At 46.4% G+C, this 286,770-nt stretch overlaps 4 protein-coding genes across 11 annotated transcripts; 1 reads left to right on the top strand and 3 right to left on the bottom strand.

The window, feature by feature from the left end:
• Positions 1–43,875: 43,875 nt before the first annotated feature.
• SLC36A1 (solute carrier family 36 member 1) lies at positions 43,876–280,825 on the top strand. 7 transcript variants are annotated; one of them, XM_054513933.2, is made up of 12 exons: positions 43,876–44,008; positions 50,874–51,021; positions 57,394–57,484; positions 58,328–58,416; positions 58,870–58,965; positions 61,207–61,291; positions 61,695–61,913; positions 67,222–67,320; positions 69,891–70,057; positions 75,162–75,331; positions 105,185–105,282; positions 105,388–105,494. In XM_054513933.2, exons 2-12 carry the CDS (start codon positions 50,879–50,881, stop codon positions 105,388–105,390), a joined length of 1,260 nt encoding a protein of 419 aa, XP_054369908.1. In that variant the 5' UTR covers positions 43,876–44,008; positions 50,874–50,878; the 3' UTR covers positions 105,391–105,494. The 7 variants fall into 7 exon arrangements, with proteins under 7 accessions (XP_054369908.1, XP_064452695.1, XP_054369907.2 ...); XM_064596625.1 differs by lacking the exons at positions 105,185–105,282; positions 105,388–105,494 and adding an exon at positions 280,524–280,825; XM_054513932.2 differs by lacking the exon at positions 105,185–105,282 and having other exon boundaries at positions 105,388–105,632.
• LOC123863130 (small ubiquitin-related modifier 2-like) lies at positions 74,389–74,832 on the bottom strand. Its single transcript, XM_045902339.3, has one exon. The coding sequence runs from the start codon at positions 74,705–74,707 to the stop codon at positions 74,420–74,422; it is 288 nt and encodes a 95-aa protein (XP_045758295.2). The 5' UTR covers positions 74,708–74,832; the 3' UTR covers positions 74,389–74,419.
• FAT2 (FAT atypical cadherin 2) lies at positions 97,417–160,826 on the bottom strand. Its single transcript, XM_045902352.3, has 23 exons — positions 157,542–160,826; positions 155,681–155,995; positions 149,411–149,469; positions 147,701–148,012; positions 146,535–146,745; positions 144,652–144,791; positions 143,761–144,042; positions 142,474–142,684; positions 134,887–138,945; positions 131,140–131,336; positions 128,615–128,768; positions 126,305–126,538; positions 123,511–123,894; positions 121,257–121,471; positions 120,142–120,279; positions 119,395–119,538; positions 116,893–117,090; positions 112,795–113,605; positions 108,701–108,846; positions 104,422–104,863; positions 102,346–102,499; positions 100,442–100,899; positions 97,417–99,362 (listed from the first exon to the last, which is right to left on the bottom strand). Exons 1-23 carry the CDS (start codon positions 160,798–160,800, stop codon positions 98,830–98,832), a joined length of 13,056 nt encoding a protein of 4,351 aa, XP_045758308.2. The 5' UTR covers positions 160,801–160,826; the 3' UTR covers positions 97,417–98,829.
• Positions 242,226–265,046, bottom strand: SPARC (secreted protein acidic and cysteine rich). Of its 2 annotated transcripts, none has more exons than XM_045902280.3 (10): positions 264,893–265,046; positions 254,928–254,997; positions 253,595–253,657; positions 252,886–252,973; positions 251,282–251,403; positions 249,176–249,296; positions 247,168–247,301; positions 246,343–246,491; positions 243,891–244,039; positions 242,226–243,425 (listed from the first exon to the last, which is right to left on the bottom strand). In XM_045902280.3, exons 2-10 carry the CDS (start codon positions 254,982–254,984, stop codon positions 243,397–243,399), a joined length of 912 nt encoding a protein of 303 aa, XP_045758236.1. In that variant the 5' UTR covers positions 254,985–254,997; positions 264,893–265,046; the 3' UTR covers positions 242,226–243,396. The 2 variants fall into 2 exon arrangements, with proteins under 2 accessions (XP_045758236.1, XP_045758230.1); XM_045902274.3 differs by having other exon boundaries at positions 243,020–243,425; positions 253,595–253,660; positions 264,893–265,045.
• Positions 280,826–286,770: the final 5,945 nt, after the last annotated feature.

The following is a 286,770-nucleotide window of genomic DNA, read 5'->3' as shown; positions in this document are numbered from 1 at the left end:
TTAAAGACATACATGTTATTTTTGCAACAAAATTCAAAATTTAAAAAGGGTATGTTAAGAGTACAGGGCAGCCCTGATAAAGTGCTGGAAGAAAAACAGAGGAGTGAGAAGTCTGTCGAGTACTCACGTCCCCGCCGAGCAGGAGCCATCAGCTCTAGGAGGAGAGGGGCTGTGTGCTGGTGGTGACCTCTGCGTTCCTTTCCGTTTTGAGGGCCGTGTCCCACACGTAGCACACGCCTGTATTGCACCGTCTCTTCCCTGCAATTCCAGGACCAGCTCTCCTCCTGCACTTCTGCAAGGAGAAATGCACTCACTAAAGTCTAGCTTCAAGCCACTCTCCCATCTACTCAGACAAAGACAAAGAAGGAAGCAGGTCAACAAAATCCTCCCATAGTGAACTCAACTGCTGGGTTTTAGGTTGTGGGTAACCTGTCTTGTTGGCCCTAGTTCTCTGCTATAAATTCAGTAAAAAATGTGCTACCAAACTGGGGACAATTTTCTTCCTCAAATTTAACTTCAGAGGTATCTTTTCCCCTCTACCTGCTTGTGATTCCTTGTTGAAAGGTGAGGATCATTAAGGAAGAAAAAAAGAGAGACCTGGCAGCTAATATTTACCCAGGCAGGGTGCTCCTGTGGGGACAGGGCTATGCAGTTCCCTAGGAAGTAACCCATCCAGAATCCTGTTGATGTGAACAACAAACCTGGGAGGAAGAAGGGGAGGGGTTATAGTCCCTTTGTTACAGATGAGCCACTTAAGGCCAGAGAGATTTAGTGACAGGACCACAAATGTGTTGGTGGACAACCAGAAAATCCTCATTTGGGTCTTCCATTCACAAAGCCACAGAAGGTCTGTTCCTAGGTCAGCTTTAGCCACAGGCCCACATAGCTAAGGAGTTTATGGCTGTGTGATAATAGGCAGTAGTGGGCAGCAGGAGAAATATTGTTGGCAGCCAGTATCCGCGGACAAAACTCATCACTCTTCTTTGTACTAAAAGGAACATTCTAGCACCAGCCAGGTGGCGTGTGTATTCTGACACGGGAGAGATGGAGCTTCCATTGCTGGTTTTGTAGAGTAGGAGACTTTAGTGACTTGTACTTTTTTACAAGATGAGTGGGATGCCAAGAATTGCTACTGATCTTGTTTGATTTCTCTCTTTTGTGACAAACTAAAGCAGGGATTGGTAAACTATGACTTTGTTTTGGCCAAATCTATCCTGATGCCTGTCTTTGTAAATAAAGTTTTATTGGAACACAGCCATGTCCTTCCATTTACATACTGACCATGGTTGCTTTCACACTAAGTAGCAGAGGTGCTTAGTTATGACAGAGATTGTGGGGCCCACAAAGGTTAAAGTATTTGCTATCTGGCCCTTCATAGGAAATGTTTGCCAACCTCTGACCTAAGTCAATCGATCTTTTTTGAGCATGAACTCTGCGTCTTCTTACTCTTCCACTCCCAGAAATCTATTGCTATTTTATAGGATCAGAACTTAAATTTTGTGACTTGTTTTACATGGTCCCTGAGAAATTTCCTTCATTCCCACCTAACTAATAGCCATTACTGACTGGAGCAGTGGTCCTCAAGCTTCAGTGGGCAGGCAACCACCTGGGAAACTGGTTAACATACTGATTCCTGGGCCCACCCCCTAAGGTTGATTTAGGAATCTACATTTTTACAATCACTGAGGAGTGATTCGAATGCAGTCATGTGAGAGACAGTATATGTGACATTACTCAATCCTAGAACTTTATTTTTTTTTTTAAAGATTTTATTTATTTATTTGAGAGAAAGAGTACGAGAGGGGGGAGGGTCAGAAAGAGAGGCAGACTCTCTGCTGAGCAGGGAGCCCAATGCGGGACTCGATCCCGGGACTCCAGGATCATGACCTGAGCCGAAGGCAGTCGCTTAACCAACTGAGCCACCCAGGCGCCCAATCCTAGAACTTTAAAACACATATCAAACTGATGTCCTTTCTCCAGAGCAATGACAGCTGCTTAAACCACGATGCTTTCAGCTTCAAACATTTCCACACTTTGCTGAGTTGGTTAACTTGGGCACAACATCCGTGAATGTTCTAGATCTCTCCTGGCCATCCCACTCAACCTACATCTCTACTGCTGCTCATCATGCTGCTCATGTTATTTAGATGTTATACTAGTGCTCAGCTGCATCTTCATCTGGTTGAAGTGACCAGTGGCTGCAAACCCATTATCATTCTGTCCCTACTTGATAGGCTCAGGGAAAGCAACCAGTCAGGGGGCTACAGAAGGCTGAAGGCAAGGCCACAACTGGCCCCAACAACTGGGGGCAGGAGAGGTGGAGGCCAGCCTCTTGTTAAGAAGACTTTGAAGTGTGCAAAGATGGTTTAGAATGGGCCCTCAGAGATCTAGCCAACCGTCCCATTTTACAGATGGGGAAATTGAGTCCCAGGGAAAAATCACTTATGTCACACAGCTGAGGTAGTTTCAGGGTGTAATGGTTATGAGCATGGGCTTCAATGCCTCCTAGGCCAGTGTTTAAATTTTAGTTCTGCCACTTACTAACCGTATAACTTAGACCATAACCTAATCTCTTGGAACCTAAGTGTTCTCTCTTATAAAATGGAGGAGATACCATTTACCTTATTGGGTTCTGAGGATGACTTAATAAGATATCGTATGGGATGCATTTTGTACATTGCCTGGCCCGCAGCAAGCCTGGATCAATGGTGCCTGCTCCTGGGGTTGCTACAACCAGGTCTCCTGGATCACGGTTCGGTGTCTTGTCAGCTGTTAGGACAAGAGATAAGTTAGCCTGGCTTGAAGAAAGGGAGGTTCCCTTCCTGCCTCTCTGGCCCTCAGAGGAGGAAACAGCAAAATAATAAGAATCACTGACATTGGTAGAGCACTTTATCTTTTCAAAGTATGCTTGTCCACATACCTTCACTTGTTTTCCACAACATTCTGAGGTAGGTTTTGCTAGACTCTTTAACCACATTTGTAAAACTGAGGCACCTGAGGGTATGTGGCCTGGCCCAGATCAGGGGGAGTAAACGACAGAGCTCAGGATTAAAACTCAGATCTTCTGACCCCATTTCTGCCCAGCACCATGGAGGTCTCATAAAAATAGATATTAGCAATGAAAGGAGGATCTTTGCTCCAACAAGGCTAAGATGTTAGTTTAAGGATTGAAGGGAGAAGTGTCAAGTTGAAAACTAGTCACTCTTCCATGGTGCCAGTGGAATTGGGAAAGGTGAAAGTGTCTCCCGGCTGGATCAGCTTGTCTGGGGCTTGGCAGGTCCCTACCACAAAGCTCACAAAGCCCAGGATGCTGATTAGGGTGTCCCTGGTGATGATGACGGTGCTCACCCTCTCTGAGTAGTAGGTGGTGATCTCTAGGAGGGGTAGAATGAGGAGGACCAGGGCACTGCTGTTCATGGACCTGACTGGGTCCAGCTTGGGGATCAGGATGACCATGGCATTTGCAGGTGAAGAAGACACCTGATTTCCAATTGCCCTAGAGGGAACACACCTACAGTAACAGAATCTTAGCATGGCGGAGCATTAGAAAACATTTCACTAGACCACATCCTGCTAATAACACTTTACAGGGACAGGTTATTTTCATGGGGCAACTTCAATGTGGCTATGTTGAGGCTGCGATTTGATAAACTCTGAAATACAAATCAATAAACTTCTGGTATTTTGTAAAAATACCAAGTTATGTAGAAAATATTTCTCACCCTGTTCCTTAGCTTTATTTCGTCTTCCCCATACTTTTCTCCCGTACTCCCTGGGGTATACCTGGGAGTGAGACACGCTCAGGAATGAGGAAAGAAACAAGTCTCTTCAACCATCACATGGAAAGAAAAGGTGGTGTTTGTGGGTTTTGATGTATTAATAACAAAATGCCCTCTGAGTCAAAATGACTACAGAATATTTGTGGGTTGTTTTTTTTTTTGTTTTACTGAAATATAATTGACATATAACATTACATAAGTTTAAGGTAAAGGGCATAAGGATTTGATTTACATATATCATAAAATGATTACCACAATAAGTAAAATTCATCATCTCATATAGATACAAAAAGAAAAAAGTATTTTTTTCCCTTGTAATGAGAACTCTCAGGATTAAGCTGTTAACTCTTAACAGCTTTCACATACAACCACACAGCAGAGTTATCTATGGTCCCCATGCTGTATATCACATCCCCAGTACTCACCTACCTAAAACTGGAAATCTGTATCTTTTGACAACCTTCATTCAATTCCCCACCCCCTGCTTCTGGTAACCACAAATCTGATCTCTTTTTAGATAAGTTTGTTTTTTGTTGTTGCTTGGATTCCACATATAGGTGGGATCGCAGAGTATTTTCTTTTTCTGTCTGACTTATTTCAGTTAGCATAGTGCCCTCAAGGTCCATCCACGTTTTCATAAAGGGCAGGACTTCCTCCATTTTTATGGCTGAATATATTCTATATATGTACCACATATACCAAACATACATATATACACACACACACACACCCTACATATACACATATACGTTATTTTTGTTGCAAAAGGGAGCAGGGATCACCTCCAGCTGAGAATCACTGGTGTAAGTAAAGAGGGAAGATAAATAAATTCAATTCAGGGAGGGGCTCTGTATGGACCAAGAGCAATTATTTCTTATATTTGTACAGAACTTTTGAGTTTTTATGTAATCTGGTTTTCTAAAAAATATATTCAATGTAGAAAAGTTGGAAAATATACATAGAAAGTGTATACACAATTCTGCCACCTAGAGATCAACTGTTATCCCCCTCTTTGGACACACACATACAAAACACACACCCTCACCAATCCACACACACACATACATTCATTTTTTACAAATGGCACTGCAAAATATTCTTGTCCTACTATATGTTTTTCTCAGTTAATATATCATTAGCATTTTAAATGTTATATTATGGTATTTTATTTTTTAATTTTTTATTATATATATTTTAAAGATTTTATTTATTTATTTGATGGAGAGAGACACAGTGAGAGCAGGAACACAAGCAGGGGTAGTGGGAGAGGGAGAAACAGGCTTCCCACCGAGGAGGGAGCCTGATGTGGGGCTCGATCCCAGGACCCTGGGATCATGACCTGAGCTGAAGGCAGACACTGAACAACTGAGCCACCCAGGCGCCCACGACTGAGCCACCCAGGCGCCCTCATTATGGTATTTTAAAGCCTAAAAAGGAAACAGAACAGAAATGGATTCCACTTTAGAGAGAGATCATTGAGGCTTAGTGAGGTTAAAATAACCTCTAGTTAATAATCTGTCTTATTATTGGTTCCAACTATCAACAAAGATTTGGAAAAGCAAATTTAAGAAAAAGAGATGTTCAAGAAGGTTAGGGCATAGTCTTGTTTTTTATCCCTTCCTTTTGAGAAGGAACTAAGACTCCATATCCAGTAACATTATATAACACTTTAAAGAAGACAAGTGTTTATTGATATTCCTTAGATTTTCTTCTTCCTATCAGTGGCTATGCCATTCCTGGTATATGTGGGGGTGAAGGTCAGGGAGAGGGGAGATCCTACTTTTGTTGTGACTGTGACACTCTGATCAGGGACTGACCTCCCTCTAGTGGTGCATTAACATCATCAATCCGCCTGAAGGAGGACAGCATCTTCCCTTGAACTCAGCTGCCTTGTGAGCCGGTGAACACCCTTCCCGGGAGGTATTCAAGTTCTAAAGTTCAACTCTAAAATCCTATGAATTTTTTTTGAACCCTAGCTTCAAGATTCCAAGCTGATAAGCTTCTAGAATTCTGAGATTCTGCGACTCTAGCGGAGAATCCCTAGGTGGTTGTCCTGGTTGTCCTCTACAAAAGGCTGCTTTCACAAACTGATTCAGCTCCAAGACTGCTCCCCACCATCCCAGAAGGCCAAAAGAATTGAGAACATGACCATTTCTGAGTACTTCATGGCATTTCTGAAACTGATTTGGACAAAAGGTGTGAAAAAATGGAGAATTCAGTGGAGAGATGGAAACTATAAAAATAGTAAAAAAAAAAATGCTATGAAGAATTTTTGATAGGATATTAAGAATTCTTTTGATAGGATTAGCAGTAGACTCAGGAGAGCCAAGGAAAGAGTCTGTGAACTTGAGGATAGGTCAATGAAAATTACCCAAATTGAAATGCAAACAGAAAAAAAGAGTGTGAAGAAAAACCTGGAACATCAAAGAGCATAAGACAATATAAAACAGTCTAACATATCAGTAATTGGAATCCCAGAGGGAGAAGAAAGAATGTGGCAAAAGAAATATTTGAAGAAATAATGGCCAAGAATTTTCATAAAATAAGACATAAAACTACAAATCAAGAAATTCAGAAAGAATCACCAAAACAGAATAGGATAAACACCAACATCCCTCCACCCCCTACATACACTCTCACTCACCTAGACACATCATATTCAAACTAATAAAAAACAAAAATAAAGAGAAAGCCTGAAAGCAGCCAGGGGAATAAGACATGTATCTACCGAGGAAGAAATGTAAGAAATGTAGCATCCTCATCAGAAATCATACAAAACAAAAGACACAAAAGACATCTTGAAAGTGCTAACACATAAACACTCTCAACTCAGAGAAAATATTTTTCAAAAATGAAGGAGAGGGTGCCTGGGTGGCTCAGTTGGTTAAGCGACTGCCTTCAGCTCAGGTCATGATCCTGGAGTCCCGGGATCGAGTCCCATGTCAGGCTCCCTGCTCAGCAGGGAGTCTGCTTCTCCCTCTGACCTTCCCCCTCTCATGTGCTCTCTCTCTCTCTCAAATAAATAAATAAATAAAATCTTAAAAAAAAAATGAAGGAGAAATAAAGACAAGCAAAAACTGAGATAATTCATTACCAGTGGATCTGTGCTATAAGAAGTGTTAAAGGATATTCTTCAGGAAGAAGGAATATGATGACAGGCAGTTATGGATCTACGAAAAGAAATAAAGATCTTTGGAAATAGTTAAAGGAAAGGTGAATACAAAAGTTTATTTTTTCCTTATTTTTAAAGAGACTGGATTATCTAAAGCAGGGATCAGCTAACTATGGTCTGTGGGCTATCTTCATGAGTAAGCTTTTATTGGAACACAGCCATGCCTATTAGTTTATGTATTATCTGTGGCAGCTCTCAGCTATAATGGCAGAGTTAAGTAGTTGTGCTACAGGCTATATGGGCTGAAAGCCTAAAATATTTACCATCAGGCCTCTTAAGAAAAAGTGGCTATCCTTGGCTTAAAGCAAAAACAGTAGTAACATATTATGGGTTTATAGCATATATAAAAACAAATACATGGCAAAAACAGCACAAAAATGGGAGGAAGGACTTGGTGGTACACTGCTGAAAGATTCTTACACTACACATGAAATGGTATAATATTACTTGAAAATACCCTGTGATTAATTAAAGATGTATATTATAAAACCTAAAAAAGTTGGAAGAGGTAAACATAATTTATTTATTTAATATATTTAAATTATAAGACATTAATCTGTTAAAATTACGGGGGAAAATGTATTCCATGCAAATACTAACTTGAAGAAACCTGGAGGGGCTGTGTTAATATTAGACAAAGTAGGGGCACCTGGGTGGCTCAGTCGTTAAGTGTCTGCCTTCGGCTCAGGTCATGATCTCAGGGTCCTGGAATCGAGCCCCGCGTCTGGCTCCCTGCTCAGTGGGAAGCCTGCTTCTCCCTCTCCCACTCCCCCTGCTTGTGTTCCCTCTCTCGCTGTCTCTCTCTCTGTCAAATAAATAAATTAAAATCTTAAAAAAAAAAAGACAAAGTAGATTCTGGACAAGGAATATTGTCAGAGATAAAGAGAGACATCATACAGTGATGAAAGGGTCAATTCATCAAGACAAATCCAAATGATGTAAATGAGCACATATCTAACAATGAAGCTCCCAAATATATGAAGCCAAAACTGATGGATTTGAAAGAATATAAAAATCCACAAGAGTATTTGGAGACTTCAATACTCCTCTCCTGGTAATTAACAGAATAAGAAGGTGGAAAACCAATAAGGAAATATAAGACCTGAACAACACCATCAGTCAAGTTGACCTACTTAATATTTATAGAGTGTCCCATTTAACACCGGCAGAATACACATTCTTTTCAAGTGCACATGGAGCACAGACCCTGATAAACTATATTCTCGGCCATAAAACAAACCCACATATTGGAATCATACAGAAAGAATGTTCTCTGACAAAAATGGAATTAAAGAAATCAGTAATGGAAAGATAGCTGAAAAACCACCAAATATTTGCAAAGTGAACAACACACTTCTAAATAACCCCCATGCATCGGAGAGAAAGTTGTAAGGATAATCAGAACCCTATTTTTGCTTTGAATGCCATCCCTCTCTCACTGGAAGGGGGTCTTGGAGGCACTGTCAATCTGAATGCCCCAATCTCCTTCACCCAATGAGTGGGCCTGTGTGATTGAACTTGATTTCCATAGAATTTGCATCTTACGCAGAGAGCACAAGAATTGAAGAGTTGGAGGAAATTGATCCCAGAGGCATTCTCTTAATTCCTCTGACTTTAATCTCAGGCTCTCCCTGGTTTCTGTCTTCTTCAAGGTTTGCTTCTGTAGCTTTTCCTTTGACTCTGTGAGCTACTTCCAAATCCCTTTGTTTTAGCTTAAGTTGTCCAGAGTTGTATTCTGTTTCTTACCACCAAAGCTCCCCTTAGGTTTGGCTTAATTCCACAAACATATACTCTGCCTGAAATTTTATATTGCCCTGGGGAGGCCCTGGGAGCCTGACTTCTGGAAACTTTTGGGGCCTGTGAGGTTCCCTGCCTTTTACTCACATGTCAGGACAGACCACAGCAGTGAGGGTGCCCGGGTCTACCATGAAGGCCCAGTGCTTCAGTGAAGGGCATGATGATCTCCACAGGGACACAGAGCTGCAGGGGTATGAGGCAGATACTGCCCAAGGAGAGGAACTTGACATACTGGTACAACCTTTGGAAGGCAAAGGGGATCAGAAAAGATCTATCTGTAGATACCAGCAGCCTCTGGAGAACCTGCTTAAGGACAGCAGGGAAACCAGTTTTGCCAGAGTGAGGGGCAGAAATGGGGAATTGTCAAAATCACCCTGAATAATCCCTTAAACACCCTAAAATACAGCAATGTGTTCAGAGGCAATATAGTATAAAAGGTTATACACATCTATCTAGGCCCTAAAGTCCTACTCAAGAAAGAGCAGCAAAGAGCCTCAGTCTGTGAAAGGCACAAAGGGACCAAGACCTACAGAGAAAGTGGTGGATTCACATTTCCCATCTCACCTCCTTCAGGGACATCTATCCAATGAGTGGGGATGATGGGTGAAATGGTCAGCCCTTTAAAAATAGCACACTCTCCCTCTTTCATAATCAAATTTGCATGAGGTCAGAGTTATGATGTGGATGTTCAAAAAACTAGGTAGAGTTGCAGGAGCTCTAAATCCTAACTCATCCTCTATCATTAACTATCAAGGTCACTTTACTTCCTTGAACTTCACTGGCCTCATCTGTAAAATGGGGATATACTCTGTACCTGCTAAAAGGCAGGGAGGGGCTGGATCTGATGGCCTCTGATCATAAAATATTAAACACATGGGACTCCTTTTTATCAAGAATAGAAAAAAAAAAAAGCACTACCTTTTAGTGGACATAAGACAAAGAAGAGATGAGTGATTATGTTACTATAATGCTCAAAAAGACCTTAATAGTATCTTATCGCCCATAAGAAAGACTGTCAAACCCGAGCCTGGGATTAAAAGCCCATATTTCGAGTGCAATTTCCCACCGCATCATCTCAAACAGTCCCTGCCTCGGCCCCCACGCCCCATGCTCAACGCTGCAACCGTACCAGACAACGAGAGCTATCCCGCTGAGCGTGAGACATACTGTCAGCCATCGGTGCCTCTGCATATGTTGTTCCCTCCACCAGGGATGCCTTTTCCTCCATTCCTAATCCGTCACATTCCTGCTCATTGTTCAAGTGTCAAAGGCCCCTGTGAAGCCTCTCTGTTCCCTGGTCAGGATTCACTGTCCTTTTGAGTTCTCCTAACACTTGGTCTTCGTCCAGGTTCCAGAGCCTTTCACACGGAATACGAATTGGTTGTGTGTGTGTCAGCCTTTCCACGAGGCTAGGGAATGTGGCCAAATGGTGTCAGGACTCCTTGACCCGGTACTGTCGTCTCCCCTGGCAGATGGGGCTATGTTAAGGACGAATGAGATCATGTCTGTAAACCGCTTGGGAAGCACTTAGTAAATACCTGTATTCTTTCTTCGCCATTGTATTAACGATGAGTGTGAATTACTCATTCAAAATGAAATCCAAGCTATCACATCAGATGTTTCTAAATTTTTATTACTTATACATTAAATCAAGCATGTGAATTTCTGTTTTTTTTTTTTTTTTTTTAGAGTGCAGGCGAGGGTGGGGGCAGAGGGAGAGGGAGAAAATTTTAAGCAGGCTCCACACCCAGCACAGAGCAGGGGGCTGGGGGTGGGCTTGATCTCAAGACCCTGAGATAATGACCTGAGCTGAAATCAATAGTTGGACGCTTAACTGACTGAGCCACCCAGGCATCCCTTAATTTCTGTTCTTTAGGCCCGTAACTTACAGTAGCCAAAAGTCAATTAAGAGGTCACACACAAGGGAAAAAAATGTATCTTGGTTTAGGTTTTTTTTTTAATATTTTATTTATTTATTTGACAGAGAGAGACACAGCGAGAGAGGGAACACAAGCAGGGGGAGTGGGAGAGGGAGAAGCAGGCTTCCTGCCAAGCAGGAAGCCCGATGCGGGGCTCGATCCCAGGACCCTGGGATCATGACCTGAGCCGAAGGCAGATGCTTAACGACTGAGCCACCCAGGCGCCTCTAGATTTTTTTTTTTTTTAAAGGGAATCTCATGTATGGGATTGTATTTACAGGGGAAGATAATAATGAAAATTTATTGAGTCGCTTCTATGTGACCATCACTGTGCTAAGCTCTTTATTTAAACTTACATAGAATATTCCTGAGGATGTCAATGTAAGGATATAAAGCAGGGAGCAGAATCCAAGAGGGGGTCTATGTACCTGAGAACCTGAGCACTTCCGGGAAGTCAAGATGGTGAGCAAAATGGAAAAGAAGCTGTTAACCACCTTCTAGTGATATCCCATTTACCAACTTTGTAATGATACCTTCTCTGGCTTACTAAGAAGTTGTAAGAATGTCTATCAAATAATCTATGGTCCTCAGATTTGACCACAATTCTGATCTGTGTTAATGCGCCTCGGTTGGATTAACTGACCCAGCAGCCAGCACCCCATCAGTAAGCAGGGGTTACCTCGTCCTCACTCTCAGTCCGCTAGGTTCAGGGTGCTCCTGACCCACTCCAGCAAGGCACAGGATCCCGGCCAGCCAATTAGCAAATTTCATCTACCGGCCATAGCATTGGTTCAGAATGGACATATGACACCAGCTGCAGGGATCAGAATTCATTCCAAGGATTTTATGGCCCTTTTGGAAAAGAGAAATTCTCTTTACATGGGGCTGATGGGAGAATGGCCTGTCACCGAGAGGCTGTCAGCAGTTATCTGCCACTGTATACTGCATTGAAAAGTCTATTTGATAAAGTCCATGCAGAGGAACACAAACTGAGAGATGAAGACAAAGTCCTGCTGATGCTACTTAAACAGCTGGATCTAGCTGTGCCTAAAGTTAGATATATGCATGGACTTCTCTTTTCTTTTTTTAAAACTTAGGCCAGACTGGATTGGTTTTCAACCACTTGCAAATGAAAGAGATCTGGTTAATACATCGGTCAAAGTTGGGAGGACACTTAGAAAGCATTTAGTCTAATCCCTGTGTTGGGTAGATGGGGAAACTGGAGTATATAGGAAGAGGAAAATATCCTGTCCAGAACATAGGAGAATTAATGGCTGCGCTGGACAAGAATTCAGAATCCAGATCTACACACCATAATCCAGAACCCAGTCCACCTCTCTCCACGGTGCAGTTTCCTGGCATCTCTTCTCCACACTGAAGACCCAATCCACATTCATGCTCTTGCTACTCCCCTCTGATAAGGGGAAACTAGGCCAGTCCCACCCTGCACATCATCCTTTTGGCTCTGAAGCCTAAACTCACTCACCGGCAGTTGGAGAGATTGAGGGTGATGCTTGCCTGGGTGGTGGCCCCAAACTTGAGGTAGCCCAAGGCCCCTAGGCTTTTGTCCAGGGTGGTGATCTCGAACATCCCTCCATATAGGATGAATGGAAACTGAGCATGGTTCTGCATCTTGTTTTCCAGAGACAAAACCTGTGAACAGAGGGGCCATAATTGCACAGTGGTCCCCATTTATGTAGAGACCCCATTTACCACTGTTTATTATTCTAAATTCCTTCATCTCAGCCATCATAAAGCTTGAGAGAGAAAAACAAACTCAAAGACATGGCACCACTACGTACAAGGAACTACTGAATTATAACAGTATCAGTTACTGAAAAGACCTTAAATGTCTTCTAGTCCAGCCATCCATACTTGAGTGTCCTCTTTCATACTCAGGAAAGGCTCCACCTCTGAGCAGCTTTGTGGCCCATGGATGATGATGATGATGATTGCCATTACTGAAAACCTCACAATACAGGAGCTGGTGTCTTTGCGGGAGTTGTGCTTCTGCACACAGCCCACCAGGGGGAGCACCATCCCTAATTTCACATCTGGAAGGTGACCTTCCAGCAAGAACAGGTGTATGGCCTGCAGGATAATTTTGGATTCCTTTTGCTTGGAGTGTAGAGGGGAGACTACCTTACACACCATAATATGCAACAACTCCTGACCGAAGGATAGAAAAAGAATACAGATTGTACTGAGGAAATGTTTCCTAATTTGTGGTGTTAGCGTCTAGAAAAATCTATACACAGTCATGCTTTAATCCAGCTCCAGCTGTCTGTGATCTGTGATTCTGTGTCTCCGAGTAGTAACATGGGGACATCAGCTCAGGAAGTCTTACTCGTGTGTGTGTGTGTGTGTGTGTGTGTGTGTGTAGGGACGGAGGGAACGGTGGCGGAGTCGGCGGCAGGGAGACCCAGTGACACTCCTGTCAAAGGAGAACTAACAGGGAAACTGTTTGAAAAGAGGAAGATCAGAAGCAGCATCTGAGAGGAGAAATGCATTGATCTGTAGGCTGGAAGGTGAGGGCTTGAGCCTTGGCTTTGGAATTTCAGAGCCTTATGTGCTCAGACAAGCCTCATCGCTTCTAGTCCCTGGTTTCATGACCTGTGTATGGATGTGAGCCCCACTTCAAGCTGGGGATAAAATTCTGATCTGTCTCTTTACTTATTTGGAAGTATTTTAGGCTTGTGGAAAAGTTGCAAGAATATAGCCTTATACCCTACCCATATAAATCTTCACCAGATGCCCCAAAGTTTAGCACATTTACTATTTACTTCTCTCTATATGCGGATGTGGGACATATATATCCCCACACATGGATATAAGTATGCGTGTATGTGTATAATTTTTTTCTGAGGTATGTGAGGTAACTGGTTTGTATTAAATACTGTGTTCCTCTTGTGATTTCATTCACAGGGTTCTCAGGATAAAAAATATATTTGAATACCATTGCTAAATTCCTTGTAGTGCTGGTTTTTTTAGTAATTTTTCTCAGGCTGTATTAAAATATCTCCAGGACCCAAAGTGAGGATGAAGGACATAGCAAAGTAAATAGTAAATTTTTAATATGAAGACCATGTGTTTAAGTAGGGTGACTTGTTGGCTGGGATTGTCATAAAGAGGTTTCCAGTTCTCCTATTTTACAGATGGGTAAAACAAGGCTCATTGAAAAGAGAAGATTTGCCTAACATTCCACAGCTTTCTGTCAAATATTTTTCTCTAGCATGTTAGTATTCTCTCACCCACACTTGGTGAAGGACTGGTGAAACAAAATAATGATAGTGACTTACTTTGTACCAACAACATGCTATTTTACCTACATTATGTCATTGAGTCCTTACAACATCCTTGCTTCGTAGGTATTATAAACCCATTTTACAGATGAGGATACTGAGGCTCACAGAGGTGTTAAATAGCTTGTCCAGGATCATACAGCTTGAAAAGATGAAGCCAGTCTCAAACCCATGTCTGTCAGCTCCATAGCCAGTACCCTTCACCTGGACTACCCTGCTTCCTCACTCTCATCGGGGGTGGGGATCCTCATGCCATCTCCAACCTTACCACCCCAATACCTTCGAAAACAAAGATGGCTGTCCTGAAGAACAAAGGGTAGGTCTTCCAGATTGCCACTAGGGATCTGGGATTTCCTGACAGAGAAACCCAGGAGGGGCAGGGGGAATGATAATGGTTATGATCAAACCAGCCTTGAGAAAACACAATGGAAATCCAGCACACAGAGAGCCAGCCTGCAGAGTTCTACAGTGTGTTCAACCTTCTGCTGACCCAAATCCTTGGCGGATGGACTTTAAGAGGACAGAGGCAGTAGGAAACTCAGGAAGAATTGAGAGTAAGTGGGGGAGGCGGAGTTCTAGGACAGAAATCACCAGGCTAGTGTGTGGGCCTCATTATCTACATGTGTAAAGTGTGCTGGGGAACTGGGTGGAGTGGGGGTAGAGGTTGGCCTTCTGCCCTCAGCCACTCTCTGGAACCAATAACCTGGGGTCAGTGAGAGAACGAGGGAGTTGGGAAGCCATAGATGCCAAGCCCTCTGATCTGATGCCTTAATTATACAGACGGTGAGCCTGAGGCTCCGAGAAGTGCTCCTATGAAGAAGGTACCTCTCTAACACATATGTGAGCCGCTAATATTTCTCAGGTCTTTATGAGGGGCCAGGTATGGGGCTAAATTCTTTAAATGTACTGTTTAATTCTCACCATGACCCTACAGAGTAGGGATTATTATCTTCATTTTAAGGATAAGAAAATCCAGGCTTGGGACCTCTCTAGCTTTGGTTTCTCCTTCCATAAAGCAAGGAAGTTGAAATAAAACAGCATGTCTTCAGTCATTTATCATATGTGTGCTCCACCTATATAATTTTTCTCAGTAAGTCAATGTTTTAAAACAAAATTGGTTTTAAAAAGAAGTATTATAATGCAATTCTACATTGCTTTAAGTAGAAGAGAACAAATATCACCTAACCCTCTCCCCGCTAAACTCATGACACATACAACACCAGAGGTATGGAAACATGTTTTGAAAAAACAATGAATTAGGGCGCCTGGGTGGCTCAGTTGGTTAAGCGACTGCCTTCGGCTCAGGTCATGATCCTGGAGTCCCTGGATCGAGTCCCGCATCGGGCTCCCCGCTCGGCAGGGAATCTGCTTTTCCCTCTGACCCTAACCCCTCTCATGTGCTCTCTCTCATTCTCTCTCTCTCAAATAAATAAATAAAATTAAAAAAAAAAAAAAAAGAGGGCACCTGGGTGGCTCAGTTGGTTGGGTGACTGCCTTCGGCTCGGGTCATGATCCTGGAGTCCTGGGATCGGGTCCCGTATCGGGCTCCTTGCTCAGCGGGGGGTCTGCTTCTCCCTCTGACCCTCCCCCCTCTCATGTGTTCTCTCTCTCTCATTCTCTCTCTCAAATAAATAAATAAAATCTTTAAAAAAAAAAAGAAAGAAAAACCAATGAATTAAATGATCATTCAGTCCAGTCCTATCTCTGACTCTGTAAGAACACAGAATCCTAGAGTCTGGTGAGGCCTGACAGCTTAAGAACAATGTTCTTCAAGAGACACCAGCCATGAAAAGGAACACCTTAAAAATCCACTTATAAACAAGATGATCTCTAGGTTATTTACAGCAAATGGTCTCCAGGAACCTCTGAAGGTACTTTATTCTTTCTGGAAACAGAGAGACCTTCCAGCCAGGGTGACCTGAAGAGGTGAGTAGGGGCTTCCACTGTTGTTCAGGCTTGGGGAGTGGGGGTGTTCCACAGGAGATAGAGACCATCTGGAGTTCACGTGCAGTATCCTTTCCTTACCTTGCTTTTGGCTACTGAAAAAAAGAAACAGTGGCAGCTATCTGAGCTCAGTCCTGATTGGAATTCGACAGGCTTTGAGTCTACTATAGGGCTCAGACACCATAACATGCATGTATATAAAGTGCTTTGGAGCTTTGTGACTCAGAGTGTGGTCAGAGGACCGGCAGCATTGGCCTCACCTCCCCACCTGGGAGCTTGTTAGGACTACGGAGTCTCAGGCCCCACTCAGATCTCCTGAATCAGAACCTGCACTGTAACAAGGTCCCCAGGTGGTTTGTATGCACACTGGAGTTTGCGCGGCCCTGCTCTGAGAGGCTGCTGATGCTTCTGGTCCCAACTGGGCATAGCAATGCTTCAGAGCAGTCACCCCAATGCTTGGCCCATCATCAAAATCAGCTGGGTAATTAAAAACAAAAAACAAAAACCAAAAACCCCAAAGATTCCTGGGCTCTAATTCCAAAGATTCAGATCCACTACAACTAAAGGAGGGCCTGGGAATCTGTAATTAAACAAGACTGCAAGGTGATTCTGCTGCTTAGCCAGGTTTGGGGGAGGTAACAGCTTACATTTTTAGTGGTACTTACTAAGTTCCAGACAGGGGCCCAAGCTCTTCACATCTCTTAATCTGTTTGACCCTCAGAACATCCTTAGGAGAATGGCTACTAGTATCAGTCCCATTTCCCAGATGGAAAAACTGAGGCACAAAAAAGTGAGATAACTTGTCAAAGTTGAAATGGGGGAGCTATAAATAGAATTCAGGTCACTTGTCCTGAGCACTGCCAGATGTTTAACAGCATCCCTGGTTTCTATCTACTAGCTGCCAGTAGACAGAACCGTCCCAGTTGTGACATCCAAAAATGTCTCCGTGAGTTGCCAAATGTCCCCTGGGGGGCAAATTGCCCCTGCTTAAGAACCGCTGCTCTAGAGTCTATACCTGAACCCTCTAAACTTGCTCTGTTGCCTGTCTGAGAACCACTGGGTTTTCACAAAGTAGCTTTACACAGGAGCCTAACAAGGTAAGAACTATTAGCTTGATTTTAAAGCATGACTTCTTCAGGGTCACATGGCTTGTGAGTTGCAAAGCTAGGACTCAAATCCACATTTCAGGCCATTCCTTGATTGGCCCTACACATGCTGGATGTCTGGGGGAAGGTTTTATGCCTTGTGGATGAGCAAAGTTGAAGGCTAGGGATGGACTATACTCAATCTTTATTCTTCATTTCCTTTTTCTTTCTTCAAGGTTGTCAAAGGTATCTATGGGATATCTGTTCAGCAACCCTCCTTCCACATTCTGAAGTGGCCTGAACCCTTTGTATCAGTTATAGTTTCTATGAGTGCTTCCCCCCACTACAGTTAATAGGTTCAGGGGTGGCGCCTGACCCAAGCTGACCAGTGAATTCCTCCCCTGGATTTTTGGGATCAGCTAGAACTCAGATTTGTTTCCTTCTGGTGCCCAAAATGGTAAAATCTATAATTTAAGATCTGTGGACAGAGCTGGTTCACATCAAGAGAAAGAAAGCCAATACACAGAGCCAACCTGAGCAGAGGCATCAGAAGCCCTGATGTGGCCTGACTCCTGGGTTTGTGCTACTCCCAAAGCATGACTGCCTTGGGATCTTTCTTGGGGCCTGGCTGTTCCATGGAAGTTCCCTGTAGGATCTTTCTCCTATACTCTCCTTTCCCCCCAATTACTTTTAGTTGAGTTGAATAAGAGTCCTTATTACAGTTTCTCCCTGATGACAAAATGCCTATTTGCTGTGGGGGGGTGGGGGTGGAGACACCCTTTCTGGTATCAGTAATCTGCTCCTAAAATTTCATGTTCTGTGCAAACATGCTGATGATCAAGTTCCTATTATTTTGAATGGGAAAATTTATGTCACATGACACATCGGCGCCAAACACACAACCAATTTTTGAAATATAAGTAAAACTCAGTAAAATGTTTATATGTAAGCAATAAACTATGGCTATAAATGCTTACAATGTGATATTCAGCACAAACTAATGTGGCTGTTACAGAAAGTTGCTTTATTTACAGTAGCATCTTCCATATCCTCTTTGTGGACACTTGTTCTGCTTTTTGAGCTGTGTGGGATTCTAACATTTGATTGTGTCTGCAATATAAAACACCATAAGAAATGCCTCAAGACTTTTCTCACAGATTGTTTGGTTAAATCTGTTATATTGAGTTTGGGGACATAAATGTAAATGTTACCTATATAAACAGAGTACAGAAAAGTTGGAGCAGAGAAATGCATTCGTTCTGTGCAGTTTGGGCTTAAAAAAAAATTAAGAGGGGTTCTCTTAAGAAAACAGTGGAAAAAATGTTCTAAGAGACGATCCTGTATACATGGCAAACAGTGCAGACACAAAAAACACATCCCAACCTGAAATTTCCTCCTGCAGAGGAAATCATTTATAGTCTGGACGGTGTTTCCAGACTTTTGTTCCACACACACCTGTGTGTGCACCTGCATGTGCGCACGCCCCCACCCCCACCCCCACAAGACACATCTAGCAAGAGGAAGGCCTGGGCTGGGGAACCTGCCTGGGAGAGGTGCTGGAAGATGAGGAGGATTCCAAGTATGAGAACGTTGGCCAGCACCGAGAAGGTCCGAAGGCCAGGGAAGTTCTGGACGAACACCTGCAGCGCCGGGAGAAGGGAGGGCCCCCACTGCGCAGATGCGGGCGTCCACGGTGGGCGTGGGAAGCTCCGGCGCAGTGTCCCGTAGTCGCTTGTGGTCCGATTGGCTGTTGGATAGCCTACAGATAAGAAAGGATGACGTAAACCTCAGCTAGACCTGCCAGTCCCCGCCCCCACGCCCTCCGGCCTTTCCTGCCAATCTTCAGCCCTCGGAAGGGCCAAGCTCCTGGAGGAGGTTTCCTTTGTAGAACATTTCCCTTCTCTCTCAACCTTCTCTTAGTGATCGCTCAGCCTTCAGACACAATGCTCGGCAAACTAGATCAGGCCTCTCAACTAGATGAGAGCCCCTAGCCCATTTCCTCAATGGGGTTTATCACAAGCTGTGATTTTACACTGGCTTAGTATGGCTAAATGTTGATCTTCCCCCACTAGAAGGTAGGTGTCCAGTTTGCTCAGGGCTGTGTTGTCAGCACAGTGACCAGCCCATGGTTGATAGTCAATACCTATTTGTTGAATGAATGAATTGAAAGAGAGCATTTAATGAAATTCTGAACAGAGACAGAGAGGTGGCCCAGATACTTCATTTTTTTAAACAAAGGTTTTGTTTTATGATGATAGAAAATATTTGTGGTTAAAAATTTAGAAAACAAAGAAAGCAAAATTATCTCTAGAGATTCTGTCTTGTTTATAGTAACATAAACTAAAATAGACATAACCCAAATGTCAATAAGGACTTGGTAAATAAACCATCTGTGATGAATTTAGGATGTATCATTAAGCAAGAAAGAAAAGTAAATGGCAGATCAATATCATAGTTTGAAAAGAATGATTACTACATAGGATATTTGAATATTCACTAAAAAACTTGAAAAACAATTCATATAACTTTTAATGGTGTGTTTTTGCAGGGGAGAGATTTATAGGGATCTTTAATTCAATAATGTTTATATTATGGTTTGATTTTGTTTACGAAAGAGCTGTGCTGGTTTTGTGTTCTGACTGGATAAAATCAATCATAATGTTTTAAAAATGAAGATAAGGGATGCCTGAGTGGCTCAGTTGGTTAAGCGTTTGCCTTCAGCTTGGGTCATGATCCCGGGGTCCTGGGATCGAGTCCCGAATCATCGGGCTCCTTGCTCAGTGGGGATCCTGCTTCTCCCTCTGCCTGTCGCTCCCCCTGCTTGTGTTCTCTCTCTCTGTGTCTCTAACAAATAAATGAATAAAATCTTTAAAAATATAAAAATGAAGATAAAAGATACACCTGTAGGTTCATCTCAGAGAGGTGACTGCTGTTACTATTTTAGAGTACATACTACGTATAGTTAGACATTTGTAGATATACACAGGCAGACATAGATATTTACAAAAGTGAGACCTAACTGTACACAGTACCTTGTAGCCTGCCATTATGGCAAGCTATATCACTTGAGTTTGTTTCACCACTAGGGCCTGAAGAACTATGTACTGAAAATACACACCTAACAAATATTTATGAGCAGATACTTTGTTTTAATAGTTCCAGAGGAAATATCCTAATCTCAGTGAACTCACAAGTTAGTTATAAAAAAGGAATGTGGAGGGCGCCTGGGTGGCTCAGTTGGTTAAGCGACTGCCTTCGGCTCAGGTCATGATCCTGGAGTCCCGGGATCGAGTCCCGCATCGGGCTCCCTGCTCGGCAGGGAGCCTGCTTCTGCCTCTGACCCTCCCCCCTCTCATGTGCTCTCTCTCTCTCATTCTCTCTGTCTCAAATAAATAAATAAATAAAATCTTAAAAAAAAAAAAAGGAATGTGGACAGAGAACTATATTTAAGGGAAGCTATATACATATCTATATATACACACACACGTGTGTGTGTGTGTATATATAGATATATATATATAGATGTATATAGTTGAAATGAGAAGGGAAAAATAAGGTAGCAATTCTGCTGTGTGGATCAGGGACTGATACCCAGAGGAGGATGGGTGTGATTAAGATGCCTGGAGATGTGTGGAGGAGGAAGGACATTGCATGTGGGAAGAATAGCATAAGTAAAGACTCAGGGGTGGGAAAAGACAGGATATATTTGGGAACAGTAGATAGCACAGATGTGTTGGAGCATACGGCACATATAGAAGAGAAGTGGAAGATCAGGCTGGAGGGTAGGTGAGTGCCAGGTGACGCAGAGTCTTGTGAGCCAGATTAAGGTGTTTAGAATAATATCCTCCCCAAGAGAACGACCTTGAATATTTTCAAGGTGTGCTTGGTTTTATCTGTCGCTGCTCTGAGGTAGGGACCTGGAAATTCCAAAGCAAAGGCTGAATTGTTGAAGCTTTCACTAACTTGGTTGATTTGGAGAAAGCTGCTCAAACTTAAGCTGGGCTATCTCTTGCCATCTGTGTTTCTGTTCCAGGGCTCTGCCTGCTTACAGTTATCTGTCAGAAACAGAAGGAAAGCACAGAAGCCCAGGTGATCCACAACCAGGAAGAAGAACACGATGTACCCGGGTGTTGGGAGGAGATTATTTGTTATAAAAAGAAGGAAGGCAGAGAGAATATGGGGCCACCTAATGTGCTGTGTTATCCGCCCCTGCCTCACCTCTCCTACGTGGGAGCCCTTGCTACCCTACAGCCATGGCAAGGAAGTCTTGCAGCAGCCTCAAACCTCCTCCAGCTCCAGAAGGGACAGGAATGACCCTGGCAGGCTCATTACACCTGTGTCCAGGTATGTTTTCAGCCAGAACCTTTGTGTCCACATAGTTATGGAGTCAAGAGGACCTGCCTTGGCCTCCCTATCCCAAAACCTGCTATCCAATCTCATGTGCTTGGAGAAGGAAGTCTCTGTCCCCCTGCAAATTCCAACTGACTTGACTTGGACACTGAACACTTGCTCAGTATGGGCCATCCCTTCTCCCATGGAATGAATCTGCTTCCACTTTATCCCTCCAATCTGTGCTCCACACAGCAGCTCCAGTGGTCTTTTAAAAATTTATTGATTCTAGGGATACCTGGGTGGCTCAATTGTTTCAGCATCTGCCTTCGGCTCAGGTCATGATCCCAGAGTCCTGGGATCGAGTCCCACATTGGGCTCCTTGCTCAGTGGGGAGCCTGCTTCTCCCTCTGCCTGCCACTCCCCCTGATTGTGCACATGCTCCCTGACAAATAAATAAATAAAATCTTCCCCCGCAAAATTTATTGGTTCTATCATGCCCCTCTGCTTAAAGATGGGGCTTTTCTCTGCTCTTGAAATAACATTCTGACACATGATTGGCTCCTGACTGCCTTTCTGTTCTTTCCTTCTATATCTCTTCCTCCTCGGAATGCTTCGCCAGCTTCTGGACTCTGAGCTCTTCCCACTTCATGGCCATTCGCAATACCATTCCCTAAGGAAGCTCTTCCCACACCTCTTCAAGTGGTTGCTTTTACTTGTGCTTTAGATCTTAGCTTAAACCTCACCTCTTTAGACAGGTTTTCCCCAACCCCCTATAACTCTTATCCTAATTCATAATTATACTTCTTTTCTTATTTATTTTCAATCTCTACTGATAGATCATAAAACTCCATCAATGTAGGGATCATAGCTGTATTATTCACCCTTGTCTCCTTAGCACCTAGCATGGTGCCTGGGTCTAGAGTGGGTACTCGGCTGATACTTGTTCAGTGAGTGAGTGAATGAATTAATGAGTGAATGGGACCCTGATTTCTCAGTGAATGGACTTACCTTCTAGAAAGTAGATGGAGTCCATCTGGCTTTGAGTCATTGTGTGCTGGCTGGCATCCCCTGATGTTCAGGGTCATGAGCCATCTCAGACTCGCCCAAGGCCTCCTCAGCCTGACCCCTTTCTGCTTACATGCACCTTCTAGTTTCTGAGCCCTGGTTACTGCAGCCATTGGAGATGGAGGGTCTCCAACCACCCACATCCTACACCCTGGTCCCAGCTTGCCTTGCACCCGTGCTCTTTCTGTTTATCCAAGTTCCCGATTTACAGAACCAATAGCATTGAATAAAGAAGTTCACAGAGTACCCCAAATCACAATTACATCAAAATGGGATATCAAAATGTATTTCTTACAAATGATTGGCAGTAAAGGTTTTACACCAGCATAACATCCACTGAATTGAGAGTGATTTATTTCACACTGTGAAAGCAGTATCCAACAGCTTCATCATTTAAACTTTTGAATTCCAATGACTATGGAATAGTGGGCAGTGGGATGAGGGGGAGGAAGAAAAGCTGGCAAAGGCAATATAGCTCTGCTCTCAGAATGTCCCCTCGCTGCCAAGACAGGTGACTCCAAACTCTAGCCACCAACAATCAGTTCATCTACACTCAGAGTAACTAGCAGTTATTCTTTTTCCTGGGAGCACTAAGAGCTGACAGCATTTATATATAACACGTTTGCCTAGAGTTGTGGTTTTCAGTCTGTTATGATTCACTGTGTACCCTTGGGCAAGTTGTTCCCTGTCTTGAAGGTTCAGTTTCTCCATCTGTACTTTTAGGGGACTGGGTTCTAGAAGCTCCTGGCTCGGAACCTATAAGAATCCATCTGGACCCATGTGCAAGCCTTGAGTCTTGGTTATTGTTCCATTGCTATCTTCCTTTTAGGATTGAAGAAAATTCTCCAGTTAAACACGGGAAATGTCAATTTTTTATATATCAATTTGCTCCTAGAAGCTTTCTGCAGTCAACACAGCACAGTCATTTCTTTAGGGCTGAGTTTCTCAAAATTTCACGTGCATCAGAAGTATCTGAAGGTCTTGTTAAAATAAATTGCTGGGCCCCATCCCCAGAGTTTCTGACTAGTAGGTCTGGGATGGGGCCAAAAAAATGTGCATTTCTAACAAGTTTCCAGGTGACACTGATGCAGCAGCTGGATTGGGGACCAACTTTGAGAACTGCTTTAGGACATCCCAAAGTGTTGATATTAATTAGGTATATGTTTCCAGAGGGACAGATATCAACATTGGGCCAGAAGCTCTCTGGGACCTCACTGGGACTCACCATCCAGGCAAGGAAAAGACAAGGTACCTCCCCTAGGGGCCATGGTCCCAGAGTCAGATACAGAGGCTGGCCGCCAGTGCCGCCTCATCATACCCCCATGGTTCATAAAGGGCTCATTAAGTCTAAGGGAGAGAGCACAGGAAATGGGTCTTTGTTGGGTTCAGAAGTACATTGTGGGAAGAAAGCAAGGCAGGTCTTTCTTTAGCACAAAGCTGAATGGAAAGATGAATGGTAGATGTATGGCAGAAATGATGGGTACCAACACCCACTGGTGCCCACTCTGCCTCCTCGTTTTCCCTGAAGGGTTCCAAAAATCATTTACAACTCACTAAACATTTAGTGAGTAGCCACTGAGTGTTTGCAGCTGTGCAAGGCACTAGGGTACATGTTGTCGAATAAGAGACACAGGGCGCCATCCTCCTGGAGCTGTTGGCCAAGTGGATTAATGAGTCACATGTGCTCACTGAATGCATGGGGACACTTAGTCCCAGAGGGGGCAGGGCACATGTCCAAAGTCACACAGTGAGCTGGGGCAGCGTCAAGACCTGACCTCATGTGTCCTGGCTCCCACCACAGTGATTTCCTTTTATGCCCTGCTGCTTCCTTGAGAGCACACAAATTGCTGGTCTTTGTGCTAGTGATGAAGATGCTCATGCATGCTACCCCTTGGTGCAATGATTTTTACCAGGAGTACAGGGGCTCATACTCCTATGGGCTTATCAGAATTTCAGGGAACTATAACAAGGAATACGACTGGCTTTCCATTTAATTAAAAAATACAGCAGTGATGAATGCCTATTATAAAAAGGTTAAATAGTATAGAAATATGTAAAGAAAAAAGGAACATCCCTATTCATATCCTCCCCTGCCTCATCCCAATTTAATTCTCCTTACTTCTTTCCTCAAAAGTAGCTACTTGTAACAGTTTGGTGTGCTCAAACCCAGACCTTTTCGATGTATTTGTAAACATTATATACAATAATTTATAAATGTTATATGTATAAATAGGTTTTTAAAAATGAGTTTAAACAGCATACTTAGTATTATTTTTAAAATTGTGTGTGGAAAGTGAAAAAAAGGACACTACTTTTGTGATAGAACTGCAAAGAGAAAAACTGAGTAAGTTCTTGGCTGGTGGGGCATGATTGAGTGGCCTTGTTCTGGAATGCACATAAAGAAAGGTGGCAGGACACTGGGCAAAACATGGCAGTGGAACTAAAGCAAAGGAAGTCTTGTTCACGAGGAGGTTTGAAGGCTCTCACTTGTGGCAGAAGTGGTGGGCACAGTTACCAGGACACCCACTGCAGTGCATGGCCACGAGACCTATCACTAGCAGGCTGACAGGACCTAGCTGGATGGAGATGGGGGTGTGAACAGAAGGAATAGAGTTGAGTAGGTATGTTAGGATGAAAACACAGGGCAAAAATGGATTTTTTTTTTTTTTTTTTTTTTGAGAGAGAGAGCATGTGTGGGTGGGAAGGGGCAGAGGGAGAAGGAGAGAGACAATCCTAAGCCGGCTCCATGCCCAGCATGGAGCCTAAAATGGGGCTTGATCTCACAACACTGAGATCATGATCTAAGTTGAAATCAAGAGTTGAACACTTGACTGACTGAGCCACTGAGGTACCCCCAAAGTGGATTTGTCAAGAGAATGGGAAGACAAGCCACAGATTGGGAGAAAATATTTGCAAAAGATATAATGGAAAAAGGACTGTTACCTCCATTAAAACTCAACAACAAGGGGCACCTGGGTGGCTCAGTTGGTTAAGCAACTGCCTTCGGCTCAGGTCATGATCCTGGAGTCCCGGGATCGAGTCCCACGTCGGACTCCCTGCTCAGCGGGGAGTCTGCTTCTCCCTCTGATCCTCCCCCTCTCATGCTCTCTGTCTCCCATTCTCTCTCTCAGATAAATAAATAAAAAATCTTTAAAAAAAACCTCAACAACAACAAAAAGAACCACCCAATTAAAAAATGGGCAAAAGACCTGAACAGACACCTCACCAAGAAACATATACAGCAGGCAAATGAGCAAACAAAAGATGCTCCACATCTTATATCATCAAGGAACTGCAAATTTAAACAACATGGAGATACCACTGCACCCCTATTAGAATGGTCAAAATCCAGAACACTGACAACATCAAATGTTAGCAAGGATGTGGAAAATAGGAACTCTCACTCATTGCTGGTGGGAGTGCAAAGCGGTACAGCCACTTTAGAATGCAGTTTGGCAGTTTCTCACAAAACTAAACATATTCTTTTTTTTTTTTTTTGGTATTTGCTTTTTATGCTTTTTTCAGTTTTGAGTTTTATTATGTTATGTTAGTCACCATACAGCACATCATTAGTTTTTGATGTGGTGTTCCATGATTCATTAAAACTAAACATATTCTTAACATATGATTCAGCAATCATGTTTCTTGGTATTTACTCAAATGAGTTGCAATTTATGTCAACACGAAGATCTATACATGGATACTTATAGCAGCTTTATTCATAATTGCCAAAACTTGGAAGCAACCATGATGTCCTCCAATAGGTGAATAGATAAACTGTGGTATATACAGATAATGGAAAATTATTCAGCACTATTAAGAAATGAGCTATTGGGGCACCTGGGTGGCTCAGTCGGTTAAGCATCTGGCTAGTAAGTTCAGCTCAGATCATGATCTCAGGGTCCTGGGATTAAGCCCACATCAGGCTCCCCACTTAGCAGGGAGTCTGCTTGGGATTCTCTCCCTCTGCCCCGCCCCCTGCTTGTGCACTCTCTCTCTAAAAAATAAATAAATCTTTAAAAGAAATGAGCTATCAAACCATAAAAGACATGGGAGAAACTTAAATGTATATTACTAAGTGAAATAAGCCAACATGAGAAGGTTAGTTACTGTATGATTCCAACTATATGACATTCTGGAAAAGGTAAAACTAAGGGGACAATAAAAAGATCATTGTTTGCTAGGGGTGAGGGGAGGGAGGGTTAGGTAGAGCACAGAGGGTTTCTAACACAGTGATATTATTCTGTGAGACAACACAGTGTTGGACACCTGTCATACATTTGTTCAAACCCATAGAACATACAACACCAAGAGTGAACCCTAATGTAATCTATGGATTTTGGGTGACAATGATGGGTCAATGTGGATTCATCCATTGTAACACATGGTAACTCTGGTGGGGGATGCTGACAGCGGAGAGACTGAGAATCTGTTGTGGTGGGGGTATAGAGGAACTCTGTACTTTCTGCTCAATACTGCTATGAGCTTAAAACCGCTGTAAAAAAATAAAGTCTATTAAAACAAAATAAAACAAAACAAAAAGCCTGCATATTTAAGAAATGTATACAGAGGGATTATGAATTCTGCAGTTTGATATTATTATTGATATGAGTATATAACTAGTCAGTCTCATGTGGACCGAAATAAGACACTACAGAGAGTAGACCAGAGCTGGAGCAGTTAAGTGGCCAGGAGGAAAGGAGGAATAGGATAAAGAAGGGGCCTAACCCCTTTTGTCATGGGCTCCATCAGAACACTGGAAACTCATAAAATACCAGATGGCTATATATATTTGTGCTTCTGATAACTGCAAATAAAATTAAGCTAACCATTGTAAAAAAAAAAAAAAAAGTGGGAGATGAGGCTAGGATTTGTAACCCACCCCCCCCCCTGTGCAACTTGTGGGCCAATAGAACAGACCTTGTGTTGGGAACTCAGTGCCTGGTCTCTACCTGGCACTGCCTCCGGTTTCCTGAGTCAGGTGAGGTGATGCTGGTGGGAGCAGGGGGTCGCCTAGCTCCTACCTCACTCTCTAGGCTATGTCTCCAGGCCCTGGCTGGCACAAGCAGACGTGAGTTTGATGTGCAGTGACTCTTCTGGATCCATTGTTCATTCTTGTTTCCTTGGCACAGAGGCTGACTCTGGATCTAATTGTACTCAGGGTTCCAGGACAGGAGGCCTGATCTTGACTTGGGGTGTTCTGGGGACAAGTGATAAAGAACATTTCCTCCACCTTCCTTGTGATCTCATAAAAATGGGTCAAGTTGTGACAGAAGACCCATGGGAAGCCAGCACCAGACTCAGACCTGTCCTGCACAGGATCTGAGGGAGAAATCCCAGGTGTAAGTGCTACCCACACAATGCTTTATATCCAATGCGTCATGTATCTGTTCAACACCTGCAAAAGCAATAGGATTTATTCTCACAAGAGCTTGCCCAAGGTCACACAGCTACTGTGGGAATAGCAGACCTGGGAAGGGAGTGAACGCATTTTTCTGTGGTCTTAGCACAGGTCGTCTGGCAACCTTAGAGGTCATCTCGCTCAACATTCTCTTCCCTCACATAAAATGCCTTAATTGTTCCTACTACAGCCAATGCTCAAACCCTACTAGAGACAAACCTCAGGCAGACCAGTGCCTTAAAGGACAGATGATATTTTATCTTCTTAAAAAATCTTTGGCACGAACACAGTCTTCTTTAAAACTCCTTCTAAGACTCAACCATACTCATTCCCCTAACAACCTTCCCTCACCTGCAATTTAAGAGATTGATAAAGAGGATGTCTCCTCTGTCCAATCATTCATTTTGCAAATCTTTACTGGCTCCTTGTGCCCAGTAATAAGATTGGGAGGATTCAGAAGTAATTGAGGCCTGGTCACTCTCCTTAGGCTGCTCACTGTCTGGGCAGCCAGTCAGACCCATGCTACAATTACCTAACCTTTTCAGCAAACAATTACTATGTGCCAGGCACTGTGTTAAGTGCTTTGCATGGCTCAACTTAACTGGGCCTTAACAACAATCATCTGAAGTAGAAACTATTTTTATCCCCATTTGACAGATCAGAAAGTTGAGGCTAAGACAGGTTTAGTAACTTGTCCCAGGTTACACAGCTAGTAAGTGGCAGAGCTGGGATTTGGAGTAAGTTTTTTCTGACTCCAAAACTGGTGCTCATTTCCACAATGTTCTACAGACTCAGATCAAAGTCAAACCTGAGATTCTTTGATTCTGCTGACAAAGGCTTGGTCTGTCTTCTTCAGTGTCCTCCCTGGCAACACCATTTCTCCAAAGAGTACCTTAGATGCTACCTCTAACACAAAACTTCCCTGTTTTCACCATATGGAAAGAATACCTTTCTCTTCTGAACCCTTGTAGAACACCGACTTCACTCATGCCATTCTCTCTGGGATTTCAGCTATGTCTTTCTCCGTGAACTCTGAGAGCCTTAGAGGCAGGGACATAATAGTGTCTCATGTTCATTGTTGTAACCCCACGATGCCTGGGTCCTCAATAATGTTGAATGAAAGGATCCTTAAAAAGTTATGCTTATAATTAGAAGCATTATCATCAAGGTACATTATCTTTGCTCCTAACACAACTTCTCTACATCTCTCTTTGCCTGTCAGAAATGGAGAAGAGCTCAGATTTAGATTCTTTGAACTACTGAAAAGAAGGAAAGAATTCCCACAAAAGTCTCAAGGTACAAGATCCTAGCCCCAAGAGCTCCTGTTGGGGAGGAAAGACACTTACAAGATCCTATTGACCTCCTCCAGACAACAGGGGCCCTGGTGGGAGAGTTGCTGAGCCCTGCCTGGGAGCCCCAGGGGCATTCCTTGGGCTGCACCATTCAGGGACTGGCTGCTGGTGGAAGTGCCCCCAGCCCCAGGTAGGTGAACACCTCACTCTTTAGCTCCAAACACTGTTGTGGGTGTGGGGTTAGGAGCCTCCGTGACTTTGGCAGAAGCTTGAGCAAGAACAGCTTTGGCATGTAGGAGCAGCAAGACCCAGCTTTTGGCTGCTTGAGACTTAGCAGCCTCAGGAACCTAAATACAGCTCCATCCCCATGGCCTGGAGTGATGCAGGCTCTCTGCTCCTTAGGAAGAACAAAAGACCAAAGACATGAATGGGTGGATGAATACACTGCTCTTCCACTCATACAGAGAATCCTCACAGTTGCTCTAAGAGTATGTTCTTTTCCTTCTTCCTTCCTGCCACCAATACTGGTTGAGTACGCATGTGCCAGGCACTTTGCTTGATGCTGAGCACCCACTTGTTCCAGGGAGTGTGGTGCCTGCTTTCCATGAGCTTAGTTGGACATCATGAATATTTATCAGGGCTTCTCATAAATAAGTAAAAAATTTCAACTATAGTCAGTGCTCTGAAGACTTATATGTAATAAAGCAGATACTCTTGCAAAGGGGTCAGCAAAGGTTTTCCTGAGGAAGAGGGAAGTCCCCTGCGTGGCAGTGTTCTTTTCACCTCTTTGCTCTAATTAAAATGTGGCTCTCCTGAGGTCACTACTTCCTCTGCAGGTCACTGCTTCTAAATAGTTTACCTTCCACCCTGCCTTAGACACCCACTGCCCTCATCATACCCTAGACTTTGTCATCACCAAAGATTTCACCACCTTCAAAATTTCTACTGCAAGCATCCTGTTCTCTGGGTGGCTTACAAACTCCTATTGGTCCATCTTCTGTCCACTAGTTTGCAGACTGTACCAGATCTTTATTATCAGGGCCTCTAGTGTACCAGGACTGTTCTGCTACCTATCTGCAGCTCGGCCCCTCGTATCCTCACTCCCATTTTTATCCAGTGATTAGACAGTCACTTCTGTCACTTCTGCTATACTCTCACACCCCTCTTGTCCCTCTCTTTGTATTGTGCCTAACTTTCAAAGCCATAACACATCTAACACTGGTTAGATGCACCTTTGTCTCTACTTTGAGACTGTACCCAAGCAGTTGAATGTGTCAAGAGAAAAATACACAGATTTGCCAACTGGTTGCATCTTAAATTTATGAACACAAGCCTCAGGTGGGTCCTAGCACCGCTGGGCAAATCTATAACTTGTCTTGTTCATGTTGCTCTCCCATTCTTCAGGAAGACTATTTCTCTTCTCTTGATTCAAACCTCCATGACTCTCAGGTGTTGACATTGTTCTTACTTCATTGAGGAAATAGAAACAATCAGAAAAAAACTTCCTTATCCTCTGGCTGTTAAATCTAACCACTGACCTATTTCTGACTCCATATACCAGGCTTTTTTTTTTTAAATTTTTTATTGTTATGTTAATCACCATACATTACATCATTAGTTTTTGATGTAGTGTTCCATGATTCATTGTTTGTGCATAATACCCAGTGCTCCATGCGGAATGTGCCCTCTCTAATACCCATCACCAGGCTAACCCATCCTCCCACCCCTCTCCCCTCTAGAACCCTCAGTTTGTTTTTCAGAGTCCATCGTCTCTCATGGTTTGTCTCCCCCTCCGATTCCCCCCCAATTCTTCCCTTCCTGCTATCTTCTTCTTCCTTTTCTTTTTTCTTAACATATATCGCATTATTTGTTTCAGAGGTACAGATCTGTGATTCAACAGTCCTGCACAATTCACAGCAGTCACTATAGCACATACCCTCCCCAATGTCTATCACCCAGCCACACCATCCCTCCCACCCACCCCCCACTCCAGCAACCCTCAGTTTGTTTCCTGAGATTAAGAATTCCTCATATCAGTGAGGTCATATGATACATGTCTTTCTCTGATTGACTTATTTCGCCCAGCATAACACCCTCCAGTTCCATCCACATCATTGCAAATGGAAGATCTCATTCCTTTTGATGGCTGCATAATATTCCATTGTATATATATATCACATCTTCTTTATTCATTCATCTATCGATGGACATATTGGCTCTTTCCACAGTTTGACTACTGTGGACATTGCTGCTATAAACATCGGGGTGCATGTACCCCTTTGAATCCCTACATTTGTATCTTTGGGCTAAATACCCAGTAGTGCAATTGCTAGGTCGTAGGGTAGCTCTATTTTCAACTTTTTGAGGAATCTCCATACCGTTTTCCAGAGTGGTTGCACCAGCTTGCATTCCCACCAACAGTGTAGGAGGGTTCCCCTTTCTCCGCATCCCCACCAACATCTGTTGTTTCCTGACTTGTTAATTTTAGCTGTTCTGACTGGTGTGAGGTGGTATCTCATTGAGGTTTTGATTTGGATTTCCCTGATGCCAAGAGATGTTGAGCACTTTTTCATGTGTCTGTTGGCCATTTGGATGTCTTCTTTGGAAAAATGTCTGTTCATGTCTTCTGCCCATTTCTTGATTGGATTCTTTGTTCTTTGGGTGTTGAGTTTGATATGTTCTTTATAGATTTTGGATACTAGCCCTTTATCTGATATTTGCAAATATCTTCTCCCATTCTGTCAGTTGTCTTTTGTTTTTTTTGACTGTTTCTTTTGCTGTGCAAAAGCTTTTTATCTTGATGAAGTCCTAATAGTTCATTTTTGCCCTTGCTTCCCTTGCCTTTGGCGATGTTTCTAGGAAGAAGTTGCTGCGGCTGAGGTCAAAGAGGTTGCTGCCTGTGTTCTCCTTTAGGATTTTGATGGACTCCTGTCTCACATTTAGGTCTTTCAACCATTTTGGTCTATTTTTGTGTGTGGTGTAAGGAAATGGTCCAGTTTCACTCTTCTGCATGTGGCTGTCCAATTTTCCCAACACCATTTGTTGAAGAGACTGTCTTTTTTCCATTGGACATTCTTTCCTGCTTTGTCAAAGATTAGTTGACCATAGAGTTGAGGGTCTACCAGGCTTTTTTTGAAAATAGAAGAGCCGTCCTCATCTGTCTTAAGTCTCTTTACCTTGAACACTGATCTCATCCCCTTTCCCTTACTTACCCAAGAGGTTTGCTCTTGCCATGATCCTTCCCTCTCTCGGACCATTAAAATTCCCCTTCCTATTGCATTGTTCCAATGAACATATAAACATAATAGAGTAACTTTTCTCTCATCTCTCTGTTCTCTTTCATAGCAAAACTCCTTGAAAAAGTTCTCTCTACTCATTTTCCAATTTCTCATTTTCCATTCTCCTGAATCTACTGTGGCAAGCTTTGGTCCTTATTACTCACTGAAACTATTCTTGTCAAGGGTAACAATACCTCCTGTTCCAAAATCCAATGGCTCAACCTTAGTTCTCTTTTTGTCTTAGCAGGAGTTAAAATTTCAGTTCTTTTTACACTTAATTTAAGTAGAAGTAGAAATTTCAGTCCTCTTTACACTTATCTATCTGGTGGATAAACTCTAAGGTGCCACCTCTCTTGATACGGTATTTGTGCTCTTGTGTATCTCCTCTTGAGTGTGGGTGGGACCTGTGCTTGCTTCTGACCAATAGAATGTGGCAAAGGTGATGGAATGTCACTTTCATGATTACATTATGTCATATATGATTTTTCTCTTACTAGCAGACTCTCTCTAGAGGCCTCAAAGTCTAGCTGGCTTCAGGGAAGTGGCAATGTTAGAAGTGGCTAGGTGGCTAGGTGCTGAGGGCCAGCAAGAAGCTAATGGCCAATGAGAGGCTGGGGCCTTCAGTCCTATAATAGCAAGTAAATTAAATGTGCCAACAACCTGAGTGAGCTTGGAGGAAGAATCATTTCCAGTTGTGCCTCCAGATGAAAATGCAGCCCATGGGGCACCTGGGTGGCTCAGTCATTAAGCGTCTGCCTTCTGCATCGGGCTCCCTGCTCGGTGGGAAGCCTGCTTCTCCCTCTCCCACTCCCCCTGCTTGTGTTCCCTCTCTCGCTGTGTCTCTCTCTGTCAAATAAATAAATAAAATCTTTAAAAAAAAAAGAAAATGCAGCCAAGCTAACACCTGCCTGCAGCCATGTGATCCCTGTAAGCAGAGGACCCAGTTAAGCCATGCATGAACTCCTGACCCACAGAACCATGAGACAATAAATGTATGTTATTTTAAGCCACTAAGCTTGTGGTAATTTACTACACAGCAACAGAAAACTAATATAACCACTCATCTTTTATATACAGTTATTGCTATATTTTTTTCCATAATGGCATCTTATATGGGATTTTTTTAAAAACTCAGATACAATTTGTTTGCATATTAAACAGGTACCATTCTGTGCCTTCATATGGCAAATGATAACCATGGAACCCTAGGGTACAAGTGAGGAGTCATAGGAGAACCTAGAGGTTCTCACACTTGTTACTAAGTGTAACCATGAATAAATAACTTTGTCTCTCTGGGGCTGATTTCCCATGTGTAAAATGAGTGGGTTGCAGCAGACCATCTCAAAGAACTCTGAAACTCTGAGGTGTGATATATGATGATTCTGTGGCTGACTTAGGACCCGCCCAGTCATCTTTGGAAGGTGGAAGGCAACTGAAGCAGGGTAAAGGACTCACAGAGCTGGAGGATTTAGGAGATGAATTTCCTTCCCCTATTCATTTCATTAGTGAGAAGCTGAAGCCCAGACCGAAAGGGACTTGCTAGTCAATGGCAGAGCTGGCCTCAGCCTTATTATCCTTTGGGCTCCTACATCAGTGCTTTTTCAGTGGCAACAGGAGACCCTTCTCTTTTCTAAGCTCTCCCAGGCCCTTTGTTAGCATTGTGAGGTAAACCCAAGGTCTGCCTGCCCTACAGATGGGGCTTGAGGGTTTGCTCCAAATCTCTTAAAGTGCTTGGGCCTGGGAACATTCCTCATCCAGCAGTGCTTTCTCCTGCCTTATTTCAGGAGAACCTACCAGTTGGCCCTGTCTTGTGCCAAGGAAGCTGTTGGCTGAGTAAAAGGTTAGGGGAGGGTCTGTGGGTGAGGTGGAATCTGTAAGCAGGTAAGGGTGGGGGCTACAGCTTTGGAGAACCTGAGCCCAATAAGCTCTTGGAGGCTTCCCCCAACACAGTCTTACTTTAAAAACTAATACTCAAGGGGCGCCTGGGTGGCTCAGTTGGTTAAGCGACTGCCTTTGGCTCAGGTCATGATCCTGGAGTCCCAGGATCGAGTCCCGCATCGGGCTCCCTGCTTGGCAGGGAGTCTGCTTCTCCCTCTGACCCTCCTCCCTCTCATGCTCTCTGTCTCTCATTCTCTCTGTCTCAAATAAATAAATAAAATCTTAAAAAAAAAAAAAACTAATACTCAAAATAAAATATACATGCCCGGGGTTAAACTGTTAATTTTTTAACCAAAAGATTTATAATAAAAAACTAGAGTCTCCATATCTAACCCTCTCCATGCAGAGTCCCTCTTTCTGGGGCTAAACTTTTTTAAATCAGTTTTTTTGTTCCAGTTCTTTAGTTTTCCATCTCTCTATGCAATATACTTTAATGATATTTTTCAACTTATCAATATGATGTTAGATGAAAATTTATACCTGTTTTAGTTATTACTTACCTTTATAACTTAAAATTATATAAACATAAATATAAACGTATTGTAAATTATAAATATTTGTATTGGCTTCCTTTTGCTGTTGCAACAAATTATCACAAACACAGCGGATTAAAACAACATAAACTTCTTCTCATATAGTTCTGGAGGACAGAAGTCCTAAAATCAGTGTTGGCAAGGCTCTGTTCTTTCTGGAGGCTCCAGGAAGAGTCCGCTTCCTTGTTTTCCCAGCTTCTAGAGGCCTCCCACATTCCCTTGGCGTGTAGCTCCTTCCTCCATCTCCAAAGCCATTAGAATAGCATCTTCTCTCTTCTCTGACCTTCCTGCCTCCCTCCTTTAAGAACCCTTGTAATTACACTAGATCCACCCAGACAATCCAGGATAATCTCCTCACCTCCAGATCCTTAATTTAATCTCATCAGCAAAGTCCTTTTTGCTATCCAAGGTCATATATTCTCAGGTTGTGCAGATGAGGATGTGGACATGTCTGGGGGCCATTATTCTGCCCACTCCACCATACATCCCAGTTTCTCTGCAATAGTCCCACTATATGCCTACTGTCCTGATACAAATATGAATACAGCCCCTTTCATTCTCAAAAGTGTCTCCATTTCAAATGATATCAACACCCTACTTCACCAGGGTTTCCCAATCTTTTTTATATCATAACACATGTAAAAAATGATAGCGTTTTATAGATCCTCAGGATAAAAGAACAAGCCTGCTTATAGCTAGAGGTAACTGTCTCAGGAGCTCCAGCGGCCTTAGGACCTGCCTGGTTGCTTCAAGGGGCAAGAGGATCAGTATCTCAGCACCATATAACCCACTTACGGTACCCACTGGCCATCGCACACCATTGGGAAAGTCTTCCTTACATTAAAACAATTAGTTTAAAGTCTATTCTTGTGATGCCCTCCTGTGTGAGCAGCATTTGGCTGCAATGAATATAGCTGGGGCTCACTCACGTGATTGACGCTTCTGCCATTGTAATCCCGCTGGTTAATTCAGGTTGTCAGACTGATGTACCCCTTGCCATCTTTTCACATATAACTCCCAGTTCCGTGCCGGCAGAATTTGCTGTGTTGGCTTCACACGAGGGGCTTCTGACAAGCTCACACAATTTTTCTCTGGGACTCCAGAGTACATAAGTCTTTTAGCTTTGTGGCATATTTTTCTTCTTTCTTTATTTTTTTAAAGATTTTATTTATTTATTTGACAGAGAGAGACACAGCGAGAGAGGGAACACAAGCAGGGGCGGTGGGAGAGGGAGAAGCAGGCTTCCCGCTGAGCCGGGAGCCCATTGTGGGACTCGATCCCAGGACCCTGGCATCATGACCTGAGCCGAAGGAAGTCGCTTAACCAACTGAGCCACCCAGGCGCCCATATTTTTCTTCTTTAAACATACTTTGCTTACCACAGAAATATTAGGGGTAAACATCTTATCATCATTCCTGCCTTTCAGATTCATTAAGACAAAAAAAAAAAGCATAATAGCTTGGCCAAGAGGCACATTACAGTGTGTCGATCAGGCACCAGCACTTTTCCTATGTACTTGAGCTGATATTTGTTTCCTTAGCAGGGTCCTTGCTTTAATTGCTGCTTCTCATTTCCGCTCTGTTCCTCCTTTACTTTAGGAGATGCACTCTCCTTAGTCATCAGCATATCATGTCATGATGGTGTTTGGCCTCTGTTATAGGAATTTTATCTCTTCTAATATCCATACCCAAATTAAGGATTTTAAAATTAATTTTCAGCATTTGTGCCACTTAATGAATCCTTGAATTGTATTGTTATGGCTTACAGAATATTTTAAATTACACTGATGATGAATGCTTATACTACAGCTAATAATTACCCACACCACCCACAGAGGTTCCATGTGACCAGTGGCATTTCTCTGTGGATTTCACAGAAGTGGGTGGGCACCTCTGTGTGTCAGCCAAAGTGGCCAGTGTGTAGTAGTAATAGCATAATGCACTTCATAGCTTCCTTCTGAGCATTAGTCTGGCTATTATGAGATACTTTGTGAAATATTAGATTTGGGTGGGATACTAATGTTGTAAATTCTGCATATGAAGTGGAACTTTACTACTATTTTTACATCCCACTATCTTAAATTCATGTAATTCAGATTTGCATACAGACTGCGTTGTGTATATATGCACCCTGTTTTATTTTTCTTAACAAAACGTGATCATTCTCTGTTATTTTTTTCCTCTTGTATACCTCATACAAGGGCTCATACAGGGGGCCAAGGGCTCGGAAGCTGGAGTGAAGAGACACATGACGTGTGTGTGACTCTGGGTGTATCTTTCTTCTCTCTGGGCCTCAGTTTCTCCACCAAAGGATGAAGGACTGGACTCACTGATCCCTAGAGGCCTGCTCTTGCTATTATCTTCCTGGTCTGGTAGAAGGCGGCTCTATTCTTCCTGTGGCTCAGGCCAAAGTATTTGTCTCCCCTCTCTCATACTCCATTTCCTATCCATCGACATTTGGCTTTTCCAATCTACCATAAAAATATTTTCAGAAACTGACCACTTCTCACCTCCTCCACTGTGGTTATTCTTGTTAAATCATCATACTCTTATTCCGGATTATAGCAACTGCCTCCTGACTGGTCTCCCCTTTCTGCCCTTGCCTATATCAGCCCAGTAGACAGAGCGTCCTTCTAAACCCAAGTCAGAGCACAGCATTCCTCTGCTCAGACTCCTCTAATATCTTCCCATCCCACTCAGAGTAAAAGCCAAAGTCCTTAAAATGGCTCACAGAGCTCTACAGAGTTTTCACCCACTTGTTCTTGTTCTTACATAATTTACTTCTTTTCCGATAGCATACTCTGCTACAGCCACACTGACCCCCTTGTATTTATTTAATTCCAGTATATTTAATGTACACTGAGTACATTATTAGGCTCAGGTGTACAGTGTAGAGATTCAACACTTGCATACATGACTCAGTGCTCATCATGGTAAGTGTACTCTTAATACCCTTCACCTATTTCATACATTACCTCACCTACCTCCCCTCTGGTAACTATCAGTTTGTTCTCTATTGTTAAAAATTCTTGGTTTGTCTCTCTTTTTTTTTTCTTTGTTCATTTGTTTTGTTTCTTAAATTGCACATATGAGTGAAATCATCATAATGGTGTCTGTCTTTCTCTGGCTTATTTCACTTAGCATTATATCCTCTAGATCCATCCACGTTGCCACAAATGGCAAGATTTCATTCTTTTCCATGGCTGAGTAATATTCCATATTATATTCCACATATATATCACACCTTCTTTATCCATTCATCTGTCAATGGACACTTGGGCTGCTACCACAATTTGGCTGCTGGAAATTATGTTGTAATAAACATAGGGCTGCATATGTCTTTTCAAATTAGTGTTTTTGTATTCTTTGGGTAAATACCCATAGTGGAATTACTGGATCACACGGTAATTCTATTTTTAATTTTTGAGGAGACTTTCCACAATGGATGCACCAGTTTGCATTCCTAACAACAGCACACGAGGGTTCCACTTTCCCCACATTCTCACCAATAGTTGTTTCTTGTGTTTTTGATTTGGGCCTTTCTGACCACTGTGAGGTGATATCTCATTGTGGTTTTGATTTGCATTTCCCTGATGATGAGTGATGTTGAGCATATTTTCATGTGTCTGTGGGCCATCTGTATGTCTTCTTTGGAGATTTGTCTTTTCATGTTTTCTGCCCATTTTTAAATTGGATTTTTAAAATGGTGTTGAGCTGATTAAGTTCTTTACATATTTCAGATACTAACCCCTTATTGAACATATCATTTGCAAATATCTTCTCCCATTCAGTAGGTCATCTTTTAGTTCTGTTGACTGTTTCCCATGCTGTGCAGAAGTTTTTTATTTTGATGTAGTCCTAATAGTTGATTTTTGCTTTTATTTCTCTCACATCAGGAGACATAACTGGAAAAATATTGCTACAGCCGATGTCAGAAATGACTGCCTGTGCTCTCGTCTAGGATTTTTATGGTTTCAGGTCTCACATTTAGGTCGTTAATCCAGTTTGAGTTTATGTTTGTGTAAGAAAGCAGTCCAGTTTCATTCTTTTACGTGTAGCTGTCCAGTTTTCCAGCACCATTTGTTGAAGAGTCTATCTTTTCCCCATTGGATATTCTTGCCTCCTTTGTCATAGATTAGTTGACCATATAATCTTGGGTATATTTCTGGGCTCTTTATTCTGTTCCATTGAATGATGTGTCTGTGCCGGTACCAACTGTCTTAATTACTACAGCTTTGTAGTACATCTTGAAGACTGGGATTGTGATACCTCCAGTTTTGTTCTTCCTTTTAAGATTATTCTGGCTATTTGAGATCTTTTGTGATTCCATGCAAGTCTTGGGTTTTAGGATTTTTTGTTCTAGTTCTGTGAAAAATACTGTTGGTATTTTTATAGGAACAAATAGCGATATTTGTTCTCCCAATCCATGAGCATGGAATGGTTTTCTGTTTCTTGGTGTCGTCTTTAATATCTTTCACCAATGTTTTATAGTTTTCAGAGTACAGGTCTTTCATCTCCTTGGTTAAGTTTATTACTAGGTATTTTATTCTTTTTGGTGCTATTGTAAATGGGATCATTTTCTTAATTTCTCTTTTTGCTACTTATTTTTTTTTTTTTTAAGAATTTTATTTATTTATTTGACAGAGACAGACAAAGCGAGAGAAGGAACACAGCAGGGGGAGTGGGAGAGGGAGAAGCAGGGAGAGCGGGAGAGGGAGAGCAGGCTTCCCGCCGAGCAGGGAGCCGGATGCAGGGCTCGATCCCAAGACCCTGGGATCATGACCTGAGCCGAAGGCAGACGCTTAACGACTGAGCCACCCAGGCGCCCCTCTTTTTGCTACTTATTATTAGTGTATAGAAATACAACAGATTTCTGTATATTGATTTTGTGTCCTGTGACCTTACTGAATTCATTTATCAGTTCTAGTAGTTTTTTGGTGGAAGCTTTAGGGTTTTCTATATATAGTATCATGCACACTGACCTCCTTTTAATTTTTCAAATAGGCTAGGCACATTCCCTCCTGGGGCCTTAGCACATGCTATTCTCTCTGCCCAGAATGCTCTTCTCAAGAAATGCACAGGGTTTGTTTCCTCACCTACTTTAGGACTTTGTTTAGGTACCACCTCTCAGGGGTATCTTCCCTGACTGTTTAAAGAGACTGCAATCCCCCCTCTCTGCCCCCAGACTCCCTCTCCCACTTTCCTGATTTTTCTCCATAACAGATACACCTGCTGACACGATATGCATATTACTTATTTATTTGTGTTGTCTATCTCCACTCACTCAAATGTAAGCTTCACAAGGGCAGGGATTTTTGTCTCTTTTGTTCACTGTTCTATTCCCGCTGCCCGGCATATAGATAATAAATATTTATTAATGAAAAATAACAAATTTCCTTATCCTTATGTTCTTACTCTTCCACTTGATTCTTCATTTTTGTCATTACATTTTTAACTTCCAAGAGCTGTTTTTTCCCCTCAGAATATTTTTTAAAAGCAACATTTTTTGCTGTTGTTCTTATGTCATGATTGCACCGTCTTATCTTTCTGAGGGTATTTGGTTGTGCGTTTGTTTTTTGCACAGTCTCCTCCAAAGTGCTTCATGGGTTTGCGCATTTGATTATTATATCTTAGAGACTTTCCTTGGATGTCTGATAATCTCTTTAACATTTTAAAATTAACCTTAAGGCGTACAATTTATTTACAATCAAGTTAACATATTTAATATTCCAGGTAATGGCTTTTGACATGTGTATAAACCCACATAACCAGCATCCCAATCAATATATAGAATATTAGCATCACTCCAGAAAGCTCTCTGTGTCTCTTTGCAGCCAATCCCCACCTGACACATCCCAAGCAACCATTGTTCAACTTTCCGTCACTGAACTCGGTTTTGCTCATTCTATAAATTTATATAAATCGAATCATATAGTGTGCAGTTTTTTGTGTCTGGCTTTAACATAATGAGATTCATCCACATTTTTGCATATATCAATGGTTCCTTTCTGCTCTATATGCCATCGTTTGTTTATCAATTCACCTATTGGTAAATATATGGGTTGTTACTAATTTAGCTTTATTGAGCTGTCTGCTGTGAAAATACAAGTCTGTATGGACAACAGCCTGGATGAAGGTGAGGCAAGCCAAGAAGCCGAGGTCACAAAATTTAAGGAGGCACTCACTCTTGGGTTCATGTAAGTGCCAACCCTGCACTTGCAGAACCCTGAAAGTGAGTGCCTCATTAAATTTCCCACTTGAAGCATTTTGCTTGCCTCACCCTAGTCCATGGCCCTGGTGTGGACAAACATCTTGATTTTTCCTGGGTGAATACCTAGGAGTGGAATTGCTGGATCACAGGAGAGTTATGTGTTTAACTTCATAAAAAAAGAAAACTGTCAAACAGTCTTCCAAAGTGGTTGCATCATTGTACACTCCCACCAGCAGCTGATGAGACTTCCAGTTGCTTTACATCCTCACCAGCAAGTGTATTTCCAGTCTTTTATGTTCTGGTGCCACAGAACAATTACTTCTTGTAAATATGGCTCATCCCTGTGATTCTTGTCATCCTCATCTTCTTGGCTTCCCTAATCCAAACCAGATTCAGGAGAGCTTTTGCTGAACTGTTTCCATGTGCATTGTTGTAAACAAAAAAATACAGCCATGCAGCTCTAAGTGAGCTCTTTGTCTTCAGGAAGAGTGTTTTCACTGGAACGTTTCTGAGATCTGCCCCCACTGGGTCCCTTTACTTCTCTTTGAGTTTCTTTTCCATTCTCCTTCATAGCTTCTATCTGATCTCAGCTGCTTTTTTGAGCCCTTACACGTGTTTTGGTACCTGTGGATTCTATCTTCTACCTTTGCTGAAAATAGAGTTTTCAAAGTTTTTCCTTTTTGCTTTTGCATAGTTTTCTAAGAGTAAAAGAGTCAAAGTGCTTATTTATGTATCCATATTGAATAGAAAATCTTTATTTGTATTTCTGAGTAAACTGTGGAAGCAGAGGTGGAGATTTGTATAGTTGGAAGGAGATAAAATTGTGTTAATTTCTAATTAGGACTGCATAATGATAAGGTTGATAGAATCTAAACAGTATCTGAAAATGATGCAACCTTTTTTCAAGGGTATCTCCAGTAAGAGTGTGGTGACCAGGTATAAGAAAAAATCCTTATTATAGTCAATGCACCCCAGGAGCAAATTGGGGAAGGCAAATTCCCACTTGCATCAGTAATTCCAACAGGGAGTTCTGTGGTTCTCATAAGATTTGGCTTTCTTTACTAAGATTTTAGAAAGAGCCATAGAATCAATGAAATTCAAGGCCTGGAGGTGATATGTGCTCAGAAGCATTCCAAGCACAGTTCCTGGCACTTAGCAATGAACTGGTGGGTTCTTCCAGGGATGGGATGAGCTCACTGCCCTTCCTATTTTATTTTATTTATTTTATTTTTTAAAGATTTTATTCATTTTTTTGACAGAGACGCAGAGAGAGAGGGAACACAAGCAGGGGGAGTGGGAGAGGGAGAAGCAGGCTTCCCGCGGAGCCTGGAGCCCAATGTGGGGCTCGATCCCAGGACCCTGGGATCATGACCTGAGCCAAAGGCAGACGCTTAACGACTGAGCCACCCAGGCGCCCCTGCCCTTCCTATTTTAAACTGAGCATGAACCTGCGTTCTTTTCTCTTTCCTTGGTGAAATGAACCAACTGGGGTATATTTTTAAAAACATATGCATAGGTTATAGAACATATAAAGATTTTAAATGTATGTATATAAAGTAATGTATGTTTATAAAATAATTTAGACTGTATGGACAGTGAAGAGTAAAAGTCTTAAGCAAAACAGTAAGTACTGTTATTCATAATTCTAGATTTTAACACCACAAATCTCTGTATGTCTCTATATACAAACATTTCTATAAATACATAATATAGGGTATGGAGAGTAATACTCATATGCTGGTAACTGTAATTCTTTGGAGAAGAGAGTGAATTTGGGAGAAGGGAATTTTTCACTATTTATATACTTACATATTGTCTAACATCTCTAATACTAAGAATATATTAATGTATTATATAATTTTTATTATCTTAACAGCTTTATGGAGGTATAGTCGACATACAATAAACTAACGCATATTTTAAAATTTTTATTTATTTATTTAAACTGCATGTATTGAATGTGTATAATTTGATAACTTAAAATCTATATTCACTTGTGAAACCATCACCACAATCAAGGCAGTGAAAATATTTGTCACTTGGAAAGTTTCCTTATGACCTTTCATAATCTCTCCTCTCCTGACCTCCCCACCCACTCCCAGGCCACCACTGATATGTTTTCTGTCACTGAAGATTATTTAACATCTTCTAGAATATGAAATTAAATGGAATATGTTTTCTGACTTCTTTTACTCAGCATAATTATTTTAAGATTTATCCATTTTGTAGCTGTATCAGTAGTTTATTCTTTTTGGGGGGTGAGCCATTACATCATTTTTATTTTATTTATTTATTTTTTAGTTACATAATTTTTCAAGGGAAAATTCAGGGAGAAGGAAGCAAGAGAAGGCTAGATAACACATACGCCTCAAACATACTGAAATGTTGCCATCCATTTTAAAGTGTTACTTAAATTTTTAAATGCATTAAAAAGATAATGTTGCCTTACCTCACACAGTCCCATTTCCAGGAGCAACCACAAATGAGTTCGTGCAAGCTTCGAAAAACCTGACTAGGTGATTTTTTAAAGATGTATGTTTTTAAATTATAAAAGCAACATATGCTCCCCGCGACGTGTTAAGGAAAACACGACGTGTGTAGATAGGAGCCCAGGGCTCGAGGGACAGAGCTAAAGGGACTCGCCGGCCGCGCTCAGTTGTCCCAGGCCCCAGGTCCCAGGTCCCCGGAGCAGGGCCCTGCCTTGCAGTGGCAGCAACAGGTCGCCAGGTGGTGCTGTGGCGCCGGGCTCCGGAGCTTCGTGACAGGAGGGGAGCTGCCGCGCGCGCGGGGACACGTGACCCGGTCTCTGGCTGGGGCGACGGGGTCACGTGACGGGGCCCGGAAGCCGCGGGCCCCGGCCGCTAAGGGGGATGGCTGGGGCTCCGCGCTGAGGCGAGGATCGGTGGGCTGCGCTGCCGCGGGAGCCACAGCCGGGGCGGAGCCCAAGCCGGAGCTCGAGCGGTGAGTCCTCGCGCTGACGGGCCGGGGCTGGCGGCGAGTCACCGCCTCAGGCAGGACCCACGTCGCCTTTCTGTGGGGCGCAGCGGATGCTCCGGGGCAGGCACTGACCGGCTCGGGGTGCGGGTCCGAGCCTCCTCGGCTTCCCCGCCTCAGCCGCGGTAAGATGCGGACCCCCCTCCGGGGATGAGGCGAACTGGAGTCACTGTCTCCCTTGAGCTCTCCTCGCCGTTTGACAGGTGGGGAAACTGAGGTACCGAGATGGGAAAGGTCACCCAGACGACCAGCCAGGCTTCTTCCACGCTTCCCAAAGGGGCCCAGTCGTCTCGGGCAAGTCACCCGCCCTCTGGGGAGCCCTGCTGGGGACTTGCGAATAGTGGGTCTTTGGGTCATAGAACACCAGAACTGGGACCCTTCCCGGGAAATCACCTGGTGCAACCCCCTTCTAGGACAGTTGGGGAAATCGAGGCTCGGGGCTTGCCTAAGGTCACCCAGTGAGTTAGTGGCAGCCGGGCGACTAGAATCCAAGTCTCCCCAAGCTCCAGCAGCTGTTTGCTTTTCAGCACACTGCCTCCTGCGGACAACTTGACATGTGAAAAGGCACCCTTTTCCCGTCCTCTCCTCTTCTGGCGCTTCCTCTTTTAGCTCTGCTTTCTCCATCTCCCAGATTGGCTCGGCTCTGGGTGTGGTTCTCTGTTCCAATGTTCACGATTTTTTCTGCAGCCTCATCACTCTGTAGGTTTTGCTTCTAACGCCCTGCTATTTTGTGTAAATGGTGCTGAAATATGCAATAAGAATTGGATTATGCTCCTGGGAGGGTAGGTGGCTCCCAGCAGGAGTTGTGGAGAGCCCTGGCATTGACCTGAAGAATGTAAAGACCTGGGCTTTATTTATTTATTTTTAAAAGATTATTTATTTATTTATTTGACAGAGAGAGACACAGCAAGAGAGGGAACACAAGCAGGGGGAGTGGGAGAGGGAGAAGCAGGCTTCCCGCTGAGCGGGGAGCCCGACGCGGGGCTCGATCCCAGGACCCTGGGATCATGACCTGAGCCGAAGTGAAGGCAGACGCCCAACGACTGAGCCACCCAGGCGCCCCAAGCCCTGGGCTTTAGTTTTTCTGTAGCTTGCTTGTCTCATTTGGGGAATATTGGTTATTTGGATGCAGTCATTTGAGGCTTGCTGAAATGAGATAGCGGCATGGTGTAATGGAAAGAACCGAGACTGGGGAACTGGGAGATTTTGTTCTAACTCTGACACTTGCTTTGCAACCTTGGGTGACTCCCATCCTCGAGTGGGTTTGGGTTTCCCAGCCTGTACAATGATGGAGTTGAATCCCTCAGGACCTCTCCTGCTCTGACATTCTGTGCCTCTAGCTCTGTCTTCTAATCCGAGTGGGCTTCCCCCCGTGTACATTACTGTCGCCTTTCGACAAGGGTTAATCCAGTTGTCCAGGAAGCAGTCTCCCTACTTCACTTATTTCTAGGTTACCATGAAATCCTCCTCCGTCTTATCACTGTATTAATTCCAATCTAAATGTTGACAGCTGAAAATGATTTTGACTGTCTTTAATTACTTTAACCACGATCAAGGCCCTCTTTGACTCTTGTTGAGAGCCTAGTCTACAGTAATTAACTTGTACATTTAGAGTATGTTTTCTTTAAAGATGTTTTTGTGGAGGAAGTAAAGGGGACACAAAAGACAGTCTTTTGCTCTGAGTTTGAGACTGTGGGGTGGAGGCTGTATGAAGAAGAGGCTGCTATTTTGCCGGTATTAAGTCTCTCTTCCTTTGTTTTCTGATTGTGCCATGCTGTTATAATGGCCTGCTGTTGATTTCTTATTTTCCCTTTAAACCATGTAGCTGTTCATTCAGCCCCATCTCTCTGGCAGCTTGAAGTTGCTCAGAGCTGTCTTTGTCTATTTTAAAGGCAGATTCCATTTCTTCTGCAGTATTCCTGAGACTACAACTAGGACCAATGGATGCAAGTGCCAAAGGGAAGTAGTTTTTGGGTGAGCGTAAGAACTTTCAAAGAATAAGAGCTCTTTCATGTTGCAGCACACAACCTGTCACTGGAGGTAATTGTCACTGGACAATTACATCTGGGAATGTTATAGGTTATGTTTATTGTGTTGGGTAAAGCTTTGGACTAGATAAAGTTTGAGGTTTTCTTCCAACTCAGGGTTCTCGTGAAATTCTAGGACTGGACTTGTTAGCATGTAGAATGTCAAGTAGAGTGGGTGTCCACTTTTGTGACTGCTTTATTTTTTCCCCTTGCCTCAGACAACTACTTTCTCTTGTGTGTGTGGTTTTTTTAATTCCTCCTCCCCTCCCCAGGGAGTGTTTGAATTCTTTAAATGCTTGCTATCTCTTCCAAGATCAGATGCTGAAGAGTCATTGTGCTGTTAATGATACATTTCTTCTTTCCACCTTGACCTGAAAGCAAGGTCCTAGAACTGGGCTGAGTGAATGGACTTTGGTTTCTACTTTGGCTGGCCTGGCTCTGATAACCCCTTCCAGAAGTGTGTGACTGACTGACCACTAACATCTAGCCTAGCTTTTCTCTTTGTTCCGCAGAGGAAACTCACACAGAGTCTTTTTACCTCAACCCAAACCTTGGAGGAATCCTGAGTCTCCCTCCTTCAGCTAGGCTTTACTGGGTCTAAGCACACAAAGCTAGCTCTGTTTTATGGGTGTGGGGTCCCATGGATGAGACATTCTAAATGTGCCAAAATAGAAACCTCATGATGTTGCATTTGGTGCCATCTCTTCTTTTCTCTCCCAAACATTTCTCTTGGAAGCCTTGACACCCAGGGCCAGTTCTCAATGACCCTCTATAGTACGAAATACTCTTCTGTGCTTCCCTATTCCGTGAAGTCAGGAATCTATCTGTGTTCCTGGGATGCTCATGGCACATAGACCACCATTTCCAAGATGAGGACCTGGCTCAGCTCTCCAGAGTGATAAAATGGAGAAGAACTGCAGAATTGCACACTTGCATAGTGAACTTTCTGACTTCCTGCTCTTGAACTTCTCTATAGTGATAATTGCATCTAGCTCTGAACTCATGTACTTTTTGTCATGCGGAATTCCCCCTGCACACCTAATCTTGCCCCTGTTTTGTTCCAAGGGAGATTGCAGGGAGGATCGATAATTTATGGTGTGATAGAAGCATGGACTGAGAATCTTGTATGTTGTATTCTAATCCCATGTCTTTAACAGCTGGGGCCTTGGTTTTCTCGCCTTTGATGAGAAGCTGGGGCTTTAGATCTTCTGTAAGTCATGCATGGTACTAACATTTTAGTGGGTTTTAGGATTGTGTGTAAAAAGTGAGCGTGTTTGTCTTGTCAGCACCTCCTGTGCAGAGCCTGCTGAGATCAGCAGCTGCTTTGCAGCTGCCCTCTCACCAGACTCTTTTAGGCAGGAGTCAAATTATGGAATGTACTTCTGTGGTAGGTTAAATGGATTTTTATCTGATGCCCTTTAAAAACAAATCATGTGGAAGTTAGAAATTTTCACTTTCCTCCTTGTAGACCACACATAGCAACACAGTCTGTGTCCTTGTTCATGACTTTGGAATTCCAGCGATAGACAAAAATGCATCTAGAGAATTTGCTGTTTCCTTGGGTTCCAAAGTCTAACCCAGTGTAATTGTTTCAGAATAATGGGTGGCACTTGCAGTCTGCAAATATCACCTATCCATGAACTCTGGTAGGAGATGAGGCCTGGGGTGTACCTATCATAATAAGATCATATGTATTTTTCTAGTGCCTATAAATCCACCTGTAATCAAGATCATTTAGGAAGATGGTTAAAAATAAAAATGCTTAGGTTGAATCAGATTGGGCCGAGAAATCTGTTTGGTTTTTTAAAGCAGTTTTATTGAGATATAATTCACATGGCATGGCATACAGTTCAACCATTTAAAATGTACAATTCAGTGGCTTTTAGTATACTCACAGAGATGTGCAACTATCACCACAATCAATTTTAGAACCTTTTCACCACCCCAAAAGAAACTATTCCTTAGGTGTCCCCTGCTAATTCCTTTTAACTCCGTACCCCAAGCCCTAGGCAACTACTACTCTGTTTCCTATGTCTAGCCAAAGACCTGCCTCTCTCTACTTTCCACCTACTGATCCTATTTCTGACTCATCTTCACCATCCCACAGGACAAGTCTTATCCATAGGACAGTTTTAAAAGCAGTTTTTATACCTGCCAAGTTGCCAGTTCTCCAGTTTGAACCTTCTCAGTGCCTCTAGTCATCCCTCCTCAGGCTGGTGCTGAGCCCTGGCTACACCACAGTTTATTATCCCCTTAATAGTATACTGACTGGAACAGAATATAATGCAGAGCAAAACAAACGGTGCTGTCATTCTACCTGTGGTTCTCATCCTCGTGCAACCTAGAATTAGCTGATTTGGTATCTGTTACTAAATCATTGACTTCTGTCGAGCTTATCATCAGCTAACATTCATAAATACTGTTATTTCTTTTCAACATGCATACAGTTGCCAAGCCACATTTGCTGGATCCTGCAGTTGTTTCTCAGACCTTGGATCTATAGATTTTAGCTTCTGTTTGAGCAGTTTCTTAGCAATATTCTGCTGGGGGTAACTTCAATTTTTATACACAACGTAAAGAAGCCTCTTTGCAGTATTTGAAATAAATTGAGTGCCTGGGCCAAGTAAGCAATAGAGTGGCTTCTTTGTTGTTGGGGAGGGGGAGGGGAATTTGTCAGTCCCTGTATCCTGTCCCTTCTCCCTCAGTAATATGCAGGATTCACCTGGAAGGCTCTATTCCTCAGACACTTTGCTATGTTGGAAAATACTAGAAATTAGCTGTTGTTTGCATAGATGATTACATTAGTTGATTCCTGGAATATTAGCACTAGAGAGATGCTGAGAGGTCTTTCAGTTTATTGCCCCTTACCCCTTGCTGCACATTTGGGGTAAATAGAATTATTCCCTGTTACTAAAGAAACTGGCGATAGAGTCAGCCTCAGAATCCAGGCCTTCTGACATACATAGATGCTGACCTATTAGCTTTGCTTGGATAGCAGCTTTCAACTGTTCGTATTAAGATACTTTATAGATATTTTCCCCCTAGCCGTCTTATGAGTTTAATTCCCCCAGAACTAGATGACTTCTTTGAATCCTTCCAGCATGCGAGTAAATGATGCCCTCTTAGATATTTAGCAAAGTCACTCTGCTAGTGAAGCTGGGCAGCATCCTCTCTGGGACTTCCAGAGCCTTTACTGGCTTTCTGCCAGGCACTTTCCCTGTGGGATTATGTGGGTCCACTCTTCATTATGGTTGGTGGGGGAAAATGAGATACCCTGGATCACTTAGGGGCCAGAGTAGGGCCAGTTTCCAAAGAATCCCCTGGGACTTGACCCATGGGAGCCTTCAGCACAGAGCTATCCTCTGGCAGCTAGTGTGGGGGGTTGGGCAGGATTGTGATGACCCACAGAGATCCTGTCTCCTCACCAGGTATTTGAGACAGCGCAGCAGATTTATGGTGGGCTTCAGCTGCATGCTGGGGGAGAGCCTGCTTATAGGCAGGCAGTTGTGCCCGTCTGCCAAGTGTCAGGAGGACTTTTTTGGTAATTTTTAAGATACATGTACTTTTCTTTCCTCACTTGATTGCAGATTCTTGGAGGGTAGGAAGTTGGCTCTCTCGCGTTACAATATTCCCTCATTGCAAGTGGCAGTGCCTTTAGTAGATGTTTCCAGGTTCAGGCAGGGCAGCAGGATCTATGTTTACTGCTTTGCTGCTACCTGCCTGTAGCAGAGCAGGTTCCTTCATCATTTTGGGGGTTGATTCTTTATTTGTAAAATGATCAGTTTCGAGTGACCTCTGAAGGCTCTTTTAGTAATAGTGTCTAGGATTCTGGGAGCTTACAGACCTCCCAAAATGTATCCTTATCGTGTGGCTCAGAGAAGTTGTTCTTCTCTTTTCTGTAGTAACATTACTGAGAAAGTCCACCCTGGAGACAATACCCTCACCATCCTTCCCCAGCACACAACAGAAAGGGTTTCTTCTTTCACCATCTTTACAAAGTTGGCAAATCCATAAAAATAAAAAAGAAGAGTCTGGAGGGGAAGGATTGAAATGAGGGCCAGTGGTGAGCCCTCTCATGCTCCTGCTCTTTGAGCTGCTTGCAATTCTGGCTTATTGCAAGATAAGAGTCCTGGGATCAGGGAAGAGGGTCACTGGTGACCTCTAAAGAGTACAGGATGGGCCAGAGGTCATGGTGGAGAGAGAGAGAGGAAGTCATCTGTTGGCTCTGGAACCTGGTGGGGAATCTGAGCAGAATTGGATGATTTGGAGGGGATTTTTTGAATGCAACAAGGTCCTTTTTCTAATGCATGCAGGAGAAAAGTAAGATGTGGTGAGGACTAGTCAGGTTCTCATCCTCTGAGAGCTTGACTCCTGGGGAAGATGGGCATAGATACAATATAACTGTTGTTCAGTGTTCAAAGAAATCAGCTCAAAGGAGGGGAGAGTTACTCCCAACCAAAGACACAGAGAAGGCTTCCTGGAAGCACCTGTCTGCATCTTCCCCCACTCATCCCACGCAGTGCCTCACCTTTGCTCTGTCCAGGTGTATGGTGGCAAATTCAGAAATTTATGAGTGGGATGTTGAGAAGGTTGGGAGACAGAAGCCAAGTGAGCTCAGCCCGCCCATGTGTACTTTGCACTTTTCCCAGTTCCCTTGGTATGAGCCACTGTCACTGTACTTAATTCATAGTGCAGCGGTCACTGAGCTGCTGTGACAATGGCTGCTTCTGCCCCAGAGCCCACCACAGGCTTGGAGCTAAAGGCCCCAGCTGCTGGAGGTCTTAGCAGTGACCCTGTCCCCCCAGCTACCATGTCCACGCAGAGACTTCGGAATGAGGACTACCACGACTACAGCTCCACGGATGTGAGCCCAGAGGAGAGCCCATCTGAAGGCCTAAACAACTTCTCGTCTCAGGGCTCCTACCAGCGGTTTGGGGAAAGTAACAGCACAACGTAAGTAGCTATTTCTTCTTCCCTCCTGGGTGTGACTCATGTTTTTACGTTCTGTATTAGTAACATAGTCTCCCTTAGAGGTATTTTTGCTCCCCTATTTTATCAATTCCCCGTTTTACAGATGGAAGGAAGATGTAAAGAGATTGGGTGAGTAACAGCTCTGAGATTTGAGTTCCTTGCTGGCCACTGTCCCTCCCATATGTTTTATATTCTTTGCTCCTTTCAGCTGTGTTGGTCCCGGAAGGCTGGTGCTGAACATAAGAGAAACTTCTAGAGAGAACATTCTCTTAATTCAGGACCATGGGTCATCTGTGCTAGAACCTCAAATACTTCTAGGCTCAATTGGAAGCTTCATTTGCAGAGTCTCGCCTAGACTTCTGTCCCCATCACCAAAAGGCCAGTTCATTTGGCTAAAGAAGTGGTAAGAGGGAGGAAGGAATAATTTCTCCTGCACTTAAAAAATTCGAGGTTGAGGGGCGCCTGCGTGGTTCAGTTGGTTAAGCATCAGACTCTTGATTTTGGCTCCAGGTCATGATCTCAGGGTTGTGAGATCGAGCCTAACATTGGGCTCCACACTGGGCGTGGAGCCTGCTTAAGATTCTCTCTCTCTACCTCTGCCCCTCCTCTCCCCACTCCCTCTTTCCTCCCTCCCCCCACCTAAAAAAATTCGAGGTTGAGAAGAAGAGGTCTGCCTAGCATTCTCTATGGAGGAGTAAGTCTTATCTCTAGAAACTGAATCCCATTCATGACTCATTTGGGTGGAGTTTGGCCCTCTCTGGGCCTTAGTTTCCCCAAATGTAAGAGAAAATTGAGGACCCCACTGTGAAGCTGTGCTGACTGCTAATCACCCACTTGAATTAGAAGATTCAGAGGGGGGTTTTCTACCCCATTGATTTCTCTGACTCAGTCCTGAATCTCAACAGACCCCTGATATTTTCTCTAGATCCCAGCATTCCATCTTTTTTGGCCTGTCTGTTTTTTCCCCAAGCTTAGCTATTATTCTTTCTGCGTTCCCTTGTGGGTTGGGTGTGACTTATCGAGGGATCCTTCATGTGCTAGACTTACGCTTTCCCATGTGACTGCCCAAGCCGACTATTGAAGCTTCTCTTGGAGATCATTACTGGTGAAGCTCCCTCTGGCTGCAGTCTCCCCTGGAGCAGGGCATTTTCTCTTGTGAACTGGGATAGAACTAGAGGATATGGTCTGTCCACATTAGCACTAGCTGATTTCTGCTCCTAAAGATTCAGTCTCTATAGCTTATTTCTCATGTGGCATGCTTTTATAGATTCCCCCATTTGCTTGCAGTGTTGGCTGATGGGAAAGATTGCATAGAAAACAACTGGCAGCAGTGAGGACCATCTTTCCCCTGTTTTCCTAACCTGTCCACTCAGTTCACTTCCCTCAGGCAGAAGGAGCTCCAGATGCAGCCAGTGGCATGTGATAGCTTCCCTTCAGAGGTGAAATACTTCTTCTGAGCTTCTGTCTCCATAGTTTCCTTCCAGTTTTTGCTCCTTCTTGTTCTCAGGCATCAGCTTGTCTGTGCAATGTTTGCCATATGGGGTCTAGATTTTCATTTTTAAAGGGACCTCTCTGAAGTTCAAAACCAACCACTAGCAACTTCAGGATGGTAGTTCACAGGTTTTGTATGTATTGAAAGTAATGTATGCTTGTTAGCTATTCTGATTACCTTTTTTTCACATTGGGTTATAACTAGTAGTCAACCTAAAATTATTTCTCCTTGCTTGTTAGAAATTGAGAAAATCAGGAGATACCTTCCTTGGGCTTGTATTGGCATATTTTCCAGGGTATGATTTGTTGTGAGGGCCCATCCTGCCCTGATATTGTGGTATATGGAACCAGGAAAACCCATCTGTAAATGAGATTAGGTATCGCAAGTGATCCAGGGAAAGTTCTCCCTTGGACTTGGAGGGTTGGTTGAGTACTTGCCTGGGGCTCGGATCCACGTAAGCATTTAGGTGTAGAAAATGTGCCAGGTGTGCTTAAGGTATAAGCTGATTCAGGTGACCGTGTTAGCTCTCGTGAATCTCTGATATGTCAGAGTGTTAGAGATAAGTTTTTGAGCTGGATTTCTTGTCTACTGTGCCTTGCTCCACCCTGTTACTAGTTTGCCAAGGAGCAAAGAACGCAGAACAAAGTACGAGGAACAAAATACAAGGAATAAAGTACATGCATGCACATAACTGGCTCTTCTAAGCGTTAGGGATTCAGTGAAAATCCCTAATCGGGGGTGCAGATAGGAAGCCCAGACACTTCCATAATGGTGTGTTTAGTGAGGTTATTTCCTAACACTTGATGTTGTCAAGCTATTGACTGCTTTGACAATAGCCTCATTTTATTCTATTGGGCAAGTTTTTCTTCTTGTTGCCCTATTGGGTCACATTATACCAGCTGTTGATCGAGCTTTGGTACTTTTTCCCAGGCTGGCAGGCTGAGAATCCAGTTGACCGAAACTGCTTTCTCTAGGTTATCTAGGGCAGCTGTTTGCAAAGTGTGGTCTTCAGACCCTTTGGGGTTTCTGAGACCATTTCAAGAAGTCTGTGAAATTGAAACTATTTTCATAATAATGCTAAGATGTTATTTGTCTTTTCACTGTGTTGACGTTTACACGGATAGTTCAGCAGCAGTGGTGGGTAAAATTGCTGATACATTAGTATAAATCAGGGCAGTGCCACCAACTTATGCTAGTCATTGTATTTTTTGCTGCCACACATGTACGAAGAATAAGCCAGTTTCACTTAAGCAGGTCCTTGATGAAGCAGTCAGATTACTTATTTTATTACTTAACCCTTCAGTACAGAGTTTTAAATAATCTGTGTGACCAAATGAGAAGTAGACATGAAATACTTCTACTGCCTACCAAATATGATACTTGCCTCAAGGACAAGACCTTGAGTGACTATTGGAATTGTGAACTGAACTAATTGCTTTTTTTATTTTTTGTAGAGCACTATTTTTGCTAGAAAGAACTAACAAACTGTAGGTTACTCAGACCTGAGTATTTGGCAGTACTGAGTACTTCATTTCTTAAAAATGAAAGGAATGAGACCATCACCTCAAGAAAAAACAATCAATGGTATTTGTTGCCCACAATAAAATTTGAGCTTTCAAGCAAAACTAGAAAAAAAACTAGTATCCAACCCTGAGCTTGACAGTTTCCCTCTATTTAAAGACTTCTGATAAGATTAGTGATATTAATAAATGGGATTTTTTCAGATATTGTATAATGAAATATGCCAGCATTTGGAAGATCTGCATAATTCAGGGAACTAGTATCTTCCAAATGGCCAGTGTGATACTAGAAAATTGTGCATGAGTAAAAGATCCATTTGAAGGGCAAGATCACCAGTAGGTTTTAATGTGATAGGATCTTGAAAAGTTCAGACTCCACATTATAACTAACTTCTAAGAAACAACCACGTGTCGAATTTCGGTGTAGTATCAAAGGAAAATTACCACAATTGTCTGAAGAGACTATTAAAACACATTCCAACTGCATGTCTGTATGAGGACAGATATTCTTTATGTACTTCAACCAAAATAACATACCACAACAGATTGAATGCAGAAGTAGATAATCCAGCTATCAAGCAAAACATTAAAGAGGTTTGCAGAAAAGGTAAATTAATGCCATTTTTTATTTTGGAAAATAGAACTACTTTTCATTAAAAATCTGTTATTTTAAAAAATAGTAACAATTTAAGGGGCACCTGGGTGGCTCAGTCAGTTAAGTGTCTGCCTTTGGCTTGGGTTGTGATCCCAGGGTCCTGGGATCAAGCCCCGTGTCAGACTCCCTGCTCAGCATTGAGCCTGCTTCTCCCTCTCCCTCTACCCTTCCCTCCCTTGTGCTCTTTCGCTTGCTGTCTCTTGCTCTCACGAATAAATGGATAAAAATCTTCAAAAAAAAAATAATAACAGTTTAAAAAATCTGTTATTTATATTTACATGTAATTTGTTATTTTAAGTAATTAATATTTTTTTAATTTCTCAACTTTCACTTGTAATATATATCACCAGACGTAATTCATATAAGCAAAAGCTATTTGGTAGCCTCAATAATTTATAAGTGTATAAAGGGCTCCCGAGAAAAAAAAGTGTAAAAACTACTGATTTAGAACATAAACAGAACTATAGAGATTTGCAAGGTTCCCTTCCTATATCCCCCATAGTTAAGACTTTGCAGTCCGTGGAGTTTATTTTTTGATACCCTGTGGTTTTGGGTGATCCAAGCTTGGAGCCATTGATTAAAAAGAATAATGTTAGCCAGTTGCCTAGAATCCTGGTGTTTTAGAGCTGAAGAGATGTTGGCAAGTATGTGTCCTATCCAGTCCCCTCATTCTACAGCTGAGACAAAGGTCCAGACAAGGGAGGGGAATTGTCATATGGAGTTAACTGGCAGAGCCAGGGCTAAAAGGGACATTATCTCCTATAAAACCCAGCTCAGAGACATTTTGGGGAGGCCTCTGGTAGGCAAGTGAGTTTTGCTACAATGCTTACTTTTGCCTGGAGTGGATTAAACATTTGCTAAAATAGACATTTGTTTGGCCCATCGCCCTGCCCATAATCTCTTGGTCACTTGGCTGCTGATAATGAAGGAGTCACCCCTATACCCTTGGTCCTTAAGCTGTTTCCCCAGGATAGTCCAGGAGAGTGCTCAGCCTCTTCTCATTTAGATTCAAAGACATTTTCTTGATCTTTCCTGAAAAGCTTTGGGACAGTAGGAAGGTCAAGAGGTTTTCTTCCTGGAGGTAGGAGAAAGGTTACCAAAAGTAAAATTCCATTTCAGAGAGTGTAGATAGGTCATATTTATTATGGTCTTTAGGAGTTAACACATCTTATTTGCTTTCAGTTTCTACTGAATTGCAGATGTGAAGAAATATATGGAAGCATCATTTAGGAGGGATTTAGGGTATTTGTGCAAAAGAATTTCCAGACAGTGCCAGGGGCCAAATCTTGAGTGAGTCTGTGACTGGGGGCAAAGTGATGCTGTATTTGACCTGTTTTGTATCCTAGAGGTAACAGGATAGAAAATGCAGCAGATGAGGGTACTTCTCTGCTGTCAGTCCTTTGAGGAGTTACCATTCTCTACAGATAGCTCACCGTCACCCCACCCAAGTGGCCACAAAACTGACACACTCCTCTATGTTGGTGCCCCGAGTCTCTCTCTGGGCTTGTGTTCCCAGGCCTTTCTTCCCCATGGGCACACTGGCAAGCTCTGCCTATCCTGCTGGGCTGGGCTCAGGTCTCCCCTCTGTGACCCCTCACCTGCTTCCCCTTCCCCCTCCCTGTTCCTGGGCACTTCTTAAGAAGACATCTTTCTGTCTGGATGGTTATTAATGTATCTGCCTTATTTTCATTGAGACATTATTAATTTCTAGAGACCGAGGTCCATATCTGATTCATACTTACTTCTACCACTGTATTAACACAATGTTTTACATATAACGGATAGTATTTGCTGAGTGAAAAAATGAATGAGGATGCATGAAAGGCTTTATAATTACAGCTTGAGGTGGACAGTCTGTATAACAGGTGAGGGGAAAATCTGTCCTCAAAGCAGAAGGATAAATTAGGTGACATTTGAAGAGGCCTTCTCCAATCCTAGGACTCTGGCATTTGACTTTTTTTATATTTTGTTTTATTTTATTATGTTATGTTCGTCACCATACAATACATCATTAGTTTTTGATGTGGTGATCCACGATCCATTGTTTTCATATAACACCCAGTGCTCCATGCAGTACATGCCCTCTTTAATACCCGTCACCGGACTTTTTTTAAACGCAAAGTACACCAGGGACTGGCTGATTGTGGTGCCGTATTCCTTTTGATCTGTTTACTTCGCATAAAAATTTCTGTTATGGGTTCTGGGCTTCTATTTTTTATTTCCCTCATCTTTCTCTCACACCAGTGTCTGTACTTCACACTTACGCTTGTCATCCTCTGTTGCAGTTTTGGATCTGAGTCTTTACAGTGGACAGCTCTGGTGAAATGTAGGCCAGAGCCATTAGGCAAGGATAAAGTGCCTACAGAGAGCCCCGGTGTCCCTCTGGTCTAATCTCCAAGAGAGCTGGGGTTCTTGGAGATGCCACAGGGAACAGAGCTTATAGCACAGAGGCCAGGAGAGGACTCGGGGGTCAGACTGCCTGGGTTTGAATCCTGACTAAACTCTTTACTAGGTGTGTGACCTTGAGCAAGTGTTTTCCTCATCCATAAAATAAATACATATCTCATAGGGTTGTTGTGGAAATTGAATGAGATAATGCATGAAAGCGCTTAGCACAGTGCGACATGATTAATAAATGTTAGCTATCATTATTGTTAACATGCCCTTGTCTACTTTCTTCACTTCAGATGGTTCCAGACTTTGATCCACCTGTTAAAAGGCAACATTGGCACAGGACTCCTGGGGCTGCCTCTGGCAGTGAGAAATGCTGGCATCTTGGTAAGGGTCTGCATTGGCAGAGGGAAGAATCATGACAAATTTTAGGAGATGGTGTGTGTTTTTTTTAAATCTATCTCATTTAAAACATTTAAAAATGGAGAGCTTTTTAATTCAGCTGAAGAAAGAGCAAAATTCAAGTGTTCATTCACTTAAACATATTTATTGAGGGCCTTCTGTGTGTTAGATGTTGTTCTAGGCTCTGAATATTATTGGTGAATAAAGAAGAGATTCTTGCCCTCATGGCGCTTACTCTGTGGTGAGGAGGATGTACTTAAAATGTCTCAGAGTTTCTATCAATAATATTAACTAATGAATTAGTAACAGAAGTTTGTTAGTTTTCTACATAGTCCTTCCACACCCCACCCCTAGGAGGCCAACTCTGAGAATTTTACTTTTTCTTTTATGATTCATCCCCTATAGGCTATAATCTAAAGCCATTTGGTTTCTCTAGAGCTGGAGATAGCTCAGAGATGTGGATGGCCCTTAGTTAAGGGCCGTTTTTCCTGATCTGGCATTGCTCTAATGAGAACTTTCCCCTTCCCTCCACCCCTTCACCTGTCTCTTCTTCCCAGACCACAGGAACCTTCTGTTTGGCTGATTTATAGCTGTTTTAGAACAGCCTTATCTTGTGTCATTTCGAAGGCATGCTAAGGTTCAGATGGTGCCCTTCTCGCCAAGCTGATCTCCATGATCACATTTCTCTCTGTAATGCTGTGCCAGAAGTTCTGTCACTGGAAGGTGCCTTAGTAGCGTTTTGATCATTTCCAAATCCAGTCTCCATGGACTCACTCCTAATCCTACCTGCTTGTCTCTCTCTTTCTTGTCCACAACACCTGTCTCCAGATGGGTCCCCTCAGCCTGCTGGTGATAGGCCTTGTAGCTGTGCACTGCATGGGTATCCTGGTGAAATGCGCTCACCACTTCTGCCGCAGGTGAGAGCCCTCTGAGTTGCCAAATTGTCCTTTTGGGTTCTGTTACTAGCACTGAAAGAGAGGACTTAGGCAGACCACTCCAAATTCTTTGTGCTAGCTAAAGGTGACTGCTAATTATTGCAGCACTCCCTTTCCCTGGTTATTTTTGTGTTCTTTTTCAGTTTGTTGTTATCTGTCATATTTACTTATGTCCAGGGGACAGAGACCACATTCTACTTCCATGTGCTTTGTAGTATTTACCCCACTGAAATGTTTCTACCAGATGGCTGTTAATTATAAGAAAGTAACTGGCCTGTCGACTTAACATTTTCTGGTCCTTGAAAGCATTAGATGCAGGACTCAGTGGTTTCTCCAGTGACAGGTGGGGAACTGGCCCCGGTCTCAGTGAGCTACCTTTGTTCTGCCACTTATTGTCAAACCCACACACTCTGCCCTTCCTCTCCCCAACCCCAGGCTGAACAAGCCCTTTGTGGACTATGGGGACACAGTGATGTACGGACTGGAATCCAGCCCCAGCTCCTGGCTCCGGAACCACGCACACTGGGGAAGGTAAACAGTTTTCTCTTTTGTTGCTGCTGTGAACTCCCAGAGTGGAGGCCTTCAGACAGGGAGGAGAGATGTGGCAGATAGTATGAGCAATGGAAAGAGCATTGGGTCTGTGGATTTGGCTTCTAGCTCAGATCTGCAAGCACTCTTCTGGTGGCCTTGGCTCTGTGACGCCTTTCTTCTCTGGTCCTTGGTTTCCTCATTGGTAAACTGGCCGTTCTAGCTTTGGCAGTCTATGATGAGTGATTATTTTTTATTCACTCATTTGTTCAGTAAAGATATTTAAGCACTCTCTTATAAGTGGTGCACTTATTCTAGGTTTTGGGAGGAGGGCTCCTCCTGGGGTAAGTTATGTGGTCCTGGTCCTCTAGGGACTTGTAGTCTCTGTAAGGAGAAGGATGTGTGGGAAGCTTGAGGACAAGAGATCCGGAATAATCTATACCAGTAGAGAGAGTATCATGAGCTAGCAGTGCATCCTAGAAGCTCAGACAGGGAGGAGATTTAAGGACTATTCCCTGTGCCAGATGAGAAGTGCACATGATAGGTGCTTTAAGGGAAGGACACTGGGCAGGAGAAGGAAGGCTTCAAAGAAGAGATGAGCTGAGCTAGAACCAATGGTTTATTGGGGAAAGACACATTTCAAGAGATGGGGGGGTGTTTGGAAATTTCTCCTTATGGTAACTTTTCATATGCCTAGAGGGAAATATCTAATTTTTGTTTCCTGTTTGAGTAAATGATATGTGTATAGATAGAGCATTGATATCATTAGGTGCCAATTCCTTTTCTATTCTTTTTTATTTTTTTTAAAGATTTATTTATTTATTTGAGAGAGAGGTAGAAAGAGTGCACTTGTGTGCATGAGGGTGGGCAGAAGGAGAGAGAGGATCTCAAGCAGACTCCCCGCTGAGCATGGAGCCCGACGTGGGGCTCCATCTCACGACCCTGAGATCATGACCTTAGCCGAAATCAAGAGTCAGATGCTAACTGACTGAGCCACCTAGGCGCCCCTCTATTCTTTTTAAATTGAACTACATTAAAGCTCTGTTCTCCAGGAAAACTTCTTGTGGTCATCGGGAGGCTTTTATAGTTCACACGTAGTCAGCTTCCTCCTGTGATGCAGGTTTATTTTGCGATTCTTTCAGCAGGATCATTCTCTGTGACTAGGAGAAGCCATAGTGCCAAGTGGCCACCACTGGTTGGCTGGTTGGTTGTTGATTGATTCTTTCTTCCCTCCCTCCTTTCCATCCTTCTTCTTTTCTCTCCTGTCTTCCCCTCTGTTTTCTCTCTTTATCCCCAACTCCCACCCCTCTTTCCCCATCCCTCCTCCTTCCTTCCTTATTGCCTTACTTTCTTTCTTTCTTTAATGAAGTTCATGTATGTTCATGGTAAAAAAAATTTTTTTTGAACAAAATAGGCATTCATAAAGTGAAAAATAAAAGTGTATGCTGGTCACAGTTGCATGGGTATACTTCTGGAATTTTCTGTATGTATACAAACATACACATGTTCTTAACCTTTTTTTTTTACACAAATTGACCATACTGTGCATACTATTTGGAAATTTGGTTTTTTTCTATTAAAGGTTCTAGACATATCTCTATCAGCACATATAGGTGTAACATATTCTTTCTCCCTGCTGTATACTGCTCCATTTAAGAATGGTCTGTCATTTAATCATTTTCCTTTTGATGACCCTTTCTTTAGGTTGTCACCAGCTGTTGTTGTAACAGTGCTTCCACCAGCGGTCTGTTCTGGTACATCTATTCCTGTGTATTTATGTGAGAGTAGGTTGGTTCTTGGATCCAAGTTAGAGAAAGAGACGGTGAAGGGGTCTACTTCCTGGGCTTTATGCTGAGGGCTCCCTGTAGTTTTAGAAGAAATGGTGTGAGATGGCATGGGCAGGCCGTGGGGAGGAGGAGGACAAAGGGACTAGTCTGTGGTCCTGGTGTGTATGCTCCACTCTGGCCATTCTGATTTGGGATTGCCTGACCCCATGCAGCATTCCACACAAGACATAGGAAGGGGACCTCAGTCACCACACAGGACCTTCTTCACCTTCCTCCAAAGCTCCAGACTGGTGGCACCTAGCACAATTTCTCCTTTTATCAGGGCACACTCATCCTTGTCATCTGGTGGGAAGGGTCTATCATGACCTGGGAAAAAGCACTGTTCAAACACATATCTCTCTGGGAATCTTGCTTTTTATCCTCCTGATCTTTGTATTCTTCCCTTCCCCATCTGCAGGCACATTGTGGACTTCTTCCTGATCGTCACGCAGCTGGGATTCTGCTGTGTCTATTTTGTCTTTCTGGCTGACAACTTTAAACAGGTAGGGCCCTGGTTTAAAAAAAAAAATGGCAAGAGATGAGTGGACTTTTAGTTTAGGATTCCTTCTAAGCCAGTTTTGGTCAACAAAAGAATTAAGATTTTTAACATCTTACATAGAATAGTGTCTTTTGCTTAATTTCATCTAAAGACCTAGGGCACTGAGAAACTTCAAGATACCATGTCTAGCCTCCTGTCTTTAGGTAAGATATGATCAAACCCAGCTGAGACAGTTGGGTTACTGATGACAATTATGAAGATCTTGGAAGATGGTTCACCGGCTGCAGGCTTCTGTATGGCTTTGTTCACATACGGAGTCTTTAGTTAGGAGCCCCTTTTGGTGGGAGGTACACTGGCCTTTGCCATTTGAGAGGCCTTTTCTGTTGCATTTCTTCCCCTCAATTTAGGTGATAGAAGCAGCCAATGGGACCACCAACAACTGCCACAACAATGAGACAGTGATTCTGATGCCCACCATGGACTCGCGGCTCTACATGCTTACCTTCCTGCCCTTCCTGGTGCTGCTGGTTTTTGTCAGGAACCTCCGAGCCCTGTCCATCTTCTCTCTGTTGGCCAACATCACCATGCTGGTTAGCCTGGTTATGCTCTACCAGTTCATTGTGCAGGTAAGAGCCAAGGCTCTCCCTCTGCCTATTATATAATCAAAGAAGCAAATGAAACAAGTAAGTGGAACGTAAATAGGGATATGTTACTTATGTGTGGTATATTTACATTAGGGGTTCTCAACTTTGGGACTAGTGACATTTTGGGCCAGATAATTTTTTGTCATGGGGGGGCTGTCCTGTGCGACGTGGGATGTTTTGCAGCATCCCTGCTTTCTACCTACTAGGTGCTAGTAGCAGCCATGCCCCAAGTTATGACAACCAAAAATGTCCCCAGACATTGAGAAATGTGCTGAGGGGTGGGGGTGGTGGTATGTGTGTGTGTGCAGAATCATCCCCATTGAGTTCACTGTGTTAGACTTTTTTCCAATTGGATAGTTAGTACATGAATCATTGTATAATGGGAAAATAGAAGAATATTAAGGTGAAAACAAAATCAACTTCTCTGCCTTAATACTTAGATAAAATAATGCCTTACCGCTCCAGTTATGTATTTATTTGTCAAAATTATAAATCCAGTTATTGTCTCCCCACCTCTTACAGAGCCCATGTGGGCAGGTGTGTAGGTAGTCCAAGAGAGGACATCTGTATGTTGATGGGTAGAAGACCAGGCTGAGAAAAATGTGCCCTGAAACACTGTGGCTCTTTATAGATGAGACAGTGCATTTTGCCAAGACTTGAGAAGAGGAAAAGAGTGAAAGCCAGGGAATAAAAGCATAACTTTAAAAAAGATATTTAAATTTAATTCTCTAAAGAACTCATCAGCACCTTTTCATTAAGATGCAGACAGCACAAATGTTGAAAACCACATGCCCACTTTCTCTCAGGGACTCACTGTATGTGATTGGTCTGTCTCTATCTAGGTCTTATGAATGTATCTACACACTGTATTAGTATGTAGAGAAATATGTAAAACAAAAGTATGTCTTGTTTTTTTTTTAACATGGTTTTAAAAATTATTAGATGTAGGGGCGCCTGGGTGGCTCAGTCAGTTAAGCATCTGCCTTCGGCTCAGGTCATGATCCCAGGGTCCTGGGATCGAGCCCCACATCGGGCTACCTGCTTGGCAGGAAGCCTGCTTCTCCCTCTCCTGCTCCGCCTGCTTGTGTTCCCTCTCTCGCTGTCTCTCCCTCTGTCAAATAAATAAATAAAATCTTTAAAAAAATTTTATTAGATGTAGTATTCATCTACCTTGCTTTTTTTTCCCCTTGACAATGCCTCAGGGAGCTTTTCATGTTGATACACATAGTTTTACCTCATTCTTTCTAATTGCTACATAGTATTTCAGAGAATAGATGCACCATAGGTTATTGAACCAGTCCCCATTCAGTGGACTGTCAGGTCACTTATAATTTTTAGTGTTATTTTAGTATTAGGACAGTGAATATTCTCCGGCCTTCCTTTTTGTAGACACGTATAAATACTTCTCCAAGGTATTTATGTAGAGGTATAGCTGCTAAAGAGTGTGCACTTTTGAATTTTTATTTTGCCATGTTGCTTTTTCCAAAAGCTACTTACCAATTTCATAGACTCCCTCCCATAGTGCATAAGTAGATGTATTGTCAATCTTTTTAATTTCGGTCAGTCTGACAGGTGAACATTGACTCATTTTAATACGGTCTGCTTAACAGTGACCCGGTCGCTCACTGATACGGTTTCTAGGAACGCAGTGCATTGTAAAACAGCACTTCCTGCACTGAGGATATGATATAATGAATTTAGATTAACATTGTACTCAGTGAGCATTTACTGGTTCTCCCCTGTCTTAGGAAGTCGGATGGGTGGCGGATAATTGACTCTTCTTCTGCAGAACTGGTTTTTAAAAATAAAATAAACTGCTGTCCGTTACTGTTTTTTATGTGAATGGAAGGAGGTCCCGTGAACGCATGATTGACCATTTCCAGAGAGTTTCCGTCTCTACCTCTGTCAAATTAAGTTAAAACAAGGAAGGGTAAATAAATGCATGATTTAACTTTGTAATTAGAGATCTCAATCAGTGCCTGGGACACACCACAGTGGACATTAAAGTGAGCGAGGCAAGCTCACATGGACGCACACAGGTGCTGCATTTAATTTGAAAGCATGGCAGGTCGTTGGACTGCAGTGGTTGCCGTGAACGCAGGGCTGGGATGGGAATATGGGTTCCGACAGTGTCTCAGTCCCAGGTGAAGACAGTGTCCGTTCAGAGCATTGTCTGTGTGTCGTGCAACTGGCACGTGCGGATGAGGCAGCCCTGCTGATTTCTTCAGAGCGAGTGTGAGCCTGCCTCTGGGCTCAGCCAGGAGCCGTGTGTAAGATCACACAGTGCTCTCTGCTCTGGGGGAGCTGGGGAGGATGGTGGTTTGGCTGTGTGTTGAGTAGCTTCATTTTGATGTGATATGTAGGTGTGTAGGTATGTAAGATGCTCCCTTTGGGTCACTTTTGTTGCTGATGCTGTTGTTACTGCTGTCTTGTCTTGGCATCTTCTCCCGCTGTCTGGTGTTTCTGAATTTTTTCCCAGTCCTGAGCATGTGTGTGACTGGTGCTCTTGCTCCTCATGCACACGCCAGCCCAGGAAGCTGACTGAGGCCTTCCACCTGTGCAGGTTTCCCCTTAGCTTCATCACCTGCACGGACATATGGCACCCAGGGGGGCTCCCAATAAATGTATTTATCACTGCATTTCCTTAATTCTGAGAAGCAGTTTTTTCACAGGTATAATGTTTCCAAAATTGAGTACATCTTGCAATCCTATGTACATTTAACAGCATTTTCTCAAAAAGCTATTATCACTGAAATTGATAGTATCATAGAATTGAGGAGACAATATGTTGATAATGAACTGATTTTAATGTGTTTCTTTCCCATTAAACTTTTTTCATTTAATGGGTTGGGCTCTAAGTCAGTAGCAATCATTAAGTATGTAGAATTATAAATTCCTTCTGCTGGTCTCATTCACACCAGTATCCCCAGACATGTATTCTGAAATTCCCTCTCTGATACTTCAGCCAGATATGATGTATGAACCGGGGGCAACAGTCATCCACTAACCAACAGACTGCTCCTGTTTCCAAGAACTTAAGTTGCACTGTGATTCAGGAATAATTACAGGGCAATTTCACTCTTTGTCTCATTGTAGAGCAAAAATATTTCTTAGTCTGTCTTCATTCCAGATACTGAAATATTTATTTTTCTTTTCTTTTTTTAAAGATTTTATTTATTTATTTAACACAGAGAAAGAGAGAACAGAAGCAGGGGAAGCGGCAGGCAGAGGGAGAGGGAGAAGCAGGCTCCCCGCTGAGCAGGGAGCCCGATGTGGGACTCTATTCCAGGACCCTGGGATCATGACCTAAGCTGAAGCAGATGCTTAACCAACTGAGCCACCCAGGCGCCCCTGAAATATTTCTTATAAAGAGATCTTTATAGGCAGGGGCTCAGGAAAAAAAAAAAAGATTTTTAAAAATTATTTGTATTTTAGGGAGACTATAGTATAATTGCTTTGAAAACTTTCAAAGAGAAGCCTATTACAGAGATTAGTATTAGATCTTTTGTTCACTGATACTATTCTGTTATACTGTTGGAGTGTGACCCATATTTATCTAAATATCTCTATAGTTAAATCAATTTTAAAACATTGTAAAGGCAGTTTTAAAATCAATTCTTATTTTGGGCACCTGGGTGGCTCAGTCGTTAAGCGTCTGCCTTCAGCTCAGGTCATGATCCCAGGGTCCTGGGATCGAGCCCCGCATCGGGCTCCCCGCTCCGTGGGAAGCCTGCTTCTCCCTCTCCCACTCCCCCTGCTTGTGTTCCCTCTCTCGCTGTGTCTCTCTCTGTCAAATAAATAAATAAAATTAAAAAAAATAATAATAGGGGCGCCTGGGTGGCTCAGTTGTTAAGGATCTGCCTTCGGCTCAGGTCATGATCCCAGGGTCCTGGGATCGAGCCCCACATCGGGCTCCCTGCTCCGCGGGAAGCCTGCTTCTCCCTCTTCCACTCCCCCTGCTTGTGTTCCCTCTCTCACTGTGTCTCTCTCTGTCAAATAAATACATAAAAAATCTTTAAAAAAAAATTTTAAAAAAAATAATAAAAATAAATAAATAAATAAATAAAATCAATTCTTATTTTAATGTAAGCAGTGTATGCACATGGTTGAAAAAGCCACATTCTGAAAGGACAGAAGCTTCTTTCCCATGCTGAGTCCTGTTCCTTTGATGCTGTCCATTACTGGGGGCTATTGTTCAGTGGTGAGCCGGGGAGAATTCTGTGTCTGCACCTCCTGCTTGTACATCTTTACATTGTACCTGCAGTTAACAATTGCCTTGGTTTTTATTTGCCTCTATTTTTAAATGCTTTTTTTTTTTTTCTATTTTGTCCCTAAATGTTCCAGTACTCCTGTCAGGTGTTTATCAGTAAAATTTTTCAAGTGTCCACTCATTCACAAGAATTAAGAGAAGGGAGGGGCGCCTGGGTGGCTCAGTAGTTAAGCGTCTGCCTTCGGCTCGGGTCATGATCCCAGGGTCCTGGGATCGAGCCCCGCATCGGGCTCCCTGCTCAGCGGGAAGCCTGCTTCTCCCTCTTCCACTCCCCCTGCTTGTATTCCCTCTCTTGCTGTGTCTCTCTCTGTCAAATAAATAAATAAAATCTTAAAAAAAAAAAAAAGAATTAAGAGAAGGGAGAAGGGAAGGAAGGAAGGAAGGAAAGAAGGAAGAAAAGCAGAGAAAAAAAAGAAAAGAGCTCTTTTAAAAATCTTCCACCTTTCCTTCCAGCTTTATCTGTGTGGAGTGTTTATGTAGTTGTATTATAGTGAATATGTAAATTTAAAAAGTTAATGTTCTAGTATTTCATAAGCAGTTTTTCATTTGCTACTTAGTTATCTCAATTTTTACTTTTAAAATAGTGCATAATATTCTGTGGTATGGTTGATGTGCAGTAAACTAACTTGTTTTACTTGTTTGGGAATATTTAGGTTGTTTTTAATTACTATTAAATAACTTTGCTCTAATTTTTTTATATTTTGATTTTTTTTCCTATTCGGATTAAATTTCTGGGGATGGGATTACCTAATGAAAGAAGGTAACTATTTTTATGCAAGCTTCAACATTTGAGTTTTTTATAGTACACTGGGCTATAGTCTTTCCCCAACGCAGGTAGGGTTTTCTCAGCCTGAAGGGAAAAACATACAAAAGCTAAATGTCCCCCAGATCATCTGTCAGATGTCAGACTTTCTCCCTTCACAGGATCTTGGATTTAGGAAGAGATGTGACCTCTCTGATGTTGGAGTTCAAATCTCGAATCTCTGTATAACCTTTACTTTGTTTTATTTTCTCTTTCAGAATATCCCAGACCCCACCCGCCTCCCCTTGGTGGCGCCCTGGAAGACCTACCCTCTGTTCTTCGGCACAGCCATTTTTGCATTTGAAGGCATTGGGATGGTAAGAGTTGCATTGTGATGATCTGTTGTCCTTGGTGTCCTTGAGGTTGCTTGATGGAAAGCTGAGGAAGTGCTATTAGAAATTATCTTCTGAAACTTATTGGCCAGTTAACGGACAGCATTTCAGGGATTCCACTGGAGTTTCCCAGCTCTAGCTTTTGAAAATAAATTGTATGTGATTTAAGAACGTTTACATTCAGACCCCCTGTGTTGCACAGTCATCCCCTTTGTGTGCAGTAAGCAGTAATATGTGACAATTGGGAATCCAGGGTCTAGAGTCAGACTGACTAGGGGTGAGTCCTGGCTCTGCCAAGGAGTAGCTGTGTGACTTTGTAAGGACATAACTTCTCTGAGCCTTCATTGTTTGCTTCTGAAAAGTGAACTTAATCATTAGTATTTGTTAGGATTAAATAAGATATGTGTGAAGTGCTTCACATAGTCCCTGACACATAGTGAGCATTAAATGATTTTTATTTTTATTAATAATACTATTGATTTTATTATTAAATCAATAAACACGCAAATTATCTCTCTGTCCTGGAACATTGATGTGCTGTATTTTTTTGGGTGTAGATAAATAACCTTAGCCTTCATTCCTGGCTTAGCTTCCCCCATCATTGCTGTGATTTCACCCAATTATTCTCCTTAAGGAGAGGAATGTGCCACTCAGTTGTACCTAATTTGATTTTTATTTATATTTTTCATAGTAAAGGTCCAGAATTCTTCTTTGAAGAAAATTATTAGTTCTGCTGGCCAAGAGCTTAGGAAAAGGGAAGACACTTTTCCTTTCATGGAATATCTTTTTATCCTCTTTTGATTTCTCTACCACTTTATATACTTTTAAGAAAACCTAGAAGCTGGAGAGGGTTTTTTTTGTCAAAATACTAAGAAATTGCCCCGGTGGTATTGATGGAATGGGTTAAGGCTCTAACATCACAGCGAGGCTTTCTAAGTGATCAGTGTGTAAGTTGTTGTCCTGAGTTTTAACACCTTCGCTTTGCTCTTTCTTTGGGCTTCTCAGTGCCCAGGAAGAATGTCTCCCCTTGATTCACAAACACAATGTTTTCCTGCTGCTGGGGTTGAGACCTGAAATGGCCCATATTGCAGCAGTGAGGAAGAGGCCCCACGTATGTGGGACCGGAAAGAAAAGATTGAGTTAAGTGTGGAAAGCTGCCCGGAGACCCTGGGTTCTTAAGGAGCATTGTGCTGAATAGATCATTTTTCCCTAACAGCGCAGTGCAGAAGTTGCTCTTTGCATCATTTCATCAGCCAAGGCTTGGAAATGGAGTCATTCTATAATCATCATTATCTGTTACTTTAAGATTTCTCTGTTTTCTATTTTTATAAGGGGGGAAAACACTGCTGTTTTGACTTTTAGTTTGGACTTGAGGGCTACTGGGTGTGACTGGGTGAAGGGCCCCTGTTCGCTGTTTGTTCATTGTGCTCTTGCTCTCTCTGTGTTTGTGCCACTGGCCCAGGCCTGGCAGACACGGAGGAGATGGGCTGCCTGCTCTCTGGCTCTCTAGACTCTCCATAAAAGGTAATGGAAGGAAAGCTTACAAACTGTTTCTAATTGGATGTGGATCAGCTGCAGCTTGAGCCCCCTGAGCTGGGGAGGGGGTGCGGTACTGAGGCCCGGTCGGAAGTGCGGAGCTGTGGCGCCCCTCACGGCACCAGGCCTGTAGCAGGCCCGCGGCGTCTGGCACCGACCCACTCTGCCTCATGGCCGCAAGTGTTTGAGGAAAAGGAGTGTCATGACAAGATCAAAGACGGTTTGTGGGGCAGCTAGACATTGCCCTGCGTTGCTTTTCCTTGCCAGCCATGCCAGATGCAGCTGATAGCAGGTTGTGAAGCCTGTCAGTCACAGCTTCTGTTTTCCCTGTTCCTAGAGGAACCAGTCTTCAAAGGGACCTTTGCTTTGCTTTGGAATGTCCTCTGCTGTGAGGGAAAGGGCAGCGAGGTCAGTGGTTTGGAATAGGAATCTGGAAAGTGGGTTTTGTTTTACATTTTGTGAGCCTGAATCTCTCCATCCTCTAACTTGTGATACCCTCAGCACCCCCGTTTCTCTAAGTCAGAGGTTTAACATGTCACTGCTGGCCCTCTTGGAGGTAAGGAAACAGTTTCTGGGAACTAGAGTGGCAGCTTTCCCTGACCTACATTTTGCATTCTTTGGACGGGTTAGCAGAGCCGTGATCTCAGACGAGGTCTGTTCTCCATTGTGCCGGGTGGGCATGAAGCAGCTGCCACGGGGCTGTGCCAAGAGGCAGAGAGCACCCCCAGCCCATGGGGACCCTGGAGTAGGAGTTCAGAGCGCTGGCCTGGGCAGGAGTCCTGGGGCCATTCCTGCCTGCCCTCGCCCTCAGGACTTTCCCCGCTTCCACATGGGAAGCGGGGTATCTCCTCCAACTCTGAGGAAATAACTTGCCTTTGTTTATCTGTCTGGTAAAGGATAGATGTGCTTTTGGGGAATCCTGGGGATAAAGCAGTTACTTTTTCTGAGAAGATTACAATTTATTTTGGCCATTAATGTTACTTTTTCCCGTTTTCTCTTCTCTCTCACTGCTCTCATAGGTTCTGCCCCTTGAAAACAAAATGAAGGATCCCCAGAAATTTCCGATCATCCTGTACGTGGGAATGGCCATCATCACTGCCCTCTACATCAGTCTGGGGTGTCTGGGGTACCTGCAGTTTGGAGCTAATATCCAAGGGAGTATAACCCTCAACCTGCCCAATTGCTGGTATGTGTGGGAGGATAGAAGCCTGGGAACACTGGATGTTGTTGTTTTTTTTTAATTAATGGGTCAGAATGTGGATTCCCCTCCTCCTTATACCTTTAATCAGCTCACTTCACTTTAGCCCACTGCTGCCACCCCCACCCCCAGGCCAGCACCATCCCTCCTTGGCTGTGCACTGAGCCTTTGGACCCCTCCACCTATCTCAGTCTTACTCCTTCTGCAGACCTGTTCTCTGTTACCTGTATGAGCCATCTCAGACTCAAGTCAGTTGTGCATCTCCTTGTTGAGAGTCTTCCCTTTGCTCCTCTGATTGAGGCAAAACCTTTAAGGTGCCTGTTAGTCCCACTCAGGTTCTAGCCCTACCTGCACCTCATTCCTACTTGGCCAGGAAGACTTAGTCTAGGAGTCACTTTTTTTTTTTTTTTAATTGTATTATGTTATGTTAGTCACCATACAATACATCATTAGTTTTTGAAGTAGTGATCCACGATCCATTGTTTTCGTATAACACCCAGTGCTCCATGCAATACGTGCCCTCCTTAATACCCATCACCGGGCTAACCCATTCCCCCACCCCCCTCCCCTCTAAAACCCTGTTTGTTTCTCAGAGTCCATAGTCTCTCATGGTTCATCTCTCCCTCCGATTTCCCTCCCTTCATTTTTCCCTTCCTTCTCCTAATATCCTCCATGCTATTCCTTATGTTCCACAACTAAGTGAAACCATATGATAATTGGCTTTCTCTGCTTGACTTATTTCACTTAGCATAGGAGTCACTCTTTTTGAGAAACTTTCTCTGCTGTCTTACCCACAACTTCCCGTCTAGGTCTGATGCCCCTTTCTTCTGCTCTTGTGGGATCCCATTTGGACCCTAGCCTAAATCTTATTCCATAGTGCTGTAATTGTCCATTTACCCGAACTGTGATCTCCCTACATGATCAGCTCTGGGAGGGCAGGGCTCCATTGCACCCCAGCACCCGTCATAGTGCCTGGCACATGATCATCACCCAGGGGATGACTTTTGAATTAAAAGGAGGACTAAATGCGGGGACTGAGCATTTTATGAATGAGGAGATGTTCTCAGGAAGCAACTGGTGTGTAGAGGATAGAGGTGGTCTGCCACGTCCAGCTCTGTGGACTTGCGCATGTCACAGCTGCTCACTGCCTCAGCTCCCACTTCTGGGAACCAGGAATAGTCATTTCTTTCTGCCAGGGTTGTCATGAAGACCAAATGCTATGCATGAGAAAGCACTTTGTAATACTGTTCTGGTGCTATCAGAAGGAGGACACTGCCCTGAGCCTTCTACTTGGGAAGAGGAATTCCTATGGAGGTGTATGCCAAATGGATTGGTTATCAGGTGACTGAAATACCATTCCTCCCTAGAAATCTGAGCCTGGAAGGGCCAAGTATCCCATCAGTTCACTTAAACATTCCAAATAGACAGGGAGAGAGGAGGGAGAATTGGCTAGGTTCCCAGGTTCTGCTGTGCCTCTCCCATGGCAGTTACTGGCTTGATGTGCAGGTGGAGGCCTGTCACCATGGATGAGGGCTTGTGGGGAGCACTTCTGTATCTCACTTTGCTTAGCTCTTGGTTACTATATTGCAGGGCAACACTAAGACATACTGAAATGCTAACTAAAAAGGTAGCTGTCGGGGCACCTGGGTGGCTCAGTCGGTTAAACATCTGCCTTTAGCTCAGGTCATGATCTCAGTGTCCCGGGATTGAGCTCCGTGACAGGCTCCCTGCTAAGCAGAGAGTCTGCTTCTCCCTTTCCCTCTGCCCCTCCCTACCACTCATGTGTGCTCGCTCTCTCTCTCTCTCTCTCTCTCATATAAATAAATAAATAAATAAAACAGACCTTTAAAAAAGATGAAAAGGTAGCTATCACAGGGTGTGTCTGAAGCAACAGTTCCCTTTTGAAGATTAGAATTTCATTGTGGAGGGCAGCTGAGCAGACACTGAAAAGCTTGTTGAGTGCCCTGGGGATCAAAAGGACCTTTCAGGCCGGCCTGGTTGACCTGCCTGTGCATGTTTTTAGAGCTCTGATCAGTGAGGCATTGTGCAAGGACAGGTGGAGAAAATTGGGAAAAACATTTATTCAGCTTGCCATTGGTGTTTAACACAGGACACCCTAACTAGCAGGGGTTTGGGGACAAGATCGGTGGGGTGGCCAGCCAAGTGGTAGCCTTGCAATGGGCTAGTGTTTTCAGAAATCTTTCATTCTGATGCCTGCTTTTAAATTTCCAAATGTTCCTGTCCTTTCAAGAGCCAGGTGGTAGCTTGGCATAACTGGAGATAAATGGATCAGCAGGAACAGAAGCAGCCCACATAATCCGAACCTATAGATAAGCACCTGTCTTCTTTCCTCTGATACTCCAAACCCAGCTACTCTAATCTTTCTCCCTCCATTCTGGTACAATTTATTTAGCCGTCCCTGCAGGTGACTATCCTGCTTCCAGACTTCCTGGCACTCCAGAAGGCTTTGGTGTTGTATTGAGTTTAATTATAGAACCACCAGATGATTTTTCCAAAGCCTTTTTATTATCTATTCTTGGAGCAAGTAAGACCTTTTGTCAAACTCAGTCTCTCCCAGGGTGTTCTCCTGTTTATAGGGTAAGAACATCTTCTAGGTATTAAGTTCAACCACAGAGAAATTCAATGCACATTATACACAATATAGTTACCACTTTTTTTTATTCTTATGTTAATCCCCATACATTACATCATTAGTTTTAGATGAAGTGTTCCATGATTCATTGTCTGTGCACAACACCCAGTGCTCCATGCAGAATGTGCCCTCCTCAATACCCACCACCAGGCTAACCCATCCTTCCACCCCCCTCCCCTCTAGAACCCTCAGTTTGTTTTTCAGAGTCCATCGTCTCTCATGGTTCATCTACCCCTCCGATTTCCCCCGCTTCATTCTTCCCCTCCTGCTACCTTCTTCTTCTTCTTCTTCTTTTTTTTTTCTTAACATATATTGCATTATTTGTTTCAGAGGTACAGATCTGAGATTCAACAGTCTTGCACAATTCACAGCGCTATAGTTACCACTTTTAAATAGATTTCCAACGAGGTGGGGGAGGCCCGTGTTTCTTGCTGCCTAATGCAATGAGGGTCCTGTTTGAAGTGGAGCTTTGCTAAGGGGCAGGGTGGCCTTCCCTTTTAATGATCATGTCAGATCCATGAGTACTCATGGATCAGACTTGTTTCTACTCTGCACAGTCCTAGGCATGAGATAAGATAGAGATACCAGATGGTGACGTAATGGTCTCCCTGAGAAGCCGCATGTGAAGCCACAGTAGGGAGACGGCCACAGTGGAGTGGAAAGATGGGTTTTGCTCCTGCTTCTTGGCTGTGTGGTCGCCATCTGATTCTAGGGAGCACTGAATTGGAGGAGAGGCTATAAAAAGGCCTGTTATATTTTAATTGTTTTAATTTTTGAAAGGATATAGGTCCCTGGTAAAGATTGCAGATGTTCAAAGTCTATACAGTATATGTTTATTTCCATTTGCCTCCCCCAAGTCCCCAGTGTTACAGTTGCCCATTTCAGAGGCAATATCTTGTATTTCCTTTTGGAGATGTTTAGAATATGTAAGAATATCATATGTATGTGTGTGTGAGGGGGAGTGTTTTCCCCTTTTTTCTTTTTTTTGGACAATTTATAGCACACTGTAGACACTGTTTCTTCACGCGGTTTTCACTTAATAATATCACAAAACTAGTTCCATTTCAACACCTATAGTTCTGCCTCATACTTTTTCTTTTTTTCATTTTAAACAAGAAGTTTATTTAAACAACAAGACGCTTGACTTGAAGGGAAAACTATCTAGGATTCATTTCTTTTATTAGAGTAATTTATCCCTACTTAAAGACAGATTGCCCTACATGTAACAGCTATGTACAAAAAAGTTATAAAATTGTCCTTGGTTTTACAATGATAAATGAAAAACATTAAAATTTTGCAATTGAACAAGGTATGCAAGGATTTTTATGTTGTTCTTTTTTTGTTAAACAGTGAGGGCAAAATAACTTACTGGAATATAAAGATAAGAGCTGACTGAGCATGCCACTAATGGAGAGAGGGGCTATTTTCACAGAAGCAGTATTTTCCCCCCATCCCACTCCATTTGATGTCGATCAAAACATACCATTGGCCATTTAGTTTAAAAAAAATGCAATATGCTTGTGCACATACAGTTACTTTATGTACAATAAAGGAATGGGGAAGGGGAAAATGAAAGAATAGAGAAAACTATACTGTAGTAGTCAGGATACGGTGAAACCAAATTGCAGCTTTCTAATTGAGAATGTCTTCGTGGTCTGGAGGAACAGAGTCCTGGAGTAAAGTAACAGGTTCCCTTTTTAGTAGACACCTCCTGTCTGCTGCTGGAACACATCAATTGTATCTTCATCCTCCATTTCCAGCTGTACAGGTGTGTCTGTTTCATTGATTGGCTGCCCATCAAATCGGAATCTGATCTGCCTCATTGACAAACCCTGTCGTTCACAATAGGCTTTCATTAGTTTACTAAGTGGCGTGTGCCTCTTAATCTTAAACTGCACCACAGAACCATCCTGCCCCACCACCTTCAAATTAATATGATCGTTGTTCTCAGTCTTGACTCCTTCCTTGGGCTTTTCGTCGGCCATGGCGAGCGCCGGAGTCTCCTCAGCTGCCGCTTCACAAAAGAGGTACCAGGTCCGCACCGAACGAGCATGCAAGCGGCACCAGGAGCGGCAGAAGAAGGAGGTGGCAGCGGTGGAGGAGGGAGAGGGCGCGCCCTGCCTCATACTTTTTAACAGCTATATGGCACACCATGATTTATTTAACTAGTTGCCCACTGGTTAACATTTAAACTGTTTTCAGTCTTTCATACTTAAATAATGCTGCAGTGACATATGTTGAATGTCAATTTTTTGTGCACATGTGCAAATATATCCGCAGGATAAATCCCTAGACATGAAATTGCTGGGTCCAAAGGACCACGTGCATTTGTGACTTGGATAGATATGGCCACTTCACCATGAGACCATTTTGCCCCCTCGCTGCTAGGGCACATGGAAGCAGAGCAGGCTTTTGAATGTGTCTCGGCTCTCTCCCCAGGCTGTACCAGTCGGTCAAGCTGCTGTACTCCATCGGCATCTTCTTCACCTATGCCCTCCAGTTCTATGTCCCGGCTGAGATCATCATCCCCTTCTTTGTGTCCCGCGTGCCCGAGCACTGGGAGCTGGTCGTAGACCTGTCTGTGCGCACCGTGCTGGTCTGTGTGACATGTGAGTAGAAGACAAGATACTTGCTTTGTTTGCTTTCCCAAAGGGCACCCAGTCCCCAGGCCTTTCTTGAGCGAGAGACTGTTGGGAGTGGAACAGTTGTAGTGTGTAAGCAGGAAACTTGACCTGTTGTCTCAGGTGCAGATTTGAGGCCTGGCTAGGTGGTGAAGTGAATTGATTATATACGTGCTCTAAAGGACGTGGGAATGAGAACAGTGGTTTATTTGTAGATACAGCATAAAATACTATGGTGATGGTCATAATTCAGAGCAAAGATATAAAATTACGATCCCATGTCCTTGCGATAGAGTAAGGTAAAAGTCTATAGAGAGCGATTTAACTCATCCATATGAGTGTAGGTTACTTTGATAGCAGGTGCATGTTTATTGGTGTTTTCAAATAATCATTTCCCAGTGTGACAATCTATTCCTTTAGATTTCATTTTTGAGCCTACATGATACTATACTAGACATATACTAAATGTGTTTCTTAGAAAATCTGTATGGATTAACCTAGGTGTTTGATTTTTTACTCTGTGTTTTATTCTTCCTCCCTGACCACACACCCAGGAGTGTGAGTTAAGACATAAGATGTTACTTTATTTGCTGTTGGTTGAAACCAGTATACATTTTAAAATAAAAATAAATTTTTCTTTTTTTCTTTTTCTTTTTGGTAGCTTCTGTGAGTTGATAGAATAGAGAACCCCTGAATAAATTGATCTATAATATCCAATTTAAATTTGCAACTGCTTTCCAGATTAAAGTGCTGGAATCTAGATTTCACTTTTTGGCTATGTTTGGCTTTTTATTTTATTTTTAAAAATTGTATTGTTTTGGGAAAAGAAATGTCTTGGTTTATTATATTGAGACTTCTCTGGGAACTTCTTAAATTATCCAGTCCAAGCCTCTATCTTTGGAATAAAGATAGGTCTCTGTGGTTTTTAAATTGAAGCAGAATGGAGCATTTTAGGGATAAATGATGTGAAAGTTGTCTAGCATTTGATCATAGTCTGGAAAATCAGAAATGACTTTATGGGTTGACTGATAGCAAGAGGAGGGCAGTAGAGGTTAGACATGGGGAATAAACTAGTGCCTATCCCAGAATAAACCTCTTCAAGGGAACAGATGAGTGCCCATCCAAGAATGGACTTCTTCCAGGGAATGGACTAATACCTATCCCAGATGGGCCTCCTCAAGGAAACACACTAGTGCCTGTCCCAGATGGACCTCCTCAAGGGAATAGTTTAGTGCTTATCCTAGAATGGACTTCTTCAAGGGACAGCCTAGTGCCTATTCCAGAAACAACCTCCTCAGGGAATAAACTAGTGCCTATCCTAAAAAGGCCTTCGTTAGTGCCTATTCCAGAATGGACCTTCTTGAGGGAACAGCTTAGTGCCCATCCCAGAATGAACCTCCTTAAGGGAACAAACGAGTGCCTGTCATAGAAGGACCTGCTCAGGGGAAGCAATAGTGCCTATCTCAGAATGGACTTCCTCAAGGGAACAGACTAGTACCTCACCCTAGAATGGTCCTTCTCCCAGAATGGACTTCCTCAAGGGAACAGACTAGTACCTCACCCTAGAATGGTCCTTCTCCAGAAAATAGCTTAGTGCCTATTCCAGAATGGACCTCCTCAGGGAATAGCCTAGTGCCTATCTCAGAATGGACCTCTTCAAGAGGACAGACTGGTGGCTATACCAGGTAGGACCTCCTCAAGGGAACTAAATAGTGCCTATCCCAGAATGCATCTCCTCAAGGAACAGACTCGTGCCTATCCCAAAATGAACTTCCTCAAGGAAATGGACTAATGCCTGTCCTGGAACAGATTTCTTCAAGGCACCTGCAGTTCTCTTTCTCATTGTACTTCAAGGATGTGGGTGAAGCGTAGTGTCCTGGATCTTTGTATGGAAGGAACTCCCTAGAGCAAAGGAACTTAATGCCTTCCCAGGACCTTCTGATTTAATGTTGGGCAGCATTCTATCTAAGGATTTATTACAGGATGGGGCTGGGTAGGAGCCAGGCAGAGGGTGGACTGCTTGGTTTTGCCAACTCCAGCAAGTTGATGGCAATCAAGAATCTCACTTGTCCTTGTATGTAGCCTCTGTTTTGCATACCTTCTGGCCCTGTCTAGTCCAATCCATAGGAAAAGACCACTCAGCAGCTAATCCTGTGCCCGGAGCTACCCATAGGCCACTATTGCCCCAGAGCAACTGAAAAGGAAAGAATGTGATGTATCTTGCTTTTCCAGTAATTTGCCTTAATATATGCTAAGGTACTCTTGATTTTGCTTCTGTCTTCTGCCTGCAACTCCCGATGCTTTGACTCAGATATATATGTTTCGCTGTGGATGGATTTCCAAGTGTTGAAGAGACATTTCATGTGTACAGTGTTTATGATGACAACTTTCAGTGTTCCCATTCTGGAATCCAAAGGGCGCTGGAAGAAAGGGTGGGGGTAGTTCATTCAGATAATTGGCTTTTTTCAAAGTGATTCCTCTAGAAAAGGTAAGTCTGTCTAGGTAAAATGTGCTCTAACTGCCTAGACACCAACTTACTCCTGCTTAAAGAGCTGGGGCAGTGATGCTGGGCCTGATTCCTCTCCTGGCCCCATTTTCTTCTCAAGCCTGGCTTAGCCTCCAGTAGCATATGTCTTACTTCCTGCCAGGTTTCTTTCCCCTGAGCCCCACAGGAGCCAGCAGTCTCTGATTCACAGACCTCATGCTATCCTTAGGTGTCTCTTGGTTTTTGCTTCACTTTTCCTGACTCTGTCTGGGGGTTTCATCTCCCTTGAAGAGTGTGACGCTCAGAGGATACAAGCTGGTTTTGATCTTCAAGCTTACTCAGTTATTTTCCCCTTCTGTGATCTGTTGTGACTTAGCATTGCACAGTCAGCCTATTAAATGATGTGGCCTCTTCATCTCTGAGCACTCGGGTTTCTCTTACCTTCCCTGGAGACTTTGAAGTGATTGTGGGATTGAGGAGAGGCATTTTACTGTAGCACCAACTTAAATGTATTTATGTGAGTTTATTTTGTTTTTGTTTTTTTCTGTACTTTCAGATCTTTTTTGCATAAGGTTAATTGGTATATGATTTTAGAACTTTGCTAGAACTGATTATTTTCAGTTATACCCATAATTTTAATAGCAGTTTGGTTTTTTTGCTATTTATGGTGTTTTCTTGTCCTTTTTCCCAACATTTCCTCCTCTTCCTCACCCTCCACCCCCCAAGGGGAACAGGGGAATTTGGTCCAGACTAATTTTTTTTTTTTTTCCATTTGTAATTACCTTTCTTACCACTCTCTTTAAGGGAACAAACCCAAAGACTGCTGTGTCTACTTTTTGGTGCTTAATTCAGACTGTTGGAGAGGAGGGGAAAGGGGAATATGCGTGTCAGGGAATGGTGCTCATTTTGTTGTGATTGCATATGGAATGGTATTTATTTCCGGCCCATATGTTTGAATTGCACTTAGCAGGTCACCTGTGTGCAGAGTTTGTGTAGGAGAGGCTGGAAGAGGCTGACTCCATAGGGAGTTCAGAGGTATAGGAAGAGTCGTTTCTTCGGGTTCCATGAGGCATTAACCTGTCCTTCAGGGGTTTGTGTTAATTCTCTGTGGCATTTGCCACATGAAACATCTTAACTTCAGTGAAGTATGAACATTTCAAAAACCTATTGTTGAAGATGCAATAACATAAAACAATATCAATTAAAAGGCCTGTTTGGACTGGAATGCATAGTTGTAGAACATTCCAAACAGCCAGACCCAATCGAGTATGAAGCTCCCAGGTCCAAACAGAGTGGCTTCTCGGCACCTTTTGGCCTCTCACACTTCTCCATCCTGCAGCTGCAGAGACAGAGGGCAGCAGTGTTAATGAGCTGTGCACCATGGGCCCCTGTGAACCCTCCTGAGAGAGGCCTCAGGTTCCTCAGCTGTAAGACGTGCAGGGTATCTGATTGCTAAGGCTTCTCTCAAGTCTAAACTGTGATTCTACACAACTGCTTCAAGCCTGATTTTAAATTTCTACCAAAATATTGCTAAAAAAAAAAAAAAGCTAATGTAAAAACATTTCAAGAATGTCTAGATCTGGGGTTACTAAAGAAGAAATTCTGAATATCCCACTGACTTAACAAAATGATTTTTTTTTTTTTTTTTGCGTTTTATCTTCTGTGTTACTCCTCATGGCTGCACGTTGCATAATATACACAGAACTTTGTCTTTTGCTTTTTATTTGATATTATATCATGAATATGCGTATCCTTCATAAATATTTTCACGGCCACATGATATTCCATTATATTGGCATATTGTATTTACTAAGCTACTCCTTTACTGTTGGACATGTAGGTTGTTTTCCTTGCTTTTGTACTTCTTAATTTATACTCCCACTAAGTGAGATTATACATTGTGTTCAAGACTGTTGTTAATTTTCAAGGTAGATTTCTAGACATTTTAGAGTAACACAGGTAGGCTTCACCAGCATCAATCACAGTGAAACAGCAGAAAGAGCTTCTGGACACAGGGCTGTAGGTGTCCAACATATTTCTCTAAGTGTGTGTTTGTTCTCTTAAGTGCTTTCTCTTCTCTAGTGCATAAGTCAGCTTTTCTGTTGCTGATCTAAAACCACAGGCTCCAGAATCCCAATCAGTTCCTTCTCTAAACATGGTCATTTGCCTTGTGTTGCTTCAGCAGTTAAAAGATCATATTTTAGGGCGCCTGGGTGGCTCAGATGGTTAAGCGTCTGCCTTCGGCTCAGGTCATGATCCCAGGGTCCTGGGATCGAGTCCCACATCGGGCTCCCTGCTCTTTGGGAGCCTGTTTCTCCCTCTGCTTCTCTCTCTCTCTCTCTCTCTGTCTCTCGTGAATAAATAAATAAAATCTTTAAAAAAAAAAAAAAAAGATCATATTTTAAGTGTCTCTTAACCCAAAGGGAAGATGTTTTGTAACACCAGTGGGGCCCTCTTGACTAATCACATGGGCTAGCTGAGTTGTCCTCAGTCCTCCATTGCTGTACATGCCACAGCCAGGCTGCTGCAGATGGCGGTGACTTGCCAGTTAGGAGTGTGCTGTCTTCCTCTCTGTATGGGGTGTTCTTGTGAGGGAGCGGGGAGGGAGTAGGGGCAGGATATTCCTGGTTGGCTGCTTCCTGAGGTCTCTACCTTCTTTCTCTTTCTAGAGGGCTTTAACTCAGAGTAAAGACATTTAATGCTACAAGAGGTTTTGGTTGCTCCCATATCTTTCTTAAGTACCTGATTCTCTCTCTGGAATTAGCTAAAACTAGTTGGCCACATTTTGCATGGGGGCAAAACAGGTACCCCTGCTGTTGGAGCCCTTGGGGCTATTTGTGCTAATTTGGTTGGGTCCTCTTGTCTTCCTCTTTCCCCAGCATATTAGTGGGAGGCTCACAATTCTTGCCTTCTCCCCACCCCTCCCCCATTATCTTTCTCCAGTGTCAGGCTTTATTTGGGGTTCAGTTGTGGTGTCTGGTCCAGCTACGACAGGAAGAGGGCCTTTGCAGCCCTGTGATCCTGGCTTTAAGAGAAAAGTTTAGCCACTTTTAAAAGATATTTTTGTTAAGCAAGCTTATCTTGTATGTCCTTTATAGTAAAAACAAGGACAAGTTTTTAGATTGCTTTTAAAATGTCATGATGAAGTGGAACATCTCTGTCTAATCTGAGAAAAGATTCTGATCATATAAGCTTCTGTTGCTGTTTCCACTTAATTCTTATCATAGAGTTGAACACATCTGACCTCACTTAAGTCGTATCATGAAGTACCATATGTCCTCCAGGTTAATGGGAGGGAGAGAGGGGGGATGGCAGACTCAGAGCCGGGAGGGCCTGGGCAGGTCATCTGACTTCTCTCCTCCTCGGGCTCATTGTCTCTGATAAAGGTCTCCCTTCTCTTGAGTGGGCTGTAGCATTCATGGAGACTAGGGGCTGGTACCAGAAGACTAATTCACACTCCCTTTAATGACACAAAACCAGGCAGGCTGGAGGCTATGTTTTTGGCACAACCATGTGTCCTCGGAGAGGAATCCCATTGCTCTGCTGTGCCACCGTTGAGCAGTACATGGTGCTTCCCAGTTGACAGTGAGCTGAGGGACATACCCCAGAACACATTCCTAAGTGACTAAACCTACATTGTGTGGTTCCTTAACATTTCAGAGCTGGGTGAGACTTCAGTGACCACCCAGTGTTAGTTAGTACAGTCACCTGACCTCATGGGTGACTGAGCTGAGGCTCCGAATGGTGAGCTCATTTGTGCTAGGACTGGTGGTTGCATTAGCTCACATTTATGAAGCATTCATTGTGCACTTAGTGCTGTAAGTTCTTTATGTGAATGATCTCATGTGACCATCCCTATTCAGCTGTAGGTTAAATAGCTGGCTGGTTAGTGGTGGAGCTGAGATTAGAGCCCAGGTTCTGAGTCCAGAGCCCACACTCTTAGCCACCTTCCTGTACCAGCTTCTCCTAGGGCTCAGTTCTGATTGCTGCCTCGGTGCCATTGCCACCTCACTACTCCCTTGAATTGGAACCATGGGAGCCATCACTATGATGTTGACAGTAGGCGGATGCAGACCCAGGCCCCAGAGAGGGCAGGTGTCCTTTTCCGGGTCACACAGCAGATCAACTCTTGTTGAGCATTCGGTTGCCCATGATGAGAAAGCCATCATTTTGTCATCAGCTTTCTATATTTTTAACTTTCCTCCAAATTCAATCCTAAAGATCTGAGGGAGGTCACCAACTCTATTTAGAAAGAGCTAACGGCTGAAGCAGACTATTTTTAACTTGGAGGGCAAGTTAAAAGCCTATACTTTCTGTGGACTTTCTGAAGGCTTCAGAACACTGAAGGTGTTAATGGATACTTGCCATTATGGTTGGACACTAGAATAAGGAAAGAGGAAGGCATTGCCCCCGGGGCTGTAAAACCGTGGCAGAGGCAGATCTGAGACTCAGTATCCTTGTATATAGTATATATACTAGTACTTGTATATAGTATATATACTAGTATATACATTGCTGCCCATGAAAAGTGGGCAGCACTTTTCCCTTTTGTCATCAGGCTTCAAAACCCTTGCCCTACTTCCTTTGCAGAGCAGAGAGAAGTCAGGGCTGGTTGTATACCGGTTCTCTGCTAAACAATTGCGGTGTATCCCTGTGAGTGTTAACCCACCATCTGACTCCTCCCGTTCTTCACAGACAGGCTCTTTCTGCTGATCAGCCAGCTCCCCTCTTCTCCCTCCTGCGGGTATCATTTTGCATTTTTTTTTTAAAGATTTTATTTATTTATTTGACAGAGAGAAACACAGCGAGAGAGGGAACACAAGCAGGGGGAGTGGGAGAGGGAGAAGCAGGCTCCCCGCTGAGCAGAGAGCCCGATGTGGGACTCGATCCCAGGACCCTGGGATCATGACCTGAGCCGAAGGCAGATGCTTAACTACTGAGCCACCCAGGCGCCCCTGTATTTTTTCTTAATCGTCAGCTCTGTGATGTGACTATACCAGGGGCTTGAGGCCCTGGATTCTAGTCTCAGGTCTGTCACTTTCTATCATTTAACCTCTCTGGGGATGATAATAATGTTGTAAAGTTATATATCCGTGGACCTGAGGCAGATTCAGCCAGTGAGGGGCTGCCTCACAGTGCTGTCTACCAGACACTGAAGGTCTGCCGTGATGGAGGTGCTCTGGGTCTGTGCTGTCCAGGATGGTAGCCGTTAAGCATAGGTAGCTGTTAAATCCTTGAAAGGTGGCCAGTGTGAATGAGGAACTGAATTCATTTTAGTTGACATAGCTTCAGAATAAATGTGAGACAGGCGATGAATCTGTCCCTCCCCTGGTAAGTCTTGGACCCACCTGCCTCTCCTCTTACTGCAGGGAGTGCTATTCCAGTTTAAAAGCAAGTGCTTCTCATAAAACCTGGCTTCGACTAACATAACATAATAAAATAAAATTTAAAAAAATTTTTTATTTTTAAAGTTAAAAACAACAACAACAACAACAAAACCTGGCTTCTAAATGCAACCCAGTCCTTTTATCTGTAGCGCAGCCAAAGAAGCAGTGATCAATGCAGGCAGTCCATCAGAGGAGTAAAATTGACCTGAGGGAAGATTGGCACCCTTGGACTGAGGTGTTCTGGCAATCTCACCACTGTGGTGCCTTCCTCAGAATGACTTGGCTACATTGCTTTATGAAATGGAGTTGGAACAGAAGCTCCCATGTAAGACGTAACTGATGGGAATCAGTGAGGTCAGGGATATATATGCTCTGGATCCCAGTCTCAATGCTGAGGACCTCCAGTTGGAGCCTGGGGGAAGATAATTCGTCAAAATACATTTGATTACTAATGAGTTAATGATGCACTTTTCATGGGCAGCAATGTATATACTAGCAATGATGATAGGAACTGTCTTAGGAGCCTGTTGTATGCCAGGCCTTGTGGTAAGTGCCTGTGTCAGCTCATTTCATCATCATGATCTCTCTGTGACTCAGGAGTCATTTGTATCCTCATTTTGCCAACAAGAAAACCAGGGAATAAAAGGGCGCTGTAACTTCCCCCAGTGTCACTCAGCCAGAGCCAGGATTCAGAGACAAGAGCCTAATTCCAGAGCCCATAATCCTCCGTCAACTTGTGAAACATTGGCTTTCATTCCGCAACCCCAGTGGAAGGCTGAGTCCGATGGGCACGGTGGGACCAGTGGGCACTGGAGTAAGTGCGGTCAGTGGAGCCTCCTCCCCGTAGTTGGACGGCGGGGCACTTGGGGCCGGGGTGTGGAAGCCCACGGATTTCCTAATGCAGCCCGCCATTCTGTGTCACTTCCACGTCGCTCTCATATGCCCGGGCCTACATTTCAGGTGTGGGAGCCGCTTGATTGTCCTGGCATAGGCATGTAGTCATTGTGTGGGGCCTGGCTCCTCAGGTCAGCCTGCACCCTGAATTGCTTCTACTTGCCCTGTAGGAAAATGCTCCGTGAAATGGGGTTTATCCGTGGTATCGTTCCAGGACGGCTTTTTCCCCCTGTTTTGTTCCTTGTCAGTTAAGTAGAGATGTTTGTGACGGAGGTACCCTCAGTGGTACAAAAATGACCAGTCGCTCAGAAATAGTCCACCTCCTTTTCTGCTCCAGCCTCTCTCCCCTGGTAGGGACCAGACTGCCCTGGAATGTAATTTTGTTCGTTTGCTTCAGAAAGATGGAAGTCATGTCCTGTAGCAGAAAAAGCTGAAAGCCAGGAGATCTGGGTTCCAGTCCCAGTTCTGCCGACCTTGCAGTGAGACCAGGTTGTTCCACACCTGTGGGCATTTGTTTTCTCATCTGTGGAATGAGAGATTGGACTGGATAATGTCTGAGTTCCTGCAGAGCTCTCCATTTGAGATGAAGGACACTTTAGCTAAATTTGTTCAACAGTGAGGAGGTCTCTTCCAGCTCTGGGCAGTCTTGAACAGACATGTCCTCTCTCCTGCAGGCATCTTGGCCATCCTCATTCCCCGCCTGGACCTGGTCATCTCCTTGGTGGGGTCCGTGAGCAGCAGTGCCCTGGCCCTCATCATTCCGCCCCTCCTGGAGATCACCACCTACTACTCAGAGGGCATGAGCCCCCTCACCATCGCCAAGGACGCCCTGATCAGCATCCTGGGCTTCGTGGGCTTTGTGGTGGGGACGTATGAGGCCCTCTACGAACTGATCCAGCCAAGCAGTGCTCCCATCTTCATCAACTCCACCGGTGCCTTTGTATAGCGATCTGGGTGCATTCCCTACAGCTGCCCACCCCACCCCTGTGTGTTCCCCAGCACCTGGCCCCAGAGCCTCTGGTAGGGTTCAGGCTCTGGGGAGAGGCAAGGTTGCTGTCAGGGAACCCCTCTACCTGATACCTCGGTACCCTGGACCAGGTGGGGCTGAGGGCAGGGGAAAGAGTGGGTAGCAGATATGCAGAGGTCCCTCTTAGTGGCCGTGCCATCCCTGTTCATTTGTACTTAATTTAACCTAGAACTTTTAAACTTTTTTCCCTCATCATGTCTCCCTTACCTGCCCCCCTCCTTTCTGTCCCAAATTATTCCTGTTGCACAGCTCACTTTATTTAAAAATCTTAGCATCCCCCACCTCATGTTTTCTCCTTTCCAGGCCCAGGCCTGGATTAAATGAGTGGGAACCCCCTCTCCTTATAAGGCTGGACCTATCTCTTTCTCAGACCTCTCCCAAATATTTTACCTCAGTATCCTCCTACCTATTCAAGTCTCCAGGAGATGTCTGGACCTACCTACTAGTTTAAAACCAGCCCCCAAAGCTGGAGCTTTTAATCTTTACTCTCTCTGGCTTGTGACCCTCGGCAACACCTTCTCTGAATTCCTCGCATGGGTCACAATGTTGTATTCTTAGTTGCTTTAGCTTCTGAAAGGTATCAAGTGCTGCCTAAATTGAAAATATTTATATTTTATTTAAAATCAGCTTTTGTTTTTAGACTCTGTCTCTAGATCTGGGGTTATTGTGAGTTGTTCCTTCCTCAGTAAACTTTTACTAGGCTTCTCCTGCTGAAAAGAAACTTGCTCCAGGAAATGTGTGCTTAGGTCCTCAGCATTCTTGGCTGAGTACCCCAAAGGTTTTAATCAGGATCACCTAAATGTGTACCTCTGTGGGGAGGTGTATACTTTACCTCCCACTGACCAGCCTGATTTCATATTGAGAAGATATGAAGGACTCAGGATATGTTTGCCAGTGCACGAGGCCGAGGAAAGGATGGCCGAGTGGGATGTGCTTCTGTCCATGGGGGGCTTATAAAATGGGCCACTTTGTGCATTCAGGCCTGTTTTTCAGCCTCAGCCCCTGACAGGCACAGGGCACGGTAGCATTCGGTTGCCAGCATGTCGGGAAGACACCCACACTTTGCCGTGGGTGAGAAGATGAGGCCAGTGTGCACAGAGAGTGTGAAATTAAGTTCATAGAACTAAGAAGCAGCTGGTCTGACACTATGTGTGGTGCTTGGTTGTTTACAGTCAACGAGGCCAGGGCAGCAGCAGTGCCTTGCCCCAAGCTGCCTCCACAACCTAGACTTCTAAAGGGAACCACTTGGTAGGGACTTCAGTCCCCTGTGTTCTAAACACTAATTGTGACCCCGTCCCTCCCCTGCATGCCTCCCTGAGTGTCAGAAATAGCCTCAGGGGTGGCTCATCTCAAGGTCAGCCTTCAGATTTGGGAACAAACTGCAGAGAAAGCAGAGAAAGGTGCATTGCCTTCGTTTTGGCTGCCTCTTCTCCCCTCTTGGTGTGAGAACTATTTCAGGAGGGCATTCATTAGCTCTCCATCCCCTGAGCTCTGTGTGTGTGTGTGTGTGTGTGTATGTGTGTTCATGCACATGGAATAGGGGCGTGCTGTCCTCCACTCCTGTCCCCAAGCTCTTACTTCCTTAGAGATGCAGTTCACCCTGCAAGTTAGAGAGTAGCACAAATTCATCAGGGGTCTTGTTCTTTTGTGTTTCACCAAAGCTCATAACCTCCCACACACACACATCCTAGCCCTAGCTTTTTCTTTCTCTTCTTTTCCAAAACTACGTTCTCATTGCAGTGACTCCCAACCTACTCATAATTTATTAAGTTAGAGAGATGTGATCAGTTGTGATTTGGTCTCCCTTAGGAGCATGATACTTTTCACCCACCCTTTCTGTGGTCACCAGCAGGTGCTTATATGACCGAGGCTCTAACTGGAGGTGGCAGTGGCCCTTCCCTGTGAAGCCTCTGGCCTAGAAGTTACCAAAGTGGGTTCAAGGATTGTCCTCTTCTCTGTGCAAGCCCCAGGCTCCAGCTGTCTTTCCACCGCAGTCCTGAGAGTTGTTCGCAGTGAGAAGGCGTGGGCCAGTAGAAGGATCAGATGTGTGTCCTGCCCACAGCTTCTGTGACTTGGGGAGCTGCTAGAGGCCGTCCTGTCCAGGTGGGTTGTAAGACTGGATCTGAGGACTGGGCAGTACAAAACTGTGCATTTTGCAAAATGCAAATTATTGCTTCAGGGTCCCTGGCCTGGAAAATGTGGTGTGTAGGAGAGATGGCACTAGCTTTGGGGCTTCTGGAAGCTAATTTGGCGTGGCCCTCTCCCTGTTTGTTCTTTTTCTTGTGCTCCTGCTGCTTCAGAAGACCTAGGCAGGGTGCATCCTGTTGGTGGGCCTTTCCGGTTGTGCACTTAGGTGTAAAGTCAAGGGCCAGCCAGAAGATGGAAGTAAGAGGAAGCCCTTTCTCTTCTCCTGGAAGTAGCCCTCTGCGCCAGCTCAGGGAAGCTTACTCTTCTGCCCACGAGGCTTCTTCAGTCAGGGAGCCTGCCCTGGTATCTTCCCAGGGCTCTTTAGGAACCAGCTGCCTGGGTTCTCCCCGTGCCCCCGCCCTGGTGCCTGGTAAGAAGGCCCAGCACGACCAGAAGTCTGGTCAAGGAGCAACAGAGCGAGGCTCTCTGCAGTGCGAGGCTGCATCTGCAGGGCCACAGGCAAAATGTGCAGCTTTCTGGCCCACTACTGTCAGGCGCTGTGTCCCTCCCCCGGGCTCCCCAGTGCAACCTCAGACTTCCATGAGCTCTGAGGTAGCTTTTCCGAGCCCCTTGTTCCCTCCTGTAAATGCTGCTGTCGGGAGGTGTCCACCTCTCTTCTGGCAACGTACCTCCTCTTACATGCAGGTATTTGCTGGGGAGAGTATGATCTGGCGTCTTCTGTTTAATTTTCCTAGAAGTTGTCACCATTCACAAGTGTCATTATTTATGCTAGGAGCCCTTCAGCTGTACAAACCTTGGTCAGATATATGTGAATGTGTGGCGGCTCTTAGCTCAGAACCCGCAGCTCAGCCTTCCATCTCTGCCACTCACCTCTCCAGCCAAATTCATTGGCTGGTGCTCACTACTTACTCCACCCCCATGAAAGGTACAATTTGCCATTTTTTCAGTTGTCTTAAAGCGATGATCCCAGGAAGGAACCTTAGGAAATCTGTCCCTCTTCCCTGTTCTCCTAGCTTACTTTTTTCTTCTCAAATGTCTCCCTTCCTAAATTATAGAATATCATCTCTGTTTAACACTACATATTCACCTCATGTTTTTTGGAAGTGCAAAATCTCACTTTGTGTCTGTTTACAGCTCTCTCTATTCACTCATTACTCACAGACTCGTTTAAAAGCGGAGGCCCCGAGGCACAACTCCGTATCAGTGGGTTTTATTTCATAGCTGATCGATGTTAAGGCGGGCCCCAGCATCAGCCCTGATCGGAACTCGAAGCTACTTCCTGACAGCAGAGACACAAAGTGTCAGTGGCATGACGTGATTAGGGAGTCGGCTCCAAGTCTGCCTTAGAATTAAATTTTCCAAAGTACATTACAAATCTCCAAGACCATTAGGGGAAAAGGAGAGGGTGTGGTTTGTCTTTGAAAATCATGGTCAACACTTTTAGACAATTTAATTAGTCCTGCTGTTTGCAATGCTCTTTGCTCTGACAGCATCAGCTTGTGATATTTCTTCCCTGTTCTTTGTACCACTGGGCCATTCTCAGGCCAGGGGATGTAAGTGGTGCTGATATGTGGTTACCAGAGTGGGGAGTGGGGGATGAGGGTGGAGGGTGCCTGTTTTAAGCTGTGTTCTTTTGTTTAAATCAAGGTGATGCTGGGGAAGCTGTTTTGTTTTAGTGAACAATAAAATCATGTAACTCTCTTGTAAACCATGTCAATGAGTGTGTGAATAAGATGAATATGAGAAACTACCATCCCCAGGTCTTGGTAGCCAGACAGGACCACATATATCATCCTGCGTGTGTGCCTACGTGGGTGTCTATTTCTCACATGGTATGTGTAGAGATGTAGACCATGCAGGAGCTCCCAGAAGAATTTGTTTTGGGTTCTGCAAATGGATCATGTGTTAAACTTTTCTTTTATCAATAAATGAGTTTTATTTTTTATTTTTGAGAGGTTTCGGTCTGCATCTTTGTTTTCACCTTTTTTTCTTTTTAAATATCACTCAGATCTCTTTACTAGCTCTTACTAGGTCAAAATGTTTGTAGTTTATGTCACAGAGCTCATCCGGGGGAGTAGTGCAAACAGTACAACCACCTATGGAATTGAGAGTTCCCAAGAAAGGGAAGTTGTTTTTTTGTTAGACAATCCTGCTTTTCTTGAAAACTTGAGTAGGAACTCTCAGCCCCGTCTGTGTATTTCAGATGACCGTAGTTGACAGGGATGATGGTTAGTTTCACATGTTAACATGGCTGGGCTATAATGTTGAATAACCCAGTTATTCAATCAAACACTAATCTAAGTGTCGCTCTGAAGTTATTTTGTAGATGTGGTTGATGTCTACAATCAGTTGCCTTTAAGTAAAAGTTTATCCTCAAAATGTGGGTGGGCCTCATTCCAATCAGTTGAAGGGCCTTAAGAGGAAAACTGAGGTCTAAATGGGGAAGAAGAAATTCTGCCTCAAGACAGCAGCATCACCTCCTGTACAAGAGTTGCCAGCCTGGTAGCCTGCCCTATAAATCTTGGACTTGCCAGCCCTGACCATCACATAAGCCAATTCCTTGAAATCCCACCCCCTCCATGTATGTATATATTTGCAGTGGGGAGATTGATTTCAGAACAGTGGAAGAGGTGACTCCTGTCCCCTGTTGTCACATTAAAAGGGAAAACAAGACCATCTGAGCTGCTTCTTAGGTGATCTGAAAACCAATCTTGGGGGGCTACTGAATTAGACTCGTTTAAAAGCAGAGGCCTCAAGGCACACTACTGAAGTATAGCACTTTACGGAGAGAGGAAGGCAGGGAATGTATTATGACTCCTTTTGATTACCAGTATTATTTCTGGAACTCGGGGTCACAGGGATTCAGTGACCGTTCCAAGTCATCAACCCTTAAGTGGCAGCATTAGGATATACACCGCAGCAAGCCCTGTGATTCCAGAACCCAAGTGCTTCCCAAAGGCACTGACTGCCTCCCCCTCTTTGTTACAGCCTCAGGAGGGAGGTCCACCTTTAGGGATTATTGTGAGGGTTAGAGAGAATGTTCTGAATTTCTTGGCATGAGAGCTTATGAAGCATTTTCTGAAACATTAGCCGAATTGAAGAAAACCAAGACTCAGAAGCAGTTTTACTTGTTTTGTGGTTTTGCGTCCATTCATTATAGTCATATCTCACTCACTTCCTTTGTGGAGAGCATTCAAAGCTTTTTAGATTGTTCACCTTTTCACATGTTTGTTCCTGCTTATGTTTACACTTAATGGCTATAACCCCTCCTTCCAGGTAACAAGGGCCCTCAAGGTAAGCCACTGCACTGCTGGAGGCATAAATTGAGTGACAGTGGACTGAATTTGGACCCTAAACTTGGGGCTCTTTGCTAAGTAGGCTTGCTTCCTCAGATTCCGCCTGTTGCAGACGTATGCAAGAAACTGTGTGTATCTTTAACTGGTACACTTCACTAGACCCTTGGTCATTGGTCTCCCTCCCCTCACTCATTTTGGGGGAAAAAAATTGGAGTATAATCTACATGTAGTAAAATGCAGCTGTTTCTTAAGTGTACAGTTTGATGAGTTTTGACAAATGCATTTGACTACTATTTCAATCAAGATATGGAATGTTTGTTTTACCCTAAAAAGTTCCCTTGTGCCCCTTTGTAGTCAGTTCCATCCCCATGCTCACTTGACCCTTGGCAACAACGGATATGATTTTTCTGTCTCTCGTTTTGCCTTTTCTAGAATGTCATATAAATGCAACCATCAAGTATGGAGTCCTTTGTGTCTGGCTTCTTTGACTTAGGATAATGCTTTCTATATTATCTGTATCGTGCCTTGTATCATTAGGTTTATTTCTTTTTATTGCCAAATAATATTCCATTGTATGGATGAGCCATAATTTGTTTATTCATTCACCGATTGTTGGACATTTGGGTTGCTTCCAGTTTTCGGCTATGATGAATAAAGCTGCTATAAATATTCATGTACAGACCTTTGTGGAGACATATGTTTTCATTTCTCTTGGGTAAATACCTAGGAGTGGAATTGTGGGTTTGTATGGTAAGTGTATAATAACTTTATAAGAAATTGAAAAATTGTTATTCCGGAGTGACTCTGCTATTTTGGATTCCTACCAACAGTTCTTAAAAGCTCCAGTTGCTCCATATGTTCACCAGTACTTCATATAATGGTCTTTTAAATTTTAGCCAGCTTAATGGGTATATAGTAGTACTTTCTTTTTTTTTTTTTAAGATTTTTTATTTATTTATTTGACAGAGAGAGAGATAGCTAGAGCAGGAACACAAGCAGGGGGAGCGGGAGAGGGAGAGCAGGCTTCCCGCCGAGCAGGGAGCCCAGTGTGGGGCTCGATCCCAGGACCCTGGGATCATGACCTGAGCTGAAGGCAGACGCTTAACGACTGAGCCACCCAGGCGCCCCTATAGTAGTACTTCTTTGTGGTTTTAATTTGCATTTGCCTAATGACTAGTTATGTCCTGCACCTTTTCCTGACTTATTTGCCATTGGTCTGTCTTCTTTAGTGATGTATTTTAAAATTTAGCTTTCTTAAAAATTGTAAAGCTTTTTGTTTTGAAGTAATTATGGACTCACACGTACAAAGAAATGTATAGGGAAGTCCAGCGCGCCCTTCTTCCAGTCTCCCCCAATGTTAAAATCTTGTATAACTATATTACATGACCAAAACCAGGAAACTGACATTGACACAATATATAGAGCTCATTCAGACTTCTCCAGTCACATATGCACTCACTTGCACATGTGTGTGTGTCTTTGCGTGTGTAGCTGTAAGCAATTTTATCGTATGTGTAGCTTCCACCACCCCAGTCAAGATGCTTATCTGGACCATCACCACAAGACTCCTTCATGCTGCCCCTTTATAGAGACACACTCACCTCCTCTGCTCCCCCTACATCCCCAAACCTGGGCAACCACTAATCTGTTCTTCATCTCTGTCATTATGTTACTTCACAAATGTCATATAAATTGAATTACACGGTATGTATCCTTTTGAGATTGGTTTCTTTCACTCAGTATAATTTCCTTGATGATCATTCAAGTTGTTGCCTATATTAATAGTTTGTCTTTTTTTTTTTTATTGTGAAGTCATATTCCATGGTATGGATGTACCACAGTTGTTTTAACCATTCACTCATGGAAAGAAATCTGCATCATTTCCAGGTCTGGCTATTATAGATAAAGCTGCTATGAATATTCACTCGGGTACAAGTTCCTGCATGAAAATGTTTTTATTTCTATGGGATATATATCCAAGAGGGCAATTGCTGAGTTGTATGTAAGCCCATTCTTAGTTTTAAAAGGAACTTCCGAGCCATTTTCCAGAGTGGCCATACCATTTTACATTTCTACCAGCAATGTGTGAGTTACTTAGTTTCTCCACATACTCGTCAGCATTTGGTATTGTCATTATTTTTTATTTTAGCCATTTACCAGATCTTGTAAATGTTTTGTTGGATATACCCCTAAGTATTTAGTTTTCTTTGGAGCAATTGTAAATGGTAATGTGTTTTTAATTTCTATTTCCATGTGTTCATTGGTAGTCTGTAGAAATGCAACTGATTTTTGCATGTTAATCTTGTGTCCTACAGCCTGTCTGTACTCAGTAGTTCTATGAGTTTTTGTCTAGATTTCTTGGGATGTTCTGTGTAGACAGTTATGTTGTTTGCATACAGAGATAGTTGTATTTCCTTTTTTTCCCATCCTGTATACTTTTTTTTTTCTTACCGCAATAGCTAGAACTTCTAGGACTATGTTAAAAAAAGGAGTTGGTGACAGTAAACATTCTAGTCTTGTCTCTGATCTTACAGAGAGAACATTCAGTCTTTCACCCTTAAGTATAATATAAGCTTTAAGATTTTTATGGAAGTTTCCCTCTATGTCTGTACTGAGAGATTTAAAAAAAAATCATGAATAGGTGAATTTGGTCAAATTTTTTTTCTTCATCAATTGACATGATCTTACAATTTTTCTTTTTTCACTTATTGATATGGTAGATTAAATTGATTGATTTTTCAATATTGAACCAGCCTTGCTTACCTGGATTAAATCCTACTTAGTCATGGTATGTTATTCTTTTTATATATTGTTTTGTTCTCACCCAGACTCCAGAATGATGCCTTTTTGTAAATGAGCAAAACCATATGCCATAACTGCTATTCTTGGCATAAGTGTACTTTTGCCTCAGGCCAGGTTCCCAGCTGCTAAAGTGCTGCATAAAGCCTGCACGTGTTTCCTTAGGACAGTTTCTCAACTTTGGTATTATGTACATTTGGGGGTAAATAATTCTTTGTTGTGGAGAATGTCCTGTGCATTGTAGGATGTTTAGCAACATCCCTGGTCTCTAGCCACTAAATGCCAGTTGTGGAATCCAAAGTGTCTCCAGACATTGCCAAAGGTACCCTTGTGTGGGGGGTTGGGAGTGGAAATCATCCCCCTCTCCTATTGAGAACTACTGCCTTAATACATTTAAGCTCCTTCTTACCCCTAGCTGGAGGGATTTTTTTTTTTTTTTATCTTGGCCATGGAACAAAGGTAAGTGTGTGGTTATGGATGCTGCAAAAAGATCTGCCTTTTTAATAGTAGTGATAAAATATATAACATCTTTTGAGCCTTTACTATGCCAACTACGCTAAGCACATTACCTGTATTCTCTTCTAATACTCATGTCCAGTGAGGGAAGGCGCTGGTAATATCCCCACTTCGCAGACTGAGGCATAAAAGGTTAAATAACTTAACCGAGAACACACATTTTCTGAGTGGTGGAGCCAGGTCTGTCTGACTGCAAACCTCGTACTGCCCCTGAGATCTGCCTCTCTGCCACTAACTCTGTTACTCACAACCCTCAGTGGACAGGGGACATTTCCAGGCCCCAGTCTGGATGCCTAAGTCCTCCCACACTCCAACCCCAACATATGAGGACTACCCACTATTGCCCAAATACTTAAAACCTCTAGGCCTTTGCTGTGGGCTTTTCCCTTAGCCTGGCTGGCCCTTCTCTGTGCAAAATCTGAAGCTCAATTTTAAGATCCAGCTCAGATGGCTGCTCCTCTTTAGAATCGTCCCTGGCTACGTCAGTCATAATTTATGACTCCCTCCTCAGCAGAGCAGTAACATCCCTTCTCTGGCTAGCCTCCTCTCTACTTATGCTAGAAAGCTGTGACTACTTGGTCACTCCCTAGATCATGGGCTGCTGGAGGCATTGATCGGATCGGGCTTGATCTTCCAGTCCTTGTCTGTGCGGGCTAATCTTGTATCTGGAATTAGCTGGTTACTAAATTCAGTGTGGTTTCCTTTAGTAGGGAATGGAGCCTGGCCTCTAAGGAGTTGACATCGTTATATATACTTTTAGTTTTGTATCAGTCTAACCAAGCACTTTCCTTGGTTGGACCCTGTAGATTTGTTGAGGAATCTTAAGAAAATTCTAAAGGCTTGTCTTTTCCCAGCTGGGTCCTTGAGAAAGTTCCTGCTCTTTACTTGGTGAGACCTCTTGTGCCTCTCCTCAAGACAGAGCTAGCAGAGGCTGCCTGAGGTCTTCTAAAGTCTGTCCTTAGACACTGAAATGTGGGTTGTTGTCCAGCACCTGGGCCCAGATGCCCTCATAGGCTGGCATTCACCAGTTCACCATGGGCTATCAGGAAGGGCCACCTGTTCTATACCAAACCAGCCGTGGGCCTTGGGCAAATCACTCCATATCTCAAAACTTTATATACTGTATTTTTCTCTTTCTGTCTTTTAGAATCTCCATAATCTTCGGTCCAAAAGAGAATGGTTTTCCTCCCCAAGGGCTAGGGCTCTGCCCTTCTTCACCCAGCTACTCATTTTGAGGTTCTAGCCCTGGCCTCAGTCCTCCCCGCCAAGACCTCAATGTGTCCCCTCCAGAGCACTGCTCCAATTTCTAGAAGATACATTGGCTTTCTCTGTTAGGCCTTGATAAACCCCATGTGCTGGTATAGTTGTGCAGGCCTCCACCACAGCCCTCTGAATGAGCGGGCTCACAACTCCTTTGCTGTTGTCCAGTGGATTCCATCTGCCCTCCCACCCTGGACATGGTTGTGAGTCCTCACTTCCACCTGTCCTGCTTGCTGTCTAGCAATGCTCAAGGTTGCTGCGGCACTCTTAACATCCAGTCTCAGAACTGGATCACACAAGTGGCTTGGGGTTGAGCTGACCCCACCTCCCAGGATCCAGACACTTTGTCTGTTAATACCACTTAGAATTACGGTGATACTCTTGGCCTATGAGCTCATTAGACTAAGCCCTCTCAGTCCTCCTTGCTGCTGTTCCTCCATCCCCTGATGTCCTATGTCATGGACCCAAATGTAAGGCAAATATCGGGAGTCAGACGCCCCAGATTAAATCCTGGCCCTGTCACCCATGAACCGGGTGACCTCACTTTAAGTCACTAACATAAGTTACAAACCACCTAATTTATGTGTGTCTCTGTCCCTCTGCCTGTGAATGGAGACAACAGTACTTACCTCATGGGGTTTCTGTGAGGATTAAATGAGACAAGACCTGTCAAGTGCTTGCACAGCACCTGCCATATAGCAAGTGCCAGTGAGCAGTGGTAGTGAAGAGGATTATGGTGAACTGTAAAAATGCCCAGGCTGGAGGTCAGGAAACCTGTATCTTTGCCTTTCTTTGCCACTGTTATGCTGTGTAAGACTCGGGACGTTTGGAACCAGAGCCCCAGGGGCTTGAGATGGGAGAGTTTCCCTGAAAACCTTGGAGTCTATCACAGCCCAGTAGGCTGTCTTGATCCCAGAGCGCCCTCTGGTGGTTGACAGGTGAAGGTGCAGGCTCGGGAAGACAAAGGGAAGGAGGGGCCTGTTCTGGAAAGGTGGGCTGGGTGGAGAGAGGCTCCCCCTTCCTGAAGGTGGAGAGCAAGTTGTGTTTTAGGGAGATAACCAGGCTGGGTGCAGACCTGAATGTGGGTCTTATCTCTGTGAAGTGTTAGCTGCAGGACCTCAGACAAACCCTTCTCCTCTGTGGGCCCTGGGATGAGGAACATCAGGAATGAAGATGCACTAGATCAGAATTTCCCAAAGATGATTGAGCAGACCCTGGACAGTCATTTTAAAAGTCTGAATGTTTATGTGTTTTCATGTGTTCTAGAAAAAATAGTAACTTTCAAGTCCTTTAGTTTATGGATGTGTCATTTTAAGGTGAATAAAAATATTTTTTTAAAGTTGGAATGCACTAAAAGAAAATTATTAAGTATATAATGATACAGGTGGTATTAGAACAAAAATCGTAAATTAAGTGATAAGCAAAACAGAAGTCGGGGCAACATTGGACTTTCTTATATATGCTTTCCTGCACAGTTCTGATAAGTTAATCTTACCTACATACTATCTGGTATTATTTCCTAGTATAATGGTCACCATTTATTGTTTATGCTTCTAAACAACAGGAAGCCAATTCATACCTGCCTGAGGCCACACTGGTGTGTGGCAGAGGGGGTTTGGAACAGAGCATGTCCAGCCCCAGAGCCACAGTGTGCTGGGGTGCCTCTCATGGATGTGCCTTCTCTGCCCACCTGCACCGGGAACTCCTCGGCAGGGACTGGGCTTTCCAGTCTCGGTGTCTCCTGCAAGGCCTGTGTCACAGCTGCCCGGTGATGTTCACCTCCGGCTGGGCCTTGGGAGTGAGCCGTGGAGCAGTAGCCGTAGGCTGGCTCCGGGCACCATGAGGGCTGGCTTCCCGAGCCCTGTGCTATAAAGCTCACTCTCCCCGTCCAGTGCCATGTGGTGCAGAGGGTGCTGGCCAGGGTCGGCAGTCCTGAAGTCTTGTCCCAGGCCATTCACGCACCTGCTGATTAGTGGACTTGTCCACTAACTGTGGGCAGTTGTGTTGGAATTAGAGGTGTTTTCCCTGAAGAGTTTTCTGGGCCCTGCCCCCAGAGGTTCTGATTTTTTTGTCTGGCTCTGGGGCTCACAGATCTATATTTTAGCCATTTTGCTAGGTTTGGGAATCACGGTGCTTGATGACCTCAAGGGTCCCGTCTAGCCCCCAAATTCCTTGAACCTCAGCTTGGCAGGGCTCGTAGACCCTCGTGCCCTTCCCCTGACCCAACCCCAAGCAGGACAAGTGACATACAAAATAACCGTAAAAAAGACTCTTTATTATTAAAAAAAAATAACAAATGGCCAGTGAAACTGTGCATTCTGTCACTCACATGCACAGTTACACACACAGCTGTGAGCCATTTGAATGAATACGCCCTCACCCACAGAGCTCCCTCTGTCAGCAGCAACCCTGTGGGTGAGAGTCTCTGTTGCTCATCCTTTTGATTTTTGCCTCCAGAAACAACACAAATGAAAAATCAGTGGACCGGAGAAAGGGATTGGTAGGGGCGGGAGTGGCAAGGCCACCAGAATTCTCTGGTCCCTGCCACTCCTGGCTACATACACTCTACACATGTACACACATCTATACATGAGGTGCCCACATGTGCAGACACGTGCCCACATTGACCCTCCATGCATAGGGTTGAGTCACTGCAGGTAACACTTAGATTGGCAGGCATCTGAGATGGAGGGGCAGGAAAAGGCAGAGTGTCCAGCCTGGACACTGAAGTCCAGCTCCACGCCTCCACCCTTCCCTGATGCCCCGAATGGGGAGTTCTTAGTACCTTGTGTCTAGGGAAGAAAAATCCCTTTGGGGCAACTCATCCAGACAGCAAGGTTGAAAAGTGCCTAAGAATTTTAAAAAATGAAGAATAGGTCCTCCCTGCCTTTGGCCCAAAGTGCTTGAGAAACTTGGGCTGAAGAACCCAGAGTTCCATGAGGTCTGAATTCCTTAACCAAAAAGGTTCAGGGCTGCAGGAATCCTGGCAGGTACTGCCTGGTGGAAAGTCATATGACTTAACGAGGCAGAGCAAGTTCCTTGGACTCTGCATTAGAGGAGTGGGGCCCCAGGAGACTGAGGCCAAGTGATGCTCCTCGGGTGCCCTTGTCGCCCCAGGCCTAGCACAGTGCCTCACACGGAGCAGATGCTGCAATTATGTGTGAACGAGGCAGGGTGCACAGGTGACTTGGTGACCTGCCCCCCTGCTGCTCACCTCTCAGCCCCTAGAGGATGCCTTGTGGCCCTCCAGGGTCAGATGACCCTGGACCTTGTCTCTGTAGCTGATGTAGTAGGTGCCTGTCAGGTGGATGGCCTCCAGAATGGAGCTGTGGGCAGCTGTCAGAATGCTCCCTGACAGAACCACCTCCCTGGGGACTGAGAGATGGTGGGCAGTGAGACAGACTGCCTGTTGCCCATCCTAGGAATCAGTTTGTCCTGGTTTCCCAGGGTTAACTGTTCTGTACCTCCCCTTCCTGCTGAGGGCCCTTGTGCTGTTTTTGGAGCTCCACCCTCAGCTTCCCTCCATCCTCAGGGACTCGCTGGGGGTCTGCAAGAGCACATTTCAAGGTATGGCAGCCTGGACTGGGGATGGGGGCTTCCCTCCCACTTTTCCAGCCATGCTCAACTCACTCCTCCAAGTCCTTGGCTTCCTCCCTGCCTTCCTCTGAGGATAGCTAGAACATAACCTCCTCACAGCTCCCATAATCACTCTCCACCATATCAGAGCCCTCATAGTTGGCGGGAGCCTGGGTCTGGCCCCGCCCTGTGAGATGCCCACCCCCAACCTCACAGTCAGCATAAGAGGGCCCAGCCCGGCTGAGGCGCATACTCACCCCTTTGTAGCCCCCCTCTGCCAGGCAGGGCCCTCCCCCTCCCTGCCGGAACTGTGAGTGGTAGTAGCTGATGGCCGTGTACTCGTTGAGACAGGGGGCCAGCAGGTGTTCCCGGGGACTGGGGGGCCGTGGGGGCATCAGATCTTCCAGGTTCTGGTTGCTGTAACGGGGTGGGAGGGGTGCCCGCTTGTTTTCCAGCTCCAGTGGGAAGGGGAAGCCCCCATAGAGGCCAGTGGAGTCCGGCATCACGGGTGGAATCTGGTGGTGGTGAGGCGACGGCGGCAGAGGGCCAGGTGTCACTTCTGAATGGGGGTATTCCCAGCGTTCCTTCCTGGAGTAAGTAGGGGGCCAGACCGTAGCTCCGCCTGGGCACACTGAAAATGACAAGATAGGGTGAGCACAAGATAGGGTGAGTCTCCTTGGTGAAGGTTTCAGCAGGCCTTTAGCTGCTATACATGATTCAGCGTGTGGTAGAACCAGGCAGAAGAGTGCATGGGTATGTGGCCATCGATGTGTGTTGTGTCTGGCAGCTTAGACTGGTACCTAGAATTCAACGGGGCCACCTTCAAGGCCAGAGGTTTAACCCAAAGCCAGCTCATATTGTAAACCTGTGCCAATGGTCTGAGAGTCAGTGAATAAGGGAAGAATATGGATGACTCCATGTAGCCTGCTCGCCTCTGCTGGAAACAGCAGCTCCGTCCCAACTCCTGCTGGTGACTTATGTCTCCTTAACAGAAGGAAATGGACACAGTTTGGACTGGGGGAGTGTGATGGCATCTGTTACAGAGGGTGATTAAATGAGATGTGGCTTGGAAGATTGGAGACCAGGCTTCCGTGGTCCTTCTCTGTCCCTGCTACTGAATAGTTGGGTGAATTAGAACAAGTTACTGTGTCTTTATGGGCCCCGATTACCCTATCAGCAAGAAGTTTATGAAAATATCTTTTTTAACTATTGGTGAATAAGCCAGAAAATATAAAGTGCTTTACAAATTCACCTCCTTTCGAGCCAAAGAGGAGAGTGAGGTGAAGACCCCTCCTCTAGGTCAGTCAGGTCTGGCCCAAGGCTGTCATACCTCCAGACTGGGTGGCCAAAAGCTTGGACTACTGCTCTTTCCTTTCCCAGAAAAGCACAAAGGAGCAGAAGCCCCCCCTTTCACCCCGGGGATCCCATTTACCCCTATCCAGGGTCTACAGGTTTCTGCCATAGATATCAATCCTATGGAGTGAGTTGGAATTTAGAGGAGGGGGTCATGGTGCAGTGGAATGAGCCACAGATTCTGAGTCCAGAGACCTGGCATCTGGTCCAGCCCACCAGTGCACTGTGACCTTGAGCACATCCCTTCATATCCTATCCCAAGGCATTGGACGGGATGGTGGCCTCACCTAATGGAGTGTTTAGGTCTACCACCTATTCCATCAATTCCAGAGGCTAAGGGCCTCTGGCTATACTGACCCATCTCTTCGCCTGACCATGTCCTCTTAATGACAGGCTCGTTGTCAGAGTGGGAAAGGGCCACTGCTGGTGGGAGTCTGGGAGGCACACTGCAGACCACTGGCCGCTGCTTAGAGCTGGGTCCAAAAGTGACCAGTTCATTTGGAACTGAGGTCTTGCTGGACTCCAGTTGGTTCAGGTTGTTGCAGGAGCTGGTGCTCAGCGGGTTGAGCTCGATGGCAGGCATAGTTTGGGTGTCAACACCAACACTCCTGGCCAGGAGGTCTGGGTCCTCCATGGCCACGGGCTTGTGGGACTTGCAACGGCGGCAGTAGAAGAGGAGCCCGGCGGTGCTTAAAATGATAAATAGCAGGGCCACTATGAAGATCAGAATCTCCTGCTGCCCCCAGTCACCCCTTGTGATCTCAGGGGTGACTAGGCAGTGTCCTTCTGAGCAGCCCCTTGCTTCCATTTCACACCTGCAGAGACAGAGAAGTAGTCAGTATACTTCCCTTTCCATGTCCCCTCTCACAAAGATTTATGGACCCCTGCACTCAAGCCTACCTTCTCCAATTTTCAACCAAAAAAAAAAGAAAATGGATGATAACGATCACACATATAACATCAGAGCCTTCCATCTTCCACGAGGAAGGTGTGGCAGTCAGTTACAACTTCATTCATGACCATTTGGAATCTAGGCTCCGGGCACTTCTGTTATTTCCCATTCATGTGATCTAGGCATTGGATATATGCTCCACCACTGGGGTGAGATTTGCCACCACATACTGTGGTGGAGGCAGCCGACATACCCGGCTGTCCTCAGCATTAATGTCAGAGTCCCAGACACAAGTCAGCAGCACCCAGCCATGACAGCTGGGCACCAGTGTTGCCCACTGTTCTTCAGGAGACCACAGGAACCCGGCTTGGTCTTGCACAGACCTTCCATTGGACAACTGTTCAGAGCGAGCACTTGGAATTGTATGACCTCCCAGGTCACCGTCAGCTTGGCATTCCATGGTGTAAGGCTCCTAGGAGGCTTCCATGGCCAGCTTCATTCACTTTTGAGGGATATTAAGAAAGGCTCCCTTCATTCTACTTGAGTCCCAGTGTCTACATATTCACCACCAACACTTTGTCCTTTTGGGTTAGACATTATCCTCCCCATGTTCCTCTTTTAAATTGCAAACACCACCACTTTCAGCCAGGAAGTATCCTGCCAACACATCGACTGCAGAGCGAGGTGTGCAGTGGGGCCAGAAATGCCAGGTGCTGAGAGAAAGGACTTGGTCACAAACACATGGGGGGATTTGGACAAGCCCTTTCCTTTTCTGGGCCTCAGTTTCCCCATCTGTAAAGTGAGCGGGTGGACTACATCATTGGCTCTCTTATGCACACGCTGACAGCAAGGGGATCACTTGAGAGCTTGTTGTAGATAGAATCCCAGGCCTCATTCCTTGGAGATTCTGATATAGTTGGTCCAGAAATCTGTATTTTTCACAAGTATCCCTGATGATTTTTTAAAGACTCCTAAACTGGGGAGCCATAAAACCAGATAATTACCAAGCCTCTTTACCTCTAGGATTCTAGGGATCTATGGATTCTTGCAATCCCCCAGGCCAGCATAATACAAGGCACAGGTAGCTTGCAGTGGGGTTTGAGACCCACAGCAGTGTTTGTACCTAGTGGAGTCATTGTTCCCAGGCCACTTTCTGGGAAGTAAGAACCCTCCTTCCCTGAGTGTTCTGATGCAGGTGGTTGGAGGGAGAAGCCTTGGCACGTGGAAAAAGCTGAGAAGCCAGGTCGCTGGAGCACTGAGCTCCTGGTCTCCCATTGGCTTCTCTGGAGATCAGAGTGTGGAGATCATTCCCTAATGGTGCCAAACCCAGGGTGAGGAGCCAAAGGCAGGTGGCCTCCCCTGTGCTTACCTGTCTCCCATATAAGGGTGAGGGCAGTTACAGGAGGCACCTTCAGGGGACGAGACGCAAGTGCCACCTTCCAGGCAGGGTGTTGAAGTGCAGTTCTCCCTTTTTTGTTCACAGTGCCTCCCGGAGAACTGGGGGGGACACTTGCAGACATAGCCTGGGAGGGAGGGCAGGGGGAAGAGAGTCAGGCAGCTGCAGGCTGAGAGGCCCTCCAGGACAGAGGGGGGCCTTGGCGTGTCTGCAGATCCGCGTGTCCATGTTGAGTTACTGAGTGCCTCCTTCTGTGACAAGCACCATGTGGGGCACCAGTGCCCTGCTAAACAAGAAGACATGATCCCGGCCTCAAACCATGTGTAGTCTACAGAGAACAGGCATCTAAAGAATAGTAATCATCCTAGACAACACTTATTCAGTGCTAGTCACCGTGCTAACAATCTGCATGTGTCAGCCCATTTGAGCCTCATGACAACTCTGAAGTTGGTTACTGTTATCCTCATCAGGGGACAGGTACAAGTTGATGGCAGGGGAGGAGATGAGGCACAGAGAATGCGTGACATTTGCTCAAGAACACCCAGCAAGTAAATGGCAAATTTGGGATTCAAACCTATTGAACCAATTGTGTATAATATCAGTATATTAGTAATTATCATAAAACGACAGAGCCTAGCAAGCCAAGGGAGAGTGGGGACTGCAGGGCGAGGGAGGTGGGAGGAGCCAGAGCATCCCTATGAGCCGGATGCAGGAATTAGGAATTAGGACTCTTAATTCCTAATTCCTAATTCCCCTTCTTCCAGCAAGGGGAAGCCACTGCAAGGTTCCAAGCAGGAAAGTGATGCACTCAGACCTGCTTTGTATAAAGGTCACTCTGGTGCCCTGCTGGAAGGCGCAGGTGGAGGGCGAGAAGGGAGAGAGCAGGGAGACAGCCGGCCCAAGGGTGAGAGATGACAGCTGCCTGGTAGTGCGGACAGACAGAAGTGATGGACCCCTTAGATATTCTGCAGATGGAAACGACAGTACTATTACCCAGGCAAAAATGAGAAAATGGGATAATGCCGAGTGTTGACAGAGATACCGGATCCTCCTGCGTTGCTGGTGGAAGTGCAGCTGCTGTGGCCATGCTGAAGAGCAATTTGGCCCTAGTTAGTCAAAATAATGATTTACATCCTCTGGGTATGTGAGTTCCATCCCTGAGTGTGGTGTGTGTGTGTGAAGGAAGTTCTCGTGCAGGTTCACAGAAGATGTGCATGAGGATATTCATGCCGCATTGTTGATGGAGGTGGGGTGTTGAAGCCAGCAGGGTGTTCGGTGCTAGCTGAGTAGAGAGGGAAGATGTGAGTGCATGCACGCACATCGGGGTACGGAGCCACAATAAAAGCAATGCGTATGAATTGTGGCAGCGTGGATGGAAAACTATAAAAATTATATATCACTTATATAATTAGAAATTCAAGCATGTGTAAAACCAGTAATGTACATTTTGCAAGAACTCGTTTAAGAACTTTAAATGTTTGCCTATTGGTTTGGGGAAGGGAAAGGCAGCTGAGTATAGAGTAAAGGGGAATATAAAAGAGAAACCTGGCACGGACCAATCATAATACTAAGGTGTGTGATGAAGTTAACCTGTGGCATCAGAGGTCCCTGTTCATGCTGGTCCCCCATCCATACAGGTAGAAAGTCAGTCCTTGTTGAGGGAGAACAAAGACTCCTGGCTTCCCTTAGTGTAGTGGATCCCAACCCGTTACTCATGAGATAGTAAGGGGAAGAAAGAGAGATTTGGCATCAGGGGGAGGATTGCTCCACTGAGATCTGCACGCCAAAGGCACCTCTCTCACTTAACAGCCATGTGACCCTGGGTGAGTTCCGTCACCCATCTGGGTATCCCTTACGTAGCCCAGCAGTTTCCTATGCTGTAAAATGGAGCCATTGACGGCTTTCTTTCAACCCCTCTCTCCCTCATGGGGCTGTGCTGAAGGAATATACTTGGTAAACTCTCCAGTGATACATGATTGCTAGTACAACATGCTGGGGTCTTCTGAAGAGCCTTCTGGGTTAAGCCTTGGAGTTATTTCCAGCCCTTACCTGCCCCGCGGGTCTGTGAGCACTTGCCACCATTGAGACATGGGTTTTGGCTACAGTCATTGCTGTGTGAGCAGCACTGGGTGAGGGCCTGCCTCTCTTGCAAGCTTGATGCCTTCTTGCCATGGACCAGCAGCTCCAGCGCCTCTCCATTGATCACGACCGCATCCAGGCAGCCTTCAAAACCCTGGGACACGATTGGGGAAGAATGCAAGAGAACAAGGCCACCCAGAAAGAGGTCTCCTTCGGGCCCGAGACCCTGGCAATTCTCTGGGAGCACAAGGGAGGCGTTGCCTGAGCTGTCAACCAACAGGCGAATGGAAGTGTCTGTCTCCTCCACCACAATGGAGTGCCACTCTTGGTCATTCACGTGGAGCCCGGAGGAAAGATTTCCATAGAAACCACCTGGGCAACGGTATTCCAGCTGGAGCACTCCATCAGCCAGCTGCAAAGAAAACCCAGATGGCCATCAGCAAAGCCAAGAAGTCCTTATAAAAAGTACTGCTAACAGGCTACCAGTGCAAAGAATGTTGGTTGTATTTTCATGGGTGGGAGAGGTAGTGTTTGGGGATTTTCAAGGCTGTCTTAAACATTGTAGAGTATTAAAGCCCTCAAATTGCTGTTCTGTCTGTGGTCTCATTTGGCCCTTACCATGTTCCATGGGATGGTCCAGGCAGGGATGGCATCTCCATTTCACAGATGAGGAAACTGAGGCCCCGAGAAGCCTTGCTGACCAAGACTGTCTCTTTTGGATTCTTCTTTGTAGGCCTCTCCCGTGTTCTATGCTCCTCAAGTTGGCCCTCAAGGACACCAAAAACCTCCCTCCCTCCCACTCTCTTATTCAGCAGTTCTGCAGTTCTCAAAGTGAGTCTCCAAGACCTTTCCAGGGGACCCACAAGGGGAAACCATTTTTATAATAATCCTAAAACATTATTTGCCTTTTCTACTCTATCTCTCACAAATATGCAGTGATTTCCAGACATGTGCTATCACAACAGATGAACGCAGAAGTAGATGTGAAAATCCAGCTGTCTACTATAAAGCCATACATAAGAGAGATTCGCAAAAATGTAAAACAGTGCCACTCTTCTTTTTTCTTAATTTTGGAAAATGTAATTATTGTTCACAATAATATGGTATTTATGTCAACATGTAATAGGTTTCTTGCTATTTTTAAATGAATAAATAAAGATTTTAACATTTCTCAGTTTTAATTTCTAATACTGAAAATACTGATAGCTCTAGCCCACATAAACAAAACTTCCCTAGGATCTTCAATTATTTTTAGGAGTGTGAAAAAGTCCTGAAATCAAGAAGTCTGAGAACCACTGGGTTAAATCATTCTAGTTTACCTCAGCTCAAGAGGTAGGACTACTGTGGTCACTCTGGGTTGTGTAGAGCTTTCTCTGGGTGAAAGTTGAAAATCCAATCCAGTGTTTTAGAGAAGTTAGCCATTTGTACATCACCTTCCCAATTTTTGTCCTGGTTGAATACTACCTATACAGTTATTTATGTAAAAGGAAACTTACTATTATTCCAGTATGTAGACTCAAAACACTGTCCTTAAATCACTCCTTTCACTTAGCTAGGACCACAAATCCATTGGTCCCACCATCTTTTCATTGTCTCTCAACCTCTGTAAGGTTCTCACCTCTCTCCTTCTCCAGCTTAAATTCCATAGCCAAACTCCTGTCCTCACATACTTGGTAGAACTCATTTGGCAAACACACAAATCTGGTAAAATCCAACTCTCCCTCTGCTGTATGTGAGCATCATTGAGCTGAACATAGCTGGAGAAAAACATGCAGCCTTGCTTATTGATCTCCCTTTAATTTCATGACTGCAAGTTTCAAATGAGCCCTTTGTGGTGCCTAATTATGGTGCTATCTTCCTTGGTTTACTCTCCCAGGTGACTATTTTCACAACCTCTCTCTCCTCAAACCCCTGATGCTCGCCTCCCCATCCTTGCTCTCAGCGATCAGATGGGGACTTGCAGGCACTCTTACCATCATATCTGTCCACCTTGGTGGAAGCCAGTCTCTCCATTCATGTACTTGGTCTTACCTCCTCAAGGACAAGTTTCCATTGACCTCCTTTCTCTTCCCTACATCTTTGTTTGTTCATTCTCTACTGTACCATTCCAGTCATCACACAAACATGCTGTTATTGCTCTAATCTTTAAAAAAGTTGTCTTGAACCCACTTCTCCCACCAGAGATCACCTTCTTTCTTTGCTCCCTCTTTGCAGCAAAATTCTACCCCCAACCCACCGACCCACCACAATACTGAAACCACTGGTGTCAGGGTATTTAGTGGCCTCTGTGTTGCCACGTCCAGTGATTAATATCACTTCCCATCTCACTTGACCTCTCAGTAGCACATTATCAGCTGGTCACTCCTTCCTTCATGATACATGTTCTTCATTCAGCTTCCTGGATACAATACTCTTGGTTTTCCTCCAGCATCACTGGTTGCACCTTTTCAGTCTCCTTTGTTGGATCCTTCTCTTCCCCCAGATATCTCAATTTGGAGTGTTACATGGATGAATCCTTGGTCTACTCTTTTTACAATCTATACTCCTTGGTGATCTCATCCAGCTTCATGGCTTCCAATACTAAGTATATGCTGAAGGTTCCCAGATCTTCATCTCTTTCCCAGACCTTTCTCACAGACACTAGGCTTGTTTATCCAGCTCCACTTGGAAGTCTAATAGGCATCTCAAACTTATATCTCCAAAACTGAACTTATGATCTTCCCCCAAACCTGCTCTACCCATAGCCTTCCCCTGGTCTGTTGGCAGCAACTCCATTTTTTCTAATTACTCAGGCCCAAATCTTACTCCTTGCTTTCTCTCCCAGCCCTCATTCAATTCATCAGGAAGTCCTGTTGTTTTTGCCTTCAAGAATCTATCTAGAATCTCAATTCTTCTTCCCAGTTCACTGTCATTACCCTGATCTAGACCACCACCATCTCTCACGTGAATTATCGCAGTACCCTCTTGGCTGGGTCTCTGCTTTTATCCTTGTTTCTCTAAAGTTGTTTATCAGCACAGGAGCCATGATGACCCTTCTGAATATGTCACATCATGTCAATTCTCTGCTCAAACCTTCTTAACCAACTGAGCCACCCAGGCGCCCCTGCTCAAACCTTCTCATGCCCTCCATTTTGCTCAGGACAAAAGCAAAAGTCCTTCAATGGCCTATGAGAACTTTATAGATACTCCCTCATCCCATTGTATCTCTGACCTCAACTCCTACTACTACTGTCTTCCTTGCTTACTTTACTCAGTCCATATACACAGCTGGACTGTTCCTTAAACATGCGAAGCATTCTCCTACCAAAAGGTTTTTACACTGCTATTCCCTCTACCTAGAATGCTGTTCCTCAGATGTCTACCTAGCTAATTCCCTTACCCCCTTCATATTCTGGTTCAGTTACCAACTCAGTGAAGCTTTCCCTGATCACCTTACTTAAAATATCAACTTCCCACAGTCCTGATCCCCCTTAACCTTTTTTTTTTTTTTAAACCAAAGCACTTATCACATTTGGACAAACTATAATTTTCTGAGTTATTATTTTTATGTTTATTGTCAGGCTTCCCCTGTAGGGTGAAAGCTCTCAGAGGGATTTTTGTATTATTCACTGATGAGACCCAAGCACCTAGAACAGTGCCTGTCACTTAGCAGATGCTCAATAAATATTTATTGAATAATTAATTTCAACTAGCTGCCAAAGTCTGCTTGTTCTTTGTCAAAGTGGGAGATTGGCTTTTATGTTGATGGTGTTAAAATCAGACAGGCAAACTGAGATAGTCTACAAGATGTAATCAGTAGGACTGAAAGACCATGAGAAAGAAAATTCATTTTCCTTCCATGTGATTCCATGTAACTTAATGCCGGGTTTGTAGTCTTGAGCACCCCAGTGATAGCCAGCCTCCCACCCATCTTGGAAAACACTGGTCTGTTATTCAGCAAAAGTGATAAAACAAACCCACCATGACTAGATGGCCTCCCATTTCTCCCTCTATCTTCAGAGGCTCTCTCTCCTCCCACAGAGCAGCCCAACCTCTGGTTGTCTTTGGCTATATATATCTCCAGGTCCAGGCCTTGGGCCATCACAACTGGAAAGTCTTATGTCTTAACCCAATAGTCACACCAGCATCCCTGAAAAGCACGCAGGGTTTTCTTTGCCAGAATTTGGGCTTCATGGCTGTTCCTCAGGCTGTCCCCACCTCCCTAGCCTGGCACACTCACGTGAAATCTCTCAGGCTGGCAGTGCCTTACCTTCAGGGAGACGTACACTGTCTCATTGCTGAACAGGAGAATAGCCTGTGATTGGAGTGTTTTCAGGCGGAAATGGATGTACCAGTTCTGTGCCTCAGGAAGGCTGTACCGCCCAAAGCTTCGTCCGCTGAATCTTGTGGCAGTACCTGTAGAAGAAACCAGAGATGTCAGCTCTCCATGAAGTGGTCCCCACAAAGTCCTCCAACTGACTTTGTCTCATTCAACCTTTTGGTGACATTGCTCACATTTTATAGAGGAAGAAGTGAGGCTTCTTGGCGGGTGGGGGGTTACCTGTCCAGGATCATGCAGCCAGACAGAGGCCATCACACTGCACACCTTCTTTTGGCCCCAAAGACCCTTGCCTCGGGTCCCAGCTTGAGTCAGGAACTATGAGCTCAAACCATTAAGAAAACAAGGATCAAGCCAGAAATGTTACCCATGAAATGTGTGGAAATCAAAATTTCTATCCTACATAGTTTCTGTGTTATTTCTGACATCACTGGGGGAAAGAAGGAAGCAGAATTGAAGAGGTTTCTGCATATATGTGTGATTTCAGGAATACCACAAAGGTCATTTGCCTCAAGATCTCCCCTTTGCAATTAGGAGTGTAACCATTTGAGAAGCGTGTAACCAGATGAAGCACTGCTGAGAGGTCAAGAGTCACTGCGATCAAGGAAGGGGTGCAAAGTTCTGGGAAGTCCTGCATGTGCACCGCCCTGTAGCAACTGCTAGTGTGCATAGTTGCAGAGTCAGGAGGCTCCACTTCAACTTGACTTTCTCCAGCTTATTTTTTTTTTTAAAGATTTTATTTATTTGAGAGAGAGAGAATGAGAGAGAGCGAGTACATGAGAGGGGGGAGGGCCAAAGGGAGAAGCAGACTCCCTGCCGAGCAGGGAGCCCGATGCGGGACTCGATCCCGGGACTCCAGGATCATGACCTGAGCCGAAGGCCAGTCGCTTAACCAACTGAGCCACCCAGGCACTCTCTCCAGCTTACTTAACCATGGGACCCTCTTATGTGGACTACTTCTTCCAAGCCCTAGGAAATAGCATTCTGCATCCCGCCTTGGGGAATGCTGAGTTATGTATATTAAGCACTACCCTCCCCAGAAATGAGTTCAGTTGTTAAATCCCTAAAACCTCAGTGTGAATAAGCTTATCAGTGGTCAGGCAAGAAGAGGAGCTGTATAGGCCCCAGATACCCCAGATTGTTGAAGAGAGGGAACAAAAGCCAAGAGGAGAAAGAAGCACCAGGAAGCCTGAGACGCATAGAATTTCAAGATCCTAAGAGTCTGTCACACCTTAGATCTAAAACTCTCTGCTGCGGGCAATTCTGTTGTAGTAGGTCATTACTGGATGGGATATTGAAGATGATCTAGATCGTCTAGGAATTCCCAGACCTGGCTGAATATCAGGATCAGCTGGAGGGAGTTTTAAAATACAGAATACCAGGCTCTACCCTCAGAGAATATGACTCAGTAGTTCTGGAGGCACATGAGAATCTGCATAAAAATCTCCCTGTGATGGGTGTGCTCCTGAGAAGCTGGTCATGTGGTGATCCTTGGCATAGATGCCAGTTACACGGGTGTATTTGGTTTGTGAAAACTAGTTGAGCTGTACACTATAGCACATGGACCTTTCTGTATGCCATGTGAATTTCACCAAAATGTTGAAAACAACAACAAAACCCTCTCCTCCAAGTGATTCTGGCGAGCCAGCCTCTCCAGTATTTCTCAAAGTGCAGCCCTTGGGCCATCTGCTTCAGAATTGCCTGAGGTGCTGGTTAAAAATGCCAATTCAGGGCGCCTGGGTGGCTCAATTGGTTAAGCGACTGCCTTCGGCTCAGGTCATGATCCTGGAGTCCCTGGATCGAGTCCCCATCGGGCTCCCTGCTCGGCAGGGAGTCTGCTTCTCCCTCTCCCGCTCCCCCCTCTTGTGCTCTCTCTCTCTCTCTCAAATAAATAAATAAAATCTTTAAAAAAAAATGCCAATTCAAAGGAAAGAGAGAGAGAGAGAGAGAGAGAAACCAAGAAACAGACTCTTAACTATAGAGAGCAAACTGATGGTGTACCAGAGGAGAGTGGATGGGGGATGGGTGAAATATGTGAAGGGGATTAAGAGTACACTTATGAGCACTGAATAATGTACAGGATTGTTGAATCCCTCTATTGTACACCTGAAACTAACACAACACTGTCTGCTAATTAAAATCAAATACTTCATAAAAAATGCCAATTCTAGGCCTCACCCAAGACCTTCTGAATAATACACTTTGGAAGTGACACCCAGGAGCAGGTCTCTTCAAAATCACACTCCCCATGGTTAGCACTTAGCACAGTGCACACAGCGGGTGTTTCACCAATACTAACTGAATGAATGATGTTACTGTCTTCCATCAGTGTACGTGTAGTATGTTTTCCTTCTCTCCTGTTTGCCAGTTTTATGAGGCAGAATAATGGTTCTATAATGTAGTTTCTTATATTAAGTTGTTGGCATTCCACTTTTTTTCACTTCATATTTCTTCTTTAGCGGAAGTTCATATAAGACACTCTTCTTGGGCTGCACAAAAATAATCATCTTTGTCAACTCTTCCAATGAGCTAACAGTCCATGATAAATTTAACTCACTGTACTATTTTAAACACTAAACTGTACTTTATGTTCATATCTTGTGAGTGTCAATAGATCACTGGTTTAAAAGAGTGTAATAAATGAGTTCTTAATTGGAAAAAAAAAAACACTCCCTAGATGATGTTGCACAAGCATGAATTTTAGAACCTCTGCTCTCTGGTGCCAGGTGACCAAGAGAGAACCTTCGGCCATCACAGCTTTCCTTGCAGGCAACTCTGGAGCAAGAGACACAGAAGGGAAGCACTCCCCCACCCTGCCCCATAAACACACACACACACCAAGAGTAGCTCACCCAGCCAATATACAGTGGGACCTGGAGAAAGTCCACAAATCTTTAGAGAAAGAATTTCCCTAATGCAAACAGGGGGAACCCATAAAGAGTAGGCCAGGCAGGGGGCGATGGTGAATGGGACACAGTGGCATTTTCCTTTTGCCAATGCTCCTGAGCTGGTCCAGGGCATGGATTCTTGATGCCGGGGTGCTGGAGTGAGTCTGCAGGAAGAAACCGACTTCCTGTAGAGCTCAGTGAAGAGCTCAGGCTTTAGAGTGGGACACACAGGTATTTAGATAACCAGCCCTTCACTGGAGGCCATGAAGTTTCAGGTAAACCAATACAATCCCCATCCCTCAGTTTCAACTGTAGTTAGAACTAATGACCCTGCTTCGTAGGGTGTTGGTGCCAATCAGTTTAGGTAACATCTACAGTGCCTGGCACATGGCAGAGTCCTTCTAGCAACAGCTGCTACCATGTGAATGACAGCCATCATGGACAGGGTGCTTATGGGCCGAAGGCTAAGTGCTTTTATAACCATTAAATAATATACTCCCCAAGCCAACTCCAGAAGGCAGGTGATAGTATTTTCATTATTTTATAGATGAAAATCTACAGCTCAGAGAGTTTAGTAACCCATCCAAGGTTACACAGCTAGTAAGAGATAGAGCTGGAGTTAAAACCTAAGCTGTCTAAGTCTTAAGGTTATAGCCACCAGGCTGTAGTAATAATAGTAGTACTATTAGTAACTCATGTTAGTGACCTCTTTCTCTCTATATATCAGGCACTTTTCTAAGCAAGCCCTTGATATTTAATACTCATTTAATCCCTATAACAGCCCAAAGACACAGAGAGGCTAGATAATTTTCCTAAGGTCACTTGGCTCTCAAGTGGCAGAGCTGGGATTTAAACCCAGGCAGTCTGATGCCAGAGTGTGTGCTTTCAGTTGTCATGCTAACTGCTTCTTGTATCCTTACTGTTATTTTCAAAACTCCAGAAAGTGGCCAGGAATAGGGTGCTATTCCATGACTAGATTTTGTGAGGCCACGACCCGTCCCATGGTGGCCTGTGGCCTTTAGCCCTGCTGAAACTCCCCTCTTACTACCCCACAGGGTCTCCCTGGGATCTCCATCCCTACAGTCAGTCTGGCTGAGCCCTACAGTGCTGATTGTCTTGGGGAAGCCCATTCCTCACCATTGCAGGAGCAGCTCCTCTCCAGGCGGTGCCGTGGGGTCAGGATGCTGAGCCTCGCTGTGCTGTACGTGGGCCCCACCCTGGGGTCCAGGTGCACTGTCTCTTGGCACATTTGACCCTGGCAGCTTGGGCCCTGGCAGGGCACCACGGGCATGGCTGACCTCATCTGAATTCCCACTGAGTGCTCCATCTCTTTGGCTGAGCGAGTGATGACAGATGCCAACTCCTGGAGCTTGTAGAAAGTTCCAGAATGCCCCTCAAAGACCAGGAGCACGTCCACCCCAGCTGTGGCCTCTGCAGGCTGAAGGCTGGCCAGGTGGATGTTAGCTCGTTTGATGTCCAGTTTGTTGCTGAGGAACCTCTGTAGGTTCCTCCAGTGGTCGCTCACCAGCTCCTCTGGGGTGAGCTGGTGGAAGCCCATCCACATGGCCTGCTGCAGAGCCTCTCGCCCCACTTGCCACACATGGACGTGGACCCCAGCAGTGGCGGCGAAGGTCCCGTCACTGACTGTGACGTTGAATGCATAGCGGCCACGAGGCAGGCCCTGGGCGGCGATAATCTTGCCATCGGGGGCGCCCACTGAGAAGTGCCTGGCCAGGGTGTCCTCTCCTGCCAGGCTATAGGTCAGCATGTCCTGTGGGTCTCGGTCTGTGGCATGGATTTTGCCCACCATGCCACCCTGGAACTCCTCCTCCCCGATGGTGATGAAGATCTCCAGTGGGAGGGCGGAGGGTGGGTAGTGGCTCTGCTCCGTGACATGGACTCTGACAGATGTCGAAGACGAGAGGGGAGGGATGCCACTGTCTGACACCTGTGGGCAAAACAAGCACTGCTATTACCCCAGGACTGCAGCTGTCTGTGGCCCGAACAAGTCTGGGCCTCCTGGGGCAACCATGTCTCTCTGCTTGAGGCCAGGCTCAGCATGTCGTCACAATCGAAAAAGAGGACAATAACTCCAAAGCACCAAAAGTCTTGTGGAGGGAGTTATATCCCATACCTCCCAGTAAAACTTAACTCCATTTCCTCATCTGACAGCTCTCTGAGCCTCTTCCTAAGTCTCTCAAGCCACTCGCACTCATGCCTCCTTCCTCTCCAACGTCCCTCATTCTGTCTCTTTCCTTAAGTGAGTCATCAAATGTCTCTTCATGATTCCAGTGTGCATCCTTCGTGGCCCCTGTCAGCCGAAGGAGGTTCTCTTTGGGATCCCCCTTTACTATGTGATTGGGGTCAGGGTGGGCATTGCATCCTCAGGTCAGCCAACAAGTACTTACTGAGTGCTTTCTACAGGCCAGGCCCTCTGTTGTGATCGGGAGAAAAGAGACCGTCAATACGTTACCAAATAAACAAGAGAATGTCAGACATGGATAAAGTGCTGTGAAGGAGATAAATGGAGCATGGGACAGAAATCTGAAGAGTGAAAGGGTCCTAACTCAAATCAGGTGGGAGGGAAGTCGTGACACTTGAGGAAGAGGTGACCCTTGAACTGAGTCCTAAGGGATGAGAAGAGGTAAGGAGAGGAGGTGACAAAGGGAACAGCAAGTGACCAGCCCCAGAGTAGAAAGAATGTGATGAGCTCAATGGGGCAGAAGGGCCACGGCTGCTCGAGCGAGTGGGCAGGGCTGAGGACCAGAAAGGGGCGCAAGGGAGGCCACCCTGTCACTGATGGGCTGAGGAGCCCAAGGTCGGGTTTTATGTCAGAGCCGTGAAAAGCCACTGAAGGTTTTAACAAGGCCATGCTATGACCTCAGTTAAGCAAGGAAAAGAATGTAAATAAAAAATGCCTTTTCCTTTCATATTTTGCCAAGCGTCCCTGCAACTTTCTGTCCAGATTAACAAGGACGAAGTTTCCTTCAGTGACTTGTTCACTTTCCCGGCTGTCACCAGGGGCCTCCACAACTTTCCCTACAGTAGTATCTTGTTCACGTGTGTTCCAGTGCTTTGAGTGGGCGAACAAGTTGTGAAATTATACCTAGTGCTGGGATTTGTGCATAACACAGGTGGGATATCAATAGCAACAGCAATAATTAATACTACTGCTAAGTCTAACATACAGCTGGCATCAACTGAGTGCAGACTGTATGCTGGTCACTTCTAATGCTTCTGATGCATGATATGAGATATCCTATCAACCCTAACTGTAACCTTAACATTTCTTAGGAGATAGACACCACAAAGTCTCCCATTTTACAAAAGCTATCACTTAGGCTCAAAGAGGTCAAGTAACTCGCCCAAGATCATATGGGAGGTAAGGCCAGAGCAGAATCTGTCCTCCTACCTGTGTCCATGGCCCCTTTCTTTGCTGGCCTTTAGTGCCTCCCAGTGAACAAAAGGGGAAATACAGGACACATGCAAGAGATGATAGTTATTGAGCCATTGTCTGGGTCAGGAGACAGAGTTCATCATTTCCTAGGCAATCGTGTCCATGCCCTTCTCTCTGAGAACCCTCTATGTTAGCCCACACCTGTCCTCTGAGCTGCAGACTTCCATTCCCAACTACCTACTGGACACCTTCATGTCGATGTCTCATGGGCACCTAAAAGGTGACATGTGCAAAACGGAGCGCTCATTTTACCCCCATAAACCTGTCCTTCCCCCATCTCACCATCTTTCCAGCCTCAGCAATGGCCACACACCATCTTCCCAGCCTCAGCAATGGCCACACTGGCCACTTCACTAGAGTCTGGAACCTGGGAATCACCCCTGATTCTTCTCTCTCTCCCCATATCCAGTCTATCACCAACTCCTGTTTATTTCCATGCAGAGTTTGTCCCTAGTCTATCCACTTCTTGCATCTTTGTTATCTGCTCAAGGTTTCCACACCACTCTCTCCCACTGGGATTGGAAGTAATACTAAAAGTATTACCAAGGCTTATAATTAGGATGGCTGTACTTCCTGGTTTGCCCAGATCAGTCTTGATTTTCACTAATTGATCCTGTTGTGGCTCAGTGGTCACCAATTAACTATTTTTAGTGCTTCTCTCCCTCTCAGGTGCATCAGTTTGGACCTCAGGTAGTATGGTCACCCAAGCTATGAGGCCTCCATGATCCACCCAACCCATCTCTTCAGCTTTATTCCCATTAGGATCACTGTGCTGACCACATTGTCCCCATCTCAGGCCACTTCAAGCTCTTTCCCAAGTCAAGAATTGGCTTATCTTGTTCCTGCCTATGACACTCTCCTGCCCATTTTTCACACGGCTGGCTCCTCTCAGGTCCCAGCTCAAATGTCCCTTCCTCACGAGGGGAGCCACCCTCCGAATATGTCTCCTCTGTGCCTTTCATAAGGCACTTTCTTTCTTCATTTGTTTATGGTGTATCTCCATGACTAGAATCAAAAGCCCACAGAGACAGGGATCATCCCCTTCTTTCCCCCTGCTGTATTACTAGCAGTGAGAATAGGGCATGACACAGGATGGCTGCTCAATATTTGTTGAAAGACAGCAAATCACTGACTGGCTGGCTGGATGAATGGATGGATATATCATCCTGAGCTCAGAAGAAGTTTACAGAATAACAGGGTCCACTAGGACTTGAGATTTAGGAAAGGGATTTTGAGGGAATGAAATGAAGAAGAAATGTTTACCATCTTGACCACTTCCCTTCGGCTATTCTTACTCTACCCTTTGCAATACCACCATGACCCCCTAAACATGTATATCTTCTCCAGTTTGGACTCCACACCAGTTCTATGAGGTTCAGAGAGCTGTCCTGGCCAAACTCAAGCAGTTAGAGCCAGGATGAGGGTGTTTGTTGTTCTGCCCGGACACTATGCAGGAATTCAGAGGTTAGCCTCCAGGGTCAGATTATTTGGTCTGAGGCAACCCACCTCTGCAACTTATTGGTAGTATTACTTTAACCCAGTCACTCAACCTCCCTGTGCTTCAGTTACCACCTCTGTAAAGTGGGGGTGCGAACTGCACCCACCCTAAAGCCTGTTGTGAGGGTTTAATGCAATAATGCATGTGAAGCACTTAACCCAGTGCCCAGCACCTAGTAAGAGCTCTGTACATTTTCTCCTAATAATAGAAACACTATAGTGCTTTTGCCAGCACATTACTGTCCCCATGGTCACCAGCAGTGGCCCAACACAGCTCTCACCTTGATCTGAAGCTGATACCATTCCTGAACTCTTCTGCTCAGGCCCACAGCAGTCACTAGCCATCCATCAGGGGTCACTTGGAAGGCAGAGCCGTCATTCCCCTTGGTGATTCGGAATGAGTAGGGTGGACCATTCTCTGGGGAGTCCAGGTCACTCAGGATCAGCTGCAGGACTTTGCTACCAATGGGTGAGTTTTCCTGAGATAGAGAGTACCAGGAAAGAGCAAAATGAGTTCCAGTCCTTCCTTTTGCATCTTTCTGGATCCCCTCATCTGGGATGAGTCCTCAGCACTCTGGCTGCTCTCAGGCCATGTCTGGACTTCGAGCTATCATTCATTTATTCTGTGAGCCTGTGAATTAGTTGTTGGCTTCGCCAGTCTAGACCAGGAGCTTCCTGAGGGCAGAGCTAAATCTTAGAAACAAAGCCCATTAAGGCAGGAAGGGTCCTTAGAGTCCCTTTATCCTATAGAAGGTGACTTGACCAAGGTCACATAGCTGATATAATTCATGTACATAACTTAGTTAGTGCTTGGGATCCATGTGGAAGTTTTGTGATTCATAGGGTCAACTGAACACCTATAAATGGTTTCCTGCTTAGAAGGATGGAACACCCATCCTTGGATGGAACACCCAACTCAATGAGAAAATTTAAAAATGAGTAAGCATGCAACTAAGAAAAATTGATTCCCTGGGTATAATTCCAGTCTCTGTTCTATAACATAGGGATTCAGTATTTGTATCTTTTTTGCAACAAAATCCTATCTACAAACAGAATCTTATGGACAGAAATTAATGGTTGCCTATCCAACAGGCATTCCTTCCTTCCTTTCTTACAAAACCTGACTTTTGTGGGGTGGCAATATCCTCACAAAAGATATGCCCTTATTAAGAGAAGATGGACTGGGACACCTGGGAGGTTCAAGTTGGTTAAGTGTCCAACTCTTGATTTCAGCTCAGGTCATGATCTCAGGGTTGTGAGATTGAGCCCTGTGTCAGGCTCTGCTCACTGGGCATGGAGCCTGCTTAAGATTCTCTCTTCCTCTGCCCCTCCCCACTCATGCTCTCTCCCTCTCCTTCTCAAAAAATAAAAAAAAAAAAAAGGAGAGAGATGGACTGTGATTGGTCTAAGTCAGTTATAAAATCTGATTCCCTGTGCCAGTTTTTGGTGTAATGGTGATCGTGTAATCTGATTCTGATCACTGGAGAAGTCAACCAGGTGAGGGTTCTGAGAAACTTTCTTTGATAAAAACAGAGCCTGGGGTGGGGGGAAATCCTTTTCTGTTTGTCTTTGAAGATGGTTAGACAAGGATGTGATGTTGGAGCTGCAGCAGCCATTTTGTAACCATGACAAAGAAGGTGAGGGAATTTCAAAGAAGCTAGCCCAAAGCTGTGATACTGTTTTTCTGCTGAAATAACCAGTTCTGGAATAGAACTTCCCACCATCACACCTTTTGTTATATGAAAAAATAAGCCCTTATTATTTAATGACATTTTAGTCAGATAATCTGTTACTGGCAGTCAAAACATCCTAACTAATAATATACAAACAAATAAAAGTGGAGAGACTCTGTCTGATACATAGCAGGACCCAGGATTCTGCCTTCCTATCCTCTTCCTTACCTCCCTCACCTCTTATGGTCATAATTCCCATTGAATCCCTAGGCCCCCTCCAGATCCCATTTGTAAACCACTGGTATGGTGGAAATAGTTTGGGGATCTGGAAAATCATCTGGGTTTAAATCCCAAATTTGCCACATTCTAGCTAGGGTACATTTCTGCACCTACATTTAAAAAATCTGTAGAGTGGGTGGAGTAGGCCTCCTTATCCACAGGGATATGTTCTAAGACCCCTAGTGGATGCCTGAAAGCATGGATGCTATACATACATCTCTATGATAAACTTTAATTTATCAATTAGGCACAGTAAGAGATTAACAGCAATAACTAATGCCAAAATAGAAAATCATAACAATATACTATAATAAAAGTTATGTGAGTGTGGTCTCCCTCTCTAAAAATATCTGTACTCCCCCATTCTTCTTGTGATGATGTGAGGATAGTAAGATGCCCATGTGATGAGATGAAGTGAGATGAACGACATAGGCACACAGAATGTGTGATGTACATTAGGCTACTATGGACCTTCTGATGATACGTCAGAGAGGGATCATCACCTTCTGGACTGTGGTTGACTAGGGGTCAGCCTGACTGAAACCACAGAAAGCAAAACCATGGATAAGGGGGGACTACTGTACTACCTGCTTCATGCAGCTATGTGAGTCCCAAATGAGGTACTGGATGTGGAAATGCCTAGCACAGTGCCTGATTATTTTTAATTCCATAATTCATAGTCCCCTTTAGCAGGCTGTGTTGCCATTAGGGATATCAGTGGCAAGGTCACAGCCACTGTTTTGGTAGACTGATACCAGTGATGAGCACCCTCCACTAGGAGGGAAACGAAGGGAGGAAGGCTTCAGGATATCTTTGGAAGCTCAAGTGTACCTGGACAGAGGTGCTGTAGTTGAGCTGGAAGAATCTCGGTGGGTTATCATTGACATCAACCACTTGGATAGCAATGTCTGTGTCCTCATGCAGCGGGGGCCGCCCGCTGTCTGTGGCTCGGAGCCTCAGGGAATAGCTAGAAGTCTGTAGCAAGATGCCAGTGGAGAGTTAGCAACAAGACCCCTCAGTTCTGCCCCATGACTCATCACTAATGTTTTCAGAAAAATAAGATGGAGACACTCCCTATGCCCACCTCCACTACCCACCCATGCTATTTTAGGGTCCAGGTTTTGGAGTCAGGAAGAAATAGGTTTGATTTCCAATTCCACCACTTACCAGCTGTGCGAACTTGGGAAGGTGACTAAACATCCGTGAGGATATCAGGACCCACCCCCTAGGATTATTTTAAGGACCAAATGGCACAATGTAATAAAGCACTTAGCAAAGTTCCTGGCACAGAGCAGGCGCTCAATAAATGATAATTTATTATAATGATCTAATGATTCCTGGTCAATAGTAAGAAGCTAGCCCGACCTCCTCCAGTGAAGGTTAAGGGTCACTTAGTCCCTCTCCTGCCTCTGGCCTCACAGGTCATAGAGACCACACAGAGAAAACAAGTGTGGGATGCTGAGGACAAGTCTGGAGAAGTCAGCATGGGGTGTTGACCACAGTTCATCCTCTGGACCTGCATCGGGGCCATATCTCTGCTCTGATAAGCTCAGATTGGGCTCCTCCCACATGACTCACCTGTTCCCAATCCAGGGCCTTGGCCACTTGTAGCTCCCCCTTCTTGGGGTGGACAGCGAAGTGCCCGAGCTGGTTCCCTCCTACCAGGCTGTAGGTAATGGCACTATTTGCAGGTCCATCTTCATCAGTCGCTGACACCTGCAGCAATGGGAGGGTAGTTGTGAATGGAGGGCAAGAGGGACCAGAAAGGAACATTGGCCCCTGGGAGTGTAAGGGGACAGATATGTCCCCATTCCAATGACTGCCATTGGGCTGGCAGTCCCTGGACCACAGTCATCCCTATGAAAGGAATCTTTTCATTTTATATCCTAGTATAGATTTCAGCATGCCATGATTCATTCATTTACTCATTCACTCACACTGACAGGGTACTAGGTCCTGAGCCAGGAGGTGAGGGATGTGCCAAAATGAAGATGCCCACAGGAAGTTTAATGTCTAATTTTATGGGTAATTCTAATTTGGGGCAAAGTATGATCAGCTTTATGAGAGCACAGAGAATACAATGATAAATTCTACCTGGGGAGATTAGCAAAGCATCCCTGAGTCTCAGAAGGATAAGGAGGGCTTCTGGGAATAGAGCCAGCATTCCAAGCAAGAGCCCAGAATGTGTGAATGTGCAGAGACTGTTTAGGGAAAGGCACATCTTCCTGTGTGGTTGGAGCATAGGATGCATGTCTGAGAGTGGAAGCAGATTAAGACCAGAAGGCCGAATAAAGAGGGATCATAGAGAACCTTGAATATGGGCATACAGAGTTTGGTTTCACTCTATGTAGCAGGGAGCAATTGCGTGTTTAAATGCAAAGAGGTGTTATTTGGTGCCCCTCCTCCTATACACACACTAATATTCCAGGCCGTTCCCAGACCTTGGAGCCTCTGGTGGTCCTCTGGGGTCTCTCCTATGTCCCGTTCTATCAGTACCTGATCTAGACCTTATCAAACATAGCTCTGAGACCCTCTGTCATGAGAAACAGTTTGGCCAAGTGGCTGCAAGTCAGAGTTAAGTCTATAGTGTATAAATTGATAAACTAACCCATGCTCGTAGACATCTGACAGAGTGGGGGATAAAAGCCCACCCAAGTCCATGCCCCCTGAAGGGCAAAGTTGCAGGTCCTTACTGTGAGCACGACGTCACCCACAATGGCATTCTCTAAGACCCTTGTGCTGTACAGATCCTGGGGGAATCTGGGTCGGTGTTCATTGACATCAGTGATGTTGACCACGATTGTGATCATGTCACTGAGGGAGGAAGAGCCTTTCCGGCTGCATTCTATGGATAGGAAGAACTTGGGGCTTGTCTCAAAGTCCAGGCTCTTGTTGACATACAGGATCCCTGAGGAAACAAGAGATGATGAGAACAATGAAGCATTTGGGACTGCAAAGGCAGAGAGCTGAGGGGTCTTGAGCCAGACCCCAGGAGAGGCAGCTCAACAGGGTTGGGAGAGACAGATCTCCTCCATCATCTCCTCTGTCTCCTCCATAATCTCTTCCATTTTCTCCTCCACCATCTCTACCATGTCCTCCATCTCCTCCTTCATCTCGTCCGTCATCTCCTCCTTCCTCTCATCCATCATCTACTCTGTCATCTCCTCCACCATCTCCTTCCTCTCTGTCATCTCCTTCATCTCCATCATCTCCTCCTTCGTCTCTTATATCACCCTCTTTGTTTTCTATTTCGCCATTACCTTCCCCTCCCCTCCCCCTCCATCTGTTCTCATTTTTCTTGTTGTTATTCTCAACAGCAATGTTTCCCTCACTTATTTCTATAATATTTCATTGAAATCTCACTTAAGTCTGTAATATTAAATCTTTCTCATGTAGATCAATAATTCTGTAGAGTAGGAACAACTGTGGTTCCCATTTTCTAGGTGAGTCAACTGATACTCTCAACAGGTAAATGACCTGCCCAAGTTCATCCAGCTAGTAAATGAGAAAACTTAGATTATAAAGAGTTTTATAATACCCCAAATTGTTCAATGAACTACTAGGGCATAGATTTATTTTTCTGAAAATTGGAAAAGAATAAGGACTTATCATGCTGTTCCTGGATAACCAAATATTTAATGGTAGAAAACTCTTCTTTATGAAAGAATTCCAGTTAGTAAATGAATGAGGAATGATAAAATCAGAAGATCACCATTTTGCTGCCCCTAATGAAATAATGTATCTAGGAAATAATCATCTAAGGTTGCTAAAAGCATTAGAAGGACAGCTGACGAAGGACTCTATAATGGATGGGTCAGGCTGACAACACGCAAGCCCATTGTCAATCTTAACCTCAGAAAAAACCTATCAGTTTTATGCCTCCCGACATAGTGACAAGTACAGCCCAGCATCATCTATGAAGCACTGTTGCCACAAAATTAAGCTTGAACCTGATCAAGATCGTTAATCCAAATGTCATTTATAAGAAATATAGGGGCTAAAGAGACATATGACATCAAAAAGATACAGCCAGTATTCAATCCAAAATAGAAAAAGTTCTGCCTGACACATGACCCAAGTTTCATTAGTTAGATGGTGGGGGAAATAGAGAGGGGGAAGAAAATGTTAGAGATTTAAAGAGACTTAAAATACTGCCTATCAATCAAATGCAATTATGTGTGAATGGGGGTGGTGGTGAAGGGCAAATGTGAAATCAGACGGGCACACGTTGACAGTTCCTGAAGCTGGGTGATGGGAACGTGGGGTTCATTACACTGTTCTCTCTATTTTTTAGGTTTAAAGTCTCCATAGTACAACCATTTAAAAGTACTGCTTAATGATAAGACAGCTGCTCTGGGAGGTAGACAGTACCATTGCAGGGGTGCTGTGGGGAGGAATCTGACCTGGGCAGCCTCTGAGGCCCTTCCACGGGGTTCTGTGAGTCTGACTTAGACTCTTCTGTGGCTAGGAGGAAAGAAGAGACTGTTTCCTAGTTCTCTTCATGAGAATAAGGGGAAAGTCAGGGGTGCTGGGATATTTGGGAAGGGCTGTAGGAGGGAAGCAGGTAGCCCTGCCCTGGGAAGCTTATGCCCCAGATTCCAGCAAGTGCTTTGTCAGCCAAGGACAGAGAGTGGCCTCAGCCTCCAGGGGCTGGGCCTGAGCTGGGACATCTACAACAGCTACAAACTGTGGAAGGAGAGTGGGTTGCCAAGCATCCTGGGTGGGGATGTGGAGGAATAAAGGGGGTCCCCACAGGAGCCGGCCCCAGGGTGGAAGAGGGATTTGGGACCTGGAGAGATGCAGAGTGGAGAAAAACCAAAGGAGTTTTGTCCTGGGAAGGTCTGCAGGGGGCACACCCCCCCCAATGTGTGAAGAAGTCACCGTTCCCCAAGACCCAGTGTGTGCAGGTGCATGTAGGGGGTGGGGTTGCCTCAGGCACTGGCTCACCTGTGTGGGCATCCAGGCGGAACCTCCCCTGCTCGTTTCCGCTGACCACGCGGTAGCCGGTCTTCTCGGCAGTGGGGCGAGTAAGGGTGGACAGCCGCAGCACCTCTGTGCCAAGCTGGGCATCCTCGGGCACCTGCACACTATGCTCAGTGTTCAGGAACACAGGCAGATAGTCATCGAGGCCTACCACTGAGACAGTGACTGTGCCCAGAGTGGACAGTGGTATCGGGGTTCCCAGGTCAGAGGCACGGACAGTGAGCTCCAGTGCTTCCTGTGGCCTGACCCGTAGTGGCTTCTCCAGCCGAATCACACCTGTGGTGGCCTCAATGGAGAAATGGCCTTCGGCAGAGTCCATCAGAGAGTAAACCACCTGGGCGTTGGCACCTGTTGGGGAGACCAAGGGTATGGTTCATATTGAGAGACCCTCTTCTGGCCCCATCTAGCCACAGGAGGGCCTGGGATGGAGGGTCCCCATAAAGGCTAACATGCTCAGGCTGCGTTAAGAGTGAGAATCTCTCAGTGGGAGATTCTTCACCAGGGGGTTCAAGGCCTCACAGAAAGGTTCCTGGGGGTAGGGCATCTGCAAACCTATAAAATTATCTGAAAATGTTTCTGTGGGGATTAGATTCCAAGGCCAGCTCATAAAGTGAAAATTGTGCAAGGTCAAAACCATCTATAGCAAGTTCCTTGGTTGTGATAGAACAATTCTATATCTTGATGGTGGTGGTGGTTACACGACACTCTGTGGGATAAGATTGAATAGAACTATACACACAAAGCCATGCGCTCACATGCACACATTCAAATGAGTGCATATAAAAACTGGTGAAATCTGAACACGGCTTATAGTCGAGTTACCAGTAATGTCCCAGTACCAATTTCCTGCGACAACTAAAATGCCACCATTGGGGAAAGCTGGGGGAAGAGTGCAGGGGTCTCTCAGTACTATTTATGCAACTTCCTATGAGCCTATAATTATGTCAAAATAAAAAGTTAAGGAGGGGCGCCTGGGTGGCTCAGTCGTTAAGTGTCTGCCTTTGGCTCAGGTCATGATCCCAGGGTCTTGGGATCGAGCCCCGTGTCTGGCTCCCTGCTCCGCGGGAAGCCTGCTTCTCCCTCTCCCACTCCCCCTGCTTGTGTTCCCGCTCTTGCTGTGTCTCTCTCTGTCAAATAAATAAAATCTTTAAAAAAAAAAAAGTTAAGGAAACACACATACCCATGGAAAGTTCTTAGCAAATCAAAACACACAGTGTTTCTTCACCTTTGACTCAGATTCTATTACGTTCTTTGGTTGTGTAACTAGATGAAGCATTAGTGGTCTCTGTGTATGAAGAACACCAGTACCGAATGCTCAGCCGTGAGATCCTCACCCAGTGGGAGGAGTGCGGGCTCTGAGCCTGAGGGAATCACATCTCACATACACATGGGACATACACCCTTTTGGTGGAATCACATCTTACATACACATGGGGACACACACCCTTTTGGTGGAATGGTGGCAGGAACTGCCTATTAGAATAGGGGAATTTACATAAATTAAATACACATACCATGCACTTCCCCCATATATACATTTTTCTGGAGAGACCATAATTTTTCTAGAGAGAGGGAGCTTCTGGTCAGGCCACATTTGGAATATCTGAGTGGAATATTTGGATTAGAATTATAACAGTTTTGAAGGGTTAATGGTAAACTGGTACAAGGGCCACAGGATGTGTCCTAGAAAGAGGGTGTGAGCAGAAGCAGGTAATGGAAGAAACTAGGTCTCCTTCACCCAGAAAGGAAAGCCTGGGGCTGGAGCAGATAATCACCACCTGCCCACCTTGGAAGGGCTGTCATGGGCAGAAGTCTAGGAGATGTGTGTGACTACAGGAGGCCGGACAAGGACCGGTGGGTGCCAGCTCAAAATACGTAGCACCTGATAATTATCTGAGGTACCACAGAAGGTCGGTAGGGAGCTGCTAGGAAGTAGGGGGGTACCATGGAAGGTAGGTGAGTAGTTGCCTAGGAAGTAGGGAGCTTCCTGTCCCTCGGAGTGTGCAATTACGAGCTAGTGAGCACTACAGGGCCTTGTAGCTGTTAGATGCCTCTGCTCTATTTGCCCTCTCTAGAACCCCTACATCCCTCCAAAAATCTCCCATCTCCTTCAATGCCAAGCAAAAACTCAAGAAAATTGGACATATGTACTGTATATATAAAAATATATATACACATATATATGCACACACAAAATGCTTCATGGTGGCAGAAGTTATAATTGGTACAATATGGAACAAATACTCGTGCAGGAATCTAATTTGCCTTGTCAATTCTAAAGAAAAGGAATTAACTCTAGTGCAAATAATGTCATTAAAATTCAAATGTAAAATACTGAAAGTGATTCCACTTTGTTGTCTAGAAAATGAATCAAGGAATTTAATAGGCTTAATAGAGTTTGTGCCAAAAATTCCTTTCTTGTGACAAATTAATTGGAGTTGAATAGTTCCGACTGGCGTATTTCAGATTAGATGTTTGTATTTTAAGTGTCCTTGAGGGTAAATGGCAGAATTGAAAGGGCTCCAGGCCTGACAGCCAGCGAGAATCAATGAGGCTGAAAGGCCCTGTACCGGCCTCAAAACATTGCCCAAATCTTTTGTCACCTAGCACTTAGGTATGTGGTTTGTGGGCAAACATTTTCCTCTTGTGAGTGTTCATACACTCAGCAAGGAGACAGAGTCCTTGCTACGTCCCAGAGCCAAACCCTCACCCCAGGTGACCCTGTGAGCAAATGGCCTCCAAGCCTTCTCCTCCTCACCTTGGTCAGGATCCCGAGCCAACACCACAGCCACGGGGGTCTTAACTGTGGTGTTGTCGAAGACAGCCACAGCACAGTGGCTGGGGAAGAAATGGGGGGCGTTGTCATTCACGTCCTCCACATGGAGGATCACGTCTGCCTGGCACGATTGCCCACCTCCATCCGTCGCCTTGGCAACAAGGCTATACGTATCCTTCTTCTCGCGGTCCAGGGCTGTAAGGGTGGTCAGCTCCCCTGGCCGGAGAAACGACAGCAGGTGAGGTTTCCCTGGGGGACATTACTCCAGCACTTGCATTCTAGGTATCTATGCGAGACAACCACAGGCACACAGGGGTTTGTCACTTTGTGACAAAAAGGGGTTAAAGAAAAGGGGTCAGTCCTAGCTACATACAGTTAGGAAAGAAGTTCAGTCCCACCCCTGCCTACCTCTCTAATTCTCCAAATGCACTCCACCCCCCCATCATCGATTTAAGATCCTCACCAACAAGCTACAAAGAGGCACAACATTTTTATTTTTTATTTTATTTTATTTTTTATTTTTTTTTAAAGATTTTATTTATTTATTTGAGAGAGAGAGAGAATGAGAGAGAGCACATGAGAGGGGTTATGGTCAGAGAGAGAAGCAGACTCCCTGCCGAACAGGGAGCCCGATGCGGGACTCGATCCAGGGACTCCAGGATCATGACCTGAGCCCAAGGCAGTTGCTTAACTAACTGAGCCACCCAGGCGCCCAGGCACAACATTTTTAAAGGGCAAGGAGGCAATTTCTAACAACACATAAACTGTGTTTATCCTTTGGTCCATGATTACACATCTAGGAATATATCCTACAGAATAATCAACCCAAGGATAAAAATGTATATATAAAGATATTCTCTCCAGCATTGTTTATAATAGCAGCATACTGAAAATACCCTGTATGTCTTTCTAAAAGGGACTGGTTGAATACATCATGATTTAGCCATACAGTAAAATACTGTGCAACCCAGAAGGAATTATGATAGAGCTTTATGTAATGACTTGTTATAACCTCCAAGGTGTTGCTATGTGAAAAAAAAGTAAGTCAGAAAATAATATTCTAGAGTGCTTATCTTTGAGGAGGGGCTGGTTATCATATAGACTTTCTAATTTCTGCATAATACATGCCTGCAGTGTTTGAATTTTTGTACAATGAGCATGTATTCTTTCCATATTGAGAAAAACCACCCAGTTTTCTTTTTTAAGACCTCACCAATCATCCTGCAGCTGAATAAACAGCAGCAGAGAGAGATTAGGTAACCTACCTGGGGTGACTCAGCATGTCCATGCTGGAATGAGAAAGGACACTGTTGTCTCCTATCTATCCAGACAGCTTCCTGGGACACCATTCTCACCCGCCACCTCCCTGCTCAGGAATCTCCAAGCCATCCTTTGAGCTACTGGTTCCTAGTCAAGTGTCAGCAGCTGGCTCTCTGTGACCTGGGCCTTCTGTGCTGCCTGTCCCCACGCCCTCCCTATAGCAGCAGGACAGGGATCCCACTGTGGGGTTGCTCTTCCAAAGAAAGCAGACCTCACCCTGTCTTCTCCATCAGACTCTCACAGCCCAACCTCTCCCAGGCATTGGTGGTCTACCCTGCAGGGCTCTCTGCTTCCACCTCTTGCTTTGTCCTCTAATAATAATGACAATGGCAACCACATCTACTGAACTCTTATTATGTACCAGACCTGGGCTAGACTTCTATATACTTCATCTCTTGGGATTTTTACAATAATACATTGAGGTCTGCAACATATGCATGTTGAGATCATGTCCTTGACCATGAAGCTCACCTGCCTAAATCCTCTAGTGGCTCTAAAGGAGGGGTTTGCACCCCCCAGCCCCACCCTTTGGCCTCTCTCCTCCCCTCTGTGCACCAGTTTCTGGCCTTCCATCAGGACCTCAGATGTATGCGCTCTTTCCTAAAGCAAAGTCCTTGTATAAATTCTCCTTCTGCCTTGAGCGTCCATCCCTACTACTCCCTTAACTCTGCTCCTAAGCCTCCCTCCCTGCTCCTATCGAACCTCTTCTTCATCCTGCATTTTTTCTTAACTCAACACATTTCAAACCACTGATTCAATGACTGCCTTTCCCATAAGACCCAGATCTTATCTGTCTGTTGATTATGTCCCCACCATCTAGTGCAATCCTTGGCACATGGTACCAATATGTTTGCTGAGTGAATGGATGGATGGGTAGGTGAATTCCTGTTTCTTCTCCAAGGAACCTAACATGGTATTGGGCACTGGTATTCATTAAGTTCTCGGCTTGATCTTGAAGCTCAGGAAACCCACCTGTATGAGGATCCAGCTTAAATTCATCTGCCCCAGGACCATGCAGAGAATATGTGATCTGAGCATTGGTATCAGAATCCAAGTCTGTTGCAGAAACTTTCAGAATGAAGTGTCCTGGAGATATATCTTCACTGACTTTGCCAGTATAGAGAAGCTGGAAACAGAAGACAAAGAAGAGGGAGATTGTGGGAGATACACCTAGATCAAGAGAGAGGCAGAGTGACAGAGAGGGAGACAGAAACAGAGAGATCAGAGAGCAAGATGGGGAGAGGGAAAGAGAAACAGGGCAGGAGTAGAACAAAGAGAAGAAGTTAAACATGCAAGGAAATTGGGATTAAAAACAAGGAGCAGGAGGCGCCTGGGTGGCTCAGTCGTTAAGCATCTGCCTTTGGCTCAGGTCATGATCCCAGGGTCCTGGGATCGAGCCCCACATCAGGCTCCCTGCTCAGCGGGAAGCCTGCTTCTCCCTCTCCCACTCCCCCTGCTTGTGTTCCCTCTTCGTTGTATCTCTCGGTCAAATAAATAAATAAAGTTAAAAAAAAAAAAAGGAGCAGGATGACGAGAGGACTAGTCAGAAAAGACAGAATGAGAGAGAAGTTCCACCATTGAAAACCCACACTCAGAGCTAGAAGGACCTACTACCACCTACTCCACAGGGGCCTTTTGAGCTTCTGGATGATGAGATGGGCCTGATATGAGGCATTCTGGAAGGTGTCAGGTCAAGCCACTCAGCCCAGGCCAGGCATCTTGGTCTCTGTGGTGAGGCCATGCTGTCACGCTCACCCCCCTGCCACACCCCAAGACAGAGCCTTGGCTGTTTGAGTCAGGTCGGGACCCTCATGGCCCATAGGGCCTGTCCTACCCTCCCTCCACTACAGGTACCTTCATAGTAGGGGACATGGCACAAGGGAGAGGCTGGAACTCCTTGGAAGCCCAGTGTTCCTATAGCTGCTGTCTCTGGGTACAGGCTCCAAACAAACTGGTTTCCCCCACTGCAGGATGTGGGTGAGCATGAACCCCTGTATGTGCTCTGGATAAAGGCTTTGGGCCTGGGTGGGATGTGTAGAAATGGACTCCCCAGGCTTCTTCTCCTTGGCTCTAGTGATGTGGTTGACCACCCCTGGGAAGGCCAAGGTGGGCTTGATCCTGGCCTCTTCCAGCAGGGGGAGGATGCAGGCTGGTTGTAAGGATGGCTAAGGGGGAAGAGGAAGAAAGTGTGGCCACCATCCTCCCCAAAAGGGCTGCCCTTCTGAGACCATCCAGAAGGTCGTCATCTTGGATCCTGCAAAAGCATTCTCCATGCCTCCTGATAACATAGGTTCTCTGTTTCTACTATGATTTTATGTGGTTGGAGTGTAAAAGACAGAGGAAGAAAAGGTGATGGAATATATGTATTTTTTTGTGTTACAATGTCTGGGTTGCATGTATGTATGCAAATAAGTGAAGTGTATATACGCAAATGCACATATAAGTATGTTTGTGTGAGTTATATACATATATTTCCATGTATGGATGGGTATACAGATGGATGAATGTTGTGGGTATGTAGGTATATGCTTCTGTATCTGTGTGTATATATGTATAAGTATTTGCATGTATATATAGAGTTGTAGATGATCCTTTGTGTATGTATATATGGGTGAGTATGTGTAAGTTTGCATTTATGTATATATACTGAATGGCTGGATTTTTTAATGCAAATTTGAATTATTGTAATTTAAAGTGTTATAAAAGTAAAATAGTAATAGTTTAACTTTATCTGAAAACTTTGAGGTAATGCAAATCTCCCAAAGTTAAAAATTATTTACTGTATTTAAAAAAAATATGTTTAAACACAAAGCTATAGGCCAATGATTGTTCATTTATGTCCTCTAAGAACACAGTTCCTTCCCCAACACACACACACATGCACACAAGCATGCACACACACACACCACCATCACCACCACCATTCAACATTTGTTTTCACAGGAAATGTAGGGTTGAATTAAATGAAGTCCTCAACAAAAATGTAACTGCCCTGTCTGCATGTTTGTGTATACATATAACCTCAAGGAGGGCATCTGTGGTGGTCTGTATCACCCATGTAGATGTGGGGATATGCATAATATGGGCATGGAGGCAGTGCAAGGTGTCTCTGGGGGCAGTACTCTTTGGATGTATTTAATAATGAGGCCAAGCTGAGTGGTGGAGGGGTTTTCCCACTGGGCACAGCAGACTGTTAGGAGAATGAAGAAGTTACTTTACTTCTGGATATATTTTGCAGAGAAGTAGACTTTTGAAGGGAGTGTAGGGGGAGAAATATGGACCAAGGGTTCTAAAGAGTTTGGTGATATCCCTATGTCGGTGGTGGAGGGGAGGAATTACCTAGAACGCACCCTGCCGAGGGCACTAGTCTGAGGCTAGCTGGGGAGAAGCAAGGGCTGATCAGTGATGCCCAGCCTCAGAGATCGTCCCCTGAGTCTTCCTCCTTCCTCTTAGCCTTCTTTGCCTCCAATGCCACCTCACCCTCACGAGGCTCTCACCTGTGAGCACTGTGGGCTGTTATCGTTGATGTCCAGGACGAAGATCTCTACAAGGACTGAAGCCTGGAACTTGCCATCGGAAGCTGTGATTCTGAGCAAGTACTTGGCCATGTGCTCACGGTCCAGGGTCTTCCTCGAGAAAATCCTCCACTCATCTCCAGCTTGGCTGATGCCAAACTGGCCCAAGGGATCTCCCTCTAAAAAGATGGAACAAAGCTTCTAGAAGTCAAGGAATAGGAATGAACCAGGCTATGTGCCTAAGGTGGCTGCCCAGATGACCCTTTTTTTAGGATTGCTAGGAAAGACAAACATTTCCTTCCTTAACTAGTGACCCACAGTTCTATATTGAGTCAGTTGTTTGGTGTTTTGAAGGTTTTTCTGACTTCAAAGGCCTCTTATTAAGTGGAATTATCACTGTGAGAAGCACCACTCTAAAATATGTAGTTGAGGGGCAGGTTTCTTATTTTTTTGTGTGCTTTGGAAAGCACTGGGGGAAGTTAAAAGGAAGCATATTTCAATTTTGTACAAGAACCTTCTGGTATCTAGTATCTGTTCAACAGTAGGAGAGTGGGAAGTGATCAACAACACTAAGCTCTCTGAGGTTTTACTTTACAAATGAGGATAAGTGGAGGTTCCCATGGATCACTAAGTTTGCTTCTGAGTCATCTTTCCTTGACACCAGTCACTGATAGAGGAGGTGGATTTATGAGATTCCAAGATTCCAGAGTTCCAAGACTCAACTATTCCAGGAATTCATGGTCTATTGACATTTATTCTATTACTCAGAGATGTTAAGACTGTGTTTTTCAGAGTCTGTTATTATAAGATGATAAGATTCTATTTCCCTAAGTTTCCATATTTTGAACGGCTCTGATCCAGGATGTTTCTATAGGAGTCTATGATTCTTGGTTGGAACTTCGGATTCATTAACTTCCTGTCAGAGAGCTGTGACAGCAGAAGGAGCCATATTTATGGGGATGGGATGACATGGAACCCAGGAGAGGGAGAAAGGGACATTGAGAAGTAAAGAAACTCTTTTTGGCCACTGGCTAGCTGGTTCAGCCACTGGACAGGGGTTGGGATAATTTAGGTTTGCAATAGGTATCCATTGGGGAAAATAGCTCATAGGGTGTGGTTTTAATCCCAGACCTCACTCAAGCTTGGAGTGTGACCTTGGTTGAGTTTCTGTCCCTATCTGTGCTTTGGTTTTCCTGTGTGTGAAATGAGGGGATTGAGCTGGAATCATACCTATGGAAGTGTTTTCACTCTGACACTTAAGTCCTGTGATTGACTTAAGGAACATTTCTAGTATCCACAACTTGCTCTAGGCAGAATACACTCCACAAGGACAATCATCTGACAGAGTTTTCAGGGATCACACCATTATTGACATCTTCTCCATCCTCTAGAAGCTAACTGAGAGCAGTTACAGTATCTCCCTTCTATTCTGTCTACTCCACCTAAAGAAATAAGAAATCCTCTCTGCAAAACACTTTCCAATTTATAGGAGGCTCTCAAGAAATTTTTTTAAGTTAAATCTTACCAATCTAACCAAAGAGGCAAAAAATCTGTACTCAGAAAACTACAGAATACTCATGAAAGAAATTGAAGAAGACACAAAGAAATGGAAAAACGTTCCATGCTCATGGATTGGAAGAACAAATATTGTGAAAATGTCTATGCTACCTAGAGCAATCTACACATTTAATGCAATCCCTATCAAAATACCATCAACTTTATTCTGAGAAACAAACTGAGGGTTTTAGAGGGGAGGGGGTGGGGGGATGGGTTAGCCTGGTGTCGGGTATTAAGGAGGGCGCGTATTGAATGGAGCATTGGGTGTTATACTCAAACAATGAATCATGGAACACTATCAAAAATTAAGGATGTAATGTATGGTAACTAACATAACATAATAAAATAAAATAAAAATCCCATCAACTTTTTCACAAAAATGGAACAAATAACCCTAAAATTTGTATGGAACAAGAAAATACCCCAAATAGCCAGAAGAATGTTGAAAAAGAAAAACAAAGCTGATGGCATCACAATTCCGGACTTCAAGCTCTATTACAAAACTGTAATCATCAAGACAGTATGGTACTTGCACAAAAACAGACACATAGATCAATGGAACAGAATAGAGAGCCGAGAAATGGACCCTCAACTCTATGGTCAACTAATCTTCAACAAAACAGGAAAGAATGTCCAATGGAAAAAAGACAGTCTCTTCAACAAATAGTGTTGGGAAAATTGGACAACCCATGCAGAAGAATGAAACTGGGCCATTTCCTTACACCACACACAAAAATAGACTCAAAATGGATGAAAGACCCTAAATGTGAGACAGGAATCCATCAAAATCCTTGAGGAGAACAAAGGCAGCAACCTCTTTGTCCTCAGCTGCAGCAACTTCTTCCTAGAAACACTGCCAAAGGCAAGGGAAGCAAGGGCAAAAATGAACTATTGGGACTTTGTCAAGATAAAAAGCTTTTGCACAGCAAAGGAAACAGTTAACAAAACCAAAAGACAACTGACAGAATGGGAGAATATATTTGCAAATGACATATCAGATAAAGGGCTAGTATCCAAAATCTATAAACAACTTACCAAACTCAACACCCAAAGAACAACTAATCCAATCAAGAAATGGGCAGAAGACATGAACAAACATTGCTCCAAAGAAGACATCCAAATGGCCAACACACACATGAAAAAGTGCTCAACATCACTCGGCATCAGGGAAATCCAAACCAAAACCTCAGTGAGATACCACCTCACACCAGTCAGAATGGCTGAAATTAACAAGTCAGGAAATGACAGATGTTGGCGAGGATGTGGAGAAACGGAAACCCTCCTACACTGTTGGTGGGAATGCAAGCTGGTACAGCCACTCTGGAAAACAGTATGGAGGTTCCTCAGAAAGTTGAAAATAGAGCTACCCTATGACCCAGCAATTGCACTACTGGGTATTTACCCCAAAGATACAAATGTAGTGATCCGAAGGGGCACGAGCACCCCAATGTTTATAGCAGCAATGTCCACAATAGCCAAACTATGGAAAGAGCCTAGATGTCCATCAATAGATGAATGGATAAAGAAGATGCGGTATATAGCTATACACGATGGAATATTATGCAGCCATCAAAAAATGAAATCTTGCCATTTACAACAATGTGGATGGAACTAGAGGGTATTATGCTAAGCAAAATAAGTCAATCAGAGAAAGACAATTATCATATGATCTCACTGATGTGTGGAATTTGAGAAACAAGGCAGAGGATTGTAGGGGAAGAGAGGAAAAAGTGGAACAAGACGAAACCAGAGGGGGAGAGAAATCATAAGAGACTCTTAATCTTGGGAAACAAACTGAGGGTTGCTGGAGTGGAGGGGGGTGGGAGGGATGGGGTGGCTGGGTGATGGACATTGAGGAAGGTATGTACTATGGTGAGCACTGTGAACTGTGTAAGACTGATGAATCACAGACCTGTACCCCTGAAACAAATAATACATTATATGTTAATTTAAAAAAAGTTAGATCTTACCAGCATCCTTGTGAGGTGAACGAGAACAGGCATGCAAAGTCTACAGATGAAGCACTGAGGTCCTGGGAGGTTAATTAATATACCCAAGGTCACATTGATAATAGGTAGAAGAGCCAGGACTTAAATCCATGTCTTAGGGCACCTCTTACTATACTTTTTTCAATGTACCCCAGTGCCTCCATTCCAAGACAGTTATCCTTACCTGTGATATAGCAGGTGACCTGTCTGTTCTGCTCAGAGATATCAGCATCCAAGGTTTTAAGAGTGACTACAAGTTCACCAGGTTCACTGTTCTCAACCACAGATCCTCTGTAGTCTTCAGAAGCAAATCGGGGAGCATTGTCATTCTCATCTGTAATGGAGACTTCAACCAGAACCTGAGAAGATAGCTGGATGGTCCTTCCATGGTCATAGGCCACCACATAAAAGCGGTACATCTGGTGGGTCTCACAGTCAAGTTCCTGGAGTGTGGTGATCCAGCCAGTCTCACTGTCAATGGCAAAGAGCTCATGGATATTGCTACCAGGGTCCACTGGCAGCCTGTAGCTCACCTGGCCATCATCGCCAGTGTCCTGGTCATTGGCAGTCACTTGAATGACTGAGGTCCCCACTGGCATATTCTCAGTGAGAACAGCCTTATAGGGATCAGCCTCAAATATAGGCCTATTGTCATTGACATCCTTCACTTGGATATTGACAGAGACCAAGGAAACCAAGTGAGTGTCATTATGGGGACAATGTGCCATTAAATCAATCTGGTACCATTTGGTGGACTCATAGTCTATGGCCTTTCTCACCTTTAGAACTCCTGTGTTTCGGTCCAAGGAGAAGACACCATCCTTGTTGCTCTCTGGTGTGGTGCCCTGCACTAGACTATAGATGACTGGATCTTGCGTGGCCACTGCTTTAACAGAACCAATTTCAGACCCTTCTGGAAGATCTTCAGATGCAGAGAAAGTATACAGAGGTTCAGAAAATTTGGGCAAGGATACTTCATTAGGAACCACCTGAAGTCGTAACAGCACCAGGGAGTTCCAGTGAGGAGGGCCCCCATCTTGGGCTTTGATTTTTAAGTCAAAGGCCCGATTTTCCAATCCCAACAAGCTTTCCTTCACCTTGACAACACCAGTAGTTGGGTTGACTTCAATGACCTCTTCATCCAAGTCCTTTATTGAGTCCACTGAATAGGTGACATCTGCATTCTGACCCTCATCTGCATCGTAGGCCAACACCTGGATAACTGGGGAATCTTTACTGACATTGGATTGAATGGACACTGTGTACTCAGATGCTTTAAATTGTGGAGGGTTGTCATTTTCATCTGTCAGGATGATCTTCACAGTGCAGAAGGCCACTCGTCCTCCTCCATCCTGAGCCATGACTTTAATAGCAATAACTCTTTCTGTTGAATTTTCCCGATCCAGTTTCTGCAGAGTGGTGATCTGCCCATTGGGGTTTATGGAGAACTTCTCACCTGCTAGTTTATTGATGATGGTATAATCTACAGTGCCATAGGGACCACTGTCTTTGTCTATGGCTAGCAACTCAATCACCTTCGTTCCCACCTTCGCATTCTCTGCTAATTCTGCCTCATAAACATGCTGCTGGAACTCTGGGCTATACTTGTTGGCATTTGTAGTGTTGATATACACTGGCACAATTGCTTGGAAGACCCCATCAGAAGCACCTACCCTCAAATTGTAAGAAGAGTCCAGGTGCTTTTTGCAAAGGTTGAACATAGAAATTATTCCTGATGAGCTGTTAATGGAGAAGTGCCTGTCCTGATTGCCAGAAAGGATCAGGTACTCCAGATGGGAGGCATCCCTGCTGTCGGGGTCAAGAGCTTGGACTTTAAGAACCAGGTGTCCACAGGTTGCCAGCTCACTGACATTGGCTTCGTACTGAGGTTGCCTGAACTCCGGGGGGTTATCATTGATGTCAGATACATTAACAACCACAATGGTTTCACCAGTGAGTGGGGGGTCTCCTCTATCCATGGCCCTGACCTTCACATGAAAGTGTTGTTGAGTTTCGTAATCCAGCTCTTGAACTGTGGACATCTCCCCTGTGCTCCCATTGATCTGGAAGAATTTGGAAATATCTGAGCCATCCTCTATGATCTGATAGGAGACATCACGGTTCTGCCCTGAATCCTGGTCAGAAGCCAACAGTTGGATCACAGGGGTCTGAGCAGGCAAACCTTCTGAGACTGAAGTAGTGTAGACCAATTGAGAGAAAGTGGGAGGATTATCATTGACGTCCTCCACCAGGACTTCCACTGTGGCTTCAGAAAATGACCCCAGAGCTGTGTCTGTGGCTCTGACCGTGAACACATGTTTGGTCTTAGATTCATAGTCCAAAGGGCCTGTTACTGTCAGAACACCAGTCTTAAAGTCAGTGGTGAACAGCATCAAGGGCTCTTCCTCCACAATGTTGTAAATGAGTCGAAGTCCCTCTGGACTTCGGGCCTGGGTGTGGAGAATTGGTGTATACAGTGTGATATTTTCAGGCACTCTCACTTTGTAGTAAGGACTCTGAAACAGTGGGTTGGATTTATTTCTCACGGTGACAAGTACCTCTTCCTCAGTCTGGAGGGATGGGGTTCCTCCATCCTGAGCAATGACTTTGAGGTGATACTTATTTAAAGCTTGATAATCAAAGGGTTTCTTCAGTGATATGTCCCCAAGATAGGGGTCAATTCGAAAATATGTGTAATCTTCTGCAAATGCATATGTGACAGCACCATTTACCCCCAAGTCCTGGTCAGTGGCAGATACCTGAAAGAGGACATCCCCAGGCTCTGTGCCATCTTGGATAATCGTGTAGTAGGGCAGATGCTTAAATTGAGGGGGATTGTCATTGACATCCTCAACAGAGACTCTGACCAGAGCCTGAGCCACTCGCTGAGGGGTCCGATTGTCCCTCAATTCCACTGCCACCTCATAAGTGTCCTGCTCTTCTCTGTCAAACACCACACCTCTTGTCTGCAACACACCTGCTGACTTGACCATATGAAACATATCCGTGCCATTCAACAGGAAGTAGGAAAGAGTGTCATTCAAATGATTGCCCTGGGCGCCAAGAATCACCAGTGCCTTTCTACCCTGTAAATTCTCCTTCACGGTTGCTCTATAGATAATCTGATCAAACTGTAAGCTTGTGTTAAGGGCTTGTGTCAAAAAAATTTTTACGAGTGCAGTGTCTTGATACAGGCCATCAGAAGCCCTGATGGTGAGCTCCCGAGAGACCCCCAGGAAAGCAGGATTCAACACAGATATATGACCCATGATGGGATGGATGGCAACAGCTTCATCAGCATTGCCAGTTTTGATGCTATAATTGACTTCTGAGTCATCATCGCTGGCCTGCACGATGAGGAGCTCCATACCCCGATGGATGGGCTTCACTACTGCTACTTCATATACGTGGTCTGAGAACCTGGGAGGAGAGTCATTTACATCCCTGACATTGATGATGACCTGGACAGGCCTGGATGCAAATAAGATAGGGTTTCCTTGGTCATGAACATAGACACTGAATTGGAAAGAGGGCATGCTCTCATAATCCATCTCTGATATGATGATTAGGGTTCCCATGCTGGGATCAATTTTGAAAAACTTCAAAGCCTCTGGCTCCAAAATTTCATAGACCAACAAGGAATTAGCTTCTTCATCACGGTCAGAGGCACGAATCACAAGGGGGTTGTTGTTTTCATCCATGATCATGCTGTATAATGGAGCTGCTTCACTAACTTGGCCCACAAAAATGGACTTTAAGAACATGGGAGGATTGTCATTTTCATCAATGATGTAAACAAGAACCATGACATCAGTAAATGCACCTGCCATATTGCTGCCTCGGATTTTCAGCTGGTAAGATGAAATTTTCTCATGGTCCAGTTTCTTCTGGGTGGAAATGAGGCCAGAATATGAGTTCATGGAGAATACACCATCCTTGTTTCCCTCTCTTAACTCATAGGTAACTTCTGAGGAACTTGTAGCTGACACAAGAAGGATTGGGGAGCCAATAGGGATTGATTCAGGGATCTCTACAAAGTACTCAGCTTTGGAGAAGATGGGGGCACTGCTATCTGAGGGGTAGACATTAATGATCACTGTAGCCAGGTCATGCCACTGTGGGGAGCCTTGATCTTCTGCCTTGACTGTCAGACTATACCGGGCATGATTTGCCTGATCAAGTTTCTGGGCCAGAGTGATGATGCCTAGCAGGGCATCGATGTTGAAGAAACCCTCACTGTTCCCTGAAACAAAAGACAAGACAAACTGAAATTTACCACATGTTCAAGAGATACTTTCTAGATCAGTAAAGGGCTATCACACAAAACTTGTACAGGACAAAAATCTATATCCCATGTTACCCTGATATAGTTTATAGGGAAGATACCTACTTTTTAAAATACCTTACATGAGGCACATAGTAGGTACTCCATAAATGGCAGCTTCAGTGATCACTCAGTTTTGGGGTCACAACTTAAGCTGCAAACCAAAGCTGCAGAAGGTCTTGAAAGCAAAGGAAGGAAATGTATGGTTTGTAGGAAAATACACTCCACTCTATTTCACTGGTGGCTTTTATAGGAGAGACTTTAATACACTGCCCTGTCTGCTCCCAATATAGTCTATGGTGGGAAGATCCTTTCCTGTCCGGCTTGGGAGTTGAGTGGCACAGAGTTAAGTGGGGAGGTCGTGGATAGAACACCCAGACCTTGAGGCTCCTGATCAAATGCCCTTTCTACCACACATGGATTTCCTAAATTGCAGGCATTCTCACATTGCCTTTAAATTTTTTTCAATACCCAGCCCCTACCTTTACTATTTTGTACTATTATTGAATGGATATTTTCCTTTAAATGGACTCATTTTCTTAAATTTAAAATATTTGAACAGGCAACTTTTGTATCGCTACTTTAGAAAAGAAAATCATTATTGCTTGCCATAAATCAGAGATTACCATAGAAACAAGTCAGTGGGAAAAAATATCTTATTAAAATCTGGGTAAAATCTATTGCTTGTTATAGGATGTGAGCCTGAAACCTATCCTCTTTCTATGGTAAAAACAAAGAGTAGCAAGTGTTAGGGAAGAATCAAAGAGATTCTAGTACCCAGGGAAAGCGTTGTCCTTGACTTATCAGGAAGCCCAAATGAGAATCAAGGGGGAGTACTTTTTCCACATCTGGTAGCCTATTTTTGTAGGCCTTTTAAAATTTAATAAAATTAAAATTTAATATTTATTTTGATAAATGCATAATAACATTTCAAATTTAAGTTTTAAAGAAAGTTACAGTTATACATTATATGATTCACAAAAAATAATGTGGAAAATTAATTGTATTTCCCTAAAAAATAGTGTCTCAAAGTTATCACAGTTTTAAAAGTCTAACAGCAACCCTTCCTTCCTTCCTTCCTTCCTTCCTTCCTTCCTTCCTTCCTTCCTCCCTCCCTCCCTCCCTCCCTTCCTCCCTCCCTTCCTCCCTCCCTCCCTCCTTCTCTCTTTCTTTTTATGGTAAGAACAGATAACATGAGATCTACCTCTTAACAAATGTTTAAGATTATAGCACAATATTGTTAACTATAAGCATAATGTCATACAGCAGATCTCTAGAATTTCATCTTGCATAACTGCATAACCGCCCTCAGTTTTATTGAGATATAATTGACATATAATATTTTGTTGGTTTAAGGTGTAAAACATAATGATTTGATATACATATATATTGCAAAGTGATTGCCAAAATAAGTTTAGTTGACATCCATTATCTCCCATAGGCACATTTTTTTTCTTGTAATGAGATGATTATCTATTTAATGCCATGACTCAGTAACACCTGAATAATTCTGCTTACCACCAGGGGTACAGGTTTTCCACTCAGGGAAGTATTGCTCTTTACTATTCTTATGCTGTTTATCACTCAGGTACGTATTTTATTATTTCAATGGGAGACAAATAGCTAGGCTTCATCACAAAACAGTTTATCTGATTCCCCCCATTCATGGAAGCCATTCTCCAGCTGACTAGTGAGGTGGTTTCCCAATTTGCCCATGTGATACAAATCCTAAGTTCTGTCAAAGAACACAGTTTCAATAGGTAGACTGCAGTTTAAAAATAGTTCTATTAGAAGTAGCCAAGGAAACTACCTAAGCATAATTAAAATTTATGTTATATTGCTGAGAGAAAAAATTGGGGCACAAAATTGTATATTCACTTCAATCTTATTATGGCAAAAAGATGCACCAAAAAGATAAGAGGGGTGCCTGGGTGGCTCAGTCGTTAAGCTTCTGCCTTTGGTTCAGGTCATGGTCCCAGGGTCCTGGGATCGAGCCCTGCATCGGGCTCCCTGCTCCGCGGGAAGCCTGCTTCTCCCTCTCCTACTCCCCCTGCTTGTGTTCCCTCTCTGTGTCTCTCTGTCAAATAAATAAATAAAATATTTTTTTAAAAAGATGGAAATACACAAAATTATTTTGTCTATGCAGAAAACTATGGCTGAGTGCTATTTTCTTCTTTATATATATCTGCTTCTCTCATGTTTTAAAAAAATGAGCATGTGTTATTTCTATAATCAGAAGAACAGTTTAAAACTAATCTTAACTTATCTGGAAAATAAAATTAATACCTCCATCAATGGGGTTGTCAATGAGATAAAATGAGATAGAAGACGTGAGTATGCTTCATAAATCACAAAAAGTAAGCAATTAATGGGTTAGAATTTGTATTATTGTTCTTCAGTGATGCATAGATTTCTGCTGCATGGCGAAGTATAACAACTTCTGTTTCTTAAAAAAAAAAAAATGCAAAAGCTCTGATTTCTGGAAAGCATATAAGTAATAAATGAACATTATACTCTGTGAGAGCAGAAAGCAAGTCACGTTCATTTTGTCCCTCCACAACATCTAGTTCTATGGAGTATTAACTTTATTAAAGATAATAATAATTATTAAATATCATTAATTATGAATTATCAAACATTAAAATTATCATTAATAATTAGTTGGATACTAGATATTGACATTTTATTTTATTTTTTTTTTAAGAGTTTATTTATTTATTCATGAGAGACAGAGAGAGAGAGGCAGAGGGAGAAGCAGGCTCCCAAGGAGCAGGGAGCCCGATGCGGGACTCGATCCCAGGACCCCGGGATCATGACCTGAGCCGAAGGCAGACGCTTAACCATCTGAGCCACCCAGGCGCCCTAGATATTGACATTTTAATTAACACTCATCAATGATAGCAATAAACCCTTGGCATTCATATAATATTTTACAGTTTACAACATGTATTAACATACATTTTCTCTTTTAATCTTTACAAAGACTTTCTGGCACAGGGAATATTGTTCCAGTTTTTGAGAGGGGAAAACCATATAACAGATATGAAATCATGATTCGGCCTTAACAGAAAATGTTACTCCTAAATGTAATTCCTAAAACTGTGCCATACATCTTATAAGGTATTTATAGGTCCCTTCTATTGTAAAGGCACAAAGATACTACATGGACTTCATAAGCATCTTTTATAAATATGGTTGTTGGTGAATTTATATAATATGTATAGAAATTCTTCCATAACTTAAATAGGCCCTTAGTAATTATTCTTACCACCTTCAGAAGTGTATTAAGTTAGGTTATTATAATCCCAGAGAATGCTCTAGAAATGGTAATTGCCAAAGCTTAGAGAATCTGGCATTTGATTTACTTGCAAATTCATGCCTCTGGTGCTTTTTCTTATTGTCAGAGACTCTTCCCTCATGCTCTGGACTCATGGCCAAGCCTCTCACCTTTGAGGAGGGAGTAGTGGACCTCAGCATTGGCTCCCCGGTCACCATCCATGGCTCGGACCTGGAGCAGCTCTGTGCCAGGGGCCGTCGTGTCAGGAACACTTGCTTCATAGTGGAGCTGGGTGAAGTGGGGTGGGTGGAGGTTTCCATCCTCTACGTAAATGGACACCCACACAAAGTTCCTCTTGATGGGCATCTCCTGGTCTCGGGCCTATGGGCCCAAGGGGATAATTCCATGAGCAGCAAATGGAATGGGAGGAGGCAGGGTTAAATTAAGGTCAATGAAATACAAGGCCAGTGAAAAACATACCTAATTGTAACTTTCTGTATTCATTTAAATTTTGCTCTCATTTATGCTCTCTTTTTTAAAAAATAAATTTATAAATTAGTGATTATTAGCTATTTTCATGGATAATCCCACTTTAGGAGAAAGGCAGAAATAAGCACAGAAACAGTATTTTCCAAATTAGGTCTCAGAGACTATTAGTTCCTCAAGATGTTAACATGTTACGCAGGGAAAAAAAAATTCTATGGTCGACTAAATTTAGGGGGCACTAAATTAAATGAAGTTAAAGTTTTCTTTACTGCAGTACTTTGCAGAGCCTTTAATGTATATTTATATGCCCAGAGGATGATAAACTAGCACATAAAACCCTGCACCTTGAGTCAGGGAGGCTGGCTTTGATTCTGATTCCATCATAAAGAACTGTATGATGGTGAGCAAGTCTCTGTCCCTCTGTGGGCCTCAGGTGTAAGATGAGAGAAGTGGGTCAGGTCAGGGCTGGGACAGAGTGAGACACATGAGGCACACAGGGCATAGATTGGAGGAGGCTCCCTCTCAGGATCACAAAAGTGCGGGCACAGAACCCTGAAAGGGAGTCCTTCAATGTTAATGCCCCGCACGTCTTACTTCCTCACCCCAGTGCTTGCTCTAGGGGGGTATGGTCTTCGGTCCTTCCCAGCTTGACACCATGTCAGTCCCCATTGTGGTCATGCAGTCATGGAGCGGGGTGAAAACTGTTGGGGGGTATTTGGAGTGAACCCAGAGAAAGCCGGGGTTGTGGGAGATTCCTTGGCAGCTCTCCCCTCTTCTTTACTCTCAGGCATCCCTAATGGAAGGTGCCCCTGGCCGGCTGTAAAATGTCACATTTCATGTCATGGGTCATCATGAGCACCAGTACACCTGGCTTGTCAGGGGAAAGGGAACCTTCAGCATGCCTCTGTGCATGTCCACCCCCACACATCCACATGCAAGTACATCTTTCCCTGATCTCTCAGCTTACTCACCATAACTGTCAGTGTGTACTGGGAGGGGCCCAAGCCCAGGTCCAACCTCCCCACAGTTACCAAGACACCACTGCTTGGGTCCAGCTGGAAGAGGCTGGCACTTTCCGGGTCTTGGCTGCCATGTAGGGTATAGATTAGGCCCTTGCCCTTGTCTAGATCCGTGGCCTGGACTCGGAGGAGCTCCACCCCAGGCAGTGTATCCTGGGGAACTCTGACTTCATAATGAGGCTCCAGAAACTGGGGCCGATGGTGGTTAACATTGGCAATCATGAAGATGTAGACCTAGGGAGGAGAATGAGAGAGAAGGTAGACCGTAAGCTCTAGGGGGTCAGCAACCTTGTCTGTCTGGTTCTTCACCATACCATCTGTGCCTAGCACAGTGCCTGGCACACAGCTGTCTCTCAATAAATATTTGTTGAATGAATGATAGGATTTCAAAATCACAAGGCTTTGAAATAACATGCAGTCTAGTGGTTTTCAAAAGCAATATTCTGATCTAAAGGGCCTTTTCTTCGAGTGAATTTTTTTGTGAAATTCCAAAAACATCTGAAACAGATAAAACTCTGGCTGAAACCATGGTAGAAATCCAGAGCCCCACTTACTGTCCTTTCTTGTACCCCTGGTAGCCCCTATGGAACTCTATCTTTAATTGATAACTGCTCATTTAGACAAAGCCCTTGATTACACAGAGAACCACAGTGGAAACAAGAATTGTCCCAAGAGCACAGAAGTAGAAAGTGTATCAGGTAAGACTGGAAGGCAAAACCTTGATTCCAAATTCAGTGCCCTCTGAGCTATACCACATCCACTGAAATTCTTCTGTAGCTTCATCCCAACCAAGGAGGCCTCCCATCCCCTCTCAGCTCAGGGGTCCCCGGGGCGGCCTCTAACCTGAGTGGCAATGGTGTGGGACCCATCGGTCACCTCCACGGTCAAGTTATAGCTCGACCTCCTCCTTGTGTCGAGAGGCTTGGCGATGACGATGCTGCCCGTGGTCTTCTCAATATCAAAGTCCATGTCCTTGTCACCACCTAGAGTGGGAGCAGGGGGTAAAGCACATGCACCCTCAGTGATGGGGGTGGTAGTACTGTCCCGGCATTTGGCCAGCAGATTGAGAGGAGGTGGTAGTAGAGCCTGTCAAGTTATTGTCAAAGTTTTTAGCATCTAAGTGATTATACAGAAAAAGATAGACTTATAAGGACTGATGAGTACCAGAGGACGTCCAGTATTTGCCATAGAACGCGTTCTGCTGCCAGGACTGAAGCAGGCAGGAATGATAGAGCTCTACCTCATGGTTTATAGGACAGTCTGCAGAGTCTAAAGGTGCCTATATGCAGGAAAGATTGAAACTAACTCTGTTCAACATGAGGGAATTGATTTCATAAACTATACAAATCTAAAATATAGAATCAATATGCAGCTATTTAAATGTCTACTAAATAGAAATCTGTTTAGTGGCATGGAAATATGTTCACGTTATATTATATTTTAAAAGGTTATAAAACAATACGTTAATATAATCCTAAGTGCACGTGTGTGTGTGTGTGTGTGTGTGTGTGTGTGTGTGTGAAGAAAAACAACTAAACGGAAAGACATCAACATTTTAGCAGTGGATTATCTTCTAACTGGTTGGGGGTTTTGGTGATTTTAATTTCTTTTCTCATTCATTGGTGCTTCCTAAGTGATCTACAGAGTATACATGTTAATTTTGTATGAAAGAAAGAAAGCCAAACAGGAAGAACAGTGAATCAGAATTAAAAGTAGATCCAGGAGGTCAAAAAGCTTGGGACAGGTGTACAACCAATCTCTGAACCAGGCTGGAAATCTCTATAATAAGACTCCATGGGTCATGTGATCCTGAAACTCTCAGAGATTCTCAACCTGGAATCCCTGGGTGGGTTTCAGAGAATCTATAAATCCTTATATTTGTATGCAAACGTGTGTGTGTGTGCACATGCAAATCTTTCTGGGAAGAGGGCCTGAGCATTCATCAGATTCCCAAAGGGGTCTGTGATTCTCCTCTCCCCGGATATTTTAACAAAATCTTGGTTTAGAGGCAGAAAGAAATTTCAGAGAAGACCATGAGAGCTTGGACCCAAGTGTCTCCTATAAAGAGAATGGATCGGACGCCTGGGTGGCTCAGATGGTTAAGCGTCTGCCTTCGGCTCAGGTCATGATCCCAGGGTCCTGGGATCGAGTCCCACATTGGGCTCCCGGCTCAGCGGGGAGCCTGCTTCTCCCTCTGACCCTCTCCCCTCTCATGCTGTTTCTCTCTCGCTCACTCTCTAAAAAATAAATAAAATCTTTAAAAAAAAAAAAAAGAGAGAATGGATCATGAGGATGCAACCTGGGATTAGAACATTAAGCATGGCCCCAGGGTACAGCAGTCCTCAGACTCCTGGTGAATGATGTCAGCTCTGCATGGATCTCACATTGAGGCAGGAGAGGAAACACAAAACTTGTGCTTTCTCCTGAGTCTCCCAGGCCCTTGGGGTAATTGAAGTTCTGTCCAACTCTGGCTAGGGGGGCACCAGCAAGGCCATGGAGGCTCTCCTCTCATGAGATCATAGCTGGTGTGGAAGGCAAGTTTGGCAGAAGTGGTGCTTCTACTCACCCGCTCCCCCGGAGAATAAGGGAAGAGACAGTCACCACTCATAGCCAAAGCGGGGGTTCCGGGGAGCATGACCTGAATGAGAGCACTGAGAAGGACTGTTCTGTGAGGACCAAGGCTGGGCTATAAGGTTGGGAGGGGCTGGCCCTCCCAGGGCTCTCACCGGAGATGTTGAACCAGAGGAGACCGGGTCGGCCCTCCACACTGACGACGCCCACCATATGGTTCACAGGGTCTGTCTCCATGACTGTAAAGCTGTAGTGGGGCTCGTCAAAGGCCAGTGGTATGGAGGAGGACCGGGGCTGGGCGATCCACTCGATGTGTAGCCGGACACTGGCTGAGAGTGGTGGCTGCCCACTGTCTGTTGCTTTGATCTGAAAAGAAGCCAAACCTGAAATTGAGGCTTTGTCTGTAGGGTTGCGGCCAAGAAAAAGACCCGGGTGGTCAGCCAAGAGACAGAATGCCCTGTGACTGGTGGAGCTGGACTTTGAGCCATTCATCCATTCGTTCAACACACTGTAAACAGGCACCATGCTAGTTGCTGCAGGCACAGTGGTGAACAAAACAATAACCTGTGCTCAAGAACTCCATGTGTAGGGAAAAAATAATCAGAGCCACCATTAACTGAAGCCTTACGTGTGCTAGTTCCTAAGCTGGACTTGGCATACATGGGCCCTTCTTAACAACCATAAACATAAACTAAATAGAATTTATGGAGTTCTCACTAGTATCTGGCCCTGCTCTAAGAGCAATATGTGCAATATCTAATTTAATTCTCATGACAACCCTGAGAGAGGTACCGTTATATCTCCCTTTGGCAGGAGGAAATGTATTCAGCTGCCAGGGATTATCTGCCTGGCCAGCAAGGAGGCTGGGGTTGGATTCAGGCTGTCAGACACAAGAGTCCATGTCTTAACCGCTTGTTATTTGGCTTCCTACAAGGACAATGTTCTTATCCCCATTTTACAGATGATAAAACAAAGTCTCAAAGAGGTTCAGTGACTTGTCCAAAGTCACACAGGTGTAAGATGGCAGAACTAGGGCCGGAACGTAGGCTTACCTCCAAAGTCTATGCTACTCTCACCAAAATCCTTACCTCTAAGAATAGAGCAGATTTCCCAGGCAAGGACCTTATTGCCTTCAAAGAGAAAGGCCCAGAATTCTGATGCTTTGGCTGATGTCAGGGCTCCCATTTCTCTCGGAGAGAGCCAGGGAAGGGAGTACCACCTCCACCATGCCTGATGACTATTTCCCTTCTCCTGTATCCTCAAATAAAATCCCTTAGCAGTTATGACACTCCCCTGTCCGCAGCCTCCATCCCCTCCTCACCGTGAGGATGTTGTACTCTCCGGCTGTGAAGGTACTGCTGGATGACACCATGCCTGTGACTGGGTCGATACCGAAGCTCCCCTCGTCACTTTCCTCGATACTGTAGGTGACCCTGCCATTGAGACCCTCATCAGGGTCTGAAGCCACCAGCCTGTACACGGGCCCGGGGGTGGCCGGGCTCAGCCTCTCTGGAAGGCGGACATTGAAGAGCTTATGGGAGAACACAGGGGGGTTGTCATTGACATCTAAGATGCGTACCACCACCCTGGAGGTGGACTTTAAGGAGGGCTCCCCGTTGTCCAGCACAGTCACCTGGGGACAGAATAGAGGATGAATTGCCAAATGCAAAGCAGTGAGTATGCATCTCCACCCACTGCAACCCTACCACTACCCCTGCCTTCCACAGCCTGGAAATATTAGTCAGTCTGTTCTTTGGTACATGCTTGTGATTTTTATTATCACAACTTCACCTACTTGGAACCCAGCTCTCTGGTAACCTCGCCCACAGGAAAGCCAGCAAGAACAGAGAAAGAAACCAGAAAGAACTGGAAGAAAACAAAGCCACAGAGGCTCTAGAGAAAAGCTGGTGCTCTTTACTCAGGAGGCCCATGGGCCATTTTCTCGGAGACCATTTACTTTTTATTTGCTTATAACTCTTATAAACTTTGTTCTCCAGTTTCCTTAAGCTACTGCAGGTTAGAAAAAAACAAATGAGAAGATGTTTATGAAGGAGTGGGTGGTACCTTTTGAGTCAGACATGTGGACCAATGCATGAAATGAAATCCAGAGGGAGAGAAAAGGCACTAAGACAATTTCAGAATTAGGGGCTATTACATGTAGGAGCAAATCGTCCCATGCATCAATAGCCCCAAGGGCATCCTACAAGATACGACATTTCCACTCTAAGTGGTTCTGAATTTTTAAAATATTTTGGTATTTAAAGAGAAATACCTCTACTGAACTAGGGAGAATGCCTCAGTCCCAGAAGGCCATTTAGCAGCTGCTTACTAATAATACCTATTTCTGACAAAGGGAATGTGCAGACCTGGGAGGATAGAAGGCCAACTTATTTCAATTCTGCTGAAGAATGTGTGTCCCTCCCACCTGATTCTTTAAGACTAGAAGAGATGCTTGTTCATCAGTTATGAATTGCTCCAGAGGGGACATAACTAGATTCCTTCTGATTTACTCCCCTCTTATCTGATTTACCGACTCCTCTTGTTGGAATGGGCACCAAGGATGTTTATGTGATTTTAGAAACATCCTAGAACACACAGATCTAGAGAACAAAGGTCTGGGTTTTCATCTGGCCCCAGCTACTGACCTAGTGCTTGACCTGGGGTGACTCTCTCTCTGGCTGTAAGGATGAACTGGAAACCAGACTCAGCAAGTACATAGCATGTGTGCACCACTCCCTCTTCCTGCACTCACTGCAGGCTTTACTAATCAATCAGCACTTCCTGCCCAGCCCAGACGTGGTTTCAGATTCCTTCCCTTTCCAGTGCTGGAAAGCCACGGAAGCCCCTGAGAGTTTTTGCCACCAACCACAGCAAGATTCAGCTTAAGAAACTCCTCCTCGCTAAGCCCAGCACCCTCCTCAGCCACAGTGCCTGGAGACACGCGTGTGGCCCCAAGGCCTGGCTTAGCTTCCGCTTGGAGTTCTTCAGGGAGGTTTTTGAATCCAGTGAATGAGTTCACACCACTACTCACCTCCAGGATATGTTCGTCCTTGTTCTCTCTGTCCAGCTGCCGGGCTGTGGTTAGGAGACCTGGGGGAGAAGTGGAAGGAGGGAGACCTGAGCAAAGGGCTCCCAGGGCCACTTTCTTGGGAGTGAATTGGCAGATACATCCAAATCCTAGGGCAGAATTTTTCTGGTCTTTGGAGAACAAGGACATTAAGGGGGAATGGGACTCTGGAGAAGGAGAAGGGCAAGTGAGGAAGTGAAGAAGTGGGAGAGCACAGCAGAGATCATGGGATCAGCAGAGGCTCCCACCTACGTCCCACTTTCACCATTAGGAGGGATGCTGTGCACAATGTACTGTGGGGGGGAGGGCTTGTGTCCTCTGGGCTCCTCTCAGCTTGCCTGTAAATTGAGGAAGGTGGATTTGGTTATCTGTAAGTCTAGTTTTAATTTTCTGAGGCACTATGGCTATAAACTGAGGGGGAAGTCAAGATGGAGGTTATGCGAGACGGGGCATCCAAGCCCACGGACGGAGCAGTCAGGGCTGGGTAGGGAAGGTCTCTTAAAGGAAAGCAGAGCAGATAGGGGTCAGTGGATCATCTGGAACTTTCAGTAAGTTTTTTTTTTTTTTTTATCTTGTTTAGGCAATTAAATGATGCAGTAATGAAGTGTGGGGATGGGGGCTGTGAGGGGAGAGGGGAGGGGGTTCGGTGTTGGGGTGAAGTCTCCAATGCTGGAAATGGGAGTACGTGTGAGGAGTGGTCTCTGTTAGTCAAGTGCTCTTGCCTTTTTCAGTAGAACCAAGTCACCAGTACAGCCAAGTTCCCTCTGTCCGCTGAGCAGTCTCGGCCTTTTTCTTCCCTGACTGAGGGCAGGCATGAGGGGGAGCAGAGAAGGTTTCTGGAAAGCCCCACAGCCAGAGGCCCTTTCAGTCAGGGAAGAAAGACACATTCCGCTGGGACAGTGTGATTATTGTCCCAGGTGATCCCACCCAGCTCATCCCCAAGATGAGGGGCCTGACAAGGAAGAACCCAGGATCCAGGGGGCCCAGGAAGAGTGTAGGGACAAGAGGGCCTCAGCTGGTAAACCGTCCCTTTGGCTGCGTGCTGGCTTTCCTCCTGGCACCTTCTCTGTCTCCATCCCCTCTTGTCCCTTTCCCTCCTCTCTCTCCCTCTCTCTCTCTGTTTCTCCCTCACCATCCTCCTTCTCTCTCATCCTCCTCCCCCTCTCTGCTGCTCTCCCTTCCCCCTGTTTACCTCTCTGAATCTCACAATTCTTTCTCTGTGTCTCTGATTTTTCTTCTTCCTTTCCTTTCTCTCACCTCCACATACCCTGACCTTCTAAGAGCCAGTGTCCCTATAATTGCTGCCTGTGGCTTCTGGGTCATTGCCTGTGTTGTCAGCCTCATCCCCCTCTGTGAGGTCAGTGTCCAGATTCCCAGGAAGCACCGTGCAGAATGGAGATGTGGCAGAGCCACCCCATAGGGCTGTGTGAGGGCCCACTGAGTGTCCTTCCTGGCATGAGGTGGGCCCTCATAATTTCTCCTCTACAAACAAATGTTTCCCATCACCCATCTCAGGCCCATCTTTGACTTTTCCTCATCCAGTGATTTTCCAACCACTGTCGATTCCACTTCTAATGGATTCCAGATCCTTCTATGCCAGTCACCCTGACCCACCACAGTCTAGGTCTTAACCCAACCACCTGCCCAGCTCCCTTTCTATCAGGATTCTAACAGCCAACACTCATGGAGATCCTGCATGTCCAGATGTTCTTCCAAGCTCTTCATCTCTCTCTCTCTCTCAATAAACTCCTCTAATCTTCACAACCACGTGGGAGGGGGCCATTATCATCTGCACTTCACTGGTGGGAAAACTCAGGTATAGAGCAGCTGAGTAACTGTCCCGAGATCCTATAATGAATAAGTGGGGGGAATGGGATCTGCCTTTAGACAACTGACCTACTAGCTGGCTCTTCCTCCCTGCTGGCTATTGCTCCTGTGGCCCTCCCTGCCCACGTGCCCTTGCAGACTGCTGCCTGTCAGTCCTCCTCACCCTTCAGCTCAGCATGACCACCCCTGCTCCATGCAGCCATTGCTACCCCACCACGCTGAGCAGCTCCCTCTCTCCTCTGAGCAGTCGTGGCCCTGCATCTACACGTATATTATAACAGGCTCCTTCGCACTGGCTCATTCAGTTTTTTATGTTCAGATCTTCATGCTTGTGATGGGTCGAATTCCTCCAGGCCTAAAACTGTGTTTCATTATCTTCGCATCTCAACATAGCGCATATTTTAAATGCTTCATAAGGACAGACACCTTTAAACATCTGCTGAACGAATGAATGAAGCTCTGACTTCCCTAGAGATCATAGATGTGGCAGAGATTCATTCATTCATTTCCCTCTTATTTATTGAGGTCCTACTGTGTGCCAGACACTAAAGATACTATAGAGGGCAAAAATAGTCAAGGTTCCACCCAAAGAACAAACAATCCAATCAAGAAATGGGCAGAAGACATGAACAGACATTTCTCCAAAGAAGACATCCAAATGGCCAGCAGACACATGAAAAAGTGCTCAACATCACTCAGCATCAGGGAAATCCAAACCAAAACCTCAATGAGATACCACCTCACACCAGTCAGAATGGCTAAAATTAACAAGTCAGGAAACAACAGATGTTGGTGAGGATGCGGAGAAACGGGAACCCTCCTACACTGTTGGTGGGAATGCAAGCTGGTACAGCCACTCTGGAAAACAGTATGGAGGCTCCTCAAAAAGTCGAAAATAGAGTTACCCTATGACCCAGCAATTGCACTACTGGGTATTTACCCCAAAGATACAAATGTAGTGATCTGAAGGGGCATGTGCACCCCAATGTTTATAGCAGCAATGCCCACAATAGCCAAACTATGGAAAGAGCCTAGATGTCCATCAATAGATGAATGGATAAAGAATATGTGGTATATATATAAATGGAATATTGTGCAGCCATCAAAAAAATGAAATCTTGCCATTTGCAACAGTGGATGGAACTAGAGGGTATTATGTGAAGCAAAATAAGTCAATCAGAGAAAGACAATTATCATATGATCTCACTGATATGAGGAATTTGAGAAACAAGACAGAGGATCATAGGGGAAGGGAGGGAAAATGAAACAAGACTAAACCAGAGAGAGAGATAAACCATAAGAGATTCTTAATCTCAGGAAACAAACTGAGGGTTGCTGGAGTGGAGGGGGGTGGGAGGGATAGGGTGGCTGGGTGATGGACACTGGGGAGGGTATGTGCTATGGTGAGTGCTATGAATTGTGTAAGGCTGATGAATCATAGACCTGTTCTCCTGAAACAAATAATGCATTATATGTTAATAAAAATTTTTAAAACAACAACAACAAAAAATAGTCAAGGTTCCTTTTCTAGGAAACCTTTAAGTTTAGTGGAGGACAGGGATAATTAATGGAATAATCACATGAATGAATATAATGTTCTATGTGATAAGTGTTTAAAAAAAAAGGAGTAGATGGTGCTAGGAGATGTATTGTAGTATCAGGAAAAACTCCTCTCAAGAAAGAACAGCTGGGCTAGGATCTGAAAGAAGAGCAGGAGTTAGACAAAAGGAGAGGAGAAGAAACTTCTGAAAGAAAGTACAGCGTGTGCAAAGGCCATGTACCAGGACAGGGCATGGACTGAAACAGGCCACATGGCTGAAACCAGAGAGTGGCAGGGTGAGAAAGGGAGGATGAAGCCCGAAAGGTCAGCTCGGGCCATGTCAGACCCAAGTGTGTGAGACATGATAGGATCTGACTTTATCTTAAGGATGTGGGGAAACCATCCGAGGTATCCAAGCAAGGAAGTGGGACAATATCATGGTGGTAAGAAAGGTGGGCTGGGGGCGCCTGGGTGGCTCAGTCGTTAAGCGTCTGCCTTCGGCTCAGGTCATGATCCCAGGGTCCTGGGATCGAGTCCCCACATCGGGCTCCCTGCTCGGCAGGAAGCCTGCTTCTCCCTCTCCCACTCCCGCTGCTTGTGTTCCTGCTCTCGCTATCTCTGTCTCTGTCAAATAAATAAATAAAATCTTTAAAAAAAAAAAAAGTGGGCTGGGGGCTCCATTGCTGACTTATTATTTTTATTTATTTATTTATTTTCCTTAAAGATTTTATCTACCTGACACAGAGAGACACAGCGAGAGAGGGAACACAAGCAGGGGGAGCGGGAGAGGGAGAAGCAGGCTTCGTGCGGAGCAGGGAGCCCGACGCGGGGCTCGATCCCAGGACCTGGGATCATGACCCGAGCCAAAGGCAGATGCCCAACGACTGAGCCACCCAGGCGCCCCTTATTATTTTATTTTTAAATGCTCATGCTGGTTAAAATTTCTTCTCCTCCACTGCTGGAAGACTAAGAACATCTCTGTTTTGTGGGGCATTTTGCCAGACCCTGTGTCAGGGAACTGTTGACAGTAAACAGAATAGGGATTTGGAAAATGCTGAGAAGCCAGTGCCTTAGGTGAGAAGTCTCTTCTTTCTTCTGAAAGGGGAAGGACAGGATGAGCCCAGGTAGAGAGCCAGCTTAGGCCTATTTTCCAGGGTGAAAGGGTACTTCTAAAAGGACTAATCCATTCCCTAAGGTCAAAAGTTAACAGGAAAGACTCCAAACAAATGTCCCTGTGTAAAGATACTCGTGTCCTCCACCCACTGTCTGTCCCAGGACTTCCAGGCTCATGCTCCTCTTCGTTTCCTTTTGTCTTAAAGATGGGGAACTAGTTTTCTCCCTTTCCACCTCCTCCAATCTCACCAGGGTGCTGTCCTCCCAAGAGCGAATTGTTGGAAGGGCTCCTGGGTGGCTCAGTGGGTTGACTGTCTGACTCTTGGTTTCAGCTCAGGTCATGATCTCAGGGTCATGGGATCGAGCCCTGAGTTGGGCTCTGTGCTCAGCGGGGAGTCTGCTTGAGATTCTCTCTCTCTCTCCCTCCGCCCTTCCCCATGCACATGCGTGTGTGCTTTCATGCTCTCTCTCTCACTCTTGCTCTCTCAAATAAATAAACAAATCTTTAAAAAAAAGAGTGAATTGTTGGAGCCAGAGAATAGGATCTTGGGTTCAAAGGAGAAAGTGTCAGCTTCCTCTGCTATAGGATTGTTGTTTATCCTTTAGGAATAAGATGTGGCCTTGGAGACATATCCACAGTAGTGGGAGCTAGCTCTCAAATTCCAACACCAACAGGAGCCAAGCAGATAGCATAGATTCAGGGAGCAGGCTGGGAATAATACAACAGGGAGTGAGGCAACCATGGGGACTGGAGGACATGCACCTGCTCTGCATAGAAAGCTGCTGTTGGCTCCAGGCAGTTGTAGCCCTGTGCAAATGTGGGGTCAGTGTGGCCAGATCTCCTAGTTTTTTATGAACAACCAGAAATATGGTGTGTTTTATGGAATTTTCTAATTTTTAAATGTTGTCAACAACTTGAAAAGTCGTTGTTTAAAACTTGTGCAAGCCAAATAAAACACCTCTGTGGGCTATGACTGGCTCACTGCTGCAAGCTCATGACCTCTGGATTCCCCTAAACCATCCACTGTCTTTGCCCCAGATGGCCTTGGGCCAAGGATAGTTATTTGTGAGATGGTTGACTCCACTGAAGTGGTTCTCCATTGCCACCGCTCTGTGGGCAGAGTTTAGAACAAGGATTAAGAAATTCAATCTGGAGGGGTGCTTGGGTGGCTCAGCCATTAAGCGTCTGCCTTCGGCTCAGGTCATGATCCCAGGGTCTTGGGATCGAGCCCCATGTTGGGCTCTCTGCTCCTCAGGAGGCCTGCTTCTCCCTCTCCCACTCCCCCTGCTTGTGTTTCCTCTCTCACTGTGTCTCTCTCTGTCAAATAAATAAATAAAATCTTAAAAAAAAGAGAGAGAGAGATTCAATCTGTAGCTGTGACTCGGGAGGGGTGGGTATGGAAGCAAAAGGAGGTCTGAAATAGTCCCAGCTTGAACACCAGGCAACCTGCTTAGCTTCCTAGGCCCTGAGGAAAGAAAGCCAACATACTCTTATTTTCCCAGAGACATAGAATTTATAGAGCAGTGATTCTCAAACTTAGCACACATAAGAATCCCTTAGATATTTTGTTAAATAAAATATGGATTTCTGGGCCCCACCCTATGTTCTGATTCAGTAGGTGTGAGGTGGGGCCTCCGAATTTGAATTTCCAACAAGTGCATAGGTGATGTTGATGATGATGCTAGTCTAGGACCAAACTTTGAAAAACACTCTTGTAGAGATCCCAATTCACCCAGATTTCTGAGGTCCTTACCTGTGAGCGGGTGGATAACAAAGAATCCCATGTTGTTCCCACTGGTGATGTTGAAAGTCAACTTCCCTTTGGAGCTGGAATCTGGGTCCCGGGCATCCAGCTGAAGCACAGAGGTGTGCAAGGGTGCATCCTCATGGATGGAGGGGTAGAACACGGGTCTGGACATCTGAGGTGGGTTGTCGTTGACATCCGTAACCTCAATGTAGACTTCGGTTACAGAAGAGAGAGGTATGGAACCCCTGTCCACTGCCAGTACCGTCAGCCAGTAGCAGGACACAAATTCTCGGTCCAGGGGTGCCAGAGTCTGAATCATACCTAGGGACAGTTGATCACCAAACCCAAAATATTTTAGAGCCCACACCTTACTTAATAGCCCCCAAATGGTACTATGGAAATAGGAATTCCACAAGAAAAGGTGCCAAGGTGGCATGGGAGCTGCTGAGTCAAACTCAGGGAATTCATATCCTTTTGTAGAGCCTCTAGGAGCCCATGGCAATTGTCCTTAAACCAGTTCCTTCAAGTTTCAGATATTATAGGTACCAACTTAAGAGTTAGGGATTTGATGAATAAATTGCTGTCCCCCTTTCCAGCATCTTCATGATTTCAGAGTCATTAGTTCACTCACTCCACAAATTGCTTACTACAGGCCAGCACTGTTCTAGAAGTCACGGGTCTAATAGTGAGTAAAAGAGGCTTGCACCTAAGTTCTCATGGGTCACTCAGCTGGAAGGACTTGTGCGAGAGGACAGGGCCCAGGTCCACAGCCATAGCGTGTCAGAGCTGAAGGAACCTCGTTTCTTTTCAGGTGGGGAGATGGAGGCCCAGAGAGAGAATGTGATTTGATCAAGATCATGTAGCAAGTGGGCGGAAGAGCTGGGTCTATCATTGACTCTCAGTCTAATGCTCTTCCTACCACATCACCTTGCCCTTCACCCTGGAAATAAATTGCCCATCAGATTGTAAGCTCCTCGAGGACAGTGACCTACCTTTATTCACCAAAGTGCTTATCTCCAGAACCTCACAAGCAGAGGGTGCTTGCAAGTGTTTGTTGAATTGTACTTATTTTCTATGAAGCTTAAAATGAATAAATAAGTTGGTGCTACCTTTTTGGAGGGCAATTTGGAATTATCTATTAACATTGAAAATATGCATTATCCTTTGACCCAGCAACTGCATTTTTAAGAGTTTTTCCTATAGAGATTCATGCATATGTGCAAAAGTATATGATCAAGGATATTACATCTATATGATAGAATAAAATGCAGCTATTAAAAAAGAAGGGAAAATATTTATAATCACTGATATATAAGATATCCTGGTGTTATGTTATGGGGAAAAAAAGTATTGCAGACTTAGTGTGTTTTGTGTTATTTTCTCATACAATAAAATAAACAGTGATGATATATCAGACTGAAAGAAGAAGAATTTACAAGATTATAGACCAAATTGTTAATAAAGATATCTGGGGAGGTGGGACACACAAAAAAATACATTCATTTTTAAATTATATATAAAAATTTATAACCATGATGTATTACCTCTATAAGCACATATATATAATATGTTATATATATAATAGTTACATATAACATATAATATGTATTATGTAATATATGTGTGTATATAAATGTATACACAGATGCCAATGAGTTGGATGATGTGACTTAAATGGACACACACACACACACACACACACAATCTCCAGTATGATAAATTTAAAACAAAAGGAACAAGAAGGAGAGTCCCTATTTATTGCCTTTCTTTTTAGCCTGCAGCCTGCCTTCTTTCAGGACAGTACCTGATCTCCTTAGGCCCATTGTCTCCCAGCACCTGGCATTCCCATCCACCCCACTCCCAGTACCTGTGTCTTGGTTGATGCTAAAGGCTGCAAGACTGGTGCCAGCCCTCAGGAAGTACTGGAGCTCCCCATCCAAGCCACTGTCATCATCGTGGGCAGCCACTACCATCACCTGGGTGCCGGAGGGGCTATTTTCCTGCACCTGGCCCTGGTGCACAAAGGAGGGAAAGCGGGGAGGGTGGAGATTCTCATTCACATCCAGGACTATCACTTCCACATGGCAGAGGGTCCTGCGGGCCAAGGGCCTCCCACTGTCACTGGCCCACAGGCTCAGATTGTATCCAGCCTGCCTCTCAAAATCCAGCTCTCTCTCCAGACTGAGTGCGCCAGTCATCAGGTCCACGTGGAAGGTCCCATGGGCATCATCCAACAGGACATAACGCACTTCTCCCGCAGGGCCCACGTCAGGATCAGAGGCATCCAGAAATGTTAGAATAGTTCCTGGAGGCATATCCTCTGGGACTTTCAGGCTGCTGAGTTCTGTGATGCATTGAGGAGAGTTGTCATTGGCATCTTCCAATGTGATTATCAGGTCAGTGACAGAGAAGAGCTGGTGGCCCTTCCTGGGCTGATCCCTGGCCTCCACCTTGAGTATATATTGTGGTTCTGATTCCCGGTCCAGGTGTCCTGTGACAGCCAGTTCCCCAGTGAGGGGATGAAGGGCGAACTTATCTGTGGGGTTTAGCAGGGTGTAACGAACCCTCCCATTGTCATCCGAATCAGCATCTTTTGCTTTCAACTCTGCAATTGTGGTTCCAACTTCTGTGTCCTCTGAGATGGTTATCTGGTACCCACCAGGAGGAAATCTGGGTGCATTGTCATTCCAGTCTTTCACATTCACCATCAGCAGCTTCCAGGATGACTTCTGGGGAGTGCCCAGGTCATACACTGTTACATTGAGGATGTAGAAATTGGTGGCTTCATAGTCCAAAGGGGCAGCTACAGTGAGCAGCCCTGTCTCCAGCTCCATGTCAAAGCAGCCCTCGTCATTGCCATCTGCAATCACATAGACCAGTTTGCCATTAAAGCCAGTGTCAGGGTCAATGGCTGCCAGGCGGGCCAGGGAGGTATTGACAGGAACCCGCTCAAGCATGTCAATGGACTGTGGGAAGTGGTCCTCAAACTGGGGGGTATGATGATTGATCTGATATGCACTTAAGGAAATGAAGTCCTCATCATTGGAGTCCTGGTTCTGAAACCCAACAGAATGGAGGATGGTCTTTGTGAAATGTGTCAATACTCCTGTTTTATCACATGTTATAGGGACCTCAAAACGAGGGTCTTTTACGACAGTAATATTCAAAGTTGTGGGTGAGGCATAGTGTTTCCCATCTGAGGCTGTAATTTTCAGGGAATAGTTGATGGGTTGACCAGAAGTATGATTGATAAAAGAGCGTTTGAGTGATATCACCCCAGAGAAATGATTTAGATCAAAATACTGTAGTTCATTGCCTGACACAAACTCATATTTTAGATTCTGAAGCTCATCCACATCTATAGCTGACATGGTCATTACGGATTTTCCTACTGGCCAGTCTTCACGGATAGACCCAGTGCAGTTGACTTGCTCAAACATAGGCTTGTTGTCATTCAAGTTCTTGAGCCTAAGAGATATAGACACTTCCTTTTCCTGGCGAAATGGGGATCCCCAATCTGATGCCCGTACTCGGAAGGTATAAATTCTTTTCATGAGCTCATAGTCCATGGGTTTGGAGGTGGAGATGATCCCCAGGTAAGGGTCGATAGAAAAGGGCACAGCTTTTGGATGAGTGATGGAATAGGTGACGTATCCATTCTCTCCATGATCCTGGTCTGTGGCACTAACTGTCAAAACACTGGTGCCTGGTGGGATGTTCTCATCAAAGGTACTATCATAGGAGGACCTGCTGAAGATGGGGGCATGGTTGTTACAGTCCACGATATTGATGACCACGGTGGTGGAAGCCAGGCCCGGTGAGGTTCTAATGTGTAGCTGGTAGTGGTTTCGGTCACGGAAGTCCATGAGCTTTGTGGTGGTGATGAGTCCAGTGCGAGCATTAAGTCTGAACCCCGCATTCCCTGAGGATGGCTTTAGAACATACTGCAGGTTGGGGAAGGGTCGGGTTACTTTCACCATCTCCACGCGGCTCCCAGGAGGGGAAAACTCACTAAGCTGCACTCTGTAAACAGCCTTCTCAAATTTAAGGGAAGCCAGTTTGGAAGGCGGTAGGTGAAAGCCCCTAATTTGGGAATAAAAAGAAGGCCTGCTCCCACTCCTGGCCTGCAGGCTGAGGTTGAATCCATGAAGGTGCTCCAGCCAGTCAATGTCTTTGACCGACACCAAACTGAACTCATTGCTGAAGGTGTAAGACTTGATGGCTTTGAAGTACTTTCCAGGGTCACCACCAACAATTTCCAGTGAGTCCACTTCAGCACCTGAGCTGTTTGCATCTACCATAACAGTGGCATAGGTGGTACCCACACTGCTGTCTGGTGGAGCCACCACCACGGAGGTGATGGCTGGGGGCTTCCTGAGGGCAGGCTCCACATGGATGACGAGCACAGCCAGATTACCAAAGCCATTGCCCTCTGAGATTTTCCTCATGCGGTCCACAGCCATCACCTGGAGCTCATACCTCCCTCGCCAGGTGACATTGAGCTTCCCAGCCAAGGTGACCACGCCGCTGGTGGGATGGATGGCAAACATCTCCGACCTTGTGTTAAAGGCATAATAGAACTTGGCATTTTGGCCCAGATCAGCATCTGTGGCGGTCACCTTGCAGATGGGGCTCTTGAGGGGCATGTCCTCAGAGATGGTGACTCGGTATGAGGGTGGGGAGAAGAGGGGCTTCAGGTCATTCTGGTCCAGGATGTGGACCACCACGCGGGTCAAAGCTTCTAACTCCAAGGTCTTCTCCGTGGCTTGGATGATGAGGGTGTAGCTGTCTCGCACCTCCCTGTTCAGAAGGGCCGTGTTGCTGTTCTTTGTCCTTATTCTCAGAAAGCAGAAGTTGCCCACCACGTACTCCTCTGTTTTAAACACATTGGCCACATCCCCAGAGATAATCCGGTATCTCACTGCCCACTGGGGCTCAGCCAAGTAAATGCCCATTTTCACAGAGCTCTCCACGTAGGTCTTGGGGGCAGAGTTTTCATAGATGGTCGCATTATAGAGAGAGTGTGTGAAGCGCCAGGCGGAGGAGGAGAGGAGACCTTCTCGGGGCTTTTCACAGGTTGTACAATGGAGCAAGAAAATGAAAAAGCCCAAGAAGGCAATAATCATGATGGAAAAACTCCCGAAGCCCTAGGCAAAAAAAAGGAAGGGTGTAAGTTAGGAAAGAAATGTCTCTTACTGCTGTGGTTCTTAGCTGGGGTGATTTTGCCCCTCAGGGGACACTTGGCAATGTCTGAAGACATTTTTGACTGTCCCAGCTTGTGGGGGAGGGGGAGATACTGGCATCTAGTGGATAGAGGCTGGGGTGTTTACTAAACATCTTAACGTCACACAGGACAGCCTCCCAACAACAAAAAATCATCCAGCCCCAAATGTCAATAGTGCTGAGGTTGAGAAACCCCATATTTGAAGACTAACAGACTAGTTTAAATGCTTTCTCAGGGGTACCTGGCAGATACAACACATTCCTGACCACTTGACTCCTTTTCCCAAAAAACCTTCAATGGCTCCCCAGTGATGGTGGAATAGTTTCAATCAGGTACCCAAGCTTAGCAATCTGGCTCTAGGTACTTCCTACCCCTCCATCAAGGCTAAGGTCCAGCCAAACGGAGCTGCATCTGCACATGCAGGGGCTGCAGAAAAGCAAAGTGACCAAGATCACGGGCCTGGCATCAGGCTGCTTGGCCTTCAGCCCTGGCTCCACCACTTACTAGCTGGGTGATTTTCTGGGCAGGTTATTTAACCTCTATGAGCCTTGATTTCCTCTTCTGTAGAATGGGGATAAGGATATTATCTACCTCATTGGATTGTTGTGAAAATTAAATGGACTAACAAAGGTAAATGACCCAGCAGGGGGCCTGGGACATAGAAGTTTTAACTTAATATTGGCTATTATTAGTGAGAAGAAACTCAGTTTCATAAAGGGAAGGGACCCATCCAGGGCCTTACAGCTAGATAGAGGCAAAGCAAGAATTAGACCTGGGACTCCTTGCGTCATTGTCCAGGGCTGCTTCCCCTATCCCAGGCTTGCCTGCACCTGTCACACCACTAGTCCCTTTGGATGGGGCCTGATTCTGACTCATCCTGTAAGTTCAAATCTCCTGGAATGTCAGAGCTACAATGGACCTTTGAGACATGGAGTTCTGACCCCACTCCTCTGCACAGATGGGGAAATAGAGCCCCAGAGGGGAGATGAGTCTTGCCCCATTTCACATAGTGGGTGGCAAGGAAAGAACTCATCCCTGGGAGTTGTTGAACTAGCGCTGAATGAGTACTTCTCCCCCTAAGACCTGCTGCAGCTCCCATTCTCTCCCGTGCCATTTCCCACATGGCTCATCCCTGAACTCCAGCCTGGGTTAAAGTCCAACTTCAGTGTTAAGGACAGGGAGAAGATAGAACGGGAGTAGGGGAGGGCAAAGTTTCATTGCCAAACTAGGCCTTCCAGAAGCAAAATATGAGGCTGCGTACACCAGGCTGGTGCCTGGCCTGCTCGTGAGAGTCCTGACTCGAAGGAGCTTCGTGGCTGGCAGCCAGATGTGCGGAGCATTCCTGGATGAAACAGGCAAGACTTGTTTTTCCAGTTGCCTCGCTTTTCAAAGGCAAGGAAGAGTTAAACTCCTGGGGCAAGAGGGAAAAGGAGAGGCTTGCATCTTTGTCTTTCCAGAGTCCTGAGGGAGCTGAATGCAGCTTCTTCAGGACCTTGCAGGGAGCATCCCAACATGGGAGGCGGGAGTAGAAAAGTCTGCCTAACTTGGGATCTGCAAGCCTGTGACAGGAAAGAATTTGAAAATGCCCCATCCTTCCAGCCTCCCTACTGCCATGCTTCTCTTGAAATCCTATTGGTGGCACCACAGGCCCAGCACCTCAGAGAAGTGGGGGGCAGGAATGGAGGCAGATTCTACACTTGGGGTGGCTATTCCCCATCCTTCCTGCCCTCTACTCTTACCCCTCACTTACTGCTGCAGCTCACAATGGAGCTGACCCCAGGCAAAAGCCATATTCCTTCCATTCCACTCACCCCATCCCTGACACAGTCTCCTGCAAGAGGGGGTGGACCTCTGAGTCACGGGGACCCCAACCCCCCAGGGTGGCATCGCATTGGAAGTTGAAGCCCCAAGGAAAAATGAGTTCTTACCCTAGTCCCAGATCTGCTCACTCTGCAGCCCAGCGAGCCTGGGGTGCGTACAGCCTCCCTGCTCAGCCTGCCCTGCTTTGCACAAAGCTTCCTGCTCACCAGGTCAGCACCTGTGTAGGGCAGGCCCCAACAAGACACACCACTCGGCCGCTGCACAGGCTTCTTGCAGAGATGAGCTCAGGGAAGGGAGCAGGGGCAAGGTCTCCCTGGAAGGGGATAAGATGCAAAGAGAATGCACCCTTGGATGAGGGCTTGGTGAGCAGGGCTGTGTTCAAGCTGTAAGATCCACAGACCAGGCGAGTGGTTTGCTGAGGAAGGGCCTGTGTCTGGACATTTGTTTCCTAGCACTATGCCTGGGCAAGTGAACAGGTTTGCAAGGTGCAGAGGCATGTTGCGTTCCCTGGGCTGCCCTCCCAGCCCACAGCACCTGGGACCATTATTTTGAAACACCTTGTGAGGGGCGCCTGGTGGCTCAGTCAGTTAAGCATCTGCCTTTGACTCAGGTCACGATCCCAGGGTCCTGGGATCGAGCCCCATGTCCTGACTCCCTGCTCAGTGGAGAGTCTGCTTCTCCCTCTGCCCCTCTCCCCCACTTGTGCTTGCTTTCTCTCTCTCAGATGAATAAATAAAATATTTTTTTAAAAAGAAACATCTTGTGAAAACATAAATCAATTCAGATCACTTCCCTTCTTAAAATTTTCCAGTGGCTTCCCAAAGCATTCAGATTAAAATCTAAACTCCTTATTATGGCCTACAAGGCCATGTGGGCCCACATGCCTGCCTGCTTTTCTAATGATACCTCCCAGCACTCTCCCCATTGTTCATCAAGCTGCAGCCACATGGGCCTCCTTTCTCCTCCACAAACATGCCAAACTAGAGTCTGCCTCAGGGCCCTTGCACTTGCTCTTTCCCTTAAGATTCTCACATGGCTGGCTCCTTCTTGTTTGTTTTTTTTTTTTTTTTTTTAGATTTTATTTATTTGACAGAGAGACACAGCGAGAGAGGGAACACAAGCAGAGGGAGTGGGAGAGGGAGATGCAGGCTTCCTGCTGAGCAGGGAGCCCGATGTGGGGCTCGATCCCAGGACCCTGGGATCATGACCTGAGCCGAAGGCAGACGCTTAACGACTGAGCCACCCAGGCGCCCCTGGCTCCTTCTTGTTATACTTCTTCCTGGCTCAGCTCTCAGATGTCACATTCTAACACCCAGTTTGATGTAGCCTCCTTCCTAGCACCCTTCTTTATCATACCACCCCATTTTCTCCATGGCACTTAGCACCACCCAGTATGTTCTGGCTAATTTGTTTAGTGACTGTCTCCTACACTAGACACTGGGCTCCATGAAGACAAGAGCTTTGTGTATCTTATTCATGCATGAATTCCCAGTGCCTAGTACATAACCCTACTCAATAGGTGAAAACTGGAAGGATCTGGACTTAGGAAAAGCAATGACAGAATGAAAACTGAATTAGTGATTATCCTTTAGTGATTATTGTTTCCTTTCTGAAGCTGGAATATGAAGTCCCCCCAAAAGAAAGAGACTTGCCCGGGATGCCCAGGTGGCTCAGTCGGTTAAGCGTCTGCCTTCAGCTCAGGTCATGATCCCAGGGTCCTGGGATCGAGTCCCACATCTGGCTCCCTGCTCAGCGGGGAGCCTGCTTCTCCCTCTCCCTCTGCCTGCTGCTCCCCCTGCTTGTGCTTGCTCCCTCTCTCTCTGACAAATAAATAAATAAAATAAAATCTTTTAAAAAAAGAAAGAGAAAAGAAAGAAAGGGACTTGCCCAAAGTGACAGGGTAAGAACCAGAGCCAGGTTCTTTCCTCCAGACCACACTGCCAGAAAGAGAAGCTGTGGCTCCTTGTGAATCCGACCCTTTGGGGTTAAATCCAAGCTCCACTGCTTGCCAACTACATAACCTTGGGTAAGCTAACCTCCTCAAACCTCTGTTTTCTCATCTGTAGGCTATTAAGAGTACTGCTTTCCTAGGGTTTTATAAAGACTAAATAAATAAGATCATGCCCATTAATGTACTTAACACAGTTCCTGGCCCATAGAAAAGCACTCAATAAATATTAGTTATTATTAGTTTGCAAAGCCAAGGCCGAATCAAAACCTGAGGTTGGGGTAAGGGTGGGGCCCACTGAACCCTCTGGAGAAGGTCCAGCCTGTGCCCCAGCAGAGCAGGAAGCTACTGGTCTCTGGTCGAGTCTAAGCTTGCTGGCCCAGCCACAGGCTGTTCTGGTAAACTGCGAGCAGGTGCTTGTCTGGGGTGGGGCCTCCTGTTCTTGGCTCCCCTGACTCAGAGGAAAATCTGCATGTGGATGAATGTGCACATTTGCAAGAGAGCACACACATACTTAGGTGGCAATTTTTGAATAGTTGTATGGATACATTAATGGTATGTGCCTGCTTGACAGATGAATATGATATGAGCAAATAAGTCGGTAGCTATGGGGCTTGTGTGTGCACAGGTGTGAGCAAGTGCAGGGGTGAGGGTTCATGAATGGACCCTTTTAGGATATATGTCTGAATCAAATCTGCCTCCTTGGAACTCCCAGACCCATCTCATAGATGGGGAAGACAGCAGAAAAGTGGTTGATAACACACAGTTTCTGGCTGTGTGACCTTGGGCAAGTGGCTTACTGTCGCAGATTTTCATTTCTCTCCTTCATAATACCATTTTGAGAATGAAATCAGTTAATGTACGTAAATGCTGAATATAGTAGGTGACACAGTTTTCAATAAATATTACTGAGTACTATTACTTTTAGCAGCCAGCTCATATACTGACTGCTGAGTTTGTAGGTAATGAAAACGCTCAGATATATTATCATGCCATCCCAAATCTGTTCTTCATGAGCTGATTTCCTCCAACTCAGTGCTATAGGGCTTAAATGAGACCATGATGCACTTGACCCTGTGCTTCAGCTCACTGCTCCGACTTCTCAGAATCTGGATTCCAACATTCAGAAGCTTGGTGGTTGTGACATCCATGTCTTTATCCAAGTCACTGATAAAAAGTCTAAGCACAAATGGGAGGAGAAATGCTCTAAGATCTTTCCTCATTCCTTTGGTTAGTGACCTCAAGTGCAATTCTGGACTGAGTCATCTCAGAATACAGAGCTCCCCATCACTGAGGAGCCCCGGGCAGAGTCTGGGTGGCCACCTGTGAAGGATGGTGCTACTGTAGGGGGATACTTGCCCTTGGGGGAGAAGAGGAGAGCTCTAAAGTCCCTTCCAACTCATACAGGTATGATTCTTTGGCCTGTGCAGCCCTGTGGTCTCTACTACACCCTAAAAGAGCCCTCAAAGGCAGGGAATGGATTTCCTCTGGCTGTGAATGAGGCTTGCACACTCGCCAATGCTTGCTCAATGGTACTTGTAGCAAGCTACCCTGGCTTTTGGGAGACCTGGATCAAAAGTCACTTGTTCCCTGGCGGCGTTGGTCAAGTCAGTCACCTAAGCCCTGTGAACCTCTTTCCTCCTCTATAAATGATGTGCTGTCTGTTGGGTGAATGGCTGGAATAGATCTGTGATTTTAAACCCCTCTATTGCTTTCAGGGGCAGAATCTCTTTTTTCCTAATGAAATCGTAAATAGATTAAAGCAGAGTTACACTATTAGGAGCAGGGGTGGAGGGCTAGGGCCCTGCCCACAGGCTTGCCCCTCACCCCACTGGGAAGCGTAGGTTTGAAAAACTGGATAGATGGCCTCTAGGAGCCCCTCCAGATCTGACAGGCTGGAGCTCTGCTACTCTAACATCTTGTGTCCTGTCATTAAAAAGTCCTAAGGCACACAGTTGGATGTGCTAGGATCCTAATGCACTATGATCTATATTTGTAATGCCCATGTGCAGTGACTTTAGTCTTTAGTTCTAGAAGTCTGTGACTAATTCTGTTCCTTCCATGGGGAACCAAATGTACTTGAAGGAATTCAAAGCCAAATCAAACTCCCACTAAAGAAGCTTTTACTAGATTTCTTCACACTGTGAGGCTTTGTTTCTGGCAATGAATTCACCACCACCACCCCCAACCCCCGTCACTCCCAGAAGTACCCAGGCACAGACCAGTGATGACATTCTCCCTCATGGCCCAACACCTTCCCTTTTCCTAAGCATGTCCCAGATGTTCATTAGCAGCCCCCCTAATACTCCTAATACTACCTAATACTCCTAGGAAGCATATCTGCCCTTTTACTCCCACTTTGCGGATAGGGGGCCCTGAAATTTGCACAGAACCCCCAAGGCCACCCAGAAAGGTGGTGGCTGAACTGAAAACACGCAGCCAGACTTCCTGAACCTGGGTGCTCTTGATTTCCTAGGCTGTAGGAAGAAACAATGAGATCGGATATTATTTTAAGTTTAGAGAGCCTTTCATTTAAGAAAGAGTCCCTGGATTCATTTTTTCTGGATTGGAGAATGTCCACACTCCCCCCAAAATCCAAATGTAAACTTACCATGGATTTGGATGCCCTCAGTAAGTATTTTCTGATCCCACTCCCCTCCCCTCCACAGAGTCTGCCCCAAGCATCAGTGTTAGGGCTGGCTCTTGCTACCTCTCAAGAATCCTAAGTATATTCTATTTGTGACAACAGCTGAAAGGCGGGGAGGGATAGGAGGGATTGTGCCTTTGAACCGGAATTAAAATCATCAGTGAAAGAATATTGACATTCCAGGTACCTGCTAGTCATGAAGTCTTTAGCTACTAAAGTTATTTTTCCTCTTAGTAGTAGGGAGCCACTGAAGAGTTTCGAGAAGAAGCAGGACCAGAAGAGAACTACATGCTGAGATCTTATGTCAGATCAAAGGGAGATATTTCCATTCAAGACTCCCACTCTGGTGTGGACTGGGCTTGAACAGCAGCTCTACTGGGTTAAGCCAACTGGAATTCCCTGTGGGGAGAGAGGCTTGATTTACTTCTCAGAAACTTGGATGAGCCCTTGACTCACTAGCTAGTTTGTAGGCAGCCCCTGCCAGGTCCTCCTGTAATAGAACAAGTCAAAGAACTGGATAGAAGCACGAAAGGAGCCAGTGGCTTGAGCCCTTGATGGGTCATGTGACCTTGGGAAGGCCATAGAACCTCTTCTGAGCCTCACTTTATCTGTCTGTAAACTGCAAATGATAATAGGTACTCCTACCTATTTCCCAGGGCTGCAGGGGAGACAGATAATGTGATAGGTGAGCACGCAGGGAGGAAGAGACACAGAGGAACACCTTATTAGGACCAATAATGGCTTGGTAAATGGCAGCCTGAACTGCCAGCGGACTGTGAAGCTCTCAAGAGAGCTGTCAAAGGCCAGGTCTGCCCACGCCTAAAATTAGAAGGCAGAGATGACTGACAAAGGAAGTCCTCACCTAGGACATGGGGGAAATGGAGCTGGGACTGGGGGGGTCCCTTCATCATTAGTATTCTGATATTATTGTTGATGACAAATCGTATACTGTCATATCTATATGTAATCCTTAAGTTTAAAAAAATCTGCATGCATTATCTCACTTGGTTTTGAGGGAGGAGGTGCAGCACTGGGTAGAATTGATAGTCAAGAAAGTGTGCTTTCTGGGGCGCCTGGGTGGCTCAGTCGTTAAGCGTCTGCCTTCGGCTCAGGTCATGATCCCGGGGTCCTGGGATCAAGCCCCGCATCGGGCTCCCTGCTACATGGGAAGCCTGCTTCTCCCTCTCCCACTCCCCCTGCTTGTGTTCCCTCTCTCGCTGTGTCTCCTTCAAATAAATAAATAAAATCTTTAAAGAAGGAAAAAAAGAAAGAAAGTGGGCTCTGGAGTCAGATAGACCTGGTTTCAGATCCCAGCTCTACCATTCACCAGCTGTGTGACCTTGGGCAGTTATGTCACCTCTCTGGTCCCAGTAAAAGGGATATGGTCTAGGTACCTATTTCACGGAGTTGCTGAGAAGGCTAAATGAGTCAATGCATGACAAATAGCCAGCACTGGAATACACTCAGTGCAAGTTAATTATTGTACCAACATCACCATTATTATGAACTTATTATGACCCTCATTTTATAAATGAGAAACTGAGGCTCAGATAATTTGAAGGCTCTGCCCAGGTTCATCCACCTAATAGGTGGTGGATTCAAGTGCCAGCCAATAATTGGAATCCATATTCCAAGAAGAGACACTCAGAGAGGGCTGGTGTAGCTGGAGCCAGTTATTTAGAACAGCACTCTCCAAAAGAACCTTCTACAATGGTGGGAATGTTCTATATCTCAGATGTCCAATATGGGAGCCACTAGCCATGTGTGGCTATCAAGGACTTGAGAGAGCTTGTTTGGAGGTTCTAGCAGGGGAGCGCAGCTACTCATATACCCTTGACCGAAGAACGGTCCTCCTCTATCGGGGAAGGTCGTCCTCTTCGACCGAGCGCGCAGCTTCGGGAGGGACACACATGGAGCGGTGAGGGAGGAAGGGGACACCCGCCTAGCCAGCCAGATCAGCCGAATCAACCCTGGCGATCAATGGGGTGACAGATGTCGCAGCCAGATCGCCCTCACATCCTATCAAGGACTTGAAATGTGGCTGGTACAACTGAGGAACTGAGTTTGTGATTTTATTTAATTTAAATTTAAATAGCCACATATGACTACTGGCTACTGTGTTGGCCAACTCAGCTCTAGAGAACGAGGCACAGAAACCAGGAACCAAGGATGCTTGGGATTCAGAGAAGGATGCAGGGTCCCCCTATGTGGTAGGCACAGTGGGCACACCCAGGGCCCATGGTACTTTCAGGGACCCCTGAAAATGTTTTAATTTCTATTAAATTCAGAAGAAAGAAAACAAACTTTTAGGTTGAAGAAAATATTTTCATATAGAAAAATATATTTATCTTTATACCAACATTACCATAAGATATAACTTCTAATATTTTTTCATGGATGAAGCAGCTATATTGCCTGGAACCCTTGGATATCTTAATGGGACCCTGGGAAGATGAATATGTGATGGAAACAAAGGACTTCCAGGCACCTGGATTTTGAGGACACAAAGGGACAAAGTGGAGAAGGATGAGAAAATGTTTTGTTATTGGGCCTCCTCTGCCAAAGTCATTCATTCATTCATTTATTCATTCAGTGCTTATTTACTGAGGGCCTACCTTGTGAGGGCATTCCAGAACAGAAAACAGATGAGGTCCCTGCTCTTGTGGGGATTCTCTTCTAGTAGCAGAAAGAAAGAGATGATAAATCAGGGTAACAAGGTGTCATTTGAGCAGGGCGAGGGACACAAAGTCTTCTTGAGAAAGGGTTTTAGGCAGAAGAGAACAGGCAGTTCAGAGTGCCCAAGGCAGGAACAAGGAGGTTGTGCACATAGACCAGGGGGAGCAAGCACTCTCCAAAGTCTTGAGAGTGCTTCCCAGACACTGAGGGTCTTTCAGCTACTGTTTATCACCAAGGTCCATTTTCTAATGGAAGAGAAACCCATTCGTGCCCACATCTCTCTCCACATCGTGAGACGACGGCTATAGGCATTCTAGTTTGCAGACCCTGACACTCAGTGAGGCCCAGAGGGAGCAAGGTCTCTTCCTTTTGGGATCCCATATGGATCCATGGGCTTTGCATTTGAAGCTGAAAACTCCCTAAACCAGAAGCACCCCAGAAGCAGCGGGCTCAGGGTGGAGAGACAGGAGGGGAGGAGTCGTGCCCCGTTTCTTGGGGGGCTCTCTGGCCAGAGTAGTTTGTAAGATGAAAACCAGCTCCAGCTCAGCAGAGCAGAGAATATTTATCCATCAGAAGCTTGAGAGACAAGCAGGGGAACAGAGCATGTCCTCTAGGTTCTACATTTGTGCCCTGGAACAGATGGGGATGCAAGTGTGAAGTCAGCCTTGTGGGAAGGCCCGTGGGAGCCCTCAGTTTTCTCCTTCTGGCTGGAAAGGCACTAGGAGGTCCCATATGGGAGGAGGGGTAAAGAGAGGGGAGAAGGGCTGTCCTGAAGGTCTGGGTTTGGGGTGGCTCTCTGGGAGGGAGGAAGGTTGTATTCTGAAGTTATGGGATAGACTCCCCCAGAGGACTGGAGAGCCTCTTTCAGAGAGTAGCACATCTTGCAGAAGCCAGAATGTCCCTGCTACATAGCCTCGTCTAGTGGGGCGCTTCCTGTCTGTGCTTCCTGCCACTCTGATCCAGTGGAATCCTTTGAAAAGGGTGAGTTTTCAGACATGTAGACACCAAGTTCCAAATCAAGTGACCTTGGGTAACTAACCTAACCCTCTGAGCCTCTGCTTTTCCTCATCTTTAAAAGAGAGATACTAAATGAACCCACCTGAGACAGTTGTTCGGAAGGTTTGACTAGATGGTTCATATTAAATGTTTAACACGGTACCTGGCACCCAGCAGTCAAAGTAAATGCTAGCTGCTGTTACTGTTAAACCATCATTATCATTATGTAAAGTGGATTCAACAGAGCTGGTGCTGCAATAGATGTGAATTGGGGGTACAGAGCCCTGTCTCCCATTTGTTGCCACCTCCACCCTCCTAGGCATCTCTGTGACAGTCCCAGGCCTCCTGAGGGCACAGGTGAAAAACAACTGGGAGTCTAATCTGTTTAGAAAGATGGGAAAACTCTGCCCAGGGAAGGGAAGGCATTGTATTAAATCACACAGGATGGCGGTGGCACAACTAGAACCAGAATCCAGTCTCCATGTCCTGGGCTCTCCACACTGACCAAGCTGCTCCCCCAACCCAGCCTTTCTCCCAAGCTGCAGGCTCCTCGGGAACCCACAAAGTCACCAGCCAGGAAGAGATTGCAGGGGGAAGGAGCCAGGCCTCAGGGTCAGACCTGACCTCCATCCTGCCTCTGCTTGCATCTAGGGGCATGGCTTTGTCTGTCTCAGCCTCAGTTTCCCCATTTGTGACATGGAGATAGCAGTTCTTACCTCATGGAGGATTTAATGAGCTTCTGCATGGACGGCATTCAGCACAGTGCCAGGCACACAGAAAGTAGCTAATGTTATTACTGTTATTAATTATTACTATTGTAAAAATCCAGTAATGTTACTACTATTACACTAGGTGTTCAAAAAGTACGTGTGGAAAGAGGAAACTATTCTCTGTATGTGTACTGATCCCAGCCTATGTCCCGGAGCTCCTTGCTAAAGCACCCTTCTACACACATACACACACACACACACACACACACGGGTCTTTGTGACTTCCCTTCTCTTGTGCATTGATCTGTAACAAAGCACAAGCAGCAGCTTGAACAGCATCAAAATAATAAGAATAATTTCTATTCTTGGGCGCCTGGGTGGCTCAGTCTGTTAAGCATCCAACTCTTAGTTTCGGTTCAAGTCATAATCTCAGGGTCATGAGATCAAGCCCTGCTTCGGGCTCTGCACTGTGCGTGGAGCCTGCTTACGACTCTCTCTGTCTCTCTGCCTCTGCCCCTCCCCCTGCTCATGTGCATACACTCTCTCTCTCTCTCTCTCTCAAACAAGAAAAGAAAAGAATAATTTCTATTCCCGTCACCCTTTCCCCTGCAGTGGGTGCAGAGAGCTATTTGATGTGATGTCATTCAGAGGCTGAGGGGGGCAGTGTGGTGGGTGTGAGGTGGCAGTGAAGACAGAAGGTGGAGAATGTTGTGGATGCACCCCAACAACATGAATTTCCTGATCTTTTTCATTCTGACACTGGCATGCTGGGCCGGCCTCTCGGGCCCCATCCTATGCGATCTGTATAATGAGGCCATTCAGGACAGCTCCCCTCTCTATCCAGGACACAGCAAGCTGCCTTGCCAGGAGCTAGCAGGCCCCATAGCCACCAGTCAAGTGGACCCTGTTCCTCTTAGCTGGCTCTGAGAAGCTGCTGGAATGGAGGCTTCTCATTGTTCTTTGTGCACAATACCATCGGCCACCATGGTCACTAGCAGTCAGGTCTACTCTAACACAGGCACCCCGGGGGCAGGGAGGCCACATAACATGGTGGCCACCGGCTCAGGCTCGGGCCTAAGGCAGCCTGCTTTTGAGTCCCGCCTGGGTTTATGACCGTTGCTGACCGACTGAAACTGCCTGAGTTTCAGTCTCTTCACATATAAATTGGAGAAGATAATCATCAGGGTGTAGTGAGGCTCAGTTCAGACGAAGTGCCTAAAACAGTCCTCACAATGGCTCACACATGAGCCGTCACCTGCAGACACTGTGATGATGAAGCCCACTCCTTGGGTGTCAGGGGTCCTCGGTAACCCATCAGAGGGCCAGACAGGGGACCCAGTGGGAGCTGAGCAAAACCCCCTCATTTTATGGGACCTCTACTTGTTTATCTGAGAATTGGGACTGGTCCCTGCTCTCCTGCCTTAATGGAGCTGACCCTCCACTGAGCTATTGTTGAATGATGCCCCGAGGATGCTGAGGTTTGGGGAATATGAAATGTTTACAGAGGTACAAACACTGGCCACAGCTGACATTTATTGAACATTGGAGAGGCCCCATAGTAAGCCCTTGGCATGCAGTATAGCTTTTAAACTCACTCACAGCAACCCTATAATTATCCTCATTTTGCAGATGAGGTAAATGAGACTGAGAGAGGTTCCCTAACTTCCAAAGCACACAGCCAGCATGTGGCCAAGGCAGGATTAAAATTCAGATCCCCTGTGTGTGATCTGATCACCTGCCTCTCCATGCTTGGGGGTTGGAAATAGCACTTGGGAGAGGGGAAGGATCATATAACCGTGTGTCCTCTCAGCCCTGCAAACACAGATTCTCAGCAAAGGCTCTATCTCTGGTTCTCCCTCTCCATCCCATTCCCTCTGGCCGGGCCCAGCCTCGCCATGCTGTCTGTCCAGCGAGTCCAAACTCCTCTGAGCAGAAGTGCCTGGGACAAAGCTGGCATGTGGGCAGGCCTGGGCAGGCAGGGAGCAGCATTCTAGCAGTGGGGCACGACAGGCAGTTCCGCTCTCTGAGGCCCCTGTCTGTGCAGTGCAGCTCGCTGAACCTGACCTCGGGGCTAGAGGCAGGAAAGGGTTAGTGATGATTATGAGCAGCAAGGTGCATACTAATGAGATGTAAACCAACCTCGCTGGTAGGCTCTGGACCAAGGCCTGCAGTTCCACACTCAAGCCCCCTGAGCTCAGTCCATACCGATTTCCTTTTTCCCACAGTAACTCTGTGCTCCACTCCTCCATGGCAGACACAGAACAGAACCACTGGGCCCACTGTGTTCTCCCCAGACAGGGCTGGCCATTGAACGGAACCAGTGGTTCCCACCACTGGGAATTCCCTAAGGGGGTGGGGTGCCAGCCCCACCCCAGATCTACTAAACAAAATCATTAGGAGTGGGGCTCAGGAATAGATGTTTAACATGTTCCCAGGGTGATTTTGGTGGGACTGGTGTTTGGGATCTGCTGAACAAGGTCATCTCTTCCTTTAGAATCCTGTGTTCTACCATGCCTCCTTTCAAAGTGGATATCCCACACCTGGCCCTCTCCTAGGTCCCAGTGGAGAGGGGTAGGGAAGGGAGGAAAAGACCACAAGGTCCTAAGGAGTGCTCTCAAATGTCAGTGTGTTAAAAATCACAGCCTCATCTCTGTCTGATTGAGTAGGGCTGCGGCGCGCTCAAGTGCACGCTGTCCCCTGTAGGTGGTCTGCTGACTACTGTGGGGGGAACACTGGCCCCCCGGGCAAAGCAGACACAAGGTTATCTCTAGAGTCAATTAGCAGAGCAGACAGAAAGGGAAAGTGACAGGTCTGATTCCTGTGTCCGACTTTCACTTGAGAGTCTCTGAATCTGCAGATCTCTCCGTGCATCAGCATCTCAGACCCCGGAGGCGACTGTTTATCTTGCTGTGGTCAGGTCTGTCTATCTTCTGGATAGACACTCAGCCCCATGAACTATGTTCTACTTGCAGTAAATAGAACTGAACCGGAAAATAAAGGGTTTCCAGCCACATACGTATACACCTCATGACCCAGTAGTCCCACTCTTAGGAGACACAACAGAAATGTGCACACATATCCACCGAAGGCTCACACAGAATGTTCAGAGAAGCGCTATTATAATAGCCCCACAGTAGAAACACCCTGAAGGTCCACCAAGAGCAGAATGTAGGATGCTCATCTAAGGGAATACTAAGCAGCAACGGAAATGAAGTATTGCTCCAAGCAACAATGCAGCTGAATCCCACTGACATAGTGTGCAGCAGAAGCAGCCATATGCAAAAGAATACATACTGTACTCTTCAGCTATATCAAGGCAAACTTATCTGTGGATTAGAGTAAGATAAAGTTGCCCTTGTGAGGGTATTAGTGACTGGAAGGGGCACAAAGGAGGTTTTTGCAATGGTGGTAAGGCTCTGTTTCTTCATCTGGGAGCTGGTTAGTTTCTGGGAAGTTCACTGAGCCATACACTTATGATTTGTGCATTTCTTGTATGCATATTATACTTCATTAAAAAGTTTTCTGAAAATGCTAGTAAAGGACTTCAAAGAACTTTTAATAAAAGGGAAGACATTGAAATAATAAAAGCATTCTGACTACTGCACATTGTGCGGGATTTCATTGCTTATGGGATCTTGGACTCTTCCTACCCCAGGACCAGGAATGAGGTAGTTCTCAGAAACCAAGACGTGCGGGAGCTGTGCCAGGGCATACCAGGACCGTGGAACACCAAGGACTCAGCAGCTCCCTCTTCCCACCCCCACCCGGCCCGCCCTCCACAGAACCACAAGGACAAGGCAAGCCCGCTTTCCACCAGGTTCCCAGGCTCAGCTGAGTCCCTGTTCACTGAGGTTTACTTCCTGAAGCATTTTCTATCCTCAGAGCAGTTTTTGATCCCCTCAAAGACCCTATGAGGGGAGCAAAGAGTATTTCCATTTTATAGATAGGGAAGTTGAGACTTGGGGGTGGGGGGCAGCGGTCAAAATATTTGGCCAAGGTTGGGGCGCCTGGATGGCTCAGTCATTGGGCGCCTACCTTCGGCTTGGGTCGTGATCCCACGGCGCTGGGATGGAGCCCCACATGGGGCTCCCTGTTCAGCGGGAAGCTTGCTTCTCCCTCTACCACTCCCCCTGCTTGTGTTCCCTCTCTCACTGTCTCTCTCTCTCTCTCTCTCTATCAAAAAATAAATAAAATTGAGGGGCGCCTGGGTGGCTCAGTTGTTAAGCGTCTGCCTTCGGCTCAGGTCATGGTCCCAGGGTCCTGGGATCAAACCCTGCATTGGGCTCCCTGCTCAGCGGGAAGCCTGCTTCTCCCTCTCCCACTCCCCCTGCTTGTGTTCCCTCTCTCACTGTGTCTCTCTCTGTCAAATAAATAAAATCTTTAAAAAATAAAAATAAATAAATAAATAAAACTGGGGGGGGGGGAAGATTTGGCCAAGGTCATACTGCCAGCAAGTAGCCCAGTCAGGACTCAAACACAAGTCTTCAGATACCAAGCTCAACATTCCTTTGGCTACACCACAGATGGGCTCTTCTCAAGAATAGCCATGCTTCATTACTTAGTGAGCACTTGGCCTGTGGATGTCAGAGTCCTTCAACAACCCAAGGATGGAGGTACTATCATTTTATCCCCATTTTACAGATGAAAAAACTGAGAGTCAAGAGGTCCAAGTGCTTTAGTCAATGGCCAGTAAGATGGCATGTGGATTGGAAAAATGGCCTCTCCAGAGTCCGAGCTCTTTAGTGGTTCCCAAACCCAGCTGGACCTCACCTGAAGTTCCACTGGAGCATGTAAAAATACAGATTCTCTGGCCCCACACCCAGATCCCACATTCTAGTGCTATAGACTCAGGATGGGGCTGAGGAATCTGTATTTTTAAAAACAGCCCTGGGACACCTGGGTGGCTCAATCAGTTTAGCGTCTGCCTTCGGCTCAGGTCATGATCCCAGTGTCCTGGGATCGAGTCCCACATCGGGCTCCTTGCTCAGCAGGGAGTCTGCTTCTCCCTCTGCCTGCTGCTCCCCCTGCTTGTGCTCTCTCTCTCTCTCTGTCTGTCCCTGACAAATAAATTAAGTCTTTAAAAAAATAAATAAAATTAGTCTTTTTAAAAAAAAAAAAAGTAAAAACAGCCCTAGGCATTTGGGTAGCTCAGCCCTAAACTAGGCTGCCACTGAAATAGGACAGTAAAAATAAAACAACTTAAAGGTAAAGTTTCATTTACAACTTCCAAATTACCTCACTGAGCCTCTCTAATAATTAGAGTTCTCCTAACGATGGTACACAACCCCACAAGAAGGTATTTGACAACAGCTCAGCTGGCTGGGTAATCACTATGTCTGTGTGTGTGAGGGGGCGGGGGAGTGACTGGGGAGAGGCATCAGGAGGGCTCTTGGGGAGCTGGGGGGGTCTGCTTTTGCCCTGGTTGTTGGTTCGCCACTATTGTGTTCACTTGGTAAAATTCATCAAGTTGTAACTTACAATTGATGCACGTTGTTCTTGAATGTTTACAAGAAGAAAAAAGAGCACAGTCAGACATTGTATAAGGAATCTTTAGAGTAGAGACTTATATAAGGGATCCAATAGGGTTCTTCTAATCATGTGCTTCCAAGAGTTTGAGATTCTAGGATTTGAATTTTCCAAGATGCTATGATTCTCTTGAGTCAATTCCCAAGACTTCAGGAGCCCCCCAATCTGTCATAGTAGCTAATGTCTAATGAGCTTTGAACGTGTGCTGGGCCCTATGCTAACAACTTCTGTGAGGCAGATAGCACTGTATACCCTGCACCCTCAGAGAGGGGAAATGATGTGTCCAAGGTCACACATAGACAGCAGTGCAGGCAGGACCGGAGGCCGGGCACCCTGGCTCCAGAGCTCATGTGCCTAACCCTGGCGCAGTACTGGTATCCAGCTCTGCCCCTTCCCAAGGCTAAACTCCTAGGCATCTAAAATACTGCAGTTTGGGGCCACGCAGTCATGCATTTGCTGGGAGGACCCAGAGGGAAGGGGATGCTGCAGGTACAGAGAGCAGCCCTGACCTGGGATGCGTGAGCACGCGCACACTAACGTTACCCCGCAGCTGGCCCATGTACGGTCCTGCCCCCCTTGCACCCATCCAGGCCAGCTGCTGTGGGCATTGGAGCCGAATGGGAACTGGAAAATGGAGAATTCTCCACTGCGGGCTCCCTGCCCCCAGCACGGGGATGGACAGGTGCCTCACAGGGGCCACTCCAGTCTCAGGAACAGGAGAAGACTCAGGACTGAGAGAAGGGGAGGGATTTCTCTCTTCCACGGGCTCTGAACTGGAAAATGTTTGAGGCATCACCTCTTTCATACTCCTTGGCCTGTCACATAAGGCCTGCAATGACCTGGCCCCAGCCTACCTCTCAGTGCACGCCTCCAACCGTTCTGCACCCAGCTGATAGTCTCCCGCACACACCTGCCGCGCCTTCACACATGCTACTTTCTCTTTCTGAATTGCCTTTCCTACTTGTCGTTATTCAGACTTCAAAACTGATGTTTAGTGCCAGCACCTCCAAGAAGCCTTCCTTCACTGACCTATAACTGGGCTGGCTGTCGCTCATGTGGGCCCCCAGGCCAGTCCGAGTTTGTCTCTATATTACCACCTCCCTCAAGGTACTAAACCGTCCATTTATAGGCCTGTCTCCCCCAGCCGTGAATCTCTGGGGGCCTGACACACCATTGGCGCTCATTAGGTGTAGTGAGTAAGTGCCCGGAGGACAGAAGCTGTGGGACAGAGGGGAAGTGGCTGAGCCTTTCTGGGGGTCTCCTGTCCCCATACGGAGAACAGCACGGACGGCAGAGGAAGCGCTCCTGGGCAATGCCTGCTGACGTGCAGGGCAGGTGTGCAGAGCAGAAGGTCCTTGTGAAACAGTCTAACCTGGCGACAGGCACAGAGAAGGGCCGGTAAATGAGAGTGCCCTTTCCATGTTTAAATCCCATGCTCAGCAGTGGCTCCCTGTTGGCTGCAAACGACCCAGGATGCCGTTACAAACTGGTGGCTTGAGGCAAGAAATTCAAAATCTATGGTTCCATCCGTAAAATGGGACCAACGATTCTTGGAGACTCCAGGGAACTCCTGAGGCTCCTCTAGGTGTACAGTTACTGATACCTGCCGACTCGCTGGCGGGAGTGATGACGCGGCGTGCTGGTGGGTGTCAGGGGCGGGGTCGGATCGATGAGGTTTATGTCCCCTGTCCCCTGAAGGACAATGCAGAGTCTAGTCATTGGCCTGGTTGTGGATCCCAAATTGCATTCTGAGGAGTGAAGACGATTCGCTGGCCTCCTAGATGGTTGACCCCACTAGGAAGCAATACCCTTTCCTGAGCCAGACTCTGAGAGAGGGGCTGAGGTGAGTGAAAAGGTGTGGGAAGTAGTCCTGCCTTCCCCGCTCACTTGCTGTGTGACCTCAGCCAAATGCTCAGCGTTCTTTGGCCAGGCTGCTGTGCCTCCATCTGTCTGATTCGATTATCTCTAAGGATCCTTCTGCACCCCCGCCCCCCACTCTTATTGATCTGTGGTTGGGTCAGGCTAATGCTTAGTTCCTCTAAGTGACAGTTCTCATCTATGAATTAGAAATGAAGATTCATTTGTTCTCTCAGCAGCTATGCAATGAGCATCTTTGATGGGCCAGGCACTGTGCTGGACACGGGGGCCAGAGCAGTGAGCAACACTTAGTAGGAGAGACAGTACCCGAAAAAAAAACCCTCAAATAATAACTGCAACTCTGATTTGTTTTACGAAGGAAGACTTCAGGGCACTGTGAGCTGGTCTCCACCCAGGGGAAGCAGAGTGAGCTGGTTAATTGATGACCGTGAGCGTAATGAATACGACCCTGTGTGCTACATGCATGACCTCATTTAAGTGTCACATCCATCTCTGAGAAATGGACTATCATTAGCCCTCTTTCTCATATTAGGAGACTGAGGTTTAAAGAGTTGAGGCCCAGGTCACACAACTAATAATATCCAGGATTTGGATCCACATGTGTCTTTGTAAGCCTGTCTAGAAATCCCCATTATAAATGTAAGCATTAAGACCATTAGCCATAGAAATAGTAGCGTTCAGATTCTGAGCCAACTCAGCTTGTGCTGGCGACCCAGAAAGCATGGGAAACTTCTAGAGGCTCTGCCCTGTCCATTTCCAAAGGAGCCCAAAAGGCAGGGCCCATCCAGGGGGCATAGAAGGTCCTTGATTGTACCAACATCATTGCCTGGTTTTCTTTAAGACATGGCCCTTACCCCACATTCTCTCCTACCTGGCCCCACCTGGCCAGCAGGAGTGCCAGCACCATGGCCTGTCATGGGGCAGCTGGAAGGAGAACTTCTAGCCTGAGGTGAGTTCATTTGAACCCAGGGAAGAATGTGCAGGGAGCGGAGCATGGTGGCCCAACTCACAGAAGACTGGTGTAGAGCAAGCCTGGCCGTCCCTCCCTGTAGAAAGCACAACCACAGCTGACACCTGTCTGTCACCTGAGCCCTTAAAGAGAGCACTAAGAGTCATGGAATCGGGGGGGGGCGGGGTTCCAGGGAGACCTTGACTCCCTCTAGCTCCTCTTCCATTTTACAGATGATAAGCTTGAGGCCTGGGCAGCTCATGGAAGAGGGGGGTGTCACTGCTGCATTCTGTCAGGCTAGCCAATGTCATGAACTCAGCACCTCCCTGCCACGGTGTAACCTGTGGTCCCTGGAGAACAAGGGGGGAAACCTGAGCTTGCCCCCGGGTTCCTCACCTGCAAAATAGACAGCTATTCCTACTTTGCTTACCCAACAGGCTTACTGGGGTGAATCAGTTAAGAATGGATCATAACATTAATCTAGCCACCTTTATTTTATATGTAGGGAAATAGGCCCAAAGAGGTATGGAACCATCTTACACCACACAGCCTGTGAGTTTCAGAGACATGAATAATGAAATTCTCTTTCCATCCTCCTTCAAAAACTCACAATTTTCAAATGACCATGCATACTCAGCCCAGTCCCTAAACACAGGAAGCATTCAGCCAGTATCAACAGTAACAGTAACTATTAGGAGTGTTCTGCATGGAGGGCTCTGTTAATCTGCCCAGGTTCAGCTCCCCATCTGTAAAAGGAGCCCCGAGCCTGCTTCTCTACCTCTGTCTCCTGAACCAAGGCCGCCAGCACCAGAGTGCGGCAGGGAACAGAGGCAGCCCTTCTGAGCCCTCAGCAAACCCCAGCATGCTCTGCTGCTCCCCACAGTTGGGGCATATAGCACACCCTCTCTGCAGTGGAGGGCTGAACTCTGGCCTGATGGCTCTGCTCAGCGTTCCACTTCAGCTCACCTGCCTCCAAAGATATGCATCGGATTCCTGCTTCCCCCAAGACAGGGGAACAGAACTGCTCCCACTCACCCCACGCCGGGGCTGCCTCTGCTGTCTCTCAGACTCACAGCCTTTTACAACCCTCAGAGATGGTGAGCACCCTCATTTTATAGCTAGGAAAGCTGAGGTTCTAATCAGGGTGCCTCAAGAGCCACACAAGAGCCAGGGCTGGCCAGGTTATCTGACTGTCCCGCAAGCCCTCCTTCCCTCCTCCACACCAGGTGGCTTTTCTGTAATAGGACTCCTTTGCCCCCCCTGGACACACACAAGAAGCCAGCACTTCTTGGTTCCCTGGCCCCAGCACTTCCCCTCTAAAACCATGCAGGAAAATGTCACCACATCCCCCGGAAGGCTCATCTTCAGAAAGCCTATGCGGAGACTTTCATTCTTCCAAGGACACGACTCCAACTTTTCACACGTGCAAATATGACCTTGCTCCTTCATGAGATCAAAATCCTGGCCTTGTCCATTCCTGGGCCCCAATCCCCAGCCCGCAGGCTTGGGCTGGCTACATCTCTGGCTTCATTCAGTGTACTTAGGCACCTGGGGCCCAGGTGTCCCTGCCCTACCCGCACCATGCCTGCCCCTTTCAAATCCTGGTCCCGTCCAAGAGCCTTGGACCGTCCAAGAGCCTTGGAATGCCCCCACCTGCTCTGGAACAAGGCACAAGAATGGATTCGCTTTGCAACCCCCTCCCCCAACCTCCCATCCTCCAGCAGTCCTTACCTATGCCCTTCAGGTAGGGGAGGGTGCCCCAGGTTGGGCTGCTGGGCTGGAGCCCTTTCCACACGAACCAGGCTGACAGGCTTCCGAGGGAGGTGCAGAGACTCAGAGCAGGAAAGCCCGAAGCACTCGCACTCGGGAGAGGCTGCTGAGAAAGTTGGAGTAGGTGTGTCCCAGCCCAGGAGGGGGAGGAGGAAAAAGGAGGTGGGCGAATTGAGGCGGATCATCCCCTCCTGCCAGCTCTCTGTCTCACGGAGAGGGAGGGAGGAAGCCAACTGGTTTGTGGCCCAGAACTCACAGTGGGGAATCGAGTCATGGAAAATGACGGCTAGAAAGTTGCTGAGAAATCAGGCCCATCTCCACCTCCCTCCTGGGTTTGACAGAGGGATAAACTGAGGCCCTAGGCAGGTAATACTCGCGGGGGGACCAACAGAGACCATGAGGAGACTGGGGAAGGACCCAGGTTGCTAAACTCTCAACCAGTGTTCCCTCCACATTCCTCCCTGACACTACAGGTCTGAGACCACCCCCACCCCCCCACCCCCCCGCCCCAGGCCCAGTTCAAAACCCTGGTGCTGCCACCTACAAGCTCAGTAACCTTGGGGGAAATACTGAGTCGGAGCCTCAGTTTCCTTTTTTGAAAAGATGGGGATAATAATAACTCTTACCTCATGAGGAGTCAATGAGATAAAGGTTAAATGGAAATCACTTAGCAGAGAAAGTCTCCTGTAAGAGGTGATTCTTCTTCTTACTGTTACTAGCTGTGACTTTCTCCATAAGCGGCTTAACCTCTCCAAGCTCTGGCTGCCCCATCTGTGAAATGGGGGTACCAAGAATCCCGGCTTCATAAGGTTGTGCAGATTCATGGGATAGATAATGTGTGTAAAGTGCCAAGCACAGAGCCTACATCTCACTTGGAAGCAAGACATCTTAGTTTTGGTATGATTTATGGGGTGCCTCTCTGCTCTGGTTCCCCAGATGACTCTAATGTGCTCCCTGGGTTGAGAACCAGTGTTTTAAGGGAAGGGAAGAAAAGTCAGACAGGAATTAGCCCTCCTCCCTCTCTTGCTGCTGTGCTTCTTAGTTATAGAATGCATTCATTTGCTTGTTTTCTGTGAGACTCTATACCTACCCTCTTCCAGGGACTGTAGCTGGTGCTGGGGACATAGAGGTAAATGAAACAGTTCCTGGCCACCCCCCACCCCGAGCTGAAAATGACTCTACAACCATCTATCCAGTCCCTTCCCCGCTCCCCAGGACTTGCAGCCCCTCTGCAGCTTCCCTGGTGAATAAGTGAGACTTTGCTTGCATACCTCTAATTATAGGGAGCTCATTACCTCTCCCAGCAGTCAGTTCTGACTCCTGGCATCTTTATCTGACGTTCAGCTGAGCCCCAACCCTTGAACCTGCATAATAAACAAGAATTCTACATATCTTGGGGCGCCTGGGTGGCTCAGTAGTTAAGCGTCTGCCTTTGGCTCAGGTCATGATCCCAGGGTTCTGGGATTGAGCCCCGCATCGGGCTCCCTGCTTGGTGGGAAGCCTGCTTCTCCCTCTCCCACTCCCCCTGCTTGTGTTCCCTCTCTCGCTGTCTCTTACTCTGTCAAATAAATAAATAAAATCTTTAAAAAAAAAGAATTCTATATATCTTTATTATTACCATTATTATAAGCTATGTGATCCAAGGCAGATGATTTAAATTTGCTAAGTCTCTGTTTCCTCGATTTTTAAATGGGCTGACAATTCCTGGGGCCGCTCAGAACAGATCTGTTTTCTCTGCCATGTGACCACAACTGAGGTCTGTTTTTATGGCTAGGATGTGGTTTTCTAGAAGTTTAGGCTGGACCCTAAGGATAACTGGAAGCATTAAGGTTCTGGTCTCGGTGCTTATGAAGGAGTAATGAGGCTCTTGGCTCTTTCCCAGCTCTCAGGAGCTATTCGTTCATGAAGCCACTGTGGGCTGCACGCTTGGGGATCTGTCACTAGCACTGGGGAGGACTACGGTGCCAAGCAGGCTGCCATGGTATATTGCCCAAGACGTCCAGAGGAGAATCCCCCAGGCCTCTCTCCTGCAAGCTACCTCAGCCCTGGATGAGAGGCCTGGGGATAGGCAGCATGAGGGGAGCTCCAGTGGGAAGACTAACCTGGGCAATTATCCACCTGACTGATTGCCGCCCAAGTCTCTGAGTCTCGGCCGATTAGGCATTAACCCGAGGGAAGGTGGCTGAGTGGCCCCATGAGCCCTTTGACTAGTCATGTGCGGAATAGCAGGCGGCTGTCTTCCCTCAGGTCCCTATCTAGGCCAAAGCTGGCCTTCAGCCTGTCCAGTGCAGAGCAGCCTGCAGCCTAGGGAGGGAAGGGAGGGATGAATATTGGTATGGATTGCAGAACCCTGTAATGCCACTGACATTCATCCCCTCTCCACTTCCCCGTCACTCCTGACCCAGGCCCTGGTCCTTCTTCCTTCTGGCCCCAGGATCTGACCGGGGCATCTACTGGCCTCTAGTGTCCTGTGCACCAGGGAAATTGGACTCCTCAGGGTCCCCCAAGCATACCTGGAGACTTCTCGAAGACAGCTTTCTGGACATCTAAGATTGTCCCTATCCATCTTAGTACAGCCCATAGGCCACCTCCCCTCCGTGATCTCCCCCAACCATGCCCCTGACCTGAGTGAGAAGTAATAATAACAATAATAGCTCATCTTTATGTCAGGCACTCAACTCAGCACTCTGCCGGGATTATCTCATTTCTCTGAACACCACCATAGTGGATTAGGCACTGTTATCATGCTCTATTTTTCAGATAAAGAAACTGAAGCTCAGAAAAGCTTTAATTACTTGCCCAAGGTCACAGGTCTAGACTAAGCTAAGTTGCAAGCTCCCTTCTGTCTGAACTCCTGAACCACTGGGCTGTACTCTCCTGGGTCTGTCCGTCCCCCTGCAGCCCTCTGACAGAACCTCCTGTGTGACCCTCTGCTTTGGGTTCTACTTCCTATGTGCCTCTCTTCAGCCTGGCCTGCTCCACTGTAAGCTCCTCAGGGATGGACCTCTGTCTAACTCAGTGCTTCTCCACCAAGACAGCACGTTGGCATCACTGGCATCACCTGGGTGGGCCTGGAGCACCAGTGTTTCCCACACAGCACCAGGCACATTGTATTAAAAGGAATTACATGTGATCTGAATCATCTGTAGGCACCTACATTTCCCTATCTCAACAAAGCAGGTGTTTGAACTCAGATCTTTAACTCCTAGCTCTGATGTTCTAAATTCTAATATTCTTTACAAGGACGTTGTCGGCTTCTAAAGAGAGACCTAGCGAATAATCTCTGTCCACCCCCGCCACGTGCCTGAGGAAAGCCGTATTACCCCTGTGGACTGGATGAGCTCTTTCTCCTCCCTCCTAGGTTTTCCTTTCCAGAACAATCTATCCACATTTGCCGTGGGACAGAGTATAAAGGGGGGACCTGAGCAGTGATGAAAACTCTGACTAGGTGGCCAATTTCAGGGCGCCCGTAAAGTCTGAAAGCACAGGTCGTATTATTTTCATTTTCAACAGACCGCACCCTTTTGATTCCTTATGGGGCAGGCTAAAGTCTCAGGTTTCTTCATTGAAAATCAGACACACATCATCAGAGACAGACAGCATATCACAGATGTGTGTGCAGGGTCAGCTGACCAGCATCCAGGCTGGCCCAGGGCTGAGGGGTTCCCAGGGATTGGAACTTTCAGTGCTATGACCAGGACAGTCCCAAGGAAACACCCTGGGACTGCTGGAGGGAACTGCTGCGTTCCTGCATTATGCGTATGTGTTGTATACCCAGAGCAGGTGCCCAGTGAGTGGGGTCCACCTGGGAAGACCAGCCTCGAGAGAAGATTCAGCTCACTGGGGACAGCTGGCTGAGGGACTGGCTACTTTGAGACAGCATGTCAATGAACTTGAAATGCACCTGTCATTTCCAGGGCTGGGGTCCCTTCCATCACACTGCCTTCTCCCTGGAGAGGGTCACACAGCAGGATGGGAGTGAAGCTGGGAGATAGGTACAGAGCGGAGACCCTGGAGTCTGGGCTGTGGACCTGTGGACAGGAAAGGCTCTAGAGGCCTGGCTGTCAAAGGGTCATGATGCCTTTAAGGAGGATGAAGTCATCGGGGGCCGAGGCCACCTGGCTCTGTGAGGGCTGCAGCCTGCAGCCGAGAGGGAGAAGCAGAAGGTGGAAGGCAGGTGGGCCGTGGGGGCCGAGCTTGGGATGTCAGCTCTGCAGCGGACAGACGGGACCCAGCAGGAGTTGGAACAGCCAGCCCTGGCATTGCCTGGGGTGCTCGGGAATGTAATCAAACACTCAGCAGACCTGCTGGCCATGGGCACCTGGGCACCACCGGGCCCTCCAGCTCATCCTGACCCCCAACTGGCAGTTCTGACAGGCTCCTGCCAGGAGAAGCGTCCGGCCTTGTTGGCCGAGCCCGTGAGCATGAGCTCATCTGCTGCCAATCCGGCCCTCAGTCAGCCTGCCCCAGGCTGGCGCTGGCAGGTGGGGCTCTGGTGCTGAGAGCTACTGGAGCCGGGCTGGCTGGTTCAGTGGTCTTGGTTAGGTCACCCCATTAGGAAGCTGGGATAGGGGGAGTCACTCTGAGGTCTGGAAACAGAGCCTCGGCTGTTATCCCCACCTTTACCTGCCCCCAGACTTGGGGCTCAGATGTGGTTCTGGCCAGGGAAGCAGTACCCCTCCCATGTCCCCTTCTCCACAACCATGTACTGTATTTCCAGCCTCATCTCCCCTTTCTCCCTCTTGTGTAGTAACAACAGCAATAATAATGATTGTGGTAATAGTAACTCACATTTGTTATAATTTATTAAGTGCTAGGCTAAGCATCATCTCCTATGATCCTCAAATAAATCTTCCTGATGAGATACTATTATTTTCATTCTCATTTTGCAGAGGAAGGAACTGAGATTCAGAGAGTTTAAAGTGACTTGTCCAAGGTCGTCATACCCTTAAACGGGAGATTGAGGATTTGAACTCAGTTTATCTACTTCTAAAACCCATGCTTCTATCATGGACATATTTAATCAAGTGTGAAAGCAAATATTGAGGCCACTCCATCTACCATGAAAGTGGGATGTGTCCCCACTTCAGGCCTGAGTCTGTTGATGGATCTTTTTGCTGCTGCTGATGGGGATGGTGGTGATAGCAGCTGGGTTTTTTTTCTTATTATTTGTTTTAATTTTTAAACTGTTTCTAGGAAATAATTGTTGGGTGATGGCTTTATTTAATTCTGGAAGGCAAAAGGGACATAACTGAGGACTCTTCCCAAGGCATATTTTAAGATCTCTGTGTCAACATTTATGGAATGACTTTTCTGTTAAAGGTTCTTCAAGTAAAACAACTTCATTTATTTAAAACAACTTCATTTATTTAAAAAGAAAAACAAAAAAACAAGAAACACATGCTTCTAGCCTCCCCGTTTATGTGATGCTCCAACCAAATCACAAGATTTGGATCCAAGGATCTGCCACCCGCATTTAGAAAGGCCTCACACTTGATTCAATGCTCCGCTGTATCTGTCTCGGAACCTCAATTAATTTGGCATCAGGTTCCCATCATTGCCACTTTGCACTGGGTCCGGCAGGTGATGCAGCCAGTTGGGCCCATGGGCCAGCCTGCTGCTCCCCAGCCTTGACCGAACCCCGTCCCTTTGCTCATGCTGGGCCTCTGTGCAGACTGCCATCCCTCCTGCATCTACCTGGTTGTGCACCCACCTGGTCCATCACAAGGCTGCCTGCTCACGGGCATCTCTTAATCTCCCCCGCTGCGCCTCCCCACCAACTGCGAGGGTTCCCGGGCCCTTGTGGAGCAGACTGCCCTGTTCAGGTCTCATAGTGAGGTCAGGGCGGGAGATCACTGTGTGGTCCTCATCCCCCTTGCTGTATTTGTCAGGGGGAAGGGAGCACAGGGTGAGGTTTGGACTTGAAATTAGACAGATGGATTCAACCCCAGCGCTGCCATCTGTATGTGCAGCTGTGTGGCCTAGGACAAGTTACTTAGCCTCTCTGGGTAGCAATGTCCTTATCTGCCATACGGAGGTAGTAGCGGTTCTTATCTTGCAGGAATTGTCGGGATTAAATAAGGGATGAATCAATAAAACACTAAGCAGGATGCCTGAGGCAAAAAGTGGTCGTTTTCTGGATCAGTCTGGTGTCTAATTCATCTGTGAATTTCCCATAGCTCTTCACATGGTGCTAAGGAAATGTGTGAGATGCGGAGGATGGATAGATGTGAAATTGCTTTGGGGATGCTGCAGGGCCATGAGTGTCGAGAAGGAGGATGTGATTTTACAGATGAAGAAACTGAGGCCTAGTGTCAGCTTCGCTGACCTGTTCAGGGCCTCACAGCCTCCCTTCCTCCCCGCCCTTGGTGCCTGGGTTCTGCTGGGTCACTTGAAGGCCATCAGGGCAGAGGCCCTCAGAGGCAGGAGTCTACTCTCTGCTGCCTGAATTCCAGAGGCAGCTCTGGCAGCCCAGGCAGCCCTGTCTCCCTCGGCAGCCACATTCCAGACATACTGCCCAGGTTAGGAAGAGGCCGGCCCTCAGGCCGGAACCCTGGAACCAAGGCGGCAGGGAGAGGGGCTCCGGTCTCCTGGGAGCAGGGATCGCTGGCCACTCTGGCTTCTTCAGCAGCCCAGGCCCTCCTCACAGGCCAGGCCTCAGGACTGGCTGTCCAGGGAAGGCTGCTCAGGGAAGACAGACTAGTAGCCCAGTAGTTTTCTAACTTCAGACTTGTAGGAATCATCTGGTGGGAGGGGGGAGGGGGGATGTTAAAAAGGCACATTCCAGGCCCCACGCCCCATTACAGAGGGGCCCCGGATTCTGCTTCTTAAATGAGCCTCCAAGAGGGTGCACAGCCAGGTTTAAGGGCCACTGATTCAGTCCCCTGTACGGGTGATCGATGGCGCAGCTGAGGTCAGGAGACAGAAGGGGTTGCCTACAGTCACCGGCTCCAAGGCCGTCCTCCCAAGAGCCACTGTTCCTTCTGGAAACAGGAAGCGCTCAGACAAAAACTGCACAAGGGCCGGGGAATGCAGAAGGGTGAAGGGCTGGAACAGGGCAGCTCAAAGAAAAGTTAGCAAGATGGGCAATATTTGCCCTTCTCACTCCACCACTGTCCTTGTGTCCCCTACCCACACCCCAGAGGCTGCCAACTGGTCTGACTCAGGGGTGCACAGAGCCCCAGCCCCTCCCACTTTGCTCTGGAAATTTGTCTACTGCCTTCATGTTCACTCTCCTGGTGGCTTTCCTTCTTGAGTCACCATGTGTAAGACAGAGAGCACCACCTTGGAGTAAGCATCCTGGGCTCAGGTCCCAACTCAGTCACTGCCATGCTGTGTGGTTTTAGGCAAGTTCCTTACCCTCTCTGCTTCCCAAGATACTCATCTGTACAATGGTGGGCTAGACTAGCTTTTCTCAAAGTGCACTTCATGGATCAGCTGCACAGAAGTCCCCAGAAACTTGGTTAAAATGCAGATTTTCACACTTCCAACCAGATAAAATGGGCAAAAAATTTTGGAGAAATCTTATTTAAATTTTGCATTTACACAAATAAAACATGATACATTTTCCTCATGAAATAATAAAACAGTACACTGAAGGTTAAAGTTCTCTTTGCCACCACCACAAATACCTTCTCCAAAGGCAACCAATATAATCATTTAGGTGTGTAACCTTTGTAGATATTTATATTCATACATAAATATACCAGAATGAAATATACAGCATTTGGAGGGTTTTGTTTGTTTGGGGAAGGAGGGTGGTTGTTAACATAGTACCTTGTGTGTCATCCTGCAACATATTCACTCAACGGTTTGTCTTGGGGTCTTTTCACGGACTACACAGAGATCCACCCACACTTGGAGCTCTCCAGGTCATTCTGGGGCTCATTAAAGTTTGAGAACCTCTGAGCTAGATAAACACTGACATCACATCCTGTGAGTCTGATTGTAACATAGAGAAGGGGCAGAGTTAGCAGGATATTTCCCAAGAATGACGGAAAGTCTGGCCTAATTGGAGTGTCCTTGGAACTAGACTCTACCACTCAGATGGGGCCCCCTACTTCCCTTCCCTTCCTCCTATTTCCCTTCCCTTCCCTTCCACTTCCTTCCCTCAGTGCCACACCCTCCTTCCCTTGACAGCCCCTGGTCACCCTGATGTCATCTGTGCAGGCGAGGACTGAGTCAGGCTCTCCCTGCCACCCAGAAGGCGGCTCTGCACGGCTTTTGATGAGGCCTGACTGGTTTGACTTGGTAAGGTAGTTCGTGGTTTCCCAACACCTCCCCTCTAGGGACTTTCAAGCACACACCATCTGTCTCTATGGGGAACTCAGGAGCTGTCTGGGTCTAGAGTAGTAACAATCTCTTCACTGTCCTCAAGGCTCTGCCATAGCTGTGGAACCTTGAGCAAGCCCCTGTCCTTCACAGAGCTTCCCTCTCCCCAACTGTAAAATAAGGCTGTAGTCCGTAATCTCTGTGCCTGCAAGTACATCTAGCAAGCGAATCTATGCAAGTTTTGTTGGATGAATAAAAGTTGAAAAGTCCTTTCCAACTCCCAAGGACAGTGAATTCAAAGCAACCATTATGAATAAAACATTTTCCATGTCCATGGCCCTAGACTGGGAACTGAGGAGGACAGAACCCTATAAAAGAAATGATGCAAACAGCCTAGTTGAGGGTCCAGTCATCCAGTCAATCAGTATTTCCCTGGAGTCTAGCATGGGGCAGGAATGGAAGAACCAGGTCAAAGCAGTCAAGAAAGGACCAGGGGTCTACTCACATGCCATTGGGGAAGAGTGGAAGTCAGGAGAGAGGCAAATGGAGATTGTGGTCACACAGATTATGGGTCCTGCAGAAAGGTTGGAGAAGAAAGCATTCAGGGGGAAGATGAGGTATATAGACAGTGAAAGCAGGAGATATAAGTAGGGAGACTGTATGACACATGACGGGCTCTGAATAATGTTTGCTAAATTGAATAGATAGATTATTATAGAGACAAACTCATGATAAATGGATACATAGAAATAGATGAGGGCATTAAATAGAGGACAGAAATAAGCAGATGAAAGTAAGTTAGCAATGCATGGATAGATGGACACACGGATGGATAGGTGGATAGATGGGTGGATGGATGGATGAGTGGGTGGATGGATGGGTGAATGGATGGGCAAGCAGAGAGATAGATAATCTTGGTCCAGGATTATTGAATTTTGGATCAGGTATCTAAGTTTAGATTTGAGCCCTTCTGCTTATTGACTCTTACTGGCCATGTAACCAATGAGGGTTTTGTGCTACAAGCAGAGATGATCAGTCCAGTCTGCCCCCATCCCAGGAAATTATGAAAATTGCCTGAAATACTAGATGACAGCTCTGCATAAAGCTGCTTGCAGTTGTCAGAGGATAGTGTTTGTAAGCGAATCTAAAGGACTTCTCAGGCCTAGTTATACCTAAATAGAACAATGTAGGAGATTCATAAGGAATATAGTCAATGATATTGTAACAACATTGTTTGGTGGCAGATGGTGGTTACATTGGTAGTGAGCATAGTATAATGTATAGAGAAGTTGAATCATTATGTTGTACCCCTGAAACTAATGTGACATTGTGTGTCAACTATACTCAAATTTTTAAAATTAAAAAAAAAAAAGAGTGACTGATAGAGGAATAGATGTGGGAGCTGGAATTTATATGACACACAGTAGGTCCTACTCCAACAAGTAACAGTTGAGCAAACCAAGGGCCTGGTGTTTTGGGACTGCTTAAGGTCGGTGTCTGGCTTACACACTTCTGTCTCACCATCCAAAGCATGCCATCTTCCCTGACGCAGCCCCTCCGCTATGATGCTCAGCTCTGCTTCCCTCTTCAGAATTACCCTGATAATTCAGCCTCAGGGGCACGATGCAGAGCCCAGCAGCCATCAGGATCACCTGGGTGCCCACGGACAAGCACAGATTGTGGGGGCCCTCCCCTGGCCTCTAAATCAGAGTACTTGGATGTGCCCAGGTTGAGGGTACCAAGCTGCTGTGGCTTGCACAGTTTCACTGGTTGGTGGTCTGGCAGGGTTGAGATTTGAACCCAGCTGTCCTGCTGACTATTCCAGGACCCCTGCCAGTGCCTCCTGCCCAAGGGCCAGGAAATGGCCCAAATGACCTCTCGATGGCCCTAATCTCTGGGATTTCAGACCCCTCAGCAACTACCAGACACAGGCTCCTCCAATTGCCTAAGGATTTTGAACTAAGCCCGCTGGCTTTCTTGCGGCTGCTGGTGGGATCCTTGAAAACCCAGGGATAAGGGAAGCCTAAGGCAGATAAGTGGTTCTTGCTCCTCTTCCCAACTGGCTGGGCCCAGATGAAGGCCATTCTAATGCCTATAGTAAAGTCCCAGGCATGGAGCCATGGAGCCTTGCAGAAGTACTCGCAGAAATCCCAGAAGAAACTCGCAGAACAACCCCAGTTGTTCTCAGCCCTGGGTGCTCATTATAATAACCACCAGGGGGAGGTGCAGGTGGGGTCTGCCTGGGCCCACCCCCAGAGACTCTGAATGCATCAGGATGAGGTGCAAGCCTGGGCATCAGACTGTGAAGACTCCCTAGGTGGTGCCAGTGTGGGGCCAGAGTTAGGAAGCAGGGCTCAGAGGCATCCCCTCCCCAGGGACTTGCTGTGTTTCCACCTGGAGTGCTAAGCACTGAATCCCCATTTTCCAGATGGAGAAAATGAGACTCAGAAATGTTGGGCACCATGTCCCAGAGCACATAGTGTGCTCTTTAAAAGGTGCAAGAAAAGGGGCGCCTAGGTGGCTCAAGTGGTTAAGCACCTGACTCTTGATTTTCGCTCAGGTCATGATCTCAGCGTTGTGAGATCTGTGCCGGGCATGGAGACTGCTTAAGATGCTCTCTCTCCTTCTCCCGCTGCCCCTCCACCCCCACCACCCCCACTTGCACTTTCTTTCTCTCAAAAAAAAAGGTACAGAAACCAACCCCACCTGCCTACCTGGTGCAAAAAGGGAATTTAATGCATGGATATGAGCAACACAGAGAATGAATGAGAGTGCAGGGGTTATAGTTAGACCTCCCCAAAAGAGAAGAACCAGGAGGGAGTGGGCAATCCACTCAGGCTGTCACCCCCAGAAGGACAGATGCCCCTTCTCTCAAGATCCAGATTGCTTAAGGAGGGTGGAGCTGGCTGAGCTTGGGTCCCTTGCAGGGCTGGGATGAAGGGAGGCTGGCCCTGTACTTGTCTGACCCTGAGAGTCAGTGCATCCTTAAATTTTGCACCCTACGGGCGCCTGGGTGGCTTAGTCGTTGAGCATCTGCCTTCGGCTCAGGTCATGATCCCAGGGTCCTGGGATCGAGCCCCGCATCAGGCTCCCTGCTCAGCGGGAAGCCTGCTTCTCCCTCTCCCACTCCCCCTGCTTGTGTTCCCTCTCTCCCTCTGTCTCTCTCTGTCAGATAAATAAATAAAATCTTTAAAAAAATTTTTTGCACCCTAGGTGTCTTAGACACTTGGTGCCCTTCACCCTAGTGCTGGGCTAGGTCCCAGGCCTGCACCTTGGCCCCGGGTGGAGGGCACTTAGAGTGACAGCCCACTGAGACTGCATCAAATAGCCACTGGATGCCTCCCCAAAGGACACTGGGATGCCGTTAGTGAGAGGAGAGAAATAGATGCTGGGCAGGTGAAAATACAGGGGCTCATGCCCAGGCTTTAGAGCAGAGCAGTTAAAAACATGACTCTGGAGTTGACTGACTCTGGATTTAAATGAAGGGTCTCCCCTTAATATTTACTTGGCTTCAGACAAATCAGCTTGCTCTCTGAGCCTCGATGTGGTTATCAACAAAATGATGCTAATAATGGTACCGTCTATTGGCCTCTGTCTTCTGGCCCTTCATTCCACGCCTTTACCCCTACACAGTGTTCTCAAATTTTCCAGTGTGGTCACCTAACTGCACCTTTTAAAGAGCACACTATGTGCCCTGGGACATGGTGCCCAACATTTCTAAGTCTCATTTTCTCCATCTGGAAAATAGGGATTCAGTGCTTAGCACTCCAGGTGGAAACACAGCAAGTGCCTGGAGAGTGGACTTGGGTCCCTGGGAGCCTGGGGATAGAATCTGAAGCCACACACAGCAAGTACTACCTTCTCTGAGACATACAACAGCCGTACCACCAGCAAGTGCACGTGGGGCATAGACCCCAGGAAACCAGCGCCTATGTCCACACATGGTCATAGCAATGTCACTTGTAAAATCCAAACACTGGACACAACTGGAATTTCCATTGGTAGTAAGATAGGTAAACGGAGCAATACTGCATGACCAGAAAACTAGCAAACCCCTGCCACATGTAACGACACGGATGTCTCTCAGACAACATGTGGAGAGAAGGAAGCCAGACCCCAGCCAGCATCTGCTCTAGAATACGTGGAGCTCAGGATCAGGCAAAACTAATACTTTGAGCTGTACTATAAAGATCAGTGAACTTTACTGTATGTAATGCCCATGAAAAAATTTCTTAATTTAAGGAAAAGGAAAAGTATATAATTTTTGCAATCTATCCAAATACGTTTGTGCTTACTGTAACAATGATTTCTTCTGAAACGTCTCAGTAAAATGGACTCTCGTGGAATATAGGTCTTGTTTGTTGGGTGTATTTCAGCACCCCCTTCCGGGTGCCCACCAGCCCTTGTAGGCACACTCCCTGGTTAAGAAGCTCCCCGTCCCCACTCCAATTGACATGATTTCCATAAGCCTAGGAAGCCACGAGTTGCAAACTAATGATCCATGAGCCACAATCACCCCTCCTCATGTTCTATTTGATCCCCTCTTTTTTTTTTAATTTTTAATTTCAAAAAAGCCTTAATTCATTGCCAATTTTTAAAAATTGGGAACTTTTACAGAAAAACCCAGGCTTCTCTTGAAAGTTTGGATGATCTCAAAAGGGGGCATGTGGGCAGCAAAGCTCTAGAGCTCAGATGCTGCACATTTTCAATGGGACGCGAGTGCGTGAGTCCCCCCCAGGCTCCCAGTCCCACCCAGCCTGCTTTGCTTATTCTCTCGGAGCCTTCCCTGGCTCCTGCTAGTGTTTGAGTGTGTGTCCTTGCTCTCACCTCTGACTCAAACCTCTGCTACTCCCCATCCAAGTCCTTCCCTGGCTTCCAAGTCCCTCCTTCTGAAAGCCTCCCAGAAAGGCCACCCGACACTGTCCTCTCCCCACCCGTTCGTGTACTGCCTGTAAGCTACGCACGGTGTTACATTTGTAAATGATGGAAGAAATCGAATCAAGTGTGATATTTTGTAATGTATGTAGTTGAAACCTCTGCATCTATACATAGTTTTATCGGAAGGCAGTCACGATCGTTCATTATGGCTTGTCTGTAACTGCTGGTACCACGGCGAGGTGAGGAGCTGCACAGACACAGTATGGCCCACAAAGCGTAAAATACTTACTATGTGGCTTTTTACAGAAGAAGTGAGCCAAGCCCTGCTCTGGCTCCCGCCTTCCACGGGACTGTTGCTGGGTCTCCCTTACATACTTTATTATTTGGCTCATGTGATAATTTGCCCTGTCTTACAGTCTTTAATGAGATTGTGTCATAGGTCTCCTTCATACCACTCCCTCATGGTCTTCACTCTGGTGGAGCAAATTGTTATCTACCTTAGGGGGTGGGAGAGCAGGAAGAGCCTGAACCCCTGGAAGTGGATTCAGAAAGACTCTGAGGAAGATGTTCAAGCTAAAATACCTACTTCCTCTTTTAATTGTCCCTGCTTACAGGAACTCTAGAACCCCAAGTCACTCGCCCTGGAAGGAACTTCAGAGCACCTTTCTTTCCTTTTATTTTTTTAAGATTTTATTTATTTATTTGGGGGAGAGAGAGAGTACATGGGGGGAGGACCAGACAGATGGGGACAAGCAGACTCTGTGCTGCACGTGGAGCCCGACGCGGTGCTCCATTCACAACCCTGAGATCATGACTTGAGCTGAAACCAAGACCCAGATATGTAACTGGCTGAGCCACCCCGGCGCCCCTTCGGAGCACCTTTCATCCATCCATCCATCCATCCATCCACCCACTCACTCACCCGACACTATTAGTTGCCTCTGGTGTGGTGCTGGTTTAGACTGCAGGCTAAAACTTGGTTTCTGCCCCCAAGGAACATAGAGCTAAGTGGGCGAGACAGATGTCTAAAGACAAAGTTGTATTTTGGTGTGAAAATCCTTAGAGCGAGATGTGAGCACACAGCCAAAAGAGATGCTAACTCTAATTCTTTAACTTTGCAACTGAAGAAAATGAGGTTAACCAGAGAAGGGCAAGAAGCTTGCCCACAGTCACACTGCACGTTAGTGACAGAACTGGAAAAAGATCCTTCCCCAACTTCCACTTCTTGGCACTTGACTTTTTCATTCCTTCTTTCACTCACTCAGTCAACGAATAGTATGGAGTTCCTCCCAAATGCCAAGCGCTCCTTTGGGTGCTGGGCATGTAGTCGTGAGCAAGACAGACACACGTCCTACCTGCCAGAGCTTCCACTGGGGGCTAAAGACAGAAAATAGACACATCAGCAAATCAGTCAATCAGATGATTTTAGTGAGCTGTGTGCTCTAGAGAAAATAAAGCAGAGGTGCGCTGGGGTGGCTCAGTCGGTTAAGTGTTTGCCTTTGGCTTGGGTCATGGTCCCAGGGTCCTCGGATCGAGCCCCACATTGGGCTCCCTGCTCAGTGGGAAGCCTGCTTCTTCCTCTGTCCCTCTCCCCACCGCCCCCCACTTGTGCTTCTCTCTCTCTCAAATAAATAAAATCTTTAAGAAGGAAGGAAGGAAAGAAGGAAAGAAGGAAGGGAGGGAGGGAGAAAATAAAGCAGAACCAGGGCTAGAGCAGCTTAGGACTGCTCGGGTAAGACGGCCAGGGAAGGCCGCGCTGACCAGAGGACCCGTGAGGGGACCCACAGTGAGAAGGAGCCAGCCGCACAGGTCAGAGAGGTGCTATTCCAGGCCAAAGGAGAAACAACAGCCAAGCCTTGTCTTGTGCTACCTCCAAGATCCAACCCCTTACTCCACTCTGACTGAAGAGAACCAAAAACTGGAAGATATCTTGAGAGTATTTCTCTGTTTGGGTTTTGCTCCGGTTTTTGCTTGTTTGGCGTCCGACTGCTGTACTAGATGAAAGCCCCACAAAAGGGGATGCTGTGTGGGTCTCGTTCACCACTTTGTCCCCACGGCACAATGGGGGGTGTTGACATGGACTGAAGGGGAACGTGGAGGGGAGGAAATGCTGGTGAAGACGTGGGAAGTCGGAGGGTTTATGTCTAAGTACTCCACTGACAGTAAATGAGACTGCAAGATGCCAGTTGGTTACCAAAAAGTCACAAAGCCTCCTTCTCCCCTCCCATAATTGCCCCACTTAATTCATTAAAGGATTATCCCTGAGACTGGGGGAGGGGAGGGAGCCCGACCTGGGAGTTCTGGCGGCAGCACAACCTCCGAGGCAGCAGGGAGACCTGGGGACCCCCAGGTGGGGCAGCAACAACCGGGTTGGGGTCAGGGAGCCAAGGGTCTAAGCTCTGCCCGAGTGACTGTGTACCCCCCCTTTCTGGGCCTCAGTGCTCTCCTCTGCACAATGAATAAAGATGGGGTAAGAAGAGTGGCTCAAACTATGCTTCGAGGAGCCTTAGGGTGCCAAAGAGGGGTTCTTAGGGTCTGCCTTGCAGGGAGGGGCAGCCGAAGATAGGCAGGACAGTTTGAAGTGGGACCCTCACCCCCCTTTTCAACCAGAACGGCCGGCTGCAATTTGTTTCTCCCTCTGGGTTTCCTCCTAAGGAGGTGATATGTGGAGTGACGATGAAAGCAAACATTGAGCCCTCACACCTTGTTGGGTGGATCCCATGCCATAATGCATGCCAAATGCTTAGCACCGTAACACTGCACAGTACGGTGTCATGAGGACGCACATCTTACGGGAAACCGAGGCTGCTAGATACCTCGTCCGGGATCTGAGCGAGCATGCAAACACTTGCAGTCAGGCCCCTTTTAACTGCCCCTTGATCAAGAGTACGGATGTTTTGTATTAAGCTGGCAGGCTCTGGAGGCCTCTGCTACTGACTAAACTGTGGCCCGGAGTACCTCGGGGGTTACTGAAGGAGACGATACGCGTGAGACGTTTACCATCATACTTGGCTTGTGGCACAAGCTCAAGAATCGTTAGCTATTACTATGATTAGTAGTATCTCAATGTCACGTGAAGACTGATCCCATTCCTAAAATGTGTTTGGATCCCTACAGCTCTTCCAGCCCTAGAAGTCTCCTGCTCAGAAGGAGGGATGATGCTGTGGGTGGGCAGCACCCTGCTCCCCCAGGGGGGGAGGGGGGAGGGGGAGGGCTGGGGGGTGCCGGCCAGTACAGAAGCCTTCACTAGTTTTTACAAAATGAGAAAAAGAAGGACAAGCCAGTGAGATTTTCCTAAAGCTCGCTTTGTTTCATTTAAAGGACTGTCCTTGAAGCAGAGATGAAGGCCTATCTAACAACAAATATGTCTGGCGAGTTTTGAGCACTCGCTGTGTCCCAGACCTGAGTCACCTGACACAGATGTTCTTGTTTATTCCTCATCGCATCCCCCACGTAACTCAGGAAACTGAGGTCACGGTCACTAATTTGCCCGAGGTCCCACAGCTGAAAAGCCGGAGAGCTGGGACTCACCCTGAAGACCTCGGCACACCAGAGCACTGCCCTCCCACCTAATATGCTGTCCATCCTCGGGCCTGCTCTTATGTTTAACAGCTCTACTGAGAAAGAATTTATATGCCATCAAATTCACCTGTTTAAAGGGTGCAAGTCAGTGGTTTTCAGTTTATTTACAGAATTATGCAACAATCCCCATAATCGAATTTTCGAATATGTTCATCACCTCAAAAAGAAATCTCATACCCATCAGCAGTCTCCCTGATCCCCATCCTTCCTCTCCAGCCCCTCCCAACAACTAATCTACGTTCTGTCTCTGTAGATTTGCCTATCCGGACATTGTAGATAAATGGAATCATACTGGATGTGTTCTTTTGTTACTGGCTTATTTCACTGAGCAGGTTTTTGAGGTTCATCCATGTTGTAGCATGTATCACTACTTCATTCCTTTCTATGGCTAAATAAAACTCCACTGTATGGGTATACCTTACTTTGTTTATCCATTCATCAGTTGATGGAGATCTGGACTTTTTCTACTTTTTAACTATTAGGAACAATGATGCTATGAACATTTGTATATGAGGCTTTTTAGTTTTTTGTTTTTTTCTTTTTTTTTTTTTAAGTAGGCTACTTGAACTCACAACCCTGAGATCAACAGCTGAGCTGAGATCAAGAGTCAGATGCTTAACCAACTGAGCTACCCAGGCACCCCTTTTTGTTTGTTTTTTATGGTGTGTTTTTTTGTGTGTGTGTGGACATATGTTTTCATTTCTCTTGGGTAGATACATAAGAATAGAAACGTTGTGTCATATGGTAATTCTACCCTTCACATTTTGAAGAACTGCCAAACTGTTTCTTAAAGCAGCCATTTTCATTCCCACCAGCAGAATATAAGGGTCCAGTTCCTCTACATCCTTGTCAACACTTGTTAATAGCAATCTTCTTGATCATTGCCATCCCAGTAGATGTGAAATAGAATCTCATTGTGGGTTTGATTTGCATTTCCCCAGAGACTAAAGATGCTGAGCATCTTTTCATGTACTTATTGACCATTTGTATATCTTCTTTGGAGAAATGTCTGTTCAAATGCCTTGCCCATTTTTTAGTCAAGTTGTTCATCTTTATGCTGTTGAGTTGTAAGAGTTCTTTATATATTCTGGATACAAGTCCCTCATCAGATACACAGTTTGCAAATATTTTTCCCGTTCTGTGGCTAGTCCTTTCACTTCTCAATCATGTCATTTACAACACAAAAGTTTTCACTTTCATTTCACTTTTCATGCAAATGAAAGTGCATCACTTTCATGATGTCCAATTTGTCAATTTTTTCTTTTATGGCTTAGGCTTTAAGGGTCGTATCTAGGAATCCATTACCTAATCCACGGTTGCAAAGATTTACCCCTATATTTTCTAAGAGCTTATAGCTCTTTAATTTAGGCCGAGGGTCCATATTGAGCTAAGGTTTGTGTATATGAGAAAGAGTCCAAATTCATTCTTTTATATTTGCATATCCAATTGTCTCGGCTATTTGTTGAAAAGGCTACTCTTGGGGCGCCTGGGTGGCTCAGTCAGTTAAGCATCTGCCTTCAGCTCAGGTCATGATCCCAAGGTCCTGGGATCGAGCCCCGCGTCGGGCTCCCTACTCAGGAGAGAGCCTGCTTCTCCCTCTCCCTTGGCCAGCCGCTCTGCCTATCTATGCTCTCTCTCTAGCTCTCTGTCAAATAAATAAATAAAATCTTTAAAAAAAATAAAAAATAAAAAAAAGGAAAGAAAAGGCTATTTTTTCCACATGAAATTGTCCTGGCACCTTCTGCAGAATCAATTGACCATAAATGTCAGGATTTATTTCTGGACTTTCCATTTCCTTCCATTGACCCGGATGACTATTCTTAGTCAGTACCACACTATCTTGATTACTATAACTTTATAGTAAGTTTTAAAATCGGGAAGTATGAGTCCGTCACTTTTGCTCTTCTTTTTCAAGCTTGTTTTGGGTTTTCTGGGTCCTTTACATTTCTGTATGAATTTTAGAATTAACTTGTCAAACCCTGCAAAAAAAAAAAAATAGCTCCTACTTTAAAAACTGTTCTCTTATAAAATATGGTGATAGGAGACAGTAATTTTTTAAAAAAAATTTAATGACCCTATTTGGGGAAAAAAAAAAAAAGCAATCCTGTATTGAGCCCTCAAAAATTGTGGGGCATTTTACCAATCTGTAAAATCCAAAAGTGACTTAGAAAGTCCTGGAGTGTGGGCCAGATTTTGAGGTAGGGCAGAGTGTGCACTGCTGGGGAGGAGGAGGAAGAAGGAATAAGATGACATCGAGTGGAGCGTTGAGGGGCCCCTGGGCCCCTGTTGTAACATAGATCTAGGAGCAGCGTGCTAAGGACAAGAGGTGGGACGTGGAATGCCCTGTTTGCATAAAAGGCCCACAAGGCTCCTGGGGAAAAAGTCACGGTCAGCAAAAGGAACCAGATGTTGGTGCTACAAACAGGCTCTGCTTGTCAAGGTGAGGGAAAGGAGTAATCTGGAGTTCCGCCCAACGTCTGAAGGTCAGATAGAGCTCACACGGACTGCGTACTTCCCCCGAACGAAGCCCTTCCCATGCAGCATTGCATTTACTGCTCCCCGCAATCCTGGGAGTCGTAGCTGACCGTTGAGGTGTCGAACGCAGCACTGCCCAGCAGGGAAATTCAACAGGTGAAATTCATTTTAGTAATATATTTTTATTGAACTCTATGTATCCGAAATGTTATTTCCAACACATAATCGACACCTAAACATTTGTTAGTGCAGTATTTTTCGTTCCTCTTTTCTCACTAACACTTTAAAATCCAATGTGTTTTGTGGGTTTTTTTAAGATTTTTTTTTTTTTTTTTTTTTGACAGAGACAGAGATAGCGAGAGAGGGAACACAAGCAGGGGGAGCGGGAGAGGGAGAAGCAGGCTTCCTGCCGAGCAGGGAGCCCGATGCGGGGCTCGATCCCAGGACCCTGGGATCATGACCTGAGCCGAAGGCAGACGCTTAAGGACTGAGCCACCCAGGCGCCCCTCCAATGTGTTTTTATATGTGTCCAGCACATTTTGACTTAAATGCTAAATGGATTTCACAAAATTTGCAGTTGAAAAGTAGCTTTGGGGCGCCTGGGTGGCTCAGATGGTTAAGCGTCTGCCTTCAGCTCAGGTCATGATCCCAGGGTCCTGGGATCGAGCCCCGCATCGGGCTCCCTGCTCGGCAGGAAGCCTGCTTCTCCCTCTCCCGCTCCCCCTGCTTGTGTTCCCTCTCTCGCTGTCTCTCTCTCTCAAATGAATAAATAAATAAATCTTTAAAAAAAAAAAAGTAGCTTCGGGGCGCCTGGGTGGCTCAGTCGTTAAGCATCTGCCTTCGGCTCAGGTCATGATCCCAGGGTCCTGGGATCGAGTCCCGCATCGGGCTCCCTGCTCGGCAGGAAGCCTGCTTCTCCATCTCCCACTCCCCCTGCTTGTGTTCCTGCTCTCACTCTCTCTCTCTCTCTGTCAAATAAATAAATAAATAAAAATCTTAAAAGAAAAGAAAAAAAAAAGAAAAGTAGCTTCACATTCCCATTATTTCAAGCACCCCTAAAAGCAAACCAAGTATCTGTTTTTAAATTTAAATTAATAAAAATTAAATAAAATGTTCCTCGGTCACACCAGCCAGATGTCACACGTTAGTGGCTCTCCCATTGGACACACAGGCATTCCTGTGGCACCGTATCATGAGGACAGTGACAAAGTCAGCTTGTTGAACACTGTACCCCTTGCTTTGTGTGGGCATATAGTAGGTAGTCTTAAACATTTATTGAATAATGCATAAATGGACGAGTCAACAAACAAACTGAGCTAATGAACAAATGAAATAATGAGAAAAAGAATAAGCAAACTAGGCCAAATGCTTACAACAAGTAAGTGGCAAGGAAGGAATTCAAAGCCGGGTCTGACTCATTCCAAAATCTATTGGCTGCAAGAAACATATGTGGACATAGGAAAGGAAAGCGGAAGCTTAGGCCATTGAGCCAAGGATCATCAGGGTGTCCTCCAGGCCCTGCCAGCCCTCCATAGGCCCCCTCTGGTCCACCTACCATGCCTAGCCTGCTGCGCCACCTTTCCCCTGGCCAAGCTCTGGGGATGTTCCAGGAGCCCAGAGGATGAAAGGCTGGTAGGGGCAGATGACACCGTGAGCATGGTGACAGCTGGCTGCACCAAGCACAAGGACAGGGCTCTGGGCACAGGAAATGGGCACGAGCTGCACAGACAGAGCCTTCGTTTGTCTTGAAATCGGCAAGACTGACCTCATATCTGGTCACAAGTCCTGGGGTTGATCCAAAACCAGAAGGAAAAGCCAAGGGAGACTTTAGTTTCAGTCACAGGACTTCAGAGCTGGAAAAAGTTGGAGGCACCATCTCATCTCATCATGTCTACAAAAAAGACATTTATTTTGTAGATCAGGAAACTGAGGCCCAGGAAAGGCAAAGTCCCACGCACGGTTGCACAATGAATGGTCTCTTTAAAAGGAAAGGCCACATCTTACTTCAGCTATGGCTTATGCTACTATTATTTCCTTTCTCTAAAATGATACCAGTTCCAGGTTCTCTTCCAGCACCTGGCAGTTTTTCTGCTCCCTGCATAGTGCTGGACCCCAGTGTTGTAAGGGAGTAGCCACAGTGCCAGAAAACTGGTCCTGCTTTGAGCTTGTGCTGATTATTTTCTCTGCATGAAATGCCTGTCCTCCCTTGCTCTTTACTACTCGATCCCTCACAGTCTCAGCCTGGCTAGATAATACCTGTCTACCAGCATAATAATACTAAACTTCCTCTGTCCCACTGAACTAGCACATCTCCTCCTGCCCTTACTCCATGGCAGCTGTTGGACAATGGAGAAAACCAGGTGGCTTTACCTCCTTCGTCCAGGAGAATGTCTGTGGCTGAGACCCCAAGTTTGGGAGGAAGTTGTGGAAATTAAGATTGGAAAGCAAGGGTGGGGCCAGATGAGAGAATGAGGCAGGTTGTGAATAATTAGAAGGGAGGACCTGGAGGCCCCACTGTGTCTGCCTGGAGCAGGAGTCTGGAGATCTGGTCCTATAACGGGGACATTCTTTGGGGGATTCCCTTGATCCCATTTTCACAAGAGATGGAAAACAACATCGTTGAAGACAGGCTCCCTGGCCTCCCGAGCCTCAGCTGTAGTAGAGGCTTATTCATCCATTTAATAAGTGCTGAGAGTTTACCTCGTGCCAGCCACTGTCGTAGGCACTGAGAGTAAAAGTAGGTTTGTGAGTGTGTGTGTGTATGTGCACATGCACGTGTGTTTGCAGAGTGGAAAGGATAAACACGTAGCTATTAATTCTTTCAATGTGCTAAGCACTGGTCTACATACTGGGGATACAACTGTGGATAGGCAAGTATGTTCCTGCCTTGGGAAGTTCCTGTTCTGGTGTGAGAAGACAGATATTGAATAAGTCATGACAAGTTTGACAAGTTCAGTGCATTTTATGAAAGGAGAGTAAGGAGCACCTTGGGAACACACAGCAGGGGAACTGATCTTGATCCAGTGCCTCCACAATGAAGTGACATTTCATCTACACCTCAGAGATGAAGTACAAAGATTTCACAGACGAAATGTGAAATGTAAAGTGCAGGGTGCTTTGGGAGTACATCAGGAGGGCACAGAACTTTGACAGGGTTGAAAGGAAGTCCCCTTGGAGGAAGTGGCATCCAGTGATCACCTACATAGATATAATGATAGATGGAATGTCGATCCAAGGAACAATGAAAACCGGTCACCGCAGATCTGAGCTGAGGAAGTGATATCTAAGATCTGACAGCTATATGGCAGTTAACTGGTGAGAAGTAAAAGACAGTGCAGATGTCCCCAGCAATGGGATGGGCATGTGCCAAAGCCCCGAGGTGGAGGGAGGATGGCTCTCTGGGAACCACTTTTCTTTCCAAGCCCTTTGATGGAGATGTGCAGGTCCAAGCTGTCAGTGTACCCAGAGAGGACTCAATGCGTTTGCTGTGCGTTTGCTGTGCTCTCTCCGTGGGGTTTTCCAGGCACTGAGAGGCAACTCCCCCGGGCCTAATCCTGGGTTAAAGTCATCCCTCCTTTTCCTGAAAGGGAGTTGAGATGCAGAGAAAAAGCAAGGGACTGAGGCTCACAGAGGGCATCTTGTCTCAGGTCACATGGCTAGACAGCCCCAGAAATTTGGAAGCCAGGTAGCTGACCCCAGAGACTCCTCTCCAGTGGGACTCTTTGGCAGAAGCTGGTCAGAGTCCAGGTTCCCTGACACTCAGCTTTGTGCTTCTGCCACTGGGAGGCCTCCATATCCCTGCATGAGGACGGACTGACTTCAGGCAGGGCACTAAGCAAGAGTGCCATTGGACGGCCCCAGGGCTTCAGCCCACCTGCCTTCCCTGCCTGCCCCTTGCTCTCCCACAAGGAAGGGGCTTACACCTCTCAGCCCAAGCTCCACCCACATCACCCTAACTCCTGCCCCGCAAACAGCAGCAATTTGGCCCCCCCACGCCCTTTAGGAGTATACAGCCTGCCCTTAGAGGAAGATGCCTGGCAGAGGCTTGCTGGAACGGCCTAGGAAACTAACTGGGGGTCTTTGAACAAGAAATCCAGATCCTGGGTGCCCAGAATGTGATCAAGAAGTGGGGGTCATAGGCTTGGGGTGAACCATCCCATTGGCTCCACAGACTCTCGATTCCATGGGGAGAATGCAGCTGCAGGAGGGGCAGGTGGGCCCAGTAGCTCCAGGGTGAGGGGAATCCGAACTGCAGACAATCCTGGGGTTACTGCTAGGTTCCCCTTTTGCCCCCATGAGGCAACTTTCCAGCAAGACTGTTGGGTACACATTCCTTGTGCCCCTACGAGACACACAGCCCAGACCCATACTTCCTCCAGGGCCCTTACCTAACAGTGACCCCCACCCCACACCAGAATCACCCCATCCCCGCCTTGGGTCATGCCCCAGCTTGTGCAAACCACAGGCCTCATACGGCGCGAAGGCAGGATGAGTCAGGGGCAGAACTCGAGGTGCTGAGCCTGGGAAGCAGCTCCGAGCAGGAAGAGGAAAGCTCTGCGGCCCAGAGAGGAGTGAATCAGGCAGGAGTGGTTCAGATCCTGGGTTCCAGCCTCTACTCAGCGCACACCTGTAGCAGCAAGGGATGTGGGGGAGGGACCCAGGCACACCCGGTTTGGGGTCAGGTGTTGTTGAGGAAGTGTTTTACCAGGAAAGTATGTAGAGGGCATCTCCAATGTCGCCAAAACTGCAATTTGCTCATGGGGGCCAGGGAGGACTGCAAGAGGGCTCTGTGTGTGTGCACACGTGTGTGCCTTTGTGTGTGTACATCTGTGCCTGTGTCTGTGTGTGTGTCTCTGATGGGGGCACATGTCTATACATATGTCTGTGTGTGCATGTCTGTGGGCTTACAGTGTGTGTGTCTGAGAAGGTCTAGGTCACTGCCTATGCCTATGTTGCTGTCCTGTAGGTCTATATGTAGGTCTTTGCATCTGTAATTTAGTTTGCATCTAAGTGCAGAAAGCAAGGGACCCCCAATCTTGGTGCCTGGCAAACGATACCAGAACCTATCACCTCAACACTACACTTGACTGTTAGCCCCTTGAGGACAGGGAGCACTTGTGATTTTTCTCACTATTATGAGAACATAGTAGATACAAAATACATGTTTGTTGAATTAATATCTCAGAGAGGCCCCCACCTGGTTCAGCTGCCTGGGAAGCCCCGAAGTCCCAAAGAGGAGGCCCAGGAGGGGAGAGGAACGTCAGCCAGGCTGATCCCATTCCTAGCTTGGGACACAAGTCTCAGGGGACTTCTCCAACCCTCAGACTTTTGTTTGGTGTTCCCCTCTGCCCTGGTCTAAAGTCAGGGATCAGGGCTCTGAGCTCTGCGATAACCTTGCTGTGTGAACTTAAGAAGTCCCTTCCCCTCTCTGGACCTCAGGTTCCTTATCTATTCACAGAGCAGGGTGGATTGCAAACATCAAAGGCCACATCCAGTCTCAGCATGGTATGGTTTTTACCTTCAAGCACTTTGTTCAGTGGCCCCTGCCCAGCTGGACATTGGGTCCATGTAATTGCCTCTCAGAGCCCACTCCTGCTCCTTGTGCAGCCTCCCGTGGTCCCTGCTCAGGCAGCAGGCAGAGCTCCTAGCAGGTGCTGCTCTCCAAGGCTTCACACTGCTGCTGGGCTCTCCGCCATGTGTGCCCATGGGTCACCCCCAGGCATGAGAATTCAGAGCACCTTGCTAGAAACACACAGGTTGACATTTATAGGCTTGAGGAGGGCACATCTTGGGACAGTGGTGATGAAAAATGCAGTCCCCTAACACCTTGGCCTCTGGGCCTCTAGGGAAGGAAGCATTCTGTGACTGATTTTTCTGGAGAGTTGGGTTGGGGAGGGGGGAAGTGGGAGGTATCGCTGATGAAAATGCTAAAATTTTCTTTTAAGTGTTTCAGGTAGGAACCTCCCCTAGATGTATTACACGCTTCCCTGCCTTCTCAAACAAGAGGTGAAGCACCATTTCATCTTTCTTTGATGACTCAGGGCCATTATAAAACATTAATGATTGAATTGAGTTTTAATACAGCAGTGTCCTCAGGGCTGTGCAGGTCTGTTAGGCTATTTTTGCCTATACTGAAAAAGCCAGGCCTCCCTTTTTTGTATTTTATTATTGCTCAGTCAGTGACAGAGTGTCAGCTGTCACTTATTTCAGGGGCCCTTATCTCTCCCTTCTTTACAACAGTAAATCTCTTAGATCACTACATGCCTACACTGTGCAGAAAATGAGTCTATCAACTCCGGGCAATGGGGCTCTTTTATGAATAAAATACATAGTAGAATCCACTGTGGCTACTCAGAAGCCTTTTTGTCTCCAGCACTTCTTAGCCAAGTGACCCTAAAAAAAATCTTTCTGTGGCTCAGTTTTCTGATCTATAAAATGAAACTAATAATAGTATCTGCCCATAGGCTATTGCAATTGAACCTAAGGTTATATGCTACTAAAGCACTTAACACACTACCTGGCAATAATAACTACTCAATAAATGTTATTTGTTTTTCTCTTTTGTTTTCCCCTAAGGAGCAAAAACAGGCTGGGTTGTTTTATTCTTAAATAGCATTCTTGTCTGAGTTTTGGATCAGTGACATCGCTGGATAGCTACTTGAGTTTTGTGTGAATGAAGTGACTCACTCCTAATGACTGCTTTGAGCTGCAAATAACAGAAAATCCAACTAACAGTGGCTTAAACAAATAGGTGTTTGTTTTATTCTTTTACAAGAAACATACAGGCAGACAGCTCTTGGCATTAGTTTAGTGGCTTAATGATGTAATTCTTTTGGTCTCTGCCTCATGGTCACAATGTAGCTGCTGCAATTCCATTCATCACATCCTTTTTCAAGGCAGGAAGAAGGAGACAGGGTGATGCTAGCTATCTACTTTCCCAGACACCTACTTTCCAGCAGTTTTCTCCTTGTTTTATGGTCTAGAACTGAGTCACATGGTCACTGTTAATGCAAGGATTTTGAAAAACAAGAAACAGGGTTGTTACAATTAACTTAGACCAAATATCACATCTCTCCTGGGACTTAACCACACTCTCTCCCTGCTCCCATCCCCCATCCAGGGTTCTATTAGTAAAGAAGAAGGGGAAATGGAAATTGGGTCAACAGCTAATATTATTTATTCCAGTGAGTAATTCTTCATAATTCTTTCATTGTCTTAATTAGGAAATTTTGATTGCAAATGACAGAAAGCCAAATCAGACCGACTTAAGCAAAAATAATTGGATAGAGAGAGCAATTAATAGAAACAGGACAGAAAGAAGGAAAGGAAATAATATTTTATTATTATATATTGTTATATATATTATATATAAATAAATTGACTTCTATTCCTGAGAAGTCCAGGAATAGTTTGGCTTTCAGTAAGTCTAGGACTGAATGTGCAAACAACACTGGCAGAAGATTGCCCTTCTCTGCCTTTTGTCTGTTTTACTTTGCATTTGCTTAATGATCAGGTAGATTCTCCTGACACCTGATGGTGCCTGGGAGCTCCAAATTCTCATTCTCCCAGGCTCTTGTCCAGTAGATAAAAGGGTGAGTCATTTCTCCCTGTCTCTATAAGCCTAAGTTCCAGGATAAATGTTAGTTGGCTGTGATTGGATCACAGTCCCATCCCTGAAACAATCACAGTGACCATAGGGAGTTCAGGGCTCTGATTGGTAAGGCCGGTCTTAGACCTAACACTGGAGCAGAGGTTGGGTCAGCTGCCCCAAACCTCTGGTCAAAATTGAAGGTCAGAGTGGGCTGGATGTCTCATAGAAATCAGGGGTGGAACCAGAGGAAGGGGGAATGGACATAGAGCAGGCAGAGAGCTTTGCAGTTTTCAACATAGACCTATGAATTGGGAAAAACAGGGATTCTGGCCCCATCTTGCAGTGGGCAAAGCTGTCTTAAAAAGGCAAAATGACATGCCCAGATCTGTTTAGCTCATGGATGGTTAGGATGAATCTGGTGTATCTGTGCTCCCAGTGTTTCTTCTACACCACAGCCTGAGTGGCTGGGCAACTGGTCAACCCAGGGATTGTTCAGGAGCCATGGGGCCATGGGACAAACTAGCCAGAGGAACCACCAAGAGAGACCACTGATTCCACATAGTATGAAGCTCCTTTACCTCCATTGTCTTATTAGGGCTTCACAGTACCCTGTGAGGAGGGCAGGCCCAGAGATAGGTCCATTCTACTGAAAGAGAAGACAAGAAAGATGGTGCTAGAGCACCCAAGGCAGAGGAATGCTGGTAACCACTGCCATTTCTTTGTGCCTGGCCCTGCAGTATCTCATTCATCTCTCCACAGTGCTATGAAGAAGGTACTATTAGCACTACCATTTGACAGACAGGTAGCTCAGATTCAGAAAAGTGAAACAACTTGCCCAAGATCACACAGCTAATAAGAAGAGAAGCTGGGGCTTGAAGCAAGTCTGTTTTAAAAAACTGGGCCCTAAATAAATAAAGGAGGCTCCACCCAAGCTGGGGTCTTAGTAAAAACAAACTGGCCTACTGTGATCTGAGGATCAAAGGGATAGACATTTGGGGTGCCTGGACAGCCTGGCAGAGGCAGGATGAGTATCAAGAAGGTGGCCCCCAAAAGCATTAACAAAGAGTTAGTCCCTTTTTCCTGCTTCAGGACACCTGGGGTTATACCCCCCTCTGCTTTCCTTCTGGGCCCCCTCCCAACGTTATCCATTCATGACAGCTTTAGCCCAAAAGACTGTCCCCCAAAATCCAGGTATCAACCCAGGAGAAAGGATTTGGTCTGGGAATCTTGGAACCTGCATTTGTGTTTATCCTTCAGTCACTGGGTGAGCCTAAGAAAAGCCCCCTCTCTGGGCCTCAGTTTCCCCACTTGCAAAAGGAGCTAGCTGGACTCAATAATTTCCAAAGGCACTTCTGGCTCCAGCCAGAATCATTGTCTCAGGTTCCAAGATTTCTCCACCCCTCGTGGTAGCTTCAGATTTCTTGCCTGGGGGAAGAGCCTGGGCAAGTTGCTACAGTTCAGCTCTCTCCCAGCAGAGAGGCAGAGAGGCATGGCTCCCAGCCCAGCAAGGCGTTTTACCTAACCTCAGCAAGCTGAGCAAATCCCTGAGAACAAAAAGGGGAGAGGACCCGAAGAGGGAGGGGATTGAGTGAGTCTATTCCTGCCTTGCTGAGCCAACTTTAACCCCTTCCACCCTGTCCCAGCAGCAGGAAGGCCAGCAGAGATTCAAGGCAGGGCATGCTTGGGCTTCTAGGAACCGCTCTGCACCCAAAGCCACCTTTCCCTAAGGGAGGCCTCCCGGGGAGCAGCTGCAGCTGGAAATGCCATTTGTCCTTCATAGACCCAGACACAGTATGTCACTGTTGGAAAGAGCTGGGAAGAGCCCCACTCCCATCATTTGCAAGTCAGGAGGCTGAGACCCAAAGATGGGGAATAACTTGCTCACAACCATATAGCTTTAGATTCAGAGGGAGGAGCCTGGATCAGCACAGTGCCAAACACATAGATTACTAAAATTTGTTGAATGGCAGGAACCTAGGCCTCCTTGACTATACCATATTGCCTTTTAGGATTCTTAAATCAAAGTTTCCATCCCAAAATTAGAAGCAGATTGTTGAGGCCTGTCTATAAATTCCTCACTTGAACCTGCAGTGACTAATTCGCCCAGGAGTGTAGGATCAAACCCACCATGGCTATTAAAAATTTAATATAAAGCCCCAGTGCCTTGGGGCTGTGCTTTTTTATTAGCCCTGGAACAGGGTGAAGCCTGCATAATCAGTCAGGCTGAGCCAAGAATGCTCAAAGGTCCCATCCCTGAGAAGCTCTGGGGGAGCACTCTTCCCCTCTGGAGGCATCCTGGGGAAGACCTTCTGAAAAAGGGATCTCTTTTTCCTGTATCAGCCTCAATCATAGGCAAAGTGGGGATCTCCTCAGCCAAGAGAAGTATGTATTAATACAGATCACACCCCTGCCCCTAACATTCCCCCCACCCCCCATACAGTTGACATTTCACCTTTAGTATGGGGCAGACTCTCAGGTCTCCCAAAAGCCTCTGTGAATGTGTGTGTGACCCACAAGGGAAGAAGGGGATGGGGGTCCAGACTATTGGTGAATTGTAAGCAGGGGCCATATTTTTGAGCTGGGAAAGCAGCCAGACTGCATCAAAATTGGGCTCCTGGGCTCCTGCAGCCAGTGAGGGGGCACAGGGCAGGAGAGGGCTCTGGGTGACCTGAGCATGGCCGTGGGAATGCAACACAGCTTCCTTACCTACTCTGATTGTTTCATTGTGGGACTGATAGCACTATGAGACAGCAGGTGGCTTGTGAGCCCAAGGATGCCTTCTCTCTGGCCCAGTGTCCCTGGGAGGTCCTTGGGAGAGACACAAGCTCTAGCGACTATTCATGACCATTATGAGCGTCACTCTCTGCCTGGCATTGTGCTAGGCATCAGGGTAAAGCAACAAAACCCACATGGTTCCTGCCCTCAAGGACAATGACAAGTAGGAAACACAAAGGTCGCCCATTATAGTTCAGATGTGTCCAAACCCCAATGCTGAGCTCTTTGGCAAACTAGCACCCCACAGGGATCACTGAGCCATGTTTATTACTCATAGCTTATTAATTGTATCCCACATGCCTCCCCCTCTCTCACAAGCACATCCAATCCATCACTGAGCCTCTCAGCTCTACCTCCAAAACATACACCCTGAATCCCACCAGCCCCTCTGCCCTTGATCCAGATGCCCTCTTTTCTCCCATGGGTGGTTGTTCTTCCTGCCTCTTCTCTTGTCTCCCTTTAGCCTATTCTCCAAGAAGTAGCCAGAATGATTTGTTCTAAGATATAAGTCACTCTCCTCCTAAAACCCTCCACCCTAGCATGAAGTGCACACTGTGTACCAGGGTCCCTGGACAAGACCTTCATCCCTTATGTCCTGCCCACCAGACACTCTCCCCTTCCGCACAGGCCTTCCTTCTGCTCCTTGAAGATAACACCCTCGTTTCTTTCTCTGCGCCCCTGTACCTGCTCTCCTCCTTGGAATGTTTGTGTCAATTCACTGTCACTCAGGTCTCAACTCAAAAGTCACCTCCTCAAAGAGGCCCCCCTTGACTATTCTAACCAAAGCCTCTGCCATGGTTTACTCTCCATCACATTCCTTTATTTTTATTGTTCCAGTACTTACCAGTAAAGCTGAAATCATCTTGTTTCTATGTTTATTGTCTGTTAGTCTCCATCCACTAGAAAGTATGCCCCTTCAGGGCAGGCTTTCCATCTTATTTTTTCACCACTATTTACATAGCCCCTAGAACCCTGTGCCCAGTAGGGTCTTCAAAAAATTTTGTGGCCTCTGGGTACCTGGGTGGCTCAGTCGGTTAAGTGTCCGACTCTTGACCTCAGCTCAGGTCTTGATCTCAGGGTCCTGAGATCAAGCCCCGCATTGGGCTCCACAATGAGTGTGGAGCCCACTTAAAAAAAAAATCCAAAAAAAAAGAAATTTTCTGGCCTCATTAAATGACTTGCCTAATGCTCAGACATATATTTTCAAAAGGAACATAGAACTTAAATCCATCTCCCTATTTATCAGATGGGGAAATGAAGATACAGAGAGAGACCAGGACTTGCCCAGTCATATGATCCATTCAGTCATTCATATAAACTACTACATGGATAAGAGGAGGCAGCTGTGAGGATCTGAGAGGAACAGCTAGTGCCAATGGCCTAAGGCAGGACCTGAATAGGGAAGCAGGTAAGAGATGAGTGAGGAGGAGAGACACATGAGGTGAAGGAGCCAGGCAGGCAAAAGCCAGGCCAGGCAGATGCAGCTTGGATGTCGTTCCCCCTGAAGCGGGGAGGGGAATTGTTCTGCGCCCTTGGGTAGGGTGCAGAGAAAGCCTGGAATCGGGGAGACCAATCAGGCACCCGCGAGAAGCCCAGAGTGAAGATCCCAGGGGTGAGCAAGTCCCCCGGCGTGTCTGCCGGGACATCAAAGGTGCTGTGGGCAGTGGAAGCCACCTGCCTGAGCTCCACATGGGCAGAAGGCTGCACCCAGAGCCCAGTAGGTGCGAAGGCAGCGGTGTCCACACCACCCCATTGCTGAAGGGGGCGCACCACGTGCCAAATTGCTGCACGCTTAGTTACTCATGCCACGGGCTTTGGACAATTTAGTGAGCAAAGAGGGTGGTTAACAAGGAGTAAACAATCTAAATGCCCATAATTACACTGAGGCTTTTCTGTAATACATCGAAGCCAAGGGGTGGGAGTGGGAGCAGGAGGAAACATGGGGTCTCCTCTTCTTTGTTCTCTGTGGTCTGCCCCGCTGAAACTTCTTCCAGCCAGCCCGCCCTGTCTCATAGTCTGATACGGCAGTCTGCAATTTTCTTGTCTTTTTATTGTCTATTGCTTTTATTCTGGTGGAGGAAGGTGTGCATGCTCCGTTCTAAGCATGAGGATTACAGCAGAACAAAGCAAAGTGCCCGCTCTTGTGGAAGTGACACTGTAGTCAGATAATCGACAGGTAAACAAATAACTATAAAATGCATACGTGCAACAAAGAACACTGGTGTGGTGTAAGGGGAATAGGAGAGCTCCAGGGGTCGGACACATAGAGTGTGTCCAGAGAAGGCCTTCCTGCTAAGGTGACATTTGAACAGAGATGGGAAGGAAATCAGGGCTCAGCCGTGCAGTTACCCAAGGGAAGAACATTCCACGCAGAGGGTGTAACAAGTATGAAGGCGCTGAAACGGACTTGCGGGCCTGAGCCAGCTGGGATGCAGCAGAGCAAGGCACACTGTAGGACCACTTGGGGTTACACCGATACACGGCCAGAGCGGGTTCCAGGGAGGCAGATCAGCATGCGGGAATTCCTCCGGAGAGAGACAAGCACTTTCTGTTTTTCAAAGTTACCTTATTTGATCCCTAGAACAAAGCTGTGAGGGTAGGAAGGGTCGATTTCTTTTTCCATTTCACAGCCGAAGACCTGAAGCTCTAGAATGTCTACCCATTCAGCCAGGCTCACTACCTTTCAGGTCAGATCTGAAGCTCGTTCCTTTTGACACTGCACCATTGTGAGCTTCCAAAACAAGAGCAGCTCTCAGGCAAGCCTCTGCTTGGGTTACAAAGTTCAGAGCAGAGCTAGGTGAACCACATCACCACGCATGATACAGAATGCTCTGTGGTGCATCTACAGAGTATTCACACATCCCGTAAGACTGTAGTAATTTAACCAACACGGCTGAAAAACATAGCTCTCGTCTTTTCAAGAAATCTTTATAGAAACACTGAAAGTTAGAATCATGTTCATGTCAGATCCTAACTTAATATTTCTGGAATGAAATTCTTCTCAAATGTTTTTGTCCTTCGGAATTTCTCCAAGAAGTTTCCTGCAGAGTTCCAGATAAAAGGTAATATGAAAGATTAAATTAAGATCACCATCCAGAAGACCAGATTCCCCTGCAAGTGACATGTATACAGATCTTGTGAACATTTCCAGAACGTTTTCTCTAGATCTGCCATCTGTCTCCATGCCATCCATGTTTACTGAATATCTGGTATTATTGTTACCATCATTTTCATTATTCGGTTTCTATTTGTCACCATAGCAAGTGAGAACAACTAACTGGGTGGTCACAAAATTTGGCAGAAATGTTTGTGAGCGTCTTGTGTAGAATATAGGCTGTGTAGGAAACAACAGGTTTTGGCAGGGCTCAGGTTGGGAGGGGTGCATCTCGAAGAGCAAGGGAATCATCTTAGACACTGGCAGGGTTGCTGATCAAGAGAGACAAAGCCACAGCCCTCAGGAAGCTGTAGAAAGAGAAATACAAGGAAGGATTTACAATTTAACTCCCATATTGCAAGTCACAAGGGTAGAACGCTCTGAATCACAGGCATTGATCTGTGATAGGGCTGGTTCTCCCATGGGCCACTCCATGTAGCGTGATCCAAGGATCTATTTCTTAATAATGTTAATGATACTGGCAAGCAGCCCCAGGACCACACCCCCAGGAGGCTTCGCTTGGAGCGTTATACCCATGTTACATTGATTGTGGAGTATTTCTGTTTAGTGAGTACAAGCTTTGTGGTCTCTGGACCCCTTTACATTCTTACCTTATTAAAACTGAGAAGAACATTCTAAGTATTTATGTGGCAATGTATTTAAAAAGTAACAATAAACTCATCACATATTCATATAAGTATCCCTATGAAAATATTTTCAAAATTAAAAAATAGAGAGAAGAGCGGCATTGTTGTACATTTTTTCGAACATCTACAAGAGACACCTGGTTCTCCTGTCTGCTTGCTGTGATATCACAAGTCATGCAGCTTCTGGAAAACTCCATGGTGCACTCATGAGAAAATGAGAGTAAAAAAAGGCAAGCAGTTTCTTAGTAATAATGAAATTTATGTTGACCTTGTGGACCACATCCAAGGGTCTCTGGGACCCCGGGGGTCCCCAGACCACTCCATGAGAATCTCTGGTGTAGTAGTTGAAGCCAAACTTCTGGAACTTTGGGCGAGGCATCTAACCTCTCCATGCCTCAAGTTTCTTGCCTACAAAATATGGATAGTAATAGCTGTCGTTGTAAGAGTCTTATGACAATAAAGTGACTTACTATGGGTAAAGGGCCTGAAACATAGTACCAGCTCAGTAAACACTGGCTGTTCCTATTAGCCTCTCAAGACTGAGCGCATGGATTCATCAATCCTCCGGTACATAGCACAGAGTAGGCACATGACAGGACTCAGTCATGAATAAAAGACACACATGAACCATTCTCTTATGTGAGAGGACTCTGCGGCCCTTCCTGGCACCGAGGAAAGTCGGCTTTCCTGCCCCAATTAAATAAGCTAAACAAATCAGAGAGGCCAAGTGACTTAGTCACTCAGCAAATCCCACCGTACCCGCTGTCATAGCTGAGAGCAATTCTCCTCCACCCACATCTGGCCACCTCTAAAGGCCCCCACGCACACTTGGAACAGAGATCCCTGTAGTACCTGATTTTGTCCTGATATGAGGTGTGCCCCCTCTGCAGACATATGGGCCAAAGCAAGCCTGCAGAGGGCTTGGTTTAAGATGCCCGGGCTCTCTCCTCCCTCTGCCACGCCATCCAGGGAGCACTTCTTGGTTATAATTACTGATTAACTTATTTGAGGGGACGGGCTCTTTTGTTTCCATGGTTGCCATGCCTGGGATGTGAGAGGGGCCTCATAAATATTTGGGTGTTTGTTGAAGGAAAGAAGGAATAAAACTGTGTCTTTTTAATTGACAAAAAAGAGACAACTTGGATAGTTTTTCTAGATAAGTAGATGTTAGGGATAGCGGAGAGAGGAGGAAAGAATGGTAAAATGTTGAAACAGAAAATCACACAAAGATAGGGTCTCAAGAGTTAAGGTGTTGTCTACCCAGAGCCCCGGCTCTGCTTAGCTTTTAAAGCAATAATGATAATAATTGCAAGAATGGCTTACGGGTATTGAGGGCTTGCTGTGTGCCTGGCACCATGCTAAGCATTCTGCATGTCTTGTCTCACTGAATGCTGTCAATACCCTAGTCAGCAGATAATGCTGTTATTTGCATTTACACACGGGGAACCTGAGGGCCCGAGTGACTCGCCTGACGTCCCCCAGCCAGCGAGGGGCACAGCATCACTGTGGTGTGTCTCGCAAGGCTTCGGGAATAGAATGCACACCTGAGCGGGTGGAAGGAGGCTGGGATGAGAGGGCGGCAGTTCGCGGCACTAAGCAGCAGAGGAGGCCCCAGTGCAGGTGCCAGAAGTTCAATGTCTCTGGCGCTACCCACAGGTGAGCCAAAGGAAAATGCTGCTGATTTCTTAATTCTGCGACTCAACACTGACTCAGGCACCAGGCGCAGAGCCTGAGCACATCTCATTTTACAAGAGAGAACACTGAGGCTCAGAGAGGGAAAAGGACTTAACCAAGGTCACACAGCAAGTTAGAGCCCAGCCCAGACACTTCTCCCACCCCCGTGATTTTGGCGCCCTGCCAAGTGCCCCTCTTCCGACTAAGATTCACACACTTCCGCTAGCCACCAGCTCTCCTGAGTCCCTGCGTCTCTGCAGAGAGGGTGGCGTGGGAAGGAGCAAAGCAAGGCCTTCACTCTAGGCTTCCTCCCCCAGGGCCGGAACGAGAGAGTGGTGGGGGCATGACCAGGCCTGCAGTGGCCGCCTGGGGTTCTCCACCACTGCTCCCCCTGCTTCTCCAGAACAAAGCACTCTTAATGAAAGCAAATTACAAGGGCTCTGAGAATGGAAGGGGCCCTTTGATGGCTGGGGTAGGAGCTGGGATGGGACAAGTGCCTTCTCTGTCCTCTCGTGTGCACCCTTTCACCAGGGAGCAGGCTCGCACGGGATGGTGCCCACAGAAGCATCCATCATGGCAGTTGGTGCTAGGGCTCCAGGTTGGGTTTCTGTCCCCCAGTTCTCCACCCCCAGCTACCATAAAAACGACAATTTCTGAAAACCAGCCACCTTGGCAGAGTTCCCCAACCATTCCAGACTTAGGTCTTAAAGCAGATTTGGGGGAGAAGCTCCAGGATACCCCCAAGCCCCTGGAGAAGGGATCAAGGCTGAGGATCGCTATGCGTCATCCCTGTGTCTGGTTAGCTTTTCTCTCTGTGGTGAGGGGGCCGACCTAGGAATAATCACTAAGATCTATTAAATTCTTAGTCTGGTACTAGCACAATGCTAAGGGCCTACATACCTTAATCCCCACATAAACCTATGAGATGGGAATTACCAGAGTCCCCATTTTAGTAGCTTAACACAATGGTTATCCAAGTTTAGTGCCCACGCCAGTATCACATGGAAACTTGTTAGAAATGCAAGTTCCCAGGCCCACCACCTTACAGAGACTGAGCACCGGGTCCGAGTCAACAGAGTAACAGGTGGTAGGGCCAGGAGTCAGACCCCGTTCTGGCTGCCCTGGGGCTCACACATCTCACCTCCAGGCTGTACTGCCTGTGTCCTGCCATGGCCCTTCTGTGGGACATCATGGCTTAGAGAGGCTGAAAGGAATTTCAAAAGGACAGCATGTTCCCTGGGGCACCGCCTCTAACTGGGAAAGATTGCCAACAGCCTAGATGTCCACCAGCACCCGGCTGGTTAAATCAGCTATGGGGTGTCCACGTGACAGAACATAGTATAGCTTTTTATAGAAATTGAATGGGAAAGTGTTTTATATACTCTATGGAATGACCTCCGTATTACAATATTAAATAGTAAGAAGCTAAATGCAGAACTATGTACGTAGAGAGAGAGAGAGAGAAAGCTACCATTTGTGTAAAGGAGAGAATTTCTAAACCAATTTGTTGATACACACACGTGTCTCTGAAAGAGCCACTGGCTAACCTCTTTACGTGCTTTACCTCCTCTAATCCCCTCAACAAACCTGTGAGGTCGTTACTCTTATTAGCCCCATAAAAAGAGTCACAGAGCTGGGATTTGAACCTCCCTCTGTGTGACTTCAGAGTCAAGCTTTAAATCACTTTATTCTATAAACATATACATTTTATTTTAATGTACATATTAAATATTTATATTTATTTTACATATTTGTTCACTTAAAACTCCCAACTCGTTTTTGAGGAAGTTATGATTTTTCCCCTTTGCAAATAAGGAAATAGGGGCCCAGATAGGTTAAGTCCCTTGCCAAAGGTCACACAGCCGAAGCATGACTAACCAGAAAGAGAATCCCTAGAAAGGATGAAGGAACCTTGGGGCCTCTATTCCAAGTTCCCAGTGGAAGAGACTCCTCCTCAATAAATTACAGGTGAAAGGCTGTGATGTCCATGTTTATAATGGTAGGGAGTGTCCATCATGTTAGCTGTTTCCCCAGTTCCAGGCACAGCGCCCAGTGCATGCTGAGCACCTGAAAAATTGGGAGGAAGAGAGGAAATGAGGGATAGCAATGCTGACCAGTGATCACCTGGGAAGAGGTTTTGTAGATCAGCTAGGCCAGGTGGGCAAATCCAAGCTAGAAAGGCAGAGGCACTTGCTTAAACTGGTTCAATAAGGAATTCTAAGGAGACTGGACATGAGGGTAGATGACATTTCTTAATGATCCACTTACGTTGAGAATTGTCACAGTCTCCTTCTGCCCTCCTCCCCCACCCCGGCGAGGATGGAAGGGGACAGGAATTAGCCATTTTGATTGGGGCAGGAGGAAATAAGCTATCATAAGGTTCAAGCCTGTGGGGAGGAGGGTCCCTCAGCAACTGTGGGGTGAAAGGAGGCAGTGAGTATAAGCAAGAAGCTCAAAGGAAGGCAGCTGAGATACAGACAAAGGCCAGTGGAATCAAAAACAAGGGACCTGGTTCTGGTCTCAGTTTTGCCTTTTACTAGCTGTGTGGTGTGGGCGGGTCACTTCACCTCTGACCCTCAGTGTCTTCATCTGTAAAGAGCCGGATTATTGTGGGACCCAAATGAGAGTGCATAAGAACACATGGTGCAAAGTAAAGAAAGCAAGAGGTTAACACGAGGAGTTATTAAGGATGCAGAATGGTGCTGCTGACAGTCAGTGCGTGTTGGACAGCTTGCTTCTCACCAATGTCTATTCTTTTCATTCCAAATGTAGTGTGGAGCCGAATCCATGCAGATATCCCTTACTAATTAAAGGGAAATAAACTGTCTTAGCTTGTGAGGCTTTTGCTGACCTCCCTTCTCCCAGGGCGGCACTTACTACGTTCCTTGCTTAGGGGTCTGGCTCCTTCACGAACAGCTGATAGAGGGCAGTGACCATGCAGTAGTCATTACTTAATCCTTAAACCTAGGACACAGTAGTGGTGGTGGATAAATGGATGGATGGGTGGATGGATGGATGTATGGACAGTTGAATATTTTCAAAACCCAAAGGAAAAATGATTTGGATTCTAAGATAATAATTCTTTTTTTTAATTTTTAAATTTTATTTATTTGAGAGAGAGAGGGCACAAGAGGGGGTACAGTCAGAGGGAGAAGCAGACTCCCCGCTGAGCAGGGAGCCCGATCCCGGGACTCCGGGATAATGACCTGAGCCAAAGGCAGTCGCTTAACCAACTGAGCCACCTAGGCGCCCTAAGATAATACTTCTTAGAGAAGATAAGTTTGGACTGTCTTCCAGGGTGGGTAAGATTTCAGCCAGGGAAGGACAGCAGGTTAGAGAGAAGTGTTTGAGGAGGTGAGAACAACCTGAGCTGAGGCATGGGGCAGGAGAGCTCAGGTGCTCGGCAGCAGTTGTTAGCGGTCTGGGGTTGATGGAGCACAAAGAGGGCTGTGGTCCGAGATGCAGCTGGAAAAGTAAAACCAGGCTAGGGCAGATCCTGAAAGTTGGGCCGAAGTGTCTGGACTCCTCTACCCTGCAGGCAGGGAGGAGCGACCTGCTGGACCTGAGCTCCCTCCCCCGGCCATATGTGAAGGGACAGGCTCCAGGCCAGGGCTGGCTCTGGGAGTGGGGGGCCTCACCGCTCGCTGCTGTTGGCCAGGCCTTCCTGAAGAGCTGCCCAGAACCGGGGTGAGAAGGGTTCCTGGCCAGGCCACACAGCTGCACACGGGCACCCGTGCCTCTCCGTGGGGCAAGACGCAGGGGGCTGGGGATCCTCCCGCAGGGAAGGCCTCCCCCTAAGGAATGGCTGGAGTGACACCACGTCGCCCAGGTGCCCCCGGGGCATCCACCCATCTGGCAAGTCTTACCCTCCCCGTTCCCCCAAAGCACACCAATAGGGCTGTCTGGGCTCCAGGGGCCGTCCTGACTTGGAGTGGCTGCGTGACGTGGGCTAGTCCCTGCCTCTCACAGGCCCTTCATTTCACAACTCTGAGAAGTAACTGTCACCTGGAACACAATGAAAGGGTGCCCCCAGAGTTGTGCAAGCCAGCAGCCCTGCCCCTGCTCTGTTTCCTCAGCTGTACGAGTGAGGACAAAGCTTGGCATTCCAAGTCTCACCGTGTTGCAGCCTGAGCAGGGCTTTGGGACAGGAGGAGGGATGGAGCCACGGCCTTTGTCCCAGGCCAGAGACGGTGAGCAACAAGAAGGTCTAGGAGCTGGTAGGAGCTGGTAGATAGCCAATCCCCAAAAGTAACAGTGACCTCTTCCTCCAAGAGCCAGACCTGGATTTGCATCCCTGACCCCATCCCTCCTCCTCTTTCCAACTACATATAACCTCTCTAGCCAGGTTTCCTGCAGGAATAAACCAGGGAGAAGGAAATATACCTCATGGGGTCACTGTGAGCACTCATATAAGTAATGGCAGTCAAGCGCTCAGCAGGGTGCCTGACCGAGGATAACAGCTCAAGAAGCATTATGATCGCCACTAGTTTTGTTTTATTTTGTAAGACAATTTAAATGTATCCACCCTCAGGCATTCTCACTTTGACCTACCTAAGGTTCACAATAAGTTCCATCAGGGATGGGTCCAGAGCAGAACTCAGATGTGAGCTCGAGAAAAGCACAAAAGGGGTTCTAGGGAATGAGAAAAAGAACAGCAGGACACCTCCCCTCCCGACAAACAGAATGACTCCAATCTCCTGATAAACTCTAGAGGTAGACATAGCTACCCGTGGAATTTGGCCAAAATTTAAGTTAAAGGAATGAAGCACTAACTGTGAAATTCCAGGTAGGACAATGCACAGAGGTTTCTCATGCTGGCCCCCCAAAGTCAGGTTCTATGAGTGGTACCCAGTCCTTGGGCTAGCCCCAACTCAACCCTCCATGGGAGTATGAGAAAGAATCAGCAGGGAAGACTCAGGGCCTTGGTGTTTTGCTGATGGCAAGCTGCTAACACCCTGCTGAGGAGCAGAGTCAAACCCTGCCCTGTTTTGCCCTGCCCTGCCCTGCCCCAGCTGCTGGATGGAAGGAAGGGCCAGGTGTGGGGCCCAAAGGCAGAGCAGAGAGCTCCATCTGGTCTCTGGAGATCCTTAGAGTAGGAAAACCAGCTAGCAAATCCAACAGATTTGATTACTCAGACTTCTCTATATTTTCAAATCTTAGGAATTTTTTACATAATTAGAAAAAGTAACACTGTATATAGTAAAAAAAAACAATATTAGGCTGGTCTGAAATTCACAACCACATGGTCTCGAATCCTGACCCTGCCATCAGGGGGCATCTTTGTAGTGTTGAACAAGTCAGCCCCCCAATCCCCCACCTCACCCCATCCCTGCTTTGAGCCTCAGTTTTCCCCCACTATATAGTAAGTGGGGATTCCCTCCTATTCTAACAGCCTGTACCTGTCAAACTGGTGTCAACATTAGGGTAGTGGGATTATAGATGCCTTTGCTTTTTGCTTGTCATTTCCCTATTTTCCATACTTAAAATTTTTCTATTACTACTTTAAATCTGGGAGAAAGGCAACCGTTGGAGAGTCACCACCTCCCCTCTCTTTCTCCTCAGTAGGAAGCAAACCCCATACCCTAGGATATTTGACAAAAACGGGCAGGTTAAGGGGTGCCTGGGTGGCTCAGTTGTTAAGCGTCTGCCTTAGGCTCAGGTCATGATCCCAGGGTGCTGGGATCATGTCCTGCATCGGGCTCCCTGCTCTGCGGGAAGCCTGCTTCTCCCTCTCCCACTCCCCCTGCTTGTGTTCCCTCTCTAGCTGGCTCTCTCTCTGTCAAATTAGTAAATAAATAAAATCTTAAAAACAAAACAAAACAAAAAAATGGGCAGGTTAAGACAGAGAGACCCCACACTTTGTCAGCCACTCAATGGGTCACCTGGTTGATCCTGTGATTCCACAAACCCAGAGCCTCAGGTTTCCAGAAAGCCAGAGCGACTCTGTCTCCCAAAGACCATCTGCCATCCTGTTTCCTCACCTACACAGTGGAGCCTTAGAACCAAAGAGAGACAGGAAGCTGCTCAAGATCATACTGTTCACCAATGTCAGAGTGAACACATCTCAAACCCAGGCAGGTCTCAGACACCATTACGTTCTGTCACTTTGTACCTTGTTACCATTTCGAACTTACCCCCCAAAGTTGAAAGAATAGTGCAAAACATTTTAATAAATCCTTTACCCAGATTTATCATTCGTTTATAGCCCCATTTTCTCCACTATTTTCTCCTCTGCACGCACACACACACACACGTCTATTTTTATCTGAACCATTGAAGAGTAAGTCAAACACAGCATCTCTCAGTGTGTCAGTGTGTATTTCCTAAGTAAGAACATTCCCTGACATAACCACAGAATAGTGATCAAAATCAGGAAATTTAACTTTGATACAATACCATTATTTAATCCATGGTCCATATTTGAATTTCCTTACTCGTTCCCCACTCAACCCCATCCCCACCTCAGCACTGGTTATTATTTTTACTCAGTACCCCTGTGCCCAGACACCCCTCCTTTCCACCGCAGGCAACATGAATAAGGCCTTTCATCCTTTCTCTCCCACCCCCTACCTCCTGCTTCCTGCCCCTTTCCACTGCCCTCTCCACTGGGGCATGCCCAGACCAGACCGAATGGGAGGTGCTGCCATGAGCCCTTCAGCTCACCTCCTCTGACCTGGGAGCACAGACACTTAAGCCTCTGCCTCCAGCATGCCCAGCTGGGAGAGGTGGGTGGAAGGTCCCATGGAGCACATTCCAGTCCTCATTAATGCTCACTGGCCTGCCCTGTCTGTCCCAAGGGACAAGGTAGGCATGGCACATTGGCTGTGCTGAGGAGCTCAAATTCTATCTAGTTCTAGAGAAAAAACCCACTCCTGCGAAAAATCCACACACTCCAAAATGTGTTTCAGTTAAGATGGGTCTGTGACTGGGGAAAGAGCAAGAAGGAACTTTCTGGGTACTAGAAATGTTCTGTATGTGAGTGGTGGTTACAGTGACATTTTGGAATTTATGGAAAGATTGGTCAAGCTGTTACCATGAGGTGTTGACCCCTCACTCTATATATATCTCAATAAACAGTCATATTTATCTAAATTGTATGTGTGTGTGACCAAGAATCTATAAGGTGGGGTACCTGGGTTGCTCAGTCAGTTGAGCATCCAACTCTTGGTTTTGGCTCAGGTCATGATCTCAGGGTGGTGAGATTGAGCCCCGCGTCGGGCTGCACTCAGATGGAGAGTGGAGGACCTCTTGGAGGGGATGCTAGGCACTCAGTTGGAGGTTGGAGTGGTTGCCTTTTAAGTTTTCCTCTTGCTCAGGAAGCCAGGGACTGTCAGCCCTCAGTGGGGGCCAGCCCCAGGTAAGTTGGGCACTGTGGTTTCTGAAACTCTCCAGGCTCCGTCAAGTCCATATGCATCTGGTTCTGACATGCCCGGCCTGGGATTTCTTCCAGGCTTTCCGTTTGCAGCCCCAGAGCTGGACTCCATCCCTAACTAGTTCACCTGGAGCTCAGAGAGAGAGAGGAGGAGTTCATCTGTGCTCAGTAGCCACCCCAGGAACCCCACGTGGAAGGCTTGGGAAAGTAGCTTCTATTTGGGGATAAGATGCCAGTGTCCCCACTGGAGAGCTGAGAACATCAGCCATTGGGTCTTCGACCACTTTCTGCATGCCTGGCCCTGTGCAAACTCCTGTCAACTGGAATTCAGCTCCACTGCATAGCAAAAAAGCCAAGTAACCATGGCTGACACATAGCAGGTTTGTTTTCCTTGTTTGTAAGGAGGTCTGACACAAGGGGTTCCATATTGATGTGATGATGCTGTGCAATTATCAGGGATCTGGAATCCTTTTATCTTTTTCTTTTTAGGGTAGCATTTCCCCAAAGTCTTCGGTCAGATAAATTTGGGCCACGCTACCTATAAGCCCCCTTTAGAGGTGGACTCACATTCAACCCCAGCATGCTCAGGACCTGCACTGCTTCTCTGACACTTTTTATGGATAATTTTTAAAAGGTATTTGCTTTCTCACTCAAATACCTCATATTTGCTGTGAAAAAAATTTAAGTACAAAGTGACCAAAAAAAGAATAAAAAAGAAATTGTCCTTATCTTTTCACCCAGAGAGAACCCTTATTAGAAAATTGGTTCATTCGGGTGCCTGGGTGGCTCAGTTGGTTAAGCGACTGCCTTCGGCTCAGGTCATGATCCTGGAGTCCCTGGATCGAGTCCCACATCAGGCTCCCTGCTCGGCAGGGAGTCTGCTCCTCCCTCTGACCCTCCCCCCTCTCATGTGCTCTCTCTCATTCTCTCTCTCTCAAATAAATAAATAAAATCTTTTAAAAAATAAAATTAAATTTAAAAAAAAAAGAAAAATCGGTTCATTCTTCCAGACCAGATATTAAGAAAATACGCAAACACAAGTATTCCCCCAAATGGAATCATTCTCACATACTATTCCATAGCCTGTTTATTCCATTTAACAAAATATCATGAACATCTTCCCATGCTAAGAAATATGGTCATAGTACCAAATTCATTCATTTGTTTATTCAACAGTTTATTTGGTGTCTAAACAATGATAGAGGTGAGCTACTCTAGGTGGGTTGGACACCACTAGAAGAAAGGAAGCTATCCTTTCCTCTTGGAGCTCTGCTTCATCGCTCTACTGCACCGTGTTCCAGCTTGTAGATTCTCTTTCTCTCTCTCTCTCTTTTTAAAAATATTTATGTATTTATTTGAGAGAGAGAGAGAGCACGGACAGGAGAGGCAGAGGGAGAGGGAGAGAGACTCCCAAGTGGACTCTGCTGAATGGGGAGCCCGACCTGGGACTGAGCGACCCAGGTGCCCCACCTTGTAGAATCTTGGTCACACACACATACAATTTAGATAAATATGACTGTTTATTGAGATATATGTAGAGTGAGGGGTCAACACCTCATGATAACAGCTTGATCAGTGATGGGTACCTCCCCAGACAGCCTGGCCCTCCTTCAGAGGATCCAGAGAAAGTTCTTTCTCATGTTGAGCTGTGACTTCCCCACTTTGGGCCCTGGCTCTGCCCTCCAGGACTGCACGAAGCGAGTTGTCCCTTCAGAATCACTCAGACGTTGTAGGTGTTTCTCCTTAATTAAAATAATAATAACAATAGCTACCATGAATGTGGTATTTGCTGCGGCTGGACGCTATGCTAAGCACATTACATGTCTGATCTCATTTACCCCTCACAAGAGTACCACGAGGGAGGGGTTACTCTTGTCCCATTTTACAGGTGAGGAGTCTGAGTCTCAGGAGAGATGAAGAGCCTTACCTAAGGTTGCTCTACCAGTAAGTGTGCAGAGCTGGGCTAGGAACTCAGACTTTTCAGAGCTTAACCACTGTAGTCAGCTACCTCCTCTGCACACACATGCACACACATGCACACACACACGCATGCACATAGAATCCTTCTCCAGCTATATCCATACTGACAACCCTGCAATGCAGCAACAAAAATTCTCATGTGGCTCCGAAGGGCCCAGAACCTTTTAGGCAATTCTATCTGCCTCTCCTCTGGCTCACCCACCGCTCCCTACCCTCAACACCTCCTATTCCAGCCTTCGGTTTCTCCTCCCATCACTCCAAATATCCCTTACTGGAGGGTAGGTGTGCTGTTCCATCCAGCAGGCCTTCCTCCCTCCATTGCAGGTGATTCTCAGGGGCCCGCGGGTCACAGTGCACCCGCCCAAACCACCTCCACAGACACATCCCTCAGGCTGAGCCGCCATTCTCATTTGCCTGTTCTGGCACCAGCGATTGGTACACCAGTCCCATGACCTGATTGTGGCCAAGGAGAATCTTTGGCAGTCTCCTGGGGACTTTGGGAGAAAGGAACTTTCTCCACCCCCATAGACTACTTGGATTAGTACCTAAGAAGATATAAACCTGGAGACACAAGCCCATTGTATTAATTTCCCATTGCTGTGGTAACAAATTACCACAAACTTGGTGGCTTAAAAGAACATGCATTTATTATCTTATAGTTCTGGAGGTCAGAAGTTCTAAAATCAAGGTGTTTCTGGGTCATATTCCTTCTGGAAGCCTTAGGGAATGAGTCATTTCCTTGACTTTTCCAGCTTCTAGGAGCTATCTCCATTCCTTGGCTTATGGATTGCTTATTCCTCCATCTTCAAGGCCAGTAGAGTGGCATCTTCAAAACACTCTCTTTCTCTCTGACCTCTGCTTCTGTCTTCACATTTCCTTCTTCTAGTATGACCCTCTTGCCCCCCTCTTATAAGGACTTACATATTACATTGGGCTCACCTGGATAATCCACGATCATCTCCCCATCTCAAGATCCTTAACTTAATGATATATGTAAAATCACTTTTACCATGTAGGGTAACACATTCACAAGTTGAGAATTAGGACATAGACATCTTTTGGAGGCCATCATTCAGCCCACCACACCCATCCATGCAAAGGAAGTCTAACAGCAGCAAAAGAGAGAGGCCAACACCAACAGGCAAAGAGAGAAGAGCTAAGGGAGAGAGAGAAGAGAGCCCTTGATCCAGCTATACCTGAAATCCCAACTTATCGGTTACATAAGCCAATGAATTCCCTTTTTGCTTAAGTCCATTTGATCTCAGTTTCTGTCACTTGCAACCTAATTTATTCTGACTGCTATGCATGCTACTGGCCAGGATTTCCCTAGCCAATTCAGTTCTTCAAGGGCAAGCTTGCTGAGTTATTGCCACGATGACCTTGTTTCACAAGTCCAAAATTGACACCCATAGTACAACAAGTACACATAGATGTTTGGGGAGGAAGGAGGATGGAATAGAAAAATTGAACAGAATTACCCTGGGAACTGAGATAGAAGAGTAGAAACAGCACTGCACTGGGAGTCAAAAGACTTGGGTTTTATTTGCTTTCTGGTGGGAGAGATCCACCATCCATATGAAGGATTATGTGGTTGAACATTACAGCTGCATCCCTTCTAGCTTCTTTGTTTTCTAGTTCATGATGCTGTTGACAGAGACCTCAGTGCTAAGAATACCCTTGTTGCTCTGTGTTTCTATCACACACAAAGACATCACACCAAAAGGGAATGAGAAGGCTGGGCTTTTGTGGTACACAGCCAGGGGCAGTCACTCTATCTCTTTCCTATCTCCTTCTCTTCCAGCTTTTGGCAGCAAAACAATGACTTTGAGAGAAAGCCAAGAGGGGAAAAGGAAAAGAGGCAGCTGTTAAAAAAAAAATTACACATATACACACATATAAAGCCCATCCACCATGCAGACACCTGTACCCCTTACTGATTCACAGACAAGGGAATAGTCTATGCTTGCTTAGTACGTTTCTCTATTTTTAGAATTTTTTTTTTTTTTTGCAATAACAACTTACTAATTTAGGGAATTTTAAGAATAAACTTTTGTGGGCTTTCCTCTTTCCTCCCTCCCTCCTTCCTCCCTCCTTTTCTCTCTCTCACTCTTTTTCTTTACTCCTTTTTTCTTTCTCTCTTTCTTCTTTCTTTCTTTCTTTCTTTCTTTCTTTCTTTCTTTCTTTCTTTCTTTCTTCTTTCTTTCTTCCTTTCTTTCTTCTTTCTTTCTTTCTTCTTTCTCTTTCTTTCTTTCTTTCTTTCTTCTTTCTTTCTTCTTTCTTTCTTCTTTCTTTCTTTCTTTCTTTCTTTCTTTCTTTCTTTCTTTCTTCTTTCTTTCTTTCTTTCTTTCTTCTTTCTTTCTTCTTTCTTTCTTTCTTCTTTCTTTCTTTCTTTCTTTCTTTCTTTCTTTCTTTCTTTCTTTCTTTCTTTCTTTCTTTCTTTCTTTCTTTCTTTCTTTTTTAAGCAAACCATAAGATGATCAGATCTTTAAGGGCCCTTCTGGCACAATCTTGTTAAGCTTCTTGGGAGTGTGTTGTCAGGGGGAGAGGCCAGAACAGAACCCTGGGAATGGCCAGGGTGTAGCAACAGTCCCACAAAGAGCAGGTACAGCCCATGCCGTGACTTCAGCACCATCCAGGCAGAGGGGAATTAGAGGCCCAGACTGTTCCGCTCCATAGGTGCTTGTGTGGCACCGTAGGGGGTGTGTTCTGTGCAGGAGATGTTGCACTTTGTCATCTTGGAACAGTCATTTTCCCTGTTGGGCCTTAGTTTTGTCTCCTGCAAAATGGAAATATTGGACCAGAATCAGTAAGAGTCTTCCCAGGAGACACAAAGGGACTTCTGGAGAGCTGGTAATGTTCTGTTTCCGGAACTGGGTACTGATCACATGGACGTGTTCAGTTTCCGAAAATTTATCGAGTTGTACATGTATGATTTGTGCACATTTCTGTATGTATATTTTGCTTCAATAAAAAGTTTACATAAACAATAAAAAAGGGGGAAGTGGGTGTGGGTAGATATGAAGCAAATGGAAGTGAATTGTGTAAGAATGCAGAAGAAAGGATGACAGCAAGTCACAGCTCCCCACTTCGAGTCAAGCATATTGGGGAACAGAAGGAATATGGCCAAAACAGTCACTGTAACAGAAATGAGAAGTATTGTGCCCTTCAGACATAGTTATTTGTTTGGTTTTGTCCAGTTTCAGATATGGTTTGATATCTTCATGTCTGATAGGGCAAATTAACAAAGAGTGCTTTGAGACATGACTCTTTATTTAAGTTCTCCATAGGAATGCTAGTGAAGTCTGGCACTGGATAGGTTCTGGGTTATCACAGCGCACGCACAGTCAGCTCCCTCGCTCTGGCACCAGCTGCCCTAATTCAGCTGGTGGCAAGACGTAGGGGAAAGGGCAAGTCCCATAGGACCGGCTGGAGCTTGGCTTGACATTCAAGCAGTGGTTGCAAAGTCACCATCACACTTACAGGGGTCATGAATAGGGGCGTCCGGCTGGCTCAGTCAGTAGAACATGTAACTCTTGATCTTGGGGTTATGAGTTTGAGCCCCACATTGGGGGTAGAGTTTACCTTAAAAAATTAAAAAATATATATACGGATGCCTGGGTGGCTCAGTCGGTTAAGTGGCTGCCTTTGGCTCGGGTCATGATCCTGTGGTCCTGGGATTGAGTCCGGCATCGGGCTCCCTGCTCAGCAGGGAACCTGGTTCTCCTTCTCCCTCTGCCTGCCGCTCTGCCCACCTGTGCTGTCTCTCTATCTCTCTGTCAAATAAATAAATAAAATCTTTTTTAAAAATTTAAAAAATAAAGGGGTTGTGAATAAATCATCACTGCAAAGTGGCTAGGGTTCACTCACTCCCTAAGCATGTACTGAGCACCTGCTCCGTGCCGGGCACCCTTCTAGAGGCAGGGAACACAGCAGTGCATGAAACAGATAAAAATCCTTGCCCTTGGGGAGCATCCATGATTCACTACATCACTTAATAGATTTAAAGACTTATTTAATTTTTTTAGTTTGTGATAAAAAATATATAACATAAAATTTACCATTTTAACCATTTTTGAGTGTGTCCAGTTCAATAGCGGTAAGGATATTTACATTGTTATGCAGCCAGTCTCCATAACTTTTTCATCTTGCAGGACTGAAGCTCTGTCCCCATTAGACAGCAACTCCCCTTTGCCCCCTTATCCCAGCCCCTGGCACATCCCACTCTACTTTTCTGCATCTATAACATGAGGGGAATAGACAATCATGGTGACGCGGGTTCCATCGAGCTCCAGGCTTTATCAGGGGGTATCCTCTTGTGTGCTCAGCACTGTGCCTTCAAGGAGCTCGAGGAGGATTTGGGGATCCAATAACCAGTGGAGATATGGGGCCACCTGTGCAAAGTGCCAAGGGAGGAAAAGAGCCCTTGGAGCTTAAAGGAAAGAAGCTGCCATGGACCAGAAAGGACTTTAGCTGAGCCTTTTGGAACAGATAGGCTTTGAATAGGGAGAGAAGAAGGAAAAACGCTATGCACTTTGGAAGCCTATTCAGCCAACCTCAAACTAAGCCTCGGAGGCGGGTCCTGGCTTCATTTCCCTCCCTGGAGCCTCAGAGGTTGAATGAACAAGCCTTGCTGACGGAACCAAGGGATGCTCAGCCCCAGGTCTACTGGTGACATTATTTTGTTCCATTGTGCTTCTTGGAGGTGTTTCTAGTTGTTGACTGCAGGGAGTAGGGTGTGGACAGTTCTGAGCTTTTTAGCTAGAATGTCAGAGTCTTGCTGAACTTGCTTGTTTTCTGCCTGTTCCAGCTGTCCAAGCACTCTAGTTAGACCCCTCGGGTCTCCCTCACCTCACCCTTTAGGAGGTCAGGATGAATGAACAGGGGCTCTGATGGGGTGGTGCAGCCCCCGGGGAGGTGCCTCCAATGCAGACTGTTCCGAGGCTCAGGGGTGATGGCCAGGGTGGCCTGGGGAAACAGGGGATGGCCCTCTCCTCAGCTTTCTAAATGCCGTCTGTCCCCAAACCTGAGCCTTGCTTTCCGCTACACCCAAACCACCCGTGGGACTGGTTCTCCCCAGCACAAACAGCTCTTTGTTTGCTGCTGGTATTTGTTTGTTGGCATCCGAACAGTTCTCTGTGGTTCCCATTTGAGGCCAGCCTGAGGCAAAATGAGATTGGCGGAGCCTGGCAGGGGTGCCACACCTCGCTTCCACTCCCCCGCCCCCAAGCCTAGACCCCCCAACTTCCCCCTTTACCACAAATGCCACCTCCACCACCTGTGGAATTTTCTCCCCACTCAGGGTTCCATCCTTCACTTTTCCACATCTGCTTATCTAAGAAACAAATCGCTTCTAAGGGATGAGATGTTGATAAAGTATTTCTGTTTTCAGAGGAGTCTTCCATAGACGCACTACCCTGACCCTGATGAAAGAAAAATGGTTAGGAATTTTGGGTACCGTGACAGGTTTCTCGGAGCAGATCAGGCTGCCCCCCAAAGTACATTACCCACTCAGTTCTTTGTCTATACAACGGACACCGGGGTACACTGGTCCAGCAGCTCTTAGTTTCAGCTCAACTACTAATGTCTGTGTCTTCTTCCCCTTTGGGAAGGTCTCAGTTTCCCCCACCATTACAGTAAAGGAGCTGGATTGGGTCATTACTACCAGCCGCACCATTCAGAAACCTGTGCAGGCAGGGAGGGATAAAATGATGCACTGACCCCAAAGAAAACTTCTCCGTTTTTTAAGAACTTATGAAACTAGGGGACACTAAGTTTCCTCTGACTTTTTTTGCTCTCAGCTACCTGGGATGGCTTTCATCCAAGTACAACACTTTACGGTTTCAAAGGTGTCATCACTGCCCTGACTCAAGTCAATATTTGTTCAATAAATAACTATGAATGTCTGTAAGGTCCCATGCATTGTGCTGACTCTATGGACATAAGCTTAATCTGTCAGCTGCTGGGAAAAGGAAGAGCATATTAAAAAGGAGCACAGCTCCTTGTGTGGGACCTCGAATGTAAGATGGGAGTTAACAGAAAGAGTCCATGGCTGAAAATAAGATGAACATTCAATAACAAGAAGCAGCCAACCTTGGGAAGGTCTAGAGGCAGCCTGTGCAAAGGCCCTGAGGCAGGAGCTAAGGCCACTACACCTGTCTGGGGATCAGCAAGGTCAATGTGTTCGCAACTTAGTGAGCCAGTGTGATGGTAGGACATAAAAGCAGAGAGGAAAATGAGGCTGGATCATGCAGAGAGATTTATGGGTTTTATTTTGGGTATAATAAGAAATCATTAGTTTTTTGGTTTGGGTTTTTTTTTTTTTTTTTACATTTTAAAAAGATCATACTGGCTACTGTAGAATGGTCATCAGCACCGCTTTGTACCTCTCCTGGGCACCGTTCACAGCACCGTCAGTGTAAACAGAGCCCCCTGGAGTTGTGCAAGGTAAAGCAGCCCTGATTGTCCTCCCCAATCCCCACGAAACTTCAGGCGCTCACAAGCCCCGATGCTAAGTGGCTCTGGGATGGAAAGAGTCCGAGTCTTCCTCGGGGGCTTTGATGATGTCAATCCTCTGTCATCTTTGAGAAGCGGAGGGGAACTTGGGCCCCTCCAGTGTGTCTGCCCTGATCCCTGTAAACACTCGCTTCTCCCAAACCCTTTCATCTGCGAGGTCGAGCCAAGTGGCAGCAGACGCTCCCTCACTCTCTCCTCCCTTCAAGCTGACACCCTCTAAGCCTTTAAGCAGCATGTAACCCTCTCGTCTCAGTGCCCCTTGGAAGGGAGTAGCCAGCAGATTAAGTGATTCTGGGATCCAGGCGCTGAGGAATTCAGGGCCTCTCAGGTTTCTTGGCAGGATTTACAAGTACATGCAGAGACTCTTCTTCAGAACAAGTGAAAATAATTCCTTCCAGGGGCAGAAAAAGGCGTGCTTTTGGCAAAGGCCTTCATAAGATGTTATCTCAAGAGCCCCTCATAGGAGCCCCTGCGAGGGAAGGCAGAAGTTGCTAAACCAGGTGGGAAAATGGATGGGCAGGCGGGGAAGGACTTACAAGGTTCCCACAGTGACTCGGGAACTGGAACTGGGATGACCTCACGTGATTTCCACACTCCTGGGACCGGAGGGGGACAGGCAGAGAAGGGGCATTTAACTGTGGGACATTTGTATCGTGGAATGGGGTGCAGGCACTGGAAAGAAGGAAGGAGGCAAATACACATCATTGCTGTGGAAAGATCACTAGTGATACTTTAAACTACAAAGCACATAATAAAATGTATAATATAATCCAATCTGTGTAACAAAAGGTATATATACAGGGGTGCCTGGCTGGCTCAGTCAGGAGAACATGGGTCATGATCTCAGGGTCATGAGTTCAAGTCCCACAATAGGTGTAGAGATTACTTAATAAATGAAACTTTTTTAAAAAGTATGTATACATATATATGTACATACAAATATCTTTACATATTATATTACAATATTTCTCCAGAGGGACGCCTGGGTGGCTCAGTCGGTTAAGCGTCCGCCTTCAGCTCAGGTCATGGTCCCAGGGTCTTGGGATCGAGTCCCACATTAGGTTCCTTGCTCAGCAAGGTGTCCCTATCACACTTTCATTACAGACAGAAAGTTGGGGGCTCAGAGATAGGAATCAGGTAGTCCTGCAGTTATTGCCAGGGTTGGGACCAGGACCAGGTCAGCTGGCTTCTCTCTTTCTCCTCTAGCACAACGTCTTCTTTGCTAAACCCAGGGGCCAGCCTTGAGCACAGGAGGGCTCGGACGCCTGGCTGTGTGTCCCATGGCTGAGAACCAGAGATGTGAAGTTAATGTTTCTCAGGGCGCCTGGGTGGCTCAGTAGGTTAAGCACATGCCTTTGGCTCGGGTCATGATCCCACAGGGTCCTAGGATCGAGTCCTGCATTGCATTCCTTGCTTCTCCTCTGCCCCTCCCCCCGCTTGTGATCTCGCTGTCTTATGCTCTCTTTCAAATAAATAAGTAAAATCTTTAAAAAAAAAAAAGATAATGTTTCTCAGAGCACAGGGATGATGGCATTACAGGGCTTTGGGCTTCCGCTTCTCAAATTCCTTCACGTACTAATACCACTGAAGTAGATGTGGAGCAAATCTCCAATCCCTCTTCCTCTCTGAGACTCAGTTTCCCTCACTTGTAGAATGGTGTGCACTGGGGGCGTGTAGTGGAGCAGAAGATCCCTCAGTGTCCTGAGAAAGGACAGGCCCTTCTGCTCCTGGCAGACCCGGGGAGGAGTTCAGCACGAGGCCTAGGATTTCCCATTTCTTGAGTCAGGCTTCCCCCTGCTGGTGTCAGGTAATACTCAGCAAGTTTCCAAGAAACCGCTTCTCAGGGGTGGTCATTGCCCCCCACCCCCGGGGGGTCCTTTTGGAGTTGTGGGGTCCACCACAGTTTCGGGGTCACAGCCGACATTTAGCGGGCAGGGGCGGGGACCCAGGCGTCCCGCAGGGCATGCGACAGTCCCGCTCCATGAAGAATTGTCTCACATTCCACATGGCTTTTGAATGAACCAATGAAGAAATCCTGTTTCTAATGATCTGAGCCCGGAACCTAGCTCTCCTTTGCAAACATTAACAAAGCTGTTTGGGTTTTTGTTTGTTTGCCATTGCTTTGTTTTGCTCTGCTTTTAAGCTATACTACAGTGCAGCAACTCTGGGGGTTGATGGATGCTCGCACTTCGCTCTGCCTGGCACTTCCCCGGGCTCCTTCACCGCTGCATAAACTCGAATCACCGGCGGCGCTCGGGCTGTTACCATCTTGACCTACTTGTACCGCCGGCTTTGTAGCCCTTCTCTCGGCAAATGCACGACCAAAAAGATCTGAGGCTTCTTTTAACAGATGGAGAACTACGTATTACTAAATTATCAGAGATCTAGGAAAGGCAGAAATTTTGTTTTGTTTTGTTTTTTCCCGCTTTGTTGAGATTAGTATAGACAAATAACATAGGTAAGTTTAAGGTGTACAATGGGATGATTTGATGCACGTATACATTGCAAAATGCTGACCACATAAGGCTAGTTAACATTTCCACTCCCTCACAAAATTACCTCTATTTTCTGTGTGGCAATAACATTTAAGATCTCTCTTAATAACTCTCAAGTATATCACACAGTATTGTTGACTATAGTCACTGTGCTGTACATTAGATCCCCAGACCTCACTCATCATATAGCTTGGCATTTATACTCTTTGACCCACATCTCCCCATTTCCCTCATTCCCCTGCCCCGGGCATCTACCATTCTACTCTCAATTTCTTTGAGTTCAGCCTTTTATATCCCAGATATAAGCAAGCACCTACAATGTTTCTCTTTCTTTGTCAGATTTATTTCACTTCAGGATAGTGTTTCCATTTCCTTCAGATCTATACCCAGAAATGGTATACTTGGATCACATGGTAGTTCTCTTCTTAATTTTTCAAGGAGTCCCCATACTGTTTTCCAGAGTGGTTGCACCAATTTACATTCCCACTACTAGTGGACAAGGGTTTCCTGTTCTTCACCTTCTTGCCAATGCTTGTGATCTCTTGTCCTTTTGATGACAGCCACTCTAACAGGCATGAGGTGATACCTTTGTGCTTTTGATTTGCATTTCCCTGATGATGAGTGCTCTTGAGCACCTTTTAGTGTACCTGTTGGCCAACTCTCTATTCAAGTACTTTGCCCATTTCTAAATCAGGTTGTTTGGTTTTTTGCTGTTGAGTTGTATGAGTTCCTGATATATTTTGGGTTTTAACGCCTTATCAGATAGACGGTTTGCAAATATATTTGCCTATTCTGTAGGTGACCTTTCCATTTTGCTGGTTGTTTCCTTTGCTGTGCAGAAGCTTTTCAGTTTGGTGAAGTCCCACTTGTTTATTTTTGGTTCTGCCACTTGTCTTTGCCAAGACCAATGTCAAGGAGCTTTTTCCCTGTATTTTCTCAGACCCCATTGTCTACTTACCCTTTTCCTCATTCCAAAGGCTTTCCCTATGCAGGCCTTGCCCCACCTCTCATTCGTTCATTCGTTCATTCACTCATTTAACAAATATTGAGACAGGGAGAACTTAATATGTTCCAAGAAATGTGCTCAGGGCTAGGGGCACGGCAGTGAGCAAAAGAGATCAGGTGCCTGAGTTCACAGATCTTACATATTGCAGCAGGGTGGGGGTGTCAGGCAACAAAAGTGAATAAATAAGATAATAACTACAGGTTGTGATTGTTGATATGAGGAGAGAAAATGGGAATAAGAAGGGTAGACAAGCAAAGGTCTCTCTGAGGAGGCAACATTTGAACTGAGACCTGAGAGTGATGAAGAGGCAGGCACTAAGGAAAAGCTGGGGAAAGAGTGTAGTTCCGATAGAGGGCACAGCAAATGCAAAGGCCCTGAGGCAGGGCAGAACTTGTCATGTTTCAGGAACACAAGGAAGGCCACTGTGGCTAAAGTATAGTGACTGAGGGGGTAGTGATAGGAGACAGGGCTAGAGAGGTCATTTATTGGACACCAGCTGTGAACAAGACACAACCCTAGTCTCCTGGCACTTACCGTCCCATTTGCTCAGACTACTTGCTCCCTGACTGTGATACTTACCTCTGCTTCTCTGAATCTTTCCCACTCTTCAAAATCAGGCCCTGTCAAGCTCACCCCAGAAATTCCCCTGATTCTCCCAACTCTTAGACATGGAGGGCAACCAATATGTATTTGGAAGTAGGCAGCTCTGTCCACTCTCTTGCCTCCTAAGCCAGTGTTTCTCAAACAATGGTCTTCTGATCACCTACATCAGAGTCCCCTAAAATGCTCCTAAGTTTTACAAGTATTTTTAGTGAAATATTTATGTTACAGCAAATAGAATATTGTATGTATTCACATACTCACTATCTGCTTTAAAAAAACCTTATCATTCATCCATATTTGCTTCAGTTCTGTTTTTCTTTCCTAAGGAATAAAATACAAGGACGCCTGGGTGGCTCAGTCGGTTAAGGGTCTGCCTTCAGCTCAGGTCATGATCCCGGGGTCCTGGGATCGAGCACCACGTGGGGCTCCCTGCTCGGTGGGGAGCCTGCTTCTCCCTCTCCCTCTGTCACTCCCCCTGCTTGTGCTATCTCTCTCTATGTCAAATAAATGAATACAATATTTTTTTAAAAAAGAAGAAGAAGAAGTATGTCTGAAGTACTGCATGGGATGTACTTATACAAAAGAAAAAAAATCATGTTTATCTGAAAACAAATTTAACTGGGGATCCTGTGTTTTATCTGGCAACTCTACCTGAGGGAGTATCTTTCACTCCTGTGAGCCTCAGTTTCCCCAATTGGAAAATGAGGGGGTTGGGCAGGATGATTTTATGGGTCCTATGGCTTGGATGCTCCTGCAGTCAGTTCAGACCCATCCCACAGCTCTGAGAGCCTTTCTCCCCAGTCCCGCCAGGAGGCGCCCTCACCCTCCTCAACAGCCTGGCGGGCTTGTGGCTCAGCCAGGAGACAAATGGGTCCCGCTGGCTCTGGGGAGCCATCTGGAAACCAGGTTGTGAGGCCTCCATGGCCCCGGGGCCTTACTCATCCCTAGGACAGCCTGTTCACAAGAAAAGAAGGGGAAATCTCATAGACTTTCTGAAGATAAGAACCGTCTCATCCAGCTCCCCTCTACCCTTATTTAGAAGCAGAGATGGACCCCTAGAGGGGAAGGCACTTGTCCAAGCCCATACCACTGGTCCAGAAACTAGACTCCTATCTTCCTGACCAGGACCCCTTTACCCCCTTAGGGGGCCTTATTTCTCTGTTTCCTGCTGGACACGTTTAACCCTTGCAGTCCTGTAGCCAAGACCATTAACAGACACCAGGCAGCCCAGCACAGCCTAACAGGGAAGATCCCTCAGAGCCCCTTCACAAAGGGAGTCTAGCCTTGAAGCTGGAGCCTTTACAACTGAGAGAAGACCAGGGACAAAGGATCAGTAGAGGGTGGGGGGGAGGTGGGGAAGGGCAGGCACCTCACATTTAAGTTGGAAGTAGTAGTCTTTTTATTATTATTGGCTCCCTCTGTGTCAGACACAATGACCTATGAGGGACCGCTATCTTCAGACAGGAAATAAGCTCAAAATTAGGTCATTGGACTCGAAGGGCTCAATCCAGTTCTGCAGCAGATATTCAGAAGGAAGGAGCCTTCTGTTACCAGGGACTCATATGGTCTCCAAAGGACCCACACTCCTTTCACTGAGGAAAGGAATTGCCCAAAGGGGAGGGAGACTCCTCACTCTGGACCAGGAGATGATTTTAGGAGAGTCACAGATTTAGCGTTACTTAACACTGAATTAATTATAATTGAGTTCTCTTTGGGGCCATCTGGTTATCAAAGAGAAAATCTCTTAGTTTTTGTTTTGTTTTGTTTTGTTTTGTTTTTTTAATAAAAACCTACCACCCTTCAAGCATGGGACACATTCATAATTGCCTAACATTGTTCTTTCACTGTATTTATATTTTTACTGTTTTTATCTTTAAGGTTTATCTCTAGTTATGGTAAATAATACTGATTTTCTACCTAAGGTAATGAAATAATTTCCTTTAAATGTTAAGTTGTTTTGCTTTAAGTGATTTGATTTAAAGGTAGGGAAAGCACAAATAGCAGGAGGCTATAGAAACACTGCCTTGAAGATTCTAGATTTGGAGGGCCCCTGTTAACTGAGCTGATCAGCGGTTCTGCAGCCAGCAGGGGGGCAGCCCTGCCCTCCCAGGGCCCTGGGCTGATTCATGCTTCATACCCCTCTGAGGCCGCCTTGCCCTGGAAAATCTCCCAGAGGGAGACATTTCAATATGGGGGAGACAGCTCTGGGTTCCAGTTTCCTCTTTTTCTCATTGTCTCATCTCATGACCAAGTCACTCAGCTTCCCTGAAGCTCTTTGCTCGTCTGTAAGTTGGTGGCAAAGCTGTTACAGTCGTGGGCGCCAGGCCTCTCACGACTAATCTGCCCTTCGGTTAATCAAGGCATAAGGACTACACCCTGGGGTCCTGAGGTCAGAGGCCACATCTCCCTCCTTACCCAACAAACGCTCTGTAAAGCCATGCTCCACCGTAGCTCCCTGCTTTATTTCCTTTATAGTTCGTGTTTGTACCTGAAATGGTATTATTCCTTAACTTGTGCGTTGTCTGCCTAGCTAGAAGGAAAGCTCCAAGGCAGCAGGGACCAATACCTGCCCTACTCACAAGCCTGTAGGACATGCTTAGCACCCTGCGGGCACCTGATAAATACCATCGAATGAATGAATTAATGAATGAGCCAATACCTGAATTGACTTGAATCTGTCTCTGCTTGGATCCCTAGAGATTGAGGCTACTAGTCATATGGCCAAGACCAAGCCAGTCAATTCCTCTCTCTTGAAAAAAGAGAACACCAGAACACAATTTGATTTTTTTTATGAGTTTGTATTATTTTAGTGATTTGAAAATGATTTCAAATAAAAGGGGTGGGAGAGAACGACTTGGCACCCGAAGACTCAGCTCCGTGGCCCATTGCAGTGGAGCATACTTCTTGAGCCTATTTTTCCATCTCTAAACGGGAGTCTTTTAATTACCAGCCTGAGCTATCACACTAGCACGATGAACATGCATGAACTTTGAAAAGTACTCTGTGGACTTACAAGGTCATTAACTCTTTCCTGAATCAGAGTGCTCTTTTTAAAGCAAATCTAATCCTGTTTGTCTCTCTGGTTTACAACCTTCCAATGACTTCCCAGTGCACAAAAAATAAAATCCAAACTCCTTACCATAGCTTTTGAGATGGCATTGTCTGGCCTCTGCCCACCTCTTCAGCTTCATCCAATATGACCCACCCCTCACTTTGTGCACCAGCCATACCAGCTTGGGACTCATCTTGCTCCCCATTTACCTCCAGGCCTTTGCACATGCTCTTCCCTCTGCCTGGAATGCTCTTTCCCTGCCCTTTCCCTGCTCTCTCCCTACTCCACACACTTCATCCCTCTGTTCCTTTGTGACTCAGCTCCAGTTTTCTCAAGAAAGCCATGGAACAGCCTTTCCAATAGAACTTTCCACGATGATGAAAATGCTCAGATCGAGGGCACCTGGGTGGCTCAGTTGGTTAAGCGACTGCCTTCGGCTCAGGTCATGATCCTGGAGTCCCTGGATCGAGTCCCGCATCGGGCTCCCTGCTCGACAGGGAGTCTGCTTTGCCCTCTGACCCTATCCCCTCTCACGTGTTCTCTCTCATTCTCTCTCTCTCAAATAAATAAATAGATAAAATCTTTTAAAAAAAAGAAAGAAAGAAAGAAAATGCTCAGATCGACCGTGTTCAATAGGTAACCACTATTCACATGTGGCTAATGAGCACTTGAAAAGAGTCTCATGTGACTAAGGAACTAAAGTCTTAATTTTAATTAATTTAAACTTATATCTAAATAGCCACACATGGTAGTGGCTACCATGTGGACAGTGAAGCTCTAGAGTAATGTTGTACATACTCATGGTTTCTCTTACTCTTCCTTTACCGCACTTCTCACTTCTTGTCATTTATATTTAGTTGTGCAATTGCAGTTTTTTTGAGGTTTTTAAATTTTATTTTTAAGTAATCTCCACACCCAACATGAGGCTCGAACACACAACCCTGAGATCAAGAGTTGCGTGCTCTACCGACCAAGCCAACCAGGCACTCTTAGTTGTGAAATTGTTTAATCTATTCCCCACTAGACTAGAAGTTCTAGAACAAATGCTTTGTCTGCTTTGCCACAATGGAGTCTCTATCACCTGGCATGGGACCTGGTGCGTAGTAGGTATTTCATAAACATTTGTTGAATGAACTAATGAATGAATGAACCGTAAGAGACTCTTAAAGATAGAGAACAAACTGAGGGTTGATGGAGGGAGGTGGATGGGGGATGGGCTAGATGGGTGATGGGTAGTAAGCAGGGCACTGGTTGGGGCGCCCGGGTGGCTCAGTCGTTAAGCGTCTGCCTTCGGCTCAGGTCATAGTCCCAGGGTCCTGGGATCGAGCCCCACATCGGGCTCCCTGCTCGGTGGGAAGCCTGCTTTTCCCTCTGCCTGCCACTCCCTCTGCTTGTGCTCTCTCTCTCTGGCAAATAAATAAATCTTTAAAAAAATAAAATAAAATTCTTAAAAAAAAAAAGGAGGGCACTGGTTGTGAGGGGCACTGGGAGCTGTATATAAGTAATGAATCACTGAATTCTACTCCTGAAACCAGTAGTGCACTGAATGTTAACTAAGTAGAATTTAAGTAAAAATTTAAAATGAATAAATAAATCACTGGGTGGCTCAGTTGGTTAAGCGACTGCCTTCGGCTCAGGTCATGATCCTGGAGTCCCGGGATCGAGTCCCGCATCGGGCTCCCTGCTCGGCGGGGAGTCTGCTTCTCCCTCTGACCCTCCCCCCTCTCATGTGCTCTCTCATTCTCACTCTCTCAAATAAATAAATAAAACCTAAAAAAAATAATAATAATAAATAAATAAATAAATCGGTTTGAGGGGGTGGAAAAGAGAATGGATGGATGGTGGAAGGAGATATTTGCTTAGCCTGGTGCTGCTCATAATGAAGTACAGTAATGAAAAAAGTTCAGCACACAGTTCATAAAATTAAAAGTAAGCTTGGGGCGCCTTGGCGGCGCAGTCGGTTAAGCATCCAGCTTTTGGTTTCGGCTCAGGTCGTGATCTCAGGGTCATGAGATCAAGCCCTGTGTCGGGCTCCATGCTCAGTGGGGAGTCTGCTTGAGATTCTCTCCCTCCCTCTCCCTCTGCCCATCCCCCTACTCTCTCTCTCAATAAATAAATAAAAACTTAAAAGTAAGCAGAACTTGTGCTTATAGGAACCATACATTCCCTGCGTACAAATACATCCCCCGTGTATAAAGACACAGTGTGTGCACCCAAGCAGTGTGTTTGCCAGGGTTTGCAGTTGTACAGATGTGTGTAGACGCGTCCATGCTTGTGTCTGCATGTCAGGGTAATGAGGTGTCTAAGACTGAGACACATGCAAAATCACTCAGGAAGGCAGTTTCTAAGTCGTTACTTTTTATTTTGAAAGATTTGTCAAACTCCCCACGTCGGGGTGAGAGTTTGCACGATTAATAAGGAGCAGCTTTTTCATGAAATGCTTGGAGGTGAACAAGTTCTCAGCCTGTGAGATCTGACCATCCCATTGACTTTGAAGTTTCTCTTGATTAATAGAAGGAAAAAAGGTGGGGAGGGGGAGAAAAGGAGGAACGTGCTAGAAACCAAGGGAAAGACCTCTTGTGACAGCTATCCAAATGTGAAAAAACAAAACAAAACAAAACCAATTCACCAACTCCACTTTTTCTACTTTACAATTTTCTACACCTCGCTCTTGACCTTGGCCTTCCCGGTGGAAACAGCCTCCCAGTCCTGCATTCCCCAAAGACAGCTAGGAGGGGAGAAGCCCTGCAGGGTATGGTGATCCACCCTCCAGGGGCCTGGTGGATTCCAGAGTGCTGATGGTCCACCCTGGCTCCCAAAAGTTTGGACAAACAGCCTAACATGAAAAGAAAGGGCACTGAAAGATGAGGGGGTGGGGAATGGTGAGGAACTGGGCTTATGTGAGAGTTAATACGTTTTCCTAACACAGACTCAGGTCCTTTCTCTGGGTGACAGCCTTGTTATCTGTGGTTCTGGCTGGCGGGTTCTGCAGGGCTTTCTCCCACTAGTCCCCTTGTCCCAGAAACATCTTTGCCAGCATCACGTGCCTATTACTTCCCTTTGCCCTCCTTCAGGCCACGTGGGGATGACCCCCTGGCAACCAATACCTTGAAATAAAATGAACACAAAGACTAACTTGGTGAGTATTAATTTCAAACTGAGAAATGGAGAGAAAATCTGAAGATGCGGGATGTGTTGAAGGCAGACTTGAGCAGATCAAAGTTCCCACCCATACACCACTAGGACACGGGGCAGCACAGCAAATGGCAAGAGAAAAGTGAGACTATTAGTGGGTGAGCAAGAGGCGTCCACAGCCGTGTTACAACTAAGAATGTCATGACTTGGGTTACAATTTCCATTTTTAGCACCGTTAATGTATCCATTTAAATCTATATTAGCACCTTGTCCCCAGGCAGAACAACAAACCATCCAAACATTTTAAACATTGGGGGAAACAGGAAGGGGAAGATCAAAGAGGGAGATCTGGTACTGCGGAAGGAGGCGTGGATTTAGATCACCAAATCCTTGTCAATATCCTCTGCAAAGCAAGACAAGAAAACAGGATTAGAAATGAGCCCTGTATGGAGGAAGATGCGCTTCCCCAGGAGTCAGTGGGTCCCACCCATCCCCGGGCCAAGGGTCAGGGGACCAGCCCAAGGTCATCCAGGAAGTTGGGGACTGAGGACCTTGGTCTCCCTGCCCCTGGTCTGTTCCTGTCACTTACACACGCTGCCAAGTTACACTTCCTGTCCCCTCTCTAGGTGCCTGCCAGCTCCCAAAATAGCACTAGGCACAGACTGAGCGCTATGCTTGAGGAAGGTAAAGAGAAAGCAGATGAACAAGACTGCCTGAGACAGCAAGGCCGGCCCAGACAGGGAGAGCACAAAAAGGAGTTAACTAGGCACAGAAAGCAGAACTGGGCAGAGAGGATGGACACAGAGATGACAGAGAAAACAGAGGGGAGTTGGGGAGAGGATGGTGGCCCCTTTGCTCAGACACTCACGCTCCTTGATGCCAAAGCAACCGGCCCACTCGTCCAGGGCGATGTACTTGTCGTGGTCCAGGTCACAGGTGTCAAAGAAGCGGGTGGTGCAGTGCTCCATGGGGATGAGTGGTGCACGCAGTGGGGCCAGCTCCGTGTGGGACAGGTACCTGCAGGCGAGAGAGGGAGGGCCTAAGGACACTCCAGGAGAGACAGGAGAGAGCGAGCCTGCCCCACAGGGCAGAAGGAAGGGATGTGAAAGCAGAACAGGAAGCCAGGATCCCGGTCTACCCCCTTGCTGTACCACTGACCTGCTGTGTGACTTAGAGCAGGCACTGCCCACTCTGAGCCTCAGTTTCCCCTCCATCAAAGCAGGGAGAGTTGACCATAATGTCTAAGAGCTCTTCCCGTTCTGAGATCCCATGGATTCATAACAAAGGTCTCTTGATGCATTTAACTGCTTCCTAATTGGCTGAGAATTGGGGCATAGAAACTTAAAGAGAAAATAGAAAATATTCTGCCATTGGTAGCTCAAAATCTGCCATAAAACACAATGTGTGTTTCTGGTGAACACACATTTATGTAGCTACAAATGCACAGAAAAGAGTCTAAGGGCACCTGGGTGGCTCAGTCGGTTAAGCGTCTGACTCTTGATTTCAGCTCAGGTCAGGATCTCAGGGTTGTGAGATCGAGCCCCACATTGGGCTCCGTGCTGGGCATGGAACCTGCTTAAGATTCTCTCTCTCCCTCTGCCCTACCCCACTCTCTCTCTTTAAAAAAAAAAAAACCTCTAAAAAGAGATACATCAAAATTATGACAGTGCTGCCTTCTGGGGAGAAATGGGATTGGCAGGAGAGTGAAAAGAACCAAAACCTTCATAGAGCTTTAATTTTTGTATATCATACTGTGCGAGAGAGGCCTTCTCATTTCTCTCCCACTGTCCTCCATTCCTGCTTCTCCAGCCAGCCTTGACTCCAGAGCACATGTATGAATTTTTTCCTTATTTCCCAGAGCCCTCAAATAGTTTTCCTGAAAACACTCTTCCCCAAGGGGCTGCACTGCAATTCCAATTTTCTCTCTAATCCCCAGACCCCCTCGCCCCACCCAACTCATGGAAGTAATCACAACATGTTTGAACCAGAAGGAATACTCTGGTTCCCTTTACAGGAATACTCCCTCCCTTTACATAGTATATCGATGGGAAAACTGAGGTCCCAAGGGGGCAGGGACTCAGGCAAGGTCATGCAGCTCTGGGATAAGAAGAGGGGGCGGATGGATCTCCTGGCCTAGGCTGGAGCACTTTCCCAGATGCACAGTCCCTGTAGCCCCAGTGGGAAGCCTCTCTCCTGGTCCTTTCATCCTGGTGGAATCCAGTTGCTCAGCCTGAGCTCCAGATGTCCCCCTGACTTTTTCCTTCCCCCTCCACAGCGAGTGACTCAGTTGGATCCCAGCCATGGAATGAGCCTGGGAGAGAAACTGCAAGGAGTTTCCCAGAGCTCAGGAGACCCCAGCCCCCGGGGGTTACAGACAGGGTGGACGGGCTCCAGGCACAGAGCCTGGACCGAGAACGAGGGGTGAGCCTCCAGAGAGGAGCATCCCTGTACAGAGTGTGCTCCCCCAGGCACATAAACAGGGCGGCCCGTCTTTCTATGCTCCTCCAAGAGCACACAGCAAGAGGAGACCAGAAAGCTACGGTGAGGGTTGTGACAATCCCCACGGGGCCTCCCATGCAGCAAGCCACCACCTGCGCCTTCTGGGGGCCTTTTCGCTTTTTCCTTCTATTGTGAGCAGCAGATCACATTGTGAGCGTCCTGGGGGCCGGGACCGTGCCAGCCCTGATTACTGTTAAATCCCCTGCCCTGGAATAGCACTGAGCAGGTAATAGATGCTCAGTAAGTGTTCGTTCGCTGACAGCCGCCTGCCTGCTCGGCCGTGGGGTTGCACGGCACTTCGGGACTCATTTGGAGGCAAGAACAATGAAACCAAGGGCTTGCAATGAGGATGGGATTGGCTGTGTGGATTTTTTAAGAACTCCCGGGCCGGTTCGCCCGGTTGGGGCGGGGTCTCCGGGCTTGCTGAATGAAGGACTGCGAGCATGCAGGCTGTCCCCTCCCCGCTGCCCCACGCCATGGAGTCTGCATCCTTCCTAGCTTGCTCTCCCTCAACTCATGGATACCCAAGGCCAGCAAGCCCAGGGATCAGGGGGATTTTCAGTTCCCGCCGACGTCCGCTTCTTCTGGCATGCAAATGTACTGTGGCTTTCTTCCCCTCGGGTGTGCATCTTTTCTCCTCTGCCCGGTCCTTCCCGCCTCGGCCCCCACACAGACTGTGGGCTCCGGGGCTGGGGGCAGCAGAGGCTGCTGAGAGGTCTTTGGCCAGACCCAGCGCGCCTACCGGCCCTGACCTGTGACGCCGTCTACTCCAGCGCCAAGCCAGAGCAGCCCCTTGTGATCCTGCCGGCCGGAGGCCTTACCCATCAACGGGGTGCTGGTCCAGCTGGCCAAACTGCCAGTGCACGGGGAAGATGTACATGTTGTAATTCTTCTCGAAGTCCCGGGCCAGCAGCTCCACGGGGTGGTCTCCGGCCTCCAGGCGCTTCTCGTTCTCATGGATCTTCTTCACCTGTGGGAGCAGACGCCATGTGACGAAGGGTCCAGGGGAGATGGTCCAGGCCAGTCAGGGCCCCTCCACCGCGGACAGTAGGCCAGAGCCAGAAGAGACCAGCCACGGCCAAGGTTCAAAGTGAGGGAAGGAAGTGGCAGACATGGATACCAGCCTCTCATCCACAGGAGTGGAGGCCTGGGGTGATCTCAAAGCATTCTATCTCCACAGAGCCGCCCCATCAAACTCATCTGGGGAGTTGGTTAAAATGCAGCTTCCTGGGCCTGGTTTCATGGAGACACTGATTCTATAGGGCCCTAGGCAGGGCTCAGGAATCTGCACTTTATCAGTACTCCAAGTGCTTGATAGATCAGTAAAGTCTAAGATCCACAGACTCAGAAGGAAAAAGGAATAGGGCAGTTTCTGTCGCTTTTGTTTGACACTGGGCTAAACAAAGTGAGCAGGTATCTTCATTACAGGACTTCTCAGAGTCTTTAAGGGGTGAATGCATACTCTTGGCCTCCAAAGGCAGTGAGAAGTCTGTGTCTAGCACCCAGGATAAGGGCACTCATCAGAGCAGGGGTGTAGGCTTACCCTTGAGGGCCTAGTTCTAGGAATGGGACTAGCCCGGGGCCAGGAGCCATCTCGCTCAGTGCCAGGCAGGGACCCTGGGACAGGCCGGAAAGAGCGCACTTACTCGCAGCTTCTGCTTCTCGGTCAGAAGGTTGTTGTCCTCGTCCCTTTCATACAGAGTGACCAGGACATTCTTGAGCCAGTCCCGCATGCGCAGGGGGAATTCAGTCAGCTCGGAGTCCAGGCAGGGGGGGATGTCTAGGGTCCAAAACACAAGAGTTGTCAGCACAGACCAGGACTCTCCATGCCTGAGGGCCAACATACTGGCTAGACCACACTTCCCACCCCAGGGCCTCCTCCTACAGCTGTTTCAGTCAGAGGCTTTGGCACCGAGAGTGGCTCAGCCTTTCTGGGCCAGTTTCTTCACACCACAGTGAGCACAGGAGATTCTGTGGAGGGAAGAATGCTCTGCAAATGGAGACACAAAGACATGTCTGCTCTTCCCTTGACCTGATCTGACTTGCTGAGGTGACTCCTGCATCTCTCTGCATGATGGGGCCTGAAAGCAGAGGCCCAGGTCCCACGCCGGGGATGCCAACCATTGGGAGGGGTTCAAAGCTGCGAGGCTGAGGAATAACATCTATCCATAGGCCCAGCTTAGCTGGGGTGGGGAGGTCAGGACTGCTTATCCACCAGAACGTTCTTCGTGATAATGATTCCATCCTAATCTTTGGAACTTAGAATCCCAGAATGTCAGACCAAGTCCACTCTCTTGTTGGACTTATTAAAGGTCAGCATGGGGAGAAGGGGCTTGCTCAAGGCCACATTATCAGAGCTCATCCACCATCCAGGGTATGTGGTTGTCCCGGGGCTTAGAGTCCTGTCCTTCCCTCATCCTAAGTCCAGGGAAAGTCCCCTCTGAGGACCACTACCTTCTCCACCACCAGCGGGGGAGTGGAAGGGAGCATCTGTGGGGGACACACTAGGAGTTGGAGCAAGGGAGCAATATGCCCCAGAGGACAGCAAGAGCCACTTGGTAAAAGTCCCCTTGGCACATTCCTCAGTCTCACTGCCTAAAGATTCCTGTCAACCTTCCTCCCCCAGCCCCCTTCCTGTGCCTTCTCATTTCACACCCTGGGCCCTGTAACTGGGAGAGTGGAGCTGACAACAGGAGAACCTGCTTTTCTCCTCCACCGTTCTGCACTCTGCACACCCGAGGCAGGTGAGTGGCTCTCCCCAGTGCCACCTGGTGCCAGAGTGTACCAGACACACAACATGGGTGTTATCGTGGAGGACTGGATGTGGCCTTGGGTGTTTCAAATGATAAGGAGACGGCCAATGCTGAAGGAGGCACCTGGGCCGGTGGCATCTGGCCCTGGCATCACTAACAAAAAGTTAGACAGCATCCTGGCTTCCCTTCACGCAGACACCTGACTCCCAAGTTTCTAGAAGAGGGCGGTTAATCATATGTCTTAAGTAGACAGACAGGGATGTGATGGAGTGATAAGGCCAAGGATACGGCAACACCAAGTAACAGGGCCTAACGGGGACTGGCAGGCATGCCCCCTCTCTTAAAGCATTCAAATTCAAATATTTTAAAAATAAACTTTATAGGCCCAGGGCTGCCTGGCTGGATCAGTCAGAGGAGCACGTGACTCTTAATCTCAGGGCCTTGATTTCAGGCCCCATGTTGGGTGTAGAGATTACTTAAATAAATTAATTTAATTAATTAATGAGTAAATTAATTAAAAACAAAAACCACTTTATAGATCCAGATAGAACATCATTTTTGCTTTACAATGTTGAAGCAGTAAAGATGTGGGTTAGCCCTATACAAGAACATCCTCATCATTAAAGAAAAAGAATGAGTTGTCTTGGATGCTAGTGAGAGGCTCTAAAAATCCCTGATCTTGTGCTTCCACAACTGCTCAGTCCTTCCTGGGAAGTGTCCTGAATGCAGAGTTGAGAGGAAGCTCCTCACAGACAGTCCTCTCATTTTGTAAACGGCAGCCCTCCTAAGAGGCTCAGAGAGGGGAAGAGACTTGCCCGATGTCACACAGCATGGGACGGCAGAGCCGCTCAGCACTCTCTCTGTGAGCTGGGGGGCTGGCAGTGCCCAAGGACAGACTCACATTTGCAAGGCCCAATGTAGTCCAGGTGGAGTTTGTGGCCCTTCTTGGTGCCCTCCAGGGTGCACTTGGTGGCAAAGAAGTGGCAGGAAGAGTCGAAGGTCTTGTTGTCATTGCTGCATACCTGTCGGCAAAGCATAGAGCACCTCGCCTTCATTCCCAAAGCCCGTCGCTGGTACCACCGTCTTTGCCCATTTCAGAGATGGGGACACAAAGGGCCAACAAGGAATGTGATTAGCCCAAGATCACACAGGGAGTTAGTGGTGGGGCTGCAAGAAGAACCCACTCTTGGGGCTCCCAGACCAATGTTCAGCCCCTGCTGAGAGCCTCTGTTGGTCTCTGAGTAGAGGTATGACTGAACCCGGCTGAGATAGGGGAAAACAAACCTGGCATCTCTGGAAAGGATGAATTAAAGATGGGGATGGCAAAAAAGCAGAGTGTACAGGGGAAAGTTAACACAGCAAGCTGGGATTGTTATGCTTAGAAAGGCCTGCTTGCGATGCTGGCCCTTGGCTGGCATCTGGGAACTTGGCCGGTAAACAAGTCCCTGCGCCGCTATAAAACTTTCCACAGATGATAAGAACGCCTCACTGTGCCTAGACTGCTTGTACAAACAACACGGTTTATGCTGAATGTCTGCTTTCCTTCTGGGAGTCTGGAATTTGAGTACGTGCTAGGCAGCACTCAATGAAAACTTTGAGTGCTAAGTCGCTAATGGGCTTACTTGAGCAGAAACATTGCTCACATGTGGCTGCATCTCCGTAGCTGGGGAAAGACTGCATTTTGTGAGACCCCTCATGCAGGTGGAGAAAGTAAGCAAGGCTGTACCTGGATTCTTCCAGACTCTCCCTATGTCTTGTTCCATTATTATTTAGCTGTGTATCTTTAACATGTCACTGTAATAAGTCTTCGCTGTGAGTACAACCCTACATTGAGTCATGTGAGTCCTCCTAATGAATCTCTGTACGTGGGGGTGGCCAAGCAGAGGTGCCGAGGGCTGAACAAGGACAGTGGCAGTAAGTATCTGTGTTAGGAGGCAGGGAGCCTTATGTCACACCTCCTGTACATACTTCCTTAGAATTGCTTATATATCACTGCAGAGGGAGAGTTGATGGGAACTGGTGACCAGTGGGATGGGGGTAAAGGGATAAGGAGGAGGGAAGAGTTGACAATGATGCTAAAATTTGGAACCCAGGGGAGAAGTTGTATTGGGGAGAGACTAAAGATGGAGAACCCAGACAGGAGGTTGTGGGAACAATGCTAATCCCAGATTTTCTGTCCTGAGCTAGGTCATGACTAGCACATTGGTGGTCATGAGCGGGCACTCAATAAATAACTGCACAGATGGATGGATGGATGGTTGGATGAAGAATGGATGGGTTTGAAAGATTTTTTTCTAAATAGCATATATTGGGGGGCGCCTGGGTGGCTCAGTTGGTTAAGTGTCTGCCTTCAACTCAGGTCATGATCCCAGGGTCCTGGGATCGAGCCCCGCGTTGGGCTCCCCACTCAGTGAGGAGTCTGCTTCTCCCTCTGTCGCCCCCCGCTCATGCTCTCTCTCTCTCAAGTAAATAAAATCTTAAAAATAAATAAATAAATAGCATATATTGGGTACTGAGTACTAAGTACTACCTAACAAATCCCCACAACAGTCCTAAGAAATAAAGACTATTTCTATCCCCACTTTAGAGATGAGAAAGCTGAGACTTGGAAAGGTTCTGCACTCGGCAAAGATCTCACAGATAACAAGGGCGGAGATGGGGTTTGAAATCAACTTCAGTCTGAGCCCAGAACCCATATTTTTGGACCTGATGCTTTGCTAGGCTGCTCCCAAGCCGAGAAAGCCCCAATCTCAGTGTCTGATGTTCTTGATGTATTCCTTTCTGGATCTGGTGTGGAGCTGGGAACCTGCTGGTGCCGAATAAATTCTTGCTGGTTGCTGGAGGGACCCAGTGACGGGCAGAGCCTTACCTCCACTTTCCTGCCATGACTATCTAGCAAGGGGACTTTTGAGACTGGAGCTGCCCCATAGAGCCACGAGCCACCAGTGTTCTGGGCAGCCACCCCCCATGTTTGCAAGGGCCCAAGCCCCCAGCCCCCTGCCCTTACCTTCTCAAACTCGCCAATGGGGGCAGGGCAGCTGGTAGGGTCCTGGCACACGCACATGGGAGTGTTGTTCTCATCCAGTTCACACACTTTGCCATGTTTGCAGTGGTGGTTCTGGCAGGGGTCTGGTAGAGTACAAGGGTATGTAGTTAGCACCGCCGGGTCCACCCCAACCCACCCAGATGGATCCTTGGGCAGAACTCCTCGCTCTGGGCAGCCCTGAGTCCTCCTGTCTCTTCTGCTGAGCCCAGCAGTTGGCGCTTAAGGGAGAAATTGGCTCAGTCTGGGGATGAGAGATTCAGTGTGAGGTCAGGGTCAGGCACATTTTGGGGAGCTACAGGCTTAATCTGGGACCCAGAAGCACTGGATACCATATAACTCCCTTGAGGATTGAAGCAATCACTGTGTTTTCAGCTCTCTGTTCCTCAGTGATAGTGAGGCATTTTTGGATCATAAAATAAACTTTCAAAAATAAATAAATAAAATAAACTTTCTAGAATGACTTGGAAAATCGGCTGTTGTCAGGGAGCCAGGGAGCCGTGAGGCCAAGCAAAACAGACTTGAGTGGCTGTAAAGGAAAAGGGAGAAGTGCCCTGGGGCCCACGCCGAACAATAGAGCCCAGCTGTGTCTGGTAAACACCGGATGAGGGTGGGCCTGGAGGAGGGAAGGAACGGACTCTGTAGATGCCCCTCTGTTCCAACAAAAACTCTATGCCCTCGGGATGACAGCTCAATCTGGCCGTTTCCTCCTGATGCATGATGTGGGGTATTTGAGTCATTCTTTATTGGACGCCTGCCCTGCCAGGCACTGGGCCAAGTGCTCTTGTGCCTCATCTCATAACCCTCCAGCCGTGGGGTGAGGGTCTACCGTCTGCATCAGTCCTGTGTTAGAGATGAGGAAGCTGGGCTCAGAGGAGCTAAGTAGGCTGTCGGAGGGCATTCTCAGTGGGAGTCAACGAGTTTAGAGGCAAACCTAGGTGTCTTTGCCTCCCAAGTCCATGCTGTTAACCCCTTGGGTATGATGCCTCTCCACTGTATGGGATGGAGATGCCAGCACAGTGGGCTGGAGGCGGAGGCCCTAGGACATTTCTCTCTTTCTGGCACCTACTCCAAGCGTAGCATTATATGAGCTCTATCAGGTTCCCAGGCCTTATTTCCTTGCAGCTGTATGCAGATCAAATAAGCTAATGTGTGTGGAAACTCCTGGAGTCCCTTCAGGTCTGCACCCACTTGGGGCATGGGCTGAGACAGAGGTCGTCTAGGAGCGCAGTGACCACATGGGACCTGTGACCTCTGTGGGAACATGAAACCCAACTTTGGTATCAGGGCAAATAGCTGTGAGGGGAGAAGGCCATTTCCACCTTGGGAACATCCCTTCCTGACACTCAGAGCATAGACAGCCTGGCTATACATAGATCATGCCCAGATTCCAGAGAAGATTTCCAACTTCCAAGTCAACACTGTTTCTCCTCCACAGCCCACCCTGCAGGGAGGAGCCCACCCTGAATTTCCTTAGGAAGGAAGCTCACGTAGGCTGTCCCCATGCCCCAGGCTCAAACGGCAGAGGGCAAAGACTGGATATGACAAGACACGAGAAAGGGACCTACTTTCAGCCACCACCTCCTCTTCAGTTTCCTCAGCACCTTCATCAAATTCTCCTACTTCCACCTGCACGGGGTTGGCTCCCACAGGTCCCTGGGGTGGAGGGAGAAGGGTGAGTCAAATGGTTCCTACCCTCGGGGGTAAACACTGGAGGGGACTTGCCTGGAGCTTCAGGTCCCACAAGAGGAGAGACAAGCTGGAAAGGTGTGTCAGGCCCAAGGCGCAGGGCGCACAAATGCCCCCCAGGGTCCAGAATTTAGATGGACTTATACAGGCCCACCAAGATGCAGAGGCCACCAGGGGTGTTGGGACAGGAGGGGTACCAAGCCTGCCACCCCACCAGCCATACCACAGCAGCTTCCCCTTTATGTTTAACGTATGGGGAGACTGTGGGTGATCACCTAAGAAAAATTGTCCTGCAGCTTAAAAATAAAAAATTTCAAAATCATAGTTCCTAACTCTAGGGTGCCATGGAAGATTTGGGAAGCATTCAGGAATGTGTCAGGATTGGGGGACATACAGGATTCACGTCTATGATTTTATGAGTGGAACAGAAGAGAAAGCATCCATGGAGGACTTGTCTGCCAAAATGCCAAAATGCTGCATGTGCCCATGGGAAGGGGCAAATGCCCCGCTCCAGGGTCGAGACCCCACAGCACCCATCGGGTTTCTCCAGGGAATGAATGTGGAGGTCTGGGCTCCCCACCCACCTACCTCTGCCACCTCAGCCACGGTTTCCTCTACCACCTCTGTCTCATCAGGCAGGGCTTCCTGTTGCTGCTGGAAAGAGAAAATGGAGTTCAGAGAGGTCAAGGCCAAGGCCAGCTTGAAGTGCCTCCAGCCAGGGGAGCTAGGAGAGCAGCTCCCTAGAAATCTCCAAGGCTGTGCCTCAGGGACTGCCATGGGTGGGGTGATGAGGGCAAAAGATAAGCCACACACAGGGGTCCTATGGAACTCTGAAGCACCCCCATTTCTATATTTTATATCTGGGGCGTCTATCGAAGATTTAGCTTAGAAAAGCATTTCCATTGCCTTGAACTCCTATGAATCTGAAAACCACTGATGCAGATGAACTCCTTTCAGTTTAGAGTGGGAAAACAGAGACCAATGGGGCAGGAACATCATGCATGTTAACAGATGTCGTTATCTTTCCCACAAGTATATTATTATTGTGATTTTGTGATTCCTTCTTGCCATGTCAACTTGGGAGTAAGAAGAAGCAAGATAACATACAAGTTTGAGGTGCCTGGCTGGCTGGGGCTGCTTCTAAAAGTAATGCTAACCCTGCCCAATCTTTTGGCAGAATCTACCTGCCAGAGTCTACCACCATTCACACCTCCTAGTGGAGAGAGGATGAGGGAATCAGGGGTTGGGAGAAACGGTCGGTCGGCAGCATGCTACTTCCTCCCTCTTCCGGTAATGGCTTCCGGCTTAGCTTTGGATGACCACTACTGGCCCCCTGCATGCAAGTCTTGGAGGGACGGTCAGTGTGCTCCACACTCCCCTGGCCAAGAAGCAGGGCCAGGACCCAAGCTCAACCAAATCGGTGTCCTTGAATTGTTTTTAAATCTTCTTGGCACGTTTTCTCAAGATGTGAAACTGCTGGAGCAGATCTATTCAGATGGCTGCATCTCCAAGACGGTCTGTTTGTTCTTACCTCCCAGATCCTGAACCTGCCCTTTTCCAGTCCTCCCCAACACCTTTGATTTTATAATTTGCCCCTGTCTCCTTTCTCCCACTAATTTGGCCATATTGGAGCCTATTGCTTGCAACCAAATAGCCCTCACTGATTTGGAAACTAACCAGCCCTCTCTGTTCACTTTCTCCTTACATGGAAATCTCTCTTCCCCAGACTCTCCATCCAGTGGTCCTCATCTTAATTTTTCTCCTGTGCTTATTAGTGTAAGAAACAATCTTTTTTAAAAATAAGTAAAATAATGAGATAGGGACGTCCCTGACCCCTCCAAGCATCCAAGGCCAGCAGATTCGATGCCACTGAGCTGGTGGTGGAAGGAAGACCAAGCAGATATGCTCTTTGGGTACTTACAGGGGCTGCCAAGGCCTTCCCGGCCAGGCAAAGGAGAAAGAAGATCCAGGCCCTCATGGTGCTGGGAACCCTGTGAGGGGACAAAGATTGAGAGGTGAGTGAGCGGGGGGCTTCTTGATGGAGAGCTCCTTCTGACATTGAATTCCTGTGATATGCGAGGTAATTTTAGATGGTGCATGTTAAGTTATAGTGAAAGATGAGAGAGAAATTTGCTTCTACTCAATTCTCTTCCAATCCCAACTATATGAAGAAAAAGCCTCAGTTTGGTGCTAAGATGTCTTTAATACCTTTCTAGCACTTATCTATCTCCTTGTAACAGAGAGCAGGCCTCTGGCTCAGAGCCTCCACAGGAAACTATATCCCGCTGGAATTCAGCGAAGTTGTTTTGTCTTCTTTGTGTTTATTTTTATAGTTTCCTTCCATTTATGACAAAAGACAAAGATTTTTCCACATATGGTAAAGATATAAAGTCTCTTTTGCCAGTACACTTACTGAAGTTTTTATAAATAGTGGTTCACCAAAGGTGGTTGGCTAACTAGTCAAGCCTGGGCGATACTGAGGCAGATCATCTTCAAGGACCCTTAAATCCCTGATGTTCTAGGATTCTTTTTTTTTTTCTTTTCTTCTTATCCCCTTAACCCTCCTCCTCTTCCTTTTCCTCCTCCTTCCTACCCCGTCTGAAAGGAGGGGGGGAGTTAATAGACAGAAACCTCCTGTCAATTTGAGACAATGAGATCCACCTTCTAAAACAAAGAACAATAGTCTCGGAGTGTGACCAGTGGAAACTTGAGGGTAGCCACATTTTTCTCTGCTCTGCCCAGAGGGACAGCACTTCTCTGGAGGGAAACTATCCAAATACTTGCATGTGTTCATGTTTTCTCCTCTTTCCCCTTCACAGCTAAAGGATGTTAGCTGAGATATAGAACATTCTCCTGCCCCGGTCACTGCTAAGACCTCACTCTCCAGATGCTGAGCTCTTCACTCCAAAAATCTCATGACTGAAAGGGATTTGGGAGCAGAATCTTCTCTGATGGTTCATTGCCAAAATGCCTTCTCTCACAGAGGAACTGTAGTGGGGACATTTTATTTCATGTTCTCACTAGATGGACTTTCTATTTCCTTTAGAAAGCGCTCCCTTGTATGCATCTAAATTTGCCTCCCTCAAACTTCTGGTCTACTCTGTTCCTCCTCCTGTGGCTACACAAAACAAAAGAGTGCTCCCTTGGCCCCTGAGCAGCTTTTAGTCAAGGTGACCAGTGGCCATGTCTTCCCTCTTTTGCCCCCACAAACTTCTATATTGGGCTCATCATCCCCAGTTCTTTCCAAGACTTTTCAACCAACCAAGGACCTTGGAGGTACCCTGGCATCATGGAAAAAAACCCAACACTTGGCTTGGAATTAAATGCCAGGGGTCCTTGATCTGCCTCAAAACCATCTGGGTATACTGGTTAAATCACTTGTCCCCCACTTCCATTATTGTGAGGGTTAGACTAGGTAAGCTTTAAGGTTGTAGGCTGGGTTCTTGAAATGCCCTTAAAATGTTGCAGGCACATGCTGGTCTTGGTCATTACCTGTAGTATGACCCTTCTTCACTTGCAGTAGTTGAACAACAGAAATAGGCAGAGGAAGAGCAGACTTCATACTGGCCCTTTGTTGTATTAACATAGACACAAAACCTCACCTCCTATTTCATGGCATATGTTTGAAATAAAACAGAAATTTAGAGGAATCAGCCTAGGGGCCTGGCATTGTGTCACCCTGGCTCCAGCTCCCAAAGGAGTCCAGTCTTCCAGTCTTCCCTTTGCAGGCAGCTGTAGAATGCTCCTGCCCCACACAGTTGTATGCTTGTTCCCTCCCAGGCCTAGAGGTGGAAAAATCTCCCTGCTTGCTTTCCCATTTGGAAGATACAAGCAAGACAACCCTGGCCTACGATTTTATGAATGGAACAGAAGAGAAAGCATCAATGGAAGACTTGTCTGAGACTGTTTGAAGTCAAAGGGGCAGAGTGAGACCAGTAGCTAGAAACACAAAAAGGTGTTGTCTGAGCTCCAATGACAGAAGTCATGTCATGGACTTGACTAGTCCATGCTAGGACTGGAAATGTAATAAGCTTCCGGTTAGAGCCAGGAAAACCAACATCTCCAGAGTCTGTGTCCTTCATCTGAGCGGAGCAACCATGCTCCCCTCTCTGACTGTGCTCCCCCTCTTCTGACCAGCTCTGGTCAGCTTTTTTGTCTGCCTCCCCGCCCCCTTCCTGCACGTCTTTCCCAGGGGCACGCTCACCCTTCCTGCCACTGGTTTTGCAGCCAGAACCGAAAAATAATTCTAAATCTTGTAGTGCTCATGGTGTCTAAAGGCCCCACATACATGCTGTCCCCTGGGAAACTCTGACACACTGGCAGACAAGGCACGGGAGGACCCTTAGTCCCACTTTCCCGATGAGCCTGCAGTTGAGAGCAGGAAACTGCAATATTCAGGCCTCTTGCAAGTCAAACTGCCTTGACAAACTCCCTTCTCGTGCGTGGAGTTGGGTTGGGCCTAACAGGGACTGTGTTCCATCCAGCGTGGGAGTGGAAGAGAAAGGCAGAAAAGCGGTGACAGTGTTAAGAAAATGACCCGAAATCTCAGAGAAAGAGTTATTTTCCAAATCTGGGGTTCTGCCTGGTGCCCAGTGCTCCATCACCAGTCCCAGAAGCCTTTCTCTCCAGATGATGGGATGAGAGGAAAGGGTAACAGCTGCACACCCGTACTTCCTACACATGCTTGGATCCCTCCCTGAAGCTCTCTGAAACAGGTCTGGCACCCATCCTGCACAGCTCGGGGGGGGCAACAGTAACCCCAGGGAGGTCACAACACAGAGCCAAGCCCCAGCATTCAGAACACATCCTTCACCAATCAAACCTAAATCTGGTATGCCCAGTGAAAATCTCAACAGCTTTGTAGAAATGACTAGTATTAAATGAAAACTCCTTCCTTTGTATCTCTTTAGTTTGTGATGATGCCTGTGTCTATCCTTTCCAAAGTGTTTTGACAATCAGGCATCCCACTGGAGGCTCAAGGCGTGTCTTGCGGTCCCATAGTGCAGGTGAGAAGACTGAGGCCCAGAGAGGGGAGGAAACCTTCCGAGAGACCCAGCGAGTGAGCGGCAGGGCTGAATGAGGCCCCGGGCAGCCCAGTTCCACCACGGGCCAGCTCTTCATCTCACACAGTTTCTCTTGGCAGCTGATCCCTCCCAGGTGCTCACCTGAATAGAGCCCAGTTGGGCTGTGAACTGGCCCGAGGTGCAGGGAAAGCAGCCTGGGCCAGGGCAGGAACACGGGGTGTGTTTCCCTTGGCTTGGTGGTCATCAAAGGCAGACACTGCTTACCCCCACCCCACCGCCACCTCCTCCCCCTGTTCCGTACATCAAGTCCCTTCCCTTTGCCTTTATTTGCTCTGGAGACGGCTGAAAACCCGTCCTTGGCTGCCAGCAGGACCCGAAGCCGAGGTCACTTCTCTCTCTTTAGAAAGACTCTGGGGATGGAAAAGTACAACCAGCCCCCCAGTTCATCTCCCTCAAAATATAAAGGGCCTCCTTTGGGCTCTCCCTGGACACTGAAAAGTCCCTGAATGTCACAACTGGGGGAAATCTCAGACTCATGGAATTTTATAGATTTTGAGTCTTGGAATCATGGGCTCTTAAGAACGGGAAGCACAGGATCTGAGTTGTAATCATCAAATCTGATTTGGGTAGAAAGTGGTTTATGGAGCAGTGCAGTCTCATAGAACCCTTTGGAGATGATGAATTTATTCTATTATCTGCCTCGTCCAGTATGATAGCTACTGGCCACATGTGGTTGCCGAACACTTGAAATATTGCTAGTGTAAATTAACTGAATTTTTAATTAGATTTCATTTTACTTAATTTAAATTTAAGTAGCCACATGTGGCTAGTGGCTACCACATCAGAGTGGTTATAAAGGTAACCAGTGGTCAGGAAGAGTGGTTATGCAATGTAGCAGAAAGGCAAGCACGTGGGCTCCGCAGACGGAACGTCCAGGTTCAAATCCTCGCTCTGCCACTTAGCAAATGTGTGACCTTCAGAAAGTGACTCTCCCACTCTGGGCCTCAATTCATTTCTCCATCTGTAAAATGGAAATAATACACCTACCTTGAAAGGCTCTTGGGTGATTTATATGAGAGAATACCAGAAGTAAGCAGTGTTGTTTGGAAGAGCATCTTAAAATCCACTGATCCCAGAATCTCCATCCCCCTCAAGAATCCAGGGCAAGAATCCTGGCTCTTTGTCTGTGGCCCAGGGAGAAAGGGTGTTGGGGTGGAACAAAGGAGACATTGCTCCTCTTGGACAAGGGGACACCAGCCCAGCCTCCAGAGAACACAGTGACGAAGGCTGGGGCCCAGGCTGGCCTCTTAGTTAGGCTGCTGACGCACACCAAGCATCTCTCTCCCACTGTTTGGCTTGGAAACAAGGGTTCCAAAAACACATGTTCCTGGTAAACAAGCCCAAAAAGAGAAAAACAAGTCTGGAGGCTAATAAAGGAACCCCCTCTGTGAGCCAGGCCAGAGAGGCGCCACCGCAGCCAGTTCGGCCACCCTTGGACTCGCCGGGGAACAAGCACAGCCCCTCGGAGGTGGTCTCGTGACATGGACGTCGGCAGTCCTGGGATGCAGTCTTGGCAACGCTGCTCCCAGCTCACTGTGCAAACTTAGGGAAGGCTCCTCTCCTCCCCAGACCACACCTGGCCCTGCTCATCTGCACAATGAGAAGGTTGTTTCAGACCAGTGGTGGTCAAAAGTATGTAAGCCCTCTCTGTCAATGAGGTCTTCTGCGGAGTCCAATATTTGAAGTAGCTAAAAGCCTTTCCCATTTGTTGAAACATGAGTTCATTATAATCTGTTCAATGAATCAGCTTGAAATTAAAAACAAAAAACAAAAGCAGGTACAAGGGGAGTTGAGATGAGGGCTGAAAGTCCTCCACACTCAGACACCGCTGAGATGCCCTGGAGCATCTCTGGGGTCTCCTATGAACACACTTTGAAAATCCCGGGGCAAGGTGGTCCCTGAGGTTTCTTTCAGCCCTGGCTTTCTAAGTCGGCTCAGGCAGAAGCCTTTCAGAGTATCATCCCTCCCAACCTGTCCCTTGACTCTGCTTCCAATTTTAATATTTCTTGCTGGAAGGGAAGAAGCTAAGGGAAACTTTGAGGGTGTTATGGGTGCTCAAGCCTAGGAGTGAAGAGGTTCTGGGGCAACTCCAAAGCAGCCCTGGAGTTCGGGACTAGAATCAGCCTAACTAACGTTCCACAAAGTCATCTAAGATGCCACGTTTCACTCTTTCATGGTGGTTAGGAGAGGCCCAGGGTGGAGCTTCAGGCTTTCCTCCTTGGCTCCCTCTACAGGCCACTGCTGCGTGGGGGTGACCACAAAAGGAGGGGCTGAGAAAGAACATCAGAATGCAGGTTGTCACATACCAAAGATAGCAAATACATGGTGAAAATGTGTCCACCTGCTCCTGCAGTGCATGTGGCAGACATTACTAATCGATCACATGACCCTTCCCCCTAAAGGGCAGGGAGGCATCTGAATCCTGAACACAGTTCTTCTGGCAGCCGCTACCAACGACTGGTGTCGTCAAGCCACGCGAAACCTCTTTGCCATGCTTCTGATTTTGAGGAATTGAGGCTCAGAGAGGGAAAATAACTCACTCGAGGGTCACATAGCAGGCTGGTAGCGACACTAAACTTCCAGATGTTCAGAAACATCCAGATGTTCACCTTGTTTTGCCCTGTTTCTTTTTCCATCTGATCAGTCTGGGATCCTAACGCCATGACTAACATAAGATGACCCAGAGGGATCCCCAGATGAGATAGGTTAATATCAAGTTTCCGAAAGAACCCCGTTCTGGACAGAGTTGGTATCTCCATCCATATTTTTTTCTCTAGAGACACCAAGCTCTATGTCTTGAGAGTGAGGGTAGAGCTAATTTCCTGTCTAAGACATCTCTTCCTCCTGGATAAGAGGAGACTGCTTTTCTAAATAATTCTGCCAAGTCACTGCTTGCTGGCTCTGGCTCTGCCCAGCCCAGCCATCCCTGAGTTCAGGGTTGGGGTCAGGATCCAGGCTCTGTGCTGCAGAGAAAAGGCAGAAGCTTCATTAATCCCCCGGTTCGGCTGAAGGCTCAGCTCCAGCCCTCTCTTTCCTCCTTTAAAGACGGGTGAAGTGAGGAGCGGGGGGAAGCAGCCGCTATTAGCCCTTCGTGCTGCCCTCATGGCAAAGGCCACACTGGCCAGCCAAGAGAGAGAAAGTACTGGTATCACTGATCACCCATAGGGCTTGGTGCCTTCAGAAGGAGGTGTACGGGCATGAAACCAAAGTGACCAGATGAAAACCAACAAAAAAAAGGAAAAAAAAGTGAACATTTGGACAGGTCTGAACATCTGGAAGTTAGGCACAGACATCAGTTGGCTGTGTGACCTTCGGTGACTATCCTCCCTCTCTGATCCTCCGTTTCTCTGCCTGTAAAGCACCACCAGTGATTTGGTCGTGGATGTGTACGACGCGTCTGCCTCCTCTTCGTAACCTGTAGTCATGTCTGGATGTGCACATTCGCGTGCGGCTACGAACGGCAGTCCCGTCTGCACTGCCTGGCAGTGTGTCTATCACGGGGACCTCTGGCCTTGAGGACCTCTACGTGAAGCCATGTAGGGGTCTTTGAGTGTCCACCTGGCTCAGCATCTGTCTGTTGGGGCCTGGGTAAGTCAGTGCCAGGGTTTGTATGTGCATCGAGTTGTATACCTGGAACTTGTCTGTGAGTCAACGAACGGCTCAGGGGGAGGTGTGTGAGGGCGTGACCCTCTGGACTGGCGCACGTTTGGCAGCATTTATTTTTAGCTGTGCCAGTGGGTGCCTGTTGGTAAAATCGATGTTTACAGTCTACATCCTTGTGGGTTTGTGTCTGTCCCTGTTGATCTCTGCACATTTGGCTACCTATCTAAATAACCTCGAAAGCCAAATAGTCTCCCGTTTACCTCACATCCTGAGTTCTTGCCTTTTCTCCACCATCCTTTGCCTTTTCTCCACCATCCTTTCCTATTTATAGCTTATTTTCAGCAAGGAAAGCTGCTCTTGTAAATAGCAAACCCCAGCCATGCTCTTGGTTGACAAGTCTCTACAGAGGGATAAAGATTTTAGCAGGACTGTTACACAACCCAAGATCCCTTAGCCCCTCCTCTCTTGTTTCCTTTCCAACTAGGGGCACGGAGGAGGTTAAAAACGTAGGCCAGTTATTTCTTCTCATGAAAGCAATCTCTGGGATTTAGGTTCGCAGGACTTCAGACCTGGAAGGGCCCCTGGAGACCATCTAGATTCCCCATTTAACAGATTAGGAAAAGGAGGCCCAGGGAGGGGAAGGGTCTTACCCACTGTCACTCAGTGTGAATTATGACTCGCCTCTACCATCGCCTTGGCCAATGCTCTTTTCACACTGGAGGATACAACACTCTTGGGAAATACAAAGGTGCCCAAATCAAAATGGATTTAAACACTTATTTTGTTTAAATGTGCCTATTAGCACTTTTAATAAAGAGAAGTTATATACACACCCCAAGATGACAGAGCTGCCAGACAAAAAAGATGGAAATGATTTCACCAAGTCTTTGGATACCATGTTTATCGGTTCTAAAAATCCACCGCTTGGGGGGTTGGGGGCCACAATGTACCAAGTGCTTCCTGTGTATCATCCCATTTCTTCCACACCGTACCGCCTCGAAGTGACCATTGTTATTGCTCTTTAACCAAGGAATAAACTGGGGCTCAGAACGGAGAATCTATTAGTTCAAGGTCAAAGGGCACCTCCCGAACAGCCGTGCAACTAAAACTCTGGTCTTCAAACACCGGCCCAGGGAGGCTCATCACAGCCCCACAGCTGCCCCGCGATCCTGGGAGATCAGCAGGGCAGGACCTAGAGTTTGCTGTCCTGATATTTGGGGAGTGAGTGGGGTGGGGGACATTCAGACTGAGCCTGATGTTCTGAGTGTTTCAATGTCCCCTCCCAGCCAGCAGGCAGAGACCCTGAAAAAAGGTTACCGTGGCAACTCACATTCCTCCCAGAATGAGTCATGGCAAAGAAGAGCCTTTCTGTGGGTGGGACTTGGAGAAAGTTTCAAAAGTTGATTCCTTCTCCAGGCACCCCTTCCCCCTCCCCCCTCCTCCCTTCCCCTCCCCCCTCCCCCCTCCCTCTGCTTTGAGCTTTGTCGATGTGGCAGCTGAGCACTGTGAGTTAACCCTCTCTTCCCCCAACCACTCCCTTTCAAAATTGTTTATCCTCCTGCAAATATACATCTGCTCCCAGTCCCACACTCCATCTTCCACATCATCATGCCCTCTGGCTCTCTGGGAAGTAGTACATCCATTTGAGTATATCTTAAGACTAAAGGCTGTGAATACCTCTTGTTCTCCTCTCTCTCTCTCTCTCTCTCTCTCTCACACACACACACACCCCACTACTACCACTACTACTATACATAAAATTTTAAGTGGCTTGCAGATGTCTTAAAGCCCATTCATAGGCCAGTCTGTGGATTCTGGTTTAAAAGACTTTCCCTTGAAAGTTTCAGATGACGTCAGGCTCCCCAAAGACCATCAAGTCCAACCTTCTTAGTTTACAGATAAGGAAACTAAGTCCAAAGGACTTACTTACCTAAGACAGCACATAGAATGTGTGCTTAAGTCTGCCAACCTACTTCTTATTTGCTTCTCACTCTCCCATCAGCAGGTGGAGAAGACAGAAATTTAACCCTAGAGAATGGCTGGTAAGAACATTCTCCCTGTGTTCTCTGTAGAATGCTGTCCTTTCTGGAGGAAAATGTGTGCCTCTCTGTTCTCTCTTGGGCAGACTGGGCTTCCTTGAAGACATGCCTCATCTCAGTGCCCCCTTTTCCCTTGGTGTCCCTCAGACCCCAGAAGTCCACTCACCAACTGGCCAATGGAGCCAAGGAAGGTAAAGACAGGAAAGAGTGCGTCCAAAGAGGACTTAACATCCTAAAAGGCTAGACCACCATCTCCGTGTAGAGTTTGGGCTTTCTAAACAAGGAGGTGTGAGAAGGTTGCCCTGGGAGTCTCTCTGGCCTGCCTTCCCCCCTTCTCCCTTTCCTGGAACATCCTCCACCACACCCAGCCTCCCAGAGGACCCAGAGGCTTGGTTGGATGATATCAAATGTCTGGGGTCTTCAGATCCACGTACACTAAGGGCTACGGCCAGTGAGTTCCCGTGCTTACACCCCGGCAGCCCAGGATGGGAACAATGCCTAACCCAGGAGTCTGACGGTGCTATTTCAGAGTGCGTGTGTTGAGGGGGGGAGGGGTCAGTGGGGGAGAATTCCAGGGAAACAGGCGCCTTCCCAGAGGTACTGATTCCAGGTAGAGACCCTCCATTTGCCTTCCAGAGATGAATTTATCATTCATGCAAAGTTCCTTTTGGAAAACAGAACCCCTGACCGAAAACCAAGTCTAGGAAGAGTCTTCTCCTGGAATGGGGAGCAGAACAGACCGTGGCTGCCAGCCAGCCCCGTGCAGCTGTGAGCAGATCAGATTCCTAGGAAAGCAGGCTGCCACATTTGCGAAGGGAGCACAGCGGAGAAGCCGGCAGCCTCTGAAACCAGAGAGGCAGGCACAGAGAGAGACACACACACACACAGAGAAAGCACTCCCCCAAAGACACAGTGAGATTATTTTCTGCAAACCTAAAAGGGAGACCAAGTTACACCACCTGAAAAGCAACAGGCAGTGAGTCCGTGGCTCCTGCCCTTAGCGGGAGGAGCGCGGACGGAGCCCGAAGAGATGCGCACCCGTCCCTGACCCAGAGACCTCCCCAGCACAGCTCCTCTTTCTGTAACACACTGCAGGAGGGAACTAGGGGGTCGGGGTGGAGCGACCAGAGAGGGAAAGGCTGGGCAGGGGGCGTGCGTACCTCGGCGGCAGGCGGGTGGCTGGCGGAGTGCGTTCCGGACAGTGTGAAGGTCTGCGGGAATGCGGACGGTTTAGAGCCGGCCAACAGGAAACCAGTCGGAGCTCTGGGCTGGGTCTGTCTCCCCTCCACCCCTCGGGCCCTCCTCCTCCTCCTCTGTCTCCTCCTTCTCCCCCTCCCCCTTCTCCCCACCGCCGCAGCCGGCTAGGTCTTGCATTTCTCTCCTCCTCTCCTTGTGGTGGGCTGTCCTGACCAGACTCCTCAACCCCGTCTGCCTCATGGGTTCTGGGGCTGCTCCCTACACAGACTACTCGCGGAGCACCAGGGCTGGAAGGGTCCACAGGAATCATGGGGAACCACTTCCTCCTTGTTCAGACGGGAACTGAGGCTTGGAAGGGGCAAGCGATTACCCAAAGGCCCCCAGGGGCAGAGCCGGGCCCAAGGGTCCTGACTTCCTGACCAGTGATCTTTACAAGATGAGGCAATGTGGAGGAGGGCATTGCCAATTCGAGGGGACCGTATCTGTGACAAAGGCAAAGCCAAGCCTCACCTCTGTACAGACAGAAGCCTCCTCTGGTGGCATCATCGCTGATGAGGGCGGATATGATCCAAAAATAACAACTCTGATTCTAGTTGCACCACGCATAGACATATAAGAGATTTGCTTTCTAGCTGGGGAGTCTGTATCGTCAATATAGAACAGATGAGGTGACTGATGATAATCATCATAGCAGTAACAACAGCCGAGGCTTACTGAGACTTTGTAATCTTCACCAGCAACCCCTTGACTTAGATATTGTTATTGCGCCCCTTTTACTAATAAGGAAACAGAGGCTCCATGAGGCTAAGTCACTTGCCCAAGATCCCCTGGTTTAAAGGGGTCTAGGCAGGCTGGGTCTACTACAATTCAACTGGTTCACTCTTGTGCTACCTGAACTTCTTGGTGCAACAGGTCTTGGTTGAAACTTTATGAGAATATTGATGAATGTATGAATGTTTTTGAGTGCATTCCTAGAACTTTGAGGGATACAAGAATTACTATCTGGTCCTTGTCCTGCAGGAGCTTTGGATCTTGCCAAGAGGGCACACCTTATGCATATACCCACTCACACGAGTGCTACAGACTGTGAGGCTTATCCCAGGGCTCAGAGTGGAGGGATGCTTGGACTGGGGCAGTGGAGAAGGCTTGCCGGAATAGATGGTTCTAGAAGCCATGGATTTGGTTTGAACAACATGGAAGGGGAGAAGACAGAGAACACTCTCATAAACTTCTACTTGATACGGCCTCTGCCTCTCTTACCATCCTGTCCTCCTTGCTTGCTCTACTCCAGGTCACTGGCTCTGTTGGGTTCTTCAACGACTCCAACGTCATTCCTACCCCTGGCTCTTCGCACTTGCTCTTAACCTCTGCAGGGTCAGTTGTCTATCTGAATGTCCTGTGCCCATCCTTCAGGTCTCTGGTATTACATCATCCCTAGAAGAGCTGCCCCCCGCCCTGCCCCCTGCCGACCTCCCAATGGGAATCAGCCTCCTTGCCTCTCCCACAGGCAGAGTTCACCGACTTACACTGTCTTTCTTCCCACCTAGCACTTGTCCTGCTCAGAAACTATTTGTCTCCCCCACCAGACAGATGATCCACCAGAGCAGGGGCTCACGTGTCGCGTTTGGGCAAGGCTTAACGTGGTTAGAACAGCGGCCAACATCAAGCTGGCATTCTCTCAATGAGGGGTTGTCTTCTAATAGCGATGCCACCTGGAGTAGTGCCCAACACTAGTCTTCCAAAGACCCTCAAACCTACAAAAATTGATCATAAAAGTTTGGGTGTCTGTGCATTTTTCTGCGGAGAAGTCCCATGGCTTTCTTGAGGTTCTCAAAGGCACTAGTCAGGAATCCAAGAAAGGACCTCTGCTCCCCATGATCCCCAAAGCCTCTCCCTGGCCCAGGGGCCAAGAGCTGATGCTCGGCCTTGGCTGTTCAATGCAGACTGCTGGCAGCCTCCTCAGATTTGTTTCACCATCTGGACAGATTGGTTGCTATAGCTCCCAGGCATCGTGGGGACTAAAATTAACTTAAGTGTTGTGTTTTTTCTTTATAAACTAGGATAATGTTTCTGATGAGAATGAGCCAATAGAACCATTCCCATGTGGCCTTTGCTTCAGGAATTGGAAAGCTGGCTGGAACTAGGCTAACACTCTGGGACAGAGGTCCCATTCAGGGGTGACTCACAGGCCCCCATGGGGATACCTTGAGCCGGGATCCCTCCGAGGAAAACTAGGTAGAGTTTATATCTAGCGTAAGAGCACCCTTGGGGAAGCAGGAGCCTCGGAAGCAAGAATGACTTTGACCTAGGAAGGGAAAGTGCTAGTACTGAGGCTGGTCCTCCTGCCACCACCAAGGGCTTTAGAGGAAGGGAAAGAAGCACAACTGGGCCAGGGGTGGTCGACTGGGGTGTGAGTCCCTGCTCTGCCACGGAGTCAGTGAATGACTTTGGGCTCAACACCACCCCCACCTGAGCTACACCTTTTCCATTTGTAAATAGATTGGACAGCATAATAGTAGTATTATGAGCCAGAATTTATTAAACACACTGAACTAAGTCCTTTGTATATATTTTCAGATTTAACCTTTATGAAATAGGAACTTTTATCATCCCCATTTTATAGATGTGGAAAATGAGGTTCAGATCAGATCAGTAGTACACCCAAGCTCATGCACCCAGCACGTGGCAATTCAGAAATTCAAAGGCAGGGTTAAGGGACACCAGAGCCCAAGTGCTCAACCACGACACTCTACCTCCTCCTAAATCTCCCTCCAGCTCTGACATCTGTGGACCCTAGACCACACAACCATTTGGTACCCCTCTTCTTAGTTGAGAATGCGGCTTACCCAACATCAGCTTGCAAAATGAGACGTCAGTACCTTGGGATCCTCGCTACCTTCCCACCACCCCGTCCAGCCACTCTGCAGCTTTGCTGTCTAGGTATTACCTGCTCTACCTCGATCCTGCCCTTTCTGACCCTAGCACCCAGCCACAGCCTGAGAACTCCAGGGGGCTTTACTAGCCACTGCCTTGGGAATGCCAGGTGCATGACAGATGCGTGACATCCAGGCTCTCCACACGTCCAGAATGTCAGCTGATCAGCTCCCTCCCTCATCGTTTATTGACTACACTGCATGGGGGACACAGCAGTAAGTAGGACAGAGACATTCTAATAGCTAAGGTGGGTAATACACCTGTTTCAGGTTGTGATCAATTCTATGAAGGAGAGAAACAGGATGAAATGAAAATGTAATGGGGGACTACTTCAGATAGCGTAGTTAAGGTAGGCCTCTCGGAAGAGGCAAACATGGCGAGAAAAGTTGATGGTGAGTCTGTGAGAAGGGCTCCAGGAGGAACTTTGTCGTCAAAGGGAGAATGAGCGCCAAGACCCTGGGATGGGGACAGCTTGGCCTCTTCAAGTACTGAAAGTGCACCTAGAATGGCCCATCGGAGGAGATCCCCTTCTCCTCCTGTTCCTCCTTGTCTCCTTCCTCTTACCCCTCTTCATTCCTACCATTTTTACAGCCTTTCGGCCATTCTAAGGTTATTTCCTTGTGTAATAGCTCAGTGAGTGACAGAGCAGTCTGGTGAGGGAGTCACAGTAGGGCTTACAACTCATATTGTAGATCTGGGGAAACTGAGGCCCCAACCCCCAGGGGAGCTGGGGCTCAGAGCCAGGTCTCCTGACCCCTGACTCAGAGGCAGATTCTCAACCCCACCAAGAACTTGCTTGTCTTTCTGCTGGGTAACTCCAAAGTCTCTGTCACCTGAACCACCTGGAGGACCATCTCTGGGAGCTGGACTGGGGCCAGGTGGGCAACCAGTGTTCCCATGTATGGTTAGGAGTACCTGGACAGGGAGCAAGAGGTCTGAACTCTGGAAGTAGATCAGGGTGTCTCTGTTGCTTTGGCTTCTGGCAAGAAGGAAAACAACCAAGAAAAAGTTAAGTAAATAAAAACAGTGCCAAGAAACATCCTCTAAAGCCTTCCATCAGAAACAGGGTCAGAATCTCAGTGTTTCAGATATCCAGGCCATAAATCCTGAATGGGCCTTGCAGGTAGGAAGATTGACAAATTGTGTGTGTGGGAACCTGAAGCCCCCTGGGGTACCAGGTCCTAAAGGAACAATTATGACTAACAAGGAAGAAAGATAATAATTCCACTAAGACTGAGCAGACACTGGGCCAAACATTTTATATCCATTATCTCATTTAATCTTCACTAAATATACACACTTAGGTAGTGTATTAGGTTTTCTCTTATTGCTGTAATAAATGACCACAAACTTGGTGACTTAGAACACACATTTAACAGTTCTGGAGGTCAGAGGTCCTAAAATCGAGGTGTTGGAGGCTTGAGGGGAAAAACCGTCTTTTTACCTTTTTCAGCTTCTAGAGGCCACTTGCATTCCTTGACTGGTGACCTCTCCTAGTCTTCCAAGTACATCACTCCAACCTCCGCTTCCTTATCGCATCTGTTTCTGGACTTTGCCCCTCTTGCCTCCTTATAAAGACTTGGGATTACATTGGGCCCATCAGATCATCTAGGGTAATCTTCCCATCTCAAAACCCTTAATCCTCGAAGTCCCCCTTTGACATGTAAGATAACATATTTACAGTTATGGGTACTGAGACACGGACACCTTTGGGGGGCTGTTATTTAGTCCACCTGAGGTAAGTACAATTACTATTCCCATTTCAAAGATGAGGAAACAGGGACGCCTGGGTGGCTCAGTCGGTTAAGCGTCTGCTTTCGGCTCAGGTCATGATCCCGGGGTCCTGGGATCGATCCCCGCATCGGGCTCCCTGCTCAGCGAGGAGCCTGCTTCTCCCTCTCCCTCTGCCCCTACCCCTGCTTGTGCTCTCTCACTCTCTCTCTCTGATTAAAAAAAAATTCAAAGATGAGGAAACAAAGGTTCAGAGAACTAAATCACTTGCTCAGAGCCCCACAGTGTGGCTCAGGTCCAGAGCCCCTCCTCTCCATTGCTTCTGTACACACACCTCTGCCCATGCCACACTTGTGGTGAGGCTGCCTCCCTTCCCCCATCTGCCCCAAACCTACCCATCCTTCAAGAGCAGGCTGAATCTCTCCTATTCTTCAAAACTTAGAGCTGATAAGCCCGGAAGCCCTCCTCAACCCTACACCTTCCCTACAGGGCTGAGGAATTTGAGGATCATAGAGCCCAGGGTCACAGTGCAGACAACCGGGCTAGAGCCCTGGTCTCCCAAATCCAGGCCCAGGCTGAGGCCAGCTCTGACTGCTCCAAGTCTCTGGAGGCAGGGACTGGACCTGCTGATCCCTTTGGGCTGATGATTATGTATCAAAACTCTGAAATGCCCTCTTTGTGTGTCGGGCTCAAAGTCAAGGCTGCCGAGCTCACAAGGCCTGGGTACATACAGACTGACTCAGCCTGTCGTCCTGTTACTGTATCTATTCCCAGGAAGGCCCTCCATTGGCTGAAGGGCACAAAAACCCCATTGTCATCTGGCCCTCGGTCCCCTGGGCAGAGCGGCTGCCGACGGGGGCAAGGCCAAACAGAGAGGACGATGAAATTTCACTTCAGCCCTCTCCCCACTTGTAACACTCCCACCGAGCGGCTTCAGACTTTTTCCCTCAGCTCTTTACAGTTCACAAAGGACTTTTAAATTTTCTTTTAAGATTTTATGAAATTATTTGTACATTTATTTATTTAGAGAGCTTGAGTGTGGGGAGGGGCAGAGGAAGAGGAGAGAGAGAATCTCAAGCAGACTCCCGGCAGAGTGCAGAGCTGGACTTGATCTCACTACCCTGAGTGAAATCAAGAGTCAGACACTTAACTGACTGAGCCACCCAGGTGCCCCCACAAAGGCCTTTATACCCACAATCTTATTGAGTGGTACAGTTAGTCTGTAAGGTAGAAAAGGCAGGATGTGCTAAGCACGTGTTGGGCTTGAGCAAACAGTGTCCCTCTGGGACTTGCCCAAGATCACACAGCTGGCCCATGGTGGAGCTGAAATACAAAGTCCAAACTTAACAGCCAACCCAAGTCTCCTTCCATTGCATCTGCTGCCTCCACCCGGGGTTCCAGGGAGAGCTTGCTGAGGCATACCTCACAGAGCCCCCTTCTTCACTGAGGTGACAAATGGCTGCACTTTCTCATGTTGACACAAACCCACCCGAGGAAAAGTGTTAACCTGAGTTCCCAGTTAGATTCTGCCCTTAGTAGGACCTGTGTCCTCGAGCCCTGCCCATAGTCCGTCCTTGAGCAGCTCATCTCTCCCCCTGGCTTTCCTTATCTGTAAAATGAGCATGATTACACCTGGGTACAAAGTCAGCATAACTCAAATGAGCATGGGTTTTAGAGAGTCGGTAAGAGGCCCAGCTTTGGAGTCAGATCTCTGGGCTTGGGTTCTATGGCAAGTTATTGAACTCTGGACACTTGGGGCATACTATTTAACCTCCAGCTGCAGTTCCTCAAGTGTACAGCGTAAGCCCCCACTTAATAGGGTTCTTGTGAGGAGTCATGAGATCATCTATGTCATACATTTGGCTCACTGTTGCATATCCTGAGCTGCCCATAAATGTTCGCTCTCTTATCATTAGAGCATAAGATTATTCAACATTTCCCAAAGTGTCTTCCACAAAATATTAGTCCTTAGGAAAAAGGGGGACCCTGGCTGGCTCCAGTGAGTTTGGGAAATGTGGCGTTCGTCGCCTTGCTCATGGATATTCCTGAGGCACATCAGAACATTAAAGCCTCTGAGAAGTTCTGCAGAGGAGAAACCAGTTGAACTCTGTTGAGCCCTCTTTTTCGTAAATTTGCGAATGCATCCCACAGAGCTTGTGTTCCATGAAGAGCTCCTTGGGAAAAGTTTATTTGATCCAACGCCCTTGTCTTTTTTTAAAGATATTTATTTATTTATTTATTTAAGAGAGAGAGACACACAGAGAGAGAGAGCATGAGCAGGGGGAGAAGCAGGCTCCCTGCTGAGCAAGGAGTCAGATGCGGGCCTCAATCCCAGGACCCTGGGATTATAAACTGAGCCAAAGGCAGATGCTCAACCAGCTGAGCCACCCAGGTGCCCCTTCCAACGCCCTTGTCTTAAAAAGAAACTAAAGTCCTTGAAGGTGAAGTGACCTGTCCTGGCCAGTAAATAGCAGAGCTGGGGCTCGACCCAATCTAATGACTTGTTTGGCCTCTTGCTCTTTCCATTAAACCACACTGAGAAAAATGCCTTCTGCCACTGATGTGGACACGCACTCCCCAAATGTTAAAGATCCGTACAGAATTGTGTGGAACTGGCGGGTCCTTCAGCCTTTCTCCGGGTTCTGGTTCCCTGACTGATGGTGCGGGGCTCCCTCTGGCCTGGGCGGGGTTGGAGGAGCTCAGCAGTGGATTGCTTCTGTCTCCTCCCATCCCTGACTCATCTGTCCTACTGCCGAGGCTGGTCCAGGTCCAGGGAACACTCACACGCAGGCACCAATTTTCTTCTGAAACCCCACACGCCTGGAAGTCTTCCCTGAAGGAGGCGGAAAGCCCAATAACCCAACCCTCCAACGTGGCAGGTCCCAACTGTTGCCTGACGTGGCCCGCAAACCAAACCTCTCTTCAGTTTTAGTAGCTCTACAACCAGGAGTGCGAAGGGCCCACCAGCCCAGCGACGTGGCCGCAGTGACTCAGCCTAGCTAGGGGACAGCTTGGGGGATGAGGAAGGAGAGCTGGACTAAGCGGCTGAGCCCCTACCCCTCTTCTCCACTGACGGTCTCTTTTTCTCCACCATTTCCAAGGCGGAGGCCTCATTGCCCTCTTCTGAGGCTGGTCCAGCACTGCCTCATGATGTTCTCTCTCCCCACTCCTGGATCTGACAACTTTCCTCAGACAGGAGCTTCTAGTACGGAACCTTCCTGATGCTCCATGCGGTGTTGTTCAGACTGCCTTCTGTGCCACTCTAGGAGCCCCTGCAGGAGCCTTAAGGGGGCAGATCTCCAGGCCCCCGGCCCATCCCTGCTTACACCAGAACTGCTCTTTTCCATCTGACATATTGGACTTTTGCCTAAGATTTCATTTCTTAAAATGGTTTTACTACTTAAGAAAAAACCCCTGAAATGTACAAATTTATTTTCAGCCCACCGGCTCTACCAGTGAAAAAAAAAGCATGGAGAGAGAGGGTTATTTGTCCAAGGATACAGAGTATCACAAACACAAATGGTACTGGGCACTGTGGGAAGGGGCAGGTTCCAAGAGCCATGTGTGAGCCCCAGAGGATGTCAGACCCACTCCCCAGAAGCTTGCAGTCTGCTCACCCTGGGCAGACAGCTGGTAGAGCCTACCTCCTCCCAGAAGCAGGAGGAAGGGTCACCATCCCCCAGCCCTGTACATCCCTGGAGGACAAACTGGGGTTACCAGCCAGGCAAGCTCAGTGTCTTCAGGGACAGGCAGGTGACAGATGTGAGCATCCCTTCTAAGAAATACACCAGGACTATACCAGTGGGGCCTGAGCCCACCTGGAGAGAATATGCCCCACCCAGAGGCTTTCAGATCCCTCCTTGCCCTTTTTAAAGGTTTTCTCCTCAAACAAAATTCATGCACTGGAGAAAAATCCCCATGGGCCACCAGTTTGGTACCTTTACTTATGGGGGCTGGATTCACCTTTCTTTAAGGGGATTAACCATCCCTCTTCTGTATTCTTCTGGGAGAAAGGCTAGCATTTAACCTCCTGGTTTGGAAAACTTGAAAGAGACCAAGCCTCTTGCTTCCTTCCCTTTCTAATCTGTTCCTCTTCTCTTTCATCTCATATCTCTTCTCTCCTTCCTTTTCTGTCTGGACCCCTCCTCTTTCTATCCTTCCCATCCTTTTAAAAAGAGCACTGAGCAAGGAGGGAAGAAACCCAGGCTCTTCACCCACTCCGTAAATGCCTTGGGAAATCTTCTCCCCTCTCTGGGTGTTAGTTTGCTCATTTGTAAAAGGAGGGTGTTGGATTGGGTCATAATTTCCAAACAGTGAGTGATGAGGACCAAGAGGACCAAGAGGCTCAGGTTCTTCCCCTAGAAGTTCCAGAGGCAGCTTGCTTGGCTATTTTAATAGCAGTCCCTCATGTGAGCAAAGGGTTCTGCAGCTAATACAACTTGAAATTCCCTAGGTCATTTAATTGAAGGCCTTTCAGTCTTTAGATTCCGTGTTTCCTCTTCTCTTTCTCTTCTGTCTCCCGCTTCTCTTCCCCCCTACCCCCCATCCCCGCCCCTGGATCCCTCGCTCAGATCCTCAGGTTTGCTAGCAGAGCTTATGATCCTTAAAGGTTGCAACCCTGAGTCTAACCTGCTATCTCTCTCGAGGGCTCTGTGATTTCACTTGCAACATGAAAGAAGAGAGCCTTTCTTTCCTGAAATCCCAGAACAGTGAGGGACACCCAAGGGCCACGATGAATTGTAGTCAGCCATCTATCTTGGCCCCTGATCCCGACATCGATCTCCAGCCCCCACTCCCCCACTCCACTGCCTGCCTCCCAGCCACATCCCAAGTTGGGTTATTCTCCTGATTCAGACATTTTTGTGGTGTGAAATCATCTCTGCCCCAGCCAGCTGAGGCCGGGAGCTCGCTCACAGCCCACGGCAGCTGGCGGGCCCTCCCTTCCCCGCCACGTCCCACACCCTCAGCTCCTCTCCTCCGAGTGCTCAGAATTTCCACTTGATTTCCTTCCAGTTCTGGAAAGAAATGCAGACAGAGCGCAAGGGCTTGTGGGACTCAGCTCTGTCCTCTCCCAGTAGCTGCGGGTGCAGGTCCTGGCACATAGTTGACTCCCGGGCCAAAGTGGCTAAAATGAGCTGGTGAGATCAAGAGAGAATAGTAGAGCCGCAGGGAGAGAGAGAGACACCGACAGTCTGTCACGAGCGGGAGGCAGACAGAGCCGAGGAGGTAGACACGGGAGGAGACAGACATAGACACAGGTGTGGGGACACTTACCCCCAACTTAGCCGTAAGACAGGTGACTGCGTGTCCCCTCCACATCAGCCTGGAGCGTGGTCTGACGGGCCCATCGGGGACCCCCCGCCCCTCTCGGGACGCACTGTTGTTTGACTTGCGACTTACTACTGATTAGGACTCTGACTCTGCAGGTACATATTAACCTATAGGTTTCTGTCCAGTTAAAGGAAGAAGAAGCTCAGAGGTTACAGTTTTGGTGCCTTCCAGGACATTAACCCGTTTTGTAGATGAATTCTCTTTGAACCAGCTTTACCATCCTTAGTCCCTCTCTAACCGGGTAAAGAAATCATTGACATGTGCTCATTTTTTATCTGATAAGAGTTGCGTTTTTAACTTTAAAAAGAAATTTTTTTGGCAAGAGAGGCAGAAATAGAATGAGAAGACCGACAGACACTGAGAGGGAGCAGGAGAAAGAGACAGAGACTCAGACAGAGAAGGGTAGGGGGCATGGGACCCAGTCAAATCCACACAGAGTCAGAGTCTGGGGCGGCCGCGCGCACGCGCACAACCAGAAAGAGCACAGGCCTCGGCGGGGGGGGGGGGAGGGGGGCCGGGAAAACAGAGGTGAGGGGGACCTTCAAATTCACTTCTTATGAGCATTTATGCTTTTAAAATAGAGAATCAGGCATAGAGGGAAAGACAAAGAGCCTGGGAGAGAACAAGAAAGCACAAAGAGAGGCGACATCAGAGTCGGAGAAGCAGAGGCAGCCAGATTCTGATGGATGGCTCCTGAGGGCAGGGACCGTGCCTGGTTCTGGTGCGGGAGGCAGGGAGGAAGACAGAGGAAGCAGAGGAGGCAAACCTGGAGAAGGCAGGGTGAGGGAGACAGGGACAGAACAGGAACAAACAGGGCCAGGAGCAGGCGGAGGGGCAGGGGCGGGGGGCTGGACCTTCTCCCTCCTTCTGGAACCCGGTGCTCAGGCTTGAAGGAGGACAGGAGAGCCACCCAGAAGAAATCCAGGAACTGGAGATGCTTCTCCAGGGCCCAGACCCAGCTCTGAGAGCAGCCAGGCCCACAGGCAACCATCTCTAGGTTAGCCTCATAAGGAGAAAGGAGCTGAGTGCCTGTCAAATCCAACCCAATTTAAGAAATGAGGTAACTCAGGCCCAGGCAGGGGGAGAGACTTGTTCAAGGTCACATGATTGATTTGTCTAACATCAGGACCAGGAACCAAGTCTGTGACTCCCTCTTTGATATTCTTCCCACTCTTGCCTCATTACTGTCCATTATACACATCGCAGCTAGAATGATCCTTTTAAAATGCAAATCGCTTCATGTCCCTGCCCTGCTTAAAACCCTTGCAGAATCATATCCCCCAATATCCATTTTCTAGCCAGGGAGATGTGTGGAGCTGGAGAGGGATCGTTTCAGGAATTTGACTCCCCTATAAATTTCATCTTGTTTTTTTGTTTAAAGATTTTATTTATTTATTTGACAGAGAGAGACACAGCGAGAGAGGGAACACAAGCAGGGGGAGTGGGAGAGGGAGAAGCAGGCCTCCCGCCTAGCAGGGGAGGGGTGGGGCTTGAACCCAGGTGTGGGGCTTGAACCCAGGACCCTGGGATCATGACCTGAGCCAAAGGCAGATGCTTAATGACTGAGCCACCCAGGTGCCCCCCCCTTTTTTTTCTTTAAATCAAATTGTTGGGATGCCTGGGTGGCTCAATTGGTTAAGCTTCTGCCTTAGGCTCAGATCATGATCCTAGGGTCCCGGGATCAAGTCCCACTTTGGGCTCCTTGCTCAGCAGGGAGCCTGCTTTTCCCTCTGCCTGCTAGCAGCTCCCCCTGCTTGTGTTCTCTCTCTCTCTCTCTCTGACAAATAAATAAATTAAATCTTTTAAAAAATAAAAATAATTGTTTAAAAAAATAATAAAATAAAATAAATCAAATTGTTTATATAGATAGGGGCCCCACTCCTCCCACCAAAAAATTTGACCAAGGCTATGTACACCCTAAAGGCAGCTCTGCCTCTGGCTAAATCCAAATGTCTCATGTATTGTGGACTCTCCTCCTCAGATTCCTCATGCTCACTCTTGGCGGGCAGAACAGACAAAGCTGGGCCTCTTCATCTCTTCTCCCTCCCAAGATGGCAGAGACTCACTTCTGGTGGGATGAAAAGGGACTCCAAAGGACAGAATTATTGTTAATTTCAGTAATACTTTGATTAGCATGTGGAAGTTCACCTCTTTTGCCCTTCCTTTCTTCCTTTTTCCTGCTGCCTGGAATTCAGACACAATGGCTGGAGCACCAGCAGCCATCATAGACCACAGAGTGACTTTAACGATAGAAGCCATTAGCTAAGGTGATAGAACAGAAAAACAAAAAACAAAAACAAAAACAAAAAACACAACAGCTTGGTGCCTGATGACCAAGGAGCTGCCATATCAACCCTGGAATTTTACCTGAGAAAGAAATAATTTTTAACTTGTTTAAGTCATTATTATTTTGAGGTTTTCTATTGCATGCAGCCAAACAAACTTAGTTCTAACTGGTTTACCCTTAGTGCTGCCTATTCCATTAGAATAAAACCCAAATGCTTTCTCTTGACCCTCAAAGTCTTATGTAAGCTGGCCCCACCTTATCAGGCTTCAGGTCCAGCCACTCCCTCCCTTGCTCCATACTCTTTACATACCTTCTCTATGCCAAGCATAATGATTGTTTTCCTACCTCAGGGACCTGGCACTTGCTGGTCCCCTGCCTGGAATGATCCTAGCTCAGGTCTTCACAGACAAGCTACAGCCCCCTCCCTCCCATCCATCTGATCTCAGCTTGACTAATTCTTGAGAGAAATCTTCACTAGGCACCTAATCTCAACGAAATTCATTACGTGCCCACAATCTCCAGTCATTCTACTATACCACCCTGGGGTATTTTCTTTATAGCACTAATCACAAGATCAAATGAATTTGTGTGTTTATTTATGGGCTTGTTCTCTATCTCATGCTCCCCAGAATCTAAGCACCACATAAACAGGGACTTTATCTGTCTTCATCACTGATATAGTCCTTGTGCTTCACACAAGACGTATATTGGTTTGGCACTGATGATTTTTCCATTATCAGGAACTCACCATGTGAATTTTGTACGTTTGCTTTATCACCATTTAACAAAATCAGTCTTCGTCGATGCAAAGGTTAGGAAGTTTAAGGCTTTTTTTTTTTTTTAATATTTTATTTATTTATTTGGCAGAGAAAGAGATAGTGAGAGCAGGAACACAAGCAGGGGGAGTGGGAGAGGGAGAAGCAGGCTTCCTGCTGAGCAGGGAGCCCGATGTGGGGCTCGATCCCAGGACCCTGGGACCATGACCTGAGCCGAAGGCAGACGCTTAACGACTGAGCCACCCAGGTACCCCAGACAGTTTAAGGCTTAATGCTACAATTAGTATCAGGAAATTTACACTAATGAATATTCGAGTTAACTGGAATTTTATCTTGATGTTTACGTACTGGCAAGGTCACACAGTGTAATCTTTTCTAAGGACAATACATTAATTTTTTAATGTACTTTTTTCCCTCCTTATTTACATTGAAAATGATTTCACAGAAAAAACGAATTCACCATACAGCAGGCACGTGCTATGGGCAATAAAGGCAGGAATCAGACATGAATTGTGCCCATGAATGACCAATCTCTGTGGGTGAGAAAAGGCAAACATACACATAGTATAAAGACACTAAGTTGTCCAACCAAACCATGAAAACACTATGCTTAAGTGAAAGAGGCAGTCACAAAAGACCATATATTGGGACACCTGGGTGGCTTAGTCGGTTAAGCGTCTGCCTTCGGCTCAGGTCATGATCCCAGGGTCCTGGGATCGAGTCTCGCATCGGGCTCCATGCTCAGTAGGGAGCCTGCTTCTCCCTCTGCTGTGCTCTCTCTCTCTCTGACAAATGAATAAATAAAAAATCTTTTTAGAAATTAAAAAATGTGTATCTACAAAAGACCATATATTGCATGATACCATTTATATGATATATCCAAAATAGGCAAATCTATAGTGACAGAAAGAAGGATAGTAGTGGTTGCCTGGGAAGGGGGTAGGGGGTGTGGGCCTAGGGGGGATGGAAAATTGCTGCTAATGGGTATGGGGTTTCTTTTTGAGGTGAGAAAATATCCTAAAGCTGACTGTGCTGATGGTGGCACAAGCCTGTGAATATGCACTGAATTATACGCCTTAAATGGGTAAATTGTAGGATGTATTACTTTGCTGGGGCTGCCACAACAAAGTACCACAGGCTGGGGGGCTTAAACAACAGAAATGTATTTTCTCCTGGTTCTGGAGATGTCTGAGATCAAGGTGTTGGTGGGCTTGGTTTCTTCTGAGGCCTCTCTCCTTGGCTTGTAGATGGCAGTCTTCTCCCACGTCTTCACTAGGTCTTCACTCCAAATTTCCTCTTCTTATAAAGACACCAGTTGTGTGCGATTAGAGCCCACCATAATGACCTCATTTTATCTTAATTAAGTCTTTAAAGACTCCGTCTCCAAATAAGATCACATTCTGAGGTACTAAGGGTTAGGACTTCAACATATGGATTTGGGGGGACATAATTCAGACTATAGCATATGATATGTGAATTATATATCACTAAAACAGAAAGAAAGAAAAGAAAGAAAGAATGAAAGAAGAAAGAAAGAAAGAGAGAGAGAGAAAGGGAGAAAGAAGGAAGGAAGGGATGAAGGGAGGGAGGGAGGAAGGGAAGGAGGGAGGAAGGAAGAGGGAGGAAACAGGGAAGGATGGATTCACCCAGAGCAGAGGCACAGCGTGCTGGGGGATTCAGGAAGGAGAACTTGCTATTGCTGAGGCCCAGGGAATGACAGTAAGGATAGAAATGTGGGGACAAGTTGAGAGCTACCTCCAGCGTACTATGAGAAGTCTCTGGAACACAAATCTGATTATGTCACTCCCTGCCTAAACATTTCATTCCCTGCAGGCTGCCCTACAAGCTCCATCAGGTAGCTGCAAGTCCCCGAATGAGCCCACCTCTCCAGCCTCCCCACCTGCTGGAGCAGGCACCTCCCTGACGGGCTCTGTAACTGTTTACTCACCTGGGAAACAGAGGGGGAAACAGACCTTGTACCCATTGTGTCCCTAGCATTTGCACAGGACCCAGCACAGAGGGCTCAGTCACTCATGGGAGTAAGTGCGATTGTATCTAGAGATGGAGGCATGGACAGGCAGGACGAATGCCTCCATTTAGAACTGTCTCTTTTATCCCACCCACCCCCCACCCAGTTGTGCATCTTTCTGCCTCCCTGGGTTCTTGGAGAGAACCCAAAACTTCTCTGAGGTCATTACTCAGCCCTTAGGCGCTGGCTGGCTCGAGAGGGAGGGCCAGGGAGGGCTGGGACTGAACACAGGCAGGGATGCTTCCACCCTGTAAGGTCCTTCTCCAGTTTCCCGCCCAGACGTTCAGCCCCAACGACAGGCAGCGTCTCAGCTGGCCAAGGAATAAGAAAGAGGTGCCTGTGCTTCCTGGGAGGGTGGCCAAGGGCGTGGGTTGCAAGGTGGGGGGAGCAGTCGGTGGAATACCCAGGAGAGCATGGGTCCATTTCAGGGGCTCTCAAACCCCTTTACCCCATGACCTCCCAGGGCCTCTCCTGCTCTTTCAATTAAAAATATCCTTTCCCTAAAGTTTCTCCGCAACTCTCAAAGGTCCAGAGGAAAGACGGCCAGGGACGGGCCAGGAGGGAGAGGAGGCCGTTACCCAACATACAAGAGGACAGTGGGGTGCTGAGCAGGGCTCCCAGACTTCTGTCACCTGGCACCACGTTCCCCTTTCTGCCACAGCCTCATAACACCGATCGTATTATTTGCTTTACTTCAACTTATATTTTTAAACCTAAGGTGGGCGCCTGGGTGGCTCAGTTGGTTAAGCGACTGCCTTCGGCTCAGGTCATGATCCTGGAGTCCCGGGATTGAGGCCTGCATCGGGCTCCCTGCTTGGCGGGGAGCCTGCTTCTCCCTCTGACCCTCCCCCCTCTCATGTACTCGCTCTCTCTCATTCTCTCTCTCTCAAATAAATAAATAAAAAATAAATAAAATAAAATAAACCTAAGGAAAGCTTTTATCACTATTAAGTAGAAAAAATAATCACTTGCTGTGCGGGCTGTGTGCTGTTTGTCCCTCTGGTCCACTCTCCACCACTCCGGTCTGCTCTGGGGCAGAGAGGCTGAACTGAAGCCCCCATCAGCGATTTCCCATGGTCTCTGTTGCCATCTGGGATTGGTCAACGGGGAGCATCAGTGGGAGATTGGGTAGGGAAAGCAAGAAGAGTGTGGCTGGAGGATTTGTCCCCCCAGCTCGTCCCTTGGGATCAGCACAGGCTGGCTGTGCCCCTCAGCCTGAGGGCCCAGCTCCTGTTGCACTGCCCCTCACTGGTTCAAGGAACCACTTCTCCCCTGGCCCCTCCGGCCCCATGCATTTGCTGGTCCCGAGAAACTGCACCATCCCTGTGGTTTACCTACCTGGGGCCCGCATCCATAGGAATAGCCCCTTGATTCACTTATCAGATTACTCATTTTGAAAGTGCCATTCGTCCCTGCCAGACACCTGACTGATACACTTTTCATAAACAGAAAGCAGTTGACACAGTGCTAATAAAATTATGCTATCAAATTCTAACTCACCGTAAAAAGAATGAAGAAGAATTTCTACACAATGCTATAAAATGATCTTCAGGACATATTAGGTGGAAAACAAACAAGCAACAACAAAAACCAAGTTGCAGAACAATATTTAGAATGCAAGGGAGAGAGAAATAAAAATATGCATAGTTGATCCTTGAACAACACAGGTTTGAACTGCACGGGTCCACTTACACGTGGATTTTTCTCGATGAATACGGTACAGCACGGTCAATGTATTTTCTCTTCCTTATAGTTTTCTTTTTTTTTTTTTAAAGATTTATTTATTTATTTGAGAGAGTGAGAATGAGAGAGAGTACATGAGAGGGGGGAGGGTCAGAGGGAGAAGCAGGCTCCTCGCTGAGCAGGGAGCCCGATGCGGGACTCGATCCCGGGACTCTGGGATCATGACCTGAGCCGAAGGCAGTTGCTTAACCAACTGAGCCACCCAGGCGCCCCTTCCTTATAGTTTTCTTAATACATTTTCTTTTCTCTAGCTTACTTTATTGGAAGAATACAGCATACAATACATATAACATGCAAAATATGTGTTACTCAACTGTTTATGTTATTGTCAAGGTTTCCTGTCAACAGCAGGCTGTTAGTAGTTAAATCTGGGTGGGAAGTCAAAAGTTATACTTGGATTTTCGACTGTTTGGGGGTGGGTGCCCTTAATACCCACGTTGTTCAAGGGTCAACCGTATATGTATTTGCTTATATTTTCAAAGAGAAACAAAAATTAATAGAAATAGTTCCCAGGGCTCCTGGGTGGCTCTGTCGTTAAGCGTCTGCCTTCGGCTCAGGTCATGATCTCAGGGTCCTGGGATCGAGCCCTGCATCGGGCTCCCTGCTCAGCGGGAAGCCTGCTTCTCCCTCTCCCACTCCCCCTGCTTGTGTTCCCTCTCTCGCTGTGTCTCTCTCTGTCAAATAAATAAATCTTTAAAAAAGAAAAAGAAAAAGAAATAGTTCCCTTACAGGGAGAGAAGAAAAAGGTTGTTGATAAAAGCTAGTTCTCTGAATATATCTGGTTATATAGTTCTAACTTTGTAACTATTAAATGTCTTACATAATTAAAAATACTAAAGCATATCAAAGAGGTAAAGTAAATTCTTAAAAAAGTACAGAAGCAAATGAGCCTAACTGTATACCAAGTTGGTAGCATAACCATCCTGAGAATCATTATTTCAAGTAAATTTAACAGTGTTTTAGCCACTCATCCTTAGTGAGATATATACTGAGGAATATATATATATATACACACATACGTATATATATATTTAATAGTCTTATTCCCAGTATTAATTTTAGGATAAACTAATTATATATGATAAATAAATTATGTTAATATCATTAGCAACCAACATGTACAGCCTGAGAGATCGATTTTAAAATAGAAAGTTAAATGAAAGCCTCCAGTCATCTGAGCTGGGAAATCAGCAGCCCTGAGCTCAGGATTTTCTTTTCCTCCCTTTTTTAGCACCCTTAGAAGAAACCAATCCACTGCATTACATTCCTTATTCTAAGACATTCTAGGACAGCAAATGCTCAGTCACTCAGAGCCTTGCCTTCTATAGGTACTTGATTACAGCAATCTGCAGCTAATAGTTTGAGTAACTGTTTTGCCACCACATTCCATGGACTACAGGTATCCCCTTTAGCCTGGAAACAAGGTCATGAGTGCCTTTAAATCTAATCCAACCAGAAAATCAACTCAGAAAACCCATCTTTAAGATTCTGTTCCTCAGGAGTCACTTTCAGTACCAATCTGAATCTGACTCTACAGGAAATACAAAGGGATAGAGGAACATATTTAAAATTACCACAAGGGACACCTGGCTAGCTCAGTCCATAAAGCATGCAACTCTTGGTCTCAGGGTTGTGAGTTTAAGCCCCACGTTGGGTGTGGAGATTACTTAAAAATAAAATCTTTAAAATAATAATAAAATAAAATCACCACAAGTATCCGACCAGGCAAATCAAGAATGTGGGAAATTCTACAGGATAAATAACATAATTTCTTTATTAAATAAATGGCATGAAAAGAGGTGGGGGGGCGCAATGTGTGGCCGGGAGGAACTCCAGTAGATTAAATGAGACATAAGAAGAAAGTGTAGGGGCGCCTGGGCGGCTCAGTTAGTTGAGGGTCCGACTCTTGATTTCAGCCCAGGTCATGATCTTGGGGTTGGAGGATAGAGCCCCAAGTCGGGCTCTGCGCTCAGCAGGGAGTCCGCTTGGGATTCTCTCTCTCCCCCTCCCTCTGGCCCTCCCCCTGCTTGCATGCTCTCTCTCTAAATAAAATATATAAAATCTTAAAAAAAAAGAATAAAGTGTAATGTGTGGGTTTCTTTGTATCTTAATCACATCAACCAAATGTAAATAAACATTTTTGAGATAATCTGGAAAATTTGAACATAGGCTGGGTATTGGGTGATATTAAGAAGTTACTTTCAGGGCGCCTGGGTGGCTCAGTCGTTAGGCATCTGCTTCGGTTCGGGTCGTGATCCCAGGGTCCTGGGATCGAACCCCGCATTGGGCTTCCTGCTCAGTGGGAAGCCTGCTTCTCCCTCTCCCTGCTTGTGTTCCTGCTCTCGCTTTCTCTCTCTCTCCATCAAATAAATAAATAAAATCTTTAAAAAAAAATAATAAGTTACTTTCAACGGTGTTAGGTGAGCTGAGAAATTGTAGCGAGTTTGAAAAGAAAGTCCTTATCTGCTAGCGACACATACTGAACTATTTATGGGTGTAATGGTATCATGTATGAGATTTGTTTTGAAATACTCCTGAAAAACAGTGTGTGACGGAGTTGGTATGTAACATAACCTTGATAAAATGTGGAGAGTCATTGAAGTCGGGTGATGGGCACGTGGGAGGAGGTTAGAGATTATTCTCTTTGCTTTGAAGCATGCTTGAATATTTCCATGAAACTTTAAGATAACAATATTAAATTAAATTCTGTTGCTTGTGAAGGCTCTGAGCCTAAGGTTGACTCCCTTGCTGTTAAAACAACGCTTAGCAAGTGCTAGAAAGGTGTTAGCAATTCAATAGCTCCAAACTAAGACTTTTCTCCTTGATGTGATTGGAAGGCTTGGAAAAGATTTTAAAGGGAGATAATTTCCTTATCTGTGGATTCCGTGCAATTTCATGCTAAAATACCCTTGGGAACAAAATGTGGCAAACTCTGACCTTGAGAAGCTCTGGTGTTATAAAGCCAGCCCTGGACCAAGGGGCGGGAGGCCCAGGACCCAATTCTCACTCGGTGCTGGTCTCACCGGGAATCCCCTTGCCTTGGTTTCTTCTTCTGCGAGATGAGAGTCATCAGACTCCAGGACCTCTGGGATCTCTCCAATCAGGTCAAGCTGTGATTCAGTAAGTGATCAAGGTGTCTAACAGCACATTCAGTTGACCGGCAATCATCTCCTAAACACTGTGCACTGTGCTTCGTGCTGCGATGCACCTGGGCTTAGTGCCTGCTTTCCCAGATGCACCTCATGGTCTAGCTGCAATCCGCCATTGCCAAGAGCATGTTAGCTCCTTTTTTTTTTTTTTTTAAGATTTTATTTATTTGTCAGAGAGAGAGAGAGAGAGCACAAGCAGGCGGAGCGGCAGGCAGGAGAAGCAGGCTCCCAGAACCCTGGGATCATGACCTGAGCCGAAGGCAGCTGCTTAACCAACTGAGCCACCCAGGCGCCCCATATGTCAGCTCTTCTGAAAATAGACACTGGCCTAGTGGTACATTTTGGAAGGAATATGAAGCCGTTTTCTCCCAGAGCCCCTGCCTTCTCAATGTCCTGACCTCCGCCCCAGACCGCCTGCACTTCTGAACAGCTAAGGGAGCAGCTGTAGCCTCCTTGCCACCAGGGCATGTGATGCTCAGATCGGCCACACTGAGGAGCATTCTGGTCCTGCAGCTGGGGAAGGGCCTTCCCCTCCCCACAGGTGCTAGCAGTGGGAGGAGGGGTCCCCCAGGGGGAAATCAGGGTGCTGTGACTGGAGAAGGAGTCAAGCCCCACTGCCCTTCCTATCTGAGTACTAGAATAAACATAGGGAATTTTCCTATTTCCTCTGAGAAGAGACAACATAAAGAAATCCAGTTATGGGACACCTGGGTGGCTCAGTCGGTTAAGCAGCTGCCTTCGGCCCAGGTCATGATCCCAGGGTCCTGGGATCGAGTCCCGCATCAGGCTCCTTGCTCAGCAGGGAACCTGCTTCTCCCTCTCTCTCCGTCTGCTTGTGCTCTGTCAAATAAATAAAATCTTAAAAAAAAAAAGAAAGAAATCTAGTTATGGGGCGCCTGGGTGGCTCAGTTGTTAAGCATCTGCCTTCGGCTCAGGTCATGATCCCAGGGTCCTGGGATCCAGCCCCGCATCAGGCTCCCTGCTCGGCAGGTAGGCTGCTTCTCCCTCTCCCACTCCCCCTGCTTGTGTTCCCTCTCTCCCTGTTTCCTCTCTGTCAAAGAAATAAATAAAATCTTAAAAAAAAAAAAAAAAGAAAGAAAGAAATCCAGTTATGCTTTTTAACTAACCCCATCAAGAGGAATCAGTCCAAAAAAAATTTGTTAGCCTCTCAATTTCAGTTTTATTCTCTGTATTATAGGGATAATGCTATCTATCCCCATATAGCAGTTAAGAAGATTCAGGGAGATAATTCACGTAAAAGGCTTAGCACAATGCCTGGTGCATGAAAAAGGCTCAATGAAAGGCAGTGGTTTCAGTACCCCTTGTCCACCCAGTCCAGCTCAGCAGACCCAGAAAGCAGCTCCCAGGCTTGCCCTGGAGGGTGACCTTCTTGTTGATTATCTGTGACCCCTGCTCCCAGACTCCCCAGAGGACCCAGCAAACCGTGCCTTTGCTCATTCAATTTATGGTTCCTGAGTCATTCTCTAGGTTGAATGCCCAAGCAACTTTGCTTAGAACTCTTAAGAAACCGGGGCGCCTGGGTGGCTCAGTCGGTTAAGCGTCTGCCTTCGGCTCAGGTCATGATCCCAGGGTCCTGGGATCGAGTCTCGCATCGGGCTCCATGCTCAGTAGGGAGCCTGCTGCTCATCCTGCTTGTGTGCTCTCTCTCTCTGACAAATAAATAAATTAAAAAAAAAAAAAAAGAACTCGCAAGAAACCAATCAAATTCTTGTTTATGTGTGTTCATTAAAATACTAATGGCCATCCCTGCAGATGCTGGGCTAGATCTGCCCCATTGTTTTTCTCGAAGACTTTCCCAGTCCCTTGGCAGACACACCTAGCCCTTCTCTCCATTAGTACT

This window comes from Mirounga angustirostris, unplaced genomic scaffold (genome assembly GCF_029215605.1).
Source record: "Mirounga angustirostris isolate CCGP_5_RB_7025 unplaced genomic scaffold, mMirAng1.0.hap1 SCAF_7, whole genome shotgun sequence".
In the NCBI taxonomy this organism is placed as follows: Eukaryota; Metazoa; Chordata; class Mammalia; order Carnivora; family Phocidae; genus Mirounga; species Mirounga angustirostris.
Note: the sequence above shows the minus strand (reverse complement) of the source record. Positions and strands in the feature narration are given on the sequence as shown.

Bases quoted from the DNA above. Each gene is read 5' to 3' on its own strand.
- LOC123863130 (XM_045902339.3), bottom strand. From the start codon at position 74,707: ATGGCCGACGAAAAGCCCAAGGAAGGAGTCAAGACTGAGAACAACGAT.
- FAT2 (XM_045902352.3), bottom strand. From the start codon at position 160,800: ATGATTATTGCCTTCTTGGGCTTTTTCATTTTCTTGCTCCATTGTACA. The intron at 138,946-142,473 runs GTGAGAGGCTTG...CTTTTGTTTCAG, and splicing joins CCACTACTCCCTCCTCAAAG to GGAACAGTGAGGGTTTCTTC. The intron at 121,472-123,510 runs GTGAGCCAGTGC...TTGTTTCCTCAG, and splicing joins CCGCCTGGATGCCCACACAG to GGATCCTGTATGTCAACAAG.
- SPARC (XM_045902274.3), bottom strand. From the start codon at position 254,984: ATGAGGGCCTGGATCTTCTTTCTCCTTTGCCTGGCCGGGAAGGCCTTG. The intron at 253,661-254,927 runs GTAAGTACCCAA...TTCTCTTTCCAG, and splicing joins GGAAGGCCTTGGCAGCCCCT to CAGCAACAGGAAGCCCTGCC. The intron at 252,974-253,594 runs GTAGGTGGGTGG...CCTCCACCCCAG, and splicing joins CCGTGGCTGAGGTGGCAGAG to GGACCTGTGGGAGCCAACCC.
- SLC36A1 (XM_064596625.1), top strand. From the start codon at position 50,879: ATGTCCACGCAGAGACTTCGGAATGAGGACTACCACGACTACAGCTCC. The intron at 57,485-58,327 runs GTAAGGGTCTGC...ACCTGTCTCCAG, and splicing joins TGAGAAATGCTGGCATCTTG to ATGGGTCCCCTCAGCCTGCT. The intron at 58,966-61,206 runs GTAAACAGTTTT...CCCCATCTGCAG, and splicing joins AACCACGCACACTGGGGAAG to GCACATTGTGGACTTCTTCC.